A 288,358-nucleotide genomic window follows, 5' to 3' on the forward strand; every position below is an offset into this window, starting at 1 on the left:
ACAAAGGGCTAGTATCTAAAATCTATAAAGAGCTCACCAAACTCCACACCCGAAAAACAAATAACCCAGTGAAGAAATGGGCAGAAAACATGAATAGACACTTCTCTAAAGAAGACATCCAGATGGCCAACAGGCACATGAAAAGATGTTCAGCGTCGCTCCTTATCAGGGAAATACAAATCAAAACCACACTCAGGTATCACCTCACGCCAGTCAGAGTGGCCAAAATGAACAAATCAGGAGACTATAGATGCTGGAGAGGATGTGGAGAAACGGGAACCCTCTTGCACTGTTGGTGGGAATGCAAATTGGTGCAGCCGCTCTGGAAAGCAGTGTGGAGGTTCCTCAGAAAATTAAAAATAGACCTACCCTATGACCCAGCAATAGCACTGCTAGAAATTTATCCAAGGGATACCAAAGTGCTTATGCATAGGGCCACTTGTACCCCAATGTTTATAGCAGCACTGTCAACAATAGCCAAATTATGGAAAGAGCCTAAATGTCCATCAACTGATGAATGGATAAAGAAATTGTGGTATATATACACAATGGAATACTACGTGGCAATGAGAAAAAATGAAATATGGCCTTTTGTAGCAACGTGGATGGAACTGGAGAGTGTAATGCTAAGTGAAATAAGCCATACAGAGAAAGACAGATACCATATGGTTTCACTCTTATGTGGATCCTGAGAGACTTAACGGGAACCCATGGGGAAGGGGAAGGAAAAAAAAAAGAGGTTAGAGAGACTGTTAAAAACTGAGAACAAACTGAGGGTTGATGGGGGGTGGGAGGGAGGGGAGGGTGGGTGATGGGTATTGAAGAGGGCACCTTTTGGGATGAGCACTGGGTGTTGTATGGAAACCAATTTGTCAATAAATTTCATATATAAAAAAAAATAAAAAAAATAAAGCAATATGTCATAGAGGATTCTATGACTGAATCCTAGCTTAAGAAGAGTGTGATGATCAATTAATTACATCTGACATTGGATGGATTTGAGGAGTAGAAGGATAAATGTCCTGTATCTGCCATCCCTAATTACAGGGCAAAGGTTTTAGACCAAATAAGAATCTAGAAGGAAACTATTATAAAACAGTGAGAGGCACTTCAGACAATTACTACAGTCACTAAACAGTGATCTACAGACTTCATTCATGCTTAATATAACATATATATATGTGTGTGTGTGTGTGTGTATTGGTCTTATAGATTTTTCAGTAATATCTGCTTACATGCATTATAATTATCAATTGGTGTCTCCCAAAGGAGAAGAGCACACCTTATATATAAAATGTAAACATCAGGAGTTTCATAATTTGATAAAAGAAAGGTAAGCATTTGGTCAGCACAGGTGGCTACATTGCTGATTTTTTTATTTTCTTGGTAATTGCAAAATCTGATTCAAGTTAAATTGTTCTATTCAAAAATTTAGTTCTGTCATTAATAAGACCTATTTACTTTATATTGCATCATTTTTTTATGGTTTGTTGAATGAATTTCTAATGGCATTGGATTCTGAAGTGATGTTTAGTTTTTTATTTTAATTCCAATGTATTTAACATATAGTGATATATTAATTTCAGGTGAACAACATAGTGATTCAAAAGTTCCATATATTACTCAGTGCTCATAAAGATAAGTATACTCTTAATCCCTTTCACTTATTTCACCCATCCCTTCTGTCATCTTTCCTCAGGTAACCATCTGTTTATTCCCTACAGCTAAGAGTCTGTTTTTTTTTCCTTTCTTTTTTAAAGTTTTTATTTAAATTCCAGTTAGTTAACATACAATGCAACATTACTTTCACATATGCAATATAGTGTTTCAACACTACTATACATACAACTTTTTTCTTTGTTCGTTTTGTTTCTTTTTTTAATTTAATTTAATTTTTATTTTTTAAAACTTACATCCAAATTAGTTAGCATATAGTGAAACAATGATTTCAGGAGTAGATTCCTTAATGCCCCTTACCCATTTAGCCCATCCCCCCCTCCCCAAACCGCTCTATTTGTTTTGTTTCTTAAATTCTACATATGAGTGAAATCATATGTCTTTCTCTAACTGGTTTACTTCACTTAGCATTATACTGTCTAGTTCCATCCTTGTTGTTGCACAAAGCAAGATTTCATTCTTTATTATGTCTGAATAATATTCCATTGAATATATACACCACTTCTTTACCAACTTATCTGTCGATGGACATTTGGGCTGCTTCCATAGTTTGCCTACTGTAAATAATGCTGCAATAAACATAGAGATGCATGTGTCACTTTGAATTAGTATTTTTGTATTCTTTGGATAAATACCCAGTAGTGAAATTCATGGATGGAAGGGTAGCTGTAATTTTAATTTTATGAGGAACCTCCGTAGTGTCTTCCACAGTAGCTGTACCAGTTTGCATTCCCACCAATGGAGAACAAGGGTTCCTTGCTCTCCACATCCTTGCCCACACTTTTTTCTTCTGTTTTTGATTTTCCCCATTCTGACAAGTGTGAGATAATGTCTCATTGTTTTGATTTGCATTTCCATAATGATGAGTGATATTGAGCATCTTTGGATATGTCATTTGGCCATTTCGGATGTCTTCTTTGGAGAAATATCTGTTCATATGTTCTGCCCATTTTAATTAGATTATACATTTTGGGGGCATTGAATTGTATAAGTTCTTTATATATGCTGGATATGAAACCTTAATCAAATTTGTCATTTACAAAATTCTTCTCCAGGTCAGTATGTTGCCATTTTATTTTGTTGGTTTTCGCTTCCTTCACTGTGCAGAAGTTTTTATTTTGATATAGCCACAGTAGTTTATTTTTGCTTTTGTTTCTCTTGCCTCAGGAGACATATCTAGGAAGATTTTGTTATGACTGATGTCAGAGTGATTACTGCCTGACCTCTCTTCTATGATTTTTATGGTTTCAGGTTTCACATTTAGGTTCTTATTGCATTTTGAGATTACTTTTGCATATGGTATAAGAAAGTGGTCCAGTTTCATTCTTTGCATGTAGTTCTCCAGTTCTCACAACACCATTTGTTGAAGAGACTTTTTCCCATTAGAAATTCATTCCTCTCATGTCAAAGATTAATTGACCATATAATTGTGGATTTATTTCTGGGATTTCTATTCTGTTCTGTTGATCTCTGTGTCTATTTTTTTTCAGTACCATAAATATTTTTATTACTAAAGCTTTGTAATGTAAGCTGAAGTCTGGAATTGTGATACCTCCAGTTTTTATTTCTTTTTACTAGTTTTAAGTGTACAATTTATTCAGTGATTCCCTACAACACCTGGTGCTCATCACAAGTGTACTCCTTAATGCCTTTCAACTATTTAACCCTTTCTCCCAACCCATCTCCCCTCTGGCAACTATCAGTTTGTTCTCTATAGTTAAGAGTCTGTTTCTTGGTGTTCCTCTCTTTTTTTTCCCCCTGTGCTTGTTTTCTTTTTATGTTTGTTTCTTAAAGTCCACATATGAGTGAAATCATATGGAATTTGTCTTTATTTCACTTAGGATAGTACTCTGTAGCTCCATGCATGTTGTTGTAAATGGAAAGATTGTATTCTATTTTTATGGCTGAGTAACATTCCATTGTGTGTGTGTGTGTGTGTGTGTGTGTCCCATTTTCTGTATCTGTTCATCAGTCAATGGACACAGGCTGTTTCCATAGTTTGGCTATCACAGATAATGCTGGTATAAACATTGGGGTGCAAGTATCCCTTTAAAGTATTATTTTTGTATTATTTGAGTAAATACCTAGTAGTGCAACTGCTGGACAGTCGGGTAGTTCTATTTTTAACGTTTTGAACAGCCTCTATACTGTTTTCCAGAGTAGCTGCCCCTGTTTTCTTTGTCACCAGCAGTGTAAGAGGGTTCTCCTTTCTTCTCATTCTAGCCAACACCTGTTGTTTTTTGTTTTTGATTTTATCCATTCTAACAAGGTATGAGGTGATATCTCACTGTAGTTTGATTTGTATGTTCCTTATAATCAATGATGTTGAGCATCTCTTCATGTGTCTGTTGGCCATCTGTATGACTTCTTTGGGAAAATGTCTATTCATGGCTTCTTCCCATTTTTTAAATTGGATTATTCATTTTATGGGTGTTGAGTTTTATAAGTTCTTTACATATTTTGGATACTAACCATTTATCACATATGTCATTTCAAATGTCTTCTCCCATTTCAAAGGTTGCCTTTTAGTTTTGTTGATTGTTTGCTTTGTAGAAGGCTTTTAAATTTATTTTTATTTTGATGAAGTCTCAGTAGTTTATTTTTGCTTTTGTTTCCCTTGCTTAAGGAGACATATCTGGTAAGAAGTTGCTATGGCCGATGTCAAAAAAATTACTGCCTGTGTTCTCCTCCAGGATTTTAATGGTTTCAGGAATCACATTTAGGTCTTTAGTCCATTTTGAATTTATGTTTTTAATGGTTTAAGAAAGTAGTACACTTTCATTCTTTTGCATGTTGCTGTCCAATTTTCCCAACACCATTTGTTGAAGAGACATTCTTTTTCCCATGGGATATTCTTTCCTGCTTTGTCAAAGTTTATTTGAACATATAGTTGTGGGTTCATTTCTGGGTTTTATGTTCTGTTACATTGATCTGTGTGTCTGTTTTTGTGCCAGTACCATAGTGCTTTTGATTACTGCAGCTTTATATTTTAGCCTAAGGTCTGGAATTGTGATAACTCCAGTTTTGTTTTTATTTTTTAAGATTGCTGTGCTATTTGGGGTCTTTTATGGTTCCATACAAATTTCAGAATTGTTTGTTTTAGTTCTGTGAAAAATATTATTGGTATTTTGCATTAAATATGTATATTGCCTTAGATAGCATATACATCTTAACAATATTTGTTCTTCTAATCCATGAGTATGGGATGTCTTTCCATTTCTTCGTGTCATCTTCAGTTTTTTAATCAGTGTTTTTATAGTTTTCAGAGTACAGGTCTTTCACTTCTTTGGTTAAGTTTATTCCTAGCTCTTTCATTCTTTTTGGTGCAATTGTAAGTGGGATTGTTTTCCCAATATCTCTTTCTGCTGCTTCATTATTAGTGTACAGAGATGTAATGGTTTTCTCTGTATTGACTTTGTAACCCCAATCTTACTGAATTAATTTTTCTGTTTTAGTAGGTTTCGGTAGACTCTTTTAGGTTTTATATGTATAGGATCATGTCATATGCAAATAGTGAAAATTTTACATCTTTCTTACCAATTTGGATACCTTTTATTTTTTTTTCTTGTTCAATTGCTGTGGCTAAGACTTCTATGTTGAATGATAGTGGTGAGAGTGGACATCCTTGTCTTGCTCCTGACCTTTGGGGAAAAGGTCTGGTTTTCTTCATTGAGGAAGATGTCAGCTGTGGGTTTTTCATATAAGGCCTTTATTATGTTTAAGTATGTTCCCTCTAAAACTACTTTGTTGAAGATTTTTGTCATGAATGGGTATTGTACTTTGCCAAATGCTTTTTCTGCATCTATTGAAGTGATCATATGGTTTTTATCCTTTCTCTTATTGATGTGATGTATCAAGTTGATTGATTTGCAAATGTTGAATTACCATTGCACCCCAGGAATAAATACCACTTGATTGTGGTGAATGATTTTGTTAATGTTGGATTTGGTTTGCTAATATTTTGTTGAGAATTTTTGCATCTATGTTCATCACATATATTTTGCATCTATGTTCATCACATATATTGGCCTCTTTTTTGGTAGTGTCTTTATCCGGTTTTGGTATCAAGATAGTGCTGACCTCATGGAATGAATTTGGAAGTTTCCTTTCCTCTTCTTTTCTTTGATATAGGTTGATAAAAATAGGTATTAACTCATCTTAAATTGTTTGGTAGAATTAATCTGTGATGCCATCTGGTCCTGGGCTTGTGTTTGTTTGGAGATTTTTTATTACTGATTGAATTTCATTGTCGCTAATCTGCCTCTTCAAGTTTTCTGTTTCTTCCAGCTCCAGTGTTGATAGGTATATGTTTCTATGAATTTATCCATTACTTCTATGTTGTCCAATTTATTGGCATATAATTTTTCAAATATTCTCTTAGAACCCTTTGTATTTCTCTGGTGTTGGTTGTTATTTCTCCTTTATTATTTGTGATTTTGTTTATTTCAGTCCTCTATTTTTTTTTTTTGGATGAACCTGGCTAGAGTTTTATCACTTTTGTTGATCTTTTCAAAGAACCAGGTGCTGGTTTCACTGACTTGTTGTATTGTTTTTTTTAAACAGTTTCTTTATTATCCATTTTTGCTCTAATCTTTATTGTTTCCTTTCTTCTGCTGGTTTGGGGTTTTGTTTGTTGTTCTTTTTCTAGCTCCTTTAGGTGTAAAGTTAGGTTGTTTATTTGAGATTTTTCTTGCTTCTTGAGGTAATGCTATAAACTTTCTTCTTAGAACCACTTCTGCTGCACCCTCCAAAATTTGGACTGTTGTGTTTTCATTTATTTTTGTGTACTTTTTGATTTCTTCTTTGATTTCTTGGTTGACCCATTCATTGTTTAGTAGCATGTTATTTAATCTCATGTATTCGTGCCCTTTCTAGATTTTTTCTTGTGTTTGATTTCTAATTACATAGTGTTGTTTTCAGAAAAAAATGTATGGAATTACTTCTACTTTTTAAAAATTTGTTGAGACTTGTTTTGTAGCCCAATATGTGATGTATTCTGGAGAATATTCTGTGTACAGTTGAAAAGGATGTGTATTTTGCTGTTTTAGGATGCAATGTTCTGAATATTTCTCTTAAATCCATCTGATCCAGTGTGTCATTCAAAGCCAGTTTCCTTGTTAATTTTCTGTATGGTTGATGTGTTCATTGATGTCAGTTGGATATTAAAATCCTCTACCGTTATTGTAATATTACTGATTAATTCCTTTATGTTTGTTTTTAACTGTTTTATCTATTTGGTTGCTTTCATTTTGGGTGAATAAATATTTACAATTGTTATATCTTCTTGCTGGGTTGCCTCTTTTATTATTATGTGGTGTACTTATTTTTCTCTTGTTTCAAAGTCTATTTGGGGGATGCCTGGGCGGCTCAGTCAGTTAAGTGTATGACTTTGGTTCAGGTCATGATCTCGCAGTTTGTGAGTTTGAGCCCTGCATCAGGCTCTGTGCTGACAGCATGTAGCCTGGAGCCTGCTTCTGATTCCATGACTCCTCTCTCTGTCCCTCCCCCACTCACACTCTGTCTCTCTCTCTTAAGAAATAAATAAAAAAAATTAAAAAAAACATTAAAAAATAAAGTCTATGTTGTCCAAGAATTTATTGCTACCCTGACTTTCTGTTGACATCCATTTGCTTAATAACTGTTTCTCTACCCTGTCACTTTAAATCTGCAGGTGTCTGTAGGTATGAAATTAGTGTCTTGTAGGCAGCATATAAATGGGTCCTGTTTTTTATCCATTTTGTCACCCTTTGATTTTGGTTGGACCATTTAGTCCATTTACTTTCTAAATAATTATTGATAAAATGAAATATGGCCTTTTGTAGCAACGTGGATGGAACTGGAGAGTGTAATGCTAAGTGAAATAAGCCATACAGAGAAAGACAGATACCATATGGTTTCACTCTTATGTGGATCCTGAGAAACTCAACAGGAACCCATGGGGGAGGGGAAGGAAAAACAAAAAAAAAACGTTAGAGTGGGAGAGAGCCAAAGCATAAGAGACTGTTAAAAACTGAGAACAAACTGAGGGTTGATGGGGGGTGGGAGGGAGGGGAGGGTGGGTGATGGGTATTGAGGAGGGCACCTTTTGGGATGAGCACTGGGTGTTGTATGGAAACCAATTTGTCAATAAATTTCATATATATATATAAAAAATAATAATAAATAAATAAATAATTATTGATAGATATGTAATTATTGTCATTTTGTTGCTTGTTTTGTGCTTGTTTTTGTAGCTTTTCTCTGATCCTTTCTTCCTTGCTCTTTTTCATGGTTTGCTGGCTTTGTTTGTTGATATACTTGGATTCTTTTTTTTTTTTAGTGTTTGCATATCTATTACTGTTTTTGATTTGTGCTTACAGTTAGGTTTGTATACATCATCTTCTGTATACAGCAGTCTATATTAAGTTGATGGTCATTTACGTTTATACCCATTATTCATTCCTCTTCCCTTCCCTCATATTTCAAGTATATGGTATTATATTTTACATTCTTTTATTTTGTGAATCCATTCACTGATTTTTATAGGTATACTTATTTTTATTGTTTTTGTGTTTCCTACTTTTCATACTTTTACTTATGGTATTTCCTTTCCACTCAAAGAGTCCTCTTTAACATTTCTTGGGTGGTGGTTTATTTCTCATGAGTTCCTTTAGCTTTTGTTTTTCTGAAAAACTCTTTTCTCTCCTGTTCTGAATGATAACTTTGCCAGATAGACTATTCTTGTCTGCATATTTTTCCCATTCAGCACTTTGAATATACTATGCCACTTCCTTCCAACTGCAATGTTTCTGCTGAAAAATTCACTGATAGCCTTATGGGGTTTCCTTTGTATGCAACTTCCTTCTTTTCTATTGCTGTTTTTAAAGTTCTTTATCACTTATTTTTACCATTGGTGTAAGCAAGTTAAGTAGTGAATGTGGGCACTGTGCTGGTTCCTTCAGGTGGCCCTGTGTGTATGCTTAGGGACAGGGGAGATAAATGACACATGCCAGCACTTTTTTTCCTGGAGAGGTCATTCTGAGATCCCTGTCCCTCCTGGACATGTTCTGAGATGAGTAAATAGCTCTCCCTCCTGTATGCCACAGGCCTTTTTCAAACTGCAGCTTCTACACTATCTCTACTGGGTGTTTTTCATGCTGTCTCTTTAAGGGTGAGGATCCTGCTGCCTATTGCTCTCTGAGCTCTCCCAGAACAGAGCTTGCTGATATTTAAAATTGTAGGCTTGAGCACTGGGTGTTGTATGGAAACCAATTTGACAATAAATTTCATATTTAAAAAATAAATAAAATAAATAATGATAGAAAAAATGTAGAATTTAAGTCCCTCTGGTTTTAATAACTCATGAAATTCTGCTCCTCTTACTTTCAAAGCCAAATGTTATGGTGGGGGATTAATCTTCCCGATGTGGGCTCCCCAGCATGATAGTCTGTTTCTCACCCTTCTCCATACTGGTGGCTCCCTTTGCACCATTAACAACTGTGGTTCGTTTTACTCCCTACTGCATCTCTTTCCTTCCTACCCTCTTCTATGTGGCCTCTTCTTTACCTTCAATTGTGGAGTTTGTTCTGGGTTCATTTTTCTAGGTTATTTACAATGATGTGATTGTTATCTAGCTGTATTGGTGGGATGAGGTGAGCCAAAGGTCCTCTAAGTCTGTCATCTTCCCAGGCTTCCCAAGTGCTATTTAAAGATGGACTAAAGTTGCAACCGCTCATCCTCCCAAAAAAAAAAAAAAGTCAAAGTTCAATGTTCACATTCCTGCAACCATTTCTAACCCCTGAAGTTTATGCTATTTTGGGGGAGGGGAGGTAAAGAGTTATATGGGTGAAAGAGTGCATATATTGTTTTGTTTTACTTTTTTTCTGGAGTGGGACAGGTGCAGGGAACAGGGATTAGAAAAACACTATTTTAGTGGGGATAATCTATGCATTCTTTGAAAGTGATATTTTCCTTACCTTGTTATTTCCCAGTCCTCTAGCATCCTTGCCATTCAACTTCTCGGTCAGATTTTACTGAAAAGAATCTGGGATGAAATAGGAACAAAGATGGATATCAATAAACTAGATTTAATTTTAGCCCTTTTATTTATTGAGGGATTCTATTGAACTATTCATGGAGTTATTTAGGCCTGTTGTATCTCCTTGAGACCCATCCTATCATCAGCAATAATGACACTACAGGTTTATTGCTTGTTTATTATATATCATGCACTGTGCTGAGATCACTTCTATTATCTTACTTAATACTAACAATCAGTATGGGCATGGTACCATTATTATTTTAATTTTAAACAGTAGGAAGTTGGGGTTTAGAAAGATGAAATAACTTGCCTGAAATCATAAAACTAGTAAATATCAAGGCCTGGATTTGATCTAAGGCAGCTTGGTTTTAGTATTCTTACTCATAACTATCGTATATACTGATGCAGGACCATCAAGTGCGATGGTCAAGAAAGAACTTTTGAGACGTTTTATGGTGCAAAAACATTCTTTTATTATACCAGGGGGACAGGACCTATGGGAAGAAAGAGCTACACTTGTGAGGAGCGACTGATTAATACTTGTAAGCTAGTGGAGGGAGGAGGGTAGAGGTAATATAAGTTTCTAAGGAATTTCTGCATGCTAAAAGTAGGGTTTATGGGACCTTGGAGGTCTGGCTATTGTCAAGATAAGGTTGCTTTTAATCCCTAATGAAACAACATTAAGACATCCATGAGTTCCTGGAAGAATGTCAAGCTCTGTATTAGACGTGGAAGGGCTGAGAGGCGGTGTGCCCTACACGGACTGGCGGGAGGGAGCCAGGGCAGAGGGGTGGCCCACCAGCCAAGCAGAGACCCCGAGTCTGGCTGGCAAAAGCAGAGGGGCCGGACGGAGTGTGTTCAGACAGTGAGCGGGACTTAACATCTGGAGGGTTATAAGTTAACAGCTCTGCTCGGAGAGCAGGAAGGCTGGAGGACAATGGGAGGGAGAGTTGCTGAACCCCAAGATGACAGAGCTCAGTTTGGCGGGGAACAAAGGCACTAGCCAAGACCATCTCCCTCTCCCATCCCCCAGCCAAAATCCCAAAGGGAACTGGTTCCTGCTAGGGAAATTGCTTGCGCCTCACAAACACCCAACGCTGTACTTCTGCGGATCCACCCCTCCAGCAGTGGGTCTGACTCCTTCCCGCTGCCACAGGGCCTCTCCCAAAGCGGATGCCCTAAGGAGAAGTGAGCTGAGCCTGCCCCTCCCGCCCCCTTGCACCATGCCTATCCACCCCAGCTAATAAGTCAAATCCCCAGCACCACCAGCCTGGCAGTGTGCAAGTAGCCCAGAAGGGCCACACCACCCCACAGTGAATCCCGCCACTAGGAGAGGGGAAGAGAAGGTACACACCAGTCTGACTGTGGCCCCAGTGGTGGGCAGGGGGCAGATATCAGGTCTGACTCTGGCCCCGCCCACCAACTCCAGTTATACAACACAGCACAGGGGAAGTGCCTGCAGGTCCGCATCACTCCAGGACTATCCAAAATGACCAAGCGGAAGAATTCCCCTCAGAAGAATCTCCAGGAAATAACAACAGCTAACGAACTGATCAAAAAGGATTTAAATAATATAACAGAAAGTGAATTTAGAATAATAGTCATAAAATTAATCGCTGGGCTTAAAAACAGTATAGAGGACAGCAGAGAATCTCTTGCTACAGAGATCAAGGGACTAAGGAATAGTCAGGAGGAGGTGAAAAACATATAAACGAGATGCAAAATAAAATGGAAACGACCATGGCTCGGATTGAAGAGGCAGAGGAGAGAATAGGTGAACTAGAAGATAAAATTGTGGAAAAAAAGGAAGCTGAGAAAAAAAGAGATAAAAAACTCCAGGAGTATGAGGGGAAAATTAGAGAACTAAGTGATGCACTAAAAAGATATAATATACGCATAATTGGTATTCCAGAGGACTAAGAGAGAGGGAAAGGTGCTGAAGATGTACTTGAAGAAATAATAGTTGAGAACTTCCCTGATCTGGGGAAGGAAAAAGGCATCGAAATACAAGAGTCACAGAGAACTTCCTTCAGACGTAACTTGAATCGATCTTCTGCATGACATATCATAGTGAAACTGGCAAAATACGAGGACAAAGAGAAAATTCTGAAAGCAGCAAGGGATAAACGTGCCCTCACATATAAAGGGAGACCTATAAGACTCATAACTGATCTCTCTTCTGAAACTTGGCAGGCCAGAAAGGAATGGCAGGAGATCTTCCATGTGATGAACAGAAAAAATACGCAGCCGAGAATCCTTTATCCAGCAAGTCTGTCATTTAGAATAGAAGGAGAGATAAAGGTCTTCCCAAACAAACGAAAACTGAAGGAATTCATCACCACTAAACCAGCCCTACAAGAGATCCTAAGGGGGATCCTGGGAGACAAAGTACCAGAGACATCGCTACAAGCATGAAACCTATGGACATCACAATGACTCTAAACCCATATCTTTCTACAATAACACTGAATGTAAATGGGCTAAATGCGTCAACCAAAATACACAGGGTATCAGAATGGATAAAAAAACAAGACCCATCTATTTGCTGTCTACAAGAGACTCATTTTAGACCTGAGGACACCTTCAGATTGAGAGTGAAGGGATGCAGAACTATTTATCGTGCCACTGGAAGTCAAAAGAAAGCTGGAGTAGCCATACTTATATTAGACAAACTAGACTTTAAGTTAAAGGCTGTAACAAGAGATGAAGAAGAGCATTATATAATAATTACAGGGTCTATCCATCAGAAGAGCTAACAATTATAAATGTCTATGTGCCAAATATGGGAGCCCCCAAATATATAAAACATTTACTCATACACATAAGCAACCTTATTGATAAGAATGTGGTAATTGCAGGGGACTTTAACACTCCACTTACAGAAATGGATTGATCATCTAGACACACGATCAATAAAGAAATAAGGTCCCTGAATGAGACATTAGATCAGATGGACTTGAGAGATATATTTAGAGCTCTGCATCCCAAAGAGACAGAATATACTTTCTTCTCGAGTGCACATGGAACATTCTCCAAGATAGATCACATACTGGGTCACAAAACAGCCCTTCATAAGTATACAAGAATTGAGCTCATACCATGAACACTTTCAGACCACAATGCTATGAAGCTTGAAATCAACCACAGGAAAAAGTCTGGAAAACCTCCAAAAGCATGCAGGTTACAGAACACCCTACTGAAGAATGAATGGGTCAACCAGGCAATTAGAGAATAAATTTAAAAATATATGGAAACAAACAAAAATGAAAATACAACAATGCAAATGCTTTGGGATGGGGCAAAGGCAGTCCTGAGAGGAAAATACATTGCACTCCAGGCCTATCTCAAGAAACAAGAAAAATCCCAAATACAAAATCTAACAGCACAGCTAAAGGAAATAGAAGCAGAGAAGCAAAAACACCCCAAACCAGCAGAAGACAAATAATAAAGATCAGAGCAGAAATAAACAATGTAGAATCTAAAAAAACTGTAGAGCAGATCAACAAAACGAAGAGTTGGTGTTTTGAAAAAATAAACAAAATTGATAAACCTCTAGCCAGGCTTCTCAAAAAGAAAAGGAACATGACCCAAATATATAAAATCATGAATGAAAATGGAATTATTACAAGCAATCCCTCAGAGACACACGCAATTATCAGGGAATACTATGAAAAATTATATTCCAACAAACTGGACAACCTGGAAGAAATGGACAAATTCCTAAAAACCCACATTCTTCAAAACTCAATCAGGAGGAAATAGAAAGCTTGAACAGACCCATAACCAGCGAGGAAATTCAATCAGTCATCAAAAATCTCCCAACAAATAAGAGTCCAGGATGAGATGGCTTCCCAGGGGAGTTCTACCAGACGTTTAAAGCAGAGATAAAACCTACCCTTCTCAAGCTATTCCAAAAAATAGAAAGGGAAGGAAAACTTCCAGATTCATTCTATGAAGCCACCATTACTTTGTTTCCTAAACCAGACAGAGACCCAGTAAAAAAAGAGAACTACAGGCCAATATCCCTGATGAATATGGATGCAAAAATTCTCAATAAGATACTAGCAAAGCGAATTCAACAGCATATAAAAAGAATGATTCACCAAGATCAAGTGGGATTCATTCCTGGGATGCAGGGCTCGTTCAACATTGGCAAATCATCAACGTGATACATCACATTAATAAAAGAAAAGATAAGAACCATATGATCCTGTCAATAGATGCAGAAAAGGCATTTGACAAAATTCAGCACCCTTTCTTAATAAAAACCCTTGAGAAACTCGGGATAGAAGGAACATACTTAAACATCATAAAAGCCATTTATGAAAAGCCCACAGCTAACATCATCCTCAAAGGGAAAAACTGAGAGCTTTTCCCCTGAGATCAGGAACACGACAGGGATGTCCACTCTCACCGCTGTTATTTAACATAATGTTGGAAGTTCTAGCATCAGCAATCAGACAACAAAAGGAAATCAAAGGCATCAAAATTGGCAAAGATGAAGTCAAGCTTTCGCTTTTTGCAGATGACATGATATTATACACGGAAAATCCGATAGACTCCACCAACAGCCTGCTAGAACTGATACATGAATTCAGCAAAGTTGCAGGATACAAAATCAATGTACAGAAATCAGTTGCATTCTTATACACTAATAATGAAGCAACAGAAATATAAATAAAGAAACTGATCCCATTCACAATTGCACCAAGAAGCATAAAATACCTAGGAATCAATCTAACCAAAGATGTAAAAGATCTGTATGCTGAAAACTATAGAAAGCTTATGAAGGAAATTGAAGAAGATATAAAGAAATGGAAAAACATTCCATGCTCATGGACTAGAAGAATAAATATTGTCAAAGCGTCAATACTATCCAAAGCTATCTACACATTCAATGCAGTCCCGATCAAAATTGCACCAGCATTCTTCTCGAAGTTAGAACAAGCAATCCTAAAATTCCTATGGAACCACAAAAGGCCCCGAATAGCCAAAGGAATTTTGAAGAAGAAGACCAAAGCAGGAGGCATCACAATCCCAGACTTTAGCCTCGACTACAAAGCTGTCATCATCAAGACAGCATGGTATTGGCACAAAAACAGACACATAGACCAATGGAATAGAATAGAAACCCCAGAACTAGACCCACAAACGTATGGCCAACTCATCTTTGACAAAGCAGGAAAGAACATCCAATGGAAAAAAGACAGTCTCTTTAACAAATGGTGCTGGGAGAACTGGACAGCAACATGCAGAGGGTTGAAACTAGACCACTTTCTCACAGCATTCACAAAAATAAACTCAAAATGGATAAAGGACCTGAATGTGAGACAGGAAGCCATCAAAACCCTACAGGAGAAAGCAGGAAAAGACCTCTCTGACCTCAGCCATAGCAATTTCTTACTTGACACATCCCCAAAGGCAAGGGAATTAAAAGCAAAAGTGAATTACTGGGACCTTATGAAGATAAAAAGCTTCTGCACAGCAAAGGAAACAACCAACAAAACTAAAAGGCAACCAACGGAATGGGAAAAGATATTTGCAAATGACATATCAGACAAAGGGCTAGTATCCAAAATCTATAAAGAGCTCACCAAACTCCACACCCGAAAAACAAATAACCCAGTGAAGAAATGGGCAGAAAACATGAATAGACATTTCTCTAAAGAAGACATCCGCATGACCAACAGGCACATGAAAAGATGCTCAACGTCGCTCCTCATCAGGGAAATACAAATCAAAACCACACTCAGGTATCACCTCACGCCAGTCAGAGTGGCCAAAATGAACAAATCAGGAGACTATAGATGCTGGCGAGGATGTGGAGAAACGGGAACCCTCTTGTACTGTTGGTGGGAATGCAAATTGGTGCAGCCGCTCTGGAAAACAGTGTGGAGGTTCCTCAGAAAATTAAAAATAGACCTACCCTATGACCCAGCAATAGCACTGCTAGGAATTTACCCAAGGGATACACGAGTACTGATGCATAGGGGCACTTGCACTCCAATGTTTATAGCAGCACTCTTAACAATAGCCAAATTATGGAAAGAGCCTAAATGTCTATCAACTGATGATAAAGAATTTGTGGTTTATATACCCAATGGAGTACTACGTGGCAATGAGAAAGAATGAAATATGGCCCTTTGTAGCAACATGGGTGGAACTGGAGAGTGTGATGCTAAGTGAAATAAGCCATACAAAGAAAGACAGACGCCATATGTTTTCACTCTAATGTGGATTCTGAGAAACTTAACAGAAACCCATGGGGGAGGGGAAGGAAAAAAAAAGGGGTGAGAGTGGGAGAGAGCCAAAGCATAAGAGACTCTTAAAAACTGAGAACAAACTGAGGGTTGATGAGGGGTGGGAGGGAGGGGAGGGTGTGGGTGATGGGTATTGAGGAGGGCACCTTTTGGGATGTGCACTGGGTGTTGTATCGAAACCAATTTCACAATAAATTTCATATATTGAAAATATTAATAAATAAATAAAATTGAAAAAAAGAAAAAAACACAAGAAAAAAATAAATACATGAAAATAAAATCCACACTTACTCCATTGAATATTTCAAACAGTGAAGTATAAGATAGATCTGATCGCTATCCCAGATTGTAACAATTTTCCCAGGTGTATTCAGGAAACACAATTTTCTTTCATACCAGTTGTGGTATGATTAAAAAAACTGAAGACTGAATTTTGAAATAGATGTTTTAACTCTGGGTAAAATTTTAGGTTTTCCCTTGGTATTTTTGGTTTATTTTGTTTCTGGTTATTTTTTTGCAAGACTTAGAAGCAACTGATTTTGTAGGTTTTAGTTTGATATTCAGTTGTTTAGAAAAACTCCAGTGAGGAGCTCTAGTTAGGTACAATTAAAATAATCTAATTTTCAGGTACTAAAGCAAATTAAGGGCCATGAATAAACCTCTCTCTGAATATCTCCAAACAAGTAAGAGTGTGGTTCTCCCCTGAGATTCATTCATTTTGTACAGTTACTTCAGTTATTTTAGATATTGCATCTCCACACATGATTTCACCAGTATCAATCTAAGAAAATATATGTTTATTATTATCAAATCTTATTTAAACCTTTAACACCTGTATTTTTAGAATGTGTGTACATATTTTTTCCTGTTTTTAAACTTCCGTCTAAGTTTATTATTACTTGGATAATTTATCATTTTGTCTTTCTTTTAATGTTTATTTTTGAGACAGAGACAGAATATGAACGGGGGAGGGACAGAGAGGGAAACCCAGAATCTGAAGCAGGTTCCAGGCTATGAGCTGTCAGCACAGAGCCTGACATGGGGCTCAAACCCACGAACTGTTAGATCATGACCTGAGCTGAAGTTGGACGCTCAAGCGACTGAGCCACTCAGGCACCCCACTGTCTCTCTCTTTTTTTTTTTAATAGAAAACAAGTGAGCATTAGGTATTTGTTAATGAAAATATTCTCTCATTGCTATACCCTGTGCTTCTATGAAAAAATAATAAAATATAATTATGTAATGAATGCCTCAATGTGTTAAACATTGAGTAGTATGTATATGGATATGTATGAGCTGAAGTTTTGAGTGACAGTGTACATTCCAGTGGCTCACATCAGTGGATGTTGAAATCAATTACAAAGCCCCAAGACCAACTTTTCTGATTTCACAATTTTGTCTGTGATCTGTTTTTTCAATGACTCATGTTGAGACAAAAGCTGTCCTCTAGGCAGCAACCAAATTGGATCTCAATTTTTTTTTTATTAGTAGCTTTTTCAGAGTTTAATATTTTGGTCTTTATTCTAAATCAGCCTCCCTACCCCCACCTCATTATTTGACAGTGATAAATTTTTAGTGTTCTTAGAAACATCTTTATCATGTGTTCTTACACCCTTCATTGCATCCATTGAAGAATGTGGATAACTATCACTGTTATAATACACTCTTCTAAGTATATGTAAAACACTTTTAGGATACACATTCTAAGTAATATGTAAACAGTGTTCTTCCAAACATCTTTGTTAGAAGTATTCTTAAACACCATTCTACATGTATTGCAGAATATGTATAACTTCTATTGACTGATAGAATATTAACCTCTATATAGTAAGCAAGTATCATTCTTAGAAATACCTTTATTACAAGTGTTCTTAAACACTTCACTATATGCTTTGCAGACTGTATAGATATCATTTACTGATATTACACTATTCTGAGTATATAGAAGTAGCAAACTTTTATAATTTAAATAGCATCATAAGCCATTTAAAAATTAAGAAACATATTTCCCACAAAATGTACATACATACATAAATATAAAAATTAGCATAACCCCTTGGATTCCAAATATATATAAAATGTATATGCATTTACTTTGGATTTTCTACATTTTTAGTCTCATTAAAGAAGATAACATTAAGAATTAATTTTGTGTATAATTTAAAATACCATTTTGGGTATAATTCTCAATATTTAAAGTTATAGCTTGCTTATTTAGCTTTATAATTGTTTAGCATTTTTTCAAGCCAGTTTATTTCAACTTTCTTTTTATTTTATTTTATTATTTTATTTTATTTTATTTTATTTTATTTTATTTTATTTTATTCTTACTGTATTTTAAATTGAGTCCTCTTGGATGTATTGAGCATCTTTCTTATGTTTGACTGTTGTTCTATAACATAAAATGAAAATGCTAGGTTTCTGTTGGTGCCAGGTTTGTTTTCTACATTTGAAATTCCTGGATGTCTTTGGAACCTAATTTTGTAGTTTCTTCATAGTAGTATGTCTAGGCTTCGTCACATATGGTTTGTATGACTTGCTAATTTGAAGAAGCTCTCAGTTAAAATGTTGTTGCTTGAAATTCAGTAAACGAAGAGTTTTAAAATGCATTGGGTGTCTTTTTTGGCCCTTTTTTATTACAAGTATATACCACTTTCTTATAAAATATAGAGAGATGAAATTTTCTTAATTGTTGAGTTTTAGGAAATTTTAAATGCTTTTGGCTGTATAAATATTTCTTTAATTTTCAGTTGTGTTATTGGTTTCAATAATTTAATTAGCCTATTTGTGACTAATATAATTCAACAATATATATTTTTTCCTTGAATTTTCAGTATTTTTTTGCCCTCTTCTAGATAAAGTCATAGCCCATACAAATAAGAAACCCAATTAGACCCAAAATAGTATTGTATTAATCTATATACAGTATGGTGGATTTTAAGAACATAAAGAATTGACTGGTGAAGTTAAATAACATGCTACATACAGTGTTAGGAAACAGGAGATTGCAGTTTTATTGTGCAGGATATGAATGTGTGAAAACATTGCCCCATCACTCAAATTCATTCTGATCTTTCATTTCTTTTATTAACTAAAGCCTACACTATTTCTCATTCACTTAACTCTTGGGGCATATTTCTTTTAGTTTATGATACATGATATTAACATTTTTTGTGTGTTTCTGTTTAGTGTCTTAAAATAAAATTGTAAGCTCTCTAAATGCAGGGATTGTGTTGTGTGTCTTCCTGTCCCCCTGAATTTGTAACAATTATTATGCACATAGAAATCATTTATTAAATCTTTGCTGAACAAATGAATGAGTGAGATTAAGGAATGGTGAGCTGTACATATGGATTATGATCTTGGAAAAATTCACAGTTGTGGATAACTGACTGCACTTAGATTACTCTGAGATTGTGGCCAGCTGTATCTTACATGGCATTCTAGAAGGTATTTTGTGGGTGTCATAAGTAGTCATTTCCAATTTTAGACCATCTCAATTACTATGAGAAGTAGTATAACATAGTGGTTAAGACCATGAGATCTATAGTCAAACTTCTTGGCTTTAAATCCTGACTCAGCCACTTACTAGCTTTGTATCCTTTGTTAAGTGACTTACCTCTCCTTGAGTCAGTTTTTGCATCTGCAGAGTGCAGATAATAGTAGTTCCTTTGTCAGAATTGTTGTAAGAATTGAGTTAATATATGAAAAGTGTTTAAAATGGCAAATATTAGTTATTATTATTACAGTGGGTCTTGCAGCTTCTTAAACTAAGAGAAAAAAACTGATCATTTTTATATTTATAAACAAAATATACAATCTACTCTTAATGGCTTATGTCAATCCATGCATATACAATGGGGTCATGACTATATAAATTACTCACATATTTGGGAAAATAAATTTAAAACATATACAAACGCATGCACATATTCATTCATATACACAACATTTAAGAATAATACTGTGACTCAAACTTATAAATCAATATTGTTAATATTAAGATCTGATGGGACAAAGTGACATGGGATAAAAATAAAAACCGGGTAGGTGTGGATGTGTATGTCATATAAATCTATTTGAAAGTTACATATTTTCTTATTGATAGCTTAGTATTCAAAAAATTTATCCTTGGAGGTAATTTGAACAGCACTACTATGAATTGTGAAAATATATCAAAATATAAATGGTTTTACAAACCTGGAAGCTTGTGTGACAGATATTGAGAATGAGCTTTCTGCCTTTCATTGGTGGTATCACTTTGAAGGGGCATGCTAATTGTGAAATTGTAATCAATTCTTAGGCTTGCTAAATGTCTCCTTGGACATTTGCCACGGAGTTTTTGCATCATGAACATTTAGCCTCTTCAGTCTTCATGCTTCCTTACAGAAATGGTCTCGTCTCTGATTTGCAAGCTTTATATGCTTATAGCTGATATATGTTAATCAGACCAACTTGATAATTATGCCATTAATGACTCAAAAGGCCTATATATAAATGAAGACCAAATGATATGTATAGATTCAATCCAGAATTCTGTAATAAAAGGATGCAGGCTATTGGTTGGTGAAGGCATGCAACTAGTTTCAGGTCCATAGTTATTATCTGGTCCACATGCTTTCTAAGGAAGTTTTAATAAAAGGGTTTATAAAAACAAGGCAAAGTAACCTAGGAGAAATAACTGACATGTACTACATCAGATACTCAATCATCTATAGAGACTAAGTTATTTTATTTAATTTGTATACATCACAATTATTTAATTTATTCCTACAATCTAGTTGACAGTATATTACATTTCAGTGCAAGTATCTGTTGCAGTTCATAAACAGAATGTGACACTGGGGGGTGTCAAATATTCAAGGCATTACTATTCACTCTCCATATACACATGAAGAGTAAAGAAAAGATCAAATCCCCTCTGATAAATCATTCAACATTCAAATATATTTACTGAGTAAAGTTTCAAGTACATATGAGCACCATCCATAATAATATATATATATCATTCTTTTGGACAAAGCTATATATAATTTTCTCCTAGCCAATTGATAGCATGAGAACTGACTCATAGAAATTTCAGTTTATTTTTTATCATATTTAACCAGTGTAATGAAATAAGTACAGCAAAGTCTTCTATAAGTTAATAGGAAGATTACCTTGAGAAATTCAGCTTTCAAATTTATTTTGACATAGTTACACAGCTTCCCTCAAATAGCCAAAGCAATCCTGAAAAAGAACAAAGCTGGAGGCATCACAATTCCAGACTTCAAGTTATATTACAAAACTGTAGTGATCAAAACAGTATGGTATTGGCACAAAAATAGACACATAGATCAGTAGAACATAATAGAAAACCCAGAAGTGAACCCATAGCTATATGGTCAATTAATCTTCAACAAAGCAGGAAACAATATATAATGGGAAAAAGACAATCTCTCCTCTTGATATTTTTTATTTACTTTTATTCACTCATATATGTACTCTTATAAATCAAATACTGAATTATCTCTCTCTGCCCAATGAAAGGAAGTAATAGCCTGAAAAATAAGCTGAGACATACACCCAAGTTTAGGTAGGTACTTTGTAACTCTGAATTATATTGCTGGTTATTTTATAGCATGGAACAGAGAAGTGTTCTCTGTTATAATGTTCCAATGGATGGAAATGGGAAATCTGAATAATAAACTGACAAAAGTTGAGTTATTCCAGGTGGCTTTACTTTAAAATTTTTTAAATTCAATGAGAAACTTTACTAATTTATGAGTAATCAAAGGGTAAAACCAGTCTAAATATGTAGCAATAAAGAATTACAAAAATTTAAAATAAAAGAAATACACTTTTATGCCTTTAAAGGGTAGGTTGTAATAAGAATGAAACTAACAAGCACCAAAAAGAATCTTATTAAAACATGGGCAGAAAAAATTTTTGAATAAAAAATAGGCAGAATACCTGAATAGACATTCTATGAAAGAATACCTGCAGATTGCCAACAGACACATGAAAAGATGCTCAACACCATTAATCTTGGAAATGCAGAGCAAAACCATGATGAGATATCACCTCATACAAGTCAAAATGGCTAAAATCAAGAAGACAAAAAATAGCGAGTGTTGGTGAGGATGTGGAGAAAAAGGAACTCTCATGCACTGTTGGTGGGAATGTAAATTGGTACAGCCACTGTGGAAAACAGTATGGAGGTTCCTCAAAAAACTAAAAATAGATATGCTATATGGTCTAATAATTCCACTATTGGGTATTTACCCAAAGGAAATAAAAACATTAACTCAAAAAGATATATGCACCCCTATGTTTATTGCAGCATTAGTTACAATAGCCAAGAATGGAAGCAAACTAAGTGTCCATCAATAGATGAATGGATAAGGAAAATGTAGTATATATATATAATGTGGTATATTATTATGTATTATATATGTGTGATACATTATAAGATGAATGGATGAGGAAAATGTTATATAAATCATATATTATGATTATATATCATATTATATAATATATATAATGGAATATTAAACAACCTTAAAAAAGATTAGATTGTGCTATTTGAGACAACATCAATGGACCTACTTAAGCTAAGTAAAATAAGTCTGACTGAGAAAGATAAATACCTTATGATTCCACTCATGGAATCTAAAGATGAAAATACAAAAAAGAACAAAAAAACAAAAAGCACAATCAGAGCTACAAATACAGAGGAAAAAAACTGATGGTTGTCAGGGGGGAAGGATGTGGGGGGGATTGGAAAAAATGGGTGAAGAGGAGGGGGAGATACAGGCCTCTAGTTATGAAATGATAAAGTTATGGTAATATGGCACAGAGCAAGAGGAATACGGTCAATGATACTGTAATGATGTAATGGGACAGATGGTACCTATACTTATGGTGAACATAGCATAATGTATAAACTTGTCAAATCACCAAGTTGTACAACTGAAATTAATGTAACATTGTGTGTCAACTATACTCGAATAAAAGATAAATTAAATAAAAAGAATGAAACTAAGAAAGTAAATTTATCAGAGGTCATTGACAGGACTTTTTTTAATAAATAGGTAAGAATGCAAATATTATTTAATTAGCATATGAGTATAGTGAAGTGTATACCTGTATTTGACAAGCTTTCTATTTATTTATTTATTTATTTATTTATTTTGAGAGAGAGTGAGCACGAGTAGGGGGGAGGCAGAGAAAGAGAGAGAGAGAGAGAGAGAGAGAGAGAGAATCCCAAGCAGGCTCCATGAGTCAGCACAGAACCCCATATGGGGCTTGAACTCACAAACTGTGAAATTATGACCTGAGCTAAAATCAAGAGTCAGAATTTTAACTGACTGACCACCCAGATGTCCCTGTACTTGAGAAGTTTTAAAAGCAGTTTAAATATTCCTCATGAAATGCTATTTATATTATCTAATTCTTTAGCAGATTATCTAAAGATATTATAAAGGTAAACACTCTCCTGAGTTATTTTTAAAAAATCAAAGTAGTAAGATCTGTATTAATCAGCTTATATCATTAGTTCCCAGGATATTAGCCACATTCACTTTCATAGGGAAGTTCATCAAATTTCAAATAAATTATGTTAATCTAGGACCATTTCCACTGTACCCTTACTCTTACTATGTGTAACCAAAGAAGAATGATAATTTCATAATTTAGTCTTCTTATTTTAAGTTTAGGGAGCAGAGAGAGAGAGAGAGAGAGAATCCCAAACAGACAGCACAGAGCCCAACTATGGACTCTAGATCATGAACATTGAGATCATGACTTGAGCCAAAATCAAGGGTCAGACACTTAACGACTGAGCCACCCAGGTGCCTCCATAATGTATTTAGTCTTCTGATGCCTTTAGTTATTCATATAAGCTCAGCTTTCTTTTATATCATATTATGTTAATTTTTCTCCATTATTTAATATATATTGTTTTACTTATGGATCTTCTAATTACTTCTTTCTAAATAGAGCTAAAGAAATGGCAGAAGCAGTTTACTAAAATATATATGTGAATAATTTTGGATTTTTCCCTCTTAATTATAGTTATGAAGCAGTTTACCCAAGAGATTGTACCCTCCCCAAATAGTTCACATATATTAACTATATGGATTCTTAATTGATCAAATTCCAAATGTTAAAGCAGTCACAAATCAAGAAGTACATTTTATCTCAGTTCTGTGAAGTCCATCTTCAATATTATTATAACAGATTATAAATATACTTTCAGTTATAATCTCTAAGTGTATATTTAACAGGGTATCTTTTATTAATTAAATTTTCTACTTAAGCATTTCTGTGAGGGCCTACAAAAATCTGTCCTTCCTAAGCCTTTCTAACTAAGGACGCTGAATTTAAGATGGAGTGTTGGAATAAAAACTGTAAGTGGCTCATTGATAATAAGAAAAAAGGCACAAGTAATTCTATACTGGTTGAATTATATAGTTGTCTTTAAAGGAGGTATGGTCTCTATTTTCTTTGACATTTCCTCTACCTCTTTTGTCTTTTTTCAGAATTGAATTATAATTTTCTGATATATGGAGAACACTTTGAAAGAGCAAAAATCAATGGGGAGAAGCTACTTAACATTACTCGGCAAAAACTTAATGAACTTGGCATAATACAGACTGACCACCAGGACATCATATTAAAAGCGGTTGCTAATATTAATAAAAAGGTGAGTATAGCACTGTCCTAATTTGCCTTTCTTTTTAATTAACAAAAAATGAATTAAAGAAAAGAGTGTGTTTCCATCAGATACGTGGTCTACAGTGAATTTCAGTTTTTTGCCTTTCTAGTTCAAAAGTAATTATGACTGATATGGTCTCTAATTACTCTGTGGATCCTTCATAATCCTGTATTTGAATCATGGCACTGTCTTAAGTGGTTGCTGTTTCTTGCTCTGCCGTGAGGATAATGTGTCCCATCATTCCTGGGAAAACTCAGAGATATTCTGCCTAAACTGAAGGTTATTCTGCCTTATAGAATTGAAAGTGAGAGATGGAGGTTCTAAGAAATAAACTCACAAATTTTTATAAGATCAAAGGATTGAGAGAATTGCTATATCCACTGAATCTGAAAATGAATCAAAGAATGGTAAAAGAGTTATCAAGGCCAGACACAATATTCTAGACAGTTGTCTTTGCACCTAGAAATAGAGTGGTCACTTTATATAATAGCTCAGTCAAACCAAAACTCAATAATAAATACAAAGGACAAGTCTGGAACTCATTAACAAAGATGAAGTAGATTTGGATTTTTTCATTATTTCAGGACTGTGATCAAAATCCATCTACCTATTCAACAAATATTGATTGAGGACCTTCAATTACTTGAATAATTCAAGCAATATCATATGCCTAATTGTGTCTACTGAGTTTCATTTTCCATTATTTTTATTTTTTTAAACTATATTTACTTATTTTGAGAGTGAGAGAGTGCAGGAGGGGCAGAGAGAGAGGAGAGAGACAATCTCAACCAGGTTCCGCACTGTCAGTGCAGAGCCCAATGTGGGGCTGAAACTTACAAACCAAGAGATCATGATCTGATCTGAAATAAAGAGGTGGACGCTTAAATGACTGAGCCACGCCCCTAAATTTTCATTTGACAGGCTTAAAACCTATTTCTTTCACAGTACAACCTATTTCACTTAGCATAATACCCTCTAGGCCCATCCATGTTCTTGCAAATGGCTAGATCTGGTCCTTTTTGTTGCTGTATAACATTTCATTATATGTATATACCACTTCTTTAGTCATTCATCTATCAGTGGACACTTAGGTTGCTTCCATATCTTAGCTATTGTAAATAAAGTTGATTTTCTTTAGGTAAATACCAATTAGTGGAAATTTTGAATCATATGGTATTTCTATTTTTAGAAATTGGCTGTACTAATTTATATTCCCACCAACAGTTCATGAAATTTCCTTTTTTTTCTATACTCTCACCAACATTTGTTATTCCTTGTCTTTTATTTTATCCATTTTGACAGGTGTGAGGTAATGTCTCATTGTGGTTTTGATTTACATTTTTGTGATGATTATTAATGTTGAGCATTTTTTCATGTATCTGTTGGCCATCAATATATCCTCTTTGGAAAAATCTCTATTTAGGTCCTCTGCCAATTTTTACAATGGAATATTTTGGATCCATAAAAAAGAATTAAATTGGGCTGCCAGGGTGGCTCAGTCAGTTGAGCATCCAACTTTGGCTCAGGTCATGATCTCACAGCTTGTGAGTTCAAGCCCCGCGTCAGGCTCTGTACTGAAAGCTCAGAGCCTGGAGCCTGCTTCGAATTCTGCATCTCCCTCTCTCTCTGACCCTCCCCTGCTCACACTCTGTCTCTCTCTCAACAATAAAAATAAATAATATTTAAAAAAAAAAAGAATGAAATCTCTCCATTTGTGACAACATGGATTGACCTAGTGGGTATTGTGCTGAGCAAAATAGGTCAGACTGAGAAAGACAAATGTCATGATTTCTATCATATGTGGAATCTAAAAAACAAAACAAATGAATAAACAAAAAAAGCAAAATTAGACCTATAAAAACAGGCAAGAAACTAATGTTAGATGGAAGGTGGGCAGGAGAATGGGCAAAATGGGTGAAGGGGAGTGGGAGTTACAGGCTTACAGATATGGAATGAATAATTCCTGGCAATCAAAGATGTAACATCAATGATATTGTAGTAGCATTGTGTGGTAACAAATGGTAGCTATACTTGTGAATATAGCATCACATATACAGATGTTGAATCACTCTATTTAGGACTGAAACTAATGTAACATTATGTGTCAACTATAATAAAAAAATAAAAATAAAAACTATTTCTGATGGATTTAAAATGTTCTAATATGTCCTATTGATTTTTGAAAACTCTTATCCTTCTACTTTCTCTTTAAGGTCAATGTGTACTCCTTTTTAAAGTAGTCTTTTTGTATCTTTTCCATCATAGCCTTACAAGAGTATGATGATATGTATATTTGATTCTACTTTATATCCCATTAGGTTAGGTATTCAATTGAGACTATTAAATAGCAAACACCATGAGAATCCTTGCATACTGCATGAACTGATTTACTGTGTCATTGGAAATGGTTTATTTTCTTTTTCTTTTTCTTTTTCTTTCTTTATTTTTTTTAAAATTTAAAAAAAAAAATTTTTTTTTCAACGTTTATTTATTTTTGGGACAGAGAGAGACAGAGCATGAATGGGGGAGGGGCAGAGAGAAAGGGAGACACAGAATCGGAAATAGGCTCCAGGCTCTGAGCCATCAGCCCAGAGCCTGACGCGGGGCTCGAACTCCCGGACCGCGAGATCGTGACCTGGCTGAAGTCGGACGCCTAACCGACTGCGCCACCCAGGCGCCCTATTTTTTTTTTAAATTTACATCCAAATTAGTTAGCATATAGTGCAACAATGATTTCAGGAGTAGATTCCTTAGTGCCCCTTACCCATTTAGCCCATCCCCCCTTCCACAACCGCTCCCATAACCCTGTTTGTTCTCCTAATTTATGAGTCACTTATGTTTTGTCCCCCTCCCTGTTTTTGTATTATTTTTGTTTCCCTTCCCTTATGTTCATCTGTTTTGTCTCTTAAAGTCCTCATATGAGTGAAGTCATATGATTTTTATCTTTCTCTGACTGACTAATTTCACTTAGCATAATACCCTCCAGTTCCATCCACATAGTTGCAAATGGCAAGATTTCATTCTTTTTGATTGCCGAGTAATACTCCATTATATCACATCTTTTTTATCCATTCATCCATTGATGGACTTTTGGGCTCTTTCCATACTTTGGCCATTGTTAATAGTTCTGATATAAACATGGGGGTGCATGTGTCCCTTCGAAACAGCACAGCTGTATACCTTGGATAAATTCCTAGTAGTGCAATTGCTGGGTCGTAGGGTAGTTCTATTTTTAGTTTTATGAGGAACCTCCATACTGTTTTCCAGAGTGGCTGCACCAGCTTGCATTCCCACCAACAATGCAAAAGACATCCTCTTTCTCTGCATCCTCGCCGACATCTGTTGTCGCCTGAGTTAGTGTTAGCCGTTCTGACAGGCATAAAGTGGTACCTCATTGTGGTTTTGATTTGTATTTCCCTGATGATGAGTGAAGTTGAGCATTTTTTCATGTGTCAGTTGGCCATCTGGATGTCTTCTTTGGAGAAGTATGTATTCATGTATTTTGCCCATTTCTTCACTGGATTATTTGTTTTTTGGGTGTTGAGTTTGATAAGTTTTTCATAGATTTTGGGTACTAACCCTTTGTCTGATATGTCATTTGCAAATATCTTCTTCCATTTTGAAGGTTGCCTTTTAGTTTTGCTGATTGTTTCCTTTGCTGTGCAGAAGCTTTTTATTTTGATGAGGTCCCAATAGTTCATTTTTGCTTTTGATTCCCTTGCCTCTGGAGACATGTTGAGTAAGAAGTTGCTGCAGTCCAGATCAAAGAGGTTTTTTCCTGCTTTCTCCTCGAGGATTTTGATGGCTTCCTGTTTTACATTGAGGTCTTTCATCCATTTTGAGTCTATTTTTGTGTATGGTGTAAGAAAGTGGTCCAGGTTCATTCTTCTGCATGTCGCTGTCCAGTTTTCCCAGCACCACTTGCTGAAGAGACTGTCTTTATTCCATTGGATATTCTTTCCTGCTTTGTCAAAGATTAGTTGGCCATACATTTGTGGGTCCATTTCTGGGTTCTCTATTCTGTTCCATTGATCTGAATGTCTGTTTTTGTGCCAGTACCATACTGTCTTGATGATTACAGCTTTGAGGTATAGCTTGAAGTCTGGGATTGTGATGCCTCCTGCTTTGGTTTTCTTTGTTAAGATTGCTTTGGTTATTCAGGGTCTTTTCTGATTCCATACAAATTTTAGGATTATTTGTTTTAGCTCTGTGGAAAATGCTGGTGTTATTTTGATAGGGATTGCATTGAATGTGTAGATTGCTTTCAGTAGTATTGACATTTTAACAATATTTGTTCTTCCTATCCAGGAGCATGGAATCTTTTTCCATTTTTTTTTTGTATCTTCTTCAATTTCATTCATCAGCTTTCTATAGTATTCAGTGTATAGATTTTTCACCTTTTTGATTAGATTTATTCCTAGGTATTTTATGGGTTTTGGTGCAAATGTAAATGGGATAGATTCCTTAATTTCTTTTTCTGTTGCTTCATTGTTGGTATATAGGAATGCAACCGATTTCTGTGCATTGATTTTATATCCTGCAACTTTGCTGAATTCATGAATCAGTTCTAGCAGTTTTTTGGTGGAATCTTCTGGGTTTTCCATAAGGAGTATCATGTCATCTGTGAAGAATGAAAGTTTGACCTCCTCCTGGCCAATTTGGATGCCTTTTATTTCTTTGTGTTGTCTGATTGCAGAGGCTAAGATTTCCCATTCTATGTTTAATAACAGTGGTGAGAGTGGACATCCCTGTCTTGTTCGTGACCAGAGGGGGAAAGCTCTGTTTTTTCCCCATTGAGGATGATATTAGCATTGGTCATTCATATATGGCTTTTATGATCTTGAGGGTTTGTATCAAGAAAGGATGCTGTATTTTTTCAAATGCTTTCTCTGCATCGATTGAGAGGATCATATGGTTCTTGTCCTTTCTTTTATTGATGTGATGAATCATGTTAATTGTTTTGCGGATATTGAACCAGCTCTGCATCCCAGGTATAAATCCCACTTGGTCATGGTGAATAACTTTTTTTAATGTATTGTTGTATCTGGTTGGCTAATATCTTGTTGAGGATTTTTGCATCCATATTCATCAGGGAAATTGGTCTATAGTTCTCCTTTGTAGTGGGGTTTCTGTCTGGTTTTGGAATCAAGGTAATGCTGGCTTCATAGGGTTTGGAAGTTTTCCCTCCATTTCTATTTTTTGGAGCAGCTTCAAGAGAATAGGTGTTAAGTCTTCCTTAAATGTTTGGTAGAATTGCCCTGGAAAACCATCTGGCCCTGGACTCTTGTGTTTTGGCAGATTTTTGACTGCTAATTCAATTTCCTTACTAGTTATGGGTCTGTTCAAATTTTCTATTTATTTCTGTTTCCGTTTTGGTAGTGTATATGTTTCGAGGAACTTGTCCATTTCTTCCAGATTGCCCATTTTATTGGCATATAATTGCTCATAATATTCTCGTATTTTTGTTTTTATTTCTGCTGTGTTGGTTGTGATCTCTCCTCGTTCATTCTTAATTTTATTTACTTGGGTCTTTTCCTGTTTCTTTTTGATCAAACTGGCTAGTGGTTGATCAATTTTGTTAATTCTTCCAAATAACCAGCTTCTGGTTTCATTGATCTATTCTACTGTTTGTTTGTTTGTTTGTTTGTTTGCTTGTTTGTTTTTTGGTTTGGATAGCATTAATTTCTGCTCCACTCTTTATTATTTCTTGTCTTCTGCTGGTTTTGGGTTTTATTTGCTGTTCTTTTTCCAGCTCCTTATGGTGTAAGGTTAGGTGGTATCTGAGATCTTTCTACCTTCTTTAGGAAGGCTTGGATTGCTATATACTTTCCTCTTATGACCGCCTTTGCTGCGTCCCAGAGGTTTTGGATTGTGGTGTTATCATTTTATTGGCTTCCATGAACTTTTTAAGTTCCTCTTTAACTTCTTGGTTGGCCCATTCATTCTTTAGTAGGATGCTCTTTAGTCTCCATGTATTTGTTACTTTTCCAAATTTTTTCTTGTGGTTGATTTCGAGTTTCATAACATTGTAGTCTGAAAATATGCACGGGATGATCTCGATATTTTTGTACTTGCTTAGGGCTGCCTTTTGTCCCAGTATATTGTCTATTGTGGGGAACATTCCATGTGCACTGCAGAAAAATGTATATTCTGCTGCTTTAGGATGAAATGTTCTGAATATATCTGTTAAGTCCATCTGGTCCAAAGTGTCATTCAAAGTCATTTTTTCCTTGTTGATTTTTTGATTAGATGATCTGTCCATTGTTGTGAGTGGGGTGTTGAAGTCTCCTACTATTATGGCATTACTATCGATGAGTTTCTTTATGTTTGTGATTAACTGATTTATATATTTGGGTGCTATCACATTTGGTGAATAAATGTTTACAATTTTTTGGTCTTCTTGGTAAATAGACCCTTTCATTATGATATAATGCCCTTCTGCATCACTTGATACAGTCTTTATTTTTTTTATTTTTTTAATGTTTATTTATTTCTGAGACAGAAACAGAGCATGAATGGGGGAGAGGCAGAGAGAGAGGGGGACACAGAATCCGAAGCAGGCTCCAGGCTCTGAGCTGTCAGCACAGAGCCCGACGTGGGGCTCGAACTCACAGACTGCGAGATCATGACCAGAGCCGAGCCCGGACGCTCAACCGACTGAGCCATCCAGGCACCCCAATACAGTCTTTATTTTAAAGTCTAGATTATCTGATACAAGTATGGCTACTCTGGCTTTCTTTTGTTGACCATTAGCATGATAGATGGTTCTCCATCCCCTTATTTTCAATTTGAAGGTGTCTTTAGGTGTAAGTGGGTCTCATGTAAATAGCATATAGATGGATCTTGTTTCCTTATCCATTCTGTTACCCTATGTCTTTTGATTGGAGCATTGAGTCCATTGACGTACTGAAATATATGAATTTATTGCCATTATGATGCTTGTAGAATTGGAGTTTCTGGTGGTGTTCTCTGGTCCTTTCTAATCTTTGCTGCTTTTGGTATTTATTTATTTATCTATTTATTTATTTTTTTCCTCTTTTCTCCCCACAGAGAGTCCCCTTAAAATTTCTTGCAGGGCTGGTTTAGTGGTCACAAATTCCTTTAATTTTTGTTTGTCTGGGAAGCTTTCCATCTCTCCTTCTATTTTGAATGACAACCTTCCTGGATAAAGAATTCGTGGCTGCATATTTTTCTGATTCAGCACACTGAATATATCCTGCCACTCCTTTCTGGCCTGTCAAGTTTCTGTGGATAGGTCTGCTGCAAACTTGATCTGCCTTCCCTTGCAGGTTAGGGACTTTTTTCCCTTGCTGCTTTCATGATTCTCTCCTTGCCTGAATATTTTGTGAATTTTACTATGATATGCCTTCTTGATGGTCAGTTTTTGTTGAATCTAATGGGGACTCACTGTGATTCCTGGATTTCGATGTCTGTGTCTTTCTCCAGATTGGGAATGTTTCCACTATGATTTCCGCACATAACCCTTCTATCCTTATTTCTCTCTCTTCCTCTTCTGGGACCCCTATGATTCTGATGTTGTTCCTTTTTAATGAGTCACTGATTTCTCTAATTCTTAAATCGTGCACTTTTGCCTTAATCTCCCACTTTTTTAATGCTCCTTTATTCTCCATAAGTTTGTCCTCTATATTGCTGATATCTCTGCCTCATCCATCCTTGCTGCAGTGGCCTCTATTCAAGATTGCAGCTCATTTATAGCATTTTTTATTTCATCCTGACTAGTTTTTACTTCAATATCCACAGAAAGAGATTCTAATCTATTTTCGACTCCAGCTAGTATTCTTATTATCATGATTCTAAATTCTGGTTCACACATCTGGCTTGTATCTGTGTTGGGTAAATCCCTGGCTGTTGTTTCTTTGTGCTCATTCTTTCGGGGTGAATTCCTTCATTTCATCATTTTGAAGGGAGAAAAGGAATTAATACAGTAGAAAAAAGAAAAAAATTAAAAATTCCAAGCCAAGGAAGATGGCAGCATAGGAGGGAGCTGGGCTCACCTCAGCCTGCTGATCACTTAGATTCCACCCACACCTGACTAAATACCCCAGAAAACCGTCAGAATCTAGCAGAATAGGCTCTCTGGAGTCAAGCATAGACCAGAGTCCTATGGAAGAGGATCTCCCTGAGCTAAGACGCCAGATCCAATCAAAGTAGCACTACAAGCCTGGAAGTGTGCAAGTAGCCTGGACAGGGGACACACCACTCTACAGTGAGTCCTGCCCTTGGGAGAGGGGAAGAAAAGGTACACACCAGTCTGACTGTGGCCCAGCCAGCAGTGGGCTGGGGATAGATATCAGGTCTGACTATGGTCCCACCCACCAACACAGGTAACTCCAGACAGCACAGGGGAAGTGCCCTGCAGTTTGGTGCCACCACAGGGACTACCCAAAATGATGAAATGGAAGAACTCTCCTCAAAACAAACTCCATGAAGTAGCAACAGCTAACGAATTGATCAAAAACTATTTAAGAAATATAATGGAACAAGAATTTAGAAGAATACTCATAAAATTAATTGCTATGATTGAAATAGGTATAGGGGATAGCAGAGAACCTATTGCTACAGAGATCAGGGGACGAAGAAATAGTCAGGAGGAGCTAAAAAATGCTATAAATGAGGGGCAAAATAAAATGGAGGCGACCACAGCTCGGATTAAAGAGGCAGAGGAGAGAATAGGTGAATTAGAAGATAAAATTATGGAAAAAGAGGAAGCTGAGAAACAGAGAGATAAAAAAATCCAGGAGTATGAGGGGAGAATTAGGGAACTATGTGATGCAATAAAACGGAACAATATCTGTATCATAGGAATTCCAGAAGAGGAAGAGAGAGAAGGGGTGAAGGTGTACTTGAACAAATCATAGTTGAGAACTTCCATGATCTGTGGAAGGAAAAAGACACTGAAATCCAAGAGGCACAGAGAACTTCCTTCAGACGTAACTTGAATCGAACTTCTCCACGACATGTCATAGTGAAACTGGCAAAACACAAGGATAAAGAGAAAATTCTGAAAGCAGCTAGGGATAAACATACTCTAACATATAAAGGGAGACGAATAACTCTAGTGAAAGATCTATCTACTGAAACTTGGCAGGCCAGAAAGGAATGGCAGGAAATCTTCAAGGTAATGAATAGATTAAAAAAAAAATGCAGCTGAGAATTGTTTATCCCAGCAAGTCTGTCATTCAGAATAGAAAGAGAGACAAAGGTCTTCCCAAACAAACAAAAACTGAAGGAATTCATCACCACTAAATCAGCCCTACAAGAGATTCTAAGGGGGACTCTGTGAGTGAAATGTTGCAAGGAACACAAAGTACCAGAGACATCACTATGAGCATGAAAGCTACAGACATCACAATGACTCTAAACCCATATCTTTCTAATATAACACTGAATGTAAATGGAGTAAATGCTCCAACCAAAAGACATAGGGTTTCAGAATGGACAAAAAAAACACAAGACCCATCTATTTGCTGTCTACAAGAGACTCATATTAGACCTGAAGACACCTTCAGATTTAAAGTGAGGGGATGGAGAACTATCTATCATGCTACTAGAAGTCAAAAGAAAGCTGGAGTAGCCATACTTATATCACACAAACTAGACTTTAAACTAATGGTTGTAACAAGAGATGAACAAGGCCATTATATAATAATTACAGGGTCTATCCATCAGGAAGAGCTAACAATTATACATGTCAGTGTGCCGAATACAGGAGCCCCCAAATATATAAAAAAAATAATCACAAACATAAGCAACCTTATCGGTAAGAATGTGATAATTGCAGGGAACTTTAATACTCCACTTGCAACATTGGATAGATCATATAGACACAGGATCAAAAAAGAAACAATGGCCCTGAATGATACATTGGATCAGATGGACTTGACATATATATTTAGAACTCTGCATCCCAAAGCAACAGAATATACGTTCTTCTCGAGTGCACATGGAACATTCTCCAAGATAGATCACACACTGGGTCACAAAACAGTCCTTCATAAATATAAAAGAACTGAGATCATATCATACACTCTTTCAGACCACAATGCTATGAAGCTTGAAATCAACCACAGGAAAAAGTCTGGAAAACCTCCAAAAGCATGGAGGTTAAAGAACACCCTACTAAAGAATGAATGGGTCAATCAGGCCATTAGAAAAGAAATTTAAAAATATAGGGAAACAAATGAAAATGAAAAGACAACAATGCAAATGCTTTGGGATGCAGCGAAGGCAGTCCTGGGAGGAAAATACACTGCAATCCAGGTCTATTTCAAGAAACAAGAAAAATCCCAATACAAAATCTAACAGCGCACCTAAAGGAAATAGAAGTAGAACGGCAAAGACACTCCAAACCCAGCAGAAGAAGAGAAATAATAAAGATCAGAGCAGAAATAAACAATATAGAATCTAAAAAAACTGTAGAGCAGATCAATGAAGCCAAGAGTTGGTGTTTTGAAAAAATAAACAAAATTGATACACCTCTAGCCATGCTTCTCAAAAAGAAAAGGGAGATGACCCAAATAGATAAAATCATGAATGAAAATGGAATTATTACAACCAATTAGTCAGAAATAAAGCAATTATCAGGGAATAGTATGAAAAATTATATGCCAACAAACTGGACAACGTGGAAGAAATGGACAAATTCCTAAACACCCACACACTTCCAAAACTCAAAGAGGAAGAAATAGAAAGCTTGAACAGACTCATAACCAATGAAGAAATTGAATCAGTTATCAAAAATCTCTCAACAAGTAAGAGTCCAGGACCAGATGACTTCCCTGGGGAATTCTACCAAACATTTAAAGCATAGCTAATACCTATCCTTCTCAAGCTATTCCAAAAAATATAAATGGAAGGAAAACTTCCAGAGTTATTCTATGAAGCCAGCATTACTTTGATTCCTAAACCAGACAGAGACCCAGTAAAAAAAGAGAACTACAGGCCAATATCCCTGATGAATATGGATGCAAAATCCTCAATAAGATACTAGCAAATCAAATTCCACAGCATATAAAAATAATTATTCACCATGATCAAGTGGGATTCATTACTGGGATGCAGGGCTGGTTCAACATTCGAAAATCAATCAATGTGATACATCACATTAATAAAAGAAAAGATAAGAACCATATGATCCTGTCAATAGATGCAGAAAAAGCATTTGACAACATTCAGCATCCTTTCTTAATAAAAACAGTCAAGAAAGTCGGGATAGAAGGAACGTACTTAAACATCATCAAATCCATTTATGAAAAGCCCACAGCTAGTATTATCCTAAATGGGGAAATACTGAGAGCTTTCCCTTGAGATCAGGAACGAAACAGAGATGTCTACTCTCACCGTTGTTGTTTAACATAGTGTTGGCAGTTCTAGCATCAGCAATCAGACAACGAAAGGAAATCAAAGGCATCAAAATTGACAAAGATGAAGTTAAGCTTTCACTTTTTGCAGATGACATCATAGTATAAATAGAAAACCCGATAGACTCCACCAAAAGTCTGCTAGATCTGATACATGAATTCAGCAAGTCGCAGGATACAAAATCAATGTATAGAAATCAGTTGCATTCTTCTACACTAATAATGAAGCAACATAAAGACAAATAAAGAAACTGATCCCATTCAAAATTGCACCAAGAAGCATAAAATTCCTAGGAATAAACCTAACCAAAGATGTCAAAGATCTGTATGGTGATAACTATAGAAAGTTTATGAAGGAAATTGAAGAAGATATAAACAAATGGAAAAACATTCCATGCTCATGGATTGGAAGAATAAATATTGTTCAAATGTCAATACTACCCAACACTATCTACACATTCAATGCAATCCCAACCAAAATTGCACCAGCATTCTTCTCGAAGCTAGAACAAGCAATCCTAAAATTTGTATAGAACCACAAAAGACCCTGAATAGCCAAAGTAATTTTGAAGAAGACCAAAGCAGGAGACATCACAATCCCAGACTTTAGCCTCTACTACAAAGCTGTAATCATCAAGTGAGCATGGTATTAGCATAAAAAGAGACACATAGACCGGTGGAATAGAATAGAGACTCCAAAATTATACCTACAAAAGTATGGCCAACTAATCTTTGACAAAGCAGGAAAGAATGTCCAAAGAAAAAGACAGTCTCTTTCACAAACAGTGCTGGGAAACCTGGACAGCAACTTGCAGAAGAATGAAACTAGACCACTTTCTTATACCATTCACAAAAATAAACTAAAAATGCATAAAGTACCTGACTATGAGACAGGAAACCATCAAAACCCTAGAGGGGAAAGCAGGAAAATCCCTCTCTGACCTCAGCCACAGCAATTTCTTACTTGACACATCCCAAGGCAAGGGAATTAAAAGCAAAAATAAACTCTTGGGACCTCATGAAGATAAAAAGCTTCTGCACTGCAAAGGAAAAAATCAGCAAAACTAATAGGTAACCAACAGAATGGGAAAAGATATTTTCAGATGACATATAGGACAAAGAGCTAGTATCCACAGTGTGTAAAGAACTCATTAAACTCTGCACCTGAAAAACAAATAATCCAGTGAAGAAATGGGCAGAAAATATGAATAGGCACTTCTCTAAAGAAGACATCCAGATGGCCAACAGGCACAGGAAAAAGATGCTCAACGTCACTCCTCATCAGAGAAATAGAAATCAAAACCACACTCAGATTCCACCTCATACCACTCAGAGTGGCTAAAACTAACAAATCAAGAGACTATAAATGCTGGTGAGGTTGTGGATAAACGGGAACCCTTGTGCACTGCTAGTGGGAATGCAAACGGTGCAGCCACTTTGTAAAATTGTGTGGAGTTTCCTCAAAAAATTAAAAATAGACCTACCCTATGACCCAGCAATAGCACTGCTAGGAATTTACCCAAGGGATATAGGAGTGCTGATGCATAGGGGCACTTGTACCCCAATGTTTATAGTAGCACTTTCAACAATAGCCAAATTATGGAAAGAGCCTAAATGTTCATCCACTGATGAATGGATAAAGAAATTGTGGTTTATGTACATAATGGAATACTACGTGGCAATGAGAAAGAATGAAATATGGCCTTTTGTAGCAACGTGGATGGAACGGGCGAGTGTGATGCTAAATGAAATAAGTCATATAATGAAAGACAGATACCATATGTTTTCACTGTTTTGTGGATCCTGAGAAACTTAACCAAAGACTATGGGGGAGGGAAGGAAACAAAAAGTTAGAGAAAGAGGGAGGCAAACCATAAGAGACTCTTAAAAGCTGAGAACAAACTGTGGGTTGATGTGGGGTGGGAGTGAGGGGAGGGTGGGTGAGTGGTATTGAGCGGGGCACCTGTTAGGATGAGCACTGGGAGTTGTATGGAAACCAATTTGAGAATAAATTTCATATTAAAAATAAATAAATAAATAAACAAATAAATAAATAAATAAATAAAATTTTAAAAATAAAAAAATTAAAGTTAAAAATATATTAAAATTAAAAACACACATGCAAAAAAATCGAATAAATCATGCTCGATTCTTGGTGTGTTTTGGTCTGGGTGTTGAAAGTTGTTTGATAGATTAGAGATAAAAAGAGGGGAAAAAAATGGAAATTGAGAATTTGAATAAATGAATATACTGAAGTAGACTAGGATAAAATTATGGGAGTAAAATAGAATTTGAAAAAAATATATACAAAAGTAAAGAATATAGTAGAAAAAATTAAATTATTTTTAATAAAAATTAAAAATAAAAATGATTTTTTCTCTTTATTGAAGAAAAATAAAAGAAACAAAAAGGAGAAAAAAGAAAAACAAGGAAATCAGTTGAAATTTTGAAAAAGTTAATACACTGCAGTAGACTAAAATAAAATGATGGAAGTAAAATAGAATTTGAAAAAATTGCATAAAAGTAATACATATAGTAAAAAAGAATGAAAAATATTTTTAATTAAAATTGAAAATAAAATTATTTATTTCTCTTTTTGTATTCAATGAAAACAAAGAAGGTAAAAAGAAGAAAAAAGAATGAAAATTGAATAGGTGGACCCGATAACAGGTTGAAATACGAGTGAAATTACTTCGTTTTCCCCTAAAAGTCAGAGTATGAAATGCTTTATAGTCCTTAAACTAAGCAGGTGGTGAGACTTGTGTTCTTGAAGAGCGAGGTTGGCCCAATTGGGCAGGGCTTAATGTAACTGCTCCATTCTCCACTGGATGGCGCTGCTAGCCTACTGCGGTGGAGTGTTGAGGCGCTCATAGGTGTGTATGTGCATGTGTGGGAGTGGTGAAAATGGCTTCACACAGCTACCCAGTCTCTAGTGTCAGAACTCTCTTCTCCCCAATCAACAATCGCACACCCGTCCTCTGTCTTCATCTTCCGTCCACTGCCCGCTTTTTCACTGTCTGTGACCAAGCCCCAGGCAGTACCTCTCTCCCGAGTTCTAAGATGTGACTGTATTCCCCGGCCCCTTACTTTGAAGGACTGCGGCTTTGACCCGTTCCACCCCTCTGCAGCTGGGTCTCACCGAGCAATGGCTGAATGCTGGCTGCACCCAGGAACGCCTGCTGGACCCTGCTGCTGCTGGCGCCCCAAGACTGCGGCCAGGTGCCAGCCCGCCCCAGAAAAAGTTCACAAGATAGTGTAGCAGTAGCATTACAGGTATAATGGAAAATCACAACACACATCTGGCACCAAGCTTCACCCTTAATGACCTTGTTCCAACACCAGCAAATGTGGCCATTCCCTGGGGTCTGCTGGGGCCTGGTGGCCTCAACAGTCTCTACCAAATGTCCTTCCATCAGTGGAACCGCTTTTCCCCGTGTGGCCCGAGAACCTCCGAGACCCCACTCTGCTCCTGGGGATTTGACCTTCCCACCAGAGCACTGCCAGGTATCGAGCTATAGAGTTTCAGACTCTACACTCCACCTATTTACAGTCTTAATGGAATTTAAACCCTCTTCTTTCTACTTTCTCCCTTTTTAGTTTAGTCCCTGTGGCTGTTTCCAATTTTCCACTTTCTCTCCATCTGATTTTGGGGAGGGGTGCTTTTCCCATAACCCCATCCCCCATCTTCGTCCTCTCTCTGCCTGCAAAAGCGGCTCCCTGCCTGTTGCAGCTTCTCTCTCCCCAAGTTCACCTCTCCATGCCGTGTACCTCCTGAATTCTGTGGTTCAGTTTGTGCAAATTGTTGTGTTAATCCTCCATTCAGTTTTCTAGGTGTGCAGGATGGTTTAGCGTTGGTCTGGCTATATTTCATGGACACGAGACACTCAAAAAACTTCCGTGCTGTTCTGCCATCTTGGCTCCCCTCATAAAATGGTTTAGTTTTAACAGTCACATATACTATTTAAACACCAGTTTATTTCTACATGGAAGACTTATATTGCAGACTATTGATTATATCAAGGGGTCAAGTAGTTTTTCCCTGCAGAGCAGAATGCCATTTTAAAAATACTGGATGAAAAGAAGAATAAAAATATTTGATGTGGGAAAAACTAATAAAAGTGTCAATTTCTTCCAACTAGCCAGCAATTCTCTAGAATATCTTGACATCAACATTGTTTCTAATTATTAATTTCATAAATATTTGTGATTATGCTACTGTGTTACCCATCCTTAGCAGCATGTTTTAAAGAATATTCTTTTGATAAAAAGGGAAAAAGGATTTGTAATGTGTCAGTACTTCACTCAAATTATGGAGGTATATATGAGCCTGAATATCTTAAAAACTTATACCCTATAAATGTTCCATGACAATGTTTATCTTGCCTGGGATCTGCCTGAATAAAACACGTTGGCCAAAAGCCAAGCTATAAACCATATTTCATTGAATTTAAGAATAAGCCATTGAAATGTGCATTATATAATTTATCACTATGAAAAAAATAAAAGCTACCAATTAAGCTAGTCCAATGCTTTTTACCCATGTGGGTAAACAATAACATCCTGATTTAACAAATTTTAAAATACAAAAATACATCTGCCTTCTCCAAACATTGAAATATTGTATTTGTAAATTTATATGGTCCCTCAGACACAGATTGTGATAATATTTTGAAAGATCAAACTAAAAAGTAACACATGTTCCTAGAGGTCATAGGTAAGTTTTCATATAGCTGAATAACAATGACTTTTGATAAGGAGGTTACTGTTTCAAATTCTGAAAATGAGTCAAGTATCATATCATATAATGTATATCATATTATAATGTTATATTTTAACTGGATATCTGGAGTTTGCAGGGTAGAATAAATGATAATTTGATTAGAAGAAAAATTCTCAAAAAATATGACCTAGAAATAATCAAACAGAAAAAGTGGTGAGGGGAAAGTTTCTAAATAATAAATGATTTCTTATTAAAGAGTATATCTGTTTTATTTCTGTGCTTTCATGGAGAGATGGAACTTGAAAAATGAGAGAAGAAATCAGCAATAGTGGAATGTAACTATTCTTGGCATATATTTAATAGAAACCATCATAATTTCCTTAATGTCAAGTCAAAAGTAGATACATGTGCATGTACCCCTTTTAATCAATATTTTTGAATCCTTTCAATAAATACCTAGTATCGCAATTGCTAGGTTGTAGGATAGCTCCATTTTTAACTTTTTGAGGAATGTCCATACTGTTTTTCAGAGTGGCTGCACGAGTGTGCACTCCCATTAACAGTATAAGAGAGTTCCCCTTTCTCTGTACCCTCACCAACATCTGTTGTTTCCCGTGTTAATTTTAGCCTTTCTGACAGGTTTGAGATAGTATCTCATTGCGGTTTTGATTTCAGTTTTCCTGATGAAGAGTGATGCTGAGCACCTTTTCATGAGTCTGTTGGCCATGTGATGTCTTCTTGGGAAAATGGCCTATTCATGACTTCTGCCCATTTCTTAACTGGATTATTTGTTTTTTTGGGGGGGGTATTGGGTTTGATAAGTTCTTTACAGATTTTGGATACTAACCCTTTATCGGATATGTCATTTGCAGATATCTTCTCCTATTCCCTAGGCTGCCTTTTAGTTTTGTTGATTGGTCCCTTCATTGTGCAGAAGCTTTTTAGTTTGATGAAGTCCCAATAGTTTATTTTTGCTTTTGATTCCCATGCCTCCAGAGATGTGTCTAGCTAGTAAGAAGTTGCTATGGCCAATGTCATAGAAGTTTAAGAAGTTACTATGGCCAATGTCAAAGAGGTTGCTGCCTGTGTTTTCCTTCAGGATTTCGATGATGATTTCCTGTCCCACATTTAGGTCTTCCATCCATTTGGAATTTGTTTTAGTGGATGGTGTAAAAAAGTGGTCCAGTTTCATTCTTCTGCATGTTGCTGTCCCATTTTCCCTACACCATTTGTTGAAGAGACTGTCTCTTTTCCTTTGAATATTCTTTCCTGCTTTGTCAAATATTCTTTGGATATTCTTTTCCTGATTATTTTACCATATACTTGTGGGTCCGTTTCTCAGTTTTCTATTCTGTTCCATTGATCCATGTGTTTGTATTTGTGCCATTACCATACTGTCTTGATGACTACAATGTTTTAATATAGCCTGAAGTCTAGAACTGTTATGACTCCAGCTTTTTTTTTTCAAGGTTGCTTTGGCTATTCAAGGTCTTTTTTGGTTCCATATAAATTTTAGGATTTTTTGTTGTAGCTCTGTAAAAAATGTTGGTGGTATTGTGATAAGGATTGCACTAAATGTGTAGATTGCTTTGGGTAGTATAGAGATTTTAACAATATTTGATTTTCCAATCCATGAGCATGGAATATTTTTCCATTTCTTTGTGTCATCTTCAATTTCTTTCATAAGTGCTCTAGGGGTGCCTGGGCGACTCAGTTGGTTAAGCGTCCAACTCTTGGTTTCAGCTCAGGTCATGATCTCACAGTTTTGTGAGTTTGAGCCCCACATCAGGCTCTGCACTGACAGAGCTCTCTCTCCCTCTCTCTCTGCCCCTCCCTGGCTCATGTTGTCTCTGTTTCTCTCAAAAATAAATAAACTTAAAAAAATAAGTGTTCTATAGTTTTCAGAGTACAGATCTTTTTACCTCCTTGGCTAGGTTATTTCAAAGTATTATTAAGGTTTTTGCTGTAATTTGTGATTTCTCTTTCTCCTGTTTCACTATTGATGTATAGAAATGCAACAGATTTCTGTATGTTGCTTTTGTATCCTGTAATTCTGCTCAATTTGTGTATTAGTACTAGCAGTGTTTTCGTGGAGTATTTCTGGTTTTGACAGAGTATCATGTAATGTGTAAATAGTGAAAGTTGGACTTCTTCCTTGCCCATCCGGATGCCTTTTACTTTTGTTGTTGTTGTTGTCTGATTGCTGAGGCTAGAACTTAGAGGACTGTGTTAAATAAAAATGGTGAGAATGGACATCCTTGTCTTTTTCCTGACCATAAAAGAAAATTCTGTTTTTCCCCATTGAGGACGAAATTAACTGTGGGGCTTTATATTGTTCTTTATGATGTTGAGATGAGTTCCTAATATCCCTTCTTTGTTGAGGGTTTCTATCAAGAATGGATGCTGTATTTTGTCAAATGATTTTTCTGCATCTATTGACAGGGTCATATGTTTCTTATCCTTTCTTTTATTAATGTGATGTGTCTCACTAATTGATTTGTAAATATTGAACCACCCCTTCAACCCAGAAATAAATCCCACTTGATTGTGGTGAATAATTCTTTCAATGTACTGTTGTTTTCAGTTTGCTCATATTTTGTTAAGAATGTTTGCATCCATGTTCATCAGGGATATTAGCCTGTAATTCTTCTTTACTGGGGCCTTTTTCTGGTTTTTGAATCAAGGTAATGCTGGCCTCATAGAATGAGTTTGGAAGTTTTCCTTCCATTTCTATTTTTTGTAAGAGTTTGAGAAGAATATGTATTAACTCTTTTTTATACAGCTAGTAGAATTCCCCTGGGAATCCATATGATTCTAGACTTGTGTTTTTTGGGAGATTTTTGATTACTGATTCAATTTCTTTACTGGTTATGGGTCTGTTCAACTTTTCCATTTCTTCCTGTTTCAGTTTTGGTAGTGTATATGTTTCTAGGAATTTGTCCATTTCTTCCAGATTGCCTATTTTATTGGCATATAATATTCTCTTATTGTTTTTATTTCTGCTGTGTTGGTTGTGATTTCTCCCCTTTCATTTGTGATTTTATTTATTTGGGTTTTTTTCTCTTTTCTTTTTGATAAGTCTGGCTAGGGGTTTATCAATTGTAATAATTCTTTCAAAGAACTAGTTTTTAGTTTTGTTGATTTGTTCTAATGAATTTGTTTCTATATCATTTATTTCCGCTCTAATCATTATTATTTCCTGTATTCTGCTGGCTTTAGGATTTATTTGCTGTTCTTTTTTTCTTCCTTTAGGTGTAACATTAGTTTGTATATTTGAGACTTTTCTTGCTTCTTTTTTTTTCAACGTTTTTTATTTATTTTTGGGACAGAGAGAGACAGAGCATGAACGGGGGAGGGGCAGAGACAGAGGGAGACACAGAATCGGAAACAGGCTCCAGGATCCGAGCCATCAGCCCAGAGCCTGACGCGGGGCTCGAACCCACGGACCGCGAGATCGTGACCTGGCTGAAGTCGGACGCTCAACCGACTGCGCAACCCAGGCGCCCCAAGACTTTTCTTGCTTCTTGAGTTAGACCTGTATTGCTATATCCTTCCCCTCTTATGGCCATCTTTGCTGCAATCCAAAGATTTTAGACTGTCTTGTTTTCATTTGCATTTGCTTCCATGTATTTTTTATTAATTTATTCTTTAATTTCCTAGTTAGCCCATTCATTTAGTGGATGTTCCTTAACCTCCATGTATTTGTAGTCTTTCCAAATTTTTTTCTTGTGGTTGACTTAAAGTTCATATCACTGTGGTCTGAACATATGTGCAGTATTATCTCTATCTTTTTTAAATCGTTTGGCCTGATTTGTGACTCAGTATGTTAACTCTTCTGGAGAATATGTGCTCTCAAAAAGAATGTGTATTGTGCTGCTTTAGAATGAAATTTTCTGAATATATCTGTTAAGTCTATCTGGTCCCATGTGTCATTCAAAGCCATTGTTTCCTTGTTGAGTTTCTGCTTAGATGATCTGTCCATCGTTGTGAGTGGGGTGTTAAAGTTCATTACTATTATTTTATTGTTATCAATGAGTTTCTTCATATTTGTTATCAATTGGTTTATGTATTTGGGTGTTTTCAAGTTGTGGGCATAAATATTTACAATTGTTAGTCTCTTGTTGGATAGACCCCTGGATTATAATATACTGCCCTTCTTCAGTATTTGGTTTAAAAGTTACAGTCTTTGGTTTAAAATATAGTTCCTCAAAATAAGTCTGGCCACGTTGCCTTTATTTTGATGTCCATTAGCATGACAGATGGATTTCTATCCCCTCACTCTCAATCTGCATAGATCTTTAGGTCTAAAAATGAGTCTGGAACTGCTGGGTGGCTCAGTTGGTTGAGAATCTGACTCTTGATTTCAGCTCAAGTCATGATCCCAGGGTAGTGGAATTGAGCCCTGCATCAAGCTCCATGAAAGCGTAGAGCTTGCTTAAGATTCTCTCACTCTCCCTCTGTCCCTTTCCCCTGCTCATGCTCCCTCTCTCTCTTTAAAAAGAATGAAATAAAGTGAGTATGGTTTAGGCTGAATATAGATGGGTCTTGTTTTTTTATCCATTCTGACACTTTTGTTTGTAGCATTTAGTCCATTTACATTTAGAGTGATTATTGAGACGTATTAATTTAGTGGATTGTATTACCTGTAAAGTCATTGTTTCTGGAGATTTTCTCTGTTCCTTTCTAATATTTGTTGTCTTTTATTTTTCTTTTCCAATCAAAGAGTCCCATTTAATATTTCTTGCAGAGCTGGTTTAGTTTTCATGAATTCTTAGTTTTTGCTTGTCTGGGAAACTATCTCTCCCCCTATTCTGAATGACAGACTTGCTGGATAAAGTATTCTTGGCTGCATATTTTTCCCATTCAGCATATTGAATATATCATGCCCTTCTGGCCTGCCAGGTTTCTGTGGAGAGGTCTGCTGCTAACCTGATTTGTCTTCCCTTGTAGTTTTGGGATTTCTTTTCCCCTGCTACTCTCAGGATTCTTTCCTTATGTTTTTTACTTTGCAAGTTTTCCAATGATATGCGTTGGTGTCAGCCTGCTTTTGTTGATTTTGATGGGAGTTCTCTGTGACTTCTGTATATGGATATATGTTTCTTTCCCTAGATTAGGGAAGTTTTCAGCTATAATTTTCTCAAATAAACCTTCTTCCCTGTTTCCCTCTCTTCTTCTGGGACTCCTATGATACAAATGTTATGACACTATATGTAATTGCTGAATTCCCTAAATCTATGTTTATGACCCAATATTTTTCTTTCCCTCTTATTTTCAGCTTCATTATTTTCTATAATTTTATCTTCTATATTACTTATTCATATTTCCGCTACTTCCATCATTCTGGTCATTACATCCAATTCATTTCACATCTTAGTTATAGCATTTTTTATTTCGATCTGACTAGTTTTTAGTTTTTTTTTTCTCTGTGATAAGGGTCTTTCTGGTTTCTTCTATTCTTTTCTGAAGCCCAGGTAGTATCTTTATTATTCTTGTTTTAAATTCTGGTTTAGGCATATTCTTTATGTATATTGTGATTAACTCCCTAGCTGTGATCTCTTCTTATTCTTTCTTTTGGGATGAATTTCTCCAGCTTGGCATTTTGTGTAGGTCTCTGTCTTTTGTGTGATTGTAAAGCCTGTTCCTGGTCCTATTTCCGCTATAGCTGAAGTGTTGCAGCAGTCTATGATCAGTAAATATGGTGTCTGAGGTGTGTGTGTGGGGGGAGGGGGAGGTTGTGCTAATCTTATGGGGGGGGCTTGCTGCTGTTCTGTTTCTTAATCACACTTGGCCTAATAAAAACGCACCATCAGAGAACGGGGAGAGCAGGGTTGGTATAAGCCACTCAAGTCTCCACTGTATGCAATGTGTTGCTTCCTGAAGTCCATCTGTGATGAGAGGGGTGAAAACTGACATTGCTTCAATCTCTTCCCTGAGGAGAGGAGTGCCAGCCCCTGTTCAGGAAGCCCTCATAGAAGAACGAACAATCTGCCCTCGTATGTCCTAGACTTCCATCAGATCTCTGCCTTCACTCTGTGTCCAAGCCATCTGGCCATCTGGCAGTGCATGCTTCTGTGTTTTATCTCATGCGCATGCCTGTTTTTCAGAACTCCAAATTTTAGGCTCCTGGCACAGTGCAGACTCACACTGATCCTCTGGAGGTGGGTCTCACCCTGCTGTTATTAGTGCAGGCTTGTTCCAGAAGGGCACTGCATGATTCTGCAAGGTCTTGGATTTCACAGTAAAGTGTAGCAAAAAGCTGCCATCCAGGTTAGCTGCCCTCAGCAGGCATCTCTGCTCATATGCTAATGAAAGGGGTAGCCCTATAGCACCTGTCAACTCTTTTGTTCCCTGAAAAGTAGTGCCACCTCTCCCAAATATACCCCAAGAAGGGTAGAACTATTATCTCTCAGCGCAACCTGGAGATCCTCAGAGCATGCTGTCCAATCCCGAACCTCTGACTTTCTTATCCACAGGAGTACGACTATGTCTGATGGTCTTGACAGACTTTGAGCTCTGCTGCTTATAAAAACGGTGATCATCAGACCTTCTCATTTTCTCAGTCAACAGTTTTTGCATGTGTTTTTCTTGTGCAATCCCCTGCATTCTGCTTTCTCTCTCTCTCTGTCTCTCCTATCTCTCTGAGCAGGGCCCCCTCCCCTCAACAGCACCCATGATTCTTTTCTCCTCCAAGTCACATCTCTGTACCTCTAGCTTCCACAATGTGGACTCCTTTCTCCCTCCAGTTGTGCAGTTTGTTCTCTCAGTCCTTAGATAGATTTCCTGTGTGTTCAGAATGATTTGATAATTATCTAGCTGTGTTTCAGGGATGAGGCAAGTATAATGTTCTCCTACTTCTCCACCATCTTAACTCTTCTTCCTCCCAGCTTTCATTTTTTAAATCAGCTAAACAAGAAGAAAAAGGTTTTGAATTTTTATACTTACCCATATTCATCTTTTCTTGGTCAAGAAAGTAGTATCATGTATTATTAAAAACCTCAGCAGGGCTTTTATGACTCTGGAGGAAGGTCCCTCTTTTTTGGAAAGACAAGTTAACATTTGTTGTAAGATACCAATATGTAATTACATATTTTTAACTGCGTATTGCCATGCAGTGAGGAAAGGTTCAATGGATTTGTCATCAAAGCATGGAGTTTTCTTTAAAAGATTTATTTTTGCAATTGGGCTTTCTCTTCTCTTTGAGCTAATTACAAAGAACAGTAATAGGCAAGAACAATATCAATAAAGAAAGATTATTGATGTAGTAGATGTTTATACATGTGTTTGTATGCATTTGACAGTGTGGATACAGTAAATTAATTTGGACATATGTCAGAAGTAATCATTGAGATTTAATAACATTTAATAAATGAAAATTGTATTTCATATAATTAAAGTTTAAGTTAATATGAACATAATTACTGACAATTATAATAAGATAATGCCATTACAAGTAGAAATTCAACCCTGTGACTCCAAGGGTTTGCATCCCTCAGAGGAGTAGGGAATTTTCTGTGTTCGGAATCAAGTAATAGGAATTAATTGAACTATAGCTCTCCAATATATCCACTTAGTATCCCAGATCACCATAATTACTATCAGTGCCATTTAAAGAGTTTGGGAAGCCTTTACAAAGATTTACAATTGATCGTTATTACAAGAAAAATAGTAACTGGGGAATAATCAGGATACAAATTTTTCAAAATAGAAAAATAGAAGGAAAGGTGATAATCATATTTCAAAAATTACATATTATAATCCAATCCTTTATCATATGGATAATTAATTTATTTCTGTGTTCTTTTCTGAATTTAGCTAGTTTATGTAGCTCATGCTTAAATATGGGGCAGAATCCATCACTCTATTATAAGAAATCTAAGTTGTTACTTCCTGTATCCAACTTTTCAGAACAGAAAATGTCATCAAGTGTGGGTTAACGTTTATTTTATGGAATATTTTCTTGTATCTGAGAAATTCAGAAAAAGAAGAAAAACACTATTGCATTATTATGCCACTATTGCTCAATTTTATATAAAATCTCATGTACTTTGAAGTTTGGAATAGAATACTAGACATTCTGAAAGTTTATTTTCCTATATCACTCCTCTTAAATATTGAGTAGAAGCATGTAAAAATGTCTACCTATACTTCCATGGTGGAACTAATTCATAAAGCACACTACAAAATAAAGCACACGATAAAATTAGACTGGCAAGCAGTCTTTTGAGATACTCAGGCTATTGTTCCCTGCTTCATCCCTGGGAAATATATAGATTACTGTACAGCTTCCTTTCAAAATATGTCCAGTTGCTCCTTTGTCCCACATTGCTATAACAAATGGTGGTTAGTTGTAACCATGTTAACAGAATGGTATGTGATTTACATGATGACAAAGCAGATGGTTTAATGTTCAGCAGTCAGAAGGAAAGATCAGTAACTGATTTCTTGGCTTCAAGACTTACTTAACTCATTCAAGTTAATTTTACCTGCAATGAAATTCTTTGGAGATTATCTAAGAACAAAATTTAAAAATCTTTGTCTCCCATCTCAGAAATATAAACCTTTCTGGCATGTGTACACTATTCATTAAAATGTCCTTTATTTCTTCTTCTTTCCCAATATAATGAAGTTAGATTCCAGTAGGTCTGAACAGCATAAATAGAAGGAAAAAAGCCTTCAATTAATTTATTTACTAAGTACCCCAGAACAATGTGTTAATGGATGGCAAATTTTGAGGAAATTACATTATAATGAAAATAATTTAATTGTACTGGGAATGAAAAAATACCCAGTTATGAAAATAACTGGGTCTGCTTATGAGTGTAAACTAGACATAGTCTTATTCTACTTTCTGTGATATCATAGTTCTGGCTAACTAATTCTATGTTCTAAAACGTTATCACTTTTTAAATATTCTTTTCATTATTTATGTTATAGTTATATTGAAGTTGACCTAAACTCATGGTTCAAATAATTCCGTTTCAGTGCTCTTCTTTTTTACCCAGAGAAATATGGGTGGCTCTTTGTTCTGTGAAGGAAGCCAATGCAGCTCATTTTCATATCTGTTAATTATTACAGCTCTTGTTAGGCCTTACCATCAATATATATTTGCAATTAAAGCTCATTGCCCTTTCTTTTTATTCTTTAGCATTCTACAAGAAAAAGCTTAAGTATTTATAAAGCCATGAAATCCAAATAACCCTATCTTTTGGTCTTTCTTCTACAATCTCATTTTTCTGGCCCCATTAATAGAAATTAAATATAAGTACTAAGGATGTGTAATATTAAAAAAAACACAACAACTAATGCCTGGACAACTGTTTTACCAGACATCTGGTTCCACACTGGCTGATTGCATGGTAAGCCAAAAGTTAGGGAAATTACATTACTATCATTAGGTGGTTTATCACTTAAGTATTCTAAAGAGCAGGAATTTCCTCAAGTTCTTTCATAGTTATTTAAATTCAAGAATTGGTAGCTGGTTGATTTTTTATATTGACTCTGAGGTAAGTTACAGTTGTGATGGGGGACTTGAACTATTTGGACAGCTGCTTGGAAATGTCATTCTATTAATAGCAAGACGTGTCTGACTATGCCCGCCATTCCCTTCCTTCATTACAATTTATTATGAGATGACATGGTAACTTTTTTCCAAGGCTTCTAGGTCTTCTAAATAGCTCTTTTTTGTTCAAAATTTGGACCAGAGAAACTTCCTTTCATGGTTTTCTTTTCTGAGAAATGAAATTGCCAAGAGTGCAAGTCTTCAGACTCAGGTGAAGTTTTTCTCAGGGTATGGGGATGGGAACTAAATATTTAACATATTACTTCAGAAGGAGGGTCAATAATCTTATGGGAGAGATGCCAGAAGTTTAAGAAGTTAGAACTTTTGTCTTAAAGAGCTGTTTTACAAAGTATCTCCAAACATAAATATTCTGTGACATATAAAAATGTTGGATGAATATAAACACAATTTGCAGATGATTAAATAACTGCACTAAAATACTAGCATTTAATGCATTTAAGCTTAATTCCTACAGAAGTAGAATTGAAGCTCATTGTGCATTAATTATAGTTCACCTTATCTTGGCTTTCTTAACAGCTTAACTTCTTTTTAAAATATAGTTTCCTCTTCCTTGGCTGTATATTCTTCCTAAATTATTTTGATTTTTTCCTCTTAGAATAAAGTTGAAAGGCAAGATATGCCAGGAGAAGATCAGGTAAGAAAATGATAGTAACAACAGCAACAAAATTATATTGAGGAGAACTAAGTAAAAAGTATTTGTCTTCACACTAAGAACCTAAGTATGATGAGACAGAATGTACTCAATTTAATAATTTTATAGTCCAAAGTATAGTTACTGAATTGCTTTGGAATTGCTACTATTAAGAGCTGCCTGCAATGTGGGAAAAAGTGAGTCAAGTGGGATCTTTTCTTCTCGTACACCAAATATCCAGCTGGAAACATCTGGATGACTAATTGGTTCACTTTTCCTGGGTACTATTTAATTTTGTTTCTGTAAAAGTTCTAGCACCTGATCTTTTTTGGCTCTGGGCTTTTGGATGTCACGGTAGTTGGATATATTGTCACCTTCTTTCTCTTCTGTATTGTCTAAGCTGTGTGTGTGTGTGTGTGTGTGTGTGTGTGTGTGTGTGATAGAGAGAGAGAGAGAGAAAGAGAGAGAGAGAGAGAGAGAGAGAGATGGTTATATAATGTCCAAGTTATTTTTTGTTTCTGCTAGAGTATGAGTTTCTAGACATTTTTTTAAAAATTCATTTGTTTGTTTATTTATTTATTTATTTTACACTTATTTTTGACAGACAGACACAGAGAATAAGTGGGGAAGGGGCAGAGAGAGAGGGAGACACAGAAGCTGAAGGAGGCTCCAGGCTCTGAGCTGTCATCACAGAGCCCGACATGGGGTTGGAACTCACAAACCCTGAGATCATGACCTGAGCTAAAGTCAGATGCTTAACCAACTGAGCCACACTGGCGCCCCTAGATAATTGTTTAATGTTTATTTATTTTTGAAGGAGAGAGAGACAGAGCACGAGGGGGGAGGGACAGAGAGTGAGGGAGACACAAAATCCGAAGTAAGCTCCAAGCTCTGAGCTGTTAGCACAGAGCCACTGTGGGGCTGGAACCCACAGACCACGAGATCATGACCTGAGTAGAAATCTGACACTTAACTGACTGAGCCACCCAGGTGCCCCAAGAGTTTCTAAATAGTGGGAATTTTTTCTGTTTTTGTTCATTTTTTGTAAGGAGTATATCTCTTTACCAGGAAACTTTTTATAAGTAATTTACCATTGTCTTAAAGATGTGTTTTTGCAAGTGAGAAGAGTTTGTAAGTGAATAGACAGAAGGACTATTAAAACATGAATGTATTTCAGCAAAGAGATACTGATTTTTTAATTTATAGTCACAGAACTTAGAAAAGCTTCAATTACTATATGAAAATATATTCTTTATAAGGTGTATTTTCTTTTGCAAGTTTGGCATTTCACACCAGGGAGTCAGGCTCAAGGTACACAATTTAATATATTCAAAAGATTTAGTTGAGTAGAATCACTTGCTTACCCAATTGGCCTTCAAAGTAGAGGGCTAAACATATTTTCTGAGAACATTTTCAGGAATTCACGTAGTAGTGCTCTCTCTCTCTCACACATGCATGCATACACACATACACACCACACACAAACAAATATGGTTAGCAACAGCAGGTTTGAAACGGACACTTAGAGATTCTTTTGTAAATTCCCCTCTAGGCAATCATCTTAGTATAGATTGTTTATATACGAGTGCACAATTTATGGATTTTTAAAAATATGTCATTAAAATCCTTGGTGGAATTAAATTGGATGTGTAAACATTCAATTAGAAAATTTGATTATCCCTTATTAGCAGACAGATATCTTGAAGATAGCCTAGTTGTAGAAATTCTCTGTTTAATTACTTTTGAGGAATAATATGAGCTCTGTCATGAATTTTGACATTTGGAGAGATTCATATATCTTCTGTTTTCAATCATTTTCAACGTGCTGCTACAGTATACTTTTTTAGTGTCTAAAGTAACTCCCAATAGGATAACAGTATATTTTTTTAATGTCTATAGTAACTCCCAATAGGAAGAGACAAATATATTTACAATTGAAAACTTTTGTCAAGTTTAGAGTTCTCAAGTAAAATATTTCCAAAATGCTATTTCTTTTTATAATTAATTTATTTTAAATTTGATTATAATTGTCATACAGTGTTACATTAGTTTCAAATACACAACATAGTGATTCAACAATTCTATACATTACTTGGTGCTAATCACATTAAGTGTACTCTTTTTTTCTTCTAATTTTTCTTTAATGTTTATTTATTCTTGAGAAAGAGACAGCATGAGTGGGGGAGACAGAGAAAGAGGGAGACACAGAATCTGAAGAAGTCTCCAGGCTTTGAGCTGTCAGCACAGAGACTTGACACGGGGCTCAAACTCACAAACCGCGAGATTATGACCTGAGCTGAAGTTGAAAGCTTAACAGACTGAGCCACCCAGGTGCCCCTTGATAGGTGTACTTTTAATCCCCTTCCCTGTAACACCCATCCCCCAACCCACCTCCCCTCTGGCAACCACCAGTTTGTTCTCTATAGTTAAAAGAGTCTGGGGGATTTTGGTCTCTTTTCTTCTTTGTTTGTTTTGTTTCTTAAATTCCACATATGAATGAAATCATGTGGTATTTGTCTATCTCTGGCTTATTTCACTTAGCATTAAAAAAAAATGCTATTTCAGTTAATCCTGTCTTGGGCCATCCTGTTCATTTATCTACAGATACTTCTGGTTGTTATAGATTGTTTCTTTATGTGTTTTTAACTCAAGGACACACTATTGGACATGCATTCAATTGGTTGAGGGTGTGGCACTTGGGAGAAATCCCATCTTTAAATTATTCAGAATTGGAATTTAGACTTCAGATTTAGAATTTACGCTCTAGAGTCAGTCTGGCTAGGTTTACATTCCAGATAAAAATTACTAGCTATGATGTTGCACACATTACTCAGTGGCTCAGAGCTTCTCTTGTTTTATCTGAAAAATGGAGATCACGACAATGCTAAAATTGTTGTAAATATTACCTGAGATAATTAGCTTTAGTTTTTATATATAGTGCTAAATATTAGCTGTAGTTGCTATTTCTCTCCTTCCATCTCTTCTTTCCACTCCATTGGCACTGGCACCCCCTCTTCTTCTCCTCCTCTTCCTCCTCCTCCTCTTCTTCCTCCTCCTCCTCCTTATTCTCCTTCTCCTTCTCCATAGTAGTATTGGCTCTAACTCACAGTCTCCTGGCTCTCTGTTCCAATCCACACTACAAAGTTTATCCATAATAATCTTTCTTTGGCATTATCCTAAAACACAACCTTGTGCAAAAACCTAACTGATTAAAATAAGACTGCTATTATTAAAGTTTCTTTGTTGGGGCACCTGGGTGGCTTAGTTAAGTGGCAGACTTTGGCTCAGGTCATGATCTCATGGTTTGTGGGTTGAAGCCCCATGTTGCAGTCTGTGCTGACAGCTCAGAGCCTGCTTCAGATTTGGTGTCTCCCTCTTTCTCTGCCCCTCCCCTGCTTACACTCTGTCTTTCTAAAAATGAATTAAAATGTTAAAAAGTTCTTTGTTACTTTGATTCTTCTCTTTTTTTTAAAGGCTTACCTTTAATGCTAGTTCTCCAATTCATTTTTCAGCATTACTGACTTTTTAAATTTTTTTTAATGTTTACTTATTTTTGAGAGAGAGAGAGAGAGAGAGTTCAAGCGGGGAGGGGCAGAAAGAGAGGGAGACACAGAATCTGAAGCAGGCTCCAGGCTCTGAGCTGTCAGCACAGAGCCTGATGCAGGGCTCGAACTCAGGGACTGCAAGATAGTGCAGACACTTAACTGACTGAATCACTCAGGCACCCTACGGCATTCCTGACTTTTCTACTTTATTTCAGGCAATTAAATCCTCCTGCTGTTGTTGGTCAAAAACAATAGGTGTTAAGAATAAAAAGAGGGGCGCCTGGGTGGCTCAGTCGGTTAAGCGTCCGACTTCGGCTCAGGTCATGATCTCGCAGTCCGTGAGTTCGAGCCCCGCGTCAGGCTCTGTGCTGACAGCTCAGAGCCTGGAGCCTGTTTCAGATTCTGTGTCTCCCTCTCTCTCTGCCCCTTCCCTGTTCATACTCTGTCTCTCTCTGTCTCAAAAATAAATAAAACGTTAAAAAAATTAAAAAAAAAAAAGAATAAAAAGAAAAGGAGGCCGGCCATCTTGAAAAATTGTGATGGTAACAATAAAAGCAATAATATTATCAGCTTACACATATAAGCTTTACCATCTGCAAAATACATATGTGTGTGTGTGTGCATGTGCGTGTGTGTGTGTGTGTGTGTGTGTGTGTGTACAGGCTTACAAAATGCCTTACAGATACTTTCCTAACTTTTCTCATTTAGACAGGGGCAAGAATTTGTCTGAAGGAATAAACATACATAAATAATATATGAATTTGTGGGTATTTGACTGGACCATGAAGAGTCTTTTTTTTTTAAATAATACAATAAGCCTTAGAACATACAGATAAGTATATTCAGAATTGATGACAAAGTCCCCCTAGGTATACAAGAGATAACACTCTTCAACTAGGAGTTTGTAAGGAGGGATTATCCTAAGTAAAAAAAAAAAAAAAAAGAGTTTGAGCAAGGAACAGAGATTGGAGAGCACTACATGTGTTTGAGAGATAATGAAAGGCTATAATTTTTCTGGAAGGATGTAAAGAAAGGACTAGCCTGGAGTGTCATTGTAGGTGTCTGTAATGCTTTGGATTTCTATGGATAGAAGTTGTGGAGGGTTATGGTCTAATACAGAGAGTCCTAACCCCTTGATTCTTAAGGCCTGAACAGACTACTGTTGGGCTTTGTTTAAAAAGTCATTTAATAGATTTATTTCCCCTCATGTTTTGATTATCACCACACTTAACAGAGAAGAAAAAAGAAACATCATTACCTTTCCCTTCATCACATGTCAAAGTATTCAAGATTCTTATTATCCTTGGATGTTGTGCCCTTTTTAGATGGCAGGGGTTTTGTATTTACTGCTTTCTGCATCCATGTACTAAAGTCTAACTGTTTTTTGTTATTTTTTGTTTCTAGTCAAGTTAGTTAACATACTTGGCTTCAGGAGTAGAACCCAACGATCCATCTCTTACATATGACACCCAGTGCTCATCCCAAAAAAGTGCCCTCCTTAGTACCCATCACCCATTTAACCCATCCTCCCACAAAGACATAAAGTCTAAATGTTTTAGCAGAATGAATGAAAATTGACTAAGCAAAATGAAATTATGAAGCAGTGTTGTGTTAGTAAATGTTCAACTATTGTTTGGAAAAACAGGCATGAAAATAATATTTAAAATAAAAATAATTTAAAATAAAAATAAAATAAGTAAATGCATGGTATTCTTTATTGTAAATTCCATATAGTCAGTTGATTTCCAGAGAATACTTTTATTGATTTTTTTAAACTTTTTTATTTTAATTTCAGTTAGTTAACATACAGTTTTATATTAGTTTCAGGTTTACAATATAGTGATTCAACAACTCCATGCATCACCCAGTACTCATCACAAGTGCACTCCTTAATCTGCATCATCTACTTAACATCTCTCCCCACCCCCTCTCCTCTGGTAGCCATCAGATTGTATCTATAATTAAGAATCTGTTTATTTTTTATTTATTTTTTTGTTTTTTTAATTTTTAAATAGTTTTTATTATTTTTTGTAATTTTGAATTCTCTTTAATGACAGATTCATATTATACTTACATATGGACATTAATTTTACTTATAAAATATATCTCATATTTAATTAGTTAATAGACTAATATACTAATAATACAGAGTAAATTTTATAAAGTTAGTATGTAGTAAATTTTATGAAGTTATGTCAGTTATTAACCAACTACTGTTGTGATTTTTATAATAACTAGCTTAAAAAGAACTTCAGGCTTTTAAAAACTATCTGGTTGGCTAAATGGAGCAGAAAAGTATTAACAAGCACAGTATACTAGCACCATTTATTACAAGTTTACTATATACCTGACACGATCTTAAACACTATGTGTACCAGTCTTAATGAATCTTTACAACAGTCCAATGATGTAGCTTCTTTCCAGCATCTTCATATATAATGATGCTTCCCTAGTAACTATTTCTATTTTTGTGTGACAATTCATGCCACACATTGTAAGGATTATACTTATCTATTTTTTCCAGGGAGTTGCTAACCAAATTGCTATTTAGTAGTACTGGAGTTGGTTGACTGAGGCCTGCATCTTGATTAAAGCACAGTAGGAATGCATCTTCCACATTATATATAGAAATAACTTATAAGCTTAGCTTCTATAAATAAATGAATGAATGATTCCTGTTACTATCTTGAAGCATGTAGGATACAGGGCTGAGTCACAAAATTTACAAGTATTTCAAATGTCAATGAGAGAGATGAATTAAATGAAATTCTTGTTGCACATGGAAATACAAACTCATTACCAATTTGAAGATTTGTACAGGTTGTAAATTCAACTTTAAGTTCATAGATTGCAGTAAGGAGCAAAATCTTGCAGTGTTGTACACATTTGTTTTTTTTCACTGCATAAAACATATCAGTTTTCCTATTAGTTAAACTACTGTTGTAAAATCCAGGCTGGTGATATCATGGGATTACAGATTTGATTTCAGATATTCTTTTTTTTTTCTTTTTTAGTTGTGAGAGGACTGGTTTCAACTTTGTTATTTTTTTAAATTTTTGCCAAAATTTTTATTTAAATTCCAGTTAGTTAACATACAGTGTAATGTTACTTTCAGGTGGAGAATTTAGTGATTCATCATTTATGTATAACACCCAGTGCTCATCACAACAAGTGCCCTCCTTAATACCTGTCACGTCTTTAGCCCATCCAGCAGCCCACCTCCCTTCAAGCAACCCTCAATTTGTTCCCTATAGTTAATACTCTGTTAATTGGTTTCTCTTCTCCCCACCATGTTCATTTCTTTTATTTCTTAAATTCCACATATGAGTAAAATCATATGGTATTTGTCTTTCTCTGACTTATTTTTCTTGGCATAATATTCTCTAGCTCAATTCATATCATGGCAAATGGCAAGATTTCATTCTTTTTTATGACTAGTAATATTCCACAGTATATGTATGTATATAAACACTTGGGCTGTTTCCATAATTTGGCTATTATAGATAATGCTGCTAAATCATCAGGGTATACGTATCCCTTTGAATTAGCATTTTTGTATTCTTTGAGTAAATACCTAGCAGTGCAATTGCTGGATTGTAGGGTACTCCTTCATCCTTGTTAGATGCTCTGCATCTTGGAAGATGGCAACAAGCAGAGTGGGGATGATGGCAATAGAGTGAGCCAGAATCACTCGAGCAAAGTGTCACCATTTTAGGTTCAGGAATTCTTCCATGATGAACTGGCCAAAATAGGTTACTGTCATGATGGAGCTCTGTCCTGCAGCCAGGATCCCCACTGCCCAGATGTATAGTGCAGCAGACCCAAGTAACATCTCAGTACAACACCCCCTTTATAGATGCCCACAGCCAGTGTTGAGTTATCATCAGGAAAAAGGGCAGTGTGGGGATTGCCATTATTTTTACAGACTGCAACCACCTAGTTGTTTTTTTTTTCAAAAACTGCTTCAGCAAAGACAGACAACAAAGATGTTGATGATGAAGGAAACAAAGGGAGCAATGCAAGATTAAATGAAAAAGTACATATTAGTTTCTTGAACTTCATGCTTATTGGCTTATTTTACCTTTCTGGACTTGACTAAGGCAGAATGCAGGTACATATTGTGTGTCATGATGACAGCTTTCACGATGCCCACAGCCTGCTCAATCTGTGGGAAGTGACATCCTGAATAGGAGGGCAGGAATATGCCCTTGAGTACCTGGCTCTGTCTGGGTTTAACTGTAACATATATCCAAATGTGAGGGCCATAATAGTTATGAGAAAGTCTAAAGAATGCTTATAGCTTCCATAAGCCATATTTGTCCAGAGAAATGCAAAGATATCTGCAATGGTGATGAGAACTCCACCCCATAGAGGATACCTTCCTATAGACAGAAGATTGATGGAAATGGCTGATTCAATAATTTCTTGCATATCTGAGCAAAAAATAGCCAACTCACCATTAGCCATAGGATAATTTATAAGACCCTGAGATACTGATGGTGACATACTTCAGCAACCCCATGACCACTTTCAATCTAGCTGCAAGGTGCTGGAGCAGGAGTCCCATGATGGTGGCCAACAAAATAACCCAGAACAACTTAAATCTAGCCACTGCTCCAGACTGCAAATCAGATTCAATGTTTCCTGGATCCAAGTAGGCAGTGCTCATGAGAAAGTTGGGTCCCATGAAAGCGCAGAGTTTTTGAAAGTTAAAACAAGAATACTATTCCTCAGGAATGGTGATCTTCTCATCAAAGTAGGTGATGAATGACTCTTGTGAGTGCCTGGTGGACTGGGGAAGAAACACATTATTGTAGACATGGCTGAGGGTACCAAGACTGGCAGACACCCCATGGTCTCCAGAAGCATCATCAGACATCTTTTTTTTTAAGTTTGTTTGTTTGTTTGTTTGTTTTTGAGAGAGAGAGCATGCAGGAGGAGGAGGAGGAGGAGGAGGAGGAGGAGGAGGAGAGAGAGAGAATCTCAAGCAGGCTTCTCACTGTCAGTGCAGAGCCCGACTGGGCTCAAACTCACAAACCATGAGATCATGACCTGAACTGAAACCAAGACTTGGATGCTCAGCTGACTGAGCCACCCAGGCACTCCCATCATCTGGCATCTTCTAATCAGTACCTAACACCACAGTGGAAGCCTGAATTCCCAAGTTCTTAGAATAACATTCAGCTCTGCAAGCACCTGACAGGATCTCCCACAGCGCCCACTCCACATCCCGGAGCTAACACCAACTCTAGTACTATCTTGAAAAGGAAGGTCAAGAGTGGACATAATTGTCTTGTTCCTGATTTTAGAGGAAAAGCTTTCAACTTTTCAATGTTGAGTAAAATGTTAGCTGTGGGTTTTTCATATATAGCCTTTTTTAATATGGAGATATGGTCTTTCTATGCCCAAAGTTTTAAGAGCTTTTGACAAGAAATAATATTGAATTCTGTGAAAAAACTATCTGTACTTATTGGGAGGATCATATGATTTAATACTTAATTTATAATTTTGGGCTTAGTAACTTTGGGCTTAGTTTGTTCTTCTAATTCCTTGAATTATACAGTTAGAGTGTTTATTTCGTATCTTTCTTTTTTTCCTTAAAGTAGACATTTGTTACTATATGCTCCCCTCAGTACTACTTTTGCTGTATCCCAAGGATTTTAGTATATTGTGCTTTTATTTTTGTTTGTCTCAAGATACTTTCTGATTTCCCTCTTGGTTACTTCTTTGATTAATGGTTCATTCAAGAGTATGTTTTTTAATTTACATATATTTTTAAAATTTTTCAGTTTTCCTCCTGTTACTGATTTCTAGTTTCATACCATTATAGCTAAAGATGATACTTGATATGATTTAAATCTTTTTTGAATTTGTTAATGTTTGTTCTGTGGCCAAACATATGATCTATCTTGAAGAATGTTCTGTTTATACTTGAGAATTTGTTTTCTGGTGCTGTTGGACAGAATGTTCTGTGTATGTCTGTTTAGTCCATTTGGTTTATAGTGTTATTTAGATCCCCCATTTCCCTATTAATTTTCTCTTAATGATCTGTCTAATGATGAAAGTAGGATATTGAAGTCTTTTACTATTATTCTATTGTTGTCCATTTCACCTTTTAGTTCTGTTAATATTTGCTTTAAATAGTTCAGTGCTCCAATATTGGGAGCATATATATTTATAATTTTCTATTATTTTGATGAATTGATGCCTTTCTCACTATATAGTATCTTTTTTGTCTCATAAAATTTTGACTGAAAATATTTTATCTGACATAAATATTACCATTTCTACTCTCTAGGTTACTGTTTGCATGGAATATCTTTTTTCCATCCATCCCTTTACTTTCAGGCTATTTTTAAGTATCTTAGAGGGATCAGATTTAGGAACTTGTTTTTTAATCTATTTAGCCACTCTGTCTTTTTTCCCCACTGATTATTTATTTTTTTTATTATTTTTTTCATCATGATAAGTGTACTTCTTAATTCCCATCACCTATTTTACCCATCCCCCCACCCACCACCTCTCTGGTAAATATCAGTTTGTTTTATATGGTTAAGAATCTGTTTATTGATTTGTCTCTATCTCTCTTTTCCTTTGCTCCTTTCTTTCATTTAGTAAATTCCACATGAGTGAAATCATGATATTTGTCTTTGACTTATTTCACTTAGCATTATGCTCTCTAGTTCTATCCATGTTGTTGCAAATAGCAAGATTTCATTCTTTTCTGGCTGAATAATAATAATGATACATAATATATATATGTATCTACACACACACACACACATATATACCACTTCTTTATCCATTCATCTATGGATGGGCACTTGGGCTGCTTCCATACATTGGCTATTGTAAATAATGCTGCAAATAAACATAGAGATGCACATATCCCTTTGCATTGGTGTTTTTGTATTTTGGGGTAAATACCCAGTAGTGCAATTACTGGATAATAGTGTAGCTCTATTTTTAATTTTTTGAGTAACCTCCATATTGTTTTGCACAGTGGCTGTACCAGTTCGCATTCCTACAAGCAGTGCTAGAGGGTACCTTGATCTTTGCATCCTTGACAACACATGATTCTTTTGTAGCCACTCTGTGTCTTTTTTTTTTAATATATGAAATTTATTGTCAAATTGGTTTCCATACAACACCCAGTGCTCACCCCAAAAGATGCCCTCCTCAATACCCATCACCCACCCTCCCTTCCCTCCCACCCCCCATCAACCCTCAGTTTGTTCTCAGTTTTTAACAGTCTCTTATGCTTTGGCTCTCTCCCACTCTAACCTCTTTTTTTTTTCCTTCCCCTCCCCCATGGGTTTCTGTTAAGTTTCTCAGGATCCACATAAGAGTGAAACCATATGGTATCTGTCTTTCTCTGTATGGCTTATTTCACTTAGCATTACACTCTCCAGTTCCACCCACGTTGCTACAAAGGGCCATATTTCATTTTTTCTCATTGCCAGGTAGTATTCCATTGTGTATATAAACCACAATTTCTTTATCCATTCATCAGTTGATGGACATTTAGGCTCTTTCCATAATTTGGCTATTGTTGAGAGTGCTGCTATAAACATTGGGGTACAAGTGGCCCTATGCATAAGCACTTTGGTATCCCTTGGATAAATTCCTAGCAGTGCTATTGCTGGGTCATAGGGTAGGTCTATTTTTAATTTTCTGAGGAACCTCCACACTGTTTTCCAGAGCGGCTGCACCAATTTGCATTCCCACCAACAGTACAAGAGGGTTCCCGTTTCTCCACATCCTCTCCAGCATCTATAGTCTCCTGATTTGTTCATTTTGGCCACTCTGACTGGCGTGAGGTGATAACTGAGTGTGGTTTTGATTTGTATTTCCCTGATAAGGAGCGACGTTCAACATCTTTTCATGTGCCTGTTGGCCATCCGGATATCTTCTTTAGAGAAGTGTTTATTCATGTTTTCTGCCCATTTCTTCACTGGGTTATTTGCTTCTCGGGTGTGGAGTTTGATGAGCTCTTTATAGATTTTAGATACTAGCCCTTTGTCCGATATGTCATTTGCAAATATCTTTTCCCATTCCGTTGGTTGCCTTTTAGTTTTGTTGGTTGTTTCCTTTGCTGTGCAGAAGCTTTTTATCTTCATAAGGTCCCAGTAATTCACTTTTGCTTTTAATTCCCTTGCCTTTGGGGATGTGTCGAGTAAGAGATTGCTACGGCTGAGGTCAGAGAGGTCTTTTCCTGCTTTCTCCTCTAAGGTTTTGATGGTTTCCTGTCTCCCATTCAGGTCCTTTATCCATTTTGACTTTATTTTTGTGAATGGTGTGAGAAAGTGGTCTAGTTTCAACCTTCTGCATGTTGCTGTCCAGTTCTCCCAGCACCATTTGTTAAAGAGGCTGTCTTTTTTCCATTGGATGTTCTTTCCTGCTTTGTCAAAGATGAGTTGGCCATATGTTTGTGGGTCTAGGTCTGGGGTTTCTATTCTATTCCATTGGTCTATGTGTCTGTTTTTGTGCCAATACCATGCTGTCTTGATGTTTACAGCTTTGTAGTAGAGGCTAAAGTCTGGGATTGTGATGCCTCCTGTTTTGGTCTTCTTCTTCAAAATTCCTTTGGCTATTCGGGGCCTTTTGTGGTTCCATATGAATTTTAGGATTGCTTGTTCTAGTTTCGAGAAGAATGCTGGTGCAATTTTGATTGGGATTGCATTGAATGTGTAGATAGCTTTGGGTAGTATTGACATTTTGACAATATTTATTTTTCCAATCCATGAGCAGGGAATGTCTTTCCATTTCTTTAAATCTTCTTCAATTACCTTCATAAGTTTTCTATAGTTTTCAGTATAAAGATCTTTTACATCTTTAGTTAGATTTATTCCTAGATATTTTATGCTTCTTGGTGCAATTGTGAATGGGATCATTTTCTTTATTTGTCTTTCTGTTGCTTCATTGTTAGTGTATAAGAATGCAACTGATTTCTGTACATGGATTTTGTATCCCGCAACTTTGCTGAATTCATGTATCAGTTCTAGCAGACTTTTGGTGGAGTCTATCGGATTTTCCATGTATAATATCATGTCATCTGCAAAAAGCGAAAGCTTGACTTCATCTTTGCCAATTTTGATGCCTTTGATTTCCTTTTGTTGTGTGATTGCTGATGCTAGAACTTCCAGTACTATGTTAAACAACAGCAGTGAGAGTGGGCATCCCTGTCGTGTTCCTGATCTCAGGGGAAAAGCTCTCAGTTTTTCCCCATTGAGGATGATGTTAGCTGTGGGCTCTTCATAAATGGCTTTTATGATCATTAAGTATGTTCCTTCTATCCCGACTTTCTCGAGGGTTTTTATTAAGAAAGCGTGCTGGATTTTGTCAAAGGCCTTTTCTGCATCGATTGACAGGATCATGTGGTTCTTCTTTTTTTTTTTTTTTTGTTAATGTGATGTATCACGTTGATTGATTTGCAAATGTTGAACCAGCCATGCATCCCAGAAATGAATCCCACTTGGTCATGGTGAATAATTCTTTTTATATGCCGTTGAATTCGATTTGCTAGTATCTTATTGAGAATTTTTGCATCCATATTCAACAGGGATATTGGCCTGTAGTTCTCTTTTTTTACCGGGTCTCTGGTTTAGGAATCAAAGTAATACTGGCTTCATAGAAACAGTCTGGAAGTTTTCCTTCCCCTTCTATTTCTTGGAATAGCTTGAGAAGGATAGGTATTATCTCTGCTTTAAACGTCTGGTAGAACTCCCCTGGGAAGCCATCTGGTCCTGGACCCTTATTTGTTGGGAGATTTTAGATAACCGATTCAATTTCTTCGCTGGTTATGGGTCTGTTCAAGCTTTCTATTTCCTCCTGATTGAGTTTTGGAAGAGTGTGGGTGTTCAGGAATTTGTCCATTTCTTCCAGGTTGTCCAATTTGTTGGCATATAATTTTTCATAGTATTCCCTGATAATTGTTTGTATCTCTGAGGGATTGGTTGTAATAATTCCATTTTCATTCATGATTTTATCTACTTGGGCCATCTCCCTTTTCTTTTTGAGAAGCCTGGCTAGCGGTTTGTCAATTTTGTTTATTTTTTCAAAAAACCAACTCTTGGTTTCGTTGATCTGCTCTACAGTTTTTTTCGATTCTATATTGTTTATTTCTGCTCTGATCTTCTGCTGGGTTCAGGCTGCCTTTGCTGTTCTGCTTCTATTTCCTTTAGGTGTGCTGTTAGATTTTGTATTTGGGATTTTTCTTGTTTCTTGAGATAGGCCTCGATTGCAATGTATTTTCCTCTCAGGACTGCCTTCGCTGCGTCCCAAAGCGTTTGGATTGTCGTATTTTCATTTTCGTTTGTTTCCATATATTTTTTTTTAATTTTTTTTTCAACGTTTATTTATTTTTGGGACAGAGAGAGACAGAGCATGAACGGGGGAGGGGTAGAGAAAGAGGGGAGACACAGAATCGGAAACAGGCTCCAGGCTCCGAGCCATCAGCCCAGAGCCTGACGCGGGGCTCGAACTCACGGACCGCGAGATCGTGACGTGGCTGAAGTCAGACGCTTAACCCACTGCGCCACCCAGGCGCCCCTCCATATATTTTTTAATTTCTTCTCTAATTGCCTGGTTGACCCACTCATTCGTTAGTAGGGTGTTCTTTAACCTCCATGCTTTTGGAGGTTTTCCAGACTTTTCCTGTGGTTGATTTCAAGCTTCATAGCATTGTGGTCTGAAAGTATGCATGGTATAATTTCAATTCTTGTAAACTTATGAAGGGCTGTTTTGTGACCCAGTATATGATCTATCTTGGAGAATGTTCCATGTACACTCGAGAAGAAAGTATATTCTGTTGCTTTGGGATATAGAGTTCTAAATATATCTGTCAAGTCCATCTGATCCAATGTATCATTCAGGGCCCTTGTTTCTTTATTGACCGTGTGTCTAGATGATCTATCCATTTCTTTAAGTGGGGTGTTAAAATCCCCTGCAATTACCACATTCTTATCAATAAGGTTGCTTATGTTTATGAGTAATTGTTTTATATATTTGGGGGCTCCGGTATTCGGCGCATAGACATTATAATTGTTAGCTCTTCCTGATGGATAGACCCTGTAATTATTATATAATGCCCTTCTTCATCTCTTGTTACAGCCTTTAATTTGAAGTCTAGTTTGTCTGATATAAGTATGGCTACTCCAGCTTTCTTTTGGCTTCCAGTAGCATGATAGATAGTTCTCCATCCTCTCAGTCTCAATCTAAAGGTGTCCTCAGGTCTAAAATGAGTCTCTTGTAGACAGCAAATAGATGGGTCTTGTTTTTTTATCCATTCTGATACCCTATGTCTTTTGGTTGGCGCATTTAATCCATTTACATTCAGTGTTATTATAGAAAGATAAAGGGTTAGAGTAATTGTGATGTCTGTATGTTTTATGCTTGTAGTGATGTCTCTGGTACTTTGTCTCACAGGGTCCCCCTTAGGATCTCTTGTAGGGCTGGTTTAGTGGTGACAAATTCCTTCAGTTTTTGTTTGTTTGGGAAGACCTTTATCTCTCCTTCTATTCTAAATGACAGACTTGCTGGATAAAGGATCTCAGCTGCATATTTTTTCTGTTTAGCACACTGAAAATCTCGTGCCAATCCTTTCTGGCCTGCCAAGTTTCAAAAGAGAGAGATCAGTCACGAGTCTTATAGGTCTCCCTTTATATGTGAGAGCACGTTTATCCTTTGCTGCTTTCAGAATTTTCTCTTTATCCTTGTATTTTGCCAGTTTCACTATGATATGTCGTGCAGAAGATCAAGTTACCTCTGAAGGGAGTTCTCTGTGCCTCTTGGATTTCAATGCCTTTTTCCTTCCCCAGTTCAGGGAAGTTCTCAGCTATAATTTCTTCAAGTACCCCTTCAGCACCTTTCCCTCTCTCTTCCTCCTCTGGGATACCAATTATGCGTATATTATTTCTTTTTAGTGTATCACTTAGTTCTCTAATTTTCCCCTCATACTCCCGGAGTTTTTTATCTCTCTTTCTCTCAGCTTCCTCTTTTTCCATAACTTTATCTTCTAGTTCACCTATTCTCTCCTCTGCCTCTTCAATCTGAGCAGTCGTGGTTTCAATTTTGTTTTGCATCTCGTTTATATGTTTTTCACCTCCTCCTGACTGTTCCTTAGTCCCTTGATCTCTGTAGCAAGAGATTCTCTGCTGTCCTGTATACTGTTTTCAAGCCCAGCGATTAATTTTATGACTATTATTCTAAATTCACTTTCTGTTATATCATTTAAATCCTTTTTGATCAGTTCATTAGCTGTTGTTATTTCCTGGAGATTCTTCTGAGGGGAATTCTTCCGCTTGGTCATTTTGGATAGTCCCTGGAGTGGTGAGGACCTGCAGGGCACTTCCCCTGTTCTGTGGTGTATAACTGGAGTTGGTGGGCGGGGCCGCAGTCCGACCTGATGTCTGCCCCCAGCCCACCGCTGGGGCCACAGTCAGACTGGTGTGTGCCTTCTCTTCCCCTCTCCTAGGGGTGGGATTCACTGTGGGGTGGCGGCCGGTCTGGGCTACTTGCACACTGCCAGGCTTGTGATGCTGGGGATCTGCTGGTGGGTAGGCAAGGTGCACCGGGGCAGGAGGGGCAGGCTTAGCTCACTTCTCCTTAGGTGATCCACTTCAGGAGGGGCCCTGTGGCAGCCGGAGGGAGTCAGTTCCGCTGCCAGAGGTTTGGCTCCGTAGAAGCACAGAGTTTGGTGTTTGCACGGAGCTAGCAAGTTCCCTGGCAGGAATTGGTTCCCTTTGGGATTTTGGCTGGGGGATGGGCGGGGCAGATGGCGCTGGCGAGCGCCTTTGTTCCCCACCAAACTGAGCTCTGTCATCCGGGGGCTCCGCAGCTCTCCCTCCCTTTGTCCTCCAGCCTTCCCGCTTTCCGAGCAGAGCTGTTAACTTATGACCTCCCAGACGCTAAGTCGCGCTTGCTGTCAGAACACAGTCCGTCAGGCCCCTCCGCTTTTGCCAGCCAGACTCGGGGGCTCTGCTTGGCCGGCAAGCCGCCCCTCCGCCCCGGCTCCCTCCCGCCAGTCCGTGGAGCGTGCACCGCCTCGCCGTCCTTCCTACCCTCTTCCGTGGGCCTCTCGTCTGTGCTTGGCTCCGGAGACTCCGTTCTGCTAATCCTCTGGCAGTTTTCTGGGTTATTTAGGCAGGTGTAGGTGGAATCTAAGTGATCAGCAGGATGCGCGGTGAGCCCAGTGTCCTCCTATGCCGCCATCTTCCCTCTCTCCTTGCCAAAATAATTTCTAAAAGAAAATACTCCAGAGTAATTAACAGGCATTATCTACCCAAGGAATGGAACTAATAGGAAGTTCAGGTTCTAAGGAGCTGCCTTGTTTGTGCCAGTGGCCCCACGCTAGCTCTTTATTAATTGCACCACCTGGGATGCTGATAGCAAACTGAGCTTTGGAACATTTAAGGCCTGGTATGGAATGCAGTTTTTACACAAGTGTCTTGTGGTTCAGAAATCCGATTTCACAGCTTATCTTCCATTAGATGAAAGTGTTTACGGTGTGTCTGGAGCTGGAGTACGTTCCTGCGGGTGCCCAAGAGCAGGGGCCTCCTCTCTCCTCTCATTAATTTGCTGATGCCTAAGTGCACTGACGCAGCGGTGAGATACCGGGGAGAGAGCCCACTCTGTGTCTTTTGTTTTTTTTTTTTTTTTTTTTTTTATATATATGAAATTTATTGACAAATTGGTTTCCATACAACACCCAGTGCTCATCCCAAAAGGTGCCCTCCTCAATACCCATCACCCGCCCTCCCCTCCCTCCCACCCCCCATCAACCCTCAGTTTGTTCTCAGTTTTTAAGAGTCTCTTATGCTTTGGCTCTCTCCCACTCTAACCTCTTTTTTTTTTTTTCCTTCCCCTCCCCCATGGGTTCCTGTTAAGTTTCTCAGGATCCACATAAGAGTGAAACCATGTGGTATCTGTCTTTCTCTGTATGGCTTATTTCACTTAGCATTACACTCTCCAGTTCCATCCACGTTGCTACAAAAGGCCATATTTCATTTTTTCTCATTGCCACATAGTACTCCATTGTGTATATATACCACAATTTCTTTATCCATTCATCAGTTGATGGACATTTAGGCTCTTTCCATAATTTGGCTATTGTTCAGAGTGCTGCTATGAACATTGGGGTACAAGTGCCCCTATGCATCAGTACTCCTGTATCCCTTGGATAAATTCCTAGCAGTGCTATTGCTGGGTCATAGGGTAGGTCTATTTTTAATTTTCTGAGGAACCTCCACACTGCTTTCCAGAGCGGCTGCACCAATTTGCATTCCCACCAACAGTGCAAGAGGGTTCCCATTTCTCCACATCCTCTCCAGCATCTATAGTCTCCTGATTTGTTCATTTTGGCCACTCTGACTGGCGTGAGGTGATACCTGAGTGTGGTTTTGATTTGTATTTCCCTGATAAGGAGCGACGCTGAACATCTTTTCATGTGCCTGTTGGCCATCCGGATGTCTTCTTTAGAGAAGTGTCTATTCATGTTTTCTGCCCATTTCTTCACTGGGTTATTTGTTTTTCGTGTGTGGAGTTTGGTGAGCTCTTTATAGATTTTAGATACTAGCCCTTTGTCCGATATGTCATTTGCAAATATCTTTTCCCATTCCGTTGGTTGCCTTTTAGTTTTGTTGGTTGTTTCCTTTGCTGTGCAGAAGCTTTTTATCTTCATAAGGTCCCAGTAATTCACTTTTGCTTTTAATTCCCTTGCCTTTGGGGATGTGTCGAGTAAGAGATTGCTACGGCTGAGGTCAGAGAGGTCTTTTCCTGCTTTCTCCTCTAAGGTTTTGATGGTTTCTTGTCTCACATTTAGGTCCTTTATCCATTTTGAGTTTATTTTTGTAAATGGTGTGAGAAAGTGGTCTAGTTTCAACCTTCTGCATGTTGCTGTCCAGTTCTCCCAGCACCATTTGTTAAAGAGGCTGTCTTTTTTCCATTGGATGTTCTTTCCTGCTTTGTCAAAGATGAGTTGGCCATACGTTTGTGGGTCTAGTTCTGGGGTTTCTATTCTATTCCATTGGTCTATGTGTCTGTTTTTGTGCCAATACCATGCTGTCATGATGATTACAGCTTTGTAGTAGAGGCTAAAGTCTGGGATTGTGATGCCTCCTGTTTTGGTCTTCTTCTTCAAAATTCCTTTGGCTATTCGGGGCCTTTTGTGGTTCCATATGAATTTTAGGATGGCTTGTTCTAATTTCGAGAAGAATGCTGGTGCAATTTTGATTGGGATTGCATTGAATGTGTAGATAGCTTTGGGTAGTATTGACATTTTGACAATATTTATTTTTCCAATCCATGAGCAGGGAATGTCTTTCCATTTCTTTAAATCTTCTTCAATTACCTTCATAAGCTTTCTATAGTTTTCAGCATACAGATCCTTTACATCTGTGGTTAGATTTATTCCTAGGTATTTTATGCTTCTTGGTGCAATTGTGAATGGGATCATTTTCTTTATTTGTCTTTCTGTTGCTTCATTGTTAGTGTATAAGAATGCAACTGATTTCTGTACATTGATTTTGTATCCTGCAACTTTGCTGAATTCATGTATCAGTTCTAGCAGACTTTTGGTGGAGTCTATCGGATTTTCCATGTATAATATCATGTCATCTGCAAAAAGCGAAAGCTTGACTTCATCTTTGCCAATTTTGATGCCTTTGATTTCCTTTTGTTGTCTGATTGCTGATGCTAGAACTTCCAGCACTATGTTAAACAACAGCAGGGAGAGTGGGCATCCCTGTCGTGTTCCTGATCTCAGGGAAAAAGCTCTCAGTTTTTCCCCGTTGAGGATGATGTTAGCTGTGGGCTTTTCATAAATGGCTTTTATGATCTTTAAGTATGTTCCTTCTATCCCGACTTTCTCCAGGGTTTTTATTAAGAAAGGGTGCTGGATTTTGTCAAAGGCCTTTTCTGCATCGATTGACAGGATCATATGGTTCTTCTCTTTTTTTTTGTTAATGTGATGTATCACGTTGATTGATTTGCGAATGTTGAACCAGCCCTGCATCCCAGGAATGAATCCCACTTGATCATGGTGAATAATTCTTTTTATATGCTGTTGAATTCGATTTGCTAGTATCTTATTGAGAATTTTTGCATCCATATTCATCAGGGATATTGGCCTGTAGTTCTCTTTTTTTACTGGGTCTCTGTCTGGTTTAGGAATCAAAGTAATACTGGCTTCATAGAATGAGTCTGGAAGTTTTCCTTCCCTTTCTATTTCTTGGAATAGCTTGAGAAGGATAGGTATTATCTCTGCTTTAAATGTCTGGTAGAACTCCCCTGGGAAGCCATCTGGTCCTGGACTCTTATTTGTTTGGAGATTTTTGATAACCGATTCAATTTCTTCGCTGGTTATGGGTCTGTTCAAGCTTTCTATTTCCTCCTGATTGAGTTTTGGAAGAGTGTGGGTGTTCAGGAATGTGTCCATTTCTTCCAGGTTGTCCAATTTGTTGGCATATAATTTTTCATAGTATTCCCTGATAATTGTTTGTATCTCTGAGGGATTGGTTGTCATAATTCCATTTTCATTCATGATTTTATCTATTTGGGTCATCTCCCTTTTCTTTTTGAGAAGCCTGGCTAGAGGTTTGTCAATTTTGTTTATTTTTTCAAAAAACCAACTCTTGGTTTCGTTGATCTGCTCTGCAGTTTTTTTAGATTCTATACTGTTTATTTCTGCTCTGATCTTTATTCTTTCTCTTCTTCTGCTGGGTTTAGGCTGCCTTTGCTGTTCTGCTTCTAGTTCCTTTAGGTGTGCTGTTAGATTTTGTATTTGGGATTTTTCTTGTTTCTTGAGATAGGCCTGGATTGCAATGTATTTTCCTCTCAGGACTGCCTTCGCTGCGTCCCAAAGCGTTTGGATTGTTGTATTTTCATTTTCGTTTGTTTCCATATATTTTTTGATTTCTTCTCTAATTGCCTGGTTGACCCACTCATTCGTTAGTAGGGTGTTCTTTAACCTCCATGCTTTTGGAAGTTTTCCAGACTTTTTCCTGTGGTTGATTTCAAGCTTCATAGCATTGTGGTCTGAAAGTATGCATGGTATAATTTCAATTCTTGTAAACTTATGAAGGGCTGTTTTGTGACCCAGTATATGATCTATCTTGGAGAATGTTCCATGTGCACTCGAGAAGAAAGTATATTCTGTTGCTTTGGGATGCAGAGTTCTAAATAGATCTGTCAAGTCCATCTGATCCAATGTCTCATTCAGGGCCCTTGTTTCTTTATTGACCGTGTGTCTAGATGATCTATCCATTTCTGTAAGTGGGGTGTTAAAGTCCCCAGCAATTACCACATTCTTATCAATAAGGTTGCTTCTGTTTATGAGTAATTGTTTTATATATTTGGGGGCTCCGGTATTCGGCGCATAGACATTTATAATTGTTAGCTCTTCCTGATGGATAGACCCTGTAACTATTATATAATGTCCTTCTTCATCTCTTGTTACAGCCTTTAATTTAAAGTCTAGTTTGTCTGATATAAGTATGGCTACTCCAGCTTTCTTTTGGCTTCCAGTAGCATGAGAAATACTTCTCCATCCCCTCACTCTCAATCTAAAGGTGTCCTCAGGTCTAAAATGAGTCTCTTGTAGACAGCAAATAGATGGGTCTTGTTTTTTTATCCATTCTGATACCCTATGTCTTTTGGTTGGCGCATTTAATCCATTTACATTCAGTGTTATTATAGAAAGATACGGGTTTAGAGTCATTGTGATGTCTGTATGTTTTATGCTTGCAGTGATGTCTCTGGTACTTTGTCTCACAGGGTCCCCCTTAGGATCTCTTGTAGGGCTGGTTTAGTGGTGACAAATTCCTTCAGTTTTTGTTTGTTTGGGAAGACCTTTCTCTCTCCTTCTATTCTAAATGACAGACTTGCTGGATAAAGGATTCTCGGCTGCATATTTTTGCTGTCTAGCACCCTGAAAATCTCGTGCCAATTCTTTCTGGCCTGCCAAGTTTCAAAAGAGAGATCAGTCACGAGTCTTATAGGTCTCCCTTTATATGTGAGGGCACGTTTACCCCTTGCTGCTTTCAGAATTTTCTCTTTATCCTTGTATTTTCCCAGTTTCACTATGATATGTCGTGCAGAAGATCGATTCAAGTTCCGTCTGAAGGGAGTTCTCTGTGCCTCTTGGATTTCAATGCCTTCTTCCTTCCCCAGTTCAGGAAAGTTCTCAGCTATGATTTCTTCAAGTACCCCTTCAGCACCTTTCCCTCTCTCTTCCTCCTCTGGGATACCAATTATGCGTATATTATTTCTTTTTAGTGTATCACTTAGTTCTCTAATTTTCCCTTCATACTCCTGGATTTTTTTATCTCTCTTTTTCTCAGCTTCCTCTTTTTCCATAACTTTATCTTCTAGTTCACCTATTCTCTCCTCTGCCTCTTCCATCCGAGCCGTGTTGGTTTGCATTTTGTTTTGCATTTCCTTTAAAGCGTTTTTCAGCTCCTCGTGACTGTTCCTTAGTCCCTTGATCTCTGTAGCAAGAGATTCTCTGCTGTCCTGTATGCTGTTTTCCAGCCCAGCGATTAATTTTATGACTATTATTCTAAATTCACTTTCTGTTATATTATTTAAATCCTTTTTGATCAGCTCATTAGCTGTTGTTATTTCCTGGAGATTCTTCTGAGGGGAATTCTTCCGCTTGGTCATTTTGGATAGTCCCTGGTGTGGTGAGGACCTGCAGGGCACTTCCCCTGTGCTGTGGTGTATAACTGGAGTTGGTGGGTGGGGCCGCAGTCAGTCCTGATGTCGGCCCCCAGCCCACCGCTGGGGCCACAGTCAGACTGGTGTGTGCCTTCTCTTCCCCTCTCCTAGGGGCGGGATTCACTGTGGGGTGGCGTGGCCCGTCTGGGCTACTTGCACACTGCCAGGCTTGTGATCCTGGGGATCTGGCGTATTAGCTGGGGTGGGAAGGCAAGGTGCACGGCGGCAGTGGGGGGGGGGCAGGCTTAGCTTGCTTCTCCTTAGGTGATCCACTTCAGGAGGGGCCCTGTGGCAGCCGGAGGGAGTCAGATCCGCTGCCGGAGGTTTGGCTCCGCAGAAGCACAGAGTTGGGTGTTTGCGAGGAGCGAGCAATTTCCCTGGCCGGAACCGGTTCCCTTTGGAATTTTGGTTGGGGGATGGGAGGAGGAGATGGCGCTGGCGAGCGCCTTTGTTCCCCGCCAAACTGAGCTCTGTCATCCGGGGGCTCCGCAGCTCACCCTCCCTTTGTCCTCCAGCCTTCCCGCTTTCCGAGCAGAGCTGTTAACTTATGACCTCCCAGACGCTAAGTCGCGCTTGCTGTCGGAACACAGTCCGTCAGGCCCCTCCGCTTTTGCAAGCCTGACTCGGGGCTCTGCTTGGCTGGCGAGCCGCCCCTCCGCCCCGGCTCCCTCCCGCCAGTCCGTGGAGCGCGCACCGCCTCGCCGCCCTTCCTACCCTCTTCCGTGGTCCTCTCGTCTGCACTTGGGTCCGGTGACTCCGTTCTGCTAATCCTCTGGCGGTTTTCTGGGTTATTTAGGCAGGTGTAGGTGGAATCTAAGTGATCAGCAGGACGCGAGGTGAGCCCAGCGTCCTCCTACGCCGCCATCTTCCCCTCCTCCTCCCACTCTGTGTCTTTTGAATTGAGAATCTAGTACATTTATATGTGAAGTAATTATTGATATGTAAAGACTTAGTATTGCCATTTTGTGAATTGTTTTCTGGCTTTTTTAGTTATTTCATTTCTTTATTCCTTTCTTTCTGTCTTCCTTATAATACTATGCTTGTATTCTTGTCTTTTTATCTTTCGTGCATTTAATGTAGGTTTTCCTCTTTATGGTTGCCATGAGGCTTACATAAAATATCTTACAACAGTATATTTTAATCTGATAACAACTTACATTCAAATCACATATAAAATCGGTACACTCTTACATTTCCTCACCACATATTTTATGCTACTGATGTCACACTTTACATCTGTCTATATTCTGGCTTTAGTCAAAAAATTATCAGAGTCCAGAGTGGCTGCACCAGCTTGCATTCCCACCAACAATGCAAAAGACATCCTCTTTCTCTGCATCCTCACCAACATATGTTGTTGCCTGAGTTGTTAATGTTAGCCATTCTGACAGGTGTAAGTTGGTATCTCATTGTGGTTTTGATTTGTATTTCCCTCATGATGAGTGATCTTGAGTATTTTTTCATGTGTCGGTTGGCCATCTGGATGTCATCTTTGGAGAAGTGTCTATTCATGTCTTTTTCCCATTTCTTCACTGTATGGAGGTTCCTCAAAAAACTAAAAATAGAACTATCCTACGACCCAGCAATTGCACTACTAGGCCCTTATCCACGGGATACAGGTGTGCTGTTTCCAAGGGACACATGCACCCCCATGTTTATAGCAGCATTGTCAATGATAGCCAAAGTATGGAAAGAGCCCAAATGTCCATTGATGAATGAATGGATAAAGAAGATGTGGTATATCTATACAATGGAGTATAGATCAGCAATCAAAAAGAATGAAATCTTGCCATTTGAAACTATGTGGATGGATCTGGAGGGTATTATGCTAAGTGAAATTAGTCAGTCAGAGAAAGATAAACATCATATGACTTCACTCATATGAGGACTTTAAGAAGCAAAACAGATGAACAAAGGAAGGGAAACAAAAATAATATAAAAACAGGGAGGGGAACAAAACAGAAGAGACTCATAAATATGGAGAACAAACTGAGGGTTGCTAGAGGGGGTGTGAGAGGGGGGATGGGCTAAATGGGTAAGGGGCACTAAGGAATCTACTCCTGAAATCATTGTTGCACTGTATGCTAACTAATTTGGATGTAAATTTAAAAAAAAATTAAAAATAAAATTAAAAAAAATCAGAGTCTATAGTTGTTTTGAATATTGCTTTTTAACTTTTATACTAGAAACAAACATGATTTACATAGCACCATTAAAGTATTAGGGTATTCTGGCTATGCATTAATCCCTCTGCCTGGGTGTAGCAGAAAAACTTGGTATTGGCTTTGCTTTGAGTGTGATCAGCATAGCCTGCCTGCATCTTGGTTGAGTACTGCTGGTTGCACAGCTTCTAGGTATTCTTGGCAGTCCTTAATAAGGCCCAAGAATCACAGTGGTTGGGGCTATGTTTCAGTTCCTTTGTGGGAACAGGATGGGGAGGAGCCACTCCAGGCAACTCCCAAATTTTTTCAAGGGTTTTTTGGGTCAGGAGGGGTCAGAAGATATTCTCAGCCTTCACTATGAATGAATCTCTGCTTGGTTATAGCAAAGGAACACTCCATGCTCAGTAGGGACTGTTCTGGGGGTGATCATCTCTACCCACTCACTTCTCAGCTTGAACATTTTTGTTTACTCAGCTTTCAGGTGCTCTCACCAGTATCTTTGCCCAGATGGGTCTGGGAAACACTCTAACCATCAGATGGGGCTATGACTCAGCTCCTTGCCTGTGCATAGGCAAACCAAACTCTAGGACCAGCAAAACTCCTTGTTTGAAGACCTGAATCAGGAATATTTGCATCCCAGTGAGTTCCTTGGTCAGAGTGTGTCACTGACTTGATTCTGCAGATGCACAAAGCCGCTTGGTTGGGATTACTACTTGGGCACTGTAATTATAAACTTGATCTGTCAAGATCCATGTGCTGTATACTTCAAGCCCCTCTCCCTTCTCCTTCGCAGATTCACAGTGGCTGAGCCTTGAAGATTCCCCTGTAATTTCTATAGGGCAAGACTAGACTACAGGCTTCCATGAAGTTACTCAAAATGCTGAGGACACTGGTTGTCTCCTCTGGGCTCCCTTTTCCCAATGGAGAAACTAGAGGCTCAGGGGAGACCTCTCCACATGGTTCTGTGCTGGCCCGTGTGAGGTGCTCTGTGGTTACTGTGTAGCCATTTCTTTTGCCCTTCTAATGCAGTCTGTCTTGGTCTCTTGGTTAAGGGGGATGCTTCCGCTTGACCCCTGTGTTCTAGGAACCTCTCAGTGGTGTCTTGTTCATGAGTAATCGTTAGTTGTTCTTGTGAGTGGGAGCAAAGTCAGGAATGACCTATGTTACCTTCTTGCTGATATCACTTCTCAATTGACAGAGTATTCTGAATTTGACTATATATTTACCTTCACCAATGAGTTTTATACTTTTATATGTTTTCATGTTGTTACTTAGCATGCTTTTATTTCAACTTGAAGGGCTCTCTGAGATTTATTTTAAGGAGGACTGTGGTGATGATCTCTCTTAACTTTTGTTTTGGAATATCTTTTTGTCTCATTCATTTATGAAGGTCAGTTTTGCCTGGTATAGTATTCTGAATTGTCAGTTTTATTTTTCATTCAGCCCTTCAAATATACTATCCAACTCTTTTCTAGCATGGAAGGTTTTTGCAGATAAACCCACTGATAACCCTATGATGGTTTCCTACTGTATTGTGTCATTTTTTTCATGCTGATCTCAGAAGTCTCCGTTGCCTTTGCCTTTTAACATTTTGATTATCATGTGTCTCAGAGTAATCTTTGTTAGACTGATCTTGCTTAGGGTTTTGAGCTTTCTGTACCTTTATGTTTTATGACTTCCAAAATTTTGGAAGTTTTCAGTTACTATTGCTTTAAAAAAGCTTTATGCCTCCACTTCTCTTGAGATTCCCATGATGTGATTCTTTATTCACTTTATGGTGTCTCATAATTCATGCAGGCTTTCTTACTCTTTTCTATTATTTTTTTTCCTTTTTGTTTCTTTAACCAGATAATTTCAAATGGTCTGTCTTCAACTTCACTGATTCTTTTGTATGATCATGGCTGTTAATGAAGCTGTCTGTTGAAATTTTCAGTTCTGTCTTTGTATCCTTCAGCTCTGGGATTTCTATTTGGTCCTTCTCATAGTTTATATTAATTTATTAAAATTATCAGTTTGCTTATTGTTTTCCTGATTTCATTCAGTTGTCTGTGTTCTCTTGCATTTCACTGAATTAATTTAAGATGGTTACTTTGAATTCTTTGTCACACAAATCATAGATCACCGTATCTTCAGGGTTGGTTACTGAAGTTTTATTAGTTTCTTCTAGTGGTGTCACATTTGCCTGATTGTGATCTATATAGCTTTGCATTAGTGTATTTGCATTTGAGGTATCAAACACCTTTTGCAGTTTCATTTATTTTATTTTATTTTTTATTTTTAAAAATTTACTTCAAAATTAGCATATTCTGAAACAATGATTTCAGGAGTAGATTCCTTAATGTTCTTTAACCATTTACCCCATCCCCCCTCCCACAACCCCTATAGCAACCCTGTTTGTTCTCCATATTTATGAGTCTCTTCTGTTTTGTCCCTCTCCCTGTTTTTATATTGTTTTTGCTTCCCTTCCCTTTTGTTTACCTGTTTTGTCTCTTAGAGTCCTCATATGAGTGAAGTCTTGTGACTTTTGTCTTTCTCTGACTAATTTCACTTAGCATAATACCCCCCAGTTCCATCCACATAGTTGCAAATGGCAAGATTTCATTCTTTTTGATTGCCGAGTAATACTGTTTATAGATATACCACATCTTCTTTATCCATTCATCCATCGATGGACACTTGGGCTCTTTCCATACTTTCGCTATTGTTGACAATGCTGCTATAAACATGGGGGTACATGTGTCCCTTGGAAACAGCACACCTGTATCCTGTGGATAAATGCCTAGTAGTGCAATTGCTGGGCTGTAGGGGAGTTCTATTTTTAGGCTTTTGAGTAACCTCCATACTGTTTTCCAGAGTGGCTGCACCAGCTTGCATTGCCAACAACAATGCAAAATAGATCCTCTTTCTCCGCATCTTCATCAACATCTGTTGTTGCCTAAGTTGTTAATGTTAGCCATTCTGACAGGTGTAAAGTGGTATCTCATTGTGGTTTTGATTTGTATTTTCCTGATGATGAGTGATGTTGAACATTTTTTCATGTGTTGGTTGGCCATCTGGATGTCTTCTTTGGAGAAGTGTCAATTCATGTGTTTTGCCCATTTCTTCACTGGATTATTTGTTTTTTGGGTGTTGAGTTTGTCAAGTTCTTCATAGATTTTGGGTACTAACCCTTTATCTGCTATGTCATTTGCAAATATCTTCTTATTTTGTCGGTTGCCTTTTTGTTTTGCTGATTGATTCCTTCACTGTACAGAAGCTTTTTATTTTGATGAGGTCCCAGTAGTTCCTTTCTGCTTTTGTTTCCATTGCCTCTGGAGATGTGTTGAGTAAGAAGTTGCTGAGGCCAAGATCAGAGGTTTTTGCCTGCTTTCTCCTCGAGGATTTTGATGGCTTCCTGTCTCACATTGAGGTCTTTCATCCATTTTGAGTTTATTTTTGTGTATGGTGTAATAAAGTGGTCCAGGTTCATTCATCTGCATGTCACTGTCCAGTTTTCCCAGCACCACTTGCTAAAGAGACTGTCTTTATTCCGTTGGATATTCTTTCCTGCTTTGTCAAAGATTAGTTGGCCATACGTTTATGCATGCATTTCTGGGTTCTCTATTCTGTTCCATTGATCTGAGTGTCTGTTTTTGTGCCAGTACCATACTGTCTTGATGATTACAGCTTTGTAGTATAGCTTGAAGTCCAGGATTGTGATGCCTCCTGCTTTGGTTTTCTTTGTCAAGATTGCTTTGGCTATTCAGGATCTCTTCTGGTTCCATACAAATTTTAGGATTATTGGTTCTAGCTCTGTGGAGAATGCTGGTGTTAATTTGATAGGGATTGAATTGAATATGTAGATTGCTTTGGGTAGTATCGACATTTTAACAATATTTGTTCTTCCTCTGCAGGAGCATGAAATCTTTTTCCATTGTTTTCCGTCTTCTTCAATTTCTTTCATAAGCTTTCTATAGTTTTCAGTGTATAGATTTGTCACCTCTTTGGTTAGATTTACTCCTAGATATTTTATGGTTTTTGGTGCAGTTGTAAATGGGATCAATTCCTTGATTTCTCTTGCTGTTGCTTCATTGTTGGTGTATAGGAATGCAACCGATTTCTGTGCATTGATTTTATATCCTGCAACTTTGCTGTATTCATGAATCAGTTCTAGCAGTTTTTTGTGGAATCTGTTGGGTTTCCCATATAGAGTATCATGTCATCTGCAAAGAATGAAAGTTTGACCTCCTCTTGGCTGATTTGGATGCCTTTATTTCTTTGTGTTGTCTGATTGCAGAGGCTAAGACTTCCAATTCTATGTTGAATAACTGTGGTGAGAGGGGATATCCCTGTCTTGTTCCTAACCTTACAGGGAAAGCTCTCAGTTTTCCCCATTGAGGATGATATTAGCGTTGGGTCATTCATATATGACTTTTATGATCTCGAGGTATGCACCTTCTATCCCTACTTAATTGAGTGTTTGTATCAAGAAAGGATGCTGTATTTTGTCAAATACTTTCTCTGCATCTATTGACAAGTTCATATGGTTCTTGTCCTTTCTTTTATTGATGTGATCAATCATGTTAATTGTTTTGCAGATATTGAACCAGCCCCGCATCCCAGGTATAAATCCTGCCTGGTTGTGGTGAATAATTTTTTTTAATGTATTGTATCCAGTTAGCTAATATCTTGTTGAGGATTTTTACATCCATGTTCATCAGGGAAATTGGTCTATAGTTCTCTTTTTTAGTGGGGTCGCTGTCTGGGTTTGGAATCAAGGTAATGCTGGATTCATAGAGTTTGGAAATTTTCCTTCCATTTCTACTTTTGGGAACAGTTTCAAGAGAATAGGTGTTAACTCTTCTTTAAATGTTTGGTAGAATTCCTCTCGAAAACATCTAGCCCTGGACTCTTGTTTTTTGGCAGATATTTGATTACTAATCCGATTTCCTTACTGGTTATGGGTCTGTTCAAATTTTCTATTTCTTCCTGTTTCAGTTTTGGTAGTGTATATGTTTCTAGGAATTTGTCCATTTCTTCCAGGTTACCCATTTTATTGGCATATAATTTCTCATAATATTCTCTTATTATTGTTTTTATTTCTGTTGTGTTGGTTGTGATCTTTCCCCTTTCATTCTTGATTTTATTTATTTGTGTCCTTTCCTTTTTTCCTTTTTATCAAACTGGCTAGGGATTTATCAATTTTGTTAATTCTTTCAAAGAACCAGCTTCTGGTTTCATTGATCTGTTCTGTTTTTGTTTTGTTTGTTTGTTTGTTTTGATAGCATTAATTTCTGCCCTACTCTTTATTATTTCCTGTCTAATTCTGCTTTTGGGTTTTATTTCCCATTCTTTTTCCAGATCCTTAAGGCATAAGGTTAGATTGTATAGCTTAGATCTTTCTTCCCTCTTTAGGAAGGCCTGGATTGCTATATACTTTCCTCTTAGGACGGCCTTTGTTGCGTCCCAGAGGTTTTGGTTTGTAGTATTATCATTGTCATTGACTTCCATATACTTTTTAATTTCCTCTTTAACTGCTTGGCGAGTGCATTCATTCCTTAGTAGGATATTCTTCAGTCTCCAAGTATTTGCTACCTTTCCAAATTTTTTCTTGTGGTTGATTTCGAGTTTCATAGTGTTGTGGTCTGAAAACATGCATGGTATGTTATCAATCTTTTTGTACTTCCTTAGGGCTCATTTGTGTCATAGTATATAGTCTATTCTGGAGAACGTTCCATGTGCACTGGAGAAGAATGTGTATTCTGCTGCTTTAGGATGAAATGTTCTGAATATATCTGTTAGGTCCATCTGGTCTAGTGTGTCATTCAACTCCATTGTTTCCTTGTTGACTTTTTGATTAGATGATCTGTCCATTGCTGTGAGTGGGGTGTTGAAGTCTCCTACTATTATGGTATTACTATCAATGAATTTCTTTATGTTTGTGATTAATTGCTTCATATATTTGGGTGCTTCCACATTTGGTGCATAAATATTTACAAGTGTCAGGTCTTCTTGGTCTATAGACCTCTTTATGATGATATTATGCCCTTCTGCATCACTTGATACAGTCTTTATTTTAAAGTCTAAATTGTCTGATATAAGTATGGCTACTCCAGTTTTCTTTTGTTGACCATTAGCATGATAGATGGTTCTCCATCCCCTTATTTTCAATCTGAAGGTGTCTTTAGGTATAAAGTGGGTCTCCTTTACAACAGCATATAGATGGATCTTCTTTTCTTATCCATTCTGTTACCCTATGTCTTTTGATTGGAGCATTGAGTCCGTTGATGTTTAGAGTGAGTACTGAAAGATATGGATTTATTGCCATTATGATACTTGTTGAGTTGGAGTTACTGGTGGTGTTGTTTGGTCCTTTCTAATCTTTTGTTGCTTTTGGTATACACACACACACACACACACACACACATATATATATATATACATATATATACACACATACATATATATACACATATATATGTACATATATATATCTTTTCTCCCCTCAAAAAGTTCCCCTTAAAATTTCTTTCAGGGTTGGTTTAGTGGTCACAAACTTTTAATTTTTGTTTGTCTGGGAAACTTTTCATCTCTCCTTCTATTTTGAATGACAGCCTTCTTGGATTAAGGATTCTTGGCTGCATATTTTTCTGATTCAGCACACTGTATATATCCCAGCATTCCTTTATGGCCTGCCAAGTTTCTGTGGATAGGTCTGCTGCAAACCTGATCTGTCTTCCCTTGTAGTTTAGGGACTTTTTTTCCCTTGCTGCTTTCATGATTCTCTCCTTGCCTGAGTATCTTGTGAATTTGACTATGATATGCCTTGTTGATGGTTGGTTTTTGTTGAATCTAGTGGGGGTCCTCTGTGCTTCCCGGATGGTGACGTCTGTGTCTTTCCCCAGGTTAGGAAAGTTTTCTGCTATGATTCGCTCACATAACCATTCTACCCCTATTTCTCTCTCTTCCTCGTCTGGGACCCCTATGATTCTGTTTTTGTTCCTTTTTAATGAGTCACTCATTTCTCTAATTCTTAAATAGTGCTCTTTTGCTTTAATCTCCCTCCTTTTTTTTCCTGCTTCATTATTCTCCATAAGTTTGTCCTCTATATTCCTGATTCTCTGTTCTGCCTCATCCATCCTTGCCACCGCTGCATCCATCCGTGATTGCAGCTCATTTATAGCATTTTTTATTTCATTCTGGCTATTTTTTTTACTTATTTTATCTCTGAAGAAAGGGATTCTAATCTATTTTTGATCTCAGCTAGTACTCTTATTATCATGATTCTAAATTCTTGTTCAGACATCTTGCTTGTATCTGTGTTGGTTAAATCCCTGGCTGTCATTTCTTTGTGCTCTCTCTTTTGGGGTGAATTCCTTCATTTTGTCATTTTGAAGGGGCAAAAGGAATTAAGTAGGTAGAAAAATTGTAATTAAAAATTAAAATTAAAAAAATATTAAAATTAAATATTAAAACACACGCATACACACAAACGTCAAATAGATGATGCTAGATCCTAGGTGTGTTTTGGTCTGAGTGTTTAAAGTGGTTTGACAGATTAGAGAAAAAAAGAAAAAGGGGGGAAAAAAGGAAATCGTTTGAAAATTTGAAAAAATGAATACACTGAAGTAGACTAAAATGAGATGATGGGGGTAAAATAGAATTTGAAAAAATATACACAAGTAAAGAATATAGTAGAAAGAAATTAAAGAAAAATATTTTTAATAAAAATTAAAAATAAATATGAATTTTTTCATTTTCTGTATTTAAGAAAAAAGAAAACAACAAAAAGAAAAACAAAGAAAAGAAAAAAAGAAATCATTTGAAAATTTGAAAAAGTGAATGCACTGTAGTAGACTAAAATAAAATGATGGGAGTTAGATAGAATTTGAAAAAAATTACATAAAAGCAAAAAAATATAGCAATAAAAATTAAATAAAAATATTTTTAAAAGAGATCGAAAGTAAAAATGAATTTTTTCTCTTTCTGCATTCAAGAAAAAGAAATGCAAAAGACAAAAAAAGAAAAAGAAAAAAAGGAAATTGTTTGAAAATTTAGTCTACTCAAGTAGACTAAAATCAAATGATGGAAGTAAAGTGGAATTTGAGAAAATGTACACAAAAGTAAAAAATATAGTAATAAAAATTAAAGACATATATTTAATAAAAATTGAAAATAAAAATGATTTTTTCTTTTTCTGTAGTCAAGAAAAAGCAAAGAATTGTAAAAGAGGAAAAGGAAAAAGGAAAAAAAAGAAAAAAAATTGAATAGATGAACCTGCTAACAGATTGAAGTAGGACTGAAATTGCTTTGTTTTCCCCTAGAAGTCAGTCTATGTAGCCCTTTATCGTCCATAAGCTAAGCCAGCTGTGAGGCTTGTGTTCTTGAAGAGCGAAGTTGGCCCAGTTGAAGAGCGAAGTTGAAGACCAGTTGGCCCCACTGGTGGGTCTCAGTGTAACAGCTCCGCTCTCCACTAGATGGCCCTGCTAGCCTACTGGGGTGGATTGTTGCAGTGCTCATAGGTGCTTATGTGCATGCGTGGGAGCAGTGAAAATGGCACCACCCAGCTACCCAGTCTGTTCTCCTGGATCAGCAATCGTGCACTGGTCCTGTCTTCAGCTCTTGTCCATCCCTTGCTTTTTCACTCTCCATGACCAGGCCCCAGGCAGTACCTCTCCCCCAAGTTTTGTCTGAGATGCAGCTGCTTTCCCTGGCCCCCTACTTCTGAAGGACTGCGGCTTTGATTCATTCCCCCCCTCTGTGGGAGGGTCTCACTGAGCAATGGCCAAATGAGCAATGACCAAATGTCAGCTGCACCCAGGAATGCCCGCTGGACCCTGCTGTTGCTGGTGCCCCGAGACTGTGGCCAGGTTCCAGCCCGCCCCAGCAAAAGTTCACCAGACAGTGTAGCATCAGCGTTTCAGGGATTAAGGAAAATCACAACACACATCTGGTACCAGGCTTCACCCTCAAAGACCTTGCCCCAGCACCAGGGAATGTGGTCGCCTTCCAGGGTCTGCTGGGACCAGGTGGCTTCAACAGTCTTTACCAAATGTCCTTCCAACAGTGGAACCGCTTGTCCCCATGTGGCCTGAGAACCTCTCGGACCCCACTCTTCCTGGGGATTCGCCCTTCCCAACAGAGCACCGCCAGGTATCCAGCCGCAGAGTTGCAGCCTTTGCACTCCCCTTGTTCACAGTCTTGATGGAATTTAAACCCTCTCCTTTCTCCTTTCTCCTCTATCCCTTTTTAGTTTAGTCCTGTGGCTGTTTCCAATTTTCCACTTTCTCTCCAGCTGCTTTTTGGGAGGGGTGCTTTTCCAGTATGCTCCCCTCCCCAGTCTCCATCCTCTCTCTGCCCACAAAAGGGGTTCCCTACCTTTTGCAGCTTCTCATTCCCCAAGTTCAGCTCTCTGCACCACTTACCTGCTGAATTCTGTGGTTCAGGTTGTGCATATTGCTGTGTTAATCCTCCAATAACTTTCTAGGTGTGTAGGATGGTTTAGTGTTGGTCTGGCTGTATTTCATGAATGTGAGACACAACAAAAAGCTTCCATGCTGTTCTGCCATCTTGGCTCCTCCCACCTTTTGCACTTTCTAAGACTGGTCCATAGGTAAAGACCTCCTGTTAGTTCCCCCTTCTGATACCATTATCTCCAGATTCACAGTTGCACTGTGTTGGAGCTAATTATGAAACTGTCTTTAGGTCTACAGTGCATTCCACCATTGATTAAGCTTGTTACCAGGGGCTCTGAATAGCATGGATTATGTCTCTGGTAGATAAGTGTACCTTTAGTACATTGTTCAGTAGGGTGGCACTGGGACAAGGATCTGCTTCAGGGTCAACAGCTGGTTCCTCAGAGAATGGGCCTATTACCAGATGTGCAGACATTTGTGACTTGTGCTAAATCCCTGGGAGGGACTCTGTTTCTGGTCATTCTATGGATACCTGCATGGGAAGCACTGGCCCTAAGCTATGGTTGAGAAGGTCTGGAACTGAGCCCTGTGGCTGTTTCAGGTTTCACAACCAATATTGAGGTTTGCAAACCTCAATATTTTTGAGACATGGGTTTGAATATTTCCCAAGGTGGGCAGGACTGTTCCCTGACTATAATTGGAGGGGCTGGAGCCTAGTAGAGGTCTGTTTCAGGTACTCCTGAGAGATATACATGTGCATTGCCCGCCTAATCCTTATGCTATAAGGACTGCTCATAGACTGAAGTTGAGAGGGATTGTTACTGAGTTTAGGCCCCTTTTCAGGATCTACATAGACAGGAGCATAGACAGGAGTGTCTCTCACTGGGTTCCTGAGACATTACTACTCATGAACTGTGGCTAGTAGGGGACAGAGCTGAATAGGAGACCCTTTTAGGATCCTCGGGGAAACAAACTGGTATATCTTTTGCTGGGTCCCTGGGCTAGCATGTCTGCTGGTGGACTGTGGCTGGAGCCAGGTATAAGGCCCATTTTAGGATCTGGCTTGCAGACAAGATTGTCTCCCAGTGGGTCTCTGGGTTAACAGGAATGCTTGTAGATTGTGTCTGGAAGGTGGTTAGAGCCATGTATCTGGACCTTTCTAGTATCTCCAGGGTTACATACATGAGTGTCTCCTGCCTGGTACCATGGCTGGCATATCTGTTGGTAGACTGTGGTATTGATGGGGATAGAGCAAAGTATAGGGCCATTTCAAGATCTCTGGGGTTACAACTAGGAATATTTCTCACTAGGTGCTACCAGGACTGTTTGCAGACTGAAGCTAGAGGGGTCTAGAGCCATTATGGAATCTACATTTAGACTGCATTTGGTGAGCTTACCTCCAGGGCTTTCAGACTGAAGCCAAGAGGGACTGGAACTGGTTCACTAGCCACTTCAGGATCCACACCCAGGACCAACCTCTGTATACCTATTACACAAAGCACAGATGGGCATGATTCCTTCTGACCCCTTCGCATATGGTATTGTTGCCCATACCAAAGGTAAATACAGCTTTAGCCAAGTCCTCAGGGGTATAAAGCTAATTCTGTGTCTGAAGTCAGAACTATGTTTGATGAGTCCACCACCTGGGTGTGGGCCTGCCTTTTGCCTCCTCAATATGACTCTTGTAGGTCCTGGACTGACCTGGGTTTCATAATGTTCTGTCTGCATCACAAAGCTCCCATAAAGGCAATCTTGTCTGTGGATGTATATAAAATAATTGTTGATGAAGTGGTATATGAGTGAAGGACATCTTGTTCATCCATCTTGTGGATATCACTCCATCAAGGCTGTATTTTTATAAACTGAGCAGGCCCCACCACCTGACCAGACACCAGGACATTCTCAGACTCCTCGATTCTCTCTTAATCCATATCTTCTCTACGTGTTACTTTTTTTCTTACTTACATTAATCAATTCTTGTCATTATATCAATTTCTTCTATAGAACATATTTGGCTTACATTTGCTCCTTAGAAATATTCTCACTCATATTTTGATGGCTGCATAGTCTCAATGCTTAGCTCTACAAACACTTCTGTTTCCTGATTAAGCACCATTTGCTGATTTTTGATGGCTTTAGTACAATCCACTCTAGGAAGTTGAATGTTTTGGATTGTGTTTACTTATAGCAGTTTCCTTAATACTCGCTCTGGTTCTCAGCCCAACATTGAGTGTAAAACAATACATTGTACTTGGGCTCCCACCTACTGAATTGGAAATAAATTATATTTAAAATTCACTACGTCCTATAGACATACCTGGAAGATGTTGGGGGTTTGGTTCTAGACCACTACAATAAAGCAAATATCACAATAAAGTGAGTCAAATAGATGCTTTGGTTTCCCATTGCATATGAAAGGTATTTTGCACTATACTGTATTAAGTGTGTGATAACATTATGTGCTAAAAACAATGTACATATTTTAATTTAAAATACTTTATTGCTAAAGAATGCTAATAATCACCAGAGCTTTCAGCAAGTCATAATCTTTTTTTTTTTTTTTTTTTTTTTTTTTTATATGAAGTTTATTGACAAATTGGTTTCCATACAACACCCAGTGCTCATCCCAAAAGGTGCCCTCCTCAATACCCATCACCCACCCGCCCCTCCCTCCCACCCCCCATCAACCCTCAGTTTGTTCTCAGTTTTTAACAGTCTCTTATGCTTTGGCTCTCTCCCACTCTAACGTCCTTTTTTTTTTTTTTTTTTTTTCCTTCCCCTCCCCCATGGGTTCCTGTTAAGTTTCTCAGGATCCACATAAGAGTGAAACCATATGGTATCTGTCTTTCTCTGTATGGCTTATTTCACTTAGCATCACACTCTCCAGTTCCATCCACGTTGCTACAAAAGGCCATATTTCATTTTTCTCATTGCCACGTAGTATTCCATTGTGTATATAAACCACAATTTCTTTATCCATTCATCAGTTGATGGACATTTAGGCTCTTTCCATAATTTGGCTATTGTTGAGAGTGCTGCTATGAACATTGGGGTACAAGTGCCCCTATGCATCAGTACTCCTGTATCCCTTGGGTAGATTCCTAGCAGTGCTATTGCTGGGTCATAGGGTAGGTCTATTTTTAATTTTCTGAGGAACCTCCACACTGCTTTCCAGAGCGGCTGCACCAATTTGCATTCCCACCAACAGTGCAAGAGGGTTCCCGTTTCTCCACATCCTCTCCAGCATCTATAGTCTCCTGATTTGTTCATTTTGGCCACTCTGACTGGCGTGAGGTGATACCTGAGTGTGGTTTTGATTTGTATTTCCCTGATAAGGAGCGACGCTGAACATCTTTTCATGTGCCTGTTGGCCATCTGGATGTCTTCTTTAGAGAAGTGTCTATTCATGTTTTCTGCCCATTTCTTCACTGGGTTATTTGTTTTTCGGGTGTGGAGTTTGGTGAGCTCTTTATAGATTTTAGATACTAGCCCTTTGTCCGATATGTCATTTGCAAATATCTTTTCCCATTCCGTTGGTTGCCTTTTAGTTTTGTTGGTTGTTTCCTTTGCTGTGCAGAAGCTTTTTATCTTCATAAGGTCCCAGTAATTCACTTTTGCTTTTAATTCCCTTGCCTTTGGGGATGTGTCGAGTAAGAGATTGCTACGGCTGAGGTCAGAGAGGTCTTTTCCTGCTTTCTCCTCTAAGGTTCTGATGGTTTCCTGTCTCACATTTAGGTCCTTTATCCATTTTGAGTTTATTTTTGTAAATGGTGTGAGAAAGTGGTCTAGTTTCAACCTTCTGCATGTTGCTGTCCAGTTCTCCCAGCACCATTTGTTAAAGAGGCTGTCTTTTTTCCATTGGATGTTCTTTCCTGCTTTGTCAAAGATGAGTTGGCCATACGTTTGTGGGTCTAGTTCTGGGGTTTCTATTCTATTCCATTGGTCTGTGTGTCTGTTTTTGTGCCAATACCATGCTGTCTTGATGATGACAGCTTTGTAGTAGAGGCTAAAGTCTGGGATTGTGATGCCTCCTGCTTTGGTCTTCTTCTTCAAAATTCCTTTGGCTATTCGGGGCCTTTTGTGGTTCCATATGAATTTTAGGATTGCTTGTTCTAGTTTCGAGAAGAATGCTGGTGCAATTTTGATTGGGATTGCATTGAATGTGTAGATAGCTTTGGGTAGTATTGACATTTTGACAATATTTATTTTTCCAATCCATGAGCAGGGAATGTCTTTCCATTTCTTTAAATCTTCTTCAATTGCCTTCATAAGCTTTCTATAGTTTTCAGCATACAGATCCTTTACATCTTTGGTTAGATTTATTCCTAGGTATTTTATGCTTCTTGGTGCAATTGTAAATGGGATCAGTTTCTTTATTTGTCTTTCTGTTGCTTCATTGTTAGTGTATAAGAATGCAACTGATTTCTGGACATTGATTTTGTATCCTGCAACTTTGCTGAATTCATGTATCAGTTCTAGCAGACTTTTGGTGGAGTCTATCGGATTTTCCATGTATAATATCATGTCATCTGCAAAAAGCGAAAGCTTGACTTCATCTTTGCCAATTTTGATGCCTTTGATTTCCTTTTGTTGTCTGATTGCTGATGCTAGAACTTCCAGCACTATGTTAAACAACAACGGTGAGAGTGGGCATCCCTGTCGTGTTCCTGATCTCAGGGAAAAAGCTCTCAGTTTTTCCCCGTTGAGGATGATGTTAGCTGTGGGCTTTTCATAAATGGCTTTTATGATCTTTAAGTATGTTCCTTCTATCCCGACTTTCTCAAGGGTTTTTATTAAGAAAGGGTGCTGGATTTTGTCAAAGGCCTTTTCTGCATCGATTGACAGGATCATATGGTTCTTCTCTTTTTTTTTGTTAATGTGATGTATCACGTTGATTGATTTGCGAATGTTGAACCAGCCCTGCATCCCAGGAATGAATCCCACTTGATCATGGTGAATAATTCTTTTTATATGCTGTTGAATTCGATTTGCTAGTATCTTATTGAGAATTTTTGCATCCATATTCATCAGGGATATTGGCCTGTAGTTCTCTTTTTTTACTGGGTCTCTGTCTGGTTTAGGAATCAAAGTAATACTGGCTTCATAGAATGAGTCTGGAAGTTTCCTTCCCTTTCTATTTCTTGGAATAGCTTGAGAAGGATAGGTATTATCTCTGCTTTAAACGTCTGGTAGAACTCCCCTGGGAAGCCATCTGGTCCTGGACTCTTATTTGTTGGGAGATTTTTGATAACCGATTCAATTTCTTCGCTGGTTATGGGTCTGTTCAAGCTTTCTATTTCCTCCTGATTGAGTTTTGGAAGAGTGTGGGTGTTTAGGAATTTGTCCATTTCTTCCAGGTTGTCCAATTTGTTGGCATATAATTTTTCATAGTATTCCCTGATAATTGTTTGTATCTCTGAGGGATTGGTTGTAATAATTCCATTTTCATTCATGATTTTATCTATTTGGGTCATCTCCCTTTTCTTTTTGAGAAGCCTGGCTAGAGGTTTGTCAATTTTGTTTATTTTTTCAAAAAACCAACTCTTGGTTTCGTTGATCTGCTCTACAGTTTTTTTAGATTCTATATTGTTTATTTCTGCTCTGATCTTTATTATTTCTCTTCTTCTGCTGGGTTTAGGCTGCCTTTGCTGTTCTGCTTCTATTTCCTTTAGGTGTGCTGTTAGATTTTGTATTTGGGATTTTTCTTGTTTCTTGAGATAGGCCTGGATTGCAATGTATTTTCCTCTCAGGACTGCCTTCGCTGCGTCCCAAAGCGTTTGGATTGTTGTATTTTCATTTTCGTTTGTTTCCATATATTTTTTGATTTCTTCTCTAATTGCCTGGTTGACCCACTCATTCGTTAGTAGGGTGTTCTTTAACCTCCACGCTTTTGGAGGTTTTCCAGACTTTTTCCTGTGGTTGATTTCAAGCTTCATAGCATTGTGGTCTGAAAGTATGCATGGTATAATTTCAATTCTTGTAAACTTATGAAGGGCTGTTTTGTGACCCAGTATATGATCTATCTTGGAGAATGTTCCATGTGCACTCGAGAAGAAAGTATATTCTGTTGCTTTGGGATGCAGAGTTCTAAATATATCTGTCAAGTCCATCTGATCCAGTGTCTCATTCAGGGCCCTTGTTTCTTTATTGACTGTGTGTCTAGATGATCTATCCATTTCTGTAAGTGGGGTGTTAAAGTCCCCTGCAATTACCACATTCTTATCAATAAGGTTGCTTCTGTTTATGAGTAATTGTTTTATATATTTGGGGGCTCCGGTATTCGGCGCATAGACATTTATAATTGTTAGCTCTTCCTGATGAATAGACCCTGTAACTATTATATAATGTCCTTCTTCATCTCTTGTTACAGCCTTTAATTTAAAGTCTAGTTTGTCTGATATAAGTATGGCTACTCCAGCTTTCTTCTGGCTTCCAGTAGCATGATAAATAGTTCTCCATCCCCTCACTCTGAATCTAAAGGTGTCCTCAGGTCTAAAATGAGTCTCTTGTAGACAGCAAATAGATGGGTCTTGTTTTTTTATCCATTCTGATACCCTATGTCTTTTGGTTGGCGCATTTAATCCGTTTACATTCAGTGTTATTATAGAAAGATACGGGTTTAGAGTCATTGTGATGTCTGTATGTTTTATGCTTGTAGTGATGTCTCTGGTACTTTGTCTCACAGGGTCCCCCTTAGGATCTCTTGTAGGGCTGGTTTAGTGGTGACAAATTCCTTCAGTTTTTGTTTGTTTGGGAAGACCTTTATCTCTCCTTCTATTCTAAATGACAGACTTGCTGGATAAAGGATTCTCGGCTGCATATTTTTGCTATCTAGCACCCTGAAAATCTCGTGCCAATTCTTTCTGGCCTGCCAAGTTTCAAAAGAGAGATCAGTCACGAGTCTTATAGTTCTCCCTTTATATGTGAGGGCACGTTTACCCCTTGCTGCTTTCAGAATTTTCTCTTTATCCTTGTATTTTGCCAGTTTCACTATGATATGTCGTGCAGAAGATCGATTCAAGTTACGTCTGAAGGGAGTTCTCTGTGCCTCTTGGATTTCAATGCCTTTTTTCCTTCCCCAGTTCAGGGAAGTTCTCAGCTATTATTTCTTCAAGTACCCCTTCAGCACCTTTCCCTCTCTCTTCCTCCTCTGGGATACCAATTATGCGTATATTATTTCTTTTTAGTGTATCACTTAGTTCTCTAATTTTCCCCTCATACTCCTGGATTTTTTTATCTCTCTTTTTCTCAGCTTCCTCTTTTTCCATAACTTTATCTTCTAGTTCACCTATTCTCTCCTCTGCCTCTTCCATCCGAGCCGTGGTGGTTTGCATTTTGTTTTCCATTTCCTTTAAAGCGTTTTTCAGCTCCTCGTGACTGTTCCTTAGTCCCCTGATGTCTGTAGCAAGAGATTCTCTGCTGTCCTGTATGCTGTTTTCCAGCCCAGCGATTAATTTTATGACTATTATTCTAAATTCACTTTCTGTTATATTATTTAAATCCTTTTTGATCAGCTCATTAGCTGTTGTTATTTCCTGGAGATTCTTCTGAGGGGAATTCTTCCGCTTGGTCATTTTGGATAGTCCCTGGTGTGGTGAGGGCCTGCAGGGCACTTCCCCTGTGCTGTGGTGTATAACTGGAGTTGGTGGGCGGGGCCGCAGTCCGACCTGATGTCTGCCCCCAGCCCACCGCTGGGGCCACAGTCAGACTGGTGTGTGCCTTCTCTTCCCCTCTCCTAGGGGCGGGATTCACTGTGGGGTGGCGTGGCCCGTCTGGGCTACTTGCACACTGCCAGGCTTGTGATGCTGGGGATCTGGCGTATTAGCTGGGGTGGGAAGGCAAGGTGCACGGCGGGAGGGGGGGCAGGCTTAGCTCGCTTCTCCTTAGGTGATCCACTTCAGGAGGGGCCCTGTGGCAGCCGGAGGGAGTCAAATCGCTGCCGGAGGTTTGGCTCCGCAGAAGCACAGAGTTGGGTGTTCGCGCGGAGCGAGCAATTTCCCTGGCCGGAGCCGGTTCCCTTTGGGATTTTGGCTGGGGGATGGGCGGGGGAGATGGCGCTGGCTAGCGCCTTTGTTCCCCGCCAAACTGAGCTCTGTCGTCCGGGGGCTCCGCAGCTCACCCTCCCTTTGTCCTCCAGCCTTCCCGCTTTCCGAGCAGAGCTGTTAACTTATGACCTCCCAGACGCTAAGTCGCGCTTGCTAAGTCGCGCTTGCTGTCTGAACACAGTCCGTCAGGCCCCTCCGCTTTTGCAAGCCGGACTCGGGGGCTCTGCTTGGCCGGCGAGCCGCCCCTCCGCCCCGGCTCCCTCCCGCCAGTCCGTGGAGCGCGCACCGCCTCGCCGCCCTTCCTACCCTCTTCCGTGGGCCTCTCGTCTGCACTTGGGTCCGGTGACTCTGTTCTGCTAATCCTCTGGCGGTTTTCTGGGTTATTTAGGCAGGTGTAGGTGGAATCTAAGTGATCAGCAGGACGCGCGGTGAGCCCAGCGTCCTCCTACGCCGCCATCTTCCCAGAATCCCCCATAATCTTTTTATAAGTAGAGAATCTTGCCTCAGTTTTGAAGGCTGCTGATTGATCAGCTTTTTAAGGTTGTAATGGATGTGGCAATTTCTTAAAATAAGACATTAATGAAATTTGTTGCATCAATTGACTTTTCCTTTCATGAAATTTTTTTTCTGTAGTATGCAATATCTTTGATAGCATTTTACCCACAGAACTTCTTTCAATATTGAAGTCAATTCCCTGAAACCTTGCCACTGCTCTATCAACTAAGTTCATGTAATATTTTAAATATTTTATTGTCATTTCAACAATATTCACAGCATCACACCCAGGAGTAGATTGTAACATATTTTTGGGTACACCACATTTAAAAATTTTTATTGTAATTACAGTATAACTAACACTCAGTGTTATATTAGTTTTAGGTGTACAATATAGTTATTTGACAGTTCCATATATCACCCAGTGCTCATAATGGCAATTGCACTCCTCAATCCTCATCACATATTTCACACATCCCTGAACCTACCTCCTCTCTGGTAATCAGTTTTTTTTTTTATAGTTGAGTCTATTTCTCTCTCTCTCTCCCTCTCTCTCTTTTCCCCTTTGCTCCTTTGTTTTGTTCACTAAATTTCACATATGAAATTTCACATTTGGTACTTGTTTCCTTTCTCTGACTAACTTATTTCACTGAGCGTTATACACTCTAGCTCCATCATTGTAGTTGCAAATGTCAAGATTTTATTTTTTTCATGGCTGAGTAATATTCCATTGTGTATATATATATATATATATATATATATATATATATACCACTTCTTCCGTATCCATTTATCTATCAGTGGACCTTGGTATACTTCCATAATTTGTCTATTGTAAATAATGCTGCTGTAAATAAACATGGGAGGATTGTATTCATTTGAATTAGTGTTTTTGCATATTATTTGTAAATACCCAGTAGCGTGATTACTGGATCCTAGGGTGCTTGTATTTTTAAATTTTTGAGTAACCACCATACTGTTTTCCACAGTGGTTGCACCAGTTTGTATTCCTACAAAAGTACAAGAGAGTTCGATTTTCTCCACGTCCTTGCCAACACATGTCTTTTCTTTTCATTTTGATTTTAGCCATTCTGATAGGTGTGAGGTGATATCTCATTGTAGTTTGTTTTGCATTTCCCTGATGATGAATAATACTGACCATCTTTTCATGTTTCTGTTAGCCATCTGTATGTCTTCTTTGGAGAAATATCTGTTCATGTCTCCTGCCCATTTTGGATTATTTGTTTTCTGGGTGTTGAATTGTATCAGTTCTTTATATATTTTGGATAATAACCCTTTCTCCAATATATCATTTGCAAATATTTTCTCCAATTCCTTCGGTTGCCTTTTATTTTTATTGTTTGTTTCCTTCATTGTGCAGAAGCTTTCTATTTTAATGTAATCCCAATAGTATATTTTTGCTTTTATTTCCCTTGCCTCAGGAGATATACATAGAAAGTGTTGCTATGGTCAATGTCAAAGACATTGCTGCCTATGCTCCCTTCTAGGAGTTTTATGGTTTTAGGTCTCATATTTATGTGTTTAATCCCTTTTGAGTTTATTTTGTAGGTGGTGTAATAAAGCAGTCCAGTTTTATTATTTTGCATGTAGCTGCAGTTTTTCCAGAACCATTGATTGAAGAAACTATCTTTTTCCCATTACCAATTTTTTACTGCTTTGTCAAATATTAATTGACCATATAGTTGTTGGTTTATTTCTGGGTTTTCTATTCTATTACATTGATCTCTGGGTCTATTTTTGTGCCACTACCATACTGTTTTGGTTACTACAGCTTTGTAATAGTAACTTGAAATCTAGAATTGTCATACATCCAGCTTTGCTTTTCTTTTTCAAAATTGCTTTAGCTATTCACAGTCTTTTGTGGCTCCATATAAAATTTAAGATTGTTTGTTCTAGTTCTGTGAAAAATGCTATTGATATTTTTATAAGGATTGCATTAAATGTGTGGATTGCTTTGGGTAGTATAAACATTTTAACAATATTTGTTCTTCTAATCCATGAGCATGGAATGTCTTTCCATTTCTTTGTGTCATCTTCAGTTTATTTCCTCAATGTTATAACTTATAGCTTTCAGAGTACAAGTACTTCACCTGCTTGGTTAGGTTTATTCCTAGGTATCTTATTATTTTTGGTGCAGTTGTAAATAGTATTGTTTTCTTAATTTCTTTTTATATTCCCTCAATATTAATGTATAAAACTGCAACAAATTTCTGCATTTTGTATCCTGAGACTCACTGAATTCTATATCAGTTCTAGTAGTTTTTTGGTGAAGTGTTTCAGATATCCTATATAGAGTATCATGCCATCTGCAAAGAGTGAAAGTTTTACTTTTTCCTTACCAATTTGGACACATTTTTTTTTCATTGTCTGATTGCTGTGGATAGTACTTTCAGAACTATTATGAATAAAAGTAATGAGAGTGGACTTGCTTTTTTTGTTCCTGACCTTAGGAGGAAAGCTCCCAGTTTCTCCTATTGAGTATAATGTTTTCTGTGGGTTTTTTATATGTGGCCTCCATTATGATGAGCAGTGTTCCCTCTATATCTACTTTGTTGATGGTTTTTATCATGAATGGATGTTGTCCTATGTCAAATGCTTTTTCTGCCTCTATTGAAATGATAATATGTTTTTTCATGTTATTGATGTAATGTATCACATTTATTATTTTGTGAATACTGACCTATTCTTGCATTCCAGGATTAAATCCCACTTGATCATACTGATTGATTTTTTTAACATACCGTTGGATTTATTTTGATGGTATTTTGTTGAGTATTTTTGAGTCTATGTACATCAGAGATATTGGCCTGTAGTTCCCTTTTTTGTGTGGTTATCTTTATCTGGTTTTGGTATCAGGGTTACACTGGCTTCATAGAATGTATTCAGAAGCTTTCCTTCTTCTATTTTTTTGGAATAGTTTGAGAAGAATAGGTATTAACTCTCCTTTAAATGTTTGGTAAAATTTGTCTGTGAAGCCCTCTGCTTCTGGACTTTTGTTTGTTTGTTTGTTTTATTTGTTTTGTTTTGTTTTTATTGATTCAGTCTCCTTGCTGGTAATTGGTCTGTTCAAGTTTTCTATTTTTTTCCTGCTTCAATCTTGGTAGTTTACATATTTCTAGGAATTTATTGGTTTCTTCTAGGTTGTCTAATTTGTCGTTTTTCATAACATTCTCTTACAATTGTTTGTATTTCTGTGGTATTGGTTGTTATTTCTACTCTTTCATTGGTGATTTTGTTTATTTGAGTACTTTCTCTGTCTCCCTTTTTTCTATTTTTGATTACTCTGGTTACAGGTTTATAAATTTTGTTGATCTTATCAAAGAACCAGGTCCTGGCTTGATTGATGTATTCTATTTTTCTTTTAGTTTCTATACCGTTTTTTTTTTTTGTTTTGTTTTGTTTTTTGTTTTTTGTTTTTTTTTTCTCTAATCTTTATTCTTTCCTTCATTCAGCTGGTTTGGGTTTTGTTGTTCTTTCTCTAGCTCCTGTCAGTTTAAAGTTAGGTTGTTTATTTGATATTTTTATTTCTTGAGTTATTCCTGTCTTGCTATAAATTTCTGTCTTAGAACCACATTTGCTGCATCCTAAAGGGTTTGGACAGTTGTGTTTTTATTTTCACTTCTCTTCGTGTAATTTTTAAAAATATTTAATTATTTTGAAAGACAGAGAGAGAGGGAGAGAGAGTGCACGTGCAGGTTAGGGGAACAGAGAGAAGGAGAAAGAGAATCCCAAGCAGTCTATGCACTGTCAGCACAGAGACCAACATGGGTCTCAATCCCATGAAATATGAAATCATGACCTGAGCTGAAACCAAGAGTCAAATGCTTAACTGACTGAGCCACCCAGGTGCCCTCTCCATGTAATTTTTGATTTCTTCTTTGATTTCTTGGTTGACCCATTCATTGTTTAGTAGTATGTTATTTAAACACTTTGTATTTGCATTCTCTCCAGACTTTTTTCTTGTGGTTGATTTCTTATTTCATAGTGTGTGGTCAGAAAAGATTCATGGTATGTATTTGATATTTTTTAATTTGTTTAGGCTTCTTTTGTGGCCTAGTATGTGAGTTGTTCTGGAGAATGTTCTGTGGGTACTCAAAACATTGTGTATTCTGCTGTTTTAGGATGGAATGTTCTGAATATATCTGTTAAATCCATCTCTTCCAGTGTGTCAATTAAAGCCACTGTTCCCCTGTTGATTTTCTGTTTGGATGATATTTTCATCAATGTAAATAGGGTGCTAAAGTCCCCTAGTATTATTGTGTTATTATCAGTTGGTTCCTTTACATTTGTTTATAACTGTTTTATGAATGTGGTTTCTCCTATTTTGAGTGCATAAATATTTACACTTGATATATCTTCTTGTTTGATTGTCCCCTGTATTATTACATGGTGTACTTCTTTGTCTACTTTTAGACTTTTTTTTAAAGTCTATCATGTCTAGTATAAGTATGGCTACTCAAGATTTCTTTTGGCATGCATTTGCATGTTAAGTAATTCTCTGTTCCTTCACATTGAATATGCAGGTGTCTTTAGGTCTGAAACGACTCTCTTGTAGACAGCATATAGATGGGTCTTGTATTTTTTTTATCCATTTTGTCACCCTATCTCTTTTGATTGGAGCATTTAGTCCATTTTCATTCAAAGTAATTATCAGTAGATATGTATTTATTTCCATTTTGTTCATTGTTTTTTTTAGTTGTTTTGTACTTTTTCTGTCATCCTTTCTTCTCCTCTTTTTCACGGTTTGCTGGCTTTCTTTAATGATATACCTGAATTCTTTACTCTTTATATTTTGCATATTTATTACTTTCTTTTATTTATAGTTACCATTGAGGTTGTATATAACATCTTTTGCATATAGCAGTCTATATTAACCTGATGGTTGCTTAATTTTGAACTTATTCTTTACTCCTCTCCCCTCCTCATTTCTAATATTTGATATATTTTCATTTTTTTTTATTTTGTGCTTCTCTTGGAAGATATTTGCAGGTATATATCTTTTTTGCTTTTGTACTTTCTATTTTTCTCATGGCTTTTGTTTTACACTCACAGAGTCATCCTTAACATTTCTTGTAATCCTGGTTTAGTGGTCATAAATTCTTTTAACTTTTGTTTGGGAAATTCTTTACAGGAGTAGATTATATCTTAAGAAAACACTTTCTTTGCTCATCCATAAAAAACTCCTCATCTGTCAAAGTTTTATCATGAGATTGCAGCCATTCATTGACATATTCAGGCTCCACTTCTAATTCTACCCAGTTCTCTTGCTATCTCTGCCGTATCTGCAGATACTTCCTCCACTGAAGTCTTGAACCTGGCAAAGTCATTCAGGAACATTGGAATCAACTTCTTCCTAACTCCTGTTAATGTTGCTATTTGGACCTTTTCTTTTGAATCATTGATATTCTTAATGGCATCTCAAATGGTGAATCCTTTCCAGGAGGTTTTTCAATTTACTTTGCCAAGATCAATCAGAAGAAACACTATCTATGGTAGCTATGGCCTTAAAATGTGTTTCTTAAATAATAAGACTTGAAAGTCAAAATCACTCCTTAATTCATGGACTTCAGAATGGAAATTGTTTTAGCAGGCATGAAAACAACATCAGTCTTGTATATCTCCATAAGAGCTCCTGATTTACCAGGTGCATAGTCAATGATCAGCAAGATTTTGAAAGGATTTTTTTTTCTGAACTGTAGTTCTCAATGGTGGGCTTAAAATAATCAGCATACCATGTTATAAACAAATATGCTGTCATCTAGGCTTTGTTGTTCCATTTATAGAGCACAAGAAAAATAGATTTAGTATAATTCTTAAGAGCCTTAGGATTTTTGGAATGGTAAATGAGTCAGCATGTCCTTTGAAGCTTTGAGGCTAGGCATTGACTTCTCCTCCTAGCTATGAAAATCCTAGATGTCATCTTCCAATAGAAGGCTGTGTCACCTACATTGAAAATCTGTTTGGTGTAGCTAGCTTCGTTAATTATCTTAGCTAGATCTTCTGGATAACTCTCTGCAGCACTTGATACTTCACTTTCACTTTTATGTTATGGAGAATGCTTCTTTAATTTTCATGAACCAACCTCTTTAACTTCAAACTTTTTTTTTCCTAAACTTTCCTCACCTCTTTTGGCCTTCATGGAATTGAAGAATTGGGGCCTTGCTCTGTATTAGGGTTTGGTTTAAGGGTATTTGTAGCTAGTTTGATCTTTTGTCCAGACTACTAATACTTTCTCCATATCAGCAATAAACCTGTTCTGCTTTCTTATAATTTTTGTGTTCACCGGAGTAGCACTTTTAATTCTTTTTTCAAGAAATTTTCCTTTGCATTCACAACTTGGCTAACTGGTGCAAGAGGACTTTCTTTCAAACTATCCCAGATTTTGGCATGCATTCTTCACTAAATTTAAACTTTGAAAGATTTTAAAGTAAGAGATATGCAATTCTTCTTTTCACTTGAACACTTGGAGGCCGTTGTAGTGTTATTAATTGGCCTAACATCAATATTGTTATGTTTCAAAGAATAGGAGGGCTAGACGAGAGGGAGAGAAATGGGAGAATGACTGGTTGATGGAGTGGTAAGAATACACACATTTATTAAGTTTGCTGTCCTGTGTGGGTGTGGTTCATGACCCCCTGAAACAATAGTATCAGTTAAGGTCACTGATCACAGATACCATAACAATTATGATAACAATGAAAAGGTGAAAAATTGCAAGAATAACCAAAATGCAACAGAGACATGAAGTAACCAAATGCTGTTGGAAAACTGGTGTCAATAGACTTGCTGGATGCCATAAACCTTTAATATATATTAAAAAATGCAATATCTAAAATGTGATTATAAATAAATATATAAATAGATAAAAAATAAAATGTGATAAAGAGAAGCACAATATAATGAGGTATGCCTTATATTTAGATAGTTCATGTGATAGTTTTAGTTCATGTGTCTTTCAGAGATTTGAAGTGGATACACAACTGTAATAAAGGTGACATACCCAGAAAGTGGCTTCTCAATCAACGAGAAAAAAAATACAATAATGATTATTTGTTGTGGACTCTAAGTCTAAGGTTCTCCTTTGTCCAGCAAAAGAGCAGACACAGGATTAAAGCGAAAGATGGCTAATGTCCGGGAAAAGACAAGAGCCCCAAATAAGGGTCCTTACCCCATATTTATTCAGCTCAGAAGGCTTACAAACATGATGGGTATGTACAAAGAGACAAACTAGGATCATTAACTTGGGGACATGAGGGAAAAGGGGGGTTTTGAAGATATACAGCGTGTGGGGTTTGGGTCAATAGAAAACAAAATCTGGCTGCTGGGCAGATGGGTAGATGGTTGTTAATGGCAGACAGGAGGCGCTATGCTTATTTATCTTTGCTAGCCTAGGGGATGAGACAGATAGGGGGAATAACCTCAGGGTTAATAAGGCACCTTTTATTTGGTTAACCTTCTCTGCTTTGGGCTGCTTTGCCTGCAGTACAGAGGTCCATAGTCCACCAATTTACCTAACCTGGCCCTATTCTCCTATGAAGGGAGCTTTTCTGCTATAGTACTAAATTGGGGGTGCTTCCATCCTGAATATATAGTCTTGTTTATTTCATATACCTATGTATTGGGCACCTTTGCACTGCTCCTATTTTAGGCCTTTGCCTCTCCCTCTCTATTCTGTGGGTTCTTCACCCCCTCTCTATTTTGGGGTACCTTTGCAACTCCCTATTCCTGGCACCTTTGTGCTTCCCTATTCTCAGGTTGTCTTTGCACCCCCCTATCTTGGAGTGCCAATCTGGTTTACCCAAACTTGGGTGTGAGCATTTTATGACTTTGTATTTCTTTATGACTTCTTAACCCATTGGTGTAAGCCCCGGGGGATTCCTAAGCTTATCCCCCACAATTATTCTCTGGGTTCACTGTTTTTTTTTTTGGTGTTTTTATTAAACATCCATTAAAATGGATACAAAATAATGAAAAGTTTCATTAAGTGCTAAGAAAATGTCAAACTATAATATGTTAAGGTATGGTTCACTGGTAATTGATCAGAATACAGAATCAGAATTTGAAATGACCTATACTGAATATAAATTAAACACTCCAGTGGCATGTCACAGTGAGCTTCTGAAGAGAGTATAGGGAGACAGTTTTCAAAATCATTTTATTTTTGTTAAGTAAACGCTTATCAGAAAAGAATTATCTTTAACACCTAGTGTCTCCTTTTGAATGCTACATCAAATATGGGATACGAAATATATTCCAAGTAATAATGGAGATGTATGTACATTGTTATTATACACTATGTATTTTAAAATGATTTTCAAATATTGTTTCTTTTTCCCATTATTCCTCTACATTATGTCAATAATATTTTAGAGTTTGTTATTTCTATTTGACTGACTGGGAAACTGAGATGCAGTGGTTAAGCCATTTGCTCAAAATTAGTATATACCACATATTATTTATAGATTCACCTATTGATGGACAGACACTTGGGCTACTTCCATAATTTGGCTGTTGTAAATAATGCAATAAACATATAGAATTGTTGAATCTCTCTATTGTGCACCCAAAACTAACAAAACACCGCATGTTAACTGTGAGAAATAAGGGAGATGATTCATTTTCAGAAATACCAAATAAAAGCTGTGCTGTCTAGTTAACAATATTTCCTACTGGAAATATGTACGATTCCCACTCCCCAAGAATGGAGTTCCAAATCTTTAAATACTTCACTTCCTGGTTTTTCCCCTCGATTTCATGGGCTTATTTTTGTGGGTTTTGCAATGAGCATGCGCTGAAGAACAAAGGAGGGACTGAAAGTCTCTGCATCACCTCAGGGAATGTATATTTGTTCAAGTCAGACTACTTTTTCCCTTACATGGGCATAGGCGACATCTGGGTAAGTCTGTAACCTCTGAAGTACTCAGGCAGTGAGGAATTAGGGGAGGGACTTGCACACGAAGAGATAAATTGTTTACTATAAGTGCCCCTAGTATGCCTGTCCATCAGACACCTGCTCTTGCAAGAATGTTGATTAAAGCTTCATTTCACTGTGCTCTGAGTCTCTGCATCCCTCCTTTGATTGGGTCAGTGGGCTTATTTCTCACATTAGCTATACTGGAATTAAAATTTGAAAAATACAGAGTTAGGTAATGGAATTGGCAGTACTAGATAACGAGACTCCTGATCCTTTACGTTTACGTTAGCCTTCATTCATTCACTCAGTAAATACATTCTTTTGACTCCTTCCACATGTGACACATTCTTCTGGATGTGGGGGATATGGTGAGACAAAAACTCATGGTTATTGACTTTATTGAATTTATACATTCTAGAAATATAAAGGCTAGTAGATAGCTACCTAAAGACTTATAAAAGACTGCACAGAGTAGAAATATTTGGTAAAATATTTAAAAATACATAGTTTGCTATAAAATGTAAAATAAAAGAATGGTTAAATGAAATGTGATATTTTTGTGAGTTAGAGATCTAACACACCGGAGATATTCATGGAAGGAAGAATTTGATTTTAAAATGTGTGTACAAAATGTGTTTAGGGACTGGTTCTTTATTCCCAGGGGAATGAAGAAATTAACATTTCTCCAGGAACTCCCTACTGTCTTAATGTTAATGACTTGCTAGAGGGAAAAACAACCTTAGCTTGACAACAGCTAGGCCTCCAGTAATCTGTAAGTCTTCTTTAACATATGAAAATCCCTTTAAGAAACTTCCTCTTTATCTCCCCCACTCCATAGTATATAAAAGAATCACCCCTCACACTTATAACACATCTCTTTCTGCCCATGGGTTGTGTCTCTGCTTTAATAAAGTCACCTTATTTTTGCACCAAAAAAAAGGAAAAGGTGCATCCTCATGTCTGAAAAGGAAAACTAATGAGATGGCATTATTTACTACTAAGAGATGAAAGAAATTTTAAAACAGAAGCATAAAATTGTAGCCAGTAATTTTATCATAAAGGCAATATATGAAAGAGAAAAAAGTGGATAAATGGTAAGGTATGCACATTTTTAGAAGTTAATGATCATGTGTAAATGACTAGTTTAGATCTTACAAGTAATCTGTGCTAGAAAAGGAAGAAAATAAATACCATGTAATAATATTTTCATTAATTTTTTTCTTTCCAACTTTGTATTTAAATTACAGTTGGTTTGGGGCGCCTGGGTGGCGCAGTCGGTTAAGCGTCCGACTTCAGCCAGGTCACGATCTCGCGGTCCGTGAGTTCGAGCCCCGCGTCGGGCTCTGGGCTGATGGCTCAGAGCCTGGAGCCTGTTTCCGATTCTGTGTCTCCCTCTCTCTCTGCCCCTCCCCCGTTCATGCTCTGTCTCTCTCTGTCCCAAAGATAAATAAACGTTGAAAAAAAAAATTTTAAATTACAGTTGGTTAGCCTACAGTGTAATATTAGTTTCAGGTGTACAATATAGTGATTCATTACTTCCATACAACACCTGGTGCTTATCACAAGCAAACTCCTTAATCCCCATCACTTATTGAACCCTTCCTCTCTCCCACCTTTCTAGTAATCATCAGTTTATTCTCTATAGTTGAGTCTGTTTCTTGGTTTGTCTCTCTCTTTATAAATATTTTTGTTTTAGAACTTTAATCATGAAACATTTTGGTTACTTTTTGGTGATTTGTGATTATTACTCTCATAATTATTAATAAAGGCAGTCATGAAAAGAATAAATTACAGTTTAAAGAGTTATTTCATATCAATTCATTTTATCCTCGAGTATAACTTAATGTTTTTAACCTTCAATCTTTGACTACAACCTAGAGTTTTCATGAAGAATCACATTTTGTAAATAAGATAATTAGGAGTTCCTGGGTGGCTCACTTGGTTAAGTGTCTGACTCTTCATTTCACCTCTTTATTTGCACTGACAGCACAAAGCCTGCTTGGGATTCTGCTTGGGAATCTCTCTCTGCCCCTCTCCCACTTGTGTGTACATGCTCTCTCTCTCTCTCTTTCTCTCTCTCAAAATAAATAAACATTAAAAAAAATTAAAAATAAGATAATTAAATACTAAATGGAACAATTATGTGGTTAGTAAATTGTAATGATCTCTGACTATAAGTCCAGTGCTAGAAAAGAGTATCTGAGTGCTTGGGAATTATTTTATACTGTTTATACTTCTATTAATGAAGGTCATAAATGTATTGCTTTTGGAAAATACAAGTGTTGTGAATGTTTTCTTTTTTTAAACATTAGGAGCTTGTGTCAGGTAATCACTAAGCAATATAGAAACTTTTAATCAGAATCTTCCATTTACTAGTATCATATAGATATGACTTTGGAGGAAATTGTCCTATATATAATACATTTGCATCATAGTATGAGACTTTAAAAATGATATGTTTTTCTTTTTATGTTACTACCTATTCTACATGGTCCTAGAAACAAAATATTTCTCCATGTTTTGACTTTAATTTTTGTGTATTCATGGTTGATTTTAGGCAAATTGTAAAATAGGTGGATGCTTCCACTCAATGAATAACAGAAAAATTAAGCAGAAAGTATAAACAAATATTCTGTCTTATGTGTAATATATGTAAGACCAGGTATGAAGATATGTAGATCTTATTTATGATGTAAGATATAAACAAATATATATTGGAGCCTTACTTTAGAAATAAGCAATGTTCACAGTATGGAATTTAAAATGGTTCCTCTACCTTTCTACAAGACTATGGTATGTAAATAAAGGAAATTATTTGGTGTAATATTTAGCCTATTTTCAATCACACAAATTCCCATTGCCTTTTGCATAAACGCTTGAGAAAATTCCCATATTGTAGGTATCACTTATATACACATAATATACAGATGGTGTATATACTCTAAATTGATCTGTTCCATTCTCAAATTCTGACTGTGCATGCTACAATAAAATTATTCAGCTGTTATTCTTACACCACAAACATTGGGCAGAATAGTGTTAGAACATGCAGCACACATAATGAATCCACTAAAATTATCAAAAGTATTTGGAGGAAGGTGGTGGTACATAGAGAATAAACTCCTCTGCCAGCTTTGATGGGATAAAATGTGTTTCTGAAACATTTATTTCTACTGCTACTACTGTCATCAGTTCATGAAAGCTGTGTAAAACTAATGAAGATTATATACAAACAAAAAGTAATTAAATGTCAAATGGAAAACAAATGGATTTATTTAATTTCATGAGTCATAATGGAATCTGAAAAGCCTGTAATTCAAATTTTAATGGAAAGATGAGGGGTTCTTTTTTGGCTGTCATCATGCTTATAGTATCATAAAGGGGTTGATGTAAATAAATATGTCTTTTGGCACATTATGACCTTCATAGTTTCAGAAGAAATTCAAGGGGTGCCTGGCTGGATCAGTCAGTAGAGCATGTGACTCTTAATTGTGGAGTTGTGAGTTCAAGCTTCACGCTTGGGATAGAGATTATCTAAAATTCAAAAAAAATAAGAAATTCAATATCAAGGGCAAACTAACACTTGAGGAACACTTTTGGTTGGACACCTTTGTGACTTCATTGGTATATGTAATTAATAATGAAACTTTCCCATTACTATGTTAATATAAATGGCTTTTAAAAATGTCAACAAGGCTCCCTTTTTTTACAGTTTAAATAACATTATTTGTTATTAGTTATTCATGCTAAAATAATCACCATTGTGGCACTCCTGGGTTTTCATTTCTCTTTTCTAAATATTCCCAAAGTGTAAGTTACTTGATCTAGTTTTTTTTGAGTTTCCTGAATGTTTGCTTTCTGCAAAATGTTTTTAAAACAAAAAGTAAAAAAAAGAGAAGACATATATCTTATTTTCACTCTTTAAAGAAGGTCTAGTGAAGTATACACCAAAACAAGGATAGTATTTATCAATTGTTTAATCTTAACAGAATTTTCAAAAACTACATTAGAAAGTCAATTCAAATTTATAATATCAGACAGTCTATTTAATTTCCTTGAAGATTTTTTAAGACTGTGAAGAGATTGCCCACCGTATAGAGTCTGGTAGTTAAGAATTACGTAAAAATTTATATGTTTTTGGTATATACTAATTATATATAAATAATAACAGCTCTTATTTGTATAGCATTTAATATCTATAACAATCCTATGCATGGATAAAACAGGTGTTAGTATCTACATTTTAGAGATAAATAAAACAAGCCAAGGCTCTGATATGTTTAAGTGATCTGTGAAAATTCAGATCTCACACTGTATACCTAAATGTCTTTCCATTTCACCACACTGACAGTAGCATGGCATACATCAAAAAATTCCCATATTTCCCTATCACTCTAGGGGCTAATACATTTAATAATGTAGTAGAAAGAACAGTGAGTATCAAGAGGCTTCTGTTCCCAGGATAAGATCTGCTAATAATTAGCTGTGTGATCTTGGGAAACCATTTATGTGAGTTGGCAACTGAAAAATGTTCTTAAGTCTATAAACTCAGCAAATGTATTACCTATTAATTCCTTAAAATTACTGGAAGATGTACTTCAGGTGACTAAAGAATGAATAAAAATAAATAATTCAAGGACAGGTATGTTGTAGTATAAAAGAACCAGCAATGAGCAATGAAAGTAGTAAAGCATAGTTTTTCAAAATAATCTTTGTCAATATGGTTATATACTTAACACAAAATTTTGAAGAACTCTGGAAAGTTAAAGTATATAGCCCAATAATATTAATTTATTTTAATATTAATGATAATTTGTATCTGAAATCCCAGATTATATCAATAAATGCTGGAAAATGCTGGGAAGCCAAAGATGGAAATAAAAACATACTAATGTTTATATCTTAAATTCTGGCACTGACAATTTCATTATGACATCTATAAGAAAAGTAGATTTCATCATTTTGAACTACTTTCTTTTTCTTATTCTAAAACCACTTGAAAGAAGGAAAAATGCCCATATATACATCTTACTTTTCTAATCAGCAAATGTAAAGCAAGCTTATTTGCAGGAGGTGGATGCTACCAAAACAAAGCTATTCATCAGAAATCTTAAAAGGCTTATTTTTAGGTTGATTTATCATTTTTTTAAACTTAACATTTATTTATTTTTGAGAGACAGAGACAGAGCATAAACAGAGGAGGGGCAGAGAGAGAGATATACAGAATCCAAAGCAGGCTCCAGGCTCTAAGCTGTCAACACCAAGCTGACACAGGGCTTGCACTCATGAACTGCAAGTTCATGACCTGAGCCAAAGTTGGGTGCTTAACTGACTGAGCCACCCAGGCATCCCAATTTATCATTTTTAAAGTGAAACACTAACAGTGAACATCTGAACACATCACATAATAGATATTATATTAGGAAGAAGTAATTATTGAAGAAATGTGGTCTTGGTTCTCTGGTTTCATGGAAGTCATTAATATGGTCTTTTCACATATCTTATTGGACCTAGGCTAAAAATAATCATAAACTCATTTCTCACATAATTAAATACAATTCCCTGCACCTCAGAATTTCAAAAACTGAAAAAGGGCATGTCCTTTTTCAGTAGGTTTCTTTACTACTTAGTAAATCACATTCACTGATCATTAAACCAGGAAGCTAGAGTAACTTCTTCCGAAGAGGAAGAATTCATTATTGCAACCCTGTGGTTAATCCTGATAACCATTTGATGAGGCTTTGGACAAAAGCATGATGAATGGGAATGTGTGTACACATGTTCATGCAAAGATAAAACACATATATGTAGGGCGCCTGGGTATCTCAGTTGGTTAAGTGACTGACTCTTGATCTCAGCTCAGGTCAAGATCTCCTGGTTTGGGAGTTCAAGCCCTGCATCAGGTTCTGTTCATGGAGACTGCTTGGGATTCTCTGTCTCCTTTTCTCTCTGCCCCTTCCCTGCTCGCTTGCTCTCTCAAAAATAAACATCAAAAAAAGAGAAAACACATATGTGAGATAAGTGTCAAATCACTTGAAGTGGTACATTTAATGTTTATTTTTGAGAGAGAGAGTGCACATGAGAGAGTGCAAGTGGGGGTGGGGCAGAGAGAGAGAGAGGGAGACACAGGATCTGAAGCAGGCACCAGGCTCTGAGCTGTCAGCACAGAGCCTGACATGAGGCTTGAACTCACAAACTGCGAGATCATGACCTGAGCTGAAGTCAGACGCTTAACCGACTGAGCCACCCAGGTGCCCCGAAGTGGTACATTTAAATACCAGTGCCAATTAATATTCGTATGTTTCATGTATATTTAAATTGCCAGCTCTCAGAAAGGACTATATATAGTTAGCAGAGCTCTGAGATAAATTAAAAGTAAGAATCTCCTTTCCTGTCTCTTAAATCTATACCCATTTCTGTTCAGAATACAAAGTAATATAGAGTTTTCCATCAGTAGACTATACTTTAATAAGGAAATGAGGTAGGTATACTAATAAGGCAGTACCAGAATTAACATGTGCTAACTGTAGGCAAATGGTGGTTGCCACATTAATAAAATTACTCCCCTCAATATTCACGTGACTGAACCTCATTGCTTTCACATCTTTATGTAACTACTACCATGAATGGTATAAGTATTACCAAAAGCAATATGTAAAGTATGAAAAGCGTTTGGTGGTAATTTTGCATCCCTTTTATGCTACCTTGGCTAAATGGTGTTGCTGTTGAATATATTTATAGTGTGTTAGATAAGTGTGTTAGATAATTGCTGCCTCATTTCTTACCCCAAACTCTCACTTTAATTTCAGAATGACAAAAAGATGCCTACAAGATTCAAAAAACAAAGTGAACATCTTGAGAATGCTGTTGATTGTGTTCTTGTCACGATATCGGAAAGAAGAAGAGCCCGTATTCTACATGGCATTAATGAACAATCACCTCATAACATTCTAACAGCTACTCTTGAACTGATAAATGTGGTCAAGATGATACTAAACATTCTGGAAAGGTAATTCCTAACATCTGATCTGTAAAGCCTCTTAGATCTTAGATGCATTTTTTCTTCTTTTTCCCTCTTCAGAAAACTTATGTATAGATTAGATTTTATTTCTACAATATCTTTCAAATACAATTACAGATTTTTATTGATACTCTGAATATCTACCTAGAGTGAAAAAATATATTTATAAAACTTGCTTTAAATGAAATATTTGATCATCTTACTTTTTACAGAAATAAAACAATTTACAAGTAATATTTGTTTTACCAAGGACTTTCTTTGGGCTTCCTTTATAGATCAAACTCTGCTGCTGTATTAGAAACACTTGTTTTTCTGTAGTCCTTTAGGAATGCACAAAAGTTAACACCAAAGCCCTAAAATACTTTCTCTGGACTATTTACAGCAACAAAATAATGCTTTTTTTATATATTTATTATATTAGGATAAACAAGAGTCAATAGTGCTTTTAAAACTCTGTGTTGCTCAGGGGCGCCTGGGTGGCTCGGTCGGTTGAGCGTCCGACTTCGGCTCAGGTCATGATCTCACGGTCTGTGAGTTCGAGCCCCGCGTCGGGCTCTGTGCTGACAGCTCAGAGCCTGGAGCCTGTTTCGGATTCTGTGTCTCCCTCTCTCTCTGCCCCTCCCCTGTTCATGCTCTGTCTCTCTCTGTCTCAAAAATAAATAAACGTTAAAAAAAAAAAATTAAAAAAAAAAAAAAAAACTCTGTGTTGCTCAGAGAAAGGTTTAGAAATCAAAGGCTAATGATTTCTAATTTTATTCTGATAACCTTTAGGTAACATTAATATTTCAGTTTCCTAAAAAAAAAATCAGTTTCCTAATTGTTATCTTGATCAAAGACTACATAGTCAACTCTATATTCTACACACAAATGAAGCATTATACGGATATTTATTCTTATGCCTTTTGCTTCTGCTATCGGAAAGTATTATACCCCAAAGATAGACAGGTTAAGTAGTGAGAGAGGGAAGTATGTGTTTATGATCAATGAGAGAAGAGGAGAAGTCACAATAGTTTTCCCTCTTTGTTATTCCCTTATTGGATTCTTTTTCATCTTTCATTTCAATTGATGCTTGAGTGACAAGCCCATTTTGTTCACATGAACGGATAAAGTGGGATGAAATGACTGACCTGCTTTTTCAAATAAATTTCAAATTGGATGTTAGATAAAACATAAGAAATTCATAAATTCCACTACTTCCTCTTGTCTGAGCCCCTTACAGATATCTGTCTGGCAACAAGTTGAAACGGAAAATAATTGAAATCCTTCGAATTAGCTCAAGTTAAGGAAAATAGGGAAAGGAATAATGGTCACTCAACAGAGATAGCCACAGGAATGAGTAGTGGCAACAGAAGACCCCCAAAATGAATATAATTTCCTTCATTGATAGCTGACTATTCACAGTATTAAATTGTCTTGTATTATTAAAGTAGTCTCATTACAAAACTCAAATCATGGCTGCATTATTGAGAAGGATGCTTTGGACATTTTCATTATATAACTAATTTGAGGGCTCCTTAGCTCTCTGAACAGTGAAACCATGCAAGATTAAAAGGGGCTTATATTGTTCTTACAGTATTTTGTTGTAAGTAGTCCTTAATATTTTGTAGTAGCAGATTCCTCTTTAAAAATGATATAATCTATGTAAAATGACCTCATATAACAGCTTAGCACCTTGAACCATCTTAGCACCTTCTTTCCTAACAGCTTGAATATTTTAAACTTTATTTTTTTTCCCAATTACACCTTTATTGCATTTATAGTCTTATACAACCTGTAATCTCAATAAGTAATTTCTCCTAATAGTGATAGTATTGTTCATGGTACCGAAGTCTCTCTTCAGCTCAAGCTAAATGGGTAGTAATTGCATTCAAAATATTTCCAGACCTTTGGATACTGTCTGACATTTTTATGTATTCAACATATCTCTATTATCAGCTAAATCATTGAAACAAATTTATTGAAATGTCATATTAGTTTTCCCAATTTTCTTAATTTTTATTCCCCTTCAACCCTATTTTACAAATGTCAAGACAGTTTTAGACGTAACAATTTTTAAAAAAAAAAACTGAAAAATTTGTCATAGTTTTTACTCTTGTCACTAAAACAAATATTTTCATATAATTAGCTTTTCCCTTAAATTAATTTTATTTTGTTTTATATCAAATTTATGATTATTCTTGATTTTATAACAGCTTTTGCTCCACTTTTGTAGTTTCCTTTACTTATTTTTATATAGTTTTATTCTATAATCTGTGAGCTTATCGAAGCTGAAATATCTTTTCTTTTTTTTTGAGAAGTCTGACTATTAAACTTTAGTTTAAAACATTACAGATTCTCATAGTCCTTGCATAAGAAGTAGTGGCAATTGAATCAAAAAACACACTGCATACCTTGCACTGGACATAGTTGCTATTAAACATCTAGGCACTTTTAAATTTCTTAGCTTTAGGTGCTTCTGATTTTTCAAAGACCTCCTAGTAAAGACCATGTCTTGAAAGTTGTGTCAGAGACTCATGTGCCCCATTTCTTTTCATATAGTAACATGGGTTTTAAGAATGTTTGGGGCTCAAAAGCAAAATAATGTTTAGGGCTCAGGCTAATTGAATTTCCTATAAAAAAATTAAATTTCTTTTACCAGATATCTGTTTAGCATGCTAATTGGAAGAATTGCTTCTTATTTTCTCTCTGAAATTAAATAATTGTGTTGCCAGGAAAATTATTTCTATGGTTTATCCTAAAATTGGCCTTATGTCTATGCTTCTAAAATACAACGTGGGAAAGATGCTATAAAAATGTAAATTTTCCATTATTAGTTTTAATATTGATTTTTTTTGTCAAATTGTGATTCGAACAATTATTTGACTTGGTTTAATCAAATCTATGATTTCAGGACTAAAACTTATTTTTACTTTATTAAAAAGAAGAATATAAATCTAGTGAGTCACCTTGGTAATAGAGATAATAAGTACTTTTGAGATAGAATTGATGTTAATTCAAGATTTTAATTCAATATGTCATCATGGTAAAAAAGGGAAAAGTTGGTTATATAACCTCCTCCCAAGAAGTTTCCTCTTCTTCTTTCTTTGTATTTTTCTAAAAGACTTAGACTTTTTAGTGAGTTATTTGAACATTTTTCAATGGAACTACAGTATACAAAAGATTGGCTTTGCCAACATTATAATCTTAGATATGTATGATAGAGCTTTATTTGTCACTTTATTAGTAATGGAAGTAACATATTAAGATTTACTGTGGACATTCATTGTGGGTTTTAAAAAGCTCTTAATTATGATAATAGAAATCTTAGAGTCTGTTGACAATGGTTTCTCTGACTATATTATATTTCTATTAGTCATTAAAATATTAATTGGCTTACTGATTTGAAGTAGAATTTATGACAAAACTCATTGAGGAGGGCAATATAGTAACTCAAGACCACTTACCCAAGCATAACTACCCAATACACTACTTGTAAGGAAACATATATTGAGCATGTTTCATGTTGAGAATTAAGGGGGAGGGTAGGATGAAGTAATAGGCTTTATGTTAACCCCATGTTTTCCTGCCTATTGCTCATGTTTTTTTAGTCTAGAAATGGATGAGAAGGGGAAAAATGCATAATTTTGTTCATATGTGCTTCAGAAATAGGTTTACAGAAAATGGCACTTTCATGTAAACATCAGGGATAGTAGTCTAGGAATTGGGGGTAGTCTTATAAATTACTTTTTATTGCTGATTCTTAAAACTAAAACTTCATTTTTCATGTGAGAATAAATATGTTTTCAGTACTGCTATGCTTGTGAATTTATTTTACAAATGACATCCTGAAAATTGTTCTCCATTTTTGGAATATAATAAAATAGACGAAGTGGATGATTATGTTACAACAATGCTATGTAGGACTCATCACCTAATTCAAATTACTACTTGTGATTATAGGTCTCCAAAACCACAGAAGCATAACAGCTATGCTAAATAAAAATAATAAATTGAACTTTTCAAGTGCCTGTAGTGTACTAAGAAAATTACATCTTTTTTTTATTTGTGCAAATAAAATTAATTACCAGTTACAGCCAATCTTTATTTTTCAAGGAATGAATAATCTACTTGTGGATTATATACTTAGTTAATATTTGATACTTTTTCTTTCCCTCTTTTCCTTTCATGTAATAATTTCTACAGTAAGCTAGCCAAGGAAAAAGAAAGTAAAAAAATTAAAAAGTTCCCTACTCTGTCTTCCATCTTTTTATAGTAATTTGAAAATGGGGATAACTATTGTAAATTGTGTACCTACCATCTTAGCAGTTTATTGACACCGTAGATACATTACATTGATCAGCTTCCATATAAGCTTTCTGTTATTATTTGTATAACTTTGTGATGTCTAGAATTTAGCTGACCCTTGGCACTTTTTCAAAGTGATCTAAAGCTCTATATATTGTGAGTTATAATTTTCAATTTCCTAAGGTATAAAGCTATGACATTCAATGAAACTGAGACTGACAGAATCTCTTCTCATCTTTCCTGGCAGGCCTCCATTTGATTGTATGTCAGAATTTTCCAGTTTGAAAAGCCAACTAATTAAATGCATCACATTACTGAAGCATTTCTCTGAGCAGGTAAGACATGGTTTTGTTGTGATGTTCTCCATACATTCTCATATGTATTTATTTACCAAATACTGTAAATTATTTTCAATAACATCTATATAGCCAGTTTCTTTACCATATCCAATGCCAACACTGAAATTCAGGTCCATATTTGGTTATATACAGATAGAATATTTGTATAACTATGCAATGGATTTCTCAACTCAAACATCTTTTTCATTCAATTGGAATTTACCCTTATTGCTGCATTCTTCTAAAACAACTATTGAGTTGAATAGAAACCTTCAAATGCTTACCATTATCCAGTGAACATGGTCTAAAATTGTTAAACTATTATTCAAAACCCTCCTTAGTCCATAATGACCTGTCATTTTTCTGTTCTATGTGACCCCTATATTATCCTCAAGATTTTTTTTTTGGAGTCAAATACCTAGTTGGATTTGCTACAAAAGTTGAGGCAGCAAAATTACATATTTAAAGTTGGTTCTAAGAGTTCCCCCATCTCCACATCCTCACCAACATCTGTTGTTTACTGTGTTGTTAATTTTAACCACTCTGACAGGTGTGAGGTGGTATCTCATCGTGGTTTTGATTTGTATTTTTCCCTGATAATGAGTGATGATAAGCATCTTTTCATGTGTCTATTGACCATCTGGATGTCTTCTTTGGAAAAATGTCTATTCATGTCTTCTGCCTATTTTTTTTCACTTTTCTCTGATTTTATTTTTTAATTTTTTTTAAATTTACATCCAAATTAGTTAGCATACAGTGCAACAATGATTTCAGGAGTAGATTCCTTAATGCCCCTTACCCATTTAGCCCATCCCCCCTCCCACACCCCCTCCAGTAACCCTCAGTTTGTTCTCCATATTTATGAGTCTCTTCTGTTTTGTCCCCCTCCCTGTTTTTATATTATTTTTGTTTCCCTTCCCTTATGTTCATCTGTTTTGTCTGTTAAAATCCTCATATGAGTGAAGTCATATGATTTTTGTCTTACTCTGACTGACTAATTTCACTTAGCATAATACCCTCCAGTTCCATCCATGTAGTTGCAAATGTCAAGACCTTCTGCCTATTTCTTAATGGGATTATTAGGTCTTGGGATGTTCAGTTTGATATGTTCTTTATAGACTTGGGATGCTAACCCTTTACCACATAAGTCATTTGTAAATATCTCCACCCATTCTGTAGGCTGCCTTTTAATTTTATTGATTGTTTCCTTTACTCTTCAGAAGGCTTTTGTCTTGATGAAGTCCCAATAGTCCCCATTTCTGCTTTTGTTTCCCTTGCCTCCAGAGACATGTCTAGCAAGTAAGAAGTTGCTAGGACCAATGTCAAAGAGGTTTCTGCTTGTGTTTTGCTTTAGGATTTTGATGGATTCATGTTTCACATTTACGTCTTTCATCCACTTTGAATTTTTTGTGTGTGTGTATGGTGTAAGAAAGTGAGCAGTTTCATTCTTTTGTATGTTGCTGTCCAGTTCTCCCAAAACCACTTGTTGAAGAGACTTTTTTTCATCAGATATTCTTTCCTGCCTTGTTGAAAATTAGTTGCCCATATAGTTGTGGGTCCATTTCTGGGTTTTCTATTCTGTTCCATTGATTTATGTGATTGTTATTGTGCCATTATCATACCGTATTGATGTCTACAGCTTTGTAATATAGCCTAATGTCTGGACTTGTGATGCCTCCGGGTTTGCTTTTTTTTTTCCAGGATACTTTAGCTCCCCAGGGTCTATTGTGGTTCCATAAAAAGGTTAGGATAGTTTGTTTTAGCTCTGTGAAAAATGCTGGTGCTATTCTGCTAGGGATTGCATTAAATGTGTAGATTGCTTTGGGTAGTATAGAGATTTTAATAATATTTGTCCTTCTAATCCATGAGCAGAGAATGTTTTCCGTTTCTTTGTGTCATTTTTGGTTTCTTTCATAAGTGTTCCATAATTTTCAGAGTACAGATTATTTATCTGTTTGGTTAGGTTTATTCCTAGGTATATTATGGCTTTTGGTGTAATTGTAAATGGGACGGGTTCATTAATTTCTCTTTCTGCTGCTTCATTATTAGTGTATAGATACACAATAGATTTCTGTAAGTTTATTGTATATCCTGTGACTTTGCTGAATTCCTGTATCAGTTCTGGCATTTTTTTGTGGTAACTTTCAGGTTTTCTACATGGAGTATGTCATCTGCATATATTGAAAGTTTCACTTTTTCTTTGCTGATTTGGATTTGTTTCATTTCTTTTTGTTGTCTTCTTACTGAGGCTATGACTTCCAATACTATGTTTAATAACAGTGGTGAGAGTAGGCATCCCTGTCCTGTTCCTGAATATAGAGGAAAAGCTCTCAGCTATTCCCCATTGAGGGTGATCTTAGCTGTGAGTCTATTATATATGGCCTTTATGATGTTGAGGTATGTTCCCTCTACCTTACTTTGTTGAAGTTTTTTTTTTATTATTAAGAATGGATGCTTTACTTTTTCAAATTATTTTTCTGCATCTATTGAGAGGATAACATTGCTCTTATCCTTTCTTTTATTAATGTGGTATATCCCATTCATTGATTTGCAAATATTGAACCACCCTTACACCCAGGAATAAATCCCACTAAATTGTGCTGATTAATTCTCTGTGCTGTTGGATTCGAATTGCTAGTATCTAGTTGAGAATTTTTGCATCCATGTTAAAAGGGATATTGACCTTTAATTCTCCTTTTTGGTGGGATCTTTGTCTGGTTTTAGAATCAAGGTAATGCTGGCCCTGTAGAAAAAGTTTGGAAGTTTTCCTTCCATTTTTATTTTTTGGAACAGTTTGAGAATAAGTATTAACTCGTCTTTAAATGTTTGATAGATTTCCCATCAGAAGCCATGCAGCCCTGGATTTGGTTATTGGGAGATTTTTTATTACTGATTCAATTTTTTTCCTGGCTATGGGTCTGTTCAAATTTTCTAATTCTTCCTGTTTCAGTTTTGGTAGGTTTTATATTTCTAGGAATTTATCCATTTATTCCAGAATGCCCAATTTGTTGCCATATCATTTCTCATAATATTTTTTTATAATTGTTTGTATTTCTGTGGTGTCATTTATGATCTCTTCTTTTTCATTTATGATTTCATATATTTGGTTCTTTCTCGTTTTGATATGTTTGGCTAGGAGTTTGTCAACTTTATTAGTTCTTTCAAAGAAACAGATCTTAGTTTAATTGATCTGTTCTCCAGTATTTTTTATTTGTTTCTATATCATTTATGTCTGCTCTAATCTTTATTATTTTCATTCTTCTGCTGATTTCAGGATTTATTTGCTGTTCCTTTCTGAGCTCCTTTAGGTGTAAGGTTAGGTTGTGTATTTTAGACTTTTTTCTTCTTGAGATAAGCCTATATTGCTATATACTTCCCTCTTATGACCGCTTTTGCTGCATCCCAAAGGTTCTGGATTATAGTGCTTTCATTTTCATTGGCTTTCATGTATTTTTTATTTTTTTCTTTAATTTCCTGGTTAACCCATTAATTCTTTAGTAGGATGTTCTTTTACCTCCATGTATTTGTGGTCTTCCCCAATTTTTTCTTCTGGTTGACTTCAAGTTTCCTAGTGTTGTGGTCTGAAAATATGTATAGTATGATCTCAGTCTTTTTATACTTGTTGAGGCCTGATTTGTGACCCAGTATGTGATCTATTCTTGAGAATGTGGCATGTGTATTCGAAAAGAATGTATATTCTGCTTTAGAATGAAATGTTCTGAATATATCTGTTAAGTCCATCTGGTCCTGAGTGTCATTCAAAGCCATTGTTTCCTTCTTCCATTTTCTGCTTGGATGATCAGTCAATTGTTGTAAGTGGGGTATTAAAGTCCCCTATTACTTCTGTATTATTATCAATGACTTTCTTTATGTGTGTTATTAATTGATTTATATATTTGGGTGGCTCCAAGATGGGAACATAAGTAGTTACAGTTGTTGGATCTTCTTGTTTGATAGACAACTTTATTATGCTATAGTGCCCTTCTTCATCTCTTGTTACATTCTTTTGTTTAAAAATTTTTAAATGTTTATTTTTGAGAGACAGAGAGAGTGAAAGCAGGGGAGGGGCAGAGAGAGAGGGACACACAGAATCTGAAGCAGGCTCCAGGCTCTGAGCTGTCAGCAGAGAGCCCAATGCAGGGCTCAAACCCACGAAGTGCAGGATCATGACCTGGGCTGAAGTCAGGCACTTAACCGACTGAGCCACCCAGGTGCCTCTACATTCTTTCATTTAAAATTGAATTTGTCTGATATAAGTATGGCTACTCTGGCTTTCTTTTAATGTCCATTAGCATGATAGAGGGTCCTCCATCCCCTCAATTTGAATCTGCAGGTGTCTTTAGTTCTAAAATAATTTTCTGTAAGTAGCATATAGATGGATCTTGTTTTTTTTTTTATCCATTCTCAGATGGTGTGTCTTTTGACTAGATCATTTAATCTATTTAAAATCAGAGTGATTATTGAGAGATATAATATAGTGCCATTGTATTACCTGTAAAATAGTTGTTTCTGGAGATGTTCTCTGTTCTTTTCTAGTCTTTCTTGCTTTTGGACTTTCTCAAATAATCCCTGTTAATATTTCTTGTAGGGCTGGTTTAGTGGTTATGAACTCCTTTAGTTTTTTTCTGGGAAACTATCTCTCCTTCTAGTGTGAATGACAGCCTACCTGGATAAAGTATTATTGGCTGCATATTTTTCCCAGATCACCGCCTTCTTCCTGTCTGTGTCTGACGCATCTGCCTTTCTGGTGGTTCAGTGCTCCTGTGTTTTATCTCAGTTGTGTGGCTGGGTTTCTAAACTCCATTTTTAGGGACCTAGTGCATTGTGAACCCGAACTGATCCTTTGAGGGAGGGTCTCACCAAGCTGTGGCTGGTACCAGTTTGTCTGAGAAAAGCAGTGCCACAAATGTGCAGGAACTTAGAGTTTATGATAAGGCACAACAAAAAGCAGGCATCCAAGTTAGCTGCCTTCAGCAGGCATCTCTGCTTATATGGTAGTAAACAGGGCAGCTCCATGGTGCCAACAAGCTCTTTTGCCACTGAGACCATCTGCCGCTTCTCCTAAATGCACTTTGAGAAAGGGAACTGTCTCTTTGAGCAGGACCAGGGGTTCCCCAGAGCATGTAGTCTTCTCCTGGGCCTCTACCCTCCTTATGCACAGGAGCACCACTATCCCTGCCAGGTTGGACCCTGGTGATGGCATGGACATCTAAAATTTCAGACTTTCAGCCATGCTACTTGTAAAAGCTTGGGATAATCAGCCACTCTGGTTTACAAGTCAATACTTTGGGGAAGTATTTTTTTAGTTTATGTATTTATTTTGAAAGAGAGCAGGGGAGGGGAAGCAAGAGGAGGGGCTAAAACGGGCTCTGTGCTGATAGCAGAGAGCCTGATGTGGGTCTCAACTCATGAACCATGAGATCATGACCTGAGCCAGAGTCAGACACTTAAATGACTGAGCCACCAGGTGCCCTGGGAAGTATTTTTCTTGTGCAATCCGCTGCATGATGCTTTATCTCTCCCTCCCTCCTTCCTTCCTCTCTCCCTGATCAGGGCTCCCTCCCTTCCACATCACCTATGATTCTTTTCTCTCCCAAATCACATCTCTGCACCTCCTACCTTCCAGTATGTAGCCTCTTATCCCCCTCTAGTTGTGCAGTTTGTTGCCTCAGTCCTTAGATCAATTTCCTGGGTGTTCAGAATAATTTTATAATTATCTAGCTGTGTTCGAGGGAAGAGGCAAGGGTAAAGTCCTCCTCCAATCTGCCGTCTTAATGCCCACCCTTAAGATGTTTTATTCATCTTTAAATGATCGTGTACAATTCTACCTTTATATTTTTTATCATATTTTTTCTCTACCTAGAATTTACTCCTATGACTTCTTTCTTTAAGTAGTACATTTATTGTATTTTTAATGAGTTGACAAGTTAATTTTCTTTGGTTGCATTTTTTTTCTTTTTAAAAAATTATTTAAATTCAAGTTAGTTAACCTACAGTGTAATATTACTTTCAGATGTCATAGAGAGTCAACACTTCCATAGAACACCTGTTGCTCATCACACCAAATGCACTCTTTAATCCTCACTACCTATTTTAACCACCCCCCACACACATCCCTTTCGTTGAACATCAATTTTTCTCTATAGTTAAAAATCTGTTTCTTGGGGAAAAAATTATCACAAGATGGCAGAGTAGCATGGAAGTTCTTGGCTTCTCTCATCCCTGAAATGTAGCTAGATCAGCACCAAACAATTTTGCACACTTAGAAAATTAATCTGAAGATTAACACAAAAATCTGCATAACTTGAGCCACAAAGCTCAGTAGGAATTCACCCCAAAAGAAAGAACAGGAAAAAATAACAGCCAGGGACTTAACACAGATAGAAACAAGGTGTCTGAGCTAGAATTTAGAATCACGATAATAAGAATACTAGTGGTGTTGAAAAAAAAATAGAATTCCTTTATGCAGAGATAAAAGAAGTAAAATCTAGTCAGGACGAAATTAGAAATGCTATCACCAAAACACAATCTCAAATGTATGCCAAGATGGCAAGGGTGGACAAAGCACAGCAGCAAATTAGCTATATAGAAGATGGAAGTATGGAGAATAAATAAGCAGAATAAAAGAGGGGGGAAAAGGCAAAAGAGAATGATACAAGAATTAGAGAATTTAATGACTTATTAAAAATGAATAATATCTGAATTGTAGGAGTCCCAGAAGATGAAGAGAAAGAAAAAGGGGCTTATGTAAGCAAATTGTACCAGAAAACTTTTTTAATATGCAGAAAGACACAGACATCAAAATCTAACTAGCACAGAGAACTCCCATTAGATTCAATAAAAACTGACTATCACCAAGGCATATCATAGTCAAATACACAAAATACACAGACAAAGAAATAATTATGAAAGCAGCAAGAGAAAAAATGTCCTTAACCTATAAGAGAAGATAGATCAGGTTTATAGCTGACCTATACACAGAAACTTAGCAGGCTAAAAAGGAGTGGCAGGATATATTCAACATGCTGAATCGGAAAAATATGCAGCCAAGAATTCTTTATCAAGCAAGGCTGTCATTCAAAATAAAGGAGAGATAAAAGAGTTTCCCAAACAAAAACTAAGGAGTTTGTGACCACTAAACCTGTGAAAAATTTTAAGGGGAGTTCTCTGAGGGGAGGAAAGATGAAACAAAATAAAAAAGACAAAAGCAACAAAGACTAGAAAGGACCAGAGAACACCACCAGAAACTCCAACTCTACAGCAAGTTAGGACTAGAAGGTCTCTAGATTCTTTGTCAGTGTCTTATGAGACAAAATAGACTTTAAATTAAAGGTTGTAACAAGAAATTAAGAAGGGCATTATATCATAATTAAGGGGTATTTCCACCAAGAAGATCTAACAATTGTAAATATTTATGCCCCCAATGTGAGAGAACCCAAATAGATACATTAATTCATCTCAAATACAAAGAAACTCATTGATAATAATATCATAATAGTAGGGTACTTGAACCCCATTTACAGCAATGGAAGGTCATGTAAGCAGAAAATCAACAAGATAAAAATAACTTTGAATCACACTGGACCAGATGGACTTAACAGATATATTCAGAATATTTTATCTCAAAGCAGGAGAATACACATTCTTCTTGAGTACACATGGAACAGTTTCCAGAATAGATCACATACTGGGACACAAATCATCCCTCAACAAGTACAAAAAGATTGAGATCATACCATGCATATTTTCAGATCACAACACTATGAAAGTCAAAATCAACCACAAGAAAAAAAATTGTAAAGACCACGAATACTTGGAGATTAAAGAACATCCTACTGAAGAATGGATGGGCTAACCAAGAAATTAAAGAGGAAATTAAAAAGTACATGGAAGCCAATGAAAATGGTAACACCACAGCCTAAAACCTCTGGAATGCAGCAAAGATGGTCATAAGAGGGAATTATATAGCAATCCAGGTCTTCCTAAAGAAGGAAGAAAGGTCTCAGATACACAACGTAACCTTAAACCTAAAAGGGATGGAAAAACAACAGCAAAGAAAACCCCAAACCAGCAGAAGACAGGAGATAATAAAGATTAGAGCAGAAATCAATGATATCAAAATTAAAAAAAAAGAACAGTAAACCAGATCAATGCAACCAGGAGCTGGTTCTGTGAAAGATCTAACAAAAATGATAACCCCCTAGTCAGTTAGATCAAAAAGAAAAAAGAAATGACCCAAATTAAAAAAAAGTCATAAATGAAAGAAGAGAGATCACAACCAATACTTCAGAAATACAAACAATAATAATAGAGTATTATGAGCAATTATATGCCAATAAATTGGGCAATCTGGAAGAAATGGGCAAATTCCTGCAAATATATAAACCACCAAAACTGAAACATGAAGAAATAGAGATTTGAACAGACCCATAACCAGTAAAGACAATGAAATAGTAATCAAAAATCTTCCAAAAAAACAAGAGTCCAAGGCCTGATGGCTTTCCATGGGAATTCTACAAAACATTTAAAGAAGAGTGAACACCTATTCTTTTGAAGCAGTTCCAAAAAATAGAAATGGAAGGAAATCTTCCAGACTCACTCTATGAGGCCATCATTAGCTTGATTCAAAAACCAGACAAAAGACTACACTAAAAGGAGAACTACAGACCAATTTCCCTAATGAACATGGATAAACAATACTCAACAAGATATTAGACAACCGGATATAACTACAGTAAAAGAATTATTCACCACAATCTAGTGGGATTTATGCATGAGATGTAGGGCTGGTTCAATACCCACAATTCAATGTGAAACGTCACATTAAATAAAGGATAAAAACCACATGATTCTCTCAATAGATGGAGAAAAGCATTTGATAAATGACAGCATCTTTCTTTGTAAAAAAAAAACCAAAAAACTCAAGGAAGTAGGGATAGAAGGATCATACCTCAAGATCATAAAAGGCATATAGGAAAGACCCACTACTAATATCATCCTCAGTGGGGAAAAACTGAGACTTTCTCCCTTGAGGTCAGGAACACAACAGGGATGTCCACTCTCACCACTGTTATTAAATACTGTATTGGAAGTCTTAGCTTCAGCAATCAGACAACACAAAGGAATAAAAAGCATCCATATTGGCAAGGAGGAAGACAAAACTTCACTCTTCACAGAAAATATGATGCTCTGTGTGGGAAACCCAAAAGATTCCACCAAAAATCTGCTAGAACTGATCCATGAATATAGCAAAGTCGCAGGATATAAAATCAATGTACAGAAATTGGTTACATTTCTATACACCAAAAATGAAGCAACAGAAAGAGAAATCAGGGAATTGATCCCATTTTCAATTGTACCAAAATGCATAAAATACCTAGGAATAAACTTAACCAAAGAGGTAAAAAAAAATCTATACACTGAAAATTGTAGAAAGCTTATGAAATAAATTGAAGAAGACACACAAAAAATCAGAAAAATAGTCCATGCTCAAGGGTTGTAAGAACAAATATTGTTAAAATGTCAATACCACCCCAAACAACCTACACATTCAATGCAGTCCCTATCAAAATAACAAATGATCCTAAAATTTGCATGGAACCAGAAAAGACTCGTAATAGCCAAAGCAATCATGAAAAAGAAAACCAAGACTGGAGGTATCACAATTCCGGATTTCAAGATGTATTACAAAGCTGTAATTACCAAGACATTATGGTACTCACACAAAAATAGACACATAGATCAATGTAACAGAGTAGAGAACCAAGAAATGGACCCACAAATTTATGGCCAAGTAATCTTTGACAAACCGGGAAAGAATATCAAGTGGAATAAAGACAGTCTTTTCAGCAATTAGTGTTGGGAAAACTGGACAGCAACATGCCTGAAGAATAAACCTGGAACGCTTTCTGACACCATACACAAAAATAAACTCAAAATGGATGAAAGACCTACATGTAAGACAGGAAGCCATCAAAATCCTAGAGGAGAAAGCAGGCAAAGTGTTGTGACCTCAGCCACACCACCTTCTTACTCAATATGTCTCCAGAGGCAAGAGAAACAGAAGCAAAAATGAACTATTGGGACATCATTCTAGATAAAAACTTCTGCATGGTGAAGGAAACAATCAATAAAACTAAAAGGCAACAGAGGGAATGAAAGGACATATTTGCAAATGACATATCAGATAAAAGGTTAGTGTCCCAATTCTATAAACAACTTATCAAACTCAACACCCCCCAAAAAACACAATACAGTGAAGAAATATGCAAAAGATGTGAATAGACACTTTTCCAATGAAGACATCCAGATGGCTAATAGACACATGAAAAATACTCAACATCACTCATCATCAGAGAAATACAAATCAAAACCACAATGAGATACCACCTCATACCTGTGAGAATGGATAAAATTAATAACTGAGGCAACGACAGATGTTGGCGAGGATGCAGAGAAATAGGAACCCTTTTGCACTGCTGGTGGGAATGCAAACTGGTGCAGCAATTTTGCAAAAGAGTATGGAGATTCCTCAAAAAAATAAAAATAGAACTACCCTGTGGAATTTAAGACACAAAACAGATAAATATAAGGGAAGGGAACAAAATAATATAAAAACAGGGAAGGGCGCAAAACACAAGAGACCTTTAAATACAGAGAATAAACTCAGCATTTCTGGAGGGTTGTTGGCTGGGGGGGATGGGCTAAATGGACAAGGGGCATTAAGGAGGACACTTGTCATGAGCACTGGGTGTTCTATGTAGGGGTTGAATAACTGGGTTCGACTCCTGAAATCATTATTGCACTGTATGCTAACTAACTTGGATGTAAACTTTAAAAAATAAATTAAGTAAAAAATAATATGTTTCTTGGTTGCCTCCCTATCTCTCATTTTTCCCCTTTTGTTCATTTGTTTTACTTCTTATTCCAAATATGAGTGAAATCCTATGGCATGTGTCTTTCACTGGTTGAGTTATGTTATTTAGCATAATACTCTCTAACTCTATCCATGTACTTGTAAATGGAAAGTTTTCTTTCTTTTAAAAGCTGAGTTATATTCCATTATATATAGCTATATAATGCTGTATGTAACTATATATAATATATAGCTAACTTACATTGCTGTATTATGTATAGCTATATATAGCTATATTATATAGATAGATAAATCACATAATAGATAGATAGATAAATAGATAGATAAAGCTAGAAAAAGATACCTCACATATTCTTTATCCCTACAAAATAATCTTCAATGTGATGAACAGAAAACATATGGAGCCAAGAATCCTTTACCCAGCAAGTCTGTCATTTAGAATAGAAGAGATCAAGGTTTTCCCAAACAAACAAAAACCAAAGGAATTTATCACCTCTAAACCAGCCCTACAAGAGATCCTAAGGGGGATTCTGTGAGTGAAATGTTGCAAGGACCACAAAGTACCAGAGACATCCATACAAGCATGAAACCTAAAGACATCACAATGGCTCTAAACACATCTTTCAATAATAACACTGAATGTAAGTGGAATTAAACACCATTTTTATATCAGGCAAACTATATACTTATATCAGACAAACTAGACTTTGAAGGATGTAACAAGAGATGAAGAAGGGCATTATATAATAATTACAGGGTCTATCCATCAGGGAGAGCTAACAATTATAAATGTTGATGCGCCGAATATGGGAGCCCCCAAATATATAAAACAATCACAAACATAAGTAACCTTATTGATAAGAATATGGTAATTGCAGGGGACTTTAATACCCCATTCACACCAATGGATAGATAATCTAGACACAGAATCAATAAACAAGGGCCCTGAATGATACATTGGATCAGATGGACTTGACAGACATATTTAGAACTCTGCATCACAAAGTGACATAATATACTTTCTTCTCGAGTGCACATGGAACCTTCTCCAAGATAGATCACATACTGGGTCACAAAACAACCCTTCATAAGTATAAAAGAATTGAGATCCTACCATGCACACTTTCAGACCACAATGTTATGAAACTTGAAATCAACCACAGGAAAAAGTCTGGAAAACCTCCAAAAGCATGGAGGTTAAAGAACACCCTATTGAATAAAGAATGGGTCAACCAGGCAATTAGAGAAGAAATTAAAAAGATATATGGAAACAAATGAAAATGAAAAGACAACAATGCAAATGCTTTGGGATGCGGCGAGGCAGTCCTGAGAGGAAAATACATTGCAATCCAAGCCTATCTGAAGAAACAAGAAAAATCCTAAATACAAAATCTAACAGCACACCTAAAGGAAATAGAAGCAGAACAGCAAAGAAACCCCAAACCCAGCAGAAGAAGAGAAATAATAAAGATCAGAGCAGATATAAGCACTATAGAATCTAAAAAATACTGTAGAGCAGATCAATGAAACCAAGAGTTGGGTTTTTGAAAAATAAACAAAATTGATAAACCTTTAGCCAGGCTTCTCAAAAAGAAAAGGGAGATGACCCAAATAGATAAAATCATGAATGAAAATGGAATTATGAACAACCAATCCCTCAGAAATATAAGCAATTATCAGGGAATACTATGGAAAATTATATGCCAACAAACTGGACAACCTGGAAGAAATGGACAAATTCCTAAGCACCCACACACTTCCAAAACTCGAACAGGAAGAAATAGAAAACTTGAACAGACCCATAACCAGTGAAGAAATTGAATCAGTTATCAAAAATCTCCCAACAAATTAGAGTCCAGGACCAGATGGCTTCCCAGGGGAATGCTACCAGACATTTAAAGCAGAGATAATACCTATCCTTCTCAAGCTATTCCAAAAAATAGAAAGGGAAGGAAAACTTCCAGACTTATTCAATGAAGCCAGCATTACTTTGATTCCCAAAGCAGACAGAGACCCAGCAAAAAAAAAAAGAGAATGACAGGCCAATATCCCTGATGAATATGGATGCAAAAATTCTCAACAAGGTACTAGCAAATCGAATTCAACAGCATATAAAAAGAATTATTCACCATGATCAAGTGGGATTCATTCCTGGGCTGCAGGGCAGGTTCAACATTCACAAATCAATTATCACATTGATATATCACATTAACAACAAAAAAAGATACGAACCATATGATCCTGTCAATCGATGCAGTAAAAGCTTTTGACAAAATTCAGCATCGTTTCTTCATAAAAACCCTTGAGAAAGTCTGGATAGAAGGAACATACTTAATCATCATCACAGCCATTTATGAAAAGCCCACAGCTAATATCATCCTCAATGGGGAAAAACTGAGAGCTTTCCCCCTGAGATCAGGAACACGAGCGTGATGTCCACTCTCACCGCTGTTGTTTAACATAGGGCTGGAAGCTCTAGCATAAAGAATAAGACAACAAAAGGAAATAAAAGGCATCAAAATTGGCAGAGATGAAGTCAAGCTTTCACTTTTTGCAGATGACATGATATTATACATGGAAAATCTGATAGACTCCACCAAAAGTCTGCTAGAACTGCTGTATGAATTCAGCAAAGTCCCAGGATACAAAATTAATGTACAGAAATTGGTTGCATTTTTTATACACGAATAATGAAGCAACAGAAAGAGAAATAAAGAAACTGGTCGATTCACAATTGCACCAAGAATCATAAAGTACCTAGGAGCAAGCCTAACCAAAGATGCAAAATACCTGTATGCTGAAAGCTATAGAAAGCTTATGAAGGAAATTGAAGAAGATACAAAGAAATGGAAAAACAGTCCGTGCTCATGGATTGGAAGAATAAATATTGTTAAAATGTCAATACTACCCAAAGCTATCTACACATTCAATGCAATCCCAATCAAAATTTCACCAGCATTCTTCTTGAAACTAGAACAAGCAATCGTAAAATTTGTATGGAACCACAAAAGACCCCGAATAGCCAAGGTTATATTGAAGAAGAAAACCAAAGCGGGAGGCATCACAATCCCAGAATTTAACCTCTACTACAAAGCTGTAATCATCAAGACAGCATGGTATTGGCACAAAAACAGACACATAGACCAATGCAATAGAACAGAGTCTCCACAATTGAACCCACAAATGTATGTCCAACTAACCTTAGAAAAAGCAAGAAAGAATACCTGATGGAAAAAAGGCAGTCTCTTTAAAAAATGGTGCTGGGAGAACTGGTCAGCAACATGCAGAAGGATAAAACTAGACCACTTTCTTACACCATTCACAAAAATAAACTCAAAATGGACAAAGGACTTGAATGTGGGACAGGAAACCATCAAAACCCTAGAGGGGAAAGCAGGAAAAAACCTCTCTGACCTAGCCGCAGTATTTTCTTAACTGACACATCTCCAAAGGCAAGGGAATTAAAAGCAAACATGAACTATTGGGACTTCATGAAGATAAAAAGCTTCTGCACTGCAAAGGAAACAATCAACAAAACTAAAAGGCAACCGACGGAATGGGAAAAGATATTTGCAAATGACATATCAGACAAAGGGCTAGTATCCAAAATCTATAAAGAGTGCACCAAACTCCACACCCAAAAAAAACAAATAATCCAGTGAAGAGATTGGCAGAAGACATGAATAGGCACTTGTCTAAAGAAGACATCCACCTGGCCAACAGGCAAATGAAAAGATGCTCAACATCACTCCTCATCAGGGAAATATAAATCAAAACCACACTGAGATATCACCTCATGCCAGTCAGAGTGGCTAAAATGAACAAATCAGGAGACTATAGATGCTGGAGAGGATGTGGAGAAACGGGAACCCTCTTGCACTGTTGGTGGGAATGGAAACTGGTGCAGCCACTCTGGAAAATAGTTTGGAGGTTCCTCAAACAATTAAAAATAGATTTCCCCTATGACCCAGCAATAGCACTTGTAGGAATTTACCCAAGGGCTACAGGAGTGCTGATGCATAGGGGCACTTGTACCCCAATGTTTATAGCAGCACTTACAATAGCCAAACTATGGAAAGCGCCTAAATGTCCAATCAACTGAGGAATGGATAGAGATGTGGTTTATATATATAATGGAATACTACTTGGCAATGAGGAAGAATGGAATCTGGCCATTTGTAGCAATGTGGATGGAACTGGAGAGTGTTATGCTAGGTGAAATAAGTCAGGCAAAGACAGTTACCATATGTTTTCACTCATGTGTGGATTCTGAGAAACTCAACAGAAGGGGAAGGGGGAAAAAGTTACAGAGAGGGAAGGAGGCAAACCATAAGAGACTCTTAAATACTGAGAACAAATTGATGGTTGATGGGGGGTGGGGGGAGGGGAAAGTGGGTGATGGGCATTGAGGAGTGCACCTGTTGGGATGAGCACTGGGTGTTGTATGGAAACCAATTTGACGATAAATTTCATTTAAAAAACATGAATTTGAAGAAGCTACTAAAAGAACAGCAAATTAAACACACAATAAACAGAAAAAACATAACTAAAATGAATGCAGAAGCTAATGAAATGTAAATCAAACATTAGGTAAGATAAAAAGCTTAAATTTTATTTTTTCAAGCTAAAAATTATTAACTTTGACCCATTTAAAAAAACCCACAAATACAGTATCATAAATCAAAAGGAAACCACTAGAGATTCTACATACATAAAGTAGTTCTAAGACTTTTTATATCTTTTATGCCAAGAAATTAATTGTCAAAGCAAAGAATTGGTAATTTTGTCTCATTATCTATAAATATTTCATTGACTGTTCTGTAAAACTTGATTAAATTTGAGAAAAATGGAAAAAGAAAAAATAACATTGTACACAAAATGGAAACATTTCTAGAGAATCACAGCAGGGAAATTGACACAAAAAGAAACAAAAATTGGAATTGTCGTATACAATAAAACATTACCAAATAAGTGACAATCCTGCTCTGCAACATTGGCATCATTGGTATCTTGTGAGAAAGGTAATCTCAAGTCTCACACCAGCCTACTGAATCTGTATCTGAATTTTAACAAGATTATCATGTAATTCATATATACATTAATGTTTGGGAAGCATTATATTAAATAAAGTGTATCTGCAATTATTAACTTGCCCACAAAAAATACTCCTACCTAGATAACTTAAAAAAAAAACATTTAAGAAGGAGATATCACTAACCCTATACAAACGTCCCTATAACAACAACAAAAAAAGACTATACTTTCCAACTGTAATGTTGCTAAAGAGTTAAAAAAAGAATTTTAATGTTTATTTATTTTTGAGACAGAGAGAGACAGAGCATGAATGGGGGAGGGTCAGAGAGAGAGAGACACAGAATCCAAAGCAGGCTCCACACAGAGTCCGACGCGGGGCTTGAGCTCACTGACCCTGAGATTATGACCTCAGCCGAAGTAGGACTCTTAACTTACTGAGCCACCCAGGCGCCCCAAGTTTTATAAGGACATCATAAGAAAGGGAATATGGGCCAATCTCTCTGAAAAAAAAAAGAAGTATTAATCTCAAAAAATAGCAAGTTGAGCTCAGTGATAAATTAAAATTATATCATGGACACATTAGCATTATTCCAGGATGCAGTGTGGGTTTAACAGTTGAAAAACAATCCACATAATTAACCAGAGTAAAAAATAAAACAGTGAAATATATAGCAATCTTAAAAGGTATAAATAAAGCATTGAGTAAAATTCATTATCTATTCATAATAAGAACTTTTAGCTAAGAATGCATGGTAATTACCTTTTTTGATAAAAGTTGTCTACATATAAAGTACAGCAATATCATACTTAATGGTGAAATATAAACCATCTTCCATGAAATTAGTAATGAGACAAGTATGTACTATCATTATTTCTATTCCACATAATACTCAAAGTCCAAGAATGTGCAATAAGACCAGAAAAATAAAAGAAATATGTAAGTATAGGAAAGGAAGAAATGAATCTGTCATTGTATTTACATGAAAGAATTGTGTACGTAGAAAATTAAAATAATTCTACAGGTTAAATATTAGAATTGATAATTTAATTCAACAGGATTTCTATACACAAGGTCAGAACACTAAAATCAATTTCATTTCTATATACTAACTTCAAAAATTTACAGAATGTAATAAAAAATACAGTATGCCATTTTCAATAGCATACAAAATATCAAATGCCTAGGTAAAAATAAATGAACTGTATGGAAGATATGGAAATTATCCTCAAAACATTAGAGACTCTTAAATATAGAAGACAAACAGAGGGTTACTGGAGGGGTTGTGGAAGGGGGGATGGGTACATGGGTAAAGGGCACTAAGGAATCTACTCCTGAAATCATTGTTGCACTGTATGCTAATTTGGATGTAAATTTTAAAAACACAATTAAAAAAATAAAAAAGTAAAAATGAGATTATACTTTAAAATATATATATGTATAAGAGACCAAAAACAGCTAATATTGAAAAAGAAGTTTGTGAACCTAAACTACTGGATATAGAAACTTATAAATCTATATTAAGACAGTGTCATATTGGCAAAAGACCAGCACATAGAACAATGAAAATGAATAGAGGGTACTGAAAAATCTGACACCTAAAAGAATACTTGATTTATCCTTAAAGGACAGTGAAAAGCTGTGAGAATGTAAGAACGATCTTTTGATTTATACTTTACACCATAGTCAAAGATCAGTACTAGGTGGATTGCAAATCTATATCAAAGGTAAAATATTATGGTAGTTAAACATCTCTTAAACAATACACAAAAAGCACTAAGTATAAAAGAAAGGATTGATAAATTGGACTTCTCTTGATAAAAATAACTTGTGTTCATTAAAGATATTGAGAGAATAAAACATTGGCTATAAATTTTGAGGTGGTATTTGCAATAGATATAACCAAGAAAATATTTAAAATTAGAATTTATGAAGACATCTTACCAGTTAGTAAGAAACAGACAAGTTAGTGAGAAAATGGGAAAATATCTGAATAGGTACTTCAGAAAATAATATATTGAAATAGCCAAAAAAGGTATGGAAAGATCTTCAATCTTATCATCAGGAAAAAGCAAATCAAACTATGTAGATGCCACCAGGCATGCACAAGAAAGGCTAAAATTACCAAGACTGACAATCCCAACAGTTATGGAGTATGTGAAGGAATTCAGTTCTCATACACTGTTTAAAGAAGTACAGTTTGTTGTATAATCACATAGAAAAACAGTTTCAAAGTATCTATTAAAGGTGATTATACACATATAATATGACACAGCATTTAATTCCTAGGAATATACCCAACATATACAGTGTATGTTTATGTATACATATATGGACTAAACTTTATGTTCATAGCAGGACTATTCATTATAGCCCCAAACTACAAAGAAATAAATGTACCTCAAATACTGTCATGTAGAAATAAATTGTGGTATATTCATACAATAGGATACTAGATAACAATGTAAAGGAACAGCTTATAAAACTCAAGAAAAAATTGCTGAATGGAAGCAGGTAGACACAGATGAACATATGCTGCATTATTTCAGTTCTATAAAGTGAAAAACACCTCTTCGGTTAGGTTTGTTTCAAAGTATCTTACTGTTTTTGATGTGGTTATAAATAGGATTGATTTCTTAATTTCTCTTTATGCTGCTTCATTATTGGTGCATAGAAATGCAACAGATTTTTGTACGTTGTGAAGGAAACAATCAACAAAACAAAAAGGTAACCCACTGAATTGGACGTTATTTACAAATGACATATTTGATAAAACATTAGTGTACAAAATATAGAAAGAACTAATGAAACTCAACACCCCTAAAATGAATAATCCAGTTAAGCATGGGCACAATACAGGGCGCCTGTGTGGCTCGGTTGGTTAAGCGTTCAACTTTGGCTCAGGTCATGACCTCACAGTTCATGGGTTTGAGCCCCACATCAGGCTCTATGCTGACAGCTCGCTCAGAGCCTGGAGCGTGCTTCAGATTCTGTTTCTCCTTCTCTCTGTGCCCCTCCCCCACTCACACTCTGTCTTTCTCTGTCTCTCAAAAATAAATAAGTGTAAAAAACAAATTTTAATGGGCAGAATACATGAATATACATTTTTTCCAAAGAAGACATATTTTGGATAAGTATGGGTAAACATCACTGATTATCAGGGAAATGCAAATCAAAACTACAATGAAATACCACCTCACACCTGTCAGATGGCTAAAATCAACAACACAAGAAACAACAGGTGTTGCAAAGATATGGAAAAAGGAGAATCCTATTACACTGTTGGTGGAAATGCAAACTGGTGCAGCCATCTGGATAACAGTATGAATGTTGCTCAAAAAGTTAAAAATAGAACTACCCTACCATCCAGCAATTGCACTACTGGGTATTTATCCAAAGGATACAAAAATACTGATTCGATGGGGCCCATGCACCCCAATGTTCATAGCAGCATTATCAACAATAGTCAAGATATGGAAGCAGCCCAAGTATCCATCAATTGACAAATGGATAAAGAAGATGTGGTGTGTATATGTACGTATATATAATGCAATATTACTCAGCTATAAAAAGGAATGAAATCTTGCCATTTGCAACGACGTGGATGGAGCTACAGAGTCTTATTCTAAGCAAAATAAGTCAGAGAAAGACAAATACCATGTGATTTCACTCATATGTGGAATTTAAGAAACAAAACAAATGAGCAAAGGGACAAAAAAAAAGAGAAGCAAACCATAAAACAGACTTTTAAGTATAGAGAACAAACTGATGGTTACCAGAGAGAAGGAGGTTCGTGGCATGGATGAAATAGGTGATGGGGATTAAGGAGTGCACTTGTGATGAGCAACTAAACGCTAGATGTTGTATGAAAATGTCAAATCACTACATTATACACCTGAAACTAATATTATACTATATGTTAATTAACTGGAATTCAAATAAAAGCTTAGAAGAAAAAAAACATAAACTGCAAAACAACAAATCTAACTCATGGTATTAAGTCACAATAGTGGTTACATTTGAAAAAGTAAGGGTGGTAAAGACTGGAAATGATACAAGAAGAGTTTCCAAATTACTTCCCATTTCTTGATCTGGGTGGTGGTTATATGTTCTCATTTTGGGTTATTTCGTTCATCAGTACAATTAGGATTTGTGTAATTTTCTTCGTGTAGTCTATATTTTAATAAAACTCTTTGTTCTGTGTTCCTCAAAATACTCCATGTCTTCTTTTAGATGTAACTCTTCCTTATATTATCCTTATGAATGACACCCTTATAAACAGGTTCATTTCGTGTTAACTTTCCAGAGTGCATGAAATTCCCATATCAGTGTTCATTTTCTGGATTAATACATCATCTCCTGAATATCTCACAAGAGAGATACTCATGAGAGAGGAGGTACATGTTATTTAGGACACTGGTCCCTGATTTTACCTGAATTTCATGATATGTGACTTTGAAAATTTACTTAAATATTTTATAGCCTTGATTAATATGAGTAGCTGGCATAAGATGGTAATTTCAGGTATACAGCATGGTGATTAAACAACTCTACACTTTATTATATGCTAACCACAAGAGTAGCTACAATCTGTCACCATGCAACGATATTGCCTTGAGTATATTCCATATGCTGTTTATTTTATTCTCATGACTTATTCATTCCATAACTAGTTTAAATGTGGTCTAATTTCATTTGTTTGCATGTGGCAGTTTGGTTTTCCCAGCATCAATTATTGAAGAGACTGTCTTTTCCCTATTCTTTATTCTTGCCTCCTTTTCCATAGAGTAATTGACCATATAAGTGTGAGTTTATTTCTGGGCTTTCTATTCTGTCTATTGATCTATGTATCTGTTTTTGTTACAATACCATACTGTTTTCATTGCTACACTTTGTAATATATCTTGAAATCTGAAATTTGATACCTCCAGCTTTGTACTTCTTTCTCATGCTTGCCTTAGTTATTTAGGATGTTTTTTGGTTCCATACAAATTTTAGTAGTATTTATTCTAGTTTTGTGAAAAATGCTGTTGGTATTTGGACAAGGATTGAATCTGTAGGTTGGTTTAGGTAATACAGACACATTAACAATATTTATTATTCCAGTCCATGAGTATGGGATATCTTTCCATTTGTCTGTGTGGTCTTCAGTTTCTGCCATCAATGTTTTATGGTTTTCAGAGTACAGATCTTTCACCTCTTTGATTAAGTTTACTCCTAGGTATTTTATTCTTTTGGTGCAGTTGTAAATAGTGTTTTGTTTTTAAAATTTTCTTTCTGCTATTCGTCATTAGGGTATAGAAACACTACTGATATCTGGGTATTATTTTTGTATCCTTCAACTTCTCTGAATTCATGTATTACTTCTAGCAGGTTTTTTTTTTTTTGGTGGAGTCTTTAGGATTTTCTATGTATAGTATCATATTATCTGAAAATAGTGACAGTTTGACTTCTTTGCCAATATGTATGCCTCTTATTTCTTATTTCTTTGTCATATTGCCATGGCTAGACTTCTAGTACTATGTTGAATAAAGGAGGCCAGAGTGGACATCTTTGTTGTGTTCCTGATACAGAAAAAGCTCTCTGTTTTGCACTATTGAGTATGATGTTATGTGTGGGTTTTTCATAGATGGCCTTTATTATGTTGATGTGTTTTCTGTAGACACATTTTATTAAGAATTTTTATCATGCACAGATGTATTTGTCAAATGCTTTTTCTCCTTCTGTTAAATTGATCATACGATTTTTTCCTTAATTTTTTAATGTGGTCTATCATGTTGACTTGTGAATATTGAACCATTCTTGCATCCCTGGAATAAGTCCCACTTAATTGTGGTGAAGGGTTCTTTTAACGTATTGTTGTATGGGGTTTGCTATTTTGTTGAAGATTTTTTGATTTATGTTTTTATGTTCATCAGGGATACTGAACTGTAGTGGGGTTTTGTTGCTGTTTGTTTTTCCGTGCCTTTGTCTCATTTTGGTACCAAGGTAGTGCTGGTCTCAGAAGGCATTTCGAAGCTTGCCTTCCTCTTCTATTTTTTGTTATCATTCGAGGAGAATAGGTATTAACTCTTCTTAAATGTTTGATAAAATTCACCTGTGAATAGATGTGGTCCTGGAGTTTTATTTTTTGGTAGGTTTTTGATTACTGATTCAATTTCATTAGTGGTAATGGCTCTGTTCATATTTTCTATTTCTTCCTGATTCAGTTTTAGAAGATTATATGTTTTTAGGAATTCATTCATTTTTCTCTATGTTGACCAGTTTGTTGGAATGTAATTTCTTTTGTAATAGTCCATTATAATCCTTTGTATTTATGTGGAATTGTTTGTTACTCTTTCACTCTTTCACTACTTATTTTATTTATTTGGCTCCTTTCTCTTTTCTTCTGATGAGTTGGCTAAAGGTTTATCAATTTTTTTTTCAAAGAACTAGTTCTTGGTTACATTGAACTCTTCAATTTTTTGTTTGTTTGTTTGTTTTCTATTTCATTTGTTTCTGTTCTGATTTTTATTATTTCCTTCCTTCTACTAACCTTGGGCTTTGTTCTTTTTTTTCCCTAGTTGCTTTAGATCTGAGATTAGATTGTTTATTTGGGCTTTTCCTTGTGTTTTGAAGTAGGCTTGTATCGTTACAACTTTTTCTCTTAGAAATTCTTTCATGATGTTTCAAAGATTTTGGACCATTGTGTTTTCATTTTCATTTGTCCCTCTGCAATTTTATATTTCTCTCTATATTTTTTTACTAACCCACTGGTTGTTAATTAGCATGTTGTTTAGCCTCCATATGTTTGTATTTTAACTAGCTTTTTTCTTGTGATGAATTTCTACTTCCATTCTATTGATATTAGAAAAGATGCATAATATAATTTCAGCCTTCTAAAATTTATTAAGACTTACTTTGTGGCCTAACGTGTGATTTATCTTGGAGAATGTTTCATGTGCACTTGAAAAGAATGTGTGTTCCACAATTTTTGATAAAATATTTTGTATATATCTGTTAGGTCCATCTGATCTAATATGTCATCCAAAGATAATGTTTGTTTATTGATTTTGTGTGTGAATGGTCTATCTATTGATATAAGTGGGGTATCAAAGACTTTTATTACCATCAGTTTCTCCCTTTATATATGTTAATATTTGTTTTATGTATTTAGGTGCTCTTAAGTTAGCTGCATAGATACTTATAATTATTATATCCTCTTGTTTTGATTTCCTTATTATTATGTAATGAACTTTTTGGTCTTTTGTTACAGTATTGGTTTTAATGTCTCTTTTGTGTGATATAAGCTTTGTTATCCTGGCAGTTTTTTTCACTTCCATCTTCATGGAATCATTTTCCATTCCTTCACTTTCTGTCTGTATGTGTCTTTAGGTCTGATGTATCTTGTAGGCAGCATATAGATTGGTCTTGTTTTTTTATACGTTCCTATGGTCTTGATTTTAGATGGAAATTTCCCCTTACATATTCATGAAAATATTTGCCTATGTTGTGTAAAGTTTCTTATAATCGTATTATTTTCAAAAATACCTTTTGTAGGAACATTTCACAAAGACAATATACCTGAAGGCATGTCTTTTCATATATAAGCATATTTTTTTCAAAGAGTTGTCATGTCACAAAAATAAAAGTAATGATTTTTTAATTTTAAAACTTCTGAATTTATATTTAGATTTTCCTAATGGATACCAATGAATGACTTTATAATTAGTTGACATCATGGTAGTTTTCCAGACTTTTTCGTTTCTTTATTATTCAAGGAACTGTTATACAGAATATTATTATATATATTATAATTTATATTCTCAACGTTTATTTATTTTTGGGACAGAGAGAGACAGAGCATGAACGGGGGAGGGGCAGAGAGAGAGGGAGACACAGAATTGGAAACAGGCTCCAGGCTCTGAGCCATCAGCCCAGAGCCCGATGCGGGGCTCGAACTCACGGACCGCGAGATCGTGACCTGGCTGAAGTCGGACGCCTAACCGACTGCGCCACCCAGGCGCCCCTATAATTTATATTCTAAGAATAGCGAACTTCACCTGGCATTTATTAAACATATGCACTGTGATTTATTATACTTTCAAGTCACCTTTCATATATGAAGGTCTGAAAAGGTAGAAGACAATATTTTTTTTTTAATTTACATTCAAAATAGTTAGCATATAATGCAACACTGATTTCAGGACAAGATTCCTTAGTGTCCCTTACCCATTTAGCCCACCCCCCTCCCATAATCCCTCCAGTAACCCTCAGTTTGGTCTCCATATTTATGAGTCTTTTATGTTTTGTCCCCCTACCTGCTTTCATATTATTTTTGTTTCCCTTCCCTTATATGCATCTGTTTTGTCTCTTAAAGTACTCATATGAATGAAGTCATATGATTTTTGTCTTTCTCTGACTGACTAGTTTCACTTAGCATAATACAGTTCCATCCATGTAGTTGCAAATGGCAAGATTTCATTCTATTTGATTGCCGAGTAATACTCCAATGTATATATATACCACATCTTCTTTATCCATTCATCAATCAATGGACATTTGGGCTCTTTCCATACTTTGGCTATTGTTGATAGTGCTGTTATAAACATGGGGGTGCACGTGTCCCTTCGAAACAGCACACCTGTATCCTGTGGATAAATGCCTAGTAGTGCAATTTCTGGGTTGCATGGTAGATCTATTTTTAGTTTTTGAGGAACCTCCATATTATTTTCCAGAGTGGCTGCACCAGCTTGCATTCCCACCAACAATGCAAAAGAGATCCTCTTTCTATTCATCCTTGCCAACATCTGTTGCTGCCTGAGTTGTGAATGTTAGCCATTCTGACAGGTGTAAGGTGGTCTCTTATTATGGTTTTGATTTATATTTCTGTGATGATGAGTGATGTTGAGCATTTTTTCATGTGTCAGTTGGCCATCTGGATGTCTTCTTTGGAGAAGTGTCAATTCATGTCTTTTGCCCACTTCTTCACTGGATTATTTTTTTGGGGGGGTGTTGAGGTTGATAAGTTCTTCATAGATTTTGGGTACTAACCCTTTATCTGATATGTAATTTGCAAATATCTTCTCCCATTCTGTCAGTTGCCTTTTAGTTTTGCTGATTGTTTCCTTCACTGTGCAGAAGCTTTTTATTTTGATGAGGTCCCAGTAGTTCCTTTCTGCTTTTGTTTCCCTTGCCTCTGGAGATGTGTTCAGTAAGAAGTTGCTGAAGCCAAGATCAAAGAGGTTTTTGCCTGCTTTCTCCTTGAGGATTTTGATGGCTTCCTGTTTTACATTGAGGTCTTTCATCCATTTTGAGTTTATTTTTGTGTATGGTGTAATAAAGTGGTCCAGGTTCATTCATCTGCATGTCGCTGTCCAGTTTTCCCAGCACCACTTGCTGAAGAGACTGTATTTATGCCATTGGATATTCTTTCCTGCTTTGTCAAAGATTAGTTGGCCATACATTTGTGGGTCCATTTCTGGGTTCTGTATTCTGTTCCATTGATCTGAGTGTCTGTTTTTGTGCCAGTACCATACTGTCTTGATGATTACAGCTTTGTAGTATAGCTTGAAGTCCAGGATTGTGATGCCTCCTGCTTTGGTTTTCTTTGTCAAGATCGCTTTGGCTATTCAGGGTCTTTTCTGATTCCATACAAATTTTAGGATTATTTGTTCTAGCTCTGTGAAGAATGCTGGTGTTACTTTGATAGGGATTGCATTGAATATATAGATTGCTTTGGGTAGTATCGACATTTTAACAACATTTGTTCTTCCTCTCCAGGAGCATGGAATCTTTTTCCATTTTTTTTCTGTCTTCTTCAATTTCTTTCATAAGCTTTCTATAGTTTTCAGCGTATAGATTTTTCACCTCTTTGGTTAGATTTACTCCTAGGTATTTTATGGTTTTGGTGCAATTGTAAACGTGATTGATTCCTTGATTTCTCTTTCTGTCACTTCATTGTTGGAGTATAGGAATGCAACCGATTTCTGTGCATTGATTTTTTATCCTGCAACTTTGCTGAATTCATGAATCAGTTCTAGTAGTTTTTTGGTGGAATATTTTGGGTTTCCCATATAGAGTGTCATGTCATCTGCAAAGAGTGAAAGTTTGACCTCCTCCTGGCCGAATTAGATGCCTTTTATTTATTTGTGTTGTCTTATTGCAGAGGCTAAGACTTCCAATACTATGTTGAATAACAGTCGCGAGTGTGAACATCACTGTCTTATTCCTGACCTTAGAAGGAAAGCTCAGTTTTTCCCCATTGAGGATGATATTAGGGTTGGGTTGTTCATATATGGCTTTTATGATCTCAAGGTATGCCCCTTCTATCCCTACTTAATTGGGGGTTTGTATCAAGAAAGGATGTTGTATTTTGTCAAATGCTTTCTCTGCATCTATTGACAAGATCATATGGTTCTTGTCCTTTCTTTTATTGATGTGATGAATCACGTTAATTGTTTTGTGCATATTGAACCAGTCTTGCATCTCAGTTATAAATCCCACCTGGTGGTGGTGAGTAATTTTTTTTTAATGTATTGTATCCGGTTGGCTAATATCTTGTTGAGGATTTTTGCATCCATGTTCATCAGGGAAATTGGTCTATAGTTCTCCTTTTTAGTGGGGTCGCTGTCTGGGTTTGGAATCAAGGTAATGCTGGATTCATAGAAAGAGTTTGGAAGTTTTCCTTCCATTTCTACTTTTGGGAACAGTTTGAAGAGAATAGGTGGTAACTCTTCCTTAAATGTTTGGTAGAATTCCCCTGGAAAGCCATCTGGCCCTGGACTCTGTTTTTTGGCAGATATTTGATTACTAATTCAATTTCCTTACTGGTTATGGGTCTGTTCAAATTTTCTATTTCTTCCTGTTTCAGTTTTGGTAGTGTATATGTTTCTAGGAATTTGTCCATTTCTTCCAGGTTACCCATTTTATTGGCATATAATTTCTCATAATATTCTCTTATTATTGTTTTTATTTCTGTTGTGTTGGTTGTGATCTTTCCCCTTTCATTCTTGATTTTATTTATTTGTGTCCTTTCCTTTTTTCCTTTTTATCAAACTGGCTAGGGATTTATCAATTTTGTTAATTCTTTCAAAGAACCAGCTTCTGCTTTCATTGATCTGTTCTGTTTTTGTTTTGTTTTGTTTTGTTTTCTTTTGATAGCATTAATTTCTGCTCTAATCTTTATTATTTCCTGTCTTTCTGCTGGTTTTGGGTTTTATTTGCTGTTCTTTTTCCAGCTCCTTAAGGCATAAGGTTAGTTTGTGAATCTGAGATCTTTCTTCCTTCTTTAGGAAATCCTGGATTGCTATCTACTTTCCTTTTATGACCACCTTTGCTGTGTCCCAGAGATTTTATGTTGTGGTGTTATCATTGTCATTGACTTCCATATACTTTTTAATTTCGTTTTTAATTTCTTGGTTAGCCCATTCATTCTTTAGTAGTCTGTTCTTCAGTCTCCAAGTATTTGTTACGTTCCTAATTTTTTTTTCTTGTGGTTGATTTAGTATTTCATAGCGTTGTGGTCTGAAAATATGCACGGTATGATCTCGATCTTTTTGTACTTACTTAGGGCTGATTTGTGTCACAGTATATGGTCTATTCTGGAGAACGTTCCATGTGCACTGGAGAAGAATGTATATTCTTCTGCTTTAAGATGAAATGTTCTGAATATATCTGTTAGGTCCATCTGGTCCAGTGTGTCATTCAATGCCATTGTTTCCTTGTTGATTTTTTGATTAGATGATCTGTCCATTGTTGTGAGTGGGGTGTTGAAGTCTCTTACTATTATGGTATTACTATCGATGAGTTTCTTTATGTTTGTGATTAATTGCTTTATATATTTGGGTGCTGCCACATTTGGCACATAAATGTTTACAATTGTTAGGACTTCTTGGTGGATAGACCCCTTGATTATGATATAATGTGCTTCTGCATCTCTTGATACAGTATTTATTTTAAAGTCTAGATTGTCTGAAATAATCTTTTTCTGATTACTGGGTGCCTACTGTGAACAAGCATTGTGGAGGATATAAATGTAAATCGGATTGGATTCTTCATTTAAGGAACTTATAGCATAGTAGAGGCTATTTTCGATATCATTTACCTAAGATTTTATACATACTATTGTAATACACTGCCTAAAATATTTTTTTCCAAAGAAAATATACAGATGACCAACATACACATGAAAAGGTGCTCAAACTCACTCATTTTCAGGGAAATAGAAACCAAAACAAATAGAAATATCACCTACATCTGTCAGAATGGCCAAAATCAACAATACAAAAACAACAGGTGTTGGTGAAGCTGGGATAAAGGGGAACCCTCTTATACTGTTGGTGGAAATGCAAACTGGTGTAGCCATTCTGGAAAACAGGGGGTGATTCCTCAAAAAGTTAAATATAGAACTACTCTCTGATCCAGCAATTGCAGTACTAGTTATTTATCCAAGCAACAAAAATTCTGATTCAAAGGAATACATGTACCTTGATGTTTATAGCAGCATTACCTATAATAGCCAAATTATGGAAGGGACAAAAACAGAGGAAAGCAAACAAATAAACAGTCTCTTAACTATAGAGAACAAACTAATGGTTACTAGAGGGGAGGTGGTTGTGGGGGTGGATTAAATAGATGATGCACTACAAGTTGTGAACTTGTAATGAGCACCAGGTTTTGGATGGAGTTGTTGAATCAATATATTGTACATCTGAAATTAATATTAAAATGTGTTAACTAACTAGAATTAAAATAAAACTTAAAATAATAGACGATAATTTTCTTTTAAAATGTACTAGTCAGGGGAGTCTGGGTGGCTCAGTTGGTTAAGCATCCAACTTCAGCTCAGGTCATGATCTCATGGCTTGTGAGTTTGAGCCCCACGTCAGGCTCTGTGCCAACAGCTCAGAGACTGGAGCCTACTTCAGATTCTGTGTCTCTCTCTGCCCCTTCCCCGCTCACATTCTGTCTCTCTAAAATAGATAAACATTAAAAAAATAAAAATAAAAATAAATGTACTAGTCATTGAGGTTAATGTCTGTCAACAGCAAATTTACCAGTTTGTGGTGGATATTTGTCTGAAAAATGTTGCTGCAAAACAACATTACAATAATGAGCAATGTTATGTTAAATAAGATCCAATAAACCTGAGGTTGAGAGTAAAAGAGCTACTTACCTACACATACTGCTGAGTTAATGTCAGAATAGTTCAGTATAAATATTAGTATCAAGGATATGTACCAAGTGTGCCAATCTTTGCAAGCCTAATTAAGTATAGAGGTAGTTCTAAGAGACTGACACATAAATATTTTTATATCTGGATTTGTGATTTACTGAAGTTTATTAATTAAAGTTTGGAGAAGTAAACTTTTAAGTTGCTTTTATTTTTTCATGTATTCAACAAATACTGGGTGCCTACTGTGAACAAGCATTGTGGAGGATATAAGTGTAAATCGGATTGGATTCTTCATTTAAGGAACTTATAGCATAGTAGAGGCTATTTTCGATATCATTTACCTAAGATTTTATAAATACTATTGTAATACTTTGCCTAAAATATTTTTCTGTTTCATTTCTCTAATTTACTTTTAGACCAATTGCTTCACATAAAAAATGAGTCTGAAAGTCCTCGAAAGTGTGCTTTATACTCTAAATCAAATTTACTTTAATTTATAAAAGTGATAGCAGTGTTAATGAGAATTAAGAAAATTCTCAGTAAACATACTTTTATAATTTATTGTCTGTGTAACACTCTTTCATATGGTTACCCTATCAGTACCTTAAGATTAGCATTTCCAAAATTAAATGGAAAATAGCAAGTCCACAAAACTTTGATATTCCTTTTCATGATATCAACCCTCTCCTGCTCACCTCTTAGACTGTAATACTTAAATCTTTTGTTATACCTTATATATTTCATGAGATTTTAATTCACATATTTTTCCTCTGCATCATTTTAATCTCTTGTATATCTATTTTGTACTCTAGGATGTAACTAGATTATGCATTAAATAAAGAAGGCCAAAATCAGTGGCTTACAGAAAGGTTCAGCAAACTTTTTCCAAAAATGGCTAAATAATAAGTGTTTCAGGATTTATGAGCTAAAAGGCATAATTGAGGATAATTATATAGGTACTTGTATAAGATAGGTGAGAAAATTAAATTTTCACAATTTTAATTGACAAAATTCAACATATAATGATAATTGATAATATAGGTAGTAATACAGATCTGCTGATAATATAGTAACATAGGTCTAATGAGAAGAATGTAATTTTTTTTTAGGTAGATAACATTCATTTAATTTGAGTTCAAAATTACTGTTTACCATCAAATTTTACTGTAAACTTTCATCTGTTAATGTTGACATGTAATGAAATTTTACATATTTCATCTAGAAAAATGTGTTTTCACGCATAGGTATTACCAAATACCGATATTGTTACAAAGACATATGATTTTAATTAGTCATACTAATTACTAAAAAGTCGTTTAGAGAATTCCATTACATTTTTTCTTGATATTTGTTTTAGCATAATATTACACTGTAGAATAATCATTTCTAGTTAATGGTTAGATAGAAGCTTATTAACTGCACAGTTAGAATTTGAAATGCTGAAATTTCCTTTGCACTACCATTGAGACTTAAAAATATTGCTGGGGATGTAGTTTAGATGCAGAAAATATATCTGCTGGGGCGCCTGGGTGACTCAGTCAGTTAAGCATCCGACTCTTGGTTTTGGCTCAGGTCATGATCTCATGGTTCACGAGTTCAAACCCCACATCAGGCTCTGTGCTGACAGCGGGGGGCCTGTTGGAATTCTGTCTCTCCCTCTCTTCCTCTGCCCCCCCTTCAAGATAAATAAACGTAAAAAAAAGGAAATATATCTGATGCAAATTTGCATGGGAATGGACATTTCACTTTTTGTTTTAAATTTTGACAATACTAGAAATTTATGAAGCAGCTTGACATTACTTATTATTCAAACAATAATAGTTATCATTGAGGTGACTTTGACATGCTATACGTTTCTCATAAGTGTTCTTTTTTCCCTGTAATTTTAGGTTGAATTTACTAAGAAATATTATGAAGTCCACAGCAAAAACTAATTTCCAAACTCATTTAAAAAATCACAATAAAACTTTACCACTGTTAATGCATCAAACTTCTGTATAGTAGGACAAGTCCAGATACTTAGCTTGTATTTCTAATAAAATTGGCAAAACTGATGATGGTTAAGTCTGTAAAAGTGAATAAAATTCGCTGTTGACACTGTTGGTTCAACAACACATGATATATTCTTTCTCTTTTTTTTGAGTTTTTATTTAAAATCTGGTTAACACACAGTGCAATATTGGCTTCAGGTATACAACTTTGTGATTCAACACTTACATAAAACACCTGGTGCTTATCACAACCAGTTCACTCCTTAACCCCCATCACCTATTTATTTTCAAGTATTTTCTATAAAGTGCCTTATAATGAATGATGTAGTAGATAACCAAAAACTTTAAACAATTTACATTTTCACAAAGTTTTGTAAATTTATCCAACTAGACTTTTACTTTGCCACACTTATTTTTACCACCATCAGTTCTAACACATTTTGTCAGATTCCATTTCAAGTTGTATTGAATTAATATTTTATTAACTTGTTTTAAAATATTTTTGCCTGTTATTAATACATGCAAAGTTTCATAGAGACTTCACTTACTTCCAACTCAGCTTTGACTCCTTAAATAAATTGCAACAACTGAACAGTATCAGTAATATTTTTCAACTCATCAAGAGCCAAGGAACAGTACTTTACATACATCATTTTCCCTTTTATTTAATTGACTATTTTTTTTGTTTTGTTTTGAAAATGTTCTGTTTATTTTTTTTTTTATTTTATTTATTTATTTTTTTATGAAATTTATTGACAAATTGGTTTCCATACAACACCCAGTGCTCATCCCAAAAGGTGCCCTCCTCAATACCCATCACCCACCCTCCCCTCCCTCCCACCCCCCATCAACCCTCAGTTTGTTCTCAGTTTTTAACAGTCTCTTATGCTTTGGCTCTCTCCCACTCTAACCTCTTTTTTTTTTTTCCTTCCCCTCCCACATGGGTTCCTGTTAAGTTTCTCAGGATCCACATAAGAGTGAAACCATATGGTATCTGTCTTTCTCTGTATGGCTTATTTCACTTAGCATTACACTCTCCAGTTCCATCCACGTTGCTACAAAGGGCCATATTTCATTTTTTCTCATTGCCACATAGTATTCCATTGTGTATATAAACCACAATTTCTTTATCCATTCATCAGTTGATGGACATTTAGGCTCTTTCCATAATTTGGCTATTGTTGAGAGTGCTGCTATGAACATTGGGGTACAAGTGCCCCTATGCATCAGGACTCCTGTATCCCTTGGGTAAATTCCTAGCAGTGCTATTGCTGGGTCATAGGGTAGGTCTATTTTTAATTTTCTGAGGAACCTCCACACTGCTTTCCAGAGCGGCTGCACCAATTTGCATTCCCACCAACAGTGCAAGAGGGTTCCCGTTTCTCCACATCCTCTCCAGCATCTATAGTCTCCTGATTTGTTCATTTTGGCCACTCTGACTGGCGTGAGGTGATACCTGAGTGTGGTTTTGATTTGTATTTCCCTGATAAGGAGCGACGCTGAACATCTTTTCATGTGCCTGTTGGCCATCTGGATGTCTTCTTTAGAGAAGTGTCTATTCATGTTTTCTGCCCATTTCTTCACTGGGTTATTTGTTTTTCGGGTGTGGAGTTTGGTGAGCTCTTTATAGATTTTAGATACTAGCCCTTTGTCCGATATGTCATTTGCAAATATCTTTTCCCATTCCGTTGGTTGCCTTTTCGTTTTGTTGGTTGTTTCCTTTGCTGTGCAGAAGCTTTTGATCTTCATAAGGTCCCAGTAATTCACTTTTGCTTTTAATTCCCTTGCCTTTGGGGATGTGTCGAGTAAGAGATGGCTACGGCTGAGGTCAGAGAGGTCTTTTCCTGCTTTCTCCTCTAAGGTTTTGATGGTTTCCTGTCTCACATTTAGGTCCTTTATCCATTTTGAGTTTATTTTTGTAAATGGTGTGAGAAAGTGGTCTAGTTTCAACCTTCTGCATGTTGCTGTCCAGTTCTCCCAGCACCATTTGTTAAAGAGGCTGTCTTTTTTCCATTGGATGTTCTTTTCTGCTTTGTCAAAGATGAGTTGGCCATACGTTTGTGGGTCTAGTTCTGGGGTTTCTATTCTATTCCATTGGTCTGTGTGTCTGTTTTTGTGCCAATACCATGCTGTCTTGATGATTACAGCTTTGTAGTAGAGGCTAAAGTCTGGGATTGTGATGCCTCCTGCTTTGGTCTTCTTCTTCAAAATTCCTTTGGCTATTCGGGGCCTTTTGTGGTTCCATATGAATTTTAGGATTGCTTGTTCTAATTTCGAGAAGAATGCTGGTGCAATTTTGATTGGGATTGCATTGAATGTGTAGATAGTTTTGGGTAGTATTGACATTTTGACAATATTTATTTTTCCAATCCATGAGCAGGGAATGTCTTTCCATTTCTTTAAATCTTCTTCAATTACCTTCATAAGCTTTCTATAGTTTTCAGCATACAGATCCTTTACATCTTTGGTTAGATTTATTCCTAGGTATTTTATGCTTCTTGGTGCAATTGTGAATGGGATCAGTTTCTTTATTTGTCTTTCTGTTGCTTCATTGTTAGTGTATAAGAATGCAACTGATTTCTGGACATTGATTTTGTATCCTGCAACTTTGCTGAATTCATGTATCAGTTCTAGCAGACTTTTGGTGGAGTCTATCGGATTTTCCATGTATAATATCATGTCATCTGCAAAAAGCGAAAGCTTGACTTCATCTTTGCCAATTTTGATGCCTTTGATTTCCTTTTGTTGTCTGATTGCTGATGCTAGAACTTCCAGCACTATGTTAAACAACAGCGGCGAGAGTGGGCATCCCTGTCGTGTTCCTGATCTCAGGGAAAAAGCTCTCAGTTTTTCCCCGTTGAGGATGATGTTAGCTGTGGGCTTTTCATAAATGGCTTTTATGATCTTTAAGTATGTTCCTTCTATCCCGACTTTCTCAAGGGTTTTTATTAAGAAAGGGTGCTGGATTTTGTCAAAGGCCTTTTCTGCATCGATTGACAGGATCATATGGTTCTTCTCTTTTTTTTTGTTAATGTGATGTATCACGTTGATTGATTTGCGAATGTTGAACCAGCCCTGCATCCCAGGAATGAATCCCACTTGATCATGGTGAATAATTCTTTTTATATGCTGTTGAATTCGATTTGCTAGTATCTTATTGAGAATTTTTGCATCCATATTCATCAGGGATATTGGCCTGTAGTTCTCTTTTTTTACTGGGTCTCTGTCTGGTTTAGGAATCAAAGGAATACTGGCTTCATAGAATGAGTCTGGAAGTTTTCCTTCCCTTTCTATTTCTTGGAATAGCTTGAGGAGGATAGGTATTATCTCTGCTTTAAATGTCTGGTAGAACTCCCCTGGGAAGCCATCTGGTCCTGGACTCTTATTTGTTGGGAGATTTTTGATAACCGATTCAATTTCTTCGCTGGTTATGGGTCTGTTCAAGCTTTCTATTTCCTCCTGATTGAGTTTTGGAAGAGTGTGGGTGTTCAGGAATGTGTCCATTTCTTCCAGGTTGTCCAATTTGTTGGCATATAATTTTTCATAGTATTCCCTGATAATTGTTTGTATCTCTGAGGGATTGGTTGTAATAATTCCATTTTCATTCATGATTTTATCTATTTGGGTCATCTCCCTTTTCTTTTTGAGAAGCCTGGCTAGCGGTTTGTCAATTTTGTTTATTTTTTCAAAAAACCAACTCTTGGTTTCGTTGATCTGCTCTACAGTTTTTTTAGATTCTATATTGTTTATTTCTGCTCTGATCTTTATTATTTCTCTTCTTCTGCTGGGTTTAGGCTGCCTTTGCTGTTCTGCTTCTATTTCCTTTAGGTGTGCTGTTAGATTTTGTATTTGGCATTTTTCTTGTTTCTTGAGATAGGCCTGGATTGCAATGTATTTTCCTCTCAGGACTGCCTTCGCTGCGTCCCAAAGCGTTTGGATTGTTGTATTTTCATTTTCGTTTGTTTCCATATATTTTTTGATTTCTTCTCTAATTGCCTGGTTGACCCACTCATTCGTTAGTAGGGTGTTCTTTAACCTCCATGCTTTTGGAGGTTTTCCAGACTTTTTCCTGTGGTTGATTTCAAGCTTCATAGCATTGTGGTCTGAAAGTATGCATGGTATAATTTCAATTCTTGTAAACTTATGAAGGGCTGTTTTGTGACCCAGTATATGATCTATCTTGGAGAATGTTCCATGTGCACTCGAGAAGAAAGTATATTCTGTTGCTTTGGGATGCAGAGTTCTAAATATATCTGTCAAGTCCATCTGATCCAATGTCTCATTCAGGGCCCTTGTTTCTTTATTGACTGTGTGTCTAGATGATCTATCCATTTCTGTAAGTGGGGTGTTAAAGTCCCCAGCAATTACCACATTCTTATCAATAAGGTTGCTTCTGTTTATGAGTAATTGTTTTATATACTTGGGGGCTCCGGTATTCGGCGCATAGACATTTATAATTGTTAGCTCTTCCTGATGGATAGACCCTGTAACTATTATATAATGTCCTTCTTCATCTCTTGTTACAGCCTTTAATTTAAAGTCTAGTTTGTCTGATATAAGTATGGCTACTCCAGCTTTCTTTTGGCTTCCAGTAGCATGATAAATAGTTCTCCATCCCCTCACTCTGAATCTAAAGGTGTCCTCAGGTCTAAAATTATTTAATTGACTATTGATATTGCTCTCAATCATTTTCTTTGTGTGTGTGTGTGTGTGTGTGTGTGAAGAAATTCTGTTGTAATGGAATAGTCTCCTTCAAATTTGCTAATTTTTTGACCATTGCTTTCTGATGAGTTGGGAATATTTTAATAAGTGCTGTTTGGTCATGTAAAAATATACTGTATTCTTTTAGTACAACTATGGGGTCATTGCCTAATAAACACAATGTTTTGCCATATAGTTTGATAACAGAATTATCCATACTCTGCTGTGCCTTAAAATCATAACTTTAAGGGGCTACTTTTCTCTCTGTTTCTTCTTTTAACATGATGGGTATGCACTAGTAATAAATGAAACACCATAATAAAATAACATATGTTGCACTTGAAGCACTGTTAGTTTATAACTGCATCACTGGGATTTGTCATGGCCAAGCAGCAGTGCAAAAAAGTGAGACTGCTACATAAGGTCTCTATTGCAACTATTCAGCTATAGTGTGAAAACAACCATAAATAATATCTGAACAAATAAGCATGGTTCTGTTCCAATCAAATTTTATTTATGGACATTGATGTTTAAATTTCATATAATTTTCACCAGTCATGAAATATTTTTTTTCAAACATCTACAAATGTAAAAGACATTTTTTTAGCTCATGGGCTGTACAGAAACATTGAGCTAGATTTGGCTCACAGAGTTTGCTTTGCTGACCTCCAGCTTAATACAACAAAGGTTTATTTCTTTCTCTTGTTATACAAGTAAAACACTTGTTGGAAGAGGGGTAATTTGTAGTTACATAGAGATCCATGATTGTGGAAGCTTCTTCTCAACACATACACAATTGAATACAAGAAAAGGGAATATGTCAAATTACACACTAAAGCTTTCAACAAGAAGAGATAGTCATAGTTTTTGTTCATTTGGTCATAGCATGCCACATAGCCTCTGGTAACTTTAAATGGATCAAGTAAGTGTGGAAATGCAGCCCTATCATTTGCCTAGATGGAGGAGAAACTATCACAGTAGGTATTGGCTTTGTTTTTCTCAGTCTTAGGCCACTAAAATATCATATCTAATCTACCATCCCCACTTCCTATCTTATTCTACTCCAATTTAGTCATCATACTCTGTCACATTACTTTTCTTAAAGCACAGCTTTAATTAAATCATTGGTTTTACAATGCCTTCAAATTAAAAGTTCTAATTATAGCATTTAGGGTCTTCCATAAATTGGGCCTAAGGGACATTTTTAAGCTGTATTACCCATTTTCACCCTAATTAGGAAAATTCCATTTTACCTAGAATGCTGGCCATTATTCAAACCTAACCCCTAGTAGTTTATTATACTATACTCTCTACCTGGAATTTCTGATGGAAGTGGCTACCATGACCAAAAATGGGAAGCTTATCATCTGTAAGCTCATTAAAAGTCACAAAGCCTGAAAAAAGTAAAATGAAATATTTGTGCTCTATCCCAAAATGAGTCTTGGAAAACTCAGTGAGAAATAAGTAACTAAGACTTAAATAAGCAACTGTTGCCAAATAAGCATCTCCCACCATTGCTCTGCCTTCCTTCTCCAGCAATGATCAGAATTAGTCCTTAAGACATTGCTTACAGTGTGTATATAGTTCTTCTCAGTAGCCACAACCTCATATATATTACTGTCCTGTCCTGTGCTTATAGAAGGAACCTTAAAGACTCATAAGAACCTACTCTGTTCTTGACCCTGTGTGAGTCACTAAAGATGCTGAGATGAAGCAGTCTTTATCTTAATGTTTTAAGATAGCCTGTTGGGCTAGACAACCTCTGCAGCATGAGGACATCAATTTCTGGGAAAGTAGGGACTTGGGAGTGTTGAAGACAAGCTTTGTAAATTCAATCCTATAAATTCAGACCTGAAAATGTCCCTAATGACTATCTAGTTTATCTGCCTCACTTTGCATGTGGGTAAACACCAATTTGGAGAGGGGAAGTTACTTTTCCACGCTTACTATTCCAAGAGTTGTTGAAAAAGTATACTGCATCTAATTCTAGAACCAATGCTCATAAATAGTCTTTCAGATGGTAATGATAACTTTCAGCTCCATTTAATAGGTGGTATAGTTTTCAGCATACTTGCATTCTGAATGAGATTACATGCACACTGCTCTCAAGGTCAGCTTCTGAAATTGCACCCTAGGTCCTTGCTTCACTTAATTCCAGTCCAAAAATATTGGCAAGGGGAAAATCAGATAACTCATGAGAGTTGCTTGACATTTCTTTAAGCCCTTTCACATACTGGATAGTCAACGAGTGGTGGTCATGGCCTAGCTCTCTAATCAAATGGGTACCACATAAACACTTTGTATTGCACTTATTACTTGCCAAGCTCTGTGGGTATATTAATTTATTTAATTTCCATGGGTGCCATAAGATAAAGCTATATTATCCCTATTTAATATACTGGGAAATAGGCATTTGGAGTTAAGTAAATTGCCTGAGGTCATGCAGCTATTAAGTAGTAGGGCCAAGATTTTGAATCCAGGTGTCTTGTTTAAGGCAGGATTCCTCAGCCTCAGCACTATTGGCATTTTGGGACAGATAGTTCTTTGGTGTTGGGGGGAACTCTCTTGTGCTTAGAGGGATGATCCAAATGTCTCCAAACATTGTGAAATTTCACCTGTGGGACCAAATTGCCTCTGGTTAAGAACCAATGCTCTAGAGTCTGAACTCTGAACCATCATTGCCTTTACAGAGTATTTCAAAATTCTTTACCTTGTTTGCTATTTACTTAATAAAATAATACTGCTGAATCAGTGAATATATATTTATATAAATACAAATATTTAAGTTGATGATTTTTTTCAAAATTGTGTTTTAATTTGAGTATACTTGATATACAATGTTACATTAGTTTCAGGTGTACAACATACTGATTTGATGAGTTTATTCATTATGCTATGTTCACCACAAGTGTAGCTACCATTTATCCCCATACATCACTGTCACAATATAACTGACTATATTCGTTATGCTGTGCCTTTATTACTGTGACTTAATCATTTCATAACTGGAAGCTTGTGTTTCCCCCTCACCTCTCCCCTCTGACACCTGTCAGTTCTCTGTATTTATAGGTCTGATTCTGTTTTTGTTTATTCATTTTGTTAAGATTCCACTTGTGAATGAAATAAATAGGTGTTATTTGGATTTATTTTTAACTGTTGTTTTCCATTATCTCTTGAATCCCTTCTAGAGATTTAATAACTAGCTTTGCATAGTCTTTATTTAGTCTGTTCAATTTGGTTTAGAGTGAAACAATCTCTATAAACCTTTAAGTAGTTTTAATTTCTCCACACTTCCTAATTCATAAGATTACCTAGCTTTAACTCCAACCTTGTTCATAATGTATAGGAGAATATTCTGATTGAGCTGTTTAACTCTACCCTACTTCTTTTTCTGATATAGTAATGAAATACCAAGACTTAGGTGTTTTTGCCCATTGTTTTCTTTGTCTTTCCCAAGATTATATTTTTTAAACGGTGGAAAAAGAATAAATTGCAAAGGTTTTATATCACTGAAGACTAAATTACAAAAAAAAGGAAAATAATAAAAATCTCTCCTTATTATGCTATTTACCTTACTTCCCTCTTTTTCCTTCTGCTCCCCCAGCCATGCTTCTTTTCTTTCATTCATTTCTCCTAACATTCACCAATATTAGGACAATAGTTTTAAATATATTTACAGAAGTTAATGTGATGTTTAAATCCTCATTCAGTCATCAAAAACATAATTTTTAACAACTCTAAAACAAGAATAATAAAATCTGGTAGATTATTTGAAGATCACATAGCTTCATTTATCTCTGGGTGGGATTATATTAGTTTGATGTCTCCAAATGGCTTAATTTAGGATTCAAAATAATAAAAAATATGGAGTGTTTAGAAGAAAATTAAATTATAAAATCTCATTTTATCTCATTTTTATCTCATTTTCATTTTCTATAAATCTTAGAAAATTATTTGTTGAGAACTGCCTGTGGCAAGGACTCTGCACTGTCTAGAAAGTGTTCACACCTTATCCTGCCCTTCTACTACTAATTTCCCTTTTTCATAACCATTCATTTTTTTCACATAAACCCCAGTTAAAATTTTTTAATTCAATCAGGAATATTACCATAAACCAGTTTCTTCTAAGTATCAATTTTTCTGTTATTGTAATCCTTGCAGAAGTTAAAATAAAATCTCACTTTACAAAACCTATCACACAGGGTAAAAAATGATTAAATGATAAACAATCCTGGAATATGCCAGGTGGAAAAAAAGTGGTGATAAATTATCAAAGCCAAATTGAGAGATAAGTTAAAGAGGTTTGCTAATAGCCACTTCAAAAAAATAATAGAATCATATTCGGGGTTGTACAAATAAGCATAATCCACAAAAAGCTTAGAAGAGGAAATTCTAAGTGTCTGGAACAAGAGCATGAGAAGTGAATAAAGCTCATCAAAGCCACAGTCTTGATCAATCAATCTTGATCTTGAAGGAACACAACCAAGAGAGCTTAATAGAAAATGTTATTTTATGTGGTTTCTAGAAAGATGGATCTACAATTAAAAGACGACAGCCTTCATTAGCATCTCCGTTGGGCAAGAAAGATCTAAAGTAGAGTAATATTTGGCTCAATCAGTCATCTGTGAAGGGCAAAGTCTTCCTCACAGAAAAAGTCAGGATTTCTACAATCGTCCTTAAACCATCAAGTGCAAATTATCACCGAGAGAGCTACTACGGCCCACTTTCTAGGTCTCACCTCAGAGATACTGATTCACTATCATTGGTTTTCAACCCTAACTGCATATTAAAATTACCTGAGGAATTTTTTTCAATTTTCATTTTTAATTTAAGTATAGCTGACATACAATATTATATTAGTTTCAGGTGTACAAGATAGTGATTTGAAAATTATATACATTGCAAAATTCTCAACACAATAAGTGTAGTTACTGTATGTCACCTACAAAGTTATTACAGTATTACTGACTATATCCCCTATGCTTTACTTTTCAAAAAAAATTTATTCTCAATTTAGTTAACATACAGTGTAGTCTTGGCTTCAGGAGTAGAATCCAGTGATTGGTCACTTATATATAACACCCAGTGCTCATCCCAACAAGGGCCCTCCTTAATGCCCATCACCCATTTTCCTCACCCCCATCAACCCACCTGAGGAGTTTTTAAAACATACTGATGCCCATGCCCAGCACCAGATATTTAAGATTTAATTGAGATTATGAGATGGAATCTGGCTTTTGCTGTTTTCCAAAGCTCCCCAAGAATTATAATATGCAGCCAGGGATGAGAACCAGGCTCTTAGGTGAGTATAAACCTACTTTTAAAGTAATGTTCTCTAAATGAATCTGATGCATTTAATATATTTTGTATATTTCTAGGTGAATTTGTGTACTCAACATATCACAAACATGCTATTCTCTCTCTTTTTTTAGTTTATTTTTGAGACAGAGAAAGAGAGAGAGAAGGAGAGAATGAGCAAGGGAGGGGCATAGAGGGAGACAGAGAATCCTCACCAGGCTCCGTGCTGTCAGTGCAGAGCCCAATGTGGGGCTCAAATCCATGAACAATTAAATTCATGACTTGAGCTGAAATCCAGAGTCACTTATCTAACTGAGCCACCCACGTGCCCCTGAAAACCTGCTATTCTAAACAGTACATTGAGGAGGCACTTTGTGGTTTGTGACTTCCAAACAAGCCTTTACTATTCATTCTCAGTTGTCATAATTACAAAAAGCAGCATAGGTGATCCAAATCATTCACCAATACAGATATATTTTAATTTTAGGAGTCATACTTTCTATCTCATACCTTGTGAGGTAGAAAGTATGACTTTCTTATTATATAGATATAATTTATATAACACACTTTGAAGTACAAATAACTATACAAACCGAAGACTTATTTTAATATTAGCAGTGGAATTTGTATTGTCGAAGAGCACATTTGTTTATGGACTCTTAATGCAGGGTAAGGGAAAAATGACTAGCGATATAATACCTGTTTTGCAGGTGGAAGTAACTCTGAATTCATGGACAAGGAAAACATACTTGCAAATTTCAAGATGTGTTATAAAGAAGTGTCTTTTAGTTGCCTATAGTTAATTTTGCAAACCACTATGGCAACAAAAATGTTACAGAAAGTACAGTTTATCTCATAACATAGATTGTGTAGTATAATTGTCTCCTTTGTGCCAGATTCTTTCTTGGTTTTCTGAATATATGTACTTTAGCTTCAGAGATTGTTTCTCACTTCTCAGAGAGGGCTTGAATTCCTCCAAAATTACAGGCTTACCAAAGAGAAACAAAATTGGATGAATTAATTAGTCTTTAATAAAGGCTAAAATTTATCTTGAAAGCTAGTTTTTGAAGGGTTTCATCTGCTGTTAAAGTAGAATTTGGTTTTCTTTCATTTTTGCTGTATATTTGTATGTTTGGACTCATAATAAATTTTCCATAATGATGCAATCAGAATTTATGACTGTTAGATCTCCTGTATGAGTGTTTGGTCCTATTTACATTTTGGTTTTAGGACTCACATCTTTGTCTTCACTCTTTTACTTTTTCAATTCTAAGGTATTGACAGCCAGCTTTCAATCTGGAAAAATATTAAAGTATCATATCAGGCTCGACATCTACCACTTTAGCTTCTTGACACACTACCCCTTAGCCACACAAGACAAATGGCTGTAGATCCTGCTTATGCTAGTTTCTCTGTAACCTATTCTATGCCTGGGGAATATAATTTATATTTGCATTTATCAATGTCAGAAGTCTCTTTACTTTCATTTAGTAAGCCATGTATTTCAATGCAGCCAGTGCGAATATCTGGAAGCCAGTTACACCTTTATTGAAGCAATAGAGTCATCATATTATTGCTACCATTTCCCCCTCTTTAATTCTCATATTTAATTCATTTCTTTATTTTTTAAAACTTTAATTTTTTGTTGCCCAATATATTTTCTAGTGTGATGCCATGAATCATATAGTAGCATAAGTGTTAATACATAGAAACTCAAATCTACATGCCACTAAATTCTGACTCAGGAGAAAATTACTCTAAAAAATCATTTAATGTATCTAATTTGCATAATACCTATAGAATTGTACAGCCCTAAGTTGAATGTTGAATAACAAAATGTCAGGTTGTAAAGAACTGTAAACTTTTTCCTGAAAAATAGAAAACTAACACATTTTTGCAGTTATTTACAGTAATCCTCTTTTAATTAGTAAATGTCATTTAAAATATGGAAGAGACTGCTTTCCCAGAAGAATAAAAGTTGCTTAATTATGACATATATTCAGTGTGTAGAAGAAATACTGATTCTTTTTCCAGGTATCTAGAACTTTTTGTTTGTTTTTGTTTGTTTGTTTTTACAGTTTAAACCATCACCAAAAAGCTACCAAAAGGGAAAATTCATGTTTGATGTGACTAACTTAGCATGGAAGATGGTTTAGAATAATGTTTTATGGAGAATCACATTTTTGAGTAACAACATCAGTGAATTGTTTTATTAAATATCAAAGTAACTGGGGCGCCTGGGTGGCGCAGTCGGTTAAGCGTCCGACTTCAGCCAGGTCACGATCTCGCGGTCCGTGGGTTCGAGCCCCGCGTCGGGCTCTGGGCTGATGGCTCAGAGCCTGGAGCCTGTTTCCGATTCTGTGTCTCCCTCTCTCTCTGCCCCTCCCCCGTTCATGCTCTGTCTCTCTCTGTCCCAAAAATAAGTAAAAAACGTTGAAAAAAAATTTAAAAAAAAACTTAAAAAAATATCAAAGTAATTAAGACAGCAGCGTGAGCAAACATATGAGTGCAATAAATTCAGTGAGTTAGATTTCATGAACAGTGTGTGTAAACAGTATTTAAAGCATGTGTAGTTTTACCATAAATGATATGCCTGTTTTCATTATTATGGCCTCAAATGTGAAGTATTAGCAATGATGCCCTAAGGCAATGGTTCTCATCACCATCACCTGGAAACTTGTTAGAAATGTAAGTTATCTGACCTTGTCAGAGACTAAATGAATTAAAAATTCTGAGTTTAGGGCCCAGAAACCCTTCAGATGATTCTGATACAGACTAAGGTTTGAGAATTAACTGTGTTAAGATCTTTTTTTTTCAACTGATTTAATGTTTGTTGACAGAAAGTTTTAAGTAAGTAGTATAGTAAGTTTAAAATTTGGGATGAGCACTGGGTGTTGTATGGAAACCAATTTGTCAATAAATTTCATATATATATAAAAAAAATAAAATAAAATGGTAACAGTTCGTTAAGAGTCTTTCATTCACTTTCTAAAGCTAGTTCAACACAAGATCTCGGTTTATTAATTCATTTGTTGATAAATGAACTACTCTATATTGAAAAATATATTTTTTGCTCATTTATATATATATTTTTAATTTTTTTAACGTTTATTTATTTTTGAGACAGAGAGAGACAAAGCATGAACGGGGGAGGGGCAGAGAGAGGGAGACACAGAATCTGAAACAGGCTCCAGGCTCTGAGCTGTCAGCACAGAGCGTGACGCAGGGCTCGAACTCACGGACGGCGAGATCATGACCTGAGCCGAAGTCGGCCGCTTAACCGACTGAGCCACCCAGGCACCCCTATTTTTTGCTCATTTAATTGCTATAGAGTCAATAACAAAATTTGGATCTTGTTTATTCATTGTAACCTATTAAATGATATGTTATGTCATCCAACAGAATCAGAAAATTGGTTTAATAAAATAATGTGCCATGAACTGTGCTAATTACTATCCGTGCTTAATTCTAATTTTCACAGTAACCCTGCAAAGCTGGAATTAGTATTAATATTTAATAGATTATTAAATTGAAGTTCAAGCACTATTAAATAGCCACCAGATTTCTCTGATCCCAGTGCTTTTGCTCAGGGGATTATTTTCCAGATTCTAACAGCTCTCTACTTTGAATATCAACGCATTTGAGATGATGTAGACATACTGGCTATTGTATAGTTTATGGAAAGTTGCTTTTAAATAGGCCAGTTGAAGATGCCCCACCTAAAGTAAGAATTCTTGCTTTTTCCTTTTTTATATTTTCGTTAAAATAAAATTCACATAACATTAAATCAACCATTTTGGAAGTGTATGATTCAGTCATTAATATATTCACAATGTTGTGCAAGCATCATTTCTGTCTAATCCCAAAATGTTTTCATTATTCCAAAAGTAAACCCTGTACCCATTATGTAGTCACTTCTACCTTTTCCCCTCTCCCCAGGTCCTAGCAACCACTGATCTGCTTTCAGTGTCTGTATAATTTTCTATTCTGGATATTTCATATAAATCAATTCATACAATATTTGAACTCTTGTGTCTGGTTTCTTTCACTTAGAATAGTATTTTTGAGGCTCATTCATGTAGAATGTATCAGTAGTTCATTCCCTTTTATGGCTGAATAATAATCCATTGTATGGATATGTTGCATTTTGATATCAGTTCATTTGTTCATAGATGTTTTATTTGTATGGATATTTATTTGGCCATTGTGAATAGTGCTGTTATGAAAATTTGTGTACAACATTTCGTTTGAATATCTGTTTCAATACTTTGGTGCATATACATAGAAATAGAATTGTGGGTCATATGGTAATACCATGTTTAACTTTTTGAGTAACTGACAAACTATTTTCCACACTGGCTGTATCATCTTTTTCTCTTTACAATTTTTTTAAAGCTTATTTTATTTATTATGAGAGAAAGACAGAGAGAGAGAGAGAGAGAGAGAGAGAGAGAGAGAGAGGAGGGGAAGGTCAGAGAGAGAGGGAGAGAGAGAATCCCAAACAGGCTTGGCACTATCAGCACAGAATCCTACACAGGGCTCCATCTCACAAACCATGAGATCAGGATCTGAGCCAAGACCAAGAGTTGGACTCTTAACCAATTGAGGCATCCAGGTGCCCCCTTTCCACTTTTTATTAATATACTTTACTTCTTGGAGCAATGTTAAGTTTACAGAAAAAACTTCCAGAAAGTAAACAGAGTATGCTCTCTCCCCCCAAAGTTTTTGTGGTACATATGTTAGAATTGATGAATCAATATAGAAAATATTATTAGTAACTAAAATCCATATTTTATATTAAGGTTCACTCTGTTGTACATTTCTAAAGGTTTTGCCAAATGTATAGTATTGTGTATCTACCATCACAGATTTATATAGAATAGTTTCTTCCCCCAAAAAAATCACCTGTGCTACACCTATTCATCATTCCCTCCTATACACTTCCCCTCTTACTCCTAGCAATGGCTAAATATTTTACTTTATTGTTTTACCTTTTCCAGAATATCATGTAGTTGGAATCATATTGTGTCTACCTTTCAGAATGGCTTCCCTCACTTAGCAATATGCATTTAAGGTTCCTTCATGTCTATTTGGGACTTGGTCAATTTTTTTTACTAATGGATAATATTCCATTGTATGTCTGCACCCAGTTTGTTTACCCATTTATCTACTGAAGGACATTTTTGTTGCTTCCATTTTTTTAAAATTATGAATAAAGCTTCTATAAACATCTGTATACAGGTTTTTTTGTGGATTTAAATTTTCAGCTAACTTGGATAAATGCCACAGAATGCGACTGCTAGATCATATGGTAGGATTATGTTCACTTTTCTTTTTCTTAGTAACTTCCAAACTGTCTTCAAAGTGACTATACCATTTTTTATTTCCATCAGCAATGAATGAGAATCCCTGGCACTCAATATCCTTACCCGAATTGGCAGTGCCAGTTATTTGGATTTAAGCCATTCTAATAAGTTTTTTAGTGGTATCTCATTATTTTAATTTGCAATTCCTCAATAACAAATAATATTGAACATTTTTTCATATTCATATTTGTCATCTCTGTATCTTCTTACATGAGGTATCTGCTCAGGTCTTTTGTCCACTTTTTAAAATTTTCTTATTGAAGTATAATTAACATATAATGTTATATTGGTTTCAGGTATACAACATAGTTTCAGGAATTGTGTACATAATAGTTCAGTGCTCACCATGATCCATTAGTTAGCATCTGTCACCATACAATATTATTACAGTATTATTGAATATATTGAATAATTTATTTTTAATACATTATTCAAAAATTTTATTTTTTTTATAACCAGTAGTTTGTACCTCTCAATCTCCTTCATCTGTTTCATCCATTCTCCAACCCACATACCATCTGGCAACCACGTTTTTTCCTATATTTAATAATGTGTATTTTTGTTTTTCTGTTTGTTGGTTTGTTTTGTTTTTTAAGTTCCACATATAAGTGATATCATAGAGTATTTGTCTCTCTCTGATTCTGTAATTTAATTCACTCAGTATAATACACTTTATGTCCATCCATGTCATCACAAATGCTAAGATCTCATCCTTTTTTATGGTATAATAATATCCTATTGTGTTTATTTACCACATCTTCTTTATCCATTTATCGCTGGTTTCTTAGGTTGCTTCCATATGTTGGCGATTGTAAATACTGCTGCAATAAACACAGAGGTGCATATATCTTTTTGAATTAGTGTTTTAATTTTCTTTGGGTAAATACCTAGTGGTGGAACTGCTGGATCATGTGGTATTTCTATCATTTTTATTTTGTGATTTTATTTTATTTTTAAAATTTATTTATTTAAATTCAAGTAGTTAACATACAGTGTAGTATTGGTTTCAAGAGTACAATCCAGTGATTCGTTACTTACATATAACTCCCAGTGCTCATCCCAATAAGTGGCCTCCTTAATGTCCATCACTCATTTAGCCCATACACCCACCCATCTCCCCTCCAGTAACCCTCAGTTTGTTCTCTGTATTTAAGAATCTCTTATGGTTTGCTCTGAATGGATAAAGAAGGGGTGTGTGTGTGTGTGTGTGTGTGTGTGTGTAGTAATACCACTTAGTGATCAAAAAGAATAAAATCTTGCCATTTGCAATAACATGGATGGAATTAGAGTGTATTATGCTAAGTGAAATAAGTCCGTTGATGTCAATATCATATGATATCAAAGACAAATATCATATGATTTTACTCATATGTGGAATTTAAGAAACACAACAGATGACCATAGGGGAAGGGAAGGAAAAATAAGGTATTTCTATTTTTAATGTTTTGAGGAATCTACATACTGTTTTCCAAAGTAGGTGCACCAATTTACATTCCATCCAACAGTGCACGAGGGCGCCATTTTCTTCACAACCTAACACTAGTTATTTCTTGTCTTTTAGACAATATGACGGGTGTAAGGTGATATTTTATTGTGGTTTTGATTTGAATTTCCCTAATTAGTGATGTTGAGCATATTTTCATGTATCTATTGGCCATGTGTATGACTTCTAGAAAAATGTCTGTTCAAGTCCTTTGCCCATTTTTAATGGGATTGTTTGGAATTTTGAAGTGTTGAGTTGTGTAAGTTCTTTATATGTTTTGTATATTGACCCATTATCAGATATATCATTTACAAATGTATTCTTCCATCAGTAGGTTGCCTTTTTGTTTTCTTGATAGTTTCCTTTGCCATGCAATAGCGTTTTATTTTGGTATATTTCCAATAGTTTATTTTGCTTGCCTTAGGAGACATATCTAGAAAAACTCTGCTAACATCAGTGTCCAAGAGATTACTGCCTATGTTTTCTTCTAGGAGTTTTATAGTTTCAGGTTTCCCAGTTAGGCCTTTAATCCATTTTGAGTGTTTCTGTGTAACTTGTAAGGAAGTGGTCCAGGTTCATTCTTTTGCATGTAGCTGTCAATGTTTTCCAGCAACAATTATTAAAGAGACTGTCTTTTCCCCACTGTATATTTTTGCCTTTGTCATGGATTAATTGACCATAGTAGTGTTGATTTATTTCTGTGCTCTGTCTTCTGTTTCCGTAATCAATGTGTCTATTATTTTTGCCAGTACCGTATTGTTTTGTTTACTGCAACTTTGTGGTAAATCTTGAAATCTGGGATTGTGATACCTCTAGCTTTGTTGCTCTTTCTCAATATTGGTTTGGCTATTCAGGGTCCTTTGTGATTCCATACAAATTTTAGTATTTTTTGTTCTAGTTTTGTGAAAAATGTTGTTGGTATTTTGATGGTGATTACATTGAATATGTATATTGCTTTGAGTAGTAAGGATATTATTACTACTATTAATTAGAATATTGATTATTCTAACTCTTTAGCATGGAATATCTTTCCATTTGTTTTGTCTTCTTCAGTTTCTTTCATCAGTTTTATACTTTCCAGGATACAGGACTTTCACCTCCTTGGTTAAGTGTATTCCTAGGTATTTCATTCTTTTTAGTGCAATTGTAAATAAAATTGTTTTCTTACTTTCTCTTTCTGCTACTTTATTATATATAAATGCAACAGGTTTGCATTTGTATACAATAGATTAATTGTGTACTCTGCTACTTTAATGAATTTTTATCAATTCCAATCGTTTTTTGGTGGAGTCTTTAGGGTTTTCTATGTATAGCATCCTGTCATCATCAAATAGTGACAATTTAATTCCTCCTTAACTATTTGGAGGCCTTTATTTCTTTTTGTTGTTGTTGTTGCTGTCTGATAGCTGAAGCTAAAACTTCCAGTACTATGTTAAATAAAAGAGGTGACAGTGGAAATTCTGGTCTTGTTTCGAATGTTAGAGGGAAAGCTCTCGGTTTTTCACCATTGAGTATGATATTATCTGTGGATTTTCATATATGGCTTTTACTTTTTCAGATGCTTATGTGCTATCTCTATGTCTATGTACATAAAGTGTCCTAGTCTTTGTCCACATTTGGATTGAGTTCCGTGTATTTTTATTGTTGAAATTTTTTAAAATTTAAATCCAAGTTAGTTAACATATAGTGTAATAAAGACTTCAGAAATAGAATTTAGTGATTCATCACTTACATATAACACCCAGTGCTCATCCCAACAACTGTTCTCCTTAATACCCCTTGCCCATTGAGAACACCCACCTACCCAACACCCTGCCAGAAACCCTCAGTTTGTTCTCTGTATTTAAGAGTCTCCTATGTTTGTCTACCTCTCTGTTTTTATATTACTTTTGCTTCCTTCCCTCATGTCCATCTGTTTTGTATCCTAAATTCCACATATGAGTGAAATCATGTGATATTTGTCTTTCTCTGACTGACTTAACTTCATTTAGCATAATACACTCTTGTTCCATCCATGTTGTTGCAAATGGCAAGTTTTCATTCTTTTTGATCGCTGAATAATATTCCATTGTGTGTGTGTGTTAACACACCCCACATCCTCTTTATTCATTCATCAGTCAATGGACATTTGGGATCTTTCCATACTTTGGCTATTGTCATAATGCTGCTATAAACATTGGGGTGCATGTACCCCTTCGAATAAGCACTACTGTATCCTTTGGATAAATACCTGGCAGTGCAAATCCTGGATCATAGGGTAGTTCTATTTCTAATTATCTGAGGACCTCCATACTGTTTTCCAGAGTAGTTGCACCAGTTTTCATTCCCACCAGCAGTGCAAAAGTGTTCCCCTTTCTCCACATCCTTGCCAACATCTGTTGTCTGAGTTGTTAACTTTAGGCATTCTGACAGGTGTGAGGTGGTATCTCATTGTGGTTTTGATTTATATTTCCCTTCTAATGAGTGACGTTAGGCATCTTTTAATGTGTCCATTGGCGATCTGGATGTCTTATTTGGAAAAGTGTCTATTCATGTCTTTTACCCCTTTCTTCACTGGATTATTTGTCTTTTGGGTGTTGAGTTTGATAAGTTCTTTATAGATTTTGGATACAAACCTTTATCTGATAATGTAATTTGCAAATATCTTCCCCCATTCCTTCAGTTGCCTTTAAGCTTTGCTGATTGTTTCCTTTGCTGTGCAGAAGCTTTTTTTCTTGATGAGGCCCAAGTAATTCATTTTTGCTTTTGTTTCCCTTGCCTCTGGAGACATGTCAAGTAAGAAGTTGTTGTGCTGAGGTCAAAGAGGTTGTTGCCTGTTTTTGCCTCTGGGATTTTGATGGCTTCCTCTCTCACATTTAGGTCTTTCAACCATTTTGAATTTATTTTTGTGTAATAAAGTGGTCCAGTTTCATTCTTCTGCATGTCACTGTCCCATTTTCCCAACACCATTTGCTAAAGAGACTGTCTTCTTTCCACTGGATATTCTCTCCTTCTTTGTCAAAGATTAGTTGCCCATACATTTGTGGGTCCATTTCTGGGTCCTTTATTCAGTTCCATTGATCTATGTGTCTTTTTTTATGCCAGTACCATACTGTCTTGATGAATACAGCTTTGTAATACAGCTTGAAGTCTGGAATTGTGATGCCTCCAGTTTTGGTTTTCTTTTTGAGCATTGTTTGGCTATTCAGCGTCCTTTGTGTTTCCATACAAATTTTAGGGTTGTTTGTTCTGTGAAGAATGCTCTTGTTATTTTGATAGGACTTGAATTGAATATGTAGATTGCTTTGAGTACTATCAACATTTTAACAATATTTGTTCTTCCAATCCATAAGCATGGAATGCTTCTCCATTTTTTTCTTCAATTTCTTTCATAAGCTTTCTATAGTTTTCATTGTATAGATTTTTCACCTCTTTGGTTAGGTTTATTCCTAGATATTTTATGGGTTTTGGTGCAATTGTAAATGGGATCAATTCCTTGATATCTCTTTCTGCTGCTTCATTATTGGTGTATAGAAATGCAAATGATTTCTATATGTTGATTTTATATCCTGTGACTTTGCTGAGTTAATGGATCAGTTCTAGCAGTTTTTTGTTGAGTCTTTTGGGTTTTCCACATAGAGTATCATATTGTGTGCAAAGAGTGAAAGTTTGACTTCCTCCTTGCCAAATTGGATGTCTTTTATTTCTTTGTATTGTCTGATTGCTGAGACTAGGATTTACAACACTATGTTGAATAACAGTGGTGAGAGTGGACATCCTTGTCGTGTTCCTAACCTTAGTGGGAAATCTCTGTTTTTCCCCATTGAGAATGATATTAGCAGTGGTTCTTTTGTATATGGCCTTTATGATCCTTAGGTATGATCCTTCTATCCCTACCGTTTTGAGGGTTTTTATCAGGAAAAGACGCTCTATCTTGTCAAATGTTTTTTCTGTATCTATTGCGAAGATCGTGTGGTTCTTATCCTTTCTTTTATTAATGTGATGTATCACAATGATTGATTTGCAGATAGTGAACCAGCTCTGCATCCCAGGAATAAATCCCACTTGACTGTGGTGAAAAATTCTTGTAATGTATTGTTGGCTCCAATTGCCTAGTATCTTGTTGAGAATTTTTGTATCCATGTTCATCAGGGAAATTGGTCCGTATTTCTCCTTTTCCAGTGCGGTTTTGTCTGGTTTTAGAGTCAAGGTAATACTGGCCTCCTAGAGTGAGTTGTGACGTTTTCCTTCCATTTCCACTTTTTGAAACAGCTTCAAAAGAATAGGTGTTATCTCCTCTTAAAATGTTTGGTAGAATTCCCCTGGAAAGCCATCCAGCCTTTGACTCTTGTTTGTTAGGAGATTTTTAATTGCTGATTCAATATATTACTGGTTATGCATCTGTTCTAATTTTCTATTTCTTCCTGTTTCAGTTTTGATAGTTTATATGTTTTTAGGAATTTTTCCATTCTTTCCAGATTGCCCAGTTTGTTGGCATATAATTGCTCATAATATTCTCTTATTATTGTTTGTATTCCTGTGGTATTGGTGGTGATCTTTCCTCTTTCAGTCATGATTTTATGTATTTGGGTCCTTTCCTTTTCCTTTTTAATTTTTTAATGTTTATTTATTTTTGAGGAAGATAGAGACAGAGTGCAAGCAGGAAAGGGGTAGAGAGGGAGAGAGACAGAATCTGAAACATGCTCCAGGCTCAGAGTTATCAGCACAGGGCTGATTTAGTGGCCACACACTCCTTTAGGTTTTGTTTGCCTGGGAAATCTTTACCTCTCCTACCTTGAATGGCAGCCTTTATGAATAAAGAATTCTTTGCTGGGGTGCCTGGGTAACTCAGTCGGTTAAGTATCTGACATCAGCTCGGGTCATGATCTCGCAATCAGTGAATTCCAGCCCTGCATAGGGCTCTGTGCTGACAGCTCAGAGCCTGGAGCTTGTTTTGGATTCTGTGTGTGTGTCTCACTCTGCTTCTCCCCTCCTCACACTCTATCTCTCTCTGTCTCTCAAAAATGAATAAATGTTAAAAAAAAATTTTTAAACAATTCTTGGCTGCATATTTTTTTTTCCAATTCAGTGCATTGAATATATCCTGCCATTCCTTTCTGGCCTGCCAAGTTTCTGTCGATAGGTGTAATGCTAACCTGATCTATCTTCTTTATAGGTGATGGACTTTTTTTTTCCATTGCTGCTTTCATATTTTTTTCTTTGTGTGTGTATTTTGTGAATTTGACTATGATATGCCCTCGTGATGGTTGTTTTTTGTTAAATCTAATGGGAGTTCTCTGTGCTTCTTGGATTTCAATGTCTGTCCTTCCCCAGATTAGGAAAATTTTCCACTATAATTTGCTCACATAAATCTTTTGCCTCTTTTTCTCTCACTTCATCTCCTGGGACTCATATGATTCAGATGTTATTCCTTTTTAATAAATCACTGAGTTCTCTATGTCTTGTATCATGACCTTTTGCCTTTGTTTCACTCTTTTATTATGCTTATTTATTCATAATTTTATCATCTATATTGCAGATTCACTGCTCTGCCTCATCCATCCTTGCTGTCTTGGCATCCATTCGAGATTACATCTTGGTTATAACATTTTTAATTTCATCCTGACTAGATTTTACTTTTTTATCTCTTCAGGAAGGGATTCTATGGTTTTTTCAACCCCAGCTAGTATTCTTATTATCATAGTTGTAACTTCTATTTCAGACATATTGCTTATATCTGTTTTGATTAAGTTTTTGAATGTTGTTTCTTCCTGTTCTTTCTTTTGGGCTGAATTCCCTCACTTTGTCATTTTGGCAGTAGAAAGAAATTAATAAAATAAAAATTAAAAATTATAAAATTAAAAACAAAACAAAAAAAATCAAATAAAGGAATCTATATCCTAGGTGTGTTTTGGTCTTCTTGTTTAAAGAAGTTTTATAGGATAGAAAAGAAAACGGAAAGAAAGAAAAAAAAGTAAGAAAATATTAAAAAATCACAAAATTTATATAATAAAATAGAATAAAATGAAACAAAATGAAACAGAATAAAAAATTTAAAAACTAAAAAATAAGCTAAAAAAATAAAATAAAAATTTTCTTTTTGTATTTAAGAAAGAGGAAAAAGAGAAAACAATTTTAGCAAAACAGAAGTAAATAAAGTAAATAAATAAATAAATCAGGAAACAGAATGAAACAAATGCAGTAACATCCAGTTTGCCCTAGAACTGAAACTATGAAGCCCTCTATAGTCCTTATGCTAAGCAGGTAGAATGACTTTTGCTGATCTTCTAGAGGATGTGCTTAGAGGGTACAGTTGGGTTGTGCTGGGTATAATGGCTCCATTCTCCACTTGGTGGCGCTGCTTAGCTTACTGGGATGGATCAGTGTGTGTGCATGCATGTGCATGTGTGTTCATGTGTGTGACAGGTGGAGATGGCTCCATCCAGCTCCCTTGTCTCTGTCACAGGCACTTCATACTCTCACTGACCTGTGATGAAGCACCTCTCCTTTGTCTCAGGCCTTTGTTCACTCCCAATCTCTACCCTGTCCATGTCCAAGCTGTCTGCCTGCCAGTCAGCACCTCCCTCAAGAGTTTTATCTCAAATAGAGTTGTGTTTCCCCACACTTGAGAGACCCCCATAGCTTTGACCCATGCCTACTCTCTGGGGGAAGCTCTCGCAGAGCAATGGCCAGGTGCCAGCTTGCCCCAGAAAATATTCTTGTGATAATACAGTAGCAGAGGTTCAGAGATTATGGCAAACCACAACACACAGCCGATGCCAGCTTACACTGTCCTCTGGTGTCTTTGTCCCAATAGCATAAAATGTGGCTGCTCTCTGGGGTCCGCTGGGACTTTTGTCTGTGGAAAGGCCATATGGCCTCTACCAAATGCACTCCAAGCTGGGGAACTGCTTCTTCCCATGTGGGACAGGAATTCCTCAGACCCTGCTGCCTGCTCCTGTGGATTTGCCCTGCTTCTTCACCAGAGCACCACCAGGCAATGAGCTCCAGAACTTCAGACTCTGCACTCCACTGTTTATAGAATCCTAATGCTATTGAAACCCTCTGCTTTCTTCCCATCAGTGGTTTTGGGGAACAGTTTTCTTATTCAGTCCTCTGCGAGTGCTTTCATTCTTTCTCTCTCTTTCTCTTCAGCTACTTTTGGGGTATTTTTTTTGCACCATCCCAATGTGCTGCACTCTCCCTCTCTTTCTCTGTCCTCTCTCTGCAGAAACAACTCCCTACCCTGCACGGCTTTTTTATCCCCCAGTTCACCTCTCTGCACCACATACCTGCCAAGTCCTGTGGCTCCAGTTATACAAATTGTTGTGTTAATCTTCAGATAAATTTCCTAGGTGTTCAAAATGGTCTGCTGCTGATCTACCTGCATTTCAGGTACAAGACAAGCTCAGGGTCTCCATATTGCTCTGCCATTTTAATGTCTAGAACTTTATTGTAGAGCTTTGAGTTTTTTTTAATCACATATGTGTTTTGTAAATTCTTTCTTTCAGTCTTCTCTTTTCATTGTCTTATTTGTGGCTATTGCACAGCAGATGTTTTAAATATTAATGAAGTGTAATTATTAATTTTTTATTCCACTAGTGCATTTGGTGTTTATCTATAAACTTATTAACAAATGTAAGGTCCCATAAGTTTTCTTCTATTTTAACTTTTTTTTTAAAGTTTATTTATTTTGAGAGAAAGGGTGAGAGCAGGGGAGGGGTAGAAAGAGAGGGAGAGAGAGAGAGTCACAAGCAGGCCCTATGCCATCAGCACAGAGCTCAACATGGGGCTCAAACCCACATCATGACCTGAGCCAAAGCCAAGAGTAAGATGCTTAACCACCTGAGCCACCCAGGTGCCCCTCTTCTATTTACCTTTAAAACTTTTATTGTTTGACATTTTACATTTAGATCATGATCCATTTGAGGTAGTTTTTGTGAAAAGTGTATGATCAGTATCTAGATTTTTTTTGTCATGTGGATGTGCCATTACTTTAGCATCATTTGTTGAAAATACTATCTTTTTTCCATTGATCTTCTCAGCTACTTTGTCAGAGATCAGTTGACTATGTTTGTGTGGACCTATTTCTTGGCTGTATTCTATCCTATTGAACTGTTTGTTATTTCACTTATACCACACTATCCTGATCACTGTAGCTCCATATTAATCATTGCGTTGGATAGCATCAGTCCTTTGACTTTTTTCTTTTTCAATACTGTGTTGGCTACTCTGGACTTTTTTTGTCTTTTAATATGAGCTTTAGAGTCATTTTGTTTTTATTCAAAATGTACTTTTCTGGTATTTTATTGATACTATATTAAATATGCAGATCAAGTGGGAAATAACTAACATCTTAACAATATTGTGTCTTATTCTTGAACATGGGGTATCTTACCATTTATATCTTCTTTTATTCCTTTCATCTGCACTTCGTAGTTTTCCTCAAATAGATCTTATATATATTTTGTTATATTTATGCCTAAATATTGATTTTTTTGGTGTTCATGTAAATGGTGTTTCCTTTTAAATTTCAAATTGCACTGACTCATTGCTGGTATATAGGAAAATAATTGACTTTCGTGTATTGGCTTTGTATCCTGTAACAATGGTATAATTTCTTGTTAATTCAAATAGCTTTTGTCAATTGTTTGTTTTTTCTACACAGTCATGTCATCTGCAAACAAAGTTTTATTTCTTCATTCTTAAACTGTATACCTTTTATTTCATTTTTATCTTATTGCCTTAAGTAAGACTTATAGTACAAAGATGAATAGGAGTAGTAAAAGAAGACATCCTTGCCTTATTCCTGATCTTAAGGGGAAAGAATATACTTTCTTGCCATTAGTATGATGTCACATGTAGGTTTGTGTTGATGTTATTTATTAAGCTGAAATAAAAAAGAAAACAGAAGGATGATCCAAGATGGTGAAGTTCAGGAAGAGCTTTAACTCACAGCCTTGACAGACACACTGAATTCATGCTTACATATAGAATTCCTCCTGAAGAATTAAGGACTGACTGAGCAACTCTAATCACAACAAAGATTAGAGAGATCACACGGAGAATAACAGGAGAGGTGTAGACATGGTAATGATAGAGACCCCATCCCATACTGTCAACTGCAGTGGGGAGAGATAGTACTAAAGAACGAGGAGCAAACTTACCTTCCATTGGCACAGAAAAAAAAGCTGTGGTTTAACAAGGAAACAAGAATATAAAGGATCTAACCATCCACCAAATATCAGAAGCCTCCTGGAACTCTCTGAAGTGTCAGATGGGCTGATGTGTGCCACTGTTTACATTGCCTTTCCACCTTGACAGTGCAGATGGGAGCAGGATCCCAGTGTACTAGCCTGCCCACCACCTCAGAGTTTACCTAGACCCTTATCCCACACTAGCTTCAAAATCCTTTAGGTACAAGAGGAATCAGCTTCAGTTTAAAGAGAAAGTAGACTATAAAGAAACACAGTCCTAGAGCTCTGCCAAATGGTGGGAGAGTTTCTGGAAGTCTCTGCAGGCTCAGAGGGGCTGGCAATTTCCAGTTTGTTTTGCCCCTCCAACTAGATAATACAGATGAAAGCAGGGTCTGGATGCCCTAGGTAGCCTGCCTGAGTATGCATGGGCCCGTAACTCAAACCATCCCCAGCCATCTCTGCAAGAAGCTTCTCCACAATGCCAGCCAATTTCCAGATGTCCAATTCCACCAAGTCCCAGGATGGAACACACAGGAATCCCCTTGGACAGCAACCAATAGAGATCCAGTCATTTTGCCAAGCCAACACAGTCATAAAGCATCCCATAATATTCTAGACCCATACTCACATCAGCCTTTATGATTTGCCAGGGCACACCCTGTGAGAAGTGCTCTCAGACCGACCTCCAAGCCGACAACTACATCATCTCCAGTTGCCCATTCAGCCTCCTCTTCTGCACAGAACACCCTGAGACCTCCTGGCCCAAACTTCCTTTGCTCCTTCCATCCCGCCAGGGCAGCCCCACTATAGACTATCCCAGGAATCCCAACCAACATATGCTAGAGCTATAGACAGCCAGCCAAACCTGCCAAGAACATCCAGTCTATAGAGAGGAAGTCCATTTCCTCAAGTGTAGAGGAAATGGTTGTTCTACTTGTTTGATAGAAACAAATGCAGAAATTCAAACAAAATGAGGAACAGAGGGATATACTTTAAGTTAAAGAACAAGATAAAAATATCAGAAAAAGAATTAAATGAAACAGAGGTAAGCAATCTGCCTGATAAAGAGTTCAAAATAATTTTCATAAAGATGCTCACTGAACATGAGAAAAAAAGGGATGATCTCAATGAGGACTTCAACAAAAAGACAGAAAATATGAAAACCAATTATACTTTAAGAATAAAATAATTGAAATGAAAAATACACTGGAGGGAATCAACAGGTTAGAGAATTCAGAACAGGTTTAACTACATCAAAGACAAGACAAGAAAACACACCCAATATGAACAGCAAAAAGAAAAAAAAGCATTTAAAAATAAGGATGGGTTAACAAACTTCCAGGACACTATGTCAACCACACTAAAATTTGCATTATAGGGGTTCCAAAAGTAGAGGAGAGACAGAAAGGAGCAGAAAATTATTTGAAGAAAAAATAGCTGAAAACTTCCCTAATGTGGGAAAAGAAAGACACATCCAGATCCAGAAGTCCAGAGAATTCCAAAAAATATGAACCAAAAGAGGTATATGCATCAGGACACAAAATAATTCAAATGTCAAAGACTAAACATAAAGACAAAATTTTTAAATCAGTAAAAGAGAAGCAAATATTATGTACAGAAAATCCGCATATATAGGATTATATAGGGAAATCCTTTTAGGCTAGCACCTGATTTTTCAGCAATAACATGGCAGGCCAGAAGGGAATGGCATGATATATTCAAGGTACTAAAAAGAAAAAAAAAAAACTTACAACCAAGAATACTCTACTCAGCAAGGTTATCATACAGAATTGAAATAGTTTCCCAGACAAAAGTTAAAGGAATTCATCACCACTAAACCATCCTTACCAGAAATGTTAAAGGGACTTCTTTAAGAAAAAAGAAAAAGTCAAAATTAGAAAAAAATTATGAAAGGGAAAACATTGCACAAGTAAAAGCAAACATGTAGTAAAGTAAGTAGACAAATTTCTTATAAAGCTAAAATGAAGTTTATGGGGTGGCAGGGTGGCTCAGTTAGTTAAGCATCTGACTTTTGATTTTGGCTCAGGTCATGATTTCATGGTTCTTAATATCAAGCCCTGTGCTGGGCTCTGTGCTGATAGCATGGAGACTGGATTCTCTCTCTCTCCCTCTCTGGACCTCCCCTACTCACAATAAATAAATAAATAAATAAAGCTAAAATGAAGTTTAAAATATAAAAGCAGTAAAATCAATTGTATCTAGAAAATTAGTTAAGGGACTCATAAAACAAAACTATGTAAATATGAAATCATATAGATAAAATATGGAACAGTAAAAATGAAGTTTTATTTTCAGAATGTGATCAACCTTAAGCATACATTATCTTACTCTAGACTGCTCTACACTTAAGATGTTATATAGGAAGCTCATGGGAACCACAAACCAAAAACCTATAATAGACACACAAACAAATACAAAATAATCCCAGCATAACATTAAAGAAAATCATCAAACCTTAAGGAAATGGAAAGAGAAGAAAGGAACAGATAAGACCTATGAAAATAACTAGAACACAGTTAGCAAAATGTCATTTAGTACATACATATCAGTAATTACATGGAAATGGACTAAATATTTCAATCAAAAGTCATAGGTGACTGAATGGATCAAAAACACAAGATCCACCTATATGGTGCGAATGAGAGATTCACTTCAAACCTAAATATTCTTACAGAATGAAAGTGAGGGAATGAAAAAAGATAGTCCATGCAAATGGAAGTGAAGATAAAGTTGGGTAGCAATATTATATCACACAAAGTGTACTTCAAAACAGACTGTAACAAGAAACAAAGAACAACATTAATTATGACAAAGGGATCAATCCAACAAGAGGATATAATAATTGTAGTATCTATGCCCCCAACTTAGAGTCACCTAAATACATACAGTAAATGCTGACAGACATTCACGAAGAAATTGACGGTAATACATTAGTAATAGAATATTAGTAGGGGACTTAAACACACTATTTACATCAATGCATAGAACATCCAGACAGAAAATCAATAGGAAAACAGTGGCTTTGGCCTACACAGTAGACGAGAAGTACTTAACTGATATATACAGAATATTTCATCCAAGTACAGCAGAAAAATTTCTTTCTAAGTGCACATGGAACCTTGTCCAGGAGAGATCATTTTAGGTCACAAAACAAGTCTCAGTAATTGTAAGAAGACTGAAATAATATCAAGAATCTTTTCCAACCACAATGGTATGAAATCAATTATAAGAAAAAAGCGGGGAAAAGAAATGCACAAAGACAAGGAAGCTAAACAACATGCTGTTAATAACCAATGTGGTCAATGAAATCAAAGAGATAAAAAAATACATGCAAACAAATGCGAATGAGTACACAACAGTCCAAAGTCTTGAGACACAGGAAAAGCAGTTATAAAAGTTTATATCAATATAAGCTTATCTCAAAACAAAACAAAACAAGAAAAAAAATCAAATAAACAATCTAACCTTACACCTAAGGGAACAAAAACAACAAAAAAGAACAAAGCCCAAGGTTAATACAAGGAAGGAAATAATAAAATAGTAGAAATAAATGAAATAAAGATTTAAAAAAACAATAGAAAAATCAAGGAAACGGAGAGCTGGTTCTTTGAAAAGATAAACAAAATTGATAAACCTTTAGCCAGACTCATCAAGAAAAAGAAGAGAGGACTTAAGTAAGAAACCAAATAAACAAACAAAAACAAACAACAACAATAAAACAGAAATGAAAGAGAAGTAAAAGCCAACAACACAGAAATAAAAAGGATTATGAGACTACTGTAAAAAGTTATATGGCAACAAATTAGGCGGCCTAGAAGAAATGGATAAATCTTAGAAATACAATCTTCCAAACTGAATCAGGAAGAAATACAAAATTTGAACTGGCTGATTAGTACCAATGAAATTGAATCAGTAATTGAAAAACTCCCAACAAAAAAAAGTACATGCCCAGATGGCTTCATAAGTGAATTATAGTAAAAATTCAAAGAAGAGTTGACACCTACTTTCCTAAAACTATTCCAAAAGTTAGAAAAGAAAGCTTCCACATTATTTTATTGTGGCCAGCATGACCCTGATATCAAAACCAGATAAAGACACTACAAGAAAAGAAATCTACAGGCCAATATTCCTGATGAACATAGATGGAAAAGCCTCAAAAAATTAACAAGCTGAATTCAATAATACATTAAAAGGGCCATTCATTATGATCAGGTAGGATTTATTCCAGGGGTGCAAAGATGGTTCAATATAAACAAACCAATCAATATGGTACAACACATTAATAAAATGGAGGATAAAAATCATATGATCACCTCAGTAGCACAGAAAAAGTATTTTACATTTCAACATCATGATAAAAACAACAAAGTGGGTTTAGAGGGAACATACCTCAAGATAATAAAGGCTATATGTGGCACACCCACAGCTAACAACATACTGAGTGGTGAGATACTGATAACTTTTCATCTAAGATCAGAAACAACAGGGATGTCCACTCCCAAATTTTTTTTCAATTGGAAGTCCTAGCTGCAGCAATTAAACAATAAAAAGAAATAAAAGGCATCCAGATTGGTAACAGAAATAACTCTTTTACTATTTTCAGATAACATAGAAATAACTCTGTTACTATTTTCAGATGAAATGATACCATACATAGAAAATCCTAAAGACACTATCAAAAAAAATTAGTACTAATAAATGAATTCAATAAAATTGCAGAATACAAAATTAATACACAAAAACCTGTTGTGAGTCTATACACTAATAGCAAAGTAGCATAAAGATAAATAGAGAAAACAGTCCAATTTACAATTGTGCCAAAAACAATAAAATACCTGGTAATAAGTTTAATCAAGAAAGATAAAGTCCTGCACTCTGAAAGCTATATAACACTAATGAAAAACATTAAAGACAAAATAAATGGAAAGGTATACCTTGCTAATCATGGTTTAGAATAATCAATACTATTAAAATGTCCATACTACACAAAGCATTCTATAAATTCAATACAATCCTTATCAAAATGCTAATTTTTTTCACAGGATTAGAATAGATAATCCTAAAAATTTTTATGGAACCACAAAATATCCCAAATAGTTAAAAAAAACTTAAGAAATAAAAGAGCAAATTTGGAGGTATCACAATCCTAGATTTGAATACACACTACAAACCTATAGTATTCAAATAGTATGGTACTGGAACAAAAAGAGACATGTAGATCAATGCAACAAGATAGAGAATCCATAAGTAAACTCATACTTGTATGGTCAATTAATCTATGGTAAAGGAAGCTAGATTACACAATGAATAAAATACATTATTTTTCAATAAGTGGTGCTGGGAAAATAGGACAGCTACATGCCAAAAAAAAAAGTGGACCACTTTCTTACACCATACACAAATATAAACTCAAAATGGATTAAATAGCTAAGTGTGAAACCTAAAACTCCCAGAAGAAAACATACATTAGTCTCTTGAACCTTGGCTGTAACAACATTTTTCTTGATATATCTTCGCAGATAAGGGAAACAAGGGAAATGAGAAAAAACTACTGGGACTATACCAAAATACAAACTTTTCTCCACAGTGAAGGAAATAATCAACAAAACAAAAAGTGAATCTACTGAATGAGAGATGTTTGCAAATGATATATCTGATAGGGGTTGATATCTAAAATATATATAGAACTTGTACAAGCCATCACCAGAAAAACAAATGATCCAATTAAAAAATGGGTAGAGGGCCTAAATATATATTTTTCAATGAAGACATACAGATGGTCAACAAACACATGAAAAGTTACTCAACTTCACTAATCATCAGAGAAATGAAAATAAAAACCACAATGAGGTATCACCTTACACCTGTCAGAATGGCTAGTATCAAAGAAACCATACCAAGTGTTGGTGAGGATATGGAGAAAAGGAAACACTCATGCATTGTTGATGGGAATGTAAATTGGTGTACCCACTGTGGAAAACAGTACGGAGAATCCTCAAAAAATTAAAAACGGACATATAATATGGTCCAGTAATTCCACTCCTGGGTATTTACCCAAAGGAAAAAAAAGCACTATTTTGAAATATATGCATCTCTATGTTTATTGCAGCATTATTTGCAATAGCCAACATATGGAAACAACTTATGTGTTCATTGATAAGGGAATAGATAAAGAATAGGTGCTGTGTGTGTGTGTGTGTGTGCACAATGGAATATTACTCAAACATAAAAAGAATGAGATCCTGCTATTTGTGACAGTATAGATGGTTTCAGAAAGTATCATGCTAAGTAAAATAATTCAGAAGGACAAAGATAAATACCATGTGATTTAACTTACATATGGAATCTAAAAAAATCAAACAAAAATTGTAGACAAAGGCATAAATACAAAGAACAAACCCATGGTTGCCAGAAGTAAAGTATTTGGGGGATGGGTGAAATAGGTGAAGGTGTTTAAAAGGTACAAACTTCCAGTTATAAAATAAATAAGTCATAGGGATTAAAACTACAGTTTAGGGAGTATAGTCATAATATTGTAATAACATTATATATTGAAAGATAGTAACTACACTTATGGTGAGAATAGCATAATGTATAGGATTTTTAAATACTGTATTCTTCATCTGAATTTATTTTTTTTTTACATTTTTTTTGAGAGACAGAGAGAGACAGAGCACAAGTTGGTGAGGGGAAGAGAGAGAATGAGACACAGAATCCAAAGCAGGCTCAAGGCTCTGAGCTGTCATCACAGAGCCTGGTGTGGGACTCGAACTCACAAACTGTGAGATCATGACCTGAGCTGAAGTTGGTCGCTTAACTGACTGAGCCACGCAGGTGGCCCATGTTCACCTGAATTTTATATAACATTGTATGTAAAATATACTTTAATTCTTAAATTGTCATCTAAATTTTAATAGGGATTGCATTGAATCTGTATACCTTTTATGTAATGTGGAGATTTTAATAATAATAATTCTCCAATCCAAGAACATAGGATATTTTTTCATTTATTTGTGTCTTCTTCCATTTCTTTCATCAATGTGTTATAGTCTTCAACGTACAGGTATTTCACCTCCTTGGTTAAATTATTCCTAAATATTTTATTGGTTTTGATGCTACTGTACACAGGATTATTTTCTTAATTTCTTTTTCAGATAGTTCATTTTTGCTGTATAGAAATTCAATGTATTTTGTGTTTTGATTTCCTATTCTGTGAAATTACTGAATTAATTTATTCTAACAGTTTCTTGGTGGGGTGTTCAGGGTTTTCCATATATATGATCATGCTATTTGAAGAGAAAATTTTTATTTCTTACTTTCCAGTTTGGATGCTTTTTTTCTTTTTCCTAATTACTTTGTCTAGGACTTCTACTACTATGATGGATAGAAGTGGTGTTAGTGGTCACCGTCATCTTATTCCTTATTAGAGGTAAACCCTTTAGCATTTCACAGTTTAGTATTATGTTAGCTTTTTTTTGTCACTTATGGCCTTTCTTATGTTTAAGATACTTTCCTTCTATATCTAACTTTTTTAGAATTTTTATCATGAAGGAATCTCAAATCTTTTAGATGCTTTATCTGCATCTATTGAGACTACCATATTATTTTTATCCTTCATTTTGTTAATATGGTATATCATATTATTGATGTATGTGTGTTGAACCATCCTTGTATGCTTGTAATAAATCCTATTTGATCATTGTATATGATCATTTTTAGTTTATTGCTGAGTTCAGTTTGTTAATTTTTGAGGATATTTGTATCTGTTTTCAACACTGATAATGGCCTGTAATTTTCTTTTCTTGTAGTTTCCTTCTATGCCTTTGGTATCAGGCAATGCTGGCTTTCTAAAATGAGTTTGAAAGTGTGTCCCTCTTTTCTATTTTTGGAAAATTTGAGAAGGATGGGTATTAGTTCTTTTTTAAATGTTAGCTAGAGTTCACCAGTAAAGCTGTATAGTCTTGGAATGTTTTTGTTGTTGTTTAGAGCTTTTTGATTACTGATTCAATCTTACTAGTAGTTGTTCTGCTCAAGTTTTCTACCACTTCACTTTCTATCATTTTACCTTTTTTGATTCAGAATTTAGTTGCTTTGTTTTAACATACATATTTTTCATAATTCTGAAGAAGTCGGTTGTCACAGTTTCTGCCTGTTTTTCAATGTTTCTGAGGTGGGGGGAGACAGAATGTTGAACCTGCCTACTCTGCCATTTTGTTTATCTACACATTAATATGTAAATATTTCCTTTAAAGTGTTTTCCATTATTTCTTTGATATTCTTATTAAAACCATCCTTTTGGATCAGTTTTTCTGAACTAAAATTTGTAGCATGAACTAAAGCATTTAACATGACTAACAGTGTAAGTACAATTACTTCTTCATATTAAATATTGTGTTCAGTTTTTTAAAAACATTCATAGAGATTTCCCATTAATATGGTAGTCTGAGCTAGTGATAAAGATATTTCATTCTATCACACACCTATAAATGTCAGATAAAAATTTTTTAATTCTATATTTGTACTCAAAATAAGGAAAGAAAATTTATATATGCCATATAAAATAGTTAACTCAAAATGAGAATAGTAGAAGTTTAAATATGCAGTGGCCCATGTGTATCTGATACATATATAGATCTTAGGTGCTTAGGGAAGAAACTTTACACATAAATATATATAAATGGGAAACTGGAAACAAATACATAAGGTTACAAACCTTAAAGTGTTTCCGTGTTCATATAATTAGCCTGAAAAATACTCTACCCAACACCCCCAGGAAAACAGCAGAGGAGCTTTTGATTCCCTTTGGGATATTAGTGGAAAGAAATATACCTATAAAAAGTTGTAAACCTAACCTTTTACCTTGTTCATATGTACAATATAAACTATATAGCCAGTGTGGTATGAGAACAGAAAGCTGAATAACGAACACAAAACCTATCTATAAGCAGTAAAACCTATTGGATCTTTGCAGAGGTAGTGGTAAAACTAAACTCTAAGGATACCTTCAAAATGAAAGAAATATCAGTTAAATTTAAGGTGTTTAAAAAGTTTAGGATAACCACACCAGGATGTTTTTCTTTGTGAGGGAGGTGCTATGATCATCAAAGACAAAAATTATTGACATATCTCCCTCTCCTGTGCTTCCTGATATCTGAGGTATTTCTTCCCTGGGTGAAAAGTTGTTGCTCTCCTTCCACTGCTATAAATATTCCAGCACCTATAAAACAGAAAACAATTTATTGCCTATTTGACTATAAAATTTGATCAATATGTATGTGACCATTCCCATGGACTTCACTAAAATAACATTAGTTGATATACAAGACCTTCATCCTTACTCTCCCAGAAAACCTTGTCTCTATCAGTGACCCAGCTTTATCACCAAAACTGTGAAGAAGCTGTCAGGGTTTAAACTACTTGCAAACTAACCATTTAACCTGTTACAGCTTTATGGATTCCAGCAGAAGTTATAAGACTCCTTATCAGAGACAATGGACTTTATTACTCACAGGAATAGCAGTATCCAGAGTATCATCATTTCCTTGGGGAAGTCCCTGAACCCCAATTCTCACAGCATAATATGAAGAGAGTCAGTAGACAACTACACACAAAGTGGATTGTACTACAAAAAAAGACCTGAGTTTAAACAAGACCTAAACAAGAGTTTAAACAAGACCTATCTTCATGATAGGAAGTAAGCATGTCTGCTGTCTATGACAGAATTATAGACTATTTATGAAAGGGAATTTGCTGTATTAGCATTCTTGTGAAGATCATGTAGAGCCTCTGCTCACAAAAATGCACACACATGAGAGATACATGGAAAATTGCCTCATAACAGTTGGCATTCCTAAAAATGAAAATAATAGATCATGAAAATCATTATAAATTAAGAATGCTTAAAATGATTAAAATTATTTAAAAAAACATATATAAGTAGAGAACAAGTAAAAAAAGATAGGGATATCTGAAAAAGAACCAAATAGTATTTTGAGAAAAGAAACTTTTAGTAATTGAAATGTTAGCATTTATAGGATGATGTAAAAGCATATTAAAAACATCTAAAGAGGAAATAATCAAGAATGAATTATGTAGAAAGATATGAAAATTAGGAAAGAGGTTAAAATGGGTATAGTTTAATAAGAAGTTTCAACATGTATCTAATTTAGGGTCCCCAAAGGTGAAAACAAAGAAAATGGAAATGAAGCAGTATTTGAAAATACACTGTTTAAAAAGTATACAGAACTGACAAAGGTTGAATCCTTAGATCCAGGAAACCAAGCATATCCTCAATAGAATAAAGCAAAATAAACAGAAAAAAAGAACTACATGCATACCATCATGAAGAATAATGAAATTCCATACCATTAAAAAGAAATAAATGAATTTGAATGTATATTTTAGGTATTAAGATAGATCAATTCATCCATTGATGGACATTTGGGCTCTTTCCATACTTTGGCTATTATCAATAGTGCTGCCGTAAACATTGGGGAGCATGTGCCCCTTTGAAACAGCACACTTATATCCCTTGGATAAATACCTGGTAGTGCGATTGCTGAGTCATAGGGTAGTTCTATTTTTAATTTTTTGCGGAACCTCTGTGCTGTTTTCCAGAGTGGCTGCGCCAGTTTGCATTCCCACCAGCAGTGCAAAAGAGATCCTTTCTCTGCATCCTCGCAAACATCTGTTGTTGCCTGAGTTATTAATGTTAGCCATTCTGACAGGTGTAAGGTGGTATCTCATTGGGGTTTTGATTTGTATTTCCCTGATGATGAGTGACGTGGAGCATTTTTTCATCTGTGAGAACCATCTGAATATCTTCTTTGGAGAAATGTCTATTCATGTCTGTTGCCAATTTTTTCACTGGATTATTTGGTTTTTGTGTGTTGAGTTTGATAAGTTATTTATAGATTTTGGATACTAACCTTTTATCTCATATGTCGTTTACAAATTTCTTCTGCCATTCCGTCATTGCCGTTTGGTTTTGCTGATTGTTTCCTTTGCCCTGTGGAAGATTTTTACTTTGATATGGTTCCAATAGATCATTTTTGCTTTTGTTTCCCTTGCCTCCAGAGATGTGTTGAGTAAGAAGTTGCTGCGGCCAAAGTCAAAGAGGTTTTTGCCTGCTTTTTTCTGGAGGATTTTGATGGCTTCCTGTCTTACATTTAGGTCTTTCATCCATTTTGAGTTTATTTTTGTGTATGGTGTAAGAAAGTGGTCCAGATCCATTTTTCTGAACCCTTCAGCAACATTTTCTGAAGAGACTGTCTTTGTTCCACTGGATATTCATTCCTGCTTTGTCAAAGATTAGTTGGCCATACGTTTGTGGGTCCATTTCTGGATTCTGGATTCTGTTCCATTGATCTGAGTGTCTGTTTTTGTGCCAGTACCATACTGTCTTGATGATTACCCCTTTGTAATACATCTTGAAGTTTGGAATTGTGATGCCTCCAGCTTTGGTTTTCTTTTTTAGGATTTCTTTGGCTATTCGGAGTCTTTTCTGGTTCTATTCAAGTTTTAGGATTGTTTGTTCTAGCTCTGTGAAGAATTCTTGTGTTATTTTGATAGACATTGCATTGAATATGTAGACTGCTTTGGGTAGTATCAACATTTTCACAATATTTATTCTTCCAATCCATGAGCATGTAATATTTTTCCATTTTTTTGTGTCTTCTTCAATTTCTTTCATAGGCTTTCTATAGGTTTCAGTGCATAGATTTTTCACCTCTTTGGCTATGTTTATTTCTAAGTATTTTATGGTTTTTGGTGCAATTGTAAATGGGATTGGTGCCTTGATTTTCTTTCTTTTGCTTCATTATTGGTGTATAGGAATGCAACCGATTTCTGTGCATTGATTTTATATCCTGTGATTTTGCTGAATTCATGGATCAGTTCTAGCAGTTTTTTGGTGTAATCTCTTGGGTTTTCCATATAGAATATCATGTCATCTGCAAAGAGTGAAAGTGTGACTTCCTCCTGGTCGATTTGGATGCCTTTTATTCCTTTGTGTTGTCTGATTGCTGAGGCTAGGACTTCCAATACTATGTTGAATAACAGTGGTGAGAGTGGACATCCCTGTCTTGTTCCTGACCCTGGGAGAAAGCTCTCAGTTTTTCTCCATTGAAGATGATATTAGTGGTGGGTCTTTCATACATGACTTTTATGATCTTAAGATACAATCCTTCTATCCAAAAATTCTTGACGGTTTTTATCAAGAAAGTATGCTGTGTGGAGTATTACTTGGAAATCAAAAAGAATGAAATCTTGCCACTTGCAACTACGCAGATGGAACTAGAAGCTACTATCCTAAGTGAAATTAGCCAGTCAGAGAAAGACAAATATCATACAACTTCACTCATATGAAGAATTTAAGATACGAAACAGATGAATATAAGGTAAGGGAGGAAAAAATAATATAAAAACAAGGAGGGGAACAAAACATAAGAGACTGTTAAACACAGAGAGCAAACTGAGGGTTGCTGGAGGGCTTGTGGGTGGGGGGATGGGCTAAATGGGTAAGGAACATTTAAGGAAGACACTTTTTGGGAGGAGAACTGGGTGTTATACATAGGGGATGAATCACTGGAATCTACTCCTGAAATCACTGTAGCAGTATATGCTAACTAACTTGGATGTAAATTTAAAAAATAAATTTAAAAAAAGGAATCAAAGGAAAAAAAGAACTACAGATAAATGACAGAGTAATAGCCATCTTATCATCAAAACAGCATACCAGAAGATAATCAAATATCTTATTTTCTGACAAAATTATGTGTAAACTTAGAATTATTTAACTTAAAGAAGACAAAATATTTCCTCAAAATATTTTCAGAAAAATATTGCAGAAGTTTTCTATTCACATTCCTTCACTGAAAACTAATTAAAGGAATCTTTAAGAAAGAAATAGGAAGCAAGAAAGTATGGTAAGGGAACAAACTAGTGATAGCTGGTACCAGAAAAAAACCCCTACAAAACCTGGATTAAATGTATAAAATAACTAGAATCATTAAAAAACAAGCAAAGGTACAATGTTGAGTGAAAGAAAATACATTAAGTGAGCCCACAATTTACCCTGGATTTTCCCCTGAGGGTGGTTTCAAAACCACAGTTCAGAGAAATAGAGGAGAAATACAGGATAGCACCCCACTGGGAAGATAATTTCAGGGCCAGCATGGTAGTTGGACTTAGGGTAAGAGGTGATTCCAAGAAAGGAAAAAGACACAAAGAGAGAGCTATGAAAATATGAATAAAATTCCCCTTGCTTATTTAACCAATTTCTAGGCATTGCATTTTCAGAGTAAGATTCTGGTGTGGTAGGTCTATCAGAAAACAGGTGTTAGGCTGGAATGCTTGAGAGATATTTCAGAAACTGCACAGTTCTTGGGAGATAGAGGCTTGAGTTTAGGCAATACCAAGGTATTATTAACAACCATAGTCTTCGGTTTTAAACATCAGAATGGCCCTATTTTATGATTAAGGGCCACTTTCCAAGATAATTATCTTGAATAAAGTCTAACCAAGTTTCAATGGGATCAAGGTGGTTCAAGGTAATTTGCCTGCCGTGATATTATATAACATCCTCTAGAGGAAAATAACATAATTCATAGTGTCTACAATGTATAATCTACAATATCTGAAATATAATAAAATTTACTAGATATACAAATATACAAGAAAATTATTAATAAGAAAAAAGAAATATTCAATAGCAGTATATCAGAAAGCATCTAGATATTAGGGTTATTGTAAAAGGGCTTCAAAATAATTGTTATTATTATATTAAAGTGCTATGGGAAAGTGGGTGATGGGCATTGAGGAGGGCACCTGTTGGGATGAGCACTGGGTGTTGTATGGAAACCAATTTGACGATAAATTTCATATAAAAAATAAAATAAAATAGAGTTCAAAGCAGAAGTAAATAAAATAAAGTGCTATGGGCTGAATGTGTTCCCCAAAACCCATATGTTGAAACCCTAATACCAAATGTGGTGACATTTGGGGATGAGACCTTTGGGAAGTAATTTGGTTTAGATGGAGTCATGAGTGTGAAGGCCCCATGATGGTATTTGTGCACTTATAAGGGGATGAAATTATCAGACCTCTCTATATCTCTCTCTCTGCCATGTGAGGATAGACATCAAATGGCTGTCTTCAAGCCAGGAAAGGGTCGTTCATCAGGAATGGAATTGGCCATCTCTTTGATCTTGGATTTCCTAGCCTCCAGAACTATGAAAAATAAATGCTTGTTTTTTTAATCCCAATCTATGGAATCTGTTACAGTAGACCAGGCTTTTGAATATATACAGATAATGGAGAAAAAGACAAAATGCATAAGAAGATGGATAGTTACCAAAAGTAATTAGAATGTATAAAAATAGATACTTGCACATTTTATTATATAACTGCAAAATATGATATCAGAAATTATACGCTACTTAGATAAGTTCAATAGTAGATAACATTAGTGAATTTGGAAGATTTGTCAATTGAAAACAATCTAAACAAAAGCACTGGAAAAAAAAAGAATGGAAAAATGAGAACAGAGCATGTATGACATGCCTAAACCTTCTAACATACATGTAATTCGTATTCCAAATGGAAAGTATAGAGAGAATGGGGCAGGAAAATCATTTAAATAAATAATGACCAAGAATATTTTTTCAAATGTGATGAAATACATAAAACCACAGATTAAAGAAGTTCATCAGACCACCAGCAGGATGTTTATAAACAAACAAAACTTTACCTACACACATCACAGTCAAATCACTCAAGTTATTGAAAAATCAAAAACAGAAAAAAATGTTACAATCAGTTGGAGAAAGAAAACATTCTTCAAAAAAAAAAACATAATAAGATTGATAGCTGGCTTTTCAGCAAAGCCATGGAAGCCAAATGTGAGATGACAAAATATTCTTATTTCCCCTGGACTAAAGGAGGTACCAGAAAGCAACACTTTCAACTTTAAAATTGAAACAGTTCCCGGAAAACCAGAATGATTGTTCACCCTAGCCAGAAGAAAATATGATATCTTTAAAATAGTGAAAGGCGAAAGTCCATGCCAATTTATATTCTACACAGCAAATATATTCTCCTATTCTGTCGGTTGCCTTCTAGTTTTGCTGATTGTTTCCTTCGCTGTGCAGAAGCTTTTTATTTTGATGAGGTCCCAATAGTTCATTTTTGCTTTTATTTCCCTTGCCTCCAGAGACGTGTTCAGTAAGAAGTTGCTGAGGCCAAGATCAAAGAGGTTTTTGCCTGCTTTCTCCTGAGGATTTTGATGGCTTCCTGTCTTACATTGAGGTCTTTCATCCATTTTGAGTTTATTTTTGTGTATGGTGTAAGAAAGTGGTCCAGGTTCATTCTTCTGCATGTCGCTGTCCAGTTTCCCAGCACCACTTGCTGAAGAGACTGTCTTTATTCCATTGGATATTCTTTCCTGCTTTGTCAAAGACTAGTTGGCCATACATTTGTGGATCCATTTCTGGGTTCTCTATTCTGTTCCATTGATCTGTCTGCTCTTGTACCAGCACCATACTGTCTTGATGATTACAGCTTTGTAGTATAGCTTGAAGTCTGGGATTGTGATGCCTCCTGCTTTGGTTTTCTTTTTCAAGATTGCTTTGGCTATTTGTGGTCTTTTCTGGTTCCATACAAATTTTAGATTATTTGTTCTAGCTCTGTGAAGAATGCTGGTGTTACTTTGATAGGGATTGCATTGAATATGTGGATTGCTTTGGGTAGTATCGATATTTTAACAATATTTGTTCTTCCTCTCCAGGAGCATGTTATCTTTTTCCATTTTTTTTTCTGTCGTCTTCAATTTCTTTCATAAGCTTTCTATAGTTCTCAGTGTATAGATTTTTCACCTCTTTGGTTAGATTTACTCCTAGATATTTTATGGTTTTTTGTGCAACTGTAAATGGGATTGATTCCTTGATTTCACTTTCTTTTGCTTCATTATTGGTGTATAGGAATGCAACCGATTTCTGTGCATTGATTTTATATCCTGAAACTTTGCTGAATTCATGAATCCGTTCTAGCAGTTTTTTGGTGGAATATTTTGAGTTTTCCATATAGAGTATCACGTCATATGTGGATGGAACTGGAGGGTATTATGCTAAGTGAAATTAGTCAGAGAAAGACAAAAATCATATGACTTCACTCATATGAGGACTTTAAGAGACAAAACAGGTGAACATAAAGGAAGGGAAACAAAAATAATATAAAAACATGGAGGGGGACAAAACAGAAGAGACTCATAAATATGGAGAACAAATTGAGGGTTGCTGGAGGGATTGTGGGAGGGGGGATGGGCTAAATGGGTAAGAGGCACTAAGGAATCTACTCCTGAAATCATTGTTGCACTGTGTGCTAACTAATTTCGATGTAAATTTTAAAAAATAAAAAAAAGAAAATTAAAAAAAAAAGAAAACAGATGAACATATGGGAAGAAACAAAAAGAGATTGAGAGAGAAGCAAACCATAAGAGACTCTTAAGTGTAGAGAACAAACTGAAGGTTGATGTAGGGAAGTGCGTGGGGCGTGGGCTAACTGGGTGTTAGGTATTAAGGAGGGTATGTGTCGTGATTAGCACTGGGAGATATATGTAAGTGATAAATCACTAAATTCTATGCCTGAAGCCGATTTTATCATATATGTTAACTAACTAGAATTTAAACAAACACTTGAAAAAAATGAGGGCAAAATGAAAATATTTTAATAAGAATAAATGCTGAAAGAATTTGTTACAAGAGACTTGCATTAGAATTAGTGAAGTTTTTCTACCTAAAGGCGGATTATCTCAGATGAAAGTAAAAACTTGAAATAAGTAATGAATAGTCCCAGAAATGGTAAATGTGTTTGTAGGATATAAATGAATACCGTCTGTATAAAATAAAAACAACTATCAATGATTTATAAATGGTATAACATTTATAATAGTAAAAAATTACAAGGATGCAGCCCTTTAGTGAAATGCTAGGCATTACTTAAGAAGCAGTGAAATTACTAATTTAATTTGCACTGAAATAAATCAGACACATATTTTAATTTCTAGTGCAAGACATTAAATTTTTTGGTCTGAGAAATATTTATACCTTTAAAAAATATTTTATTTTTTATTTTTTTTAAATGCTTTTATTTATTTGTGAGAGAGAGACAGAGTGTGAGTGGGGGAGGAGCAGAGAGAGAGGGAGACACACAATCTGAAGCAGGCTCCAGGCTCTGAGCTGTCAGCACAGAGCCCGACGTGGGGCTCAAACTCACAAACCGCAAGATCATGACCTGAGCCAAAGTCAGACGCTCAACTGACTGAGCCACCCAGGTGCCCCACCTTTAAAATTATTTTAGACTGCAGTGAGACTCCTGCTGCTTAAAATAATGGCCTTACAAAGAAGAGGTCATATAGTGACCAAGGCCTGGCACTTCAGGGAGTATCTCCAGTGTGTGCTGCATGCACTCTGCTGTTGTAGATTGGATGCTATATCCTTCAGGCCAGTTGTCTGCAGAGGCTCTTCTTGCCTGCTATAGCCAGTGTTTGGTCCCTGGCATGAATGTGGTGAGTTTTAACTAGGTGTGCTCTGGTCTCCTTGTGAAATGAGAACTGACACCAACTCCAACAGAATTGAGGTCCTGAATAAATCTCTGGTCATGAGAAATGGTGTGGATGTTGTTTGTGCTGGTCTTCTAAGGGAGGGGACCATCACACTGGTACTAAGGCAAGCTTGACTGAAAAGTGTGGTCCCACTGGAGCACAGAAGAATTATACAGCATAATAAACTTTAGGAATTCAGTGATTTCATCAAACATGATAACATTCATACTATAGGAGTCCCAGAAGAAGAAGAGAGAGAAAAGAGGGCAGAAAAAATTTTAAGAAATTATTGAAGAAAGCTTCTCTGATTTGGGGAAGGAAACAGACATTCAGACCTAGAAGGCACAAACTCCCTTCAAAATAAACAAAAGTCCAACACCAAGACATATTGCAATTAATTTTGAAAATATAGTGATAAAGAAAAAATCTTAAAAGGAGCAAGACAAAAGTAGTTCTTAATTTACAAGGGAAAACCCATAAGGCTAGCTGAAGATTTCTCAACAGACACTTGGCAAGCCAGAAGGAAGTGGCACAGTATATTCAATGTGATGAATTTGGAAAATCTGCACCCAAGAAGACTCTATCCAGCAAGACTATAATTCAGAATATAAGAAGAGATAAAAAGAGTTCCCAGACAAACAAAACTAAAAAGAGTTCATGACCCCTAAACCAGCCTTGCAAGAAATATTAAAGAGGATTCTTTGAGTTGAAAGAGAGACCAAAAGTAAAAAAGATGAGAAAATGTCAGAGAAAATCTCTAGATGGCAAAACAGGTAATAAAATGAAAATAAATGCATATCTATCAATAATTACTTTGAATGTAAATGGACTAAATGCTCCAATCAAAAGACATAGGATGTCAGAATTGATTTTTAAAAAAAATCCATGTATATGCTGCCTACAAGAGACTCATTTTACACTTAAAGACACCTGCAGTTTGAAAATTGCGGGGGGAGATACTTCTATCATGCAAATGGATGTCACAAGAAAGTTGAAGTAGAAATACTTATATCATAAAACTAGACTCTATTTCTCTTGTATTATTTTTATCCTGCTTTGATATCAGGGTAGTACTGGCCACTTGGAATGATTTTGAATGTGTTCCCTATATTGCATTATTTGTATAGTTTTGATAAAGATTGTCATTAATTATTATTTTTAAAATATTTGGTAGAATTCAACAATGAAACCATATGGTCTTGGGCTTTTCTGTTCTGGGAGTTTTTGATTCATAATGCAAACTTCATTTCTGTTATTGATCTAGGATTTCCCATTTCTTGGATTCATTTCATGATTCAATCTTGGTAACTTGTGTGTCTTTAGGAGTTACCTGTGTTTTCTTTTTCCTAAGTTATCTGATGTTTTTAGTATGTAATTGTTTATAGTAATCTGTTCTCACACTGTGTATTTCTGTGATTATCTGTTGAATTGTTTTATCTTTCATTTCTCATTTTTGTTTTTGAATCTTCTCTTTTTTTCTTAATGTATTATGTTATTATTTATTCTGGTCTCATATTGATTTCTGATTTTTCTTTTTTATTTAAAGTTTTTATTTATATTTTAGTTAACATATATGGGAAAATTGGTCTCAGGTGTAGAATTTAGTGATCCATCATTTACATACAACACCCAGTGCTCATCACAGCATGTGATCTCTTTAACCATCAACCATTAGCCTCCTGACCACCTCCCTCCATCAACCCTCAGTTTGTTCTTTATACTTAAGAGTCTCTCATGGTTTGCTTCCCTCTTTCTCTCCTTTTCCCCCTTCCTCTATGTTCATTTGTTTTATTTCTTAAACCACTTCACACCTGTCAGGATGGCTAAAATTAACAACACAAGAAACAACAGATGTTGGCCAGGATGCAGAAAAAGTTGAACCCTCTTACACTGTTGCTGGGGATGCAAACTGCTGCAGCCACTCTGAAAAACAGTATGGAGGTTCCTCAAAGAGTTAAAAATAGAACTACCCTATGACCCAGCAATTACACTACTAGGTATTTAAACAAAGCATACAAAAATACTGATTCAAAGGGGCACATGCACCCCAATGTTTATAGCAACATTACCAACAATAGCCAAATTATGGAGAGAGTCCACATGTCCATCGACTGATGAATGGATGAAGATAGGTTTATATATAATGGAATATTACTCAGATATCAAAAAGGATGATATCTTGCCATTTGCAACAACATGGATGGAGCTAAAGTGGATTATGCTAAGTGAAATAAGTCAGTCAGATAAAGACAAATACCATATGGCTTCATTCATATTTCTCATTTTTCTTTGTTATTTATTTCCTCTACTAAATCTCAGCTAGCTTTCTTCTTTTTCTAGTTCCTGGTGGTGTAATGATAAGTTGTTTAATTGAACTATTTTTTTAATGTAATAATTTACAGCATAAATTTCACTCTACCATTTGCTTTTGCTGCACTATATAAGTTTTGGAATACTGTGTTTCCTTTCTTCTTTGTTTTGAGACATATTTTGATTTGCTGTTTGATTTGTTATTTGGCTTATTGCTTGTACAGTAGTTTGTTGTTTAATATATACATATTATATATTTAATATTTACATTGTAGTTTTTCCAGCTTTGTTTATTGTTGATATTTAATTTTGTACCATTGTGGTTGAAAAATATACTTGACAAGATTATAGCCTTCTTAAAATTGTAATATTTGTTATTTCCTGTTTATGTGATTTAATCAGGGGATTCTTCTGTGTATACTTGAAGAAAATGTGTATCCTGTTTTTCTTGGATGGAATGTTTTATATATATATTTTAGAACTGTGTATTAAGAATTATGATTCAAGTAAAAAATGCTCTTGCTGAAAATAATAACTAATGGAGGATATTCATTTATAATAAAGCTTATCAAAGAGGAGGTTGGTGATGGGTGAAATAAGTGAAGGAGATTAAGAGTATACTTATGATGAGCACTGAGTTATGATAGAATTGTTTAATCATTATATTGTAAACATGGAACTAATATAACATTGTATGTTAGCTGTGCTGGAATTAAAATTAAAAATTTAATAAAAAATAAAATATATTTAGAAAAAAACTCACACTAATAAACTGTTAAACACATTATTTTTAATGTTGTAATAGACCCATTACTTGTTAAAATAAAGATCATGTTTTTAAAAAATAAGTATTTCTAAAACAAAAAAATAAGAATTATATTTTGTATATTTTTCAAACCCTTTTAATTATGATTTAATAGAAGATAGTTTGATATTCATATTCTGCATTTAATATGTTGTCATATTGCATGGCATAAAACTGGAGTGCCCCATTCTATACTAATGAGTAAGGAAAGCAAATAAGTCAAATACTCTCATTATTATGAAAATAATTTTGACCTAATGTACCCCTGAAAGATCTTGAAGACACACAGTTTCCCAAACCACACTTGACAAGCTTACACTACAATAAGGATGGAAATAATATTAAAGGAAACATTATTTGTTTCTGTAACTAACATAATTAATGTAACATTGTGTGTAAATTATCCTCAAATTTAAAAAAAGATAGAATAAGTCAAAACATTATATATGAGAAAAATGGAATAGTGCAATAATTAATCCCAAAAAAATCCTCCAAGAAATTGGAATAAAGAAACAAATAACAGATAAAATACAGACCAAATGCTATAAAACTGATTGATATAAACACAATTATATCAGCAATTACCTTAAATGTAAATAGTTTAACACACCATTTAAAAGACAAATATTTCAAGAATATATTAAAAGTAGACCTAAATTATGTTCATAAGAGGTACACTTTACATATGTGGATACAGAAGATAGAAATTGAAAAGATAGAAAATATGTAACATGTAGAACTGATACTAAGTGGTGTTCAACCAAAGAGGTGAAAGTGCTGTATTACTGAAAAGTAGAAAATGCTGATGAAATAAATTGAACATGACACAGAGAAATGGGAAGATATTCTGTGCTCATGGATTGGAAGAACAAATATTGTTAAAATGTCTATGTTACCCAAAGTAATCTCCACATTTAATGTAATCCCTATCACAATACCACCAGCATTTTGCACAGAGCAAGAACAAACAATCCTAAAACTTGTATGGAACCATAAAGATCCTGAAGACCCACAAGAACCTTGAATATGAAAAGCAAATCCGGAGGCATCACAATTCCAGACTTCAAATTATATTACAAATCCGTAGTGATCAAAACCGTATGGTAATGACAGAAAAATAGGCACACAGATCAATGGAACAGAATAGAAAACCCAGAAATGAAACTATAACTATATGTTCAGTTAATCTTTGACAAGCAGGAGGGAAGAATATCCAATGGGAAAAAGAATGTCTTTTCAACAAAAGGTGTTGGGAAAACTGGACAGCAACATGTAAAAGAATGAAGCTAGACCACTTTCTTACACCATACCCAAAAATAGATTCAAAATGGGTGAAAGACCTAAATGTGAGACAGGAAACCATTAACATCCTAAAGAATACAGAGAGTAACATCTTTGATATTTGGCCATAGCAACTTCTTACAAGGTATGTGTCCTGAGGCAAGGGAAACAAATGTAAAAATAAACTATTGGGACTTCATAAAAATAAAAAAACTTCTACACAGCGAAGGAAATAATCAACAAAACTAAAAGGCAACCTACAAAATGGGAAAAAGTATTTGAAAATGGCATACCTGATAAAGGAATAATATTCATAATATATAAACTTATAAAACCCAACACCCAAAAAATGAATAATCCAATTAAAAATGGGTAGAAGACATGAATAGACATTTTTCCAAAGAAGACATTCAGATGGCCAACAGACACATGAAAAGATGATAAACATCTTTGATTATCAGGGAAATAACAAATCAAAACTACAAGAAGATATCACCTCACACCTGTCAGGATGGTTAAAATCCACAACAGAAGAAAGAACACATGTTGGTGAGGATGTGGAGAAAGGATAACCCTGTTGAACTATTGATGGGAATGCAAACTTGTGCAGCCACTCTAGAAAACAGTACGGAGGTTCCCAAAAAAGTTAAAAATAGAATTACCCTGTGATCCAGCAATTGCATTACTAGGTACTTACTTAAAGGATACAAAAATACAGATTCAAATGGATACATATACCCTGATGTTTAGAGCAGCATTATCTACAATAGCCAAATTATGGGAAGAGCCCAAATGTCCATTGACTGATGAATGGATAAAGAGGAGTTGGTATAGATATACAATGGAATAGGAGTTGGTATAGATATAGAATGGAATATTACCCAGCCACAAAAAAATGAAATATTACCATTTGCAACAATGTTTAGGGAGCTATAGAGCATTATGTTAAGCAAAATAAGGCAGTCGGGGAAAGACAAGTACTATAGGATTTCATTCATATGTGGAATTTCGGAAACAAAACAAATGAGCATAGGGAAGAAAGGAGAGAGAGAGAGAAGCCAAGAAGTGGACCCTTAACTTTAGAGAAAAAAACTGTTACCAGATAGGAGGTGGGTAGGAAGATAAGTTAAATAGGTTGTTGGGATTAAGGTGTGCCCTTGTGATGAGCACAAGGTGTTGTATGTGAGTGTTGAATCACTAAATTGTAGAACAAAAACTAATATTGCACTGTGTGTTAACTAACTGGAATTGAAATGAAAACTTAAAAAAATCAAGAGATGTTCATCCTACATGATTCTTACAGATAATATAAAGACTGAAAAAAAAAGCCAGAGACAAAGGAATTGTGCTATATGTTTTCATTTGTATGAGCTTTGAAGTAGACAAAAATGATTGATTATGCAATAGAATATTGCTTACCACTTAGAGTATAGACTGGAAAGGAGCATAAGAGAACCTTATGAAATGCTGGATAGTTTCTATATTCATAATTTTGTTGTGATTATGCAGGTATGTACATATGTAAAGATATCATATATATACATGTATATGTGTGTGTGTGTGTATATATATATATATATATATATATATGGCACTTGTATGTTATCTGTTGTAATATAAATAAACAAATTTCTTAAAAAGAAACTCTGGCAGGAAAATGATAAAATATATCATTCATTTTATAATATTTGAGAGTTAAGACTAATTTTGCCAGTTTAATATATGGAACTGAAATATTGGACCATGATAATATAAAAGGTGGAAGAGAGGAGATTAGAGTATAAAGGTTTTAAAGTCATTTTAGTGATCAGAGGAGGATATAGGTATTGATTAGATTATTTTCTATGCATTTTAAAACTTAGGTTCAGGTACATGCATAGAATGTGTTATGTCATGACCAATAGAGTAGAAAATTAAGAAAAAAATTAATAGAATGCAGAGAAGATGGATGAAAGGAGGACACAAAAATGGGGTACACAGAAGACAAAATAAGATGGTAGAAAAAATCCAAATTATCATAATTACAATAAATATAAATTGAAAAAAGCCATCTGTTAAAAGCAGCTTTCAAATTGGTGCTATTTCCTCAGATTCTGAAAGATGTCTTTCTATAACCTGGAAATAGATTATTTGAAACACATTAAATGTTATCATTCAATACTTTACTCTGTACCTGTAAAAGAATAAGAGATTTATATGAAAAATTCAACACTAATTTCTTTATTACTTTTCCTTGTAGTCTTACCTCAGCCATGAAATGGAATCAGATATGATAGATGTGGTAAGTGGCCTCCTAAGTTTTTTTATACAATAAAATATTTCACATATATATACTTTTTGATAACTGAGTGCTAAATAATTATATTTTCTTTAGTACTCTGTGTTAAATATAGAGACATATATATATATACTGAATGTTTAAGTATATTTTATTTTCCCTTTGTGTCACACACAAAAAAATGGATGAAATAAGGAAAATTAAATATTTTAAATTAAAATTAATGATAGTATTCTAAAATTTGAGACAAAAATAAGCTATGAATTAGTTGAAAAATGTGTAATTTTATTTATTTATTTTTTAATATTAAATTTATTGTCAAATTGGTTTCCATACAACACCCAGTGCTCATGCCAACAGGTGCCCTTCTCCATGCCCATAATCCACTTTGCCCTCTCTCCCGCGCCCCATCAACCTTAATTTTATTCTCAGTTTTTAAGGGTCCCATATGTTTTGGCTCCCTCCCTCTCTAATTTTTTTTCTGTACCCTCCCCTATAGTCTTTTGTTAAGTTTCTCAGGATCCACATAAGAGTGAAAGCATATGGTACCTGTCTTTTTCTCTATGAACTATTTCACTTAGCATAACACTCTCCAGTTCCATCCACGTTGCTACAAAAGGCCATATTTCATTGTTTCTCATTGCCAAGTAGTATTCCATTGTGTATATAAACCACAAATTCTTTATCCATTATTCAGTTGAAGGACATTTAGGCTCTTTCCATAATTTGGCTATTGTTGAAAGTGGCGCTATAAACACTGGGGTAAAAGTGCCCCTATGCAATCAGCACAGCAGCATCCTTTGGGTAAATTCCTAGTAGTGCTATTGCTGGGTCATCGGGTAGATCTATTTTTAATTTTTTGAGGAACCTCCACACTGTTTTCCAGAGCAGCTGCACCAGTTTGCATTCCCACCAACAGTGCAAGAGGGTTCCCGTTTCTCAACAACCTCGCCAGCATCTATAGTCTCCTGATTTGTTCATTTTAGCCACTCTGACTGGAGTTAAGTGGTATCTGAGTGTGGTTTTGATTTGTATTTCCCTGATGAGGAGTGACGTTGAGCATCTTTTCATGTGCCTGTTGGCCATCTGGATGTCTTCTTTAGAGAAGTGTCTATTCATGTTTTCTGCCCATTTCTTCACTGGATTATTTGTTTTTCAGGTGTGAAGTTTGGTGAGTTCTTTATAGATTTTGGATACTAGCCTTTTGTCTGATATGACATTTGCAAATATCTTTTCCCATTCCATCCATTGCCTTTTAGTTTTGTTGATTGTTTCCTTTGTAGTGCAGAAGCTTTTTATCTTCATGAGGTCCCAGTAGTTCATTTTTGCTTTTGATTCCCTTGCGTTTGGATATGTGTCAATAAAGAAAATACTGCGGCAAGGTCAGAGAGGTTTTTTCCTGCTTTCTCCTCTAGGGTTTTCATGTTTTCCTGTCTCATATTCAATACTTTATCCATTTTAGGTTTATTTTTGTGAATGGTGTGAGAAAATGTACTAGTTCCATTCTTCTGCATATTGCTGTCCAGTTCTCCCAGCACCATTTGTTAAAGAGACTGTCTTTTTTCCATTGGATGTTCTTTCCTGCTTTGTCAATGATTAGTTGGCCATACGTTTGTGGGTCTAGTTCTGGGGTTTCTATTCTATTCCATTGGTCTATGTGTCTGTTTTTGTGCCAATACCATGCTGTCATGATGATTACAGCTTTGTAGTAGAGGCTAAAGTCTGGAATTGTGACGCCTCCTGCTTTGGTCTTCTTCAATATTACTTTGGCTACTTGGGGTCTTTTGTGGTTCCATACAAATTTTAGGATTGCTTGTTCTAGCTTCGAGGAGAAGGCTGGTTGAATTTTGATTGGGATTGCATTGAATGTGTAGATAGCTTTGGGTAGTATTGACATTTTAACAATATTTATTCTTCCAATCCATGAGCACAGAATGTTTTTCCATTTCTTTATTTCTCCAATTTCCTTCATAAGCTTTCTATAGTTTTCAGCATACAGATCTTTTACATCTTTGGTTAGGTTTATTCCTAGGTATTTTATGCTTCTTGGTGCAATTGTGAATGGGATCAGGTTCTTTATTTGCTTTCTGTTGCTTCACTATTAGTGTATAAGAATGCAACTGATTTCTGGACATTGATTTTGTATCCTGCGACTCTGCTGAGTTCATGTATCAGTTCTAGCAGACTTTTGGTGGAGTCTCTCAGGTTGTCATGTATAATATCATGTCATCTGCAAAAAGTGACAGTTTAACTTCATCATTGCCAATTTTGATGCCTTTTATTTCCTTTTGTTGTCTGATTGCTGATGCTAGAACTTCCACCACTATGTTAAACAACAGTGGTGAGAGCGGTCATCCCTGTCATGTTCCTGATTTCAGGGGGAAAGCTCTCATTTTTCCCCCATTGAGGATGATATTAGCTGTGGGCTTTTCATAAATGGCTTTTTTGATGTTTAAGTATGTTCCTTCTATCTCGATTTTCTCAAGGGTTTTTATGAATAAAGGATACAGAATGTTGTCAAATGCGTTTTCTGCATCGATTGACAGGATCATATGGTTCTTATCTTTCATTTTCTTAATGTGATGTATGACATTGATTGATTTGTGAATGTTGAACCATCCCTGCAGCCCAGGAATGAATCCCAGTTAATCATAGTTTAATAATTCTTTTTGAGTGCTGTTGAATTCGATATGCTAGTATCTTGTTGAGAATTTTTGCATCCATATTCATCAGGGATATTGGCCTATAGTCCTTTTTTTTTTGGTGGGTCTCTATCTGGTTTGGGAATCAAAGTAATGCTGGATTCTTAGAATTAGTCTGGAAGTTTTCTTTCCCTTTCTATTTTTTGGAACAGCTTGTGAAGGAAAAGTATTGTCTCTGCATTAAATGTGTGGTAGCATTACCCAGGGAAGCCATCTGGTCCTGGACTCTTATTCTTTGGGAGATTTTTGATAACTGATTCAATTTCTTCACAGGTTATGAGTCCGTTCAAGTTTTCCATTTCTTCCTGTTTGAGTTTTGGAAGTGGGTGGGTGCTTAGGAATGTGTCCATTGCTTCCAGGTTGTCTAGTTTGTTGAAATATATTTTTTCATAGTATTCCTTAATAATTGCTTGTATTTCTGAGCGATTGGTTGTCATAATTCCATTTTCATTGGTGATTTATCTATTTGGGTCATATCCCTTTTCTTTTTAAGAAGCCTGGCTAGAGGTTTATCAATTTTGTTTATTTTTTCAAAAAAACAACTCTTGATTTCGTTGATCTGCTCTACAAGTTTTTTAGATTCTATATTGTTTATTTCTGCTCTGATATTATTTCTCCTCTTCTGGGTTTGGGGTGTCTTGGCTGTTCTGCTTCTATTTCCTTTAGGTGTGCTGTTAGATTTTGTATCTGAGATTTTTCTTGTTTCTTGAGATAGGCCTGGATTACAATGTATTTTCCTCTCAGGACTGCCTTCATAGCATCCCAAAGCATTTGGATTGTTGTATTTTCATTTTCATGTGTTTCCATGTATTTGTTAATTTCTTCTCTAATTGCCTGGTTGATCCATTCATTCTTTAGTAGGGTGTTCTATAACCTCCATGCTTTTGGAGGTTTTCCAGACATTTTCCTATGGTTGATTTCAAGTTTCATAGCATTATGGTCTGAAAGTGTGCATGGTATGATGTCAATTCTTTTATACTTATGAAGGGCTGTTTTGTGACCCGGTACGTGATCTATCTTGGAGAAGGTTCCATGTGCACTTGAGAAGAAAGTATATTCTGTCTCTTTGGGATGCAGAGTTCTAAATATATCTGTCAAGTCCATCTGATCCAATATATCATTCAGGGCCCTTGTTTCTTTTTTTTTTTTTTTTTTTTTTCAACGTTTATTTATTTTTGGGACAGAGAGAGACAGAGCATGAATGGGGGAGGGGCAGAGAGAGAGGGAGACATAGAATCGGAAACAGGCTCCAGGCTCTGAGCCATCAGCCCAGAGCCCGACGCGGGGCTCGAACTCACGGACTGCGAGATCGTGACCTGGCTGAAGTCGGACGCTTAACCGACTGCGCCACCCAGGCGCCCCAGGGCCCTTGTTTCTTTATTGATCCTGTGTCTAGATGATCTATCCATTGTTGTAAGTGGGATATTAAATTCCCCTGCAATTATCACATTCTTATCAATAAGGTTGCTTATGGTTGTGATTGTTTTATATATTTGGGGGCTCCCGTATTCAGCACATAGACATTTGTAATTGTTAACTTCTCCTGATGGATAGACCTTGTAATTATTATATAATGCCCTTCTTCATCTCTTGTTACAACCTTTAATTGAAAGTCTAGTTTGTCTGATATAAGTACGGCTACTCCAGCTTTCTTTTGCCTTCCAGTAACATGATAGATAGTTCTCCATCCCCTCACTATCAATCTGAAGGTGTCCTCAGGTCTAAAATGAGTTTCTTGTAGACAGCTAATAGATGGGTCTTGTTTTTTTCATCCATTCTGATACCCTGTGTCTTTTGTTTGGAGCATTTAGTCCATTTACTTTCAGTGTTATTATTGAAAAATATGGGTTTAAAGTCATTGTGATATCTGTAGGTTTCATGCTTGTAGTTATGTCTCTGGTACTTTGTGGTCCTTGTGACATTTCACTCTCAGAGTGCCCCTTAGGATCTCTTGTAGGCCTGGTTTAGTGGTGATGAATTACTTCATTTTTTGTTTGTTTGGAAAAACCTTTATCTCTTTCTATTCTGAATTACAGACTTGCTGGAGAAAGGATTCTTGACCTCATATTTATTCTGTTCAACACATTGAAGATTTCTGCCATTCCTTTCTGGCTTTCCAAGTTTCAGTAGATAAGTCTGCCACTAGTCTTATCGGTCTCCCTTTATATGCTAGAGCGTGCTTATCCCTAGCTGCTTTCAGAATTTTCTCTTTATCCTTGTATTTTGCCAGTTTCACTATGATATGTCCTGCAGAAGATCAATTCAAGTTACATCTGAAGGGAGTTCTCTGTGCCTCTTGGATTTCAATGCCTTTTTCCTTTCCCAGATCAGGAAGTTCACAGCTATGATTTGTTCAAGTACACCTTCAGCCCGTTTCTCTCTCTCTTCTTCTTCTGGAATTCCTATGATTCGGATATTGTTCCATTTGATTTCATCACTTAGTTCTCTAAGTATCCCCTCATGATCCTTTATCTCAGCTTCCTCTTTTTCCATAATTTTATCTCTAATTCAACCTATTCTCTCCTCTGTCTCTTCAATTATTGCTATGGCTGCCTCCATTTTATTTTGCACCTAATTTATAGCTTTTTTTTAGCTCCTCATAACTATTTCCTAGTCCTTTGATCTCTGTAGCAATAGATTCTCTGCTGTCCTCTATGCTTTTTTCAAGCCCAGTGATCAATTTTGTGACTATCATTCTAAATTCTGTTTCCATTATATTGCTTAAATCAGTTTTGATCAATTCGTTAGCAGTCGCTACTTCCTGGAGTTTGTTTTGAGGAGAATTCTTCCATTTCGTCATTTTGGGTAGTCCCTGTGGTAGCTCCAACCTGCAGGGCACTTCCCCTGTGCTGTCCAGAGTAACTTGTGTTGGTGGGCAGGGCCACAGTCTGACCTGATGTCTTCCCCCAGCCCACCACTAGGGCCACAGTCAGACTGGTGTGTACCTTATCTTCCCCTATCCCAGGGGCAGGCCTCACTGTGGAGTGGTGTGGCCCCTGTCTGGGCTACTTGGACACTGCCAGTCTTGTGGTGCTTCTTCAATGGGATCTGGCCAAGGGCAAAGTAGAAGGGCGGATCCACAAGGTGCACAGGGGTGGGATAGGCCGGATGGGCAGGCTTAGCCCACTTTGCCATTGGTGGTCCCCTGCGGGAGGGGCCATGCAGCACTTGGAGGGAGGCAGGTCCATCAGAGGGATGGATCCACAGAAAGACAACTTTGGGCGTTTGTGTGGTGCAAGCATGTTTGGTGAAGGCAACTGTTTCCCTTTCAAATTTCAGCTGGGGAATGGGAGAGGGAAATGGTGCTTGCCAGTGCCTTTGTTTCCCCACCGAGCTGAGCTCTGTCTTCCAGGGCTCAACAATTCTCCATCCCGGTGTCCTCTTGCCCTCCCCACTTTCCGAGAGCAGAGCTGTTGACTTTTAACATTCCAGATGTTAAGTCCCGCTGGCTGTTAGAACTCACACAGTCTGGCCCCTCTGCTTTTGCAAACCAGACTTTAGGGGCTCTGCCTTGCTGGGCTAGCCAGCCCCTCCACTGCCCCAGCTCCTTCCCACCAGTCTGTATAGCATTGACTGCCTTTTTGCCCTTCCTACCCTCTTCCGTTAATGTCTTGTCTACTCTTGGTTCTGGAGAGCCTGTTCTGCTAGTCTGGCAGTTTTCTGGGTTATTTAGGTAGATATGGGTGGGATCTAAGTGATCTTCAGTATGAGGTGAGCCCAGAATCCTCCTACACTGCCATCTTCCCCAGTTTTTCCCAACTCAGATTAGTTTTGACAATTCTGCAAATTCATGTAAGTGGAATTGTATATTATACGCTTTTTTATAAGATTTATTTTTCACTCAGCATAAAGGTTCAATGTTAATTTTTGGTGTCAGCTGATTTTCCCTTTTATATTGATATGTAGAATTCCATTGTATGAATATACCACACTTTAGCTTTTCTTCTTTTCATGGATGTTACTATTGTCTGCAGTTTAAGGAGACTATGATTAAAGTTGTTCTGAACATATTTTATAGCAGGATTTTTGTAAGAAAATTCTTGTAAGAGCAGCTTGTAATTAGAATGCAGGTACAGAGATTTCCCATACACTCCCTAACCCCACACATGCATAGCCTCCCACATTATTAACATCCCCCACCAGAGTGGTACATTTGTTACAATTGATGGACCTGCATTGATACATCACAATCACACAAAGTCCATAGTTTACCTTATGGTTCACACTTGGTGTTGTGCATTCTGTGAGTTTTGACAAATGTACAATGGTGCGTAGCCATCATTATAGCATCATAGAGTATTTCCCTGCCCTAAAAATCCTATATGCTTTGTAAAGATTTGTTTACAGTCTTTTTGTGGTCATATGTTTTCATTTATCTTTGGAAATACCTAGGAGTAAGATTGCTGGTGAAGATGCATAATTAATTTTATTTATTTATTTATTTATTTATTTATTTAATTTTATTTTTACATTTTTAATATATTTTTGAGAGAGAGAGAAAGAGAGAGAGAGATTGAACACAAGTAGGGGAGAGGCAGAGAGAGAAGAAGACACAGAATCCAAAGCAGGCTCCAGGCTCTGAGCTGTCAGCACAGAGCCTGATGTGGGGCTCGAACTCACAAACCACGAGATCATGACCTGAGCTGAAGTCAGATGCTTAACTGACTGAGCCACTGAGGCACCCCTGCATGTTTAATTTTATAAGAATCTTCCAGAACTTTTCCCAAACAGCTATATTTTATATTTCAATAAGAAATGTACAAAATTTCCAGTTGTTCCACATCATTGCCAAAATTTGGTATTATCAGGCTTTTCAATTTTAGTCATTCTGGTGAGTATTTAGTCGTGTCTCATTGCAGCTTTAATTTGCATTTTGTGTTAACTGCTTATGTTTGGCACTTTTATATGTGCTTTTTTTGTCCTTTCATATATCATTTTGTGTGTGTGTGTATAGTGTCTTCTCACAACATCTGTTTATTTTTAAAACATGGGTTGTTTGTATTTTTATTATTGAATTATTGAAGTTTGGGGTTTTAAAATATCTACTTATTTGCTTTGAGAGAGAGAGAATGCAGGGGAGGGGCAGAGAGAGTGGGAGAGAGAATCCCAAGCAGGCTCCACACTGTCAGTGTAGAGCCCAACCTGGGACTCTATCTTATGAACCATGAGATCATTACCTGGGCCAAAATCAAGTATCAGACAGTCAACCAACTGAGCCACCCAGGCATCCCTGGAGTTTTTAATATAGACTAGGTAATAGTTCTCTGTATGTAGTTAGTTTACGAGTATTTTCTCCCAGTGTAGAGATTGCTTGTACATTTTCTTAATGGAATCATTTGGTGAGTAGTAGTTTTTAATTGTGATGAGGTCTGTGTTTTTTTTTCTTTTATCTACTACTTTCTGTGTCATGTGTAGTAGAACTTTGCCTACCCCAAGTTGGGAAGATACTCTTTTCTGTTTTCACCTAAATGCTTTATAATTTTAGTTTTTACAGTTAGATTTATAATCTGTCTCAAAATATTTTTTGTGTATGGTTTAATATAGTAATTTCATATCATTGTATTTTCCATGTGGATTTTAAGTTGTTTTAGTACCATTTGTGGAAAGAGTTTCCCTTTTTCATTGGATTGTTTTGTCTCCTTTGTCAAAAATTGAATGACTATGTAAGTGAATGTCTATTTCTGACCACTCCATTTTGTCTCATTAGCTATTAGTCATTATGCCAGTATCACACTGTCATTCTAGGATCAAATATTAGATTTTTAGAAAGAACCCTGTTGAAACCATACATGTTAACTCATTTTACAGTGTACAGTAATGCATTAACACATTGTTTCCTGCTGACTTATTAGCACCATTTTGACAAGACTATTGCTTATTTTGTTTGTATGTTTTGAATTGTAGTAGAATAGAGAAGAAGTAGAAGGAGGAACCTTTAGTCTAAAGCCAATCCTGCGGTTCTAGTGTAGTGTATAATAGTACCTAGTTTGAAAGAAACAATATTAAAAGAAATTATGAGATGGTATTTCTACCATAATTGGAAAGTCATTTCCCTATTTGCCTCTGTAATTTCCCAGGTGCTTTTTTTCTGAGATGCATCAAAAGGCATAGTAGATGAGAAAGGAAATACTTCCTTACTCATCATCCAAAATGACTGCTTCTATTACTTGTAAACTATTAATTCGAAAAGAAATTCAATGTATGCATCATGATTTCTGAAAGCTAAAAAATGAATGTTTATATGACTAGATTTTACAAGTGGTCTCTGGTATTCTAAAAATTTATCACGTTATCTAATCTCTTCCATTTGTATAGCATAACCAAATGTTATGCTTCGATTGTTGTATTTTTATTTTGCATTTGCTTATTTATTTATTTATTTAGGGATTCAGGAATAGAATTTAGTTATTTTTTACTTACATATAACACCCAGAGTTCATCATAACAAGTGCCCTCCTTAAGACCATCACCCATTTAGCCCATCCCCCAACCACCTCCCTCCATTAAACCTCAGTTTGTTCTTTACCCTTGAGTCCCTTTTGGCTTGTTCCCCTCTCTTTTGTTTTCCTTCCCATATGTTTTGTTTCTTAAATTCAGTATATGAGTGAAGTCACCTGGTATTTTTCTTTCCCTGACTGACTTATTTTGATTAACATAATAGACTCTATCTACCACCATGTCATTGCAAATGGCAAGATTTAATTCTTTTTGGTAGCTGAGTAGTAGTCCACTGTATATATACCACATCTTCTTTATCCATTCATCAGTTGATGCACATTTGGGCTCTTTCCATAGTTTGGTTTCTGTTGATAATTCTGCTATAAACATCAGGGTGCATGTGCCCCTTTGAATCAATATTTTTGCATCCTTTGGGTAAATACCTAATAGTGCAATTACTGGTTGAAGGGTAATTCTATTTTTAACTTTTTGAGGAACCTCCATGCTGTTTTCCACAGTGGCTGCACCAGTTTGTATTCCCACCAATAGTGTAAGAAGGTTCCCATTTCTGCATATCCTTGCCAACATCTGTTGATTCTTTTGTTAATTTTAGCCATTCTGAAAGGTATGAGGTTGGTCTCATCTTGGTTTTGATTTGTATTTCCCTTATGATTAGTGATGTTGAGCATTTTTTCATGTGTTTGTTATTCACCTGCATGTCTTCTTTGCAAATATGTGTATTCATGTCTTCTACCCATTTTTTAACTGTATTATTTGTTTTATGTGAGTTGAGTTTGATAAGTTCTTTATAGATTTTCGATACTAACCCTTTATCTGATATTTCATTTGCAAATATCTTCTCCAATTCCATAGGTTGCCTTTTAGTTTTGTGGATTGTTTCCTTCACTATGCAGAATCTTTTTATCTTGATGAAGTCCCAATTGTTCATTTTTGCTTTTCTTTCCCTTGACTCCAGAGACCTGTCTAGTAACAATTTGCTATGGCTGACGTTAAAGAAATTGCTACCTGTGTTCTTCTCTAGGATTTTGATGGTTTTCTTTCTCACATTTAGGTTTCTCATCAATTTTCAATTAATTTTTATGTAGGGTATAAGATAGTCATCCAGTTTCAATCTTCTGCATGTTGCTCTCCAATTTCCCCAATACTCTTTTTTGAAGAAACTGTCTTTTCCCATTGGATATTCCTTCCTACTTTGTCAAATATTAGTTCACCATACAGTTGTGGGTTCATTTCTGGGTTATTTATTCTGTTCCATTGATCTATGTGTCTGCTTTTCTGGCAGTACCATACCACTTTGGTGACTACAGCTTTGTAATATAGCTTGAAGTTCCGAATCAGGATGCCTAACTTTTTTTTTTTTTTTTTTTTACGTATTTCTTTGGCTATTAAGGGAATTTGTCATTTACATACAAATTTTAGGATTTTTCTAGCTCTGTGAAAAATGGTGGTGGTATTATGATAGGGATTGTATTAAAAGTGTAGATTGCTTTGGGTAGTGGAGAGATTTTAACAATATTTGTTCTTCCATTCCATGAGGATGGAATGTTTTTCCATTTATTTATGTCATCTTCAGTTTCTTTCACAGTGTTCCATAGTTTTCAGTGTATAGATCTTTTACCTCTTTGGTTAGGTTTATTCCTAGATATATTATGGGTTTTGTTGCAATAGTAAATGAAATAGATTCCTTGTTTTCATTTTCTGCTGCTTCATTATTGGTGTGTAGAAATTCAACAGATTTTTGTATGTTGATTTTATATCCTATGACTCTGCTGAATTTATGTATTAGCTCTAGCAATTTTTTGGTGGAGTCTTTCGGGTTTTCTACCTAGAGTATCATGTTGTCTGCAAATAGTGAAAGATTGACTTCTTTCTTGCATCTTGGAAGCCTTTTCTTTCTTTTTGTTGTCTAGTTGCTGAGGCTAAGACCTCTAGTACTGTTATATAACAGTGGTGAGAGTGGCTATCCTTGTCTTGTTCAGGTTCTTAGAAGAAAAACTTCCAGTTTTTTCCTATTGAGAATGATATGATTTTAGCTGTAAGTCTTTCATACATGGCCATTATACTGTTGAGGTATGTTCCCTCTATCCCTACTTTGTTGTGCATATTGTCAAGAAGGGATGCACATTTTATCAAATGATTTTTCTGCATCTATTGAGAGGATCATATGGTTCTTATCCTTTCTTTTATCAATGTGGTGTAACACAGTAAACAATTTGCGAATATTGAGCCACGCTTTCATCTCAGGAATGAATCCCAGTTGATCATGGTGAATCGTTATTTCAATGTACTATTGGATTTGATTTGCAAGTATCTTGTTCAGTATTTTTGCATCCATGTTCATCAGGCATATGGACCTGTAATTCTCCTTTTTAGTGAGGTCTTTGTCTGGTTGTGGAATTGAGGTATTACTAGCCTCATAGAATGAGTTTGGAAGTTTTCCTTTCTTTTTTTTTTTTTTTTGAACAATTTGAGGAGAATTGGTATTAACTATTCTTTACATGTCTGGTGTAATTCTCCTGGGAAGCCATCTGGCCCTGGAACTTTCTTTGTTGGGAAATTTTTGATTACTGATTGAATTTCTTTGCTGTTCATGGGTCTGAAGAAATTTTCTATTTCTTCCTGCTTCAGTTTTGGTAGTTTATGTTTCTAAGAGTGTATCCATTTTGCTCAGATTGCCCAGTATGTTGGCATTTTTTTTATAATATTCTGTTATAATTGTTTGTATTTTAGTGCTGTTGGTTGTCATCTCTTCTCTTCTTCATTAAAAAATTCTTTGATGTCCTTTCTCTTTCCATTTTGATGTCTGGCTAGAGGTTTTTCAATTTCATTAATTTTTTCAAAGAGCCAGCTGTTAGTTACTTTGATCTCTTCTGTTTTTTTTTTCTGTTTCGATCTCTTCTGTTTTTTTTTTCTGTTTCTATATCATGATTTCTTTTTCTAACACCTTAATATTTCCAGTCTTGTTTAAGCTTAATTGCTGCTCCTTTTCTAGATCCTTTAGGTGTAAGGTTAGGTTGTGTATTTGAGACTTTCCTTACTTCTTGTGGTAAGCCTGTATTGGTATCTACTTCTCTCTTATGACCAACTTTGCTGCATCCCAAAGGTTCTGGATCATCACGTTTTCATTTTCACTTGCTTCCATGTATTTTTTAAAAAGTTATTTAATTGTCTGATTGACACAGTTACGTTTAGTAAAATGTTCTTTAACTTCTATGTATGTATGGTATTTCCAGATTTTTTCTTGTGGTTGACTTCAAGTTTCATAGTGTTGTGATCTGAAATATGCATGCTATGATCTCAGTCTTTTTATACTTGCTGAGGCCTGATTTTTGGCTCAGCATGTGATCTATTCTGGTACTCAATCTTTGAATATGGAAAACATAAGAAGTGTGCATGTGCAAACCTGAACACTAGGACTGAAGTATTAACTTTCATGTGTTAAAAATATGTCATTTCTGCATAGTAAATGATGAAATAATTAGAGATAAGAGTGTTAGTGAAGTGTGGTTAAAAAGTCTCCAGTTAACTGTTTTATAGTTCATTAAAATATTGATTTGTGTGGTTGTCTATTATTTTCTACTTGAAAGACTTTAAATATTAACTGGGCATTAAAAATAAATGTTCAAACCCAATTGTTTGTATAACAATAAACATAATAAACATAAATACCAAAATAAACATAATATTTTTTCATTATATTATTAGTTGATAAGAATGTATAATTAGCAATATTTAATTATATAAGCTTACAATTGCATATATTTTTATTTTGGTGAACTTATTTGAGAGTATTAATTGTCTAGTCAAAAAGATCACAAACTTAGTGAATTTTTGAAATATTAGTTTTGATCAACTCACTTTGATTCAGTTCAAAGCCATGTACTAGGCATATAACATTGTTCCACGTCTATCCTCCAAGTTACATATTTATGGATTCAGTTCATTGACATTAGTTTTCTCAAGGGATAGAACTCCCTTACTTTGTTTCAGTCTTCATTGCAAAAAAAAAAAAAATGGTAGTAGCGGGGTTCCTGGGTTTCTCAGTCGATTGAGCATCTGACTCTTTATTTTGGCTCAGGTCATAATCTCACAGTTTGTGAGATCAAGCCCAGTGTCAGGCTCTGTGCTGACAGTGCAGAACCTGCTTGAGATTCTCTTTCCTTCTCTCTCTGCCCCTCCCCTGCTCATGCTTTCTGTCTCTAGAATAAATAAACATTTTAAAAAATGGTAATAGGTATTCATGCTTTAATGTAGTATTTATTATTAACTGAAAATTATCTTCAGTGATTCATAAGTGTTGCATTTTCCACTGGAGACTTGGAAAATTATTTCTCAGTAGGAATTTATCATTCATAGTCTACAGAAAGTACATAAGAGGAGGTAAGAGAAATAATATAGTGTCTTTGTAAACTTTGGGGCAGTTTTTAACAGATTTTCTAATGTATCATCATTGGTATTTTTATATTAAAAGTCCCTATTTATCACTTTCATTGACAGTTTTGAAACTGTATTAAGATCAATAAATATCTTCTCCACTGAATGGATTTGCTGCTATGCTAATAATATTAGAGGAGATACATTACTTTTTGCCATTTGGAATGGCTGCAATCACAAATAGCACTGTAGTTAACACCCCAATACATGTTCCTTTATGGATATGAGTTCAAATAACTTAATATTTGACATCCAGTAGCACAATTGTTGTGTCTAGGATATGAGTATATTTAATTTGACTAACTACTGAAATATTGCACTCCAAAATGGCTGTAATATGTCCACCAGTAGAGCATGAAGATTTTATATATTCCCAACAATACTTGGCATTATTCAGTTGTCTATCTCTGCAAGTCTGATTCATATAAAATTTCTTCATTTTATTTTCTCTGGTAACAAATAATTTGATCATTTCTTCATATGGTTGTTAGCTTTCTAGTTTTTGTTTATATAAATTGCCTGTTCATATATTTGGGCAATTTTCTTTGATATTGCTATTGTTTTCCTTTGATATTTGGGCAATTTTATTTGATGTTGTTATTGTTTTCCTTTGATTTTGAAGAGGTTCTTTCATATTCTTGATTATCAACCGTTTATAGTTTTGTTTTATATTATACTTATTTCTACCCTATTTAGTATGACTTCCTTCTTCCTTTGGAGTTTATTTTCTTGCTTTTTAAAATTTCTTGAAGTGAATTTATAGTGTATTTTTTGACTTTTTTTATTGTTAAATGCATTTGAAGCTATGAATTTCCAGTGAATACTTTAATCATGAAACACAAATTTTATCATGTTGTGCTTTTATTATCACTGAATTCTAACTAGGTGTTTATTTGTTTTGTGATTTCTTTTTATACTCCATATGTTATTTAACAATATGATACTTAGTTTCAAAAATATGATTGAAAAACAGTTTGTATGATTCTTTAATCCTTTAGAATTTATTGAGAATTTCTTTGTAATAAATTGGTCTGTTTCTTTTTTTTAAGTTTATTTATTTTGAGAGAGAGAGTGTGCATGGGTTTGGGGCAGAAAGAGAGGGAGAGAGAGAATCTCAAGCAGAGCCTGACATGGGGCTCAATCTCATGAACCATGATATCATGACTTAAGGTGAAACCAAACTCAGATGCTTAATTGACTGAGCCACACAGGTGCAGCATAAATTGGTCTATTTATATAATTTTTGTGAGTGCTCTAATATAATGTGCATTCTCTGTGGGTGAGTTAGAGAAATATTATGCATAATTAATAACTCAGGCTTATGCACGGCATTATTTAAGTCCTTAATGTCTACTGTCTTTGTATATTTGATCTCTCAATTTCTGGAAGAGGATTTTTTCTTAATTTTATCTGAATTTTTTGATTTAGCTCTTACTATTTGCAGATTTATTGCTTAATACAATTTGCTAAATATTTATTTTTATTCCAATTTTCCTTTTAAAAGTACATAGCATCTTTCATATACCTTATGATTGTTTGCACATAATTATTTTTCCAGAAAATATAATTAAGGCATCATTATTTTAGTTAATATGTTTGTTTGTGTATCATTTTCCAACCATTTATTTTTAATATTTCTATTTTCTTTAAAAAATATGACTAGTGGGCAACATATTGGTAGATTTATTTCACATCTTGCATGAGTCTCTGTCTTAAAATGGTGAATTTAACCCATTCATATTTATTGTATTATTATTGGATTAGAGCTTCATTTTGCAATCATGTTTCATATATTCTTAGTGTTTACTTCCTTTATTATTAATTTCTTCTCTTCATTTTATGAATGTAGATCTTGTTTTTCTTGTTTAAGTTATACATTCTATTTTTTTCTTATAATAGTTTCCCTTAACATCATTATCACATACATGTATTACTATTATTTTCTTAAACTTATCAATATCTTTGTCTTCCTCATAACAAGTACTTTATTATAGCCTTCTTTACATCCTCATGATATTGTCTGGAATTTGAAATTGTTCTGAATTTTATATATACTTTTTATTTCATGAGTTCAGCTTTATTTTCTCTTCCATATTGGCAAGAAACAGAACTCTTCCCCCCAAATAGATATTTAAACAATTTAGAGAAACAATAAATTGTGCTTTTGCCTAGTTATGAGAATATAAAATTGCTTAACAAATAAAATTCTCTGACAGTGTATCAATGAAATGAGATATTAGAGGTACCTGGGGACCTAACTCTGTATTTTCCACTATAAGCTATAAGCAGAATTTAGTTTGAAAATATACAACTTTACCTTCTCAAAATAGGTTAAATGTGGACATAAAAGACTTTATTATAAAGCCAACTCATAATTATAAATATAAGTTTTCCATTATAATGGTTGCCAATATATTCTTTTTTCTAACTTCAAATCATAGAAATATGAGTTGATTTATACATGATTACACATCTAATCAGCAGATGGCATAGTATTCATATAGGTATCCAGAATTCATTCCAGAAGTTTGTTTTATTTTTTACAATAGCATGCATCTAAAAAGATTTTTAAAAGATGTCTCGGGGCACCTGATTGTCTCAGTTAGTTTAGCGTCTGATTCTTGATTTCAGCTCAGGTCATGACTCACAGTCATGAGATGGAGCCTTGCATCAGACTCTGCACTGGGCATGCAGCCTGCTTGTGATTCTCTCTCTTCCTCTCTTTGCCCCTTCCCTGCTCATGCTCTCTCTCTCTCTCAAAATAATAAATAAACAATTAAAAAAAAATATATTCCTCAAAACTGACTTTGCAAAAGCATCCTGGATATTTATAAAATATTATTCCAGTAAAACAAAACTCCAGGAATCCAGTGAAATATGGTGACATATGAAGAGCCTGAACCCACTTCTTCCATGGAACACACAAAATTGCACCTGTTTATAGAACAATGCTTCCTGAAAAAGAACTGAGGACTAACTGAACAGCTTCTTCACAGCCAAAGATAGAATAGCCAAAGACAACAGCAAGAAAGATGGAGACACAGTAACAAAGTGTTTTCCCACCTCCCCTCCAAAAGCTGTAAATTGCAGCAGAAGGGGATAGTACTGAAGGAGCAATAATGGATTTCTCTGTTCTTGGGCACAGAAAAAAAGCTGCAGTTTAAAAGAGCAACTAGCACGTAAAAGATACAATATTAGAATTTCACCAAAAGCCAAGAAGCTGTGGGAACACTCTCCAGGTAAGAACTAAAAAATGACAGGGTTTACATTCCCGATCCACCTTAAAAGCCCAGACCAGAATAGTATTCAGATGCTATCATAATACCATAAAATAAACTCAAAATAGATTAAAGATCTAAATGTAAGATCATAAACCATAAAATCCTACAAAAGAGCAAAGGCAATAATTGTTCTATCAGGCAGAGCAACATTTCTCCAGATATGTCTCCTAAGTCAAGGGAAACAAAAACAAAAATAAGCTATTTCTACTACATCAAAATAAAAAGGGTTTTCACGCAAAGGAAACCATCAACAAAACAAAAATGGGAAAGTATTGAATGAGAGATGTTTGCAAATGATATGTCTGATAAGGAGTTAATATCCAAAATATATAAAAACATATACAACTCCAGGCCAAAAAACAAACACAAATAATCAGATTAAAAGCATGAGCAGGGGACCCGAATAGATATTTTTTTTTTCCAAAGAAGACATGCAGATGCCCAACAGACACATGAAAAGATGCTCAACATCGCTAATGATCAGGGGAATGGAAATCATAACCACAATGACATATATTACCTTATACCTGTTAGCATGGCTAAAATAAAAAAGACAAGGAGTAACAAGTGTTGTTAAAGATGTGGGGAAAAATCAAGGTAATGCTGGCCTCAGAATGAATTTGGAAGTTTTCCTTCCATTTCTATATTTTTGAAATAGGTTTTTTTTTATTTTTAATATTTGTTTATTTTTGAGAAACAGAGAGAGACAGAGCACAAGTGGGAAAGGAACAGAGAGAGGGAGACGCAGAATTCAAAGCAGGCTCCAGGGTCTGAGCTGTCAGCACAGAGCCCCACGCAGAACTCAAACTCACGAACTGTGAGATCATGACCTGAGCCGAAGTGAGAGGCTTTCCCGACTGAGCTACCCGGGTTCCCCTCAAGCTATTTCTTTTATATATATATATATATATATATATATATATATATATATATATGAAATTTATTGACAAATTGGTTTCCATACAACACCCAGTGCTCATCCCAAAAGGTGCCCTCCTCAATACCCATCACCCACCCGCCCCTCCCTTCCACCCCCCGTCAACCCTCAGTTTGTTCTCAGTTTTTAACAGTCTCTTATGCTTTGGCTCTCTCCCACTCTAACCTCTTTTTTTTTTTTTCCTTCCCCTCCCACATGGGTTCCTATTAAGTTTCTCAGGATCCACATAAGAGTGAAACCATATGGTATCTGTCTTTCTCTGTATGGCTTATTTCACTTAGCATTACACTCTCCAGTTCCATCCATGTTGCTACAAAAGGCCATATTTCATTTTTTCTCATTGCCACATAGTATTCCATTGTGTATATATACCACAATTTCTTTATCCATTCATCAGTTGATGGACATTTAGGCTCTTTCCATAATTTGGCTATTGTTGAGAGTGCTGCTATGAACATTGGGGTACAAGTGCCCCTATGCATCAGTACTCCTGTATCCCTTGGGTAAATTCCTAGCAGTGCTATTGCTGGGTCATAGGGTAGGTCTATTTTTAATTTTCTGAGGAACCTCCACACTGCTTTCCAGAGCAGCTGCACCAATTTGCATTCCCACCAACAGTGCAAGAGGGTTCCCGTTTCTCCACATCCTCTCCAGCATCTATAGTCTCCTGATTTGTTCATTTTGGCCATTCTGACTGGCGTGAGGTGATACCTGAGTGTGCTTTTGATTTGTATTTCCCTGATAAGGAGCGATGCTGAACATCTTTTCATGTGCCTGTTGGCCATCTGGATGTCTTCTTTAGAGAAGTGTCTATTCATGTTTTCTGCCCACTTCTTCACTGGGTTATTTGTTTTTCGGGTGTGGAGTTTGGTGAGCTCTTTATAGATTTTAGATACTAGCCCTTTGTCCGATATGTCATTTGCAAATATCTTTTCCCATTCCGTTGGTTGCCTTTTAGTTTTGTTGGTTGTTTCCTTTGCTGTGCAGAAGCTTTTTATCTTCATAAGGTCCCAGTAATTCACTTTTGCTTTTAATTCCCTTGCCTTTGGGGATGTGTCGAGTAAGAGATTGCTACGGCTGAGGTCAGAGAGGTCTTTTCCTGCTTTCTCCTCTAAGGTTCTGATGGTTTCCTGTCTCACATTTAGGTCCTTTATCCATTTTGAGTTTATTTTTGTAAATGGTGTGAGAAAGTGGTCTAGTTTTAACCTTCTGCATGTTGCTGTCCAGTTCTCCCAGCACCATTTGTTAAAGAGGCTGTCTTTTTTCCATTGGATGTTCTTTCCTGCTTTGTCAAAGATGAGTTGGCCGTACGTTTGTGGGTCTAGTTCTGGGGTTTCTATTCTATTCCATTGGTCTGTGTGTCTGTTTTTGTGCCAATACCATGCTGTCTTGATGATTACAGCCTTGTAGTAGAGGCTAAAGTCTGGGATTGTGATGCCTCCTACTTTGGTCTTCTTCTTCAAAATTCCTTTGGCTACTCGGGGCCTTTTGTTGTTCCATATGAATTTTAGGATTGCTTGTTCTAATTTCGAGAAGAATGCTGGTGCAATTTTGATTGGGATTGCATTGAATGTGTAGATAGCTTTGGGTAGTATTGACATTTTGACAATATTTATTTTTCCAATCCATGAGCAGGGAATGTCTTTCCATTTCTTTAAATATTCTTCAATTACCTTCATAAGCTTTCTATAGTTTTCAGCATACAGATCCTTTACATCTTTGGTTAGATTTATTCCTAGGTATTTTATGCTTCTTGGTGCAATTGTGAATGGGATCATTTTCTTTATTTGTCTTTCTGTTGCTTCCTTGTTAGTGTATAAGAATGCAACTGATTTCTGGACATTGATTTTGTATCCTGCAACTTTGCTGAATTCATGTATCAGTTCTAGCAGACTTTTGGTGGAGTCTATCGGATTTTCCATGTATAATATCATGTCATCTGCAAAAAGCGAAAGCTTGACTTCATCCTTGCCAATTTTGATGTCTTTGATTTCCTTTTGTTGTCTGATTGCTGATGCTAGAACTTCCAGCACTATGTTAAACAACAGCGGTGAGAGTGGGCATCCCTGTCGTGTTCCTGATCTCAGGGAAAAAGCTCTCAGTTTTTCCCCGTTGAGGATGATGTTAGCTGTGGGCTTTTCATAAATGGCTTTTATGATCTTTAAGTATGTTCCTTCTATCCCGACTTTCTCCAGGGTTTTTATTAAGAAAGGGTGCTGGATTTTGTCAAAGGCCTTTTCTGCATCGATTGACAGGATCATATGGTTCTTCTCTTTTTTTTTGTTAATGTGATGTATTACGTTGATTGATTTGCGAATGTTGAACCAGCCCTGCATCCCAGGAATGAATCCCACTTGATCATGGTGAATCATTCTTTTTATATGCTGTTGAATTCGATTTGCTAGTATCTTATTGAGAATTTTTGCATCCATATTCATCAGGGATATTGGCCTGTAGTTCTCTTTTTTGACTGGGTCTCTGTCTGGTTTAGGAATCAAAGTAATACTGGCTTCATAGAATGAGTCTGGAAGTTTTCCTTCCCTTTCTATTTCTTGGAATAGCTTGAGAAGGATAGGTATTATCTCTGCTTTAAATGTCTGGTAGAACTCCCCTGGGAAGCCATCTGGTCCTGGACTCTTATTTGTTGGGAGATTTTTGATAACCGATTCAATTTCTTCGCTGGTTATGGGTCTGTTCAAGCTTTCTATTTCCTCCTGATTGAGTTTTGGAAGAGTGTGGGTATTCAGGAATTTGTCCATTTCTTCCAGGTTGTCCAGTTTGTTGGCATATAATTTTTCATAGTATTCCCTGATAATTGTTTGTATCTCTGAGGGATTGGTTGTAATCATTCCATTTTCATTCATGATTTTATCTATTTGGGTCATCTCCCTTTTCTTTTTGAGAAGCCTGGCTAGCGGTTTGTCAATTTTGTTTATTTTTTCAAAAAACCAACTCTTGGTTTCGTTGATCTGCTCTACAGTTTTTTTAGATTCTATATTGTTTATTTCTGCTCTGATTTTTATTATTTCTCTTCTTCTGCTGGGTTTAGGCTGCCTTTGCTGTTCTGCTTCTATTTCCTTTAGGTGTGCTGTTAGATTTTGTATTTGGGATTTTTCTTGTTTCTTGAGATAGGCCTGGATTGCAATGTATTTTCCTCTCAGGACTGCCTTCGCTGCGTCCCAAAGCGTTTGGATTGTTGTATTTTCATTTTCGTTTGTTTCCATATATTTTTTGATTTCTTCTCTAATTGCCTGGTTGACCCACTCATTCGTTAGTAAGGTGTTCTTTAACCTCCATGCTTTTGGAGGTTTTCCAGACTTTTTCCTGTGGTTGATTTCAAGCTTCATAGCATTGTGGTCTGAAAGTATGCATGGTATAATTTCAATTCTTGTAAACTTATGAAGGGCTGTTTTGTGACCCAGTATATGATCTATCTTGGAGAATGTTCCATGTGCACTCGAGAAGAAAGTATATTCTGTTGCTTTGGGATGCAGAGTTCTAAATAGATCTGTCAAGTCCATCTGATCCAATGTCTCATTCAGGGCCCTTGTTTCTTTATTGACCGTGTGTCTAGATGATCTATCCATTTCTGTAAGTGGGGTGTTAAAGTCCCCAGCAATTACCACATTCTTATCAATAAGGTTGCTTCTGTTTATGAGTAATTGTTTTATATATTTGGGGGCTCCGGTATTCGGCGCATAGACATTTATAATTGTTAGCTCTTCCTGATGGATAGACCCTGTAACTATTATATAATGTCCTTCTTCATCTCTTGTTACAGCCTTTAATTTAAAGTCTAGTTTGTCTGATATAAGTATGGCTACTCCAGCTTTCTTTTGGCTTCCAGTAGCATGAGAAATACTTCTCCATCCCCTCACTCTCAATCTAAAGGTGTCCTCAGGTCTAAAATGAGTCTCTTGTAGACAGCAAATAGATGGGTCTTGTTTTTTTATCCATTCTGATACCCTATGTCTTTTGGTTGGCGCATTTAATCCATTTACATTCAGTGTTATTATAGAAAGATACGGGTTTAGAGTCATTGTGATGTCTGTATGTTTTATGCTTGTAGTGATGTCTCTGGTACTTTGTCTCACAGGGTCCCCCTTAGGATCTCTTGTAGGGCTGGTTTAGTGGTGACAAATTCCTTCAGTTTTTGTTTGTTTGGGAAGACCTTTATCTCTCCTTCTATTCTAAATGACAGACTTGCTGGATAAAGGATTCTCGGCTGCATATTTTTTCTGTTCATCACATTGAAGATCTCCTCCCATGACTTTCTGGCCTGCCAAGTTTCAAAAGAGAGATCAGTCCCGAGTCTTATAGGTCTCCCTTTATATGTGAGGGCACGTTTACCCCTTGCTGCTTTCAGAATTTTCTCTTTATCCTTGTATTTTGCCAGTTTCTATGGCATGTCGTGCAGAAGATCAATTCAAGTTCCGTCTGAAGGGAGTTCTCTGTGCCTCTTGGATTTCAATGCCTTCTTCCTTCCCCAGTTCAGGGAAGTTCTCAGCTATTATTTCTTCAAGTACCCCTTCAGCACCTTTCCCTCCCTCTTCCTCCTCTGGGATACCAATTATGCGTATATTATTTCTTTTTAGTGTATCACTTAGTTCTCTAATTTTCCCCTCATACTCCTGGATTTTTTTATCTCTCTTTTTCTCAGCTTCCTCTTTTTCCATAACTTTATCTTCTAGTTCACGTATTCTCTCCTCTGCCTCTTCCATCCGAGCCGTGGTGGTTTGCATTTTGTTTTGCATTTCCTTTAAAGCGTTTTTCAGCTCCTCGTGACTGTTCCTTAATCCCTTGATCTCTGTAGCAAGAGATTCTCTGCTGTCCTGTATACTGTTTTCCAGCCCAGCGATTAATTTTATGACTATTATTCTAAATTCACTTTCTGTTATATTATTTAAATCCTTTTTGATCAGCTCATTAGCTGTTGTTATTTCCTGGAGATTCTTCTGAGGGGAATTCTTCCGCTTGGTCATTTTGGATAGTCCCTGGTGTGGTGAGGACCTGCAGGGCACTTCCCCTGTGCTGTGGTGTATAACTGGAGTTGGTGGGCAGGGCCGCAGTCAGTCCTGATGTCTGCCCCCAGCCCACCGCTGGGGCCACAGTCAGACTGGTGTGTGCCTTCTCTTCCCCTCTCCTAGGGGTGGGATTCACTGTGGGGTGGCGTGGCCCGTCTGGGCTACTTGCACACTGCCAGGCTTGTGATGCTGGGGATCTGGCGTATTAGCTGAGGTGGGTAGGCAAGGGCACGGTGGCAGGGGGGGCAGGCTTAGCTCGCTTCTCCTTAGGTGATCCACTTCAGGAGGGGCCCTGTGGCAGCCGGAGGGAGTCAGATCCGCTGCCGGAGGTTTGGCTCCGCAGAAGCACAGAGTTGGGTGTTTGCGCGGAGCGAGCAATTTCCCTGGCCGGAACCGGTTCCCTTTGGGATTTTGGCTGGGGGATGGGCGGGGGAGATGGCGCTGGCGAGCGCCTTTGTTCCCCGCCAAACTGAGCTCTGTCATCCGGGGGCTCCGCAGCTCTCCCTCCCTTTGTCCTCCAGCCTTCCTGCTTTCGGAGCAGAGCTGTTAACTTATGACCTCCCAGACGCTAAGTCGCGCTTGCTGTCGGAACACAGTCCGTCAGGCCCCTCCGCTTTTGCAAGCCGGACTCGGGGGCTCTGCTTGGCTGGCGAGCCGCCCCTCCGCCCCGGCTCCCTCCCGCCAGTCTGTGGAGCGCGCACCGCCTCGCCGCCCTTCCTACCCTCTTCTGTGGGCCTCTCGTCTGCACTTGGGTCTGGTGACTCCGTTCTGCTAATCCTCTGGTGGTTTTCTGGGTTATTTAGGCAGGTGTAGGTGGAATCTAAGTGATCAGCAGGACGCGCGGTGAGCCCAGCGTCCTCGTACGCCGCCATCTTCCCCTCAGGATATCCCCTCAAGCTATTTCTTAATAATTCAGTCTTAAAACTTTTATGTTTATTCAAATTTATTCACTAATATGTTGTCCAAGTCGTTGGCATATTGTTGTTTATAGTAGTTTCATATGATTCATTGTATTTATTTTATTTTGATATTTTCTTTTTTTATTGTAGTATAGTTGAAATTATTTTCAGATGTACAATACAATTGTTTGACAACTCTACATGTTAGGCTATGCTCATCTTTAGTGTAGCTCCAGTCTGTCACCACACAATACTACTGCAATCCATTAACTATATTCTGTGTACTGTATTTATTATCTCTGTGACTTATTCATTCCATAACTAGACTTTGGTATCTCCCACCGCTTCACCCATTTTGCCAATCTTGTCACCTCATTTCCCTCTGGCAACTATAAGTTTCTTCTTTGTATTTATAAGTATGTTTCTGATTTTTATTTGTTCGTTTTGTTTATTAGATTCTACATGTAAGTGAAATCATGATATTTGTATTTCTCTTTCTGACTTATTTCACTGAGCATTATACCCTCTGGGCACATCCATGTTGTCTGTCACAAGTGGCAAGATCTCATCCTTTCTATGGCTAAGTAATATTAAATATTACTATTATTATATAATAATTTATATATATACCATATCTTTTTTATCTAATCCTTTATAAATGGACACTTAAGTTCCTTCTATATTGTGGCTATTATAAATAATATTGCAAAAAAAGAAAGAATAAAAAGAGAGAGTGTGGCAAACCAAGAAACAGATTCTTGACTATAGAGAACAAATTGATGGTTACCAGAAAGTAGGTGGGTGGCAGAATTGGTTAAATAGGTGGTGGGGATTAAGGAGTGCACTTGTTACAATGAACACTAGGTATTTTATTGAAGTGTTGAATCACTATATTGTAAACCTGAAACTAATATTACCCATATGTTAACTAGCTAGAATTTAAATACTTAAAAAATAAAAGATACCTATAATGTAAATAAATAAATAAATAAATAAAGCTACAATAAACATAGGGATGCACATATCTTTTCAAATTACTGTTTCTGTTTTCTTTGTGTAATACACAGTTGTGGAATTACTAAATTTTATGGTATTTCTATTTTTAATTTTTGAGGAACCTCCATAATGTGTTCCAAGGTGGGTGCACCCATTTTCATTCCCACCAATACTGCATGAGGGTTCCTCTTTCTCCACATCCAACCCAACACTAGTTATATTCTCTTTTTGACACTAGCCTTTCTCTTAGGTGTAAAGTGATATCTCATTGTGGTTCTTATTTGCATTTCCCTCAAGATTAGCAACGTTGAGCATATTTTCATGTGTCTGTTGGCTCTATGTCTCCTTCAGTTTGTCAACCCATTTGTAATTTATTTTATTTTTTTAATTTAAATTATAGTTAACATACAGTGCATTATTGGTGTCAGTAGAATTCAGTGATTCATCACTTACATTCAACATCCATTGCTCATCAAAACAAGTGCACCCCTTAATTCCCATCACCCATCTAACCCATCTCCCACTCACCTCCCTCCAGCAACTCTCTATGTGTTCTCTATTGTTGAGTCTCTTGTGGTTTGTTTCCCTCTTTCCTAGCCACGACTTCCCATATGTTCATCTGTTTTGTTTCTTAAATTCCACATTTGAATGAAATCACATGGTATTTGTCTTTCTCTGATTGACTCATTTTGTTTAGCATAATAGTCTCTAGCCCCATCCAGATAGTTGCAAGTGTCAAGATTTCATTCCTTTTGATGGCTGAGTCATATTCCATTAGATAGGTAGGTAGATAGATAGATAGATAACCACCCTGTTCTTTATCCACTCATCAGTCAATAAACATTTGGTCTCCCTCCATAGTTTGGCTGTGGTTTATAATGCTGATATAAAAATTTGGGTTCATGTCTCCCTTCAAATCTCTATTTTTGTATTTTTTGGGTAAGTAATAGTGAAATTGGTGGATTGCAGGGTGTTTCTATTTTTAGGTTTTTTTATAGGGACCTCCATACTATTCTCTAGAGTCAGTGGCTGCACCAGTTTTCATTCCCTTCAACAGTTCAAGCTTGTTCCTATTTCTCTTCATCCTCACAAGCACCTGTTGTTTCTTGTGTTGTATCTCATTGTGGTTTTGATTTACCTTTCCTTGATGATGAGTGATATTGAACATCTTTTATTTTCTTTAATTTTTTTAATGTTCATTTATTTTTGAGAGAAAGAGAGAGACATAGTGTGAGTGGAGGAAGGCAGAGAGGGAGACACAGAATCTGAAGCAGGCTCCAGGCTCTGAGCTGTCACCTCAGAGCCAGACGTGGAGCTTGAGCTCACAAACCGTGAGATCATGACCTGAGCCACCATTGGACACTTTACCGACTGAGCCACCCAGGTGCCCCAAGCATCTTTTCATGTGACTGTTAGCCATCTGGATATCTTTTTTGGAAAAATGTCTCTTTATGTATTCTGCCCATTCATTAACTGGATGATTTGGGTTTTTTTGACTGTTGAGTTTTAGAAGTTATTTATAGATTTTGAATACTAACCCTTTATCAGATATGTCATTTGCAAATACATTTTCCCATTCTATAGATTGCCTTTTGGGTTTACTGATTGTTTCCTTTGCCTTGCAGAAGATTTTTGTCTTCATGAAGTCCCAACAGTTCATGTTTGCTTTTGTTTCCCTTGCCTTCAATGTCATGTCTAGTAAGAAGTTTCTCTGGCCTAGGTGAAAGAGATTGCTGTCTGTGTTCTCCTCTATGATTTTGATGGTCTCCCATGTCACACTTAGGTCTTTCATCTATTTTGAATTTATTTTTCTGTATGGTATAAGAAAGTGGTCGAGTTTCATTCTTCCACATGTTGCTGTCCAGTTTTTCCAACACCATTTATTGAGCAGACTGTATTTTTTTCTACTGGATATTCTTTCCTGCTTTGTCAAGGATGAGTTGACCATATAGTTATGGGTCCATTTCTAGGTTTTCTATTCTGTTCCATTGATCTAAGTGTCCATTTTTGTTCCAGTCCATACTGTCTTGATGACTACAGCTTTGTAATATAGCCTGAAATCCAGAATTGTTGCATTTCTATACACCAATAACAAAGCAGCAGAAAAATAAATCAAGGAATAAAGCCCATTTGCAGTTGCACCAAATAAAATGAGATACCTAGGAATAAACCTAACTAAAGAGGTAAGAGATCTGTCCTCTGAAACTTATACTTATGAAAGAAATTGAAGAGGACACAAAGATATGGAAAAGCATTCCATACTCATGGATTGTAAGAGCAAACATTGTTAAAATATCTATACTACCCAGAAGAATATTCACATTTAATGCTATCCCTGTCAAAATACAACCAGCATTTTTCACAGAGCTAGAAGAAACAATCCTAACATTTGTATGGAACCACAAATAACCTGAATAGCCAAAGCAATACTGAAAAAGAAAATTCTGATTGTCTGCTTTTTTTTTGGTGTTGAGGGGTATAAGTTCTTTATATAGTTTGCATATTAATGCCTCATTGGATATATCACTTACAAATAGTGTATTTTTGCTTTTGTGACATATCTAGAAAAATATTACTATAGCTGTTGTCAGAGAAATTACTGCCAATCTTGTATTTTAGTAGCTCATATTTAGGTCTCATATTTAAGTCTTTAGCCCATTTTGAGTTTGTTTTTTGTGTAACTTGTAAGAAAGTAGTCCAGTTTTATTCCTTTGCATGTAAGTGTTGTTTTTACAGCTCCAATTATTGAACATACTGTCTTTTCTTTGTTGTATATTCTTTTTTTTTCTTTTTTGTCATGGATTAATTTATCATATAGGCATTGTATATTCTTGCTTTTTTTTGGTCATGTGTTAATTTACCATACAAGCAATGGTTTATTTATAAGCTTTCTCTTCATTTATGTGTCTTTTTTGTGCCAGTACCATACTGTTTGGTTTACTGCAACTTTGTGGTATGTCTTGAAACCTTGGATTATAATACCTGCAGCTTTGTTCTTCTTTCTAGAGATTTCTTTTGCTATTTGGGGTCTTCATGATTCCACAAAATTTTAGTATTATTTCTTGTTATTCTTTCAATTTTTTATTAATTTGAAAGGGATTTCAATGAATCTGCAGAATGCTTTGGGTAGTATGGGCATTTTCATAATGTGAATTCTTTCAATTCAAGAGCATGGACTATTTTTCCATTTGTTTCTAGCATCTTGAATTTCTCTCAATGTTTTATACTTTTCAGAATAGAGGTCTTTTACTTCCTTGCATAAGTTTATCCCTAGGTATCTTGTTTTGGTGCAAGAGTAAATCGATTTTTTTTACCATATTTTCTGTTTCTGCTACTTCATTATTAGTGTAAAGAAACACGACCAAGATTTAGGTATTAATTTTCTGTACTGCAACTTTACTAAATTAATTTATTTCTTCTAAGAGTTTTTTGGTGGAGTCTTCAGGGTTGTCTATGTATATAGTATTATGTCTTTTTTAAATAGTGACAATTTAACTTCTTCCTTACCAATTTGGATGCCTGTTAATTTTTCTCCTTTAATTTCTATAGTTAAGACTTTTAGTCCTATGTTAAATAAAAGTAATAAGGGTGGACATCCTTGTAATTTTTCTGATCTTATAGGAAAAGCTTTCTCGTTTTCAACATTGAGTATGATGTTAGCTATGAGTTTTTTGTGTATAATCCTCATTGTGTTGATATATGTCCTCTCTAAACCCATTTTTTTGAGAGTTATAGCATGAAAATCTCTCCATTTTTCTTAGAGGAAAATCTCTATTTTTCACCATGAGTACAATGTTAGTTGTGGATTTTTCATATATCCTTATTATGTTGAGGTATGTTTCCTCTAAACCCACTTTATAGAGATGTTTTATCATGAATGAATGTTGAATTTCATCAAATACTTTCTCTGCACCTACTGAAATGATCATGTGATTTTTACTTTTCATTTTTTTTTTGACATGGTGCATCACACTGATTGATTGCATCCCTGGAATAAATCCTATTTGATTGTGGTGAATTATCCTTTTAATATATTGTTGAATATGCTTTACTAAAATTTTGTTAAGAATTTTTGCATTTGTGTTCATCAGAGATATTGGCCAGAATTGTATGTGTGTGTGTTTGTGTATGTGTTGTCTTTGTCTGGTTTTGTTTTCAGGGTGATACTGTCCTCATAGAATGTGTTTGGAAATTTTACTTCCTGTTCTATTTTTTGGGGGGAATGGTTTGAGGAAAATAAGTATTAATTCTTTAAATGTTTTGTAGAATTCATCTGTGAATACATTTGGTCCTGAACTTTTATTTTATGGGAATGATCACCACCACCACCACCACCACCATCATCGTCATTATTATCATCATCAGTTATTGACAATTAGTTTCATTGATTTTTTTAAATTTTCTTTTCAGTCGGTAATTTATTTCTTCCCTAATCTTTGTTATTTCCTTCCTTCTGCCAACTTTCGGTTTAGTATTTCCTTGTTTTTATAATTCCTTTGGATATAAAGGTACTATGTTTATTTAAGACCTGTCTGTTTTCTTAATGTAGGCATTTATTGATATAAACTTCCCTCTAGAACTTCTTTTACTGCATTCCATAAGTTTTGGTATGCTGTGTTTTCATCTTCATTTGCTCAATATACTTTATAATTTTCCTATGGATTTCTTCTTGACCCTGAATTGTTCAGGAGAGTGGTTAATGTATACATATTTGTGAGTTTTCCATTTTTCCTCTGTTATTCACTTTTAATTTCCTACATTGTGATGAGAAATGATATTTTGGTTTTAGACTTCTTATATTTGTTTTACTCACTCTCTGGACAAACATATGACCTCTCCTGTGAAATATTCTGTTGGTGCAAGATGTATGTGTGTTCTGCTGCTGTTGGATGGAATGTTCTTCATATGTCTGTTAGGTCCATTTCATCTAAAGTATAGTTTATCCAAAGTTTCCCTACTTATTTTTCTATTTGGATGATCTATCCATTGTTTAAAGCAGATTATTGAAGTCCTCTTCTAGTACTGTCTTGCTACTTTTCCCTTCAGGTGTGTCATATTCCATTTAAATATTTATGTGTTCCATTGTTGGGGGGGCATATATTTTATGCTTGTTCTTTCTCATGATGAAAGAACGCTTTCTCTTTATTACTATATAGCAACATTTCCTTTTTGTGACTGATTTTGACTGAAATTCTTTTATCTGATATAAGCATAGCCTCTCTTGCTTTATTTTTTCCTTTGGTTAACATATGTATGATATATGTATTTTCATCCCTTTACTTTTACTCTATGTGTTTCCTAAAAGCTAAATTGTGCCTCTTATAGGCAGCATATTATTGGATCTTGTTTTTTTTTTCTTTTAACCCATTCAGCTGCAGTCTGTACTCTGATTAGAGAATTAATATTTAAATTTATATTTAAAGTAATTACTGGTATATTAGGAGTTATGGTCATTTTGTAAATTGATTCCTGTTTTGTAGATCATTTGTTCCTTTCTTCCTCTCTTGCTGTCTTCCTCTGTGTTTTTTTTTTTGTATTGAATTTCTTTCTGTTTATATTTTGTATATTGATTTTAAGGTAATTATTGTAAAGTGATAACAACTTACCTTAAGTCATAAAATCTGTACTTTCTTACTTTCCCTACCCCAACATTTAATGTTATTGATGAAATATATTACATCTTTTTATATTGTGCATCTATTAATAAAATTTTAGCTATCGTTATTTCTAATTCTATTATCTATTTTTTTCTTCCAATAGTTTGTCTAACTTCAAGTTAGTTAACACATAGTGAAGTATTGGTACCAGGAGTAAAATTTACATCACTTACATATAACATCCTGTGCTCATCCCAAAAAATGCCCTCCTAATGCCCATTGCCCATTTAGCCCATTTACCTGCCCACATCCACTTGCGAAACCCTCAGTTTGTTTTCTACCATTAAAAGTCTCTTATGGTTTGCCTCCCTCTGTTTTTATCTTATTTTTCTTTCCCTTTCCCTATGTTCATCTGTTGTATTTCTTAACTTCCACATATGAGTGAAATCATATGATGTTTGCCTTTCTCTGACTGATTTATTTCTCTTAGCAAAATACACTCTAGTTAGATTTGTGTCATTGCAAATGGCAATATTTCATTCTTTTTCTTATTTTTGTTTAATGTTTATTCATTTTTGAGAGCCAGAGAGAGACAGAGCATGGGTGGGGTAGGGGCAGAAAGAGAGGGAGACACAGAATCGGAAGCAGGCTCCAGGCTCTGAGCTGTCAGCACAGAATCTGACGTGGGATTCAAACTCACGACAAGAGATCATGACCCGAGCTGAAGTTGGATGCTCAACCGACTGAGTCACCCAGGTGCCCTAAGCAATATTTCATTCTTTATGATGGCTGAGTAATATTTCATTGTATATCTATTCCACATATTCTTTATCTATTCATCAGTCGATGCACATTTGGGTTCTTTCTATAATTTGGCTATTGTTGATAGTGCTTCTATAAACATTGGGGTGTATGTGCCCTTTCAAATCAGTGTTTTTGTTTCCTTTAGATAAATACCTAGTAGTGCAATTGCTGGGTGATAGGGCAGATCTATTTTTAAGTTTCTGAGGAAGCTCCATACTGTTTTCCAGAGTGGATGCACCAGTTTGCATTCCCACAGTGTAGGAGGATTCCTCTTTCTCCTCATCCTTGCCAACATTTGTTGTTTCCTGTGTTAATTTTAGCCATTCTGTGGTGTAAAGTGATATCTCATTGTGGTTTTGATTTGTATTTCCCTGATGATGAATGATGTTGAGCATCTTTTCTTGTGGCTATTATCTATCAGTACTTTTTCTTTGGAAAAATTTCTATTCATGTTACCACCCATTTCTTAACTGGATTAGTTGATTTTTGGGTGTTTAGTTTGGTAAGTTCTTTATATATTGGATACTAACCCTTTATCAAACATGTCATTTGTAAATGTATTCTCCCGTTCTGAAGGTTTCCTTCTAGTTTTGTTGATTGTTTCCTTTGTATGCAGACGCTTTTTATCTTAATCAAGTCCCAATAGTTCATCTTTGCTTTTGTTTCCCTTCCCTCCAGAGATGTGTCTGTTAAGAAGTTGCTACATTCCATGTCAAAGAGGATGCTGCTTCTGTTCTCTTCTGGGATTTTGATGGTTTCCCATCTCACATTTAAGTCTTTTGTCCATTTTGAATTCATTTTTGTGTATGGTGTAAGAAAATGGTCCAGTTTCCTTGTTTTGCATGTTGTTGTCCAGTTTTCTCAATACCATTTGATGAATAGATTGTCTTTTTTCCACTGGATATTCTTTCCTGTTTTGTCAAGGATGAATTGACCATACAATGTGGGTCCATTTCTGAGTTGTTGTTTTTTTTTTTTAATTTTTCATGTTTATTTATTTTGGAGAAAGAGAGGGAGACAGACAGGGCATGAGCTGGGAAGGGGTAGAGAGGGAAACACAGAATCTGAAGCAGACTCCAGGTTCTGAGTTGTCAGCACAGAGCCTGACATGGCTCAAACTCACAAACCATGTGACACCGTGACCTGAGCCAAAGTCAGACGCTTAATGGACTGAGCCACCCAGGCTCCCCTTGAGTTTTCTATTCTGTTCTATTGATGTATGTGTCTATTTTTGTGCCAGTACCATCGTGTCCTGATCACTAAGGCTTTGCAATGTACCTTGAAGTCCAGAATTGTGATGCCTCCAGCTTTGCTTTTCTTTTTCAGGATTGTTTTGTCTAATCAGGGTCTTTTGTGGTTCCATATAAATTTTACTGTTGTTTGTTCTAGATCTGTGAAATATGCTAATGTTATTTTGATAGGGGTTGCATTAAATGTGTATGTTGCTTTGGGTTGTATAGATATATTAACAATATTTGTCCTTCTTATCTATGAGTATGGGATGTTTTTCAGCTTCTTTGTGTCATTATCAATTTCTTTCATAAATGTTCTATAGTTTTCAGAGTATAGAACTTTTACCTCTTTAGCTAGATTTATTCCAATGTGTCTCATGGGTTTCAGTGCAATTATAAATGGGATTTATTTGTTGATTTCTTTTTATGGTGCTTCATTGTTGGTGTATAGAAATGCAACAGGTTTTTGTACATTGATTTTGTATCCTGTGACTTTACTGAACTCATGCATCAGTCCTAGCAATTGTTTGTTGGAGTCTTTTGTGTTTTTCCATAGAGTATCATGTCTTCTGTAAGTAGTGAAAATTTGAATTTTTCCTGGCTGATTTTGATGCCTTTTATTTCTTTTTGTTGTCTAATTGCTGAGAGTTGGACTTCCTGTGTTATATTAAATCATGGTGGTGAGAGTGGACATACTTGTCTGTTCTTAATCATAAAGAAAAAGCTCTGTTTTTCCCCATTGAAGATGATATTTGCTGTGGGTCTTTCATATGTGGGCTTTATAATGTTGAGGTATGTTCCCTCTATCCCCTACTTTGTTGAATGTTTTTGTCAAGAATGGATCCTGAACTTTGTCAAATGCTTTTTCTGGATCTGTTGAGAGGATCATGTGGTCCTTATCTTTTCTTTTATTAATGTGGTATATCACAGTGATTGATTTATGGATATTGAACCAACCCTGCAGCCCAGGAATAAATCCTTCTTGATAGTAATTATTTTAATGTATTGTTGGATTCTAATTTGCTAGTATCTTTTTGAGAATTTTTGCATCCATGTTCATCAGGAAAATTGGACTGTATTTTTTCTTTATATTGTGTCTTTGATTTGGGAATCAAGGTAGTGCTGGCCTCAGAGAATGAGTTAGGTAGTTTTCTTTCCATTTCTCTTTTTTGGAACAGTTTCAGAAAAATAGGTATTAATTGGTCTTTAAATGTTTGGTAGAATTTCCCTTGGAAGTCGTCTGATCCTGGACTCTTATATGTTGGGAGATTTTTGATTATTGATTCAGTTTCTTTACTGGTTATGCATCTGTTCAAATTTTCTATGCCATTCTGTTTCAGTTTTGGTGGTTTATATGTTTCTAGGAATTTATCCATTATTCCCAGATTGTGTAAAAATTTTTTGTATATAATTACTCATAATATTCTATTATAATTGTGTTTCTGTGGTGTTGGTTGTGATCTCTCTCCTTTCATTCCTGATTTTATTCATTTGGGTCCTTTTCTTTTTCTTTTGGATAAGTCTGACTAGGGGTCTATTGATTTTGTTAATTATTTCAAAGAACCAGCTCCTAATTGCATTGATCTCTTCTACTGCCTTTTTTAAATTTCAATATCATTCGTTTCTGCTCTAATCTTTTTTTTTATTTTCCTTCTTCTGCTGGTTTGGTGCTTATTGGCTATTCTTTTTCCAGCTCCTTTAGATGTAAGGTTAGGTTGTGTATATTAGGCATTTCTTCCTTAGGAAGGCCTGGATTGCTTTATAGTTCCCTCTTATGACTGACTTTGCTGCATCCCAAATATTTTGGACTGTCATGTTTTCATTTTCATTGCCTCCATGTGCTTTTTTATTTCTTCTTTTTTTTAATTAAAAATTTTTATTCTAGTGAGAGAGTGCATGGGTAGGAGAGGGGCAGAGGGAGAGAGAGAGAATCTTGATTCTTGCATAGCCTGGAACGGGTTTCAATTCCATGACCCTGGGATCTTGACCTGAGTCGAAATCAAGAGATGGACACTCAACTGATTGAGCCACGCAGGCACCCCTTTTTCCTCCTTAATTTCTTGGCTAACCCATTCATTCTTTAGTAAGATGTCCCTTAATCTCCAAGTATTTGTGAACTGTCCAAAATGTTTCTTGAGATTGATTTCAATTTTTACAATATTTGTGGTCTAAAAATATGCATGGTACAGTCTTGAACTATTTGTATATGTCGAGGGCTAATTTGTGACCCAGTATGTGATCTATTCTGGAGAATGCTTCATGTGCATTCAAGAAGAATGTATATTCTTCTGCTTTTGGATGAGATATTCTGAATATATCTGTTAAATCCTTCTAATCCAGTGTGTCATTCAAAGCCATTTTAGGCTTAGATGATCTGTCATTGTTGTAAGTGGGGTGTTAAAGTCCCGTACTATTATTGTATTATTATCAATATGTGTCTTTATGTTTATTATTAATTGATTTATATACCTGAGTGTTTCAAATTTGGGGCATAAATATTTACAATTGTTAAATCTTGGTGGCTAGACCCCTTAATTATGCTATAATGCCCTTCTCCATCTCTTCTTAGAGTCTTTGTTTTAAATTCTAGTTTGTCTGATATAAGTATGGCTACTTCGGCTTTCTTTTGATGTCTATTAGTATGATAAATGGTTCTCCATCCCCTCATTTTCACTCTTCAGGTGTCTTTAGGTCTAAACTGAGTCTCTTGTAAGCAGCATATAGATGGATCTCTTTTTTTTATGTCTTCTGATATGCTATGTCTTTTTATTAGAGCATGTAGCCCATTTACATTCTGGGATTATTGTAAGATATGAATTTAGTGCCATTGTGTTGCCTGTAGACTTTGTGTTTCTGGTGATGTTCTCTGGTCCTTTCTAGTCTTTGTTGCTTTGGGTCTTTTGTTTTGTCTTTTCTGCACTCAAAGAGTCCCCCTTAAAATTTCTTGCAGGGCTGAATTAGTTGTCACAAATTCCTTTAGTTTTTGTTTGTCTGAGAGACTCTTTATCTATTCTTCTATTATTTTTTTAAAGTTTTTATGTTTATTTATTTCTGAGAGAGAGAGTGTGTGTGTGTGTTAGTGGGGGAGGGAGCAGAGAGAGAGGGAGACACAGAATCCGAAGAAGTCTCCAGGCTCTGAGCTGTCAGAACAGAGCCTGATGCAGGGCTTGAACTCACGGACTGTGAGATCATGACCTGAGCTGAAGTCAGAAGCTTAGCCTAATGAGCCGCCCAGGTGCCTCATGTCTTCTTCTATTCTTAATGACAGCCTTGCTGGATAAAGAATTTTTGGCTGCATATTTTTCCCAATCAGCACATTGAATATGCCCTGCCACTCCTTTTGGGCCTGCCAAGTTTCTGTAGACAGATCTGTTGTGAACCTGATATATCTTACCTTGTAGGTTAAGTACTTTTTTTTTCCTTTTACTGCTTTCACTATTCTTTCATTGTCTGTGTATTTTGTGAATGATATACCTCAGTGATAGTCAGCTTTTGTAAATTTAATGGGAGCTGTCTGTGCTCTTTGGAATTTTATGTCTAAATACTTCCCCAGATTAGTTAAGTTTTCAGCTCAAATTTCTTCACATAAACCTTCTGCCCCTTTTCTCTCTCTTCATCTTGTGGTACTCCTAGGATAAGAATGCTATTCCTCTTTAATAAGTCACTGAATTCCCTGAGTCTTTTATCACAATCTTTTGCCTTTGTTTCCCTCTACTTTTCAGCTTAATTATTTTCCATATTTTTTTCTTCTATATCACTGATTCATGGCTCTGCTTCATCCATCCTTGCTGTCATAACATTCATTCAAGTTTTCATCTCAATTATAATTATACCATTTTTAATTTTGGTGTGACTATATTTTAGCTCTTTTATCTCTGCAGAAAGGGATTCTCTGGTGTCTTTTATGCTTTTTCAACCCCAGTTACTATTCTTATAATCATGGTTTCAAATTCTAGTTCAGACATCTTGCTTCTATCTGTGTTGATTAAATCCCTGGCTGTCATTTCTTCCTATTCTTTCTTTTGGGGTGAATTCTTCTGTGTTGTCATTTTGGAGGAAGAAGAAAATTAATAAATAAAATAAAAATTAAAGGTAAAATACTAAAAACCAAAAAAAATTAAATAAAGGAAGGTAAATCCTAAGTGTGTTTCGGTATGCTTGTTGAGAGAAGCTTGATAGAAAAGAAAAAAGAGAGAGAAAAGAAAGAAAAAATATTTTTAACTAATAATAAATTAAAATAGATGTAAAAATTTTCTCCTTCCGTAGCCAGAAAGAAAAAGAAAATAAAGGAAAAAATAACATAAAGAAATACAGAAGCAAAGAAAATGAACAAATGAACAAAAAGAAGCCCAAATAAGCCAGATTCAGTTTACCCTAGAAGTGAAGCATTGCAGCTATGATCCCTAGACTAAGTGGGTCAAAGGGATTTTTGATGGTCTTCTGGTGGTGGAGTCTGCTATGCTGATTCTCAGGGTACTTGTTTCAGTGTAAATGCCCATCCTGAGTGAGGTGAGTGGGGCTTGGTTAAGTGACTGACTATGGCCTCACCTAGGTGGTGCTGTGTTTCTCTCTGAAGTCTTACCATGCTGGTGGTTGGAGTGGGGCTGGGGAATGGGTAGATGATGGTGTCACCCTGCCTTTTCCTCCCCTCGCAGGGGAACTGGTGGCCACCTCTGTTCAAGAGATCCTCACAGAAAAGTTTCCCAGTCTTTTATCAGATTCCTATCATTAACCTGTCTGTGCCCAGCAACTGGCATACCCAGAGCCACAGTTCTCCATAATTTTATCTCTGGTTAGAGGCTGGGATTCAAAACTCCAAATTTTCAAGGGCCCAGTAGAACCTGCTCCCCTTCTCAGGAGGAGAGACTCATGGTGCATCCTTCACCATTCTGTCCCAGAAAAGTAGTCGCACAGCACAGGCCCAGTGGCTGGAGTCTATTGTGGTATACAGCGAAATGCTGCAATTGGTTATCTGTAATCTGTATGCACCTCTTTCCCCGGTGCCATTTTGTCCCAGAAAAGCAGTAACACAAGGTACACATAGTGGCTCGAGTCTATTGTGGTGCACAATGAAAAGCTGCGAAAAGGCATCTTTGGGCACCTCTGTTTCCTGATGTTGAATGGCTGCTCAGTGGCTCCTGGCAGACTTTCTGTCCTCAGAGAGGCAAAAACCCTCTTCCAAATGTATCCCTATAAGGGGAGCAATATCTCCCAATGTGACCCAGAAGATTCCCCACACCATGGAGTCTTGCATGAATCCTACACGTTGCTCACTACCCACCACTCTCTCCCTCTCTTCCTGACCATTTCCTGCAAAAAGGGTTCTTTTCACTCTGAGGCACCATGGCTTTCCTCTCTCCCAAGTCACAGCTCCATCTCTTGCATCTGCCACATTCTCTCCCTCCAATTGTGCAGATTGTTTTCTTAATCCTTAGATCAATATCCTGGTTGTTCAAAATGATTTGATGTTGATATAACTGTGTTCAAGGGATGAGGCAGACTCAAGGTTCTACTAGTCTGCCATCCTAACCTCCCTCTCATTCCTCTGCTTTCTCCACCCTTATGATCATTACATCCAATCAGTTTTACATCTCAGTTATCACATTTTTTATTTTGGCCTGACTAGTTTTTAGGTCTTTTATCTGTGCAGTAAGGACTCTCTGGTGTCTTCTATGCTTTTCTCAAGCCCAGCTAGTATCCTTATGATTGTTATTTTATTTTATTTTATTTTATTTTATTTTATGATTGTTGTTTTAAATACTGGTTCAGACATATTACATTTATTTGTTTCAATTAGATCCCTGGCTGTGACCTTATCTTGTTCTTTCTTTTGAGATGAATTCCTCTGTCTTGGCATTTTGTCCAGTTGGCATGCCCAGCCAATGCACAGATGGGTTTGATTCCTCCTGGGTCCCTTAGTGTATGATATTGTTAGCACGACCAAAGCCAAACAAGCTGTAGCTGAGTTCACAGGGATGTGGAGCTTTTCTGGGTCTGTAGCTGGGACCATGGCAAGTAGGTTAGCCACCAAGATATGTGTAAGCGTGCTTTCTCAAAATGTCTCTCCTGAGTCTTGTACTTTAGCGAGATTTTACAATCTCTTCCCTTGATCCCAAAGATTCCACAAAGACACTTTTGTCTGTAGAGGACTACCAAATTATTGTTGTAGATCATCATCATCTTGTGCCTTTTATATACAAAAGCTTTATATATATATTACACATATGTAATTTATGCTTGCATTTGCATGTATATGAATATGTATATCAATAGGTATGCATATTTTCACATATAGGCTACCAGGTTCTGTTTTACATATATTAACTCTTTTAATACACACAACCATCCTATGAGGTAGCATTTTATTTTTGTCCCCATTTTATACATAAGGAAACTAAGGCATATAGAGGTTGTTTAATTTACCTGCAGTTACACAGCTATCAAGCAGTAGAGCTAAGTTATGAATATAGGAAGTCTGGTTCTAAAATTGGTAACTTTGACCATAGTGCTATATTATCTATTCATAATCTTCAAGTAAAGTGGCTTGTGAACCTATATTTTTAACAAGGGCTGCTTATGATCATTATGGTCAAGAAAGTTGGAGAGACACTAGTAGGAAGAATATGTAAAATTTCTCGTACTGGTTTGTTTTATTAATATGATAGATTTTTCTAACCTCTAATTTAGTTTTCTCCCCAAATTACCTTTCTTATTCAGTACCAAATTGAACTTTATGATTTATTATCAGTGACTTGAATATGGTTCCCAGACAGGATTTATTTCAAGAGTTAAGAAAATAGGTACTTTGAGGAGCGACAGGAAGATGGCGGCATAGGAGGACGCTGGGCTCACCGCACGTCCTGCTGATCACTTAGATTCCACCTACACCTGCCTAAATAACCCAGAAAACCGCCAGAGGATTAGCAGAACGGAGTCACCGGACCCAAGTGCAGACGAGAGGCCCACGGAAGAGGGTAGGAAGGGCAGCGAGGCGGTGCGCTCTCCACGGACTGGCGGGAGGGAGCCGGGGCGGAGGGGCGGCTCGCCAGCCAAGCAGAGCCCCCGAGTCCGACTTGCAAAAGCAGAGGGGCCTGACGGACTGTGTTCCGACAGCAAGCGCGACTTAGCGTCTGGGAGGTCATAAGTTAACAGCTCTGCTCAGAAAACGGGAAAGCTGGAGGACAAAGGGAGGGTGAGCTGCGGAGCCCCCGGAAAACAGAGCTCAGTTTGGCGGGGAACAAAGGCGCTCGCCAGCGCCATCTCCCCCGCCCATCCCGCAGCCAAAATCCCAAAGGGAACCGGTTCCGGCCAGGGAAATTGCTCGCTCCGCGCAAACACCCAACTCTGTGCTTCTGCGGAGCCAAACCTCTGGCAGCGGATCTGACTCCCTCCGGCTGCCACAGGGCCCCTCCTGAAGTGGATCACCTAAGGAGAAGCGAGCTAAGCCTGCCCCCCCTGCCGCCGTGCACCTTGCCTTCCCACCCCAGCTAATACGCCAGATCCCCAGCATCACAAGCCTGGCAGTGTGCAAGTAGCCCAGATGGGCCACGCCACCCCACAGTGAATCCCACCCCTAGGAGAGGGGAAGAGAAGGCACACACCAGTCTGACTGTGGCCCCAGCGGTGGGCTGGGGGCAGACACCAGGACTGACTGCGGCCCCACCTACCAACTCCAGTTATACACGACAGCACAGGGGAAGTGCCCTGCAGGTCCTCACCACACCAGGGACTATCCAAAATGACCAAGCGGAAGAATTCTCCTCAGAAGAATCTCCAGGAAACAACAGCTAATGAGCTGATCAAAAAGGATTTAAATAATATAACAGAAAGTGAATTTAGAATAATAGTCATAAAATTAATCGCTGGGCTGGAAAACAGTATACAGGACAGCAGAGAATCTCTTGCTACAGAGATCAAGGGACTAAGGAACAGTCACGAGGAGCTGAAAAACGCTTTAAATGAAATGCAAAACAAAATGCAAACCACCACGGCTCGGATGGAGGAGGCAGAGGAGAGAATAGGTGAACTAGAAGATAAAGTTATGGAAAAAGAGGAAGCTGAGAAAAAGAGAGATAAAAAAATCCAGGAGTATGAGGGGAAAATTAGAGAACTAAGTGATACACTAAAAAGAAATAATATACGCATAATTGGTATCCCAGAGGAGGAAGAGAGAGGGAAAGGTGCTGAAGGGGTACTTGAAGAAATAATAGCTGAGAACTTCCCTGAACTGGGGAAGGAAAAAGGCATTGAAATCCAAGAGGCACAGAGAACTCCCTTCAGACGGAACTTGAATCGATCTTCTGCACGACATATCATAGTGAAACTGGCAAAATACAAGGATAAAGAGAAAATTCTGAAAGCAGCAAGGGGTAAACGTGCCCTCACATATAAAGGGAGACCTATAAGACTCGTGACTGATCTCTCTTTTGAAACTTGGCAGGCCAGAAAGAATTGGCACGAGATTTTCAGGGTGCTAGACAGCAAAAATATGCAGCCGAGAATCCTTTATCCAGCAAGTCTGTCATTTAGAATAGAAGGAGAGATAAAGGTCTTCCCAAACAAACAAAAACTGAAGGAATTTGTCACCACTAAACCAGCCCTACAAGAGATCCTAAGGGGGACCCTGTGAGACAAAGTACCAGAGACATCACTACAAGCATAAAAACATACAGACATCACAATGACTCTAAACCCGTATCTTTCTATAATAACACTGAATGTAAATGGATTAAATGCACCAACCAAAAGACATAGGGTATCAGAATGGATAAAAAAACAAGACCCATCTATTTGCTGTCTACAAGAGACTCATTTTAGACCTGAGGACACCTTTAGATTGAGAGTGAGGGGATGGAGAAGTATTTATCATGCTACTGGAAGCCAAAAGAAAGCTGGAGTAGCCATACTTATATCAGACAAACTAGACTTTAAATTAAAGGCTGTAACAAGAGATGAAGAAGGACATTATATAATAGTTACAGGGTCTATCCATCAGGAAGAGCTAACAATTATAAATGTCTATGCGCCGAATACCGGAGCCCCCAAATATATAAAACAATTACTCATAAACAGAAGCAACCTTATTGATAAGAATGTGGTAATTGCTGGGGACTTTAACACCCCACTTACAGAAATGGATAGATCATCTAGACACACGGTTAATAAAGAAACAAGGGCCCTGAATGAGACATTGGATCAGATGGACTTGACAGATCTATTTAGAACTCTGCATCCCAAAGCAACAGAATATACTTTCTTCTCGAGTGCACATGGAACATTCTCCAAGATAGATCATATACTGGGTCACAAAACAGCCCTTCATAAGTTTACAAGAATTGAAATTATACCATGCATACTTTCAGACCACAATGCTATGAAGCTTGAAATCAACCACAGGAAAAAGTCTGGAAAACCTCCAAAAGCATGGAGGTTAAAGAACACCTTACTAACGAATGAGTGGGTCAACCAGGCAATTAGAGAAGAAATCAAAAAATATATGGAAACAAACGAAAATGAAAATACAACAATCCAAACGCTTTGGGACGCAGCGAAGGCAGTCCTGAGAGGAAAATACATTGCAATCCAGGCCTATCTCAAGAAACAAGAAAAATGCCAAATACAAAATCTAACAGCACACCTAAAGGAAATAGAAGCAGAACAGCAAAGGCAGCCTAAACCCAGCAGAAGAAGAGAAATAATAAAGATCAGAGCAGAAATAAACAATATAGAATCTAAAAAAACTGTAGAGCAGATCAACGAAACCAAGAGTTGGTTTTTTGAAAAAATAAACAAAATTGACAAACCTCTAGCCAGGCTTCTCTAAAAGAAAAGGGAGATGACCCAAATAGATAAAATCATGAATGAAAATGGAATGATTACAACCAATCCCTCAGAGATACAAACAATTATCAGGGAATACTATGAAAAATTATATGCCAACAAATTGGACAACCTGGAAGAAATGGACACATTCCTGAACACCCACACTCTTCCAAAACTCAATCAGGAGGAAAGAGAAAGCTTGAACAGACCCATAACCAGCGAAGAAATTGAATCGGTTATCAAAAATCTCCCAACAAATAAGAGTCCAGGACCAGATGGCTTCCCAGGGGAGTTCTACCAGACGTTTAAAGCAGAGATAATACCTATCCTTCTCAAGCTATTCCAAGAAATAGAAAGGGAAGGAAAACTTCCAGACTCCTTCTATGAAGCCAGTATTACTTTGATTCCTAAACCAGACAGAGACCCAGTCAAAAAAGAGAACTACAGGCCAATATCCCTGATGAATATGGATGCAAAAATTCTCAATAAGATACTAGCAAATCGAATTCAACAGCATATAAAAAGAATTATTCACCATGATCAAGTGGGATTCATTCCTGGGATGCAGGGCTGGTTCAACATTCGCAAATCAATCAACGTGATACATCACATTAACAAAAAAAAAGAGAAGGACCATATGATCCTGTCCATCGATGCAGAAAAGGCCTTTGACAAAATCCAGCACCCTTTCTTAATAAAAACCCTTGAGAAAGTCGGGATAGAAGGAACATACTTAAAGATCATAAAAGCCATTTATGAAAAGCCCACAGCTAACATCATCCTCAACGGGGAAAAACTGAGAGCTTTTTCCCTGAGATCAGGTACACGACAGGGATGCCCACTCTCACCACTGTTGTTTAACATAGTGCTGGAAGTTCTAGCATCAGCAATCAGACAACAAAAGGAAATCAAAGGCATCAAAATTGGCAAGGATGAAGTCAAGCTTTCGCTTTTTGCAGATGACATGATATTATACATGGAAAATCCGATAGACTCCACCAAAAGTCTGCTAGAACTGATACATTAATTCAGCAAAGTTGCAGGATACAAAAGCAATGTACAGAAATCAGTTGCATTCTTATACACTAACAACGAAGCAACAGAAAGACAAATAAAGAAACTGATCCCATTCACAATTGCACCAAGAAGCATAAAATACCTAGGAATAAATCTAACCAAAGATGTAAAGGATCTGTATGCTGAAAACTATAGAAAGCTTATGAAGGTAATTGAAGAAGATTTAAAGAAATGGAAAGACATTCCCTGCTCATGGATTGGAAAAATAAATATTGTCAAAATGTCAATACTACCCAAAGCTATCTACACATTCAATGCAATCCCAATCAAAATTGCACCAGCATTCTTCTCGAAATTAGAACAAGCAATCCTAAAATTCATATGGAACCACAAAAGGCCCCGAATAGCCAAAGGAATTTTGAAGAAGAAGACCAAAGTAGGAGGCATCACAATCCCAGACTTTAGCCTCTACTACAAAGCTATAATCATCAAGACAGCATGGTATTGGCACAAAAACAGACACACAGACCAATGGAATAGAATAGAAACCCCAGAACTAGACCCACAAACGTATGGCCAACTTATCTTTGACAAAGCAGGAAAGAACATCCAATGGAAAAAAGACAGCCTCTTTAACAAATGGTGCTGGGAGAACTGGACAGCAACATGCAGAAGGTTGAAACTAGACCACTTTCTCACACCATTTACAAAAATAAACTCAAAATGGATAAAGGACCTAAATGTGAGACAGGAAACCATCAAAACCTTAGAGGAGAAAGCAGGAAAAGACCTCTCTGACCTCAGCCGTAGCAATCTCTTACTCGACACATCCCCAAAGGCAAGGGAATTAAAAGCAAAAGTGAATTACTGGGACCTTATGAAGATAAAAAGCTTCTGCACAGCAAAGGAAACAACCAACAAAACTAAAAGGCAACCAACGGAATGGGAAAAGATATTTGCAAATGACATATCGGACAAAGGGCTAGTATCTAATATCTATAAAGAGCTCACCAAACTCCACACCCGAAAAACAAATAACCCAGTGAAGAAATGGGCAGAAAACATGAATAGACACTTCTCTAAAGAAGACATCCAGATGGCCAACAGGCACATGAAAAGATGTTCAGCGTCGCTCCTTATCAGGGAAATACAAATCAAAACCACACTCAGGTATCACCTCACGCCAGTCAGAGTGGCCAAAATGAACCAATCAGGAGACTATAGATGCTGGAGAGGATGTGGAGAAACGGGAACCCTCTTGCACTGTTGGTGGGAATGCAAATTGGTACAGCCGCTCTGGAAAGCAGTGTGGAGGTTCCTCAGAAAATTAAAAATAGACCTACCCTATGACCCAGCAATAGCACTGCTAGGAATTTACCCAAGGGATACAGGAGTACTGATGCATAGGGGCACTTGTACCCCAATGTTCATAGCAGCACTCTCAACAATAGCCAAATTATGGAAAGAGCCTAAATGTCCATCAACTGATGAATGGATAAAGAAATTGTGGTATATATACACAATGGAGTACTATGTGGCAATGAGAAAAAATGAAATGTGGCCTTTTGTCGCAACGTGGATGGAACTGGAGAGTGTAATGCTAAGTGAAATAAGCCATACAGAGAAAGACAGATACCATATGGTTTCACTCTTATGTGGATCCTGAGAAACTTAACAGGAACCCATGGGGGAGGGGAAGGAAAAAAAAAAAAAAAGAGGTTAGAGTGGGAGAGAGCCAAAGCATAAGAGACTGTTAAAAACTGAGAACAAACTGAGGGTTGACGGGGGGTGGGAGGGAGGGGAGGGTGGGTGATGGGTATTGAGGAGGGCACGTTTTGGGATGAGCACTGGGTGTTGTATGGAAACCAATTTGTCAATAAATTTCATATATATATAAATAAATAAATAAATAATAAATAATAAATAAATAAGAGATTCATGTGCAAAAAATAAATAATTAAATAAAAAACTGTTTCTATTCTAAAAAAAACAAAAAAAAAAAAAGAAAATAGGTACTTTGAATTGCCTGAGCTTTATAGACCGTTTTAATAGTACTAAGAAATAATATTACATTTTTTCAATATTGTTAAATGCAAATAACATTATCCTGCAGCATAGAAACTTGATTTCTGTCCTAAGTGCTACCACCTACTCTATACCTCTTATTAGTCATTCAGGTTCTACAGGTAAGATACGTATTTCTTTGATGGCATTTCAGTTGCATTTAAAATTGCTTTCATTTAATGCTTGGAAAGGAGTCCCACTTAGCTAGTGGTGGTATGAAAAACAAGAGTACCATTTGGGTAGTGGTGGTGTGAAAAAAATTAACTTATCAATATTGAGATTGCAATTTTTAGAAAACTCTGCAAAGTTGGGCTTGGTTGTAGTTTGGTAACTTGGCTTTTCTCTCTTAGGTAAATGGTAAGAGTGGCTCATTGTACGCATAGTATCTGTACAATGTGATTTATGCTGAATACCTGATTTCCTTTTGGGAATCTGAAATTTTGATATGTACTAGGCAGAAATTGTATATGTGACCAATCCCCAATAAAAAAAATCAAACTGGTATTGCTGCAATTTTTGTTCCTGGGAAAAGAATTTGCTTTCTGTGATCCCTTAAAGGAGGGAGAAAGCATAAGGAAACTTACACATGGATTATTCCAGAATCTGCCTGTGTCATTTTATTTTATGAACTTGCTGTGTATTCTTGCTACTCTACTTTTATAAATCTAAACCATGGGTACAACTATATGCTGAGCCCTATGAGTCCTAGTAAATCTACAAACAGAGAATTGGGGATCCCACTCTCTGACACAGGTGGTGTTGCTTCTGCTGCTGCTGCTTGAATCAAAACTACATTTTGTAGTTCTATAAAAATTTTAGGATTGTTTGTTCCAGCTCTGTGAAAAAATCTGGTGGTATTTTGATGGGCATTTCATTTAATGTGTAGATTGCTTTGGGTAATGTAGGCATTTTAACTATATTTGCTCTTCCAATCCATAAGCATGGAAACTTTTTCCATTTCTTTGTGTAATCTTCAATTCCTTTCATAAGTGTTTTATAGTTCTCAGAGTAAAGATCTTTTACCTCTTTGGTTAGGTTTATTTCTAGATATCTTATGGTTTTGGGTGCTATTGTAAATGGAATCCATTCCTTGATTTCTTTATTTTTTTTAATATTTTTTTAGTGTTTATTTTTGAGAGAGAGAGAAAGAGCGAGCATGAGCAAGGGAAGGACAGAGAGAGGGAGACAGAATCTGAAGTGGGCTCTGCACTGCTGCTTCATTATTGGTATATAGAAATGCAACAGATTTCTGTATCCTATGACTTTACTGAACTTGTGTATCAGTTCTAGCAATTTTCGGGTGGAGTGTTTGGGTTTTCTACATAGAGCGTCATGTCATCTGTGAATAATGAAAGTTTTACTTCTTCTTTGCTGATTTGGATGCCTTTTATTTCTTTTTGTTACCTAATTGCTGAGGCTAGGACTTCCAGCACTATGTTAAATAACAATAGTGAGAATGAACACCCCTGTCTTGTTCCTGACTATAGAGGAAAACCTCTCAGTTTTTCCCAATTGAGGATGATATTAGCTGTGGATGTTTCATAATGGCTTTTATGATGTTGAGGTATATTTTCTCTATCCCTACTTTGTTGAGGGTTTTTATCAAGAATGGATACTGTACTTTGTCAAATGATTTTTTCTGCATAAAGAGTATCATATGGTTCTTATCCTTTCTTTTATTAATATGGTGTATCATGGTGATTGATTTGTGAATACTGAACCAGCCCTGCAGCTCAGGAATAAATCCCGGTTGATCATGGTGAATCATTCTCTTAATGTTCTGTTGGATTTGATTTGCTAGTATCTTGAGTATTTTTGCAACCATGTTCATCGGGGATATTGGCCTATAATTCTCTTTTTTTAATGGGACCTTTGTCTGGTTTTGGAATCAAGGTAATCCATTTGTCCATTTTTTCCAGATTGCCAATATGTTCGCACATAATTTTTCATAATATTCTCTTACAACTGTTTGCATGTCAGTGGTGTTGGTTGCGATCTCTCCTCTTTCATTAGTGATTTCATTTATTTGGGTAATTCCTCTTTCCTTTTGGATAAGTCTGTCTAGGGGTTTATCAATTTTATTAATTCTTTCAAAGAACCTGCTCTTAGTTTCATTGATCTGTTCTGGGATTTTTTTGTTTCTATATCATTTATTCCTGCTCTAGTCTTTATTATTTATTTTCTTCTGCTGGCTTTGGGTTTCATTTGTTGGCTCCTTTTGTAGCTCCTTTATGGGTAAGGTGTATTTGAGACTTTTATGGCTTCTTGAAGTAGGCCTGTATTGTTATATACTCCTCTTTTAGGACCGCCTTTGCTGAATCCCAAATATTCTTTACGATCGTGTTTTCATTTTCATTTAATTTCATGTATTTTAAATTTTTTTCTTTAATTTCCTTGTTAACCTATTCATTCTTTAGTATGATGTTCTTTAACCACCATGTATTTGTAGTCTTCCCCATTTTTTTCTTGTGGTTGATTTCAAGTTTTCGTATCATTGTAGTCTGAAAATATGCATGGTATGATCTCAGTCTTTTTGTACTTGTTGAGACCTTCCTTTTTAAAATTCTTATTGACAGTTCAGAATAAAATTCTATGTTATATCAAAATATTAAAATTCATACAGTTCAAATTTCTTTTAGACAGTATGCCATATTTAAAAGAAATTACAAAATGGCCCCTGAGAGCATATATACAGGATATACAAAAATCTTTGTCAAAGTGCATTTTCATGTTTGGATCCAGATTCAAACAAAATAATTGAGAAAGAAAAAATTAACATGGACTGAACATTAGATTATATTAAGAAGCTTTGTTAATTTTGCTGGTTGTGATATTATTATGGAAGTGTTTTTAAAAGTTTATAACTATTAGTTATACATTTGAAAATATTTATAGTTGAAATTAATATAATATTTGGATTTTTATTTGTTTTATGGGGGAAGCAAAAATATAAAGTGAAATTTGGTAAAAATTGAAGAAGAAAAGAAAGTGCATTTTAAAATAAATCCACAGTAAATAGTTATTTATGGAAGTCGTGATAAGTAAATGTAATACTTACCTTGTTTCTCTGTGGGCAGGATTCTGGGTGATAGATAATTTCTTAGTTTCTTCAACATTTTCTAAAATTTCCATGAATTTTCCTTCAAAAATAAATGAATATTTAATATCTATTTTTTTAAATTTTTCTTATTCATTTGCATGTTACTTACACCACAATTGAGTCCCTGAAAATTAACCCAGTTTTATACTTGGATACTACACAGTTGACTGAAAACAGACAATATATTTTTTCATCCTGTTGGTGTGTCATGTTGTATCTTCCACTGAACGTAAATACAAACACACATGTGTTTGTTTATTCATATATATGGTCATTTTTTGAATAATGAAAATTATGTCAATTACATTTTAGAATTGAGCTAGAGACATTGATTTTATGCATCTTCTTTCTTTTCTTTCTTTGTTTTCTTCTTTTGTAGTGCAAGAGTGTGAATAAAATCTGTCACTACATATTTGCTCTGCCACCTGATCTTACAAGAACGGAAACACAAATTCTAGCATTCCTTACCCCTGAAAATAAACTATCTAGGATGCAAGTGGTAAGCAATTAAAAAAAAAGATTTATCATTAATATTAAGCATTTTAAAAAGATTTCTAAATGTCTGTAAAATCGTCTCTAATTTAATACAGCAATTATTTATGAAGTTTTGGTTTCCTTCCAATGTTTCTCAATGAATACAGTATATGAAATGATGTAATCACATGTTTCTTTTCCATTACATTAATTTTAAGTAAGTGCCTTTTTTTACTCTTGAATTTATATACTGTAACTTATATGATCATTCAATTATTGTCGGATTATGTAGATTGCCACCAATTTTCAGTTGTTAGAAGTAAAGCTTATAGGGCACCTGGGTGGTTTAGTCTGTGTCCAACTCTTGATTTCGGTTCATCATGTCAAGGTTCTTGAGTTTGAGCACCACATCGGGCTCTGCACTGCTGGCTCAGAGCCTGCTTGGGTTTCTCTCTCTCCATCTCTCAGCCCCTCCCTCTCACTCTCTCTCAAAGATAAATAATTAAACATTTTTTTAAAGTAAAGCTGATATAATTGTCTTTGTAAGTATAATGTATTTTAATTATTCAAATAATTTTCATGAATACCTTACTATGATTCTTTCAGGGGTTTTTTTTAAACAAAGTTCTTAAAAAATGGTACAGGGTTTTTTCATAGGTTACATTCTTATGATTTTGATTATGGTGACAAAATGTAAAATTGTTTTAAGCTTATTTATATTATCAAATTATCGACCAGAATAATTCTGCCAAATTAAAACCTTTATTTTCACCAGTATTGGATTTTATCTGTCTTTATTCCTACTAGAATTATAAAATCAAGCTTCATTTTTGTTTAAGTATGTGTTTGATTGCTTGGACATTTTCCTTATACACTAATATATGTCTCTCCTATTTTCTACATTTCTTTATCATTATTATTAAAATTATTTTTTTTGAATTTGAAAGTAGTAACTGCTCATTATCTAAAATGTGGAAAATATAGAAAAGCATGAATTGCTTTAATCATTAACAATATTGATATATATATATTCACATATATATGTGCATGTGTGTATATATATTATATATAACTTGATCATATAAACTTGATCATATAACTTGATCATATAATTAACTTGTTATTTTCTTCATTGTTGGTATTCAAATTATTTCAAGTTTTTGTTATTATATATACTGCTTTGATGTGCATAATTATGAATTTTGACACATAAAGCCTTTTTTCAGTCTTATTTGCTTAGGCATGAAATTACTGTTTGAAGCTTTAGGAATATTTTTAGTTTCTTAATATATATTGAAAAAAATTTTTCCTAAAGAGTTGTATTAGTTTATACTTTTATCAGCAGCATGCATCCATAACCATTTCATTATACTTTTACTATTTATATAAATAGAATTATGTAAGTGACAGTCATAGCCATAATCCTGGTCACATTTGTTTATCTTACAATTTATGAGGTTAATGTTTTTCATTATATTTATTAGCCATTTTTATTTCCTTTCAGCTGAATTGCCTGTTCATAACTTTTGTTCATTTAACCACTGAGTCTAGTATTAACTTATCTGCATTTTATATTACTTGTATGTATTATGTTACAAACTTTTTGTAAAGATTTTTATAATGCATTGAGTTAAGGAATTTTTAAGTTCAGAAATAATAAGCCTGAAGATTAGTTTCCAGTGAAGTCAGGTAGCATATTTTATGTGCATTATTTTAGCCCAATTACAAATGATTACATCTGTCTTAGTATTTTATGTGAGTTTCCAGTACTTTTACAAAGTAATGTAGTTATGACTTATGTCTCCTTTTTAAGGAAAGGGAAAAATAGGTTTTAGACTTGCTCCAACAGAAAAAGTACATGACTTAACATGAAATTTTTTAAAGCTATAATTTTAAATAACCTTTCAAATGTCATGCTTGTATTCCAAGGATCATTTTAATTTATTGCTAAGTCTTACTTTATTGTTATCTTTGTAAACATAACACAATTATTATTACAGTTTCATAGAAAAAAATCTTAGCATTATAATTTAATTAAAGAGAGAGAGCAGAGATTTTTAATACAGAATTGTTTGTGTTGAAATAGTAAGTAAATGATCTGAAAAGTGGATAGACCTTTAAAATATAAACTGTTATCTTTATTCAATTGTATCAAGGATGTAATTAAACTGTAAGCTACATACAAAAATATGACATTCTTTGTTGGTAGCGAAGTACACAAAGTAATGATTTCAAATATTGAAAATGATTTGTCTCTCAGTTGTAGACATAGAATTTTAACCTTGATTTGCAAAATATTCAAATACAAGCATGTTAGGATATAAACTTTATAAATGATGAACCAAATAAATGCAAACAATAGTACAAATTAGCATGAAGATTAAATAATTTTCTTGAAATCCTTACTTTACCACTAATAACCTAGATATAAACTTAAACAAGTAATATTTCCTCTCTAAATATCAGGTTCTCCTATGTAAGATGTAGGATTTGAGTGAATGACAGCTAAGGCCACTTATAATTATATGAATCTCATATTGTTTCACAGGCCTACAACTTTATTTCCTACTGTAGTGGCCTCTGAAAGAAATCATTAACTAATGCATATATCCTGACTAGGGATTGATTAATTCCTAACATGGAAATGGATTATTGTTGATTTTCATCAAAATGTTTGTTTTGTAGCTATAGATTCAGACGTGTTGGGAATATGGAGATGGTGTTAGGAGTTTGAAGGATATCAAATCAAATTCACAAACTGACTACTGGTGAGGCACACATTTAACAGGGGAGGCCAGGTTTTGAGAGCCTAAACTTCACAGAGTTTGAGAGTATAAGTTTATACTTTATAAAATTTCTAAGTGTTTATTTTTGAGAGAGAAAGAGACAGTATGTGAGCATGGGAGGGCCAGAGAGAGAGTGAGAGACAGAATCAGAAACAGGTTCCAGGCTCTGAGCTGTCAGCACAGAGCCCGATGACAGGGCTTGAACTCACAAACCATGAGATCATGACCTGAGCTGAAGTAGAACGCTTAACCAACTGAGCTACCCAGGTGCCCCACAAATTAAACTTTCAAATGAGAAAATCAAAAAATATATAAATTTGAACAATATTACAAACATAAAATACTCTCAGGGCCTTGGAAGGGGCTTATACAAGTGAGGGGCCCTAAAACTTAAGCTTCACTGGCTTTATGATAAATCTGTCTCTGAGATTAAACATGTTTTTCCCTTTGCATACTTCTTGTTGGCTCCACTCCTTATCTTTAACAGTAAGGCTAACTCCATGGGCACAAGTAATGTGAGAGAATTAAACAACATTGGAGGTCAAACAGTAAATACTATGTAGATATGGCTTTTGCATCAGCAAACAATGTGCCAAGCCAGTATGCTTCCCTCTTTTATCAGTTGCCTGAATTATTCTTCCTATATTGCATTAAACACTGGCCACAAAGTTGCAGCTTCTTTGGGATGGGTGAAAACTTTACAAGATGCTTTTATTTAAACAGCTAAAGAAACTAACCACAAATGTGGGCCAATACCAACCACAATTAGAATAAGCAATAAGTTTTTCTTTTGGGACCATTATTTCATGCCCAGGAAAGTATACTGGCACCCTGGCATCATCTCTACCAACAACTTGTCATACTCTTCTTTCATCTAAGATGCCTGGCTCTATGTGCTTTTCATGCACTTCTTATGTGGACTATGATCATTAATTTGATGAATGATTGTGAAGACACAAATGTTTTCATTATCATAGCCCATAAAGTCTTACACAATCTGAGATTTGTATTGTATGCTATGGTTTTCAATCACAATTTCCTGTGTTCTTGGCAGTCATCCAAAATGTCTTTTCAACATTGCAATGCTGTGAGTAGTCAATGATACCATATTTGATTTTGAGATTTTCTCATGTTTAAGGAAATTGTGACATCTATGCCAGCTCTTGGTTATTAGCATCAGCAATCCAAAATAAAAATTAAAGATAAAATTTAATTGTAACTTTTGGATATAATATACAGCATTCTAGTTAATAGATGTGGGTATAAACAGTATGCTTTGTTGAGGAAGCTGTTGAGCAGTAGAAAAAGGCTGCCCAGAATGATTATATGGAAGGAAAAAAATCAACCTTTATGCTCTACAAAGGGATAAATCTAAGAAGTAACTGTTTTTACCTTAGTTAATTGAAAGTTTAGCACTTTTTTAACATTTAAAAATCCAAAAGGCTACTTTATAGACTTTATGTTGTAAAATAAATCAATAGTGGAATCATTTTCAAGTGTAAGAAAAGTTAGAACAGAGTTAAAAAACACATGTTTGTATGTTGAAATATTGCATGACTACAAGGTATTTTCATTGTAAATATGGATCCTTTAAGAAGAGTGTTTTCTATCCCAAAAATGTGTTATTATAGTGCATTCTGAAAATCTATCATATAGCTCAAAAAAGTGGCTTTGTCCTTCCACCATCTGAAACAAATTCCATTTCTTCCCATGTGACAATTGCAAATAATGAACTATGTTATAAAATCGTCCAGCATAAATAGTTCATCTCTGCTCAGTAGTGGAAGCCTAAAACTACTTGACTGACATCTTATTTTCACTCAAATGGCAAGACCCAGGGGATAAAACCATAATCAAGCATTAGGCTTGCTGGGTGTTCTCCCTGGACCATTCTGCAGTAACCCTTTGACCACTGACTTTGATAGTCTTCCAGAAGTAGCTAGTATGGGTGAGACAGATGTGTTAATTTATCCTCATCAGGGAGCTTTATGAGGACTCAGGTTTAAAGAAGGAAGTATAAATTTGAAACCCACAGAGTACCTGCTTGTCTTTTTTCTTCACTTTTTCTCCAATTCTATCCCACTTCTTTACCACCATATTCTCTCTCAATTGCTCTGTGATATGTTCAGTTACTGCCTACTCAGAGCCTTCCTCCAAGAATATTTCCCCCAGTGCTGTGGGAATGTGGCAGTATATGCAAGTTCTATGAGTGAAAATTTAAAGAAATTATATAAACCTAGGGCACCTGGGTGGCTCAGTCAGTTAAGCATCTGATTCTTGATATCAGCTCAGGTCTTGATCTCATGAGTTCAAGCCCTGCACTGGGCTCTGCACTGGGCTCAGAGCCTACTAAAAAACAGAAAACAGAAAACAAAACAAAATAAAACAAAAAAACCACCTAAACATAAATAAATAAATTTATATAATCCTCAAAATAAAGATTCATTTTCATGCATTTTATTCCCATGAAGGAAAAAAAAATGACTTCAGATGATCTGGCTGGCTCGGTCAGAAGAGCATGTGAGTCTTGATGTCAGGGTCATGAGTTAGAGCTTCATGTTGGGAGTATAGACTACTTAAATAAATAAAACTTTAAAAAAAGATGATTTAAAATTTAGTATGTTTTATTCAATTTTTAAAAATCTGAATATGTATAAATAGCCAAAATTTGTACCACTTCATAGTTTACTTTCACATCTGTCATTTTTTTAGAAATACATACCATCACTTCATTTGGTCCTAAAAACGACTGTGATAAATAGGGCAGAAACTATTTTCACATTATTTTTTTAAATTTATTTATTTATTTATTTTTGAGAGAGAGAGAGAGAGAGCGCACATGTTGGGATGGGGCAGAGGGAAAGGGAGAGAGAGAATCCCAAGCAGGCTCTGACCTGTCAGTACAGAGCTCTAGGTGGGGCTTAAAATCATGAACCATGAGATCATGACCTGAGCTGAAATCAAGAGTTGGACACTTAACCGAGCTACCCAGGTGCCCCCACATTCATTTTTTAAACTAGAAAATTGAGATCCAGATACATTATACCACTCTCTACCCCGGTTGTCACTGCTGTCTATCAAGTTCAGTTGGATTGTCAGTATTACTTGTTTATTTAATCACCTGTGATTGGCTGTCTTTTCTCAGAAGCTAGTCCAAAATTTTACCACTTCCAAAAGAGATCCCTTCTCCAACTCCAGCCATTTTTAAATTTTATTGTATGGCCTCATATTCCCTTTAGCAAAAATATCAAACCAATCAGTTATGAACACTGAGGGAATAGTTCTAGTAACTATGGACTTGGTATTTTGTGTCAAATACCCAGTTGAAAACAACCAGAAAAGTTTGACAAATTTTAAAAACCTTTAAAGCAGTGGCACCTGGGTGGCTCAGTCAGTTGAGTGTCTGACTTCAGCTCACGTCATGATCTTGCAGTTCTTGGGTTCAAGTCCTGCATCGGGCTCTATGTTTACAGCCCAGATCCTGGAGCCTGAAGCCTGCCTTAGTGTCTCCCTCTCTCTCTCTCTCTGCCCCTCCTCCCCACTCTCTCAAAAATAAATAAGCATTAAAACAACTTTAAAGGCATTAGGTAGATAACAATCAGTAAAAATAAAAATAAATGGGGCCAAGACCTGGAAGAAGATTGAAACTTTGACTAAAGCAATGCAAAAAAAAAAAAAAAAAAAAAAAAAAAAAAAGTGGAATGCTGTTTTCAAAAAGTGAAGTGAAAGTGCTGAAAGAAAATAATTGCCAACTTAGAATTCAATTCCCTATAAAAATATCCTTCAAAAATGAAAGTGAAATTAAGACTCTTTGGACAAACTGATCTGAGAGTTTGTAACCAGCACACTCAACTTAAGGTTCTTCAGCAGAAGAAAAGTATTTCCAGGTGGAAGGTCAAGGATGCAGAAGGGAATGAAGAGCAACACAAATTATAAACATGTATGTGAATATAAATGATTATTGACTGGCTTAAATGATAATAATAGCAATAATATGGGGTTTAGAATATATAGAATTTAAACCCATTACAAAAATAACCAATAAGAAAGGAGGAGGTAAATAGAGTTAAAGTATTCAAACGTCCTTCCACTATCCAAAAAATGAAAAAGTACTTTGGTAAACCATGGATGCTTATGGTAACAACTAAAAGGATAATAAAATAATGTATAACTGTCATGCAATAGAAAGGAATTGGAAAATAATAATCCAGAAGAAAACAAGAAAGTAAAAGGAAATTGAAGAAGGAAGTAAGCAGAAAAAGTGGAAATCAAGTAATAATGTGGTAGATTTAAACCCAAATATATCAATAATACCATCCAATGTAAATAAACTGTTCCAATTAAGATAAAACAAATGTTACACTAGGCATAAAAATCCCAACTATAGGCTTCTTACAAAAAACATGTTTGAAATATAAAAATATGGAATGTTTGAAAGTAAAATGATGGAAAAAATGTGCCATGCAAACAATTACCAAAAGAAATTTTGAATTTTAGACTAAGTAGGCTTTAAGGCAAAAATCATCACGGGAAATAAAGGTGGATATTTTACAAGATAAAATTTACTTTCATCAGAAAATTAAAACAGTTTGAATTTGTTATGCAAAAAATTATAATATAGCTTCAAAGTAAATAAAGCATAAGGTATGAAACTTTTTATTTCTTATACTCCCACCTTCAAAATGATTCTTATCCACAGGCAGTCTTCTTTCTTCCCTTCTAGACACAGAGAAGAACATCTTCTTATGTCCTCCACACCTTGTTTATTATAAGAGGGAACTTTCCTACTCGCCTACTCTTTCCACTCAACCTGTAGTAACTCTCAAAACACCCATACCCCCAAATAAAATCGTACTTGATTCTGCATCTTCCATTAACTATTTTATTGCCTTTATCCTTCACTGCTAAACCAAGATTCCTAAAAGGACAGTCTGTGTTATGAATTCATTACATCTCATCCACTACCCAACCTGTAGAACGCAAACTTCTTCCGTCAATACTCTACTGAAACTTCAGTCCTCATCTTACTTTATCTGCAATATTTCACACAGTTGACCACTGCTTCCTTGAAACTGTTTCTTCCCTTGGCTTTGTGACATTGTACTCTCTGGAATTCTTCTCGCAATTATCTGACTATTTTTTTCAGTGTCTTCTTTTGGATCCAATTTTTTATTCCATGAATGTTGCTTTTCTCCCATACTTTGTAATGAGCTTTTTCTCAGCTCCCTCTACTTCAGTATTTCTCAAGTTATGATTATTTCACTACATACATCAGAAGTAGAGGTGCTTTTTAATAATGCAGATTCCTGAACTGTACCCCCATACCTTCTGAATCAGAATGTATAGGGTTGGGGCTTAGGAATGTGCAAATTTTAACAAACTCTCTGTAATTCTGATGCAGGCCAATGTTTGAGAAGGACTATCTTTCCTTTTACCTAAGGGAAACCTCATGGTTTTTAATTGTTATTCATATGCTGATAATTTCCAATCTGTATGTCTACCTAGACTTGTCCCCTAAGTCAAAATTCAACTATGATTAAATTGGTCTGTCTAGAGAAAGAAGGCAGAAAGGTAATTTGGCTAAAGCCTATAAAGTTCTAAAACATAGAAATAATATGAAAGTTATTCAAATTGCAAAGAGTAATGCACTAAGAGTCATGAAACTTAGATTGTAGTCTTGGTTCTATTAATACTAGCTTTGATCTTTGTCAATTAACTGAACCACACACAACCTCAAATCCTCATTTGTAAAAATAAAGGAGTTATAATAGGTAAATTTTAAACCATGTAACATTAGATAAATTACTTAACTGCTCTTAGTTTCCTCAAAAGTATAATGGAGTTAATGATACCCATAAAGGTTATTGTAAAAATAAATTGAAATACATTTAACATATATGAAGTGCTCAATAAAAATGAGAGATAGCACTATTGTTATAAAAAAGAATCTTAATAAATATTATAATACTTCATTTCTTTCTTTTTAAGTTTTTACTTAAATTCCAATTCCTTAACGTAGTGTTGTATCGGTTTCAAGTGTACAACATAGTGACTCAACATTTCCATTCAACACCCAGTGCTCATCAGAAAAAATGCACTCCTTAATCCCCATCATCTATTTAAACTATCCCCCACCCACCTTCCCTCTGGCAACCATCAGTTTGTTCTCTATAGTTAAAAATCTGTTTTTTGGTTTGCCTCTCTCTCTTTTTCCCCCTTTGCTCATTTGTTCTGTGTCTTAAATTCCACATGAGTGAAATCATATGGTATTTGTCTTTCTCTGACTGACTTATTTCGCTTAGCATAATACTCTCTAGCTCCATCCACATTGTTGCAAATGTCAAGATTTCATTATTTTTGTGGCTGAGTAATATTAAAATAAATAAGATGTGAGATATATAGATTTAGATATAGATGATAAAGATATATAGATATATGTAGATATATAGATCTTCTTTATCCATTTATCCATCAATGGACACTTGGGCTGTTTCCATAATTTGGTTATTGTAGATAATATTGCTATAAACATCAGGGTGAATGTATCCCTTCGTATCGGTATTTTTTTGTCTTTTGGGTAAATACCCAGTATTGCAACTGCTGGATCATAGAGTAATTCTATTTGTAACGTTTTGAGGAACCTCCATACTGTTTTCCAGTATAGCTGCACCAATTTGCATTCCCACTAAGACTGCAAGAAGGTTCCTCTTTCTCCATATCCTCACCAACACCTGTTGTATCTTGTGTTGTTGATTGTAGCCATTCTGGCAGGTGTGAGGTGATATCTCATTGTAGTTTTGATTTGGATTTCGCTGATGATCAGTGATCCTGAGCATCTTTTCATGTATCTGTTAGCCATCTTAATATTTCATTTCTTTTTTTTTTTTAATTTTTTTTCAACGTTTATTTATTTTTGGGACAGAGAGAGACAGAGCATGAACGGGGGAGGGGCAGAGAGAGAGGGAGACACAGAATCGGAAACAGGCTCCAGGCTCTGAGCCATCAGCCCAGAGCCTGACGCAGGGCTCGAACTCCCGGACCGCGAGATCGTGACCTGGCTGAAGTCGGACGCTTAACCGACTGCGCCACCCAGGCGCCCCAATACTTCATTTCTTAATAGGCTATTGTTTGTAATGCATTCCAATAAATTATTTATCCTTTTGCTTTCCCATAAAAAAGTAGAAAAGTAAATAAAATTGATCACATTAATTTTCAAAATCGATGTTTAAATGTGAAAATATTCTAGAAGAATGATTATTATTTCTAAAGAAAACTGTAGTTGTGTGATTTGATTGCCTTTGAAGTATAAATTTGCACCAAATCTACAAATATTTATATTTGACAAACAAGCATAAGCTTGCACAGAAGTAAAAAAAAATGTGAGATGGACTTAAAGAAATATTTTGCCACAAATTAGTGTGCTACAGAGAAGGACTAGAACAACGTTTTTACTCATTGACTCATTGATTTATTCAGTAATCCTGTCTTGAATGTCTAATATATGCCAGATAATCTGCTAATGAAAATGTGCCCTATCTCCCAAGGAATTCACAGTCTAACAAAGGACTACAAAGTAAAAGGTTGTTATTTTAAGCTGGAAAAACGTCAACCTTTACTTTCTTGATCATTAAATCATTCTAAATGAATCTGTCATGGATCTCTTTTGGAAGATAAAAGTTGTATCAGTCAATAAAAGTATTATTTTGAGGGTACATGACTCAAGTGAGTGCCCCATAATTCACGTCAAAAGTGGGCATTTAGTAGTAATTTATAGAAAACATTCTGTGTGGTTATGATAATTTAACTTATGATGCTATGGTAGCTCCACTGTTTGTCTAGCATTATTAAATCTTTACCGACCCAACCAAGAAATTTCAGTAAATCTTAATAATGAAGTTATGTTTCTATACTCTAAGGTAATGTTTTCACAAATACTTCTAGTTTTAAGCAGAAACCCTTAAGTAGTTAATTCTGAAGCAGCTATTTTGTCTGATCATTTTATTTTAAATAAAATCAAAAGATGCCTTAATAATCCACAGTCATTTTAAATTGGGGGTTGTGAGCAGGAATTATCTTCATTGGTGCAAGATAGAAATCTGTTTTTACACATAGTGGACAATAGTAAATTAGGAGAAATCATATTGTTGTCTCTGAACTAACAGTAAATACTGTCATTGATTTTATTTGGGTGACTTACCAATCACCACTATATATTAGAAAAACAAACAAAACATATACGTGGGTAAATACAATTTTCTTTCTTCATGAATCTGAAACAAAGGTTGAGAGGGTTTTATTTTTCATTTTTTTTTCTTATTCTTGCTTGTGGAAATCCAATAGAATCATTTTTTAAAATATCATCCACTGCTAATTCTTTTTACTAAAACCTACTTTCCCCTAGGGTTTTAGGTCAGATGAAAGTGGAGGGAAGCATGAGTAACCCATGCTATCAAGAATTTTTTTACAAATTATATAATGGTCAGTGCAAGGATTGTGACTTAAGTAATTGTTAGTGTTTACTGACAATACCAGTGATTCCAAAGATAATGATAATATAAATGGTTTCTTATAATACCATTCAAAATACAAAATTTGGAAATAAGGTCTTCTGCTGCCATTTTCCAAGAACATGGTTATAATGTCAAGGATAAAGCCAGACACTTGTTAAATGTGGTAAAGACAGATTTTATTCAGTAATACCTATTGCAGTAAGGGAGAGACCTCAATGTAACCTGTGCTCAACCCTGCCAAAACAAAAGGCAGGAGATTTTTTTTTTTTAATACTGAAGGTTTGCATTTGCTAAATGCACTGAATGGCATTAAATGAGGATTGGTCCATATGACTAGGCCACCTGGGTTTGTTAATTGGCATTTATCCAGAAGAGAAAAAAAAACTTCTCATATCTTTATTAAGGAGGTAGTGCTACAAGTTGGAGTAAGGCATCCACCAAAGTTAGGCCCTTTCCCTACCACAGTGGGTAGAAGTAAAAGCTATCTCCTTGAATGTTTTCATTTCAAGGTGATGGCTCCTGACTCCTTGGGAAAAGAGTTCTGTGTGGTAGATTTTACAACTCAAAGGAGAAAGGAAGGATTTATATTTGCAAGCTTTTAAAAGTTAACTGTTCTAACATGGCTTTCAGGGACCTACCAGCCTATCACTGAATTTTGGCTGAAACAAACTATAAATTCTCCTGGAAATGTTAAGCTTTTCCTGGCAGGCATTTTAAGGGAGGCTGGGGTCATCCTAGGGACATGGCCTTAAGCTATTAAAATCCATGCTAGATATTCCAGTATCTTAGTGTTGGAGTTGGATGGAGTTGTTTTGTGCCCAGAGTTTTTTGCATTTTGCAATGGTATTTTTTCCATTTGGCATTCCAGGTGCTAAAATTGAGAGCTTTAATGACAGAATTTTTCTATTTTTATTAAGCAGCATTCACTTATGCGATACATAGGAAGTTTACTATTAATAAGTTAAAACACACAGAATGTATTTGGCAACAAATGTTTGCAACATTTGTTTAGCAAACTGAAAATACACAGATTAATTTTCCTGTAGAGATCCATAATCAACAGGGCTTACATACATATTTTTTCATTATTGATAAACAGAACATGAAGGTGGAGAGTAGCAATATAGATTTAAGCTGTGTTCATGTGGCACAAAATAACTATTTTTGTAAAGTTTGGGTCTAAAGTGACTGGTTGTTTTGTATTATTTAGGACCAATAACTCAATCATGATATATCTCAGGATATATCTCATGGAATTCAAATATTTGTATGCTTCTGACCTAGAAAAAATGATATGATATGCAAGAAAATGTATCCAGAGATTTTTTTTTTAATTTTTTTTTTCAACGTTTATTTATTTTTGGGACAGAGAGAGACAGAGCATGAACGGGGGAGGGGCAGAGAGAGAGGGAGACACAGAATCGGAAACAGGCTCCAGGCTCTGAGCCATCAGCCCAGAGCCCGACGCGGGGCTCGAACTCGTGGACCGCGAGATCGTGACCTGGCTGAAGTCGGACGCTTAACCGACTGCGCCACCCAGGCGCCCCAGAGATTTTGATCTTCCAAGCAGAAAACTGCATTTCAGATCTTTTTAAATCAAAAATAAGCTTACCTGGATCCTATTCACAGATAATATAATAATGAGTGCTAAATCTTTGGCTAAATATTTATATTTTATAAATGGTTTTGGATATATTGTGTTATTTATAAAAAATAAGCTATATATGGTTTGGAATTTTATTCTCTGAATTAGCCAAAGGGAAAGTATTTTGTCAATCTATAAAATGACTACATCACACCACACAAGCAATAGATGACCTTGCTTTGATTCAGGAAAAAAAGAATGTATGAAAAAAGAGTAATATGAAAACAATGAAAGCTTTCAATACTGTCTATATATCTGATAGCAGATTAGATAAGGTTTGAAAAATCTGGCCCATCACTTGGTGAGCCCATGTGACTTTCTGCACAACCATTTTGTAAATTTTTCTGACTCCTTTTTAAATATTATTGTAATCTTTAGTGTTGGCCAGTGTCCTAAATGGCAAAACTCAGTTCTCAAATATCAAATTCAATAATCTGTGTATACATTGTTTAACAACTTCAGAATTTTTTACAACTCTTTTCTTTAAGTTTACTTATTTTGAGAGAGATAGTGAGAGAGAGAGAGCACACTAGTGAGGGAAAGGCAGAGAGAGAGGGAGAGAGAATCTCAAGCGGTCTCCACAGTGTCAGTGCTGAGGCAGGGCTTGAACCCACAGTGAGATCATGACCTAAGCTGAAATCAAGAATCAGAGACTTAACCAACTGAGCCACCCAGGTGCCCCTAGAATTTTTTACAACTTTTGTGAGAGGGTTAGTATAGGTGTTTGAATTTTATTCTTCACTACTATTTAACTTCAGAATCTAACTAAATTACATAAATTGTCATTTATTCTGACAATGGTTTTCTAAGGAGAGAACAAATTTGTGTTTTTCTTTGGAATCAAGCAAGAAAAAAGGCATACTAGAGTATTATTTTGCATTTAAATATGAATACCCTGGGAGATAATCTTTAGGTCACTTTTGACACTCTGGCTATACTAGTTGTGGTTGCACCAATATTAAATAAATAAAGGAAGCAATTAAAACAATATTTCTGTTTATATGACTTAACTATCTTGTCATACAAAGGCTGTTTCTACCTGGTACAAAACACATAAATGGCATGTATTTGTTTAATTTGAGAAAAAAGGATTAGACCTAATGCAAAGTGAAGTTGGAGGTGATGGGAGGCTCTATATTAATACAGAAAATACAATTCGATAATCAACAGTAATAGAATGGGAATAGAATGCAATCAAAAGCATGTATTATTTTTACTGTTTTAATATTTACTAATCTCCTTACTATATATAATGATAAAATCATGTTCATTATATATAACAATCATTTCTCTGTTAAACATTCTTTTTCTACTTCCATCACCAATTAGATTTGTTTCAATTATTTTCCAGCATAACTCAGACCTTGTAAAATAAGTATTCTGATTTCCTCTGCTACACATAAAGTCATACACATAATATGACTAATTTTCCTTAGCGAAAGACCCAGTAATGAAAATCTTTACCAAAAGCGATATGTCTATAACATTTCATAGTTAATTGGAATATCTTGGAATCTGTGTAACAACACCATAGTCAACCAATTAGCTAATGTTGCTCTATCTTGTTAGCCTCTTGGACCTATATGATATTAAGTATCCATTAAATAAACAGTCATCATATGTATTTGGTTTGGATATACCAAAAATGTGAGATTAGTTTTCAAATGTACCTTTATACCCTATTTTTACTTACAGAAATCATTCTAATAAGCTTTGTATATATAAGTTGAATATTTAATATGATGTAATTTTTACACTATGTTCCACTACAATTTCAAACTGATTCCTACAAAATACTTAATTGAAATGAATCTTGCTAGTGACTCCAAGTAGTACTCTGAGTCAATACATAATCTGTTACATTTGTGTTCATAACCCCTGGAAGAGGTTATCCAAAAGGATTACCAACCCACATGACCTAGTACACTAATTTTAAGCCACTTGTATATTATAATCTACTACATAGTTCACTTCTATTATAGTGGAAGCTTTAATTGACTCTCTGGAATTTAAATATTTAAATAGGCCCACTCCAATGATTATTTGAATTTCACAATTGGGAAAATCATTTGAAGATTCTTTTGTATATGTTTTGGTTCAATAAAAGCCAATAATTGTTTTACTTTTAATAATAAAATTGTTCCTTTTAAATAGAATTTGGCATGTATGTAGAACCTTATTCTCACCAATTATACAAAGATATTGTTAATAAAATATTTTAACTGAGTTGTAGATTTGAGAGTAAAAATCACTGTGTTACTGAATCAAATTACCCATCTCATCATAGATGCTTAATAAATAAATAGAAAAGTCTATATACCACCTTAAAAACTAATCCCCTTATAATATAAATGAGAATTGTGTGATTCAGAAAGGTGAATTTATGACATACAATTAGTTCCTAAGAGCATTTGTTTGCTCCTCATTAATAAGAGAAAGTTTAAAAGTAACAAAATCACTTTCTGCAGCTATTTCTTGAAATAGATTCTAGTAGGTAAGAAGAATTCATCAGTATGAAGATGAAATTACAGAACAGACTTTGTCTAATGTGTAAATATTGTTGTGTAATACTAGGAGATTATCTGTTTCCCAAAATGTTTACTTCTATTTATAAAAGTACACTTCCTGAACTGCTGCCAGTTTATATCCTAAATCTTTATTTTGACAAAATATCACCTTTTGCAGTGTGCCACTTGTGTTTTTCCAAGCAATTCTTGTATTATTAACATCTTATTTGTGTCCCTTCAGTGAAATTTTCGTTAGATTCCAGTGGAAGTACTAATGACCTAGTATAGATTAAGAGGGCATATGATCCATCTGCTTTAACCCTAATGAATCAGTATCCCAAATGCCCTCTGATTCCTTCCTCTTCCAATTTCTCAATTCCTGGGACATTTCAAGTCTTTTTTTTTTTATTTCAACCTGACACTCAAGAAAGAGAAAATAGGGCATAGCAGAAGTGAGAAATAGGAGTCCACCTCTGTGTGAGCAGGAAATTTTAACTCTTGGTGTAAAGAGAGTTATTAACTCCTATCAATAGACTGCTATCTGTAGATACGAAGATCAATAGTCAACACTGCCATATAATATCATACATATCATGCTTCATAAACAGCTGTTTCCACCAGGGTACTGCTTCTCAATTATGCAAACAGATTATAGTAAATACACACCTATTTGTGCCCAGGCAAGTGGAGCCTTGGATTAAAAAGCAGCTATTTGTAATGCTACTTCTGAAGAACCTTCAATGATATACCTTCTCTGACTGACTCCTTGGGAAAATTAAAGCTTTAGAAATTCCAGGTATTCACAAGAGGAAGTTAGTTCCATATTTGAGTCCCTTTCCTTTTTTTAAAGTTTGTCTTTAAATCTAATTAGTTAACATATAGTGTAATACTGGTTTCAGGAGTATAATTTAGTGATTCATCACTTACTTACACATAACACCCAGTGCTCATCCTAACAAGTGCCCTTCTTAATCCCCATCACCCATTTAGCTCATCCCCTGCCCACCTCCCCTCCAGCAACCCTCAGTTTGTTCTGTATAGTTAAGAGTCTCTTATGGTTTGCATCCTTCTTTGAGCCCCTTTCTTTCTAAATATGGTGTTTATTGCAAAAGCTCCACTGGAGATAAGTGTGTGTGTATGTGTATGTGTGTGTATGCATGTGTGTGTGTGTAATGAAAAGCCTAACTAAAACTATAATGAAAATAACATTGTTTCATTTTTTCCCATGTAAACTACTTCTTGGAAACTTTTCTGATTACTATATTTAGTAATAAATGGGCTTGATTTCTCCCTCCTTGCCCTTGCCAGAAATATGTCCATGTCTTGGATTTTCATAGACAGCACTCCAGTTATTATTCATGTTTTAACTGGTGATTTCCTCTGATGATTACAATGTCTATGGCTCAACATGACTATAAAGGGACAACACTATCCTCCTGTATTAATTTATCTATCAATCATTAACTGAGTATGTACAATATGTTACCAAATGTTCTACATGAAGCAGTAAACAGAAACTGACATCTGCCCTAACACTTATGGAGTTCACATTCTAAAAATGAATGACAAATGTATCCCTGCTTAAAAGAAGTAGTGTTTATCATTATTTCCTCTAAACTTACGAAATTCATTCTCTAGTTACTTATGAATAAAATTAAGGTTTTTCTTTTCAAAGCCAGCAACATTTATAACAGTACTTAATTAAATTGCATTTCTACATTTTTATTTTAATATTTAGAGAATCACAAGATGTATTACTACATTACAGCCTGACTACTTTTTAAGTCTTTTATCTCTGCTGTAGGGGATTCCCCGGTGTTTTCTATGCTTTTCTCAAGCCCAGCTAATATCCTTAAGATTGTTGTTTTAAATTCTGGGCCAGGAATATTACTTATATCTGTTTTGATTAGATCCCTGGCCATGAACTTTTCTTGTTCTTTTCAGATGGATTCCTCCATCTTGGCATTTTGTCTAGTTCTTTGCCTTCTGTGTGTTAGGAAAGCCTGTCATGTTTTCTGCTCCTGAGAGTAATGGCTTTGTTAAATCGAGGTCATATACTGTCCAGGGCCTGGTGCTTCAGGAAATGTTCTGTCGTATTCTGTGTGCACTCTGCTGCTGTGTTTTGGCTACTCTTTCCTTCAGGTCAGTCCTCTGCAAAGTTTCTCATTGCCTGTAGTAGGGAGTGTTTGGGCCTTGACCAGAGTATGGTGAGTTTTAACTAGATGTACCCTGTCTGCTTGTTAAAAGAGGACTGATCTCTGTTTCCACTAGAGCTGAGGCTTTGCAGCACTCTATGATCAGTAGATGTGGTGCATGAGGGGGGTTTGTGCTAGTCTTCTGGGGAGGGGCCCACTGCTCTGGTTCTCAGTCACGCTTGCCCTAATAAAAAAAAAACCTGCAGAAGTGCAGTAGGGTGGGTCTTGGTGTAAGCAGCTAGGGCCTCCTCTGTTGGCACTGTGCTGCTCCCTGAACTCAGTCTGTGCTGATGGGTGGGGGAGAAAAATGGCACCAGTTCTCTCCCTTGTCCCCGGAGAAAGTAGTTCGTGCCAGCTGCTGTCCAGGATGCCCTCACAGAAGAGCAACAATCCCCCCTTATGTCCAAGGCATCCCTCAGATCCCTGCCTTCACCCTGTGTCTGGGTTGTCTGCCACCTAGTAGCACAGTGTACCTATGTTTTATCTCAGGCATGCTGGCTGTGTTTCAAAACTCCAAAGTTTAGGGGCCTAGAACTGTGTGGACTCATGCTGGTCCACTAGGGGAGGGTCTTGCCACACTTGGACTGGAGCTAGTTTGTCCCATTAGGGCAGTCACAACAACACACAGAAGCTTGGAGTTTTGAGTAAAGTGTAGCAAAAGGCCAGAGTCCCATTTAGCCGCCCTCAGCAAGCATCTCTGCCCAGATGCTTAAGGGACAAGGGAGCGCAATGGCACCCACCAGCTCTTTTGTACCCTGAGAAGCAATGCCATCTCTCCCAGATGCACTCCAAGAAGAAGAAGCTGTCTCTCCCAGTGCATCCTAGGGGATTAATTTATCTATTTATCCATTATTAACTGAGCTCTGCTCCCAGGCCTCTGCCCTCCTTCTCCATGGGAGCACTGCAGCACAGCACCCTGGGGTTCAATATCAGCTACTGCAGGGACTTCTAAAACTCTAGTCTTTGAGCTCTGATGGTTGTAAAAACTCACAATAATCAACCCCTCTTGTTTCCCCAGTCAATGGTTTTGGGGAAGTGTTTTCCTTGTTGTGATCCCCTGTGCAATGCATTCTCTATTTCTCTTTCTCTCTCTTTTGCCTATCTCCATGATCAGGGCTTCCTCTCTCTGCAGCATCCATGACCCTTTTCTCCCCCAAACCACTTCTCCACGTCTCCTACCTTCCATAATGTGGCCTCTTCTCTCTCTAGTTGTGCAGTTTGTTCTGTAAGTCCTCAGATCAATTTCTTCAGTGTTCAGAATGATTTAACATTTATCGAGCTGTGTTTAATGGATGAAGCAAACATGGGGACCTCCCACTACCCCCACCATCTTAACTCTCCTTGCTCTGCTGTTTTAATGTATTATTTCATTGCATTCCTTTAGAAATTCTATAGCACTGCTAGGAATTTACCCAAGGGATACAGGAGTGCTGACGCATAGGCACTTGTACCCCAATGTTTATAGCAGCACTTTCAATAGCCAAATTATGGAAAGAGCCTAAATGTCCATCAACTGATGAATGGATAAAGAAATTGTGGTTTATGGGGCGCCTGGGTGGCTCAGTCGGTTGGGCGGCTGACTTCAGCTCAGGTCACGATCTCGCGGTCCGTGAGTTCGAGCCCCGCGTCGGGCTCTGTGCTGACAGCTCAGAGCCTGGAGCCTGTTTTGGATTCTATGTCTCCCTTTCTCTGACCCTCCCCCATTCATGCTCTGTCTCTCTCTGTCTCAAAAATAAATAAATGTTAAAAAAATTAAAAAAATAAGAAATTGTGGTTTATATATACAATGGAATACTACATGGCAATGAAAAAGAATGAGATATGGCCTTTTGTAGCAACATGGATGGAACTGGACAGTGTGATGCTAAGTGAAATAAGTCATGCCATATGTTTTCACTCATATGTGGATCCTGAGAAACTTAACAAAAGACCATGTGGGAGGGGAAGGGGGGAAAAGTTAGAGGGAGGGAGGGAAACCATAATAGACTCTTAAAAACTGAGAATAAACTGAGGGTTGATGGGGAGTGGGAGAGAGGGGAAAGTGAGTAATGGGCATTGAGGAGGGCACCTGTTGGGATGAGCACTGGGTGTTGTATGGAAACCAATTTGACGATAAATTTCACATTAAAAAAATAAAAATAAACTTTAAAAACTACATATCTAATCATGTTTGTTGACTATATGTAATACCCTTAAATTAATAAATATATATTTGTTTCAAATTAAAATTTGATATGGAAAAATAAATAAAATTAAAAAAAAAGAAATTCTATATCATTCCCCATTTCACAGATGAAAAAGCAATTGGAAGGTATTAAATAGCATGCTACCCTTCAATCTGCTTGTCAAGAGCTTTCCATAAGATGTAATTCCAGGTCTGTCATTTTTACATAGTAATGGAAGAGGAGAGAGAGGAATGAATGAAAGAGACATTACAGTTAATGAATCAATATAAGAAATAGTGATAAATTTTAAGGGTAGTCTTGGGGTTTTGCCTAGTAGGGAATGGTAGTTAGACTTTGTTTTATGCAAAGCTGTCACATCACAATTATACTAGGCAGTCTCAAATAAGGTGAAGGAAATGACTTTCTTTCTTGCATAACTGCCTTATTTCTGAACCATTCTAGAATACTAGATGTAGAAGGGCACTATACTAGAGCCACTCCACAGCTACCCATGCCCCTAGTCATCTTGTCTGCAGGAGTCTAGCAAATATGTTTGTTATGTGATGATGTTTTTTGGGAGACTGTTAGGCAAACAAATGGTCAAAAATCCCAAACAAGAATTCCTTAGACTACTGGAAGTAAATTTAATAGGCACAATGGCACTAACACCTTATGTCCTTAGTGTTTAAAAGCACTTTGGGGGGCACCTGGGTGGCTCAGTCAGTTAAGCATCCGACTTCAGCTCAGGTCGTGATCTCACGGTTTGTGAGTTTGAGCCCCGCGTCAGGTTCTGTGCTGACAGCTCAGAACCTGGAGCCTGCTTCAGATTCTGTGTCTCCCTCTCTCTCTGCCCCACCTCCGTTCATGCTCTGTCTCTGTCTCAAAAATAAATAAACATTAAAAAATTTTAAAGTATTTTGATAATTTTCTTCAGGCTTCTAGAAATTGTTCTAGGCTGGAAACACAAAGATCTATTACATCTAGATTTATGACTAATCACGTGTTTATATGTGTTCATTATTTATAATTTTCATGTAGAGGAGATGGTCCTAGAGTCTATGTAGTTTTGACATAAACATAGTCATTGTCACATGATAGAAGGATCATTAATTTATCCAGGAAATTACCTTTGATGATAAGATGCATTACCACTCCAAATGTATTTTCCCATTCAGTCTCTCATTTGATCCTCACTACAATGGATGAAATCATCTGAATCAGAGGTATTATTTCATTTACAAATGTGCCAACCAGCAATAATTAGAGCTAATATTTGATTAGCACTATACATACTTCATATGCACTGTATCCTTTAATTCTCAAAATGACTGAATTAAATGTAAGTACCATTACAGACAAGGGAACTGAACTTTATAAAAGTTGTATGTATTTCCTAAGCTGCCATAATAAATTGTCACAAATTGAGAGATTTAAAACTATAGAAAACTCTTTCTCATAGTTCTGGAGGCTAGTAGTCAAAAATCCAGGAGGGGTACCTGGGTGGCTCAGTCAATTAAGTGTCTGACTTGAACTCAGGTCATGATCTCATGGTTCATGGTTTTGAGCCCCACGTCGGGCTCTGTGCTGACAGCTTGCTCAGAGCCTAGAGCTTTCCTCAATTCTGTGTGTCCTTTTCTCTGCCCCTGCCCTGGTCGTGCTCTCTCTCTCTCTCTCTCTCTCTCAAAAATATATAAATGTAAAAAAAAGTGAGGGGTTTAAATATCAAGGAGTTGGCAAGACCTTCTCCCTGTATGTCATTGTCTTCAAACATTTCTCTTTTTTTTCTTCAAAAACAATTTTAATTTTTATTTTCATATATTCTGTAGGTTGCATTTCAGTTTGGTTGATGGTTTCCTTCACTGTGCAGAAGATTTTTATTTTGATGTAGTCCCAATAGTACATTTTTGCTTCTGTTTCTTGTGCCTCGGGAGACATATCTACAAAGAAATTGCTAAGGCTGAAGTCAAAGAAATTACTGCCTGTGTTCCCTTCAAGGACTTTTATGGTTACAGGTCTCACATTTAGGTCTTTCATCCCTTTTGAATTTAATTTTTTGTAAATGTAAGCCAGTGGTCCAGTTTCATTCTTTTACATGTTTCTGTTTAGTTTTCCCAGCACTATTTGTTGAAGAGACTGTCTTTTTCCAATGGATATTCTTTTCTAGTTTGTTAAAGATTAATTGATCATATAATCGTGGGTTTATTTCTGGATTTTCTATTCAGTTCCATTGATCTATGTCTGTTTTTGTGCCAGTATCATATGATTTCGATTACTACAGTTTTGTAATTTAACTTGAACTCTGAAATTGTGATGTTTTAGTTTTGCTTTTCTTTTTCAAGATTGCTTTGTTTATTAGGGGCCTTTTGTGGTTCCATAAAAATTTTATGATTGTTCTATTTCTGCAAAAAATGTTGGTTCATATTTTGATAGAGATAGAATTAAATATGTAGGAGCGCCTAGGTGGCTCAACTGGTTGAGCATTTGAACCTTGATTTTGGCTAAGGTCATGATCTCACAGTCCATGAGATTGAGCCCCGAGTCAGGCTTCATGCTGGGCATTGAGCCTGCTTGAGATTCTGTCTCCCCCTCTCCTTCTGCCCCTCCCCAGATTTGTCATTCTTTCTAAGAAGAAAAAAAAATATGTAAATTGCTTTGGTTAGTGTAAACATTTTAACAGTATTTGTTCTTCCAATCCATGAACATGGAATGTCTTTCCATTTCTTTGTGTCATCTTCAATTTATTTCATCAGTGTTTTATAGATTTAAGAGTACAAGTCTTTTGCCCCTTTTGGTTAGGTTTATTCCTAGGTATATTACTATTTTTGGTACAATTGTAAATGGGATTGTTTCTTTGATTTATCTTTCTGCTCCTTCATTACTGGTGTGTAGAATTTCAACAGATTTTTGCACATTTATTTTTGTATCCTGTGACTTTACTGAATTCATTTATCAGTTCTAGCAATTTTTTGGTGGAGTCTTTTGAGATTGCTACATAAAGTATCATGCCATCTGCAAATATTGAAGGTTTCACTTCTTCCTTACCTATTTGGATTCCTTTCATTTCTCTTTGTTCTCTGATTGCTGTGGCTAGGATTTCCTGTACTATGATGAATAAAAGTAGTGAGAACGGACATCCCTGTCTCGTTACTGAACTTAAGGGGAAAGTTCTCAGTTGTTCCCCATCAAAGATGATATTAGCTGTGGGTTTTTCATTGAGTGCCTTTATTATATTGAGGTATGTTGCTTTTTACCTACTTTGCTGAGGGTTTGCATCAGGACTGGATGCTGTACTTTGTGAAATGTTTTTTCTGTATCTATTGAAATGATATTATGATTCTTATCCTCTTATTGATGTGATGTATCAAATTGATGAATTTGTTTATATTGGGCCACTCTTGCAATCCAGAAATTAATACCACTTGATAGCTGGGAATTTTTTAATGCATTGTTGGATGTGCTTTGCTAGTATTTTGTTGAGGATTTTTGCATCTATGTTCATTAGGGATATTGGTCTGTAGTGCTCTTTTTTAGTGGTGCCTTTATCTGGTTTTGGTATCAGGATAATGCAGGCCTCATAGAATTAATTTGGTAATTCTGCTTTCTGTTCTATTTTTTTTTTTTGGAATAGTTTGAGAAGAATAGATATTAACTCTTCTTTAAATGTTTTGTAAAATTTACCTGTGAAGAATTCTGCTTCTGGACTTTGGTTTTTTTCAAGTTTATGATTAATGATATAGTTTCATTGCTGGTAGTTGGTCTTTTCAAATTTTCTATTGCTTCATTTTTCACTTTTGGTAGTTTACATGTTTTTTAAGAATGTAACCATTTTTGGGGTGCCTGGTGGCTCAGTCTGTTAAGCATCTTACTTTGGTCCAGGTCATGATCTCGCAGTTTGTGAGTTCAAGCCCTGCATTGGGCTCTGTGCTGACAGCTCGGAACCTGGAGCCTGCTTTGGATTCTGTGTCTCCCTCTCTCTCTGCCGCTCCCTATTCACACTCTCCCTCACTCTCAAAAATAAACAAACATTAAAAAAAGAATTTATCCATTTTTTCTAGGCTGTTAAATTTGTTGGCTTATACTTTCATCATATTCTTATACTTGTTTGTATTTCTGTGGTGTTGATTGTTATTTCTCCTCTCTCATTTGTGATTTTATTTTATTTTATTTTATTTTATTTTATTTTATTACTCCTTTTTGCTTAATAAGTCTGGCTAGAGATTTATCAATTCTATTGAGATTTTCAAAGAATTAGCTCCTGGTTTCATTGATCTATTGTTTTTTTTAGTTTCTATATCACTTACTTCTGCTCTATTTTTTATTATCTCCTTCTAGTTGCTGGTGTTAGGTTTTATTTATTTGTTTTCTAGATGCTATAGATATAAGGTTAGGATGTTTATTTGAGATTTATATTTGCTTCTTGACTTAGGCCTATATTGCTATAAACTTCCCTGTTATTACTACTTTTGTTGCATCCCAGAGGTTTTGGGCTTTTTTTTTCCATTTGATTCCATCTACTTTTTTATTTCTTCTTTGATTTTCGGGTTGACCCATTCATTGTTTAATAGCATGTTGTTTAATGTCTGTGTATTTGTGATAACTGATTCAATTTCTTTGCTGGTTATGGGTCTGTTCAAGTTTTCTATTTCTTCCTGTTGGAGTTTTGGAAGTGTGTGGGTGCTTAGGAATTTGTCCATTTCTTCCAGGTTGTCCAGTTTTTTGGCATATAATTTTTCATAGAGTCCCTGATAATTGCTTATATTTCTGAGTGATTGGTTGTAATAATTCCATTTTCATTCATGATTGTATCTATTTGGGTCATCTCCCTTTTCTTTTTGAGAAGCCTTGGCTATAGGTTTATCAATTTTGTTTATTTTTTCAAAAAAAAAAACAACTTTCGGTTTCATTGATCTGCTCTACAGTTTTTTTTAGATTCTATATTATTTGTTTCTGCTCTGACCTTTATTATTTCTCTTCTTCTGCTGGGTTTGGAGTGTCTTTGCTGTTCTGCTTCTATTTCCTTCAGGTGCGCTGTTAGATTTTGCATTTGGGATTTTTCTTGTTTCTTGAGATAGGCCTGGATTGCAATGTATTTTCCTCTCAGGACTGCCTTCGCTGCATCCCAAAGCGTTTGGATTGTTGTATTTTCACTTTCATTTGTTTCCATATATTTTTTAAATTTCTTCTCTAATGGCTGGTTGACCCATTCATTCTTTAGTAGGGTGTTCTTTAACCTCCATGCTTTTGGAGGTTTTCCAGACTTTTTCCTGTGGTTGATTTCAAGCTTCATAGCATTGTGGTCTGAAAGTGTGCATGCTATGATCTCAATTCTTGTATACTTATGAAGGGCTGTTTTGTGACCCAGTATGTGATCTATCTTGGAGAATGTTCCATGTGCACTCGAGAAAAAAGTATATTCTGTTGCTTTGTGATGCAGAGTTTTAAATGTACCTGTCAAGTCCATCTGATCCAATGTGTCATTCAGGGCCCTTGTTTCTTTATTGGTCCTGTGTCTAGATGATCTATCCATTGTTGTCAGTGGGGTATTAAAGTCCCCTGCAATTACCACATTCTTATCACTAAGGTTGCTTATGTTTATGAGTAATTGTTTTATATATTTGGGGGCTTCCGTATTCGGTGCAAAGACATTTATGATTGTTAGTTCTTCCTGATGGATAGTCCCGGTAATTATTGTATAATGCCCTTCTTCATCTCTTGGTACAGCCCTTAATTTAAAGTCTAGTTTGATATAAGTATGGCTACTCCAGCTTTCTTTTGACTTCCAGTAGCATGACAGATAGTTCTCCAACCCCTCACTTTCAATCTGAAGGGTCCTCAGGTCTAAAATGAGTCTCTTGCAGACAGAAAATAGATGGGTCTTGTTTTTTATCCACTTTGATGCCCTTTGTCTTTTGGTTGGAGTATTAGTGCCTTCCCTGGGAAATTCTACCAGACATGTAAAGCAGAGATAATACCTATCCTTCTCAATCTATTCCAAAAAATAGAAAGGAAAGGAAAACTTCCAGACTCATTCTATGAAGCCAGCATTCCTTTTATTCCTAAACCACACAGAGACCCAGTAGAAAAAAGAGAACTACAGGCCAATATTCCTAATGAATATGGATGCAAAAAGTCTCAACAAGACACTAGCAAACTGAATTCCACAGCACATAAAAAGAATCATACACCATGATCAAGTGGGATTCATTCCTGGGCTGCAGGGATTGTTCAACATTTGCAAATCAATCAGTGTGATACATCACATTAATAAAATAAAAGATAAGAACCATATGATCCTGTCAATTGATACAGTGAAAGCATTTGACAAAATTCAGCATCCTTTCTTCATAAAAACCCTCAAGAAATTCGGGATAGAAGGAACATACTTAAAGATCATAAAAGCCATTTATGAAAAGCCCACAGCTAATATCATCCTCAATGGGGAAAAACTGAGAGCTTTCTCCCTGAGATCAGGAACACGACAGGGATGTCCACTCTCACTGCTGTTGTTGAACATAGTGCTGGAAGTTCTAGCATCAGCAATCACACAACAAAAGGAAATCAAAGGCATCAAAATTGGCAAAGATGAAGTTAAGCTTTCACTTTTTGCAGATGACATGACATTATACATGGAATATCCTATAGACTCCACGGAAAGTCTACTTGAATTGATACATGAATTCAGCAAAGACGCAGTTTACAAAATCAATGTACAGAAATCAGTTGCATTCTTATACACTAACAATGAAGCAACAGAAAGAGAAATAAACTGATCCCGTTCACAATTTCACCAGGAAGCATAAAATACCCAGGAATAAGCCAAAGCAAGGATGTCAAAGAAATGTATGCTGAAAATTATAGAAAGCTTATGAAGGAAATTGAAGAAGTACAAAGAAATGGAAAAACATTCCGTGCTCATGGATTGGAAGAATAAATATTGTTAAAATGTCAATACTACCCAAAGCTATCTACACATTCAATGCAATCCCAATCAAAATTTCACCAGCATTCTTCTCGAAGCTAGAAGAAGCAATCTTAAAATTTGTATGGAACCACAATAGACCCCGAATAGCCAAAGTAATTTTGAAGAAGAAGACAAAAGCAGGAGGCATCACAATCCCAGACTTTAGCCTCTACTACAAACCAGTAATCAACAAGACAGCATGGTATTGGCACAGAAACAGAAACATAGACCAATGGAATAGAATAGAAACCCCAGAACTAGACCCACAAAAGTATGGCCAACCAATCTTTGACAAAGCAGGAAAGAATGTCCAATGGAAAAAAAGGACAGTTTTTAACAAATGGTGCTGGGATAGCTGGACAGCAACATGCAGAAGAATGAAACTAGACCACTTTCTTACACCATTAACAAATATAAACTCAAACTGTGTAAGGGATCTGAATGTGAGACAGGAAATCATCAAAACCCTAGAGGAGAAAGCAGGAAAAAACCTCTCTGACCTCAGCCGCAGCAATTTCTTACTTGACACATCCCCAAAGGCAAGGGAATTAAAAGCAAAAGTGAACTCTTGGGACATCATGAGGATAAAAAGCTTCCTCGTGGCAAAGGAAACGGTAAACAAAACTAAAAGGCAACTAATGGAATGGGAAAAGATATTTGCAAATGACATATCAGACAAAGGGCTAGTATCCAAAATCTATAAAAGCTCACCAAATTCCACACCCAAAAAACAAATAATCCAGTGAAAAAATGGGCAGAAAACATGAATAGACACTTCTGTAAAGAAGACATCCGGGTGGCCAACAGGCACATGAAAAGATGCTCAATGTCGCTCCTCATCAGGGAAATACAAACCAAAACCACACTCAGATATCACCTCACGCCAGTCGTATTGGCCAAAATGAACAAATCAGGAGACTATAGATGCTGGAGAGGATGTGGAGAAACGGGAACCCTCTTGCACTGTTGGTGGGAATGCAAACTGGTGCAGCCACTCTGGAAAACAGTGTGGAGTTTCCTCAAAAAATTAAAAATATATCTACCCTATGACCCAGCAATAACACTGTTAGGAATTTACCCAAGGGATATAGGAGTGCTGATGCATAGGGGCACTTGTACCCCAATGTTTATAGCAGCACTTTCAACAATAGCCAAATTATGGAAAGAGCCTAAATGTCCATCAACTGATGAATGGATAAAGAAATTGTGGTTTATATACACAATGGAATACTACTTGGCAATGAGAAAGAATGAAATATGGCCCTTTGTAGCAACGTGGATGGAACTGGAGAGTGTGATGCTAAGTGACATAATCACACAGAGGAAGACAGATACTATGTGTTTTTACTTCTATGTGGATCCTGAGAAACTTAACAGAAGACCATGGGGGAGGGGAAGGAAAAAAAAAGGTTAAAGAGGGAGGGAGTCAAAACATTAGAGACTCTTAAAAACTGAGAACAAACTGAGAGTTGATGGGGGGTGGGAGGGAGGAGAGGGTGGGTGATGGGTATTGAGGAGGGCACCTTTTGGGATGAGCACTGGGTGTTGTATGGAAACCAATTTGACAATAAATTTCATATTAAAAAAAAAAGTAAAACCTCTGTGTATTTTTATTTCCAGATTTTTTTCTTGTGTTTGACTTCTAGCTTCATAGTATTGCTGTCAGAAAAAAATGCATTTTATGACTTTGATCTTGAATTTGTTGAGGCTGGTTTTGTGGGCTAATATGTAATCTATCCTGGAGAATGTTCCATGTGCATCTGAAAAGAATGTGTATTCTGCTGTGTAGTATGGAATGTTCTGAATATATCTGTTAAGTCCAACTATTCCAGTATGTCATTCAACGCCATTGTTTCCTTGTTGATTTTCTGTTTAGATGATCTGTCCATTGATGTAAGCGGTGTGTTAAAGTCCCCTACTTTATTGTATTGTTATCAGTTTGTTCCTTTATGTTTATTTCTACCTGTTTTATGTATTTAGGTGCTCCCATATTAGGTGCATACATATATACAGTTGTTATGACTTCTTATGATTGTCCTCTTTATTTTTTTATAGTATCCTTCTTTGTCCCTTGTTACAGTCTTTGTTTTAAAGGCTGTTTCGTCTGATATAAATATTGCTACTCCAGCTTTCTTTTGGCATCCACTTGCATGATGGATGTTTTCCATCCCCTCACAATCTTCAGGTGCCTTTAGGTCTTAAATGTGTGTCTTACAGGTGGCATATAGATGGGTCATTTTTTAAAATTCATTCTGTCACCATATGTCTTTGATTGGAGTATTTAGTACATTTACATTCAAAGTAATTATTAATAGATATGTATTTACTGTCATTTTATTATTTGGTTTGTGGTTGTTTGGACATTTTCCCTGACCCTTTCTTGTCTCTCTCTCCTTAAAAATCAATGTAAAACTTTTGATAAGTTAACTACTAGTAGCCTTTTGTTTACCAAAAGCCTTGCTGATAACATATACAGTCAAGTGATACATTTATTGTATATGTAATATATAGTGTTTTCATATAATAAAGTGAGTTATAGAAAATAAAATGTTAATAAGAAAATCATAAGGAAAAATATATACATTTATGGTATTGTATTGTAAAAAGAAATGTGTGTTTAAGTGGTCCTGCTCAGTTCAAACCTGTGTTTTTCAGGGGTCAGCTGTACTTCTACTGAACTTTCAGTTATTCTAATGTCATGAGAATTCATGCTTCCAGATGGAAGGCCTGGTTTGGATTTTCAAGTGTTTGAACAAGTCTCAGAATAGATAGTGTGACATTGTCTGATGAATTCAGTGTCAGCTTAATAATTGGTTTGTTCCTTTAGTATTTTTTCCTATTGTATTCTACTGTGAATCTTACTTTGATGGATATTACCCAGCATCAAACTCCATAAAAATTCTTTGATGATCTACAAATTCTACACAATATATATAAAAATATACCTATATTCATGGTTACCATGAATACTTAAAAATGACCATGATAAAAAAAAATGACCATAGTATGTCAAAAATTACCTCCACTAGATAATGTGAATAGGTTGACAATCCCTATATATGTTATAAAAGGAATTTCTTTAACATTCTTATAGTTTGTTGAACAGGAAACCACATATCAACATCATAAGAAATACTAAAATAGTTCTGATTTAATATAATACATACATTTTAACAATATGATATAAAATGATGACTCATGAACATATTATGTCCAATTAAATATCAAATTGTTTAAAAGCAACATAAAATATTAAAATAGATGGCACTCACAATAAAGGCAGAATAAAGATACTGAAGATTACAATGGGGAATTCAAAAGCTTCCCTAAATTTGCTCCATTTAAAGAATTAACTCATGACTCTACTGCATCTATGACTCCCTTTATTTTATGTACATATTTTTTAGAATTTTCCTGTATTTACCTAAATGCTTAGTGCCAGTTACATTCTGTGGGAAATCCATTGTTTTCCATTCCTTGTTTTTGGCTGACATGTGTCATTTTGGTTGAGAGCAATTCTTTTTTTTTTTTTTTTTATATATATATATGAAATTTTTTTTTTATGAAATTTATTGACAAATTGGTTTCCATACAACACCCAGTGCTCATCCCAAAAGGTGCCCTCCTCAATACCCATCACCCACCCTCCCCTCCCTCCCACCCCCCATCAACCCTCAGTTTGTTCTCAGTTTTTAACAGTCTCTTATGCTTTGGCTCTCTCCCACTCTAACCTCTTTTTTTTTTTCCTTCCCCTCCCCCATGGGTTCCTGTTAAGTTTCTCAGGATCCACATAAGAGTGAAACCATATGGTATCTGTCTTTCTCTGCATGGCCTATTTCACTTAGCATTACACTCTCCAGTTCCATCCACGTTGCGACAAAAGGCCACATTTCATTTTTTCTCATTGCCACATAGTATTCCATTGTGTATATATACCACAATTTCTTTATCCATTCATCAGTTGATGGACATTTAGGCTCTTTCCATAATTTGGCTATTGTTGAGAGTGCTGCCATGAACATTGGGGTACAAGTGCCCCTATGCATCAGCACTCCTGTATCCCTTGGACAAACCCCCAGCAGTGCTATTGCTGGGTCACAGGGCAGGTCTATTTTTAATTTTCTGAGGAACCTCCACACTGCCTTCCAGAGCGGCTGCACCAATTTGCATTCCCACCAACAGTGCAAGAGGGTTCCCGTTTCTCCCCATCCTCTCCAGCATCTATAGTCTCCTGATTTGTTCATTTTGGCCACTCTGACTGGCGTGAGGTGATACCTGAGTGTGGTTTTGATTTGTATTTCCCTGATAAGGAGCGACGCTGAACATCTTTTCATGTGCCTGTTGGCCATCTGGATGTCTTCTTTAGAGAAGTGTCTATTCATGTTTTCTGCCCATTTCTTCACTGGGTTATTTGTTTTTCGGGTGTGGAGTTTGGTGAGCTCTTTATAGATTTTAGATACTAGCCCTTTGTCCGATATGTCATTTGCAAATATCTTTTCCCATTCCGTTGGTTGCCTTTTCGTTTTGTTGGTTGTTTCCTTTGCTGTGCAGAAGCTTTTGATCTTCATAAGGTCCCAGTAATTCACTTTTGCTTTTAATTCCCTTGCCTTTGGGGATGTGTCGAGTAAGAGATTGCTACGGCTGAGGTCAGAGAGGTCTTTTCCTGCTTTCTCCTCTAAGGTTTTGATGGTTTCCTGTCTCACATTTAGGTCCTTTATCCATTTTGAGTTTATTTTTGTAAATGGTGTGAGAAAGTGGTCTAGTTTCAACCTTCTGCATGTTGCTGTCCAGTTCTCCCAGCACCATTTGTTAAAGAGGCTGTCTTTTTTCCATTGGATGTTCTTTCCTGCTTTGTCAAAGATGAGTTGGCCATACGTTTGTGGGTCTAGTTCTGGGGTTTCTATTCTATTCCATTGGTCTGTGTGTCTGTTTTTGTGCCAATACCATGCTGTCTTGATGATGACAGCTTTGTAGTCGAGGCTAAAGTCTGGGATTGTGATGCCTCCTGCTTTGGTCTTCTTCTTCAAAATTCCTTTGGCTATTCGGGGCCTTTTGTGGTTCCATATGAATTTTAGGATTGCTTGTTCTAGTTTCGAGAAGAATGCTGGTGCAATTTTGATTGGGATTGCATTGAATGTGTAGATAGCTTTGGGTAGTATTGACATTTTGACAATATTTATTCTTCCAATCCATGAGCATGGAATGTCTTTCCATTTCTTTAAATCTTCTTCAATTACCTTCATAAGCTTTCTATAGTTTTCAGCATACAGATCTTTGACCTCTTTGGTTAGATTTATTCCTAGGTATTTTATGCTTCTTGGTGCAATTGTGAATGGGATCATTTTCTTTATTTGTCTTTCTGTTGCTTCCTTGTTAGTGTATAAGAATGCAACTGATTTCTGTACATTGATTTTGTATCCTGCGACTTTGCTGAATTCATGTATCAGTTCTAGCAGACTTTTGGTGGAGTCTATCGGATTTTCCATGTATAATATCATGTCATCTGCAAAAAGCGAAAGCTTGACTTCATCTTTGCCAATTTTGATGCCTTTGATTTCCTTTTGTTGTCTGATTGCTGATGCTAGCACTTCCAACACTATGTTAAACAACAGCAGTGAGAGTGGACATCCCTGTCGTGTTCGTGATCTCAGGGAAAAAGCTCTCAGTTTTTCCCCATTGAGGATAATGTTAGCTGTGGGCTTTTCATAAATGGCTTTGATGATGTTTAAGTATGTTCCTTCTATCCCGACTTTCTCAAGGGTTTTTATTAAGAAACGTTGCTGAATTTTGTCAAAGACCTTTTCTGCATCGATTGACAGGATCATATGGTTATCTTTTATTTTATTAATGTGATGTATCACATTGATTGATTTGCGAATGTTGAATCAGCCCTGCATCCCAGGAATGAATCTCACTTGATCATGGTGAATAATTCTTTTTATATGCTGTTGAATTCGATTTGCTAGTATCTTATTGAGAATTTTTGCATCCATATTCATCGGGGATATTGGCCTGTAGGTCTCTTTTTTCTACTGGGTCTCTGTGTGGCGTAGGAACCAAAGGAATGCTGGCTTCATAGAATGAGCCTGGAAGTTTTCCTTCCCTTTCTATTTTTTGGAATAGCTTGACAAAGATAGGTATTATGTCTGCTTTAAACATCTGGTGGAACTCCCCTGGGAAGCCATCTGGTCCTGGACTCTTATTTGTTGGGAGATTTTTGATGACTGATTCAATTTCCTCGCTGGTTATGGGTCTGTTCAAGCTTTCTATTTCCTCCTGATTGAAGTTTGGAAGCGCGTGGGTGTTTAGGAAATTGTCCATTTCTTCCAGGTTGTCCAGTTTGTTGGCATATAATTTTTCATAGTATTCCCTTATAATTTCTTGTATTTCTGAGGGATTGGTTGTAATAATTCCATTTTGATTCATGATTTTATCTATTTGGGTCATCTCCCTTTTCTTTTTGTGAAGCCTGGCTAGAGGTTTGTCAATTTTGTTAATTTTTTCAAAAAACCAACTCTTGGTTCCATTGATCTGCTCTACAGTTTTTTTAGATTCTATATTGTTAATTTCTGCTCTGATCTTTATTATTTCTCTTTTGCTGCTGGGTTTAGACTGTCTTTGCTGTTCTGCTTCTATTTCCTTTATGTGTGCTGTTAGATTTTGTATTTGGGATTTTTCTTGTTTCTTGAGATAGGCCTGGATTGCAATGTATTTTCCTCTCAGGACTGCCTTTGCTGCGTCCCAAAGCGTTTGGATTGTTGTATTTTCGTTTTCATTTGTTTCCATATATTTTTTTAATTTCTTCTCTAATTGCCTGGTTGAGCCACTCATTCGTTAGTAGGGTGTTCTTTGACCTCCATGCTTTTGGAGGTTTTCCAGACTTTTTCCTGTGGTTGATTTCAAGCTTCATAGCATTATGGTCTGAAAGTGTGCATGGTATGATTTCAATTCTTATATACTTATGAAGGGCTGTTTTGTGACCCAGTATGTGATCTGTATTGGAGAATGTTCCATGTGCACTCGAGAAGAAAGTATATTCTGTTGCTTTGGGATGCAGAGTTCTAAATATATATGTCAAGTCCATCTGATCCAATGTATCATGCAGTGCCCTTGTTTCTTTATTGGTCCTGTGTCTAGATGATCTATCCATTTCTGTAAGTGGAGTGTTAAAGTCCCTTGCAATTACCACATTCTTATCAATAAGTTTACTTATGTTTGTAATTGTTTTATATATTTGGGGGATCCTGTATTCAGCGCATAGACATTTATAATTGTTAGCTCTTCCTGATGGATAGAACCTGTGATTATTATATAATGCCGTTTTTCATCTCTTGTTCCAGCCTTTAAAGTCTAGTTTGTCTGATATAAGTATGGCTACTCCAGCTTTCTTTTGGCTTCCAGTGGCATGATAAATAGTTCTCCACCCCCTCACTCTCAATCTGAAGGTGTCCTCAGGTCTAAAATGAGTCTCTTATAGACAGCAAATAGGTGGGTCATATTTTTTTATCCATTCTGATACCCTATATCTTTTGCTTGGAACATTTAGTCCATTTACATTCAGTGTTATTATAGAAAGATATGGGTTTAGAGTCATTGTGATGTCCGTAGGTTTCATGCTTGTAGCGATGTCTCTCGTACTTTGTCTCACAGGATCCCCCTTAGGATCTCTTTTAGGGCTGGTTTAGTGGTGACGAATTCCTTCAGTTTTTGTTTGTTTGGGAAGACATTTATCTCTCCTTCTATTCTAAATGACAGACTTGCTGGATAAAGGATTCTCGGCTGCATATTTTTTCTGTTCATCACATTGATGATCTCCTGCCATTATTGTCTGGCCTGCCAAGTTTCAGTAGAGAGATTGGTCACGAGTCTTATAGGTCTTTCTTTATATGTTAGAGCACGTTTATCTCTAGCTGCTTTCAGAATTTTCTCTTTATCCTTGTATTTTGCCAGTTTCACTATGATATGTCATGCAGAAGATCAAGTTACGTCTGAATGCAGTTCTCTGTGCCTCTTGGATTTCATTGCCTTTTTCCTTCCCCAGATCAGGGAAGTTCTCAGCTATTATGTCTTCAAGTACACCTTCAGCACCTTTCCCTCTCTCTTCCTCCTCTGGAATACCAATTATGCGTAGTTTATTTCTCTTTAGTGCATCACTTAGTTCTCTAATTTTCCCCTCATACTCCTTGATTTTTTTATCTCTCTTTTTCTCAGGTTTTTCTTTTTCCATAACTTTATCTTCTAGTTCACCTCTTCTCTCCTCTGCCTCTTCAATCTGAGCCGTGGTTGTTTTGCAGCTCACTGATAGCATTTTTTAGCTCCTCCTGGCTGTTCCTTAGTCCCTTGATCTCTGTAGCAATAGATTCTCTGCTGTCCTTTACACTGTTTTCAAGCCCAGTGATTAATTTTATGACTATTATTCTAAATTCACTTTCTGTTATATTGTTTAAATCCTTTTTGATCAGTTCGTTAGCTGTTGTTATATCCTGGACGTTTTTTGAGGGGAATTCTTCCGTTTTGTCATTTTGGATAGTCCCTGAAGTGGTGAGGACCTGCAGGGCACTTCCCCTGTGCTGTGGTGTATAACTGGAGTTGGTGGGCGGGGCCGCAGTCCGACCTGATGTCTGCCCCCAGCCCACCGCTGGGGCCACAGTCAGACTGGTGTGTGCCTTTTCTTCCCCTCTCCTAAGGAGGAGATTCACTGTGGGGTGGTGTGGCCCATCTGGGTTACTTGCACACTGCCAAATTTGTGGTGCTGGGGATCTGGCGTATTAGCTGGGGTGGATCAGCAAGGTGCACAGGGGCAGGAGGGGCAGGCTCAGCTCACTTTTGCTTTGGAGATCTGCTTAGGGAGGGGCCCTGCAACATCGGGAGGGAGCCAGACCAGCTGCCATAGGGATGGATCCACAGAAGCACAGCGCTGGGTGTTTGCCCGGTGCAAGCAAATTCCCTGGCAGGAATTGGTTGCCTTTGGGATTTTGGCTGGGGGATGGGCGAGGAAGATGGCGCTGGTGAGCACCTTTGCTCCCCGCCAAGCTGAGCTCTGTCGTCTGGGGCTCAACAACTCTCCCTCCTGTTGTCCTCCAGCCCTCCCATTCTCTGAGCAGAGCTGTTAGCTTATAACCTTCCAGATGTCAAGTCCCCCTTGCTGTGAGAACACACTCCTACTGGCCCCTCCACTTTTGCCAGCCAGATTCGGGGGCTCTGCTTGGCCCACGGGCCGCCCCTCCACCCCGGCTCCCTCCCGCCAGTCCGTGGAGTGCGCACTGCCTCTCCACATTTCCTACCCTCTTCCATGGGCCTCTCGTCTGCGCTTGGCTCCGGAGACTCCATTCTGCTAGTCTTCTGGCAGTTTTCTGGGTTATTTAGGCAGGTGTAGGTGGAATCTAAGTGATCAGCAGGACACGCGGTGAGCCCAGTGTCCTCCTATGCCGCCATCTTCCCAGCAATAATCTGAGGGCATGTTTTGTATATTATCTGTTGTGTCCATCTGATCCAATGTGTTATTCAAAGGTAATGTTTCCCTATTGATTTCCTGCCTTTATGATCTATCCATTGATATAAGTGAGGTGTTAAAGTCCTCTAATATTATTGTATTACCATCAATTTCTCTCTTTATGTCCATTAATATTTGCTTCATGTATTTAGGTCCTCCAGTGTTGGATGCATAAATACTTACAATTGTTATATTTTCTTGCTTTATTGATCCCTTTATCATTATGTAATGCCTTTCTTAGTCTCTTACGAATCTTTGCTTTAAAGTCTATTTTGTCTAATATCAGTATTACTGCCCTGGCTTTGTTTTTTCACTTCAATTTTCATATCTTTTTTTTCATCCCTTCACTATCGGTCTCCATGGGTCTTTAAGTCTGAGATGAGTCTTTTGCAGGCAAGATACAGATGAGTCTTGTTTCTTCAATCCTTTTCACCATTCTGTATTCTGACTGGGCTTTTTAGCAATTTATATTTAAATTAATTATTAATAAGTTTGTGCTTACTGCCATTTGTTAATTGTTTTCTGGTTGTTTTTGTAGTCCTCTGTTTCTTCTTTTCTTTCTCTCTTTCTTTATGAATGATGAGTTTTTGTAGTATTGTTTGACTTTATTTCTCTTTACATTTTTTATATTTATTATAGGTTTTGGGTTTTTGGTTACCATTAAGTTCATATAAAACATGCCAAATATATAGTGGTCTATGTTAAGTTGATGGTCATTTAAGCTCAAACAAAATCTTAAAAAACTTTTAAACTCCCTCCTCCACATTTTATGTATATGTTGTCATATTTTACAACTTTTATTCATAATTTTCTTATGTCTAACTATGGTTATTTCTTTTCTACTTAAAGAAGTCCTTTTTCATTTTTTGGCAGGCTGTTTTAGTGATGATAAACTACTTTAATTTTTGTTTGTCTGTGAAACTCTTTATCTTTTCTTCAAGTCTGAATGATAACATTGCTAAGTAGAGCACACTTGATTAGAGGTTTGGTTTTATGTTTTATTTATTTATTTTTACTTTCAGCACTTTGAAAATGTAATGCCAATCCCTTTTAGACTGAAATTTCTCCTGAAAACTCAACTGATAACCTTATAATGTTTTCCTTATAGGTAAATGTTTTATTTTCTCCTGCTGCTTTTAAAATTCTCTTTTTTTAAATTTTTTTTAATGTTTAATTTTTTTGAGACAGAGAGGGAGACAAAGCAGGAATGGGGGAGGGTCAGAGAGACAGGGAGACACAGAATCTGAAACAGGCTTCAGGCTCTGAGCTGTCAGCACAGAGTCCGACGTGGGGCTCAAACTCATGGACCACGAGATCGTGACCTGAGCCGAAGTTGGATTCTTAACCGACTAAGCCACCCAGGAGCCCCTCTGTATCTTTAATCTTTGACATTTTAATTATTATATATTATGACGTGCATCTCCTTGGGTTTATCTTGTTTGGAACTCTCTGTGTTTCTTGAACCTGGATGTCTATTTCTTTCCCTAGGTTAAGGAAATTGTTAGTTATTATTTCTTCAAATAATTTTTCTGCCCCTTTATCTTTTTCTTCTTTTGGGACCCCTATAATATGAATATTTGTTCACTTGATGTTTTCAAAGGGATTCTTTAACCTATCTTCATTTTTTAAACTTTTCTTTCATTTGCTGTTTACCTGAGTAGTTTTCATTACCCTGTCTTCCAGATCATTGATACTTTCTTTTCCATCTACTAATATACTGTTGATTCTCTCTAGCATATATATATATATATATATATATATATATATAATTTCAGTTATTTTTCAACTCTGATTGGCTCTTTTTTATGTTTTCTATCTCTTTACTGAAGAGTTCTTCTACTCTTCTCTCCAGTCCAGTGAGCATCTTTATGATCATTACTTTAAATTCTTTATCAAACATGTTGCTTATCTTTGTTTCATTTCGTCCTTTTTCTGAGATATTGTCTTGTTCTTTCTTTGGGGGAATATTCCTCTGTTTTCCCATTTTGCTTGACTTTCTGTGTTTGTATCTACAGATTAGGTGGAACAGATATTTCTTCTAAACTTGAAGGAATGGTTCTGTGTATGGTCACTCTGTGTAGAATGTGTGTGCTTGGTGACTTTTGCTGACTATCTGGAGCTGTTGCTAGCATGGGATGGGGGTCCCTAGACTATGCATGCAATTCAGCTAAAGCTGAAGTGAGAACAGATCATTGTAGTCCCTCGGCTATTCATGCAGTAGGTTCCCTGGAAGGACAGGTAAAGCTAAAATGGGTGCAAACTGGGGTGTCCCTAGGCTCTACAAACAGAGGGAACCTTAGTAGGATAGCTACAGGTAAAATTGGTATTATCCAGGTTATCCCAGAGCTCTTCATGCAGAATGTCCCCTGGCATGTTGGCTGAAGCTAAGGAAGCATGCAGGTCAAGAGTTTATGGGGCTTTCCATGCAGTGAGCACCTTGGCAGGACAGCTAAAGCTGACAGCTGACAGCTGACAGCTGACACTGAATTGGGTTCAGGCCCAGAGTTTAAGTACTGAGGGGACCCCAGCAGGTCAGCTGAAGTTAAAGTTGGTACAAGCTGGGGGATCAAAGGGTTCTTTCTGTTGAGGGTGCCCTGGTGGGGAAGGTAGACCTGAGGCGATGTGCAAACTGAGAGGTCGGGAGGCTTTCACAGGACAGATAAAGCTGAAGTGGATGCAGGCCAGGGTTTCCTGTGTTTCTGTATGCTGACAGCAGTCTGGCAAGACACCTGAGGCTGAAATGAGTGCAAGCCAGATGTCCTAGGCTCTCCACACTGAGGGCAACCTGGTGAAACAGCTGAAGCTGAAGTTGGGTGTAAGCTGAGATGTGCTGGTGTGCTCACACAAAGGGTGCAATGGCTTGGCAACCTGAGATGAAGCCAGTGCAGGCAAGGGTCTTCCTGGGTACTCCATGCAGAGGGTGCTCCCAGGGGGTGACTCAATGCAGGCACAGGCCAGGACTTTCAGGGGCACTCAACACGGAGTGGTGGTGGGGGTGGCAAGGTGGTTGAATCTGAAGCAAACATCAGCCAGGAGGTTCCAGAGTGCTCTGTTCTAGGGGTGCCTGAGCAAGCCATCTGAAGCTGAAGTAGTGTGAGCCTGGAGTTTTCAAAGTGCTTTGTTTCTGTTTCATATTGCTGCAAAGGCTAGAGCTATAGTAAGTGTTAACCAGGTGTGTCCTTGTGTGCACCCTGTGGCCACCTTGGTGGAATGTCTGGGGCTGGTTTGCATCACGGGGCCTGAGGATCACTGAAGTGGCAGGCCAGTTAGGACACCCAGACCATGCACTGGTCTGTGCTTTCAAGGTGAAGGGGAAGCATAGACTGTGTCTATCAGCGCCTCTCATCCAGAGAGAGTTCCAGTAGCTCCTTCACCATTTGGAAATGTTCTAGGACTAGCTCTTTTGTATTCTAGTTGTTCTTTTAAATCAAGGTATATTTTTCCTGTGCCCCAGGGCATCCAGTGCTGATGTGGGCTGAAAACCTGGTTTTTGCTGAGGTGACAGGCCAGCTAGGGCAACAAGGCTCTGCTTCCATTCATGTAATTAAGGTGGTAAGGAAACAAACTATGTCTGCTAGCCCCTCCCACCTGTAGAGTGTTCTAACAGCTCCCTTAACCATTTGGTGAAATTCTAGGGCTGGCTCTTTAATATGCTAATTGCTCTTTTAAACCATGGATTTTATTTTTGTGCCAAAGACAGATGAATTTGTTCGCAGTTTCTCAGTACTATCCCTCCCCACTGAAGTTCCCAGTGTCAGGGGTGAAGGTTCATTTTGTTACCATTAGCAGATGGTTACTCCATCTGTCTTGCAGTTCTTTTTTTGCCATTGTCTGTCTCCTGTTTTGCAGAAGCTGTTCAGTTGGTCCTCAATTCTTTTCAGGCAGAATTGTTCTATAAATATGTGTAATTTAGTATGTTCCATGGAGGTGGTGAGTTCAGGGCCCTCCTACATCACCATCTTGGACCAGAACCATATTAGCCACTTTAAATATTCCTATATCCAACAAGAGAAGGGAAATATGCTTTTATTTTTCTTAAATGTATACTTATTTTGAGAGAGAAAGAGAGAAAGCAGGCTCTGTGAGAAAGAGAAAGAAAGAGACAAAGGGGAAGGGAGAGAGGGAGAAAGAGAATCCCAAGCAGGCTCTGTGCTGACAGCATAGGATGCAAACTTATGAACTGTGAGATCATTGCCTGAGCCAAAATCAAGAGTTGGATGCTTAACCAACTGAGCCACTCAGGTGTCCCAAGAAAATATGTTTTTACAAAGCCTAGACTTTATAGTTAGTAATATCTCCAGTCAAGGAAGAAATTCTGAAATAAATGGGAAAAAGGTTAAACTGAAGAGGACCTCCAGGATTAGGAAAAGGTAATAGGGTACTCTTAACACAAAGCCTAAAATGTCAGAACTTGGAGAACAGAGCCATGAGGAGCTTAGGGCAGCAGAAGTAATGCAGTTCTGTCATCATCAAATTGAAAAAAATGATAAATTTGTATTCCTCATTGTGCCATTATTGGTTCCAAGTGAAACATATTTCTGGAAAGTGGTGGTCTCTTTTATACAAAAGAGTGAAATGATAGTTATATAAGTGAAGTTTTCAAGTTCATTGTTTACTTGCAATGGGTAAAGATGAATGACTTAAAATTTTGAGAGTTCTATTTGGAGAAGAGTGTAGGTAGAATAGTAATGATCACTATCCCTTCTATGAAACATGTAATATAGAAAATCATTCAACTCTAGTATTATGGTGATATCTCTGTTTTTATTTAAAGGATTAAAACTATGTTTTGAAATTCTGGACCAAGTAATCTATGTTTAGCCTGTGTGTGTGTGTGTGTGTGTGTGTGTGTGTGTGTTTAAAAAGCATGCTCTTGTCTCTTGCTTCTGTAGTTGAAAAATTTTGTTTGAACCTAAGAAAACTTTAGTAAAGGACAGTTGCCCAAACAGTTGCCCAAACACCCTCTCCATTTTGAGCACTCTTACATTGAAGGGAATTCTTATTCAGATAGCAGTGAAAAACAGTTCTTTTAATTTTTTTTTAATATTTGTAAAACACTGCTGTCATTTTCTATATTTTCACAGTTCTATACAATACATTAAACGATGGATTTGCCCCATCTGTTACTAATACATTCTAAAGGAATATTAAACAGAATTTGCTCATTTTAGCCACTCTGAGTGGCATGAGGTGGTATCTCAGTGTGGTTTTGATTTGTATTTCCCTGATGAGGAGTGATGTTGAGCATCTTTTCATGTGCCTGTTGGCCATCTGGATGTCTTCTTTAGAGAAGTGTCTATTCATGTCTTCTGCCCATTTCTTCACTGGATTATTTGACAATAAATTTAATATTTAAAAAAGGTAATTTGCTCTTGATATCAGGGAAATTTCTTTCTGCTTCATCATTGAGTTGGTGTGAGCAATCACCTGTTATCCATATTCATGGTACTTTGGAGCTCTCCTGCTAGGGGCATATATGTTTAGAATTGTTCTATGTTCTTGATTGATTTCCTCTTTTATTGTTATCAAATGTACTTGTCTGTAGTAACAATTTGTTAAGATGTATTTGTTATGATATTAGTATAGTCATTCCATCTCTCTTTTGGTTATTGTTTGCATGGTATATTTTTTCCATTATTTTACTTTCAACCAATTTGTATCTTTGAATCTAAACAGTGTCTTTTGTAGAAGACGTACAGTCACATCACATTTTTTAAAGTTTTATCCATTCTGCCAATCTCTGCCCTTTAATTGGAATGTTGAATTCATGTAATTATTGGTAAGGTGGGATTTCCACTTGCCATTTTGCTGTTTTCTATATGCCTTATTTTTTAATGTCCCTTTTTATATTCTATCACTACATTTTTTGTGTTAAATACATTTTCCTAGTGTATCATTTTACTTCTCTTGTTTCTGTGTCTTTTAGTTATTTTAATGGCAGTTGCTCTGGCAATTAACATCTTCATTTATAACAATCTAATTGAGGTTAATAACCAACTTAATTTCAAGTATATAAAAACTTACATATATAGTTCCTATGTAGTTACATTTAACATCCTAACTTACAGCAATCTATTTTTTTTAATTTTTTAATGTTTATTTTTGAGAGAGAAAGAGAGAGAGTGTGAGTGGGGGAGGGGCAGAGAGAGAGGGAGACACAGAATCCGAAGCAGGCTCCAGGCTCTGACCTGTCAGCACAGAGCCCGACCTAGGCCCCGAACTCAAGAATCGTGAGACCATGACCTAGGCCAAAGTCAGACACTTAACTGACTGAGCCACACAGGCGCCCCTCTCCTTCATTTTTTAAAGGAGATTTTTGTTAAATATAGAATTCTTGGCTACAGGTTTTTTGTTTTTGTTTTTGTTTTTGTTTTGTCATTCAGCACTTTATGTTAGCCCACCATCTTTTGGCCTCTTTGGTTGCTGATGAGAAATAGTACATTAATCTCATTCAGCATCAATCTCAGTCTTACTAAGACTTTGCCTTGTACATTTGAGTCATCTTCTCTTGCTGTTTTTCTAGATTATCTCCTCTTTGTTTTTCACAGTTATGATGTGTTTTGGTGGAGTTCTCTTTGAGTTTATCCTGTGTTTATTGAGCTTCTTGGACGTGTAGTTTAAAATTTTTCATAAATATTTAGAATTTTTAACCATTTTTTCTTCAGTTATAATTTCTTCCCTTTTCTCTTTCCTCTCTAATGTGAAACTCCTATTATGTATGTCAGTACACTTATCACTGTCCCATCAGTCTCCAAGGTTTTGCTCATTTAAAAAAAAATCCTATTAAATTCACTTTCTCAGAATTGATCATTGCAATTGACAGTTTTCAAGTTCACTCATCCTTTCTTCTGTTTATTCAAAATTTTTGTTGATCCACTGTAATAAATATTTATTTTAACTTATTTTAACTATTTTTTAAGTTTTCTATTTTAGTTTAATTTAATTTTTTTTACCTTCATTTTATTTTACTTTATTTTCAAATTTATATTTAACTTCTAGTTACTTAACATATATTGTGATATTGGTTTCAGGAGTAGAATTTAGTGATTCATCACTTATATTTAACACCCAGTGCTCAACACCACAGGAAAATTGGAATTCCTTAATACCAATCAGTCATTTAGCCCATCCCCCTACCTGCATCTAGTCAATTTACCCTCTGTTTGTTCTCTATAGTTAAGAGTTTCTTATTGTTTCTTTCCCTCTCTCTTTTTTCCCTTCCACTACGTACATCTGTTTGTTTCTTAAATTCTACATGTGAAAGAAATCATATAGTACTTGTCTAACTTGGACTGACTTATTTCACTTATCAAAATGTACTCTAGCTGCATTCAAGTCAATGCAAATGACAAAATATCACTTTTTATGGCTGAGTAATATTCCATTGTCTATCTATACAACATCTTCCTTACCCATTCATCAATTGATGGAAACTTGGTCTCCTTCCATAACTTGGCTATTGTTGATAATGCTGCTTTAAATATTGGGGTGCATGTGTCCCTTCAAATCCGTATTTTTGTACCCTTTGGGTAAATACCTAGTAGTGCAAATGCTGAGTCATAGAGTAGTTCTATTTTTAATTATTGGAGTAACCTCCATACTGTTTTTCACAGTGGCTGCACAAATTTGCATTCCCACCAACAGTGTAAGAGACTTCTCATTTCTGCACATTCTTGCCAGTATGTGTTCTTTCCTGTGCTGTTAACTTTAGCCATTCTGAAAGCTGTGAAGTGGTATTTCATTGTGATTTTGAGTGATGTTGAGCATCTTTTCATGTATCTGTTAGCCATCTGTATGTCTTCATTAGAAAAATGTCTATTCATGTCTTCTGGTGTTTTCTTAACTGATTATGTCTTTTATGGGTGTTGAGCTTTATAAGTTCTTTATAGATTTTAAATATTAACCTTTATTTAGACATGTTATATGCAATTCTCTTCTCCCATTCTGTAGGTTGCATTTTAGTTTTCTTGATTATTTCCT

The 288,358-nt window shown here is 36.1% G+C and overlaps 1 pseudogene; it reads right to left on the minus strand.

Moving 5' to 3' along the window:
- Nucleotides 1-55,402: 55,402 nt before the first annotated feature.
- On the minus strand, nucleotides 55,403-171,816 carry LOC115506817 (annotated as a pseudogene).
- Between the last annotated feature and the right edge of the window lie 116,542 nt (nucleotides 171,817-288,358).

Source organism: Lynx canadensis, chromosome X (assembly GCF_007474595.2).
Source record: "Lynx canadensis isolate LIC74 chromosome X, mLynCan4.pri.v2, whole genome shotgun sequence".
Classification (NCBI taxonomy): Eukaryota; Metazoa; Chordata; class Mammalia; order Carnivora; family Felidae; genus Lynx; species Lynx canadensis.